Source organism: Rhinolophus sinicus, linkage group LG06, assembly GCF_036562045.2.
Source record: "Rhinolophus sinicus isolate RSC01 linkage group LG06, ASM3656204v1, whole genome shotgun sequence".
In the NCBI taxonomy this organism is placed as follows: Eukaryota; Metazoa; Chordata; class Mammalia; order Chiroptera; family Rhinolophidae; genus Rhinolophus; species Rhinolophus sinicus.
In genome coordinates this window covers 154,365,359-154,653,716 of record NC_133756.1, presented here as the reverse complement: position 1 = coordinate 154,653,716, position 288,358 = coordinate 154,365,359, and the positions used below count along the sequence as shown (strand labels likewise).

The window sequence follows — 288,358 nt, the reverse complement described above, 5'->3', positions numbered from 1 at the left end:
AATAATGGGTATACCAGAAGGAGAAGAAAGAGAGAAGGGATCAGAGAGTATATTCAAACAAATAGTCGACGAGAATTTCCCAAACTTGTGGAAAGAACTGGATCCTAGAATCCAAGAAGTAAATAGAACACTTAATTACCTCAACCCGACAGGCCTTCTCCAAGGCACACTGTATTGAAGCTGTCAAAAATTAACAACAAAGAAAGAAACCTCTAGGCAGCCAAGGAAAAGAAGACGGTAACCCACAAAGGAAAGCCCATTAGATTATCATCAGATTTTTCAGCAGAAACTCTACAAGCCAGGAGGGAGTGGAACCAAATATTCAAACCATTGAAAGAGAGAAATTATGAGCCAAGAATAATATATCCAGCAAAGATATCCTTTTGATATGAAGGAGGAATAAAGACCTTTCCAGACATAAAGAAGCTGAGAGAATTTTCTAACACAACCTGGACTACAAGAAATACTGAAGGAGGCTATTTGACCAGCATACATAGGGATAATTTGTGACATCCAAAACATAAAACGGGGGTGGGGAGGCGTAAAGTTCTGAAACGTAATACGGGAATGGAGAAAGTAAGAATGCAGAAGAAAATGGAATAATCTAAATATCAAACTTTCTTTTACATAAACTTAATGGTAACGATCAAAAAAAAAAAAAAAAAATCCAGAACTGAAATACATAATAAAAGAAGAAACAGAGGGAAAAATCATAGAATCCCACCAAACAAAAATAATAGACAACAACAAAAAGAAAGAAAAAATGGAGCCACAGTCTTACCAGAAACCCAAAGATAGAATGATAGGAAATCCTCACATATCAATAATCACTCTAAATGTAAATGGACTGAACTCACCAATAAAAAGGCACAGAGTAGCAGATTGGATCAAAATACTAAACCCAAACATATGCTGCCTCCAAGAGACACTTCTCAGCTATAAATAGAAACATAGACTCAAAGTGAAAGGGTGGAAATTGACACTCCAAGCAAATGGTATCCAGAGAAAATCAGGTGTAGCCATACTGATATCAGATGAAACAGACTTCAGCATACAAAAAGGTAACAAGAGACAAAGATGGACAATTCATAATGACAAAGAGGACTATACAATAAGAAGACATAACAGTCACCAATATTAATGCCCCCAATCAGGGAGCACAGAAATATACCACTAACAGAATTAAAGGGAGAAACTGACCAAAACACAATTATAGTAGGGGACCTGAATACATCATCGACAGCTATGGATAGATCATCCAAACAGAAAATAAAGAAATAGCAGCCCTAAATGACACATTAGACGAAATACACATAATTGACATTTATAGAGCACTTCATCCTAGAACATCAGACTATACATTTTTTTCTAGTGTACATGGAACATTCTCAAGGATAGACCATATATTGGGACATAAAACTAGCCTCAGCAAATTTAAGAAGATTGAAATCATACCAAGCATATTCTCTGATCACAAGGCTTTGAAATTGGATGTAAACTGCAAAAGGAAAGAAGGAAAAACCACAAATATGTGGAGATTAAACAACATACTTTTAAAGAACAACCGGGTCAAAAAAGAAATAAGAGGAGAAATCAAAAGATACATAGAAACAAATGAGAAGGAAATACATCCTAACAAAATTTGGGGGATGCAGTGAGAGCAATTTTAAGAGGGAAATTTATATCATTACAGGCCTATATCAAGAAACAAGAAAAATCCCAGATGAATAACCTCATGTTACACCTTAAAGAACTAGAAAAAGAAGAACAAATGAAACCCAAGGTCAGCAGAAGAAAGGAAATAATAAAAATCAGAGCAGAACTAAATGAAATAGAGAACAAAAAGACAATAGAAAAAATTAATGTGACAAAGAGCTGGTTCTTTGAAAAGATTAACAAAATTGACAAACCCTTGGCTAGACTCACTAAGATAAAAAGAGAGAAGACACTAATTAACAAAATCAGAAATGAAAAAGGGGAAGTTATCACAGATGCCACAGAAATACAAAGGATCATCCAAGAATACTATGAAGGACTATATGCCACCAAATTCAATAACCTAGAAGAAATGGAAAATTCTTAGAAACATATAGCCTTCCTAGGCTAAACCATGAAGAACTGGAAAATCTAAACAGACTGATCACCAGTAACGAAATTGAATCAGTCAACTCTTCCAGAAAATTGAAGAAGAGACAGTACTCCCTAACTCATTTTATGAGACCAACATTATCCTGATACTAAAACCTGGTAAGGACAACACAAAAAAAGAAAACTACAGACCAATATCTCTGATGAATACAGATGCAAAAATCCTAAACAAAATTCTAGCAAATCAAATGCAACAATGCAGTAAAAAGATTATCCATCACGACCAAGTGGGGTTCATCCCAGGGGAATAAGGATGGTTCAACATACACAAACCTATCAAAGTGATACATCACATAAATAAAATAAGGAAAAAAATCACATGATTATATCAATTGATGCAGAAAAACTGTTTGACAAGATACAATATCCATTTACCATTAAAACACTTAATAAAATAGGTATGGAAGGAAAATACCTTAACATAATAAAGGCCATATGTGACTAACCATCTGCTAATATAATAACTAATGGTGTAAAATTGAAGCTCTTTGCTCTATGTTCAGGAACACGACAGGGCTGTGCCCTATCACCTCTGCCTTTCAACATAGTTTCAGAAGTCCTTGTCAGAGCAATCAGGCAAGAGAAAGAAATAAAAGGCATCCAAATTGGGAATGAAGAAGTTACATTGTAACTCTTTTTGACAAAGGAGCAAAAAAACATACAATGGAGAAAAAAAACAGCCTCTTTAATAAATGGTGCTAGGAGAACTGGAAAGCCACATGCAAAAGAATAAAACTGGACTACTATCTGTCACCATGTACCAAAATTAATTCAAAATGGATCAAAGACCTAAGCATAAGACCTGAAACAATAAACTGCATAGAAGAAAACATAAGTACTAAACTTATGGACCTTGGTTTCAAAGAGCATTTTATGAATTTGACTCCAAAGGCAAGGGAAGTAAAAGCTAAAATAAATGAATGGGACTACATCAAACTGAAAAGCTTCTGCACAGCAAAAAACAAAAATCATCACAAAATAAAGTGGCAATCAACTGAATGGGAGAGGACTTTTGCAAACAACGCCTGTGATAAGGGGCTAAAGTCCAAAATACATAAGGAACTCACACAACTCAACAACAAAAAAACAAACAACCCAATTGAAAAATGGGCAGAGGACCTGAAGAGACATTTCTCCAAAGAGGACATACTAATGGCAAATGGACATATGAAAAAATGCTCAACATCACTAATCATCAGAGAAATGCAAATAAAAACCACAATGAGATATCACCTCCCCCCGTTAGAATGGCTATCATTCTAACATCTATCATTTGGTTCCTCAAAAAATTAAGAATAGAATTACCATACAACCTAGCAATCCCTATTTTGAGTATCTACTCCCAAAATTTGAAAACATTTAGTCATAAAGACATGTGTGCTCCAATGTTCATTGCAGTTTTATTTCCGGTGGCCAAGACATGGAAACAACCAAAATGTCCTTCGATAAATGAATGGATAAAGAAGTTGTGATATATATATACACAATGGGATACTTTTTGTTGGTAAGAAAAGATGAAACAGTACCAATTGACAATGTGGATGGATCTTGAGATTATAATGCTAAGAGAAATAAGTCAGGCAGAAAAAGTAGAGAACCATATGATTGCACTGATATGTGGGATATAAAACCGAAAACAATGAAAGAACAAGACAAACAAATTAAGGAGCAAAAACTCATAGACATAGACAATAGTTTAGGGGTTGCCAGAGGGTAAAGGGGGTGGGGGACTCTAAAGAGTGTAAAAGGGGTCTAATATATGGTGATGGAAAGAGAACTGACTCTGAGTGGTGAAGACACAATGTGAGATATAGCTAATGTATCACGGAATTGTACACCTGAAATCTATGTAATTTTACTAACAATTGTCACCCCAATAAACTTTAATTTAAAAAAAGTAAATAAAAAGTGCATAACAGCTTCAATGTGTGGAGCCCTGGTGAGAGGAAAGTAGAAATAAAACAGGCTTTTCGTTGTGTATAAGTCTGGGATCCAAAGATATGAAAATCAAAGGAGTGAGAACATTTGGAATAGAGGACATGAAATCAAAGTTTCTATGGATATAAGGCAAATGTTGTATCAGACAAATAGAGAGATCAATATGAAAGCCCTCATTTAGCCTCATTCTAAAGTTGTAGTAGAAAAGCTTGGAAACTAAGTTTTCCTCCCAGCCAAAGGCCATGAAAGCCAGGTTATTTAGCTTGAATATATTTTTATTGGTAAAATTTAAAATTTGGAGGCATACAAACCATGAGAGTAGATGGTATTAAGATTTATCCAGCACCTGAGAAAAGATATCACGTATACGCTCAGGCCATCTATTCTCTGAATTTTCCATATCTCATGGTAGCTAAATGACCTTCCATTTCTATCTGTATACAGGGTATACCGTTCAAATGCCATCATCTCAGCAAAGCCTTCCAGGTTTTTCCAGTCAAATCACTTTCTTGTTAATGGCCTTCCAATTAAGATGTGTGTGTGTGTGTGTGTGTGTGTGTGTGTGTGTGTGTGTGTGTGTGTACTGAATCATGAGATACCCAATTATAACCTTCTCTCTTTTTTGCCTTAATATCTTTTGTTATTTGATTTTCCACTATCTCATAAGGCAAGTTCACATTGTCCTATTTTGTGCATTTCAGGCTAAGCCAGCAGGCAGAATTTAGCAGAGTGTAGTCAGAGAGGAATCAGCCCAGAACTCAAACCTTCATGCTCCATGGCAATCTCTCTAACACTCAGTCCCATATTGTCATGCAAAGCATCAGACTCCATGTAAAGCCAAGAAACCATAAACAGGTAAAGAAAACCACTGCCATTCTCAGTGCATGTTCTGACTATCCAATGGATGCACACTCAGGGTGGGTCAAAGAAATCAGTATTTTATATGTATATTTGAAAAACAATAGTGAGGAGGAGGGAATAGAGAGGGTAGAAGATTAGAAGATGATGGCAGGAATCAGAGTCAAAGGGGAAAAAATATGATTGTGGGGAAAAGCTAGAGAAGGAAGAAGAATCAAGGGCTGCGACAGGGAAAACCCCACAGTGCAAGGTGCGCAAAGAACCATGTGAGGGAGAGAGAGAAATTTGCCCTAAGATTTCACTAGATGGTTTTGTTTCTCTCCTCCACTCCTCATATTAGCCTTTACTCCAACCCCTGAAAGAAGATGTGATTTTTTTGGCTATAAGCAGAGATGGCTGGTGGATCTTGGACAAGCAACATTAATATCATTATTAGGCTAACCAGTATCATAATATTACACAATCATAGTATCATCAGTATCAATGCTAACTGGTCATAGATTATCAGTACGCATCCCTATTCTTTTCCTGACCCTAAGCTTTGCAAATAAGAAATCTGTAGCTATAGGATACTATACCTCCGCCCCCTTCAATGTACCCCCTGATTCAATGAGAAGGAGGCCTGAGACAGTGCTACATCAAGCAGACGCCAGTGAAAGCTGGGGAACCCTGACACACCAGAATCTTCTCATAACTGTGGGAAAGTATTCCTGGAACATTAGGTTTTTCAGGAGACAGAACTGGATGATGGCAACTGCCCAAAAACCTAGTCCTGAATGGGAGGCAAGAAAAAGGAAACAGTTTGGTTGGACTTAAAGACTTACCTTTTTCTTATAAAAAAGGAGGGGATATTCACTAGAGACCTCCCAGTTTTCACTTTGTTAATTCTGACTTACTTGGAAAATGAATCATGTGCAATCTGGTTGCAACATATAAACTGTACTTCAAATACACCCATTTAGCTTTCTGTTGCAGGATCTATGGGGAGGGGATATACTCCATGGATAGACAACCCCTCCTAGAAAGCCTGAATTAGATTCTTCAAAAGGGTATGGAAAACCCCAGCAGAAAGTTTCTTACTTCTACTCTCAGAACTTTCTAGAATAAAAAAGGAAATAACCCTACTATTTTGTGATAGAAATATCTCTAAAACCAGCTCGGTTACCTCAAAACATTCTCTGGCAGTGCACATGAATGAAATATTTCTTTTTCCTCCATCAGCTATTTATAGGGATGGCATATAACTTCACAGGTGTCCAGCCTCGGGAGACAGGAGGACACCGCCCTTCCCATGCAAGACTGAACAATTTGCTCAGTGAGCTAATTAGCGCAGTTAACCCAGATCACAGCAGATCGTGGGCCAATTAACCCCATACAAGGTGGTGAACAGGCAGATTCTCCTCTCCTGGTCCATCCTACAGGACACCTCCCACGTCACTTACCAGGTGCTCCACCATGCACCGTACTCTAAGGAGCAGCATGCTTTCAAAGGCACACTGAGGCACAGACCACTAAGAGTAACCAAAGGCTCTGTCCTTTTAGTCAAATCTTTTCTAACGGCAAAGCTCTGAGCCCAGGCAAGGTTCAAGTAGATGTGTTTGAATATAATTGAATTCTAGCTCCATTATTTGTTTCTGTGACTTTAGGAAGTTTCTTCTCCTAGTTTCCTCTTCTACAAAATGTTATTGTTAGATATAATAATTATAATAAACCCTAATGATACTGATAAAATATAATATGAATAGTTAACATGAAATTATTCTAATATGAATTATGCTAATTTAAATTTCTATAATTTCTCAAATAATTTGAAGTCAGTAGGTAATGGAAGGGAGAAGAGAGGGAAAAAAAGAAAACAATTTTAATGCCTTATTTTTAAATCGATTCTTAAGGTACAATTTGCATACAATAAAATGCCCCATTTTTAAATGTACAGGAAATGTGTTTTGACAAATGTATGCAACACATAACTACTATCAAATGGTAGTAGTTTAATAATTTTATTCTTCTGTTCAAAGACCCAAATTTTGGCTTTGTGTGTGTTCTCTTCACATTTATATTCCATTTTTTCTTTTTTGCTTCTGCTCTTTTTATTTGGTGTTATAATATGGTTTCTGCTGAGGACATGAGGCAGTCTGGGCCAAGCTTCTCGCTTAGCTTCTGGTGGTTTGTTGGCAGTCTTTGGCATTCCTTGGCTTGGAGATGCAGCACCCCAATCTCTGCTTTCATCGTCACATGGCATTTTCCCTGTGTGATGTGTCTCTGTGTCCAATTTTCTCCGCTTTTAAAGACACCAGTCATATTGTATTCGGGCTCATCCCAGTGACCTCATCTTCACTCCATCATCTGCAAAGACCCTATTTCCAAATAAATGAACATTCACAGCCACTGAGTGTTAGGACTCCAACATCTTTGGTGGGGGAAGGAATACAACTCAGAACAAACTGTATATAGCCTCTAGAATTGGGGAAATGTTCTGAGAGAAAAAATGCTTATGACTGAGGCTCTTCCAATTTCCTTGAAAAGCTTGCTGCTGTGTCTGGCCTCACCCAGCCCCAGAAGTACTCTCCACCTGTGGGGAGCCCAGATACCCAGCCTCCTGTCTACGCCCAGAATTAATAATGCTCCCAGAGTAAAGTGGCCACAGAATTCACCTCACTTTATTGAAGGTTTGTCTCTCTGGAGACTTCTCCCATTCAGTTTTGGTTGTCTCCACTACCTCCTACAGGTGATTTATCTATTGCAAATGGCTTTCAGCATTTTTGGCCACAAGTTATTGAATCTCACTGAGGAGCAGAAGCCCATTTCTATATTTTATTAACTTTTTAAAATTAATTCAAGAAATATTTACTGGCCACTTACTATGTGCCAGATGCTCTTCTAGGCACTGGGGATTTAACGGTAATTTTTTAAAGACACAAATCCCTACCCTCATATAAACTGTATTCTAGTTTACATACCCAAAAAATGCAAAATAAATAGCTATATGACATGTTAGACTATGATGAGTGCTAAGGAGAAAAATCAAGCAGAGATGGAAGAATAGGTGGTAGAGAATGTTAGTGGGTGATAGTTGCAATTCTATGAAGTAGTCCGAAAAGTCATTCTTGAGAAGACACGTTTTAATAACAAACCAAAGGAAGTGAGGAGGTAAGTCATGCATACATATGGAGGACAGATAATTAAGACACAGATGACAAGCTGTGCTCATCTCCACCTGAGGCACGATGGGAGTCTTTGAAGTCTATTAAAAATAGGTGACATTTGTATGGTAGATAGAGTCTTGGCTGCCCCACTTATCTGTTATGTGATTTAAGCAAGTATCTCAACCTCTTGAATTGCCAATTTTCTCTTTATAAAAGGCACCTAGTAATAATAATTATTTATTTTAAATTATTCATATTAAGTTCTCCCATTTTTAATCCTATCTGTTTTTAAATCACTGAAGAGAGGAAGGCAAGAAAGAAGGAAAAGGGAAAGAAATTCTTGAATACTTGTCTATGTGTTTTCTTTTTATTTTTAAAGATCTATGCCCTTCCACCTACCAGGAAGAGTTACTGTGTTTCCTCAAAAATAAGAACTCACCAGACCATCAGCTCTAATGCGTCTTTTGCAGCAAAAATTAATATAATACCCTATCTTATATTACATTGTATTATATAAGACCCAGTCTTATTTTACTATATTATTTTACTTATTTACTATATTATTTTACTATTAATTATATTGATTTTTGCTCCAAAAGACGCATTAGAGCTGATGGTCGGTGAGGTCTTATTTTCGGGGAAACATGGTAGATCTTTGCTTTTCAATGGTTGCCAGCTGTTGAAAATGAGATAGACTACACCATCACATTACTTTCCAACCCAGAAAACCATGTTACTACTGAGTATTCTGGCCTAAGAATTGCCTGCAAAGTATGACATGGTCTGCTAGGTATCTTCAATGAGGAAGAAGTGAAAGGTGCAGAGTAAAGATAGAAAGAGAGAGACAGGAGACCAAAACTGAGGTGAGAGGATGCCAGGAATAGGTTGCACCATCTGTCGTACTTTGCTGAAGGGTCTAGGGACAACTAGCAAGACCAAGTGTCTCAGAGAAACATCATGAAGAAAGTCACACCCCACCACTTGGCCTTTTTGTTACAAATGAACTATAAGAACCCTGAGGAAAGTTTTTGGTGTGTTACTTAATGTCCTTGTGCCTCAACTTCCCCATCAGTGAAATGGGAATATGAAACCCTATCTTTAAAAACTTTCTGTTAATATTAAAACATACAACATATGAAAAGAAAGAATCCCTGGGTCAGAGAAAGTCCAGAGGAAATATTTATGCTTTTATTAATTCTCCTTAAACATGAGAAATTGAGGATCAAAGAAGGGAACAACACACATAAAGTCCAAGAGCTAATTAGTAACAGAACTGAGCCTAGAAACCAAATTTCTTAAGTAAAAGTCTAAATCTCTTTTATCTTAATAAGATACACAATAATGTCATAAGACTTCTTGGCCTGGAAAACAACAAAAGCCAATGAATGGGTCTCTGCAAATTTGTGGCCATACACAATTTTATTTGGATCACAAATATTTCCAGAATAAAAGTCAGATCACTGACAGCAAAATTTACTTTTGCAAAGAATGGAAGAAGGACTAGATAATGAAGAATGAGAGAGTGGGTAAAGAACAATGGCTTTATTTTCTATTTGAATTTTTATACACTATATTTAAATTTGATATATAGGAAAAATAACTAGAATATAAAATTTATTTTAAACACTCTGCTCTGTGTTACATCAAAGCATGCATTATAGTTGTCATCAGGGTCTAAGGGCTAATACCAGCAATACGTACATCCTTTGCCAAACTTGACACTTTAGTGTGTGAATGTTAAAGAAAGGTCTAAATATGATTATGGAAAGATACCTCATTTATTCAACAGCTATTGACTAAGCCCATACGTTAATCTATTCTAGACACTAATGATACATCCGTGAACCAAAGAGGAAACAAAAATTCTCTGACTCATAGCTTCCAGTTTAGGAAAGGACACAGACAAAAAATAAAAAAGTATGAAAATTATATAACATATCAGAAAATGATAAGTGCTTTCAATAAAAATAGATACGGAGGAGGTCTGAAAGCCAAGGTGTGAGATGCTATTTTTCAAAGCACAGAGTAGTCATGTGATACAAAAATACCTACAGTGAGAATGCTTGGATCTCTTCCCTTTCTGAGTTCTAAGTTTTTTCTTATCAGTCACTGATATCAAATATCCTAAATATAAATTTCTATTCTCTTGAAATAATTTGAGTAAGTTTCTGTTCTTAATCTCTAAGGTATTTTTGTCTTCCCTCCACAAAGCACGAAATGAATGACAAGAGGTCTGCTAAGTAATTTCTCTTTTCCTTCTTTTTTGATCTTTAGATTCTAAGTAAGCATGAAATTCAACTCTTTAATTTACACATGAAGATACTGAATTGTCAAATCACAGTTGATAAGTCATCTAAGGGTGAAAACATTACTTCCTGACACATGTTAATGGTTTTTATATTGCATTCCATTACTTCCTGTCAAATGAGGCCCATCCACAAAAAGTTTTATCTAAAACAATTAAGACATTTTTTACTCTTAAATTTAATTTTTTTCAAAGTTTAATGTTTTATCTTTCATTACAAACCCCCATTATTCTGTCCCACACTTTCCTCATGGCATTTTTCACTTCCTTGTTCCGGAAGGTGTAAATCAAAGGATTGAGCAAGGGAGTTAGGATGGTGTAAAATATTGCCACCATTTTGTCAAAGGGCAAAGCAGATGGAGGTCGGGCGTACACAAATATGCATGGGACAAAGAATAAAACCACAACAGCAATGTGAGAGCCGCAGGTGGAGAGAGCTTTCCGCTGCCCTTTAGCACTGTGGGTTCTCAGAGAGAGCAAGATGACACCATAGGAGACAAGCAACAAAGAGAAGATCACGATGCAGATAAACCCACTGTTGGCGACCACCAAAAGGCCCAAGACGTAAGTGTCAGTGCAGGCAAGCTCCAGTAGTGGATACAAGTCACACATGAAGTGATCAATGACATTGGGGCCACAGAAGGGCAGCTGGAAAGTGAAGAGAATTTGGATCACGGAATGCAGGAAGCCCCCTGTCCAGGCCACCCCCATCAGAATGCCGCACAGTCTCCAGTTCATGGTAGAAGAGTAGTGCAGAGGCTTGCAGATGGCCACATAGCGATCATAGGCCATGGCGGTGAGGACAATCACCTCTACCCCAGCAAAGAAGTGCTCAGCAAAGAGCTGGGTCATGCAGCCTTCAAAGGAGATGGTTTTCCTCTCATACAGAGAGTCCACAATCATCTTTGGGGCGATGACGGTGGAGAAGCACGCATCCAGGAAGGACAGGAAAGCCAAGAAGAAGTACATGGGGGAGCCCAGGAGCGCTGGGCTACTGCCTATGGTCACCACAATTAGCAAGTTGCCCCCGACAGTGGCAATGTAGCTGAATAAAAATACAACACATACTATTTTCTGAACATTGGGATTCTGTGAAAGCCCTAGGAGGACAAACTCGGTTACAAAGCTTTGGTTTTGCATGATTTCCAAGGAAAAGTTAAAAGCTAGTACAGTAAGCATGTACAATCTGCAATTATGAGAAAAGACAAATTCACCTCAGAGCAGTTTAAGGTATTATAGTCAAAGACGAGTTGGTGCATCCACATGAAAAATTAACTTATATGCTTCTATCGTAAGTGAGAACACAAAATTAGAAATTTTTGAAGGTGGTCATGAGAGGTCAGGCAGAATGAAGGCGGAGATAAATTACTAAATACGTCAAAATAGCCAGAGCTTTAATATAGGAGAAGGGAAGCATGCACATTTGATAGGAATGAAAAATAGTTTTTATCTCAACTGCCAACTCTGGTCACGGAGTAGTGGTTTCCTGGAGTGACCTGCTGAGAAGGATTCTGAAGGCACATCCAAGTTCTGAGGTGGGAGGGCTGTAATTAGTCACACCTGCCTTTAGCATGGAATGGGAACATGGATGACCTGGGCGCCATCCCTGATCAGGAAACTGCCTTATCTACAAGTAGAAGAAGAAACAACCCCAGTTTAAGAGGTGCTTGAAAATCACGACAACTTTCCCAATTATTTGTTGTATAGTCTGAATTGACTTGGACCTTTATGATGAATTAATTCATTCCCTATAAAAGAGAAAGATGTATGGGAAAGTGTCTAGCTCTATACCAACACGTAACAAGTATGCATGTATCGAATTGGGGTTTTTTCTTCATTTATCATTTAAAATAAGAACAGAAGTTTCTAAAAAGATAATAATACCTAGTCATCTGTCGTGATGACTAAGTTAAACAATGCAAAGAAAGCAGTTGTTCAGGTCTTAGGGAGTGGGAGACAGTTCACGTCATGTCTCATCCCTATTTTACTGGCCAGCAATTCCTTTGTTCATGTTTGAATGAGGCCCCTTATAAAGGACACAGAGGAAATGATGCCGAGTCAAGAAGTAACGTCCTGTTATTACAGATACAAATTGGCTACAAGCATGTAGGTAAGGAATAGAAATGGTATACTGAATACAGCCAGAGTGTTGAGATGTTTTAATTATTTACTAGTTATTTATACTACGTGGTCCAATCTGATCAAGTACAACTGGCCATTCATATGACTATTGTACACTAGGGATGTTCATACATAACTTACTTGCTCATCTCACAGGATTATGAGGTCAAATTGGCAAATGTAAAAGTTGCTTATGATAAATGTCCTCACCAATTGTAGTCACTATTCACTCCCTTAAAGAGTCAGCAGTCTTACCCACAGAAAACTCTTCCATGAGTCACCCCGATAATTATTCCAACTTTTGAATTTGTTTTCCATAGCAAGACAACAGCTTCCAAGAATGACTGTGTCCGCACCTGTACATATCACAGAAATTTATTCATCAAATGCCATGTGTGTGTACATATGCATACAATCTGTTTGTTAAATAGGTGAATAAAATCAATGAGGCTTAGCATGAAAATTAAAAATAATCTGATTTTGTGAAATCCACTTAGGGCTAAGGAAAACAATTTATAATACTGATAAAACTAAAAATATATACAATTGTGTATACTAGTATCTGTCTTTATGTTTACTTTAAAATAACCATTTCCATAATGTTTCCAGGGTACTAGACGTTCTTAAACAGTGCCTGCAGTATGAACGCCATATCCAGCTACAAGCTTTCACCAAGAAAACAGGAATATAAAGCAAACCCTGTAAGGTCACTGGTTCAGTCACCAACCATTTATTAAAAAGAAAGAATATTAATGTATGATCCAGCAGTGATCAGCTTATCCTATGGCCAAAGGAGGAGAGATAATGAATTGAAATAAGTACATCAGTTCCAATAAACAAACAAACAAAACAGAAACAAACTCATAGCTACAGAGAACAAACTGATGGTTACCAGATGTGAAGGATGTTGGGGGACTGAGTGAAAAAGGTGAAAGGTTTAAGAAGTACAAATTGGCAGTTACAACATAGTCACGGGGACATAAAGTGCAGCATAGGAAATATAGCCAATACTATTGTAATAATTGTGTGGTGTCAGGTGGGTACCAGAATTAATGGAGGAATCACTTCATAAGTTGTATAAATGTCGAACCACTATGCTGTACTCCTGAAACTAGTACAATATTGAATGTCAACTGTAATTGAAAAGTTAAAAAAATATTTTCAATAAAAAAAGTAAAACAGAGGGGAAAAAAAGAGCATCAGCTCCAGATAAGTACATAGGTTCAAATCCAGGCTCTTCTACTTAGTTATATATGTGATGGAAAAGTTACTTAAAATTCTGAAAGTCTCGAATTCTACTTCTGTAACTGGGGTAATAACATTGCCTACCGTGTTTCCCAGAAAATAATACCTAGCCGGACCATCAGCTCTAATGCGTCTTTTGGAGCTGAAATTAATATAAGACCCAGTATTATATTACATTATATTATATTACATTACATTATACCCAGTCTTATATTAAAATAAGACCGGGTCTTATATTAATTTTTGCTCCAAAAGATGCATTAGAGCTGATGATCCAACTAGGTCTTATTTTGGGGGGAAAACGGTATTAATAGGGTTGTTGTGAGACTTAGATAAGGCAATTGACATAAAAACAGTTATGCAGTTAGAAGCACAAGAGAATATCACGGTAAGTAGTGAGAACAATCCCCCCAAGACACTGACACAGAGCAAATCATGACAATGTTTTCACCCCTAACTCCTGCTTTCCCATGACCAAGGCTGGTAAGTACTTTTACTCGCCCTTTTACTTATTCACAGATATGAAATATTTTTGGTCACAATGCGGATGTGGTATTGTTTAAATGTGCAAGATGTGTAAATGTCCTTTAAAATCCCTGAATAAATTACTGCGGCCCTCAGACGTACACGTGTCCAATGATTTTTCAGGTAGTTTCATTGTACAAAGAAAACCAGATCGGGCGAGGAGGTGCAGAGGAAGACCAAGGCTCCCTATGAATCTAATAATTAATTCTTGGGCTCTCCAATTCCGTTATCTGGGGAGTTCCTAAGAGTAATACCATTTTTTCAATTGAAACGTTCATTAGATATAAGCAAATCACCTCCTCTTTTTTTCAGATAAAAGGCAGTTCCAAAGTTAATGTTAAAACTTTGACAATGGAGAGTACAGTGTCCTCAGAGTTTACCACAGCAAGGCTTATGATTTTAAGTCAGTTCAAAGGTAATTGTCCTAAATGCAATGTGTTATCCTAGAGTGAAACCTAGAACAGAAAAAGGACAGTAATAGAAAAATTGGTGGCATCTGATTAAAATCTGCTGTTTCATTAAGAGTAAAATATCAATATTCACTTCATAGTTTTGACAAATACATTCATGGCGATGTAAGAAGATAATACTAGGGAAAACTAAGTGAAGAGTATACAGGAACTCTCTATACTGCCTTGGAAACTTTTCTATTAATCTAAAATTATTCCAAAATAAGAAGTTAATTAAAAATAATATAATAATTGTTCAGTTTCTGCTATCAAAAAGCTGGCAATTACAGCTTGATCACTTAATAGCCATGTGCCATTGAAAAAGTTACTAAGCCTGAGCGTTCTCTCCCATGAAATCTATGTACCAACACTAGTGTGAGCTGCCTGGTCCACGAGAGTCAAATTAAGACAGTTATTATGAACATGCTTTGCAACGAGTAATTCAAAAGGAAGATGTGAAATATTGATATCAGCATTATTTTTCAGCAGTGTCTACACACACAGAGTGAGCTAGAAAATTGAATGAATCCTAAGAATAAAATATGTGTTTTAAAATCATGCTTTTTAAATTACACTAATTCTAAAATCGCAAATAAACTACTTCATTCATGTAATCCTTTTGGAAACATCTTAGCAAGCATTTCCAGAATCATAGACATGTTTGTATTCCTTATACCAGTAACACAAACCTAAAAAAATTTTCTACAAGTGAAATGAGATGGTATACGTTTTATAATGGAAACTTGTGTGACTTTTATTAGAGAAAATTTAGAAATATCTAAAATGTTCAATAATAGGAGAATGTTCAGGTAAATCAGACTGCAAATTAACAGCACATGATGCTATGAATACTAAATAATATCAGGACATGGATGGTGAAGAATTTCTACAGTATGTTAACAAGAAAAAACTAATAACTCCCATTTTTACAGACATTTTAACATAATTAAAAAATATACAAGGGAACATATCAAAATGGCAGACTTTCAATATGTATCTTGATATCATTTTAAGAAGAGTTAACATTCAAAATCAAGTTTAAAACCCATAACATATTTTTCCATAATTTAAACACTTCAGAAAAAGGACATGGGTTTTGAGGATACTTTTATTATCTCCAGTATAATTAATTTGCACAGTGGAACTAACATGCTAACGTAACATAGAATCATATACTAAAAATGTTAAACTATCGTAAACCTTCCAGAAACAGTGGTATCATAGGCCCAGCCCTTCCCACCCTCTATACTCACTTTGATATCAATCCTAAATCCATATAGTCCTACGGCAAGCAGCTTATTCTGCTCAGGTTTCTCCTAGAAGATTCCAAGGCCTGTCCTTTCTTGACAGTTGTACACTGTAATATACTGGAGCTGCCACAGAAATTGCACAGGGCCCCTCCCAGCCAGGAACTGTAGACTCTGGGCCACCTCTTGGGGCTGTGGCCTTGGGAGTTTTGCCTCCCCACCGTCCCCAGTGCCCACTATTTCCATCCCATCCATTTTGGCATCAAACTTAATTCTAGCATGAGTCATTCTGAAAATAACAGAAATTCCCGTTTCAACTCTGAAGTACATATAGTATTTAGAACCACGTGACGAATTAGCGGTAAGGTTGTCATTAGTGTGTTCTATAATTACATTTCAAGCAGTAAAGTTTAGATGCATTTCTAGGTACCTACATGTGCATATCAGTCGCATTTGCATGTATTTTTCTAAGTAAATATAGTGATTACAAACTAAAAGAATAGCTGAAAAAACCATTCTTAACTACCCTCCTTGTTCTTTAAGTCAACTGTATTTTGATCCAGGATTATTATTTACTTCAGTAATAAAGGATTTTATTTCTTGTCTCTCTAGCTAAGCATGTTCTTTTCCCCGACAACCTGGGAAGTATGTTCTCTTCAGATTTCAGGTCCATTTCTCTCCCCTCCATGTTGCTCTACTGATGTCCCTAAATGTCTCAGCTATTTCTCTTACTATTTCTGGAAATTCAAAAAGAAAAAAACTTTCTGTGTTTCCACCTGTGTCCTTCCTGATGCCTGAACCTTCTCTTTTCTATTGTCCTAGCGATTTAGTTCATTTTAAGAGACAAAGCCACATCCACTAGCACTAAAGCATGTCTGCAATTCAGCCATTTAAATATTCCTGAACAATTCAGACGCAGAAACCTAACGCTATTTATGACATCGAATACACTGAGAGGAAACTAAGTGAACATATTTAAAATCAGAAGACTCTGCTGTGTGACTCGAGTAGACACTCTTTCCTATCCTTGGTGCCCTTCTGTGTGCCTTTGTTAGGGTTTCATTATGGGAACGTAGGTACTATATTATACCTGTAACTCTGTAAACGGGAGGCAGCACTTGAACTATCATGCCCCTACATCAGTATTCTTTACACAGCCTCAGAAAATTCCACTTGTCGATCTAAAACACCAGGGTGGGAATATTCAGAATTATATGAGGACATTCATCCTCATGTGAATGATAAATGAGAATATAGCCACAACGAATCAATAAAATGCTATTGGAGAGCTAAGACAAAAATACGCATGCGCTGCATTTCTAAGTTATTTGGATTTAACTTGAAAATAAAAAAGTAAAGATTGGTCCAGTTTCATCAGACTTGAGTTAATAGGTCCTCCTAACCCCTCCCCCCAAAGTCTACATTCTAACTGTTGCTATTTATTGAGCACATATTATGTGTCAAGCACTGTTCTACTGATTCCATGTGCATTGTTTATTTATTTCTAAATCTTTTCATTTGGTAATATTTTAATCCCCATAGAGATTCTGAGCACCAGGAAGGTGAGGTAAGTGGCCCGAGTACACACTTTAATTGCATTAAACTTGGTAGCCTGGAGCGCGACACCCACACTTTAAAAGCACAACATCACAATTTGAAATCCTCTCTAAAAATGTGAACTATAAATCTCACCATGTGTCAGTTCCTTAAAAATTCTAGTGACAGCAGTCTTCTATTCTCTACAGAGAAAAGTACATTCAGCGGCTGGAAAAATGTGAAGGTCATTTCTAAGTCTTGCTTCTACATCTACCAGAGAGAAAGGAAGAGCATCTCTCGCAGACCAATTAGAAAATGCGCCGCACTGCTTCTCGAGCACGGCCTTCAACATGGTCTTGGGGCAAAAAATAAATAAAGAAGCAAAAGTTTCCGCCTTGATTTCCAACTGGAATTTAAAGAGGTTTTCTTGAGAGGTCATAAACCTGTAGAATTGCCTCTTAGCTACAGTTAGGGTTTGGAAATTTCCCATCAGTACGATATTCCAAGACATTGTTGGTTTCCAAACCAGCCCCGTATAAAGAGGGCATGGAGAGATGGAAAAAGGAAGCCGGGCACTCCAGATTGGTAGGTAGCAGTTTTAATAAACAAGTACCTCGTGCATACACGGCTAGTCTTGGGCGACCACAAAATGAAGAGATCTCCACATCTGTCCACCAGAATCAAGTTTACACAGAGGCCTTAATGGGGTTCTGTCACATGTACCATCCAGACAGTCCCAACAACACCCTGTGTCCCTGAAAACAGCTCCAGCTGTGAGAACTGGGCATAGTGTAAATTCCAAGGACAGAGGAGGGGGTGAAGGGCCTCTGTCTGCCTTGGTCCAGCTCGATGGTCAACCAGTGGTCATGTCCAACAGGCGCTTTTATGTGGTTGGATTTGCTCAAGTGCATCCAAAACTTCTACGTCCCGGACCAATTAGAGTTTGTTTTTTCTTAACTGCTCCTGAAGATGCTTTCATTTCCTTTCATGTTCAGGAATAGAACACTGTATATGGGATGATACCGTGTGCTCACCACGTGGAAGCTGAGTTCTGGGGTGAGGCACAGCATCCATCTGTAAGGACATGTGCTGAAGACAATAGTACAAATAAGTGCTTATTAAAAAGTGATATTTTATCTCTCAACATGCAAAGATGTATAGATGATAAAAAAAAAAAAAGATGTATAGATCAATCCAAACGTTCTTTTTTTCCTCTCAGGACCTGATCTTGATATGACATGACCCTCAACTCTACAGCACAATTTTTAGAGATTAAAGGAATTTTTCTCTTTTCCTTTTATTTGTAAAGAAGAAATGAGAGGTCTGTTTACTCTGATGGAATGTATCAATGAGATTGAAACTTGAGGGAAAACGTGAGCTTAGCTCATCAGGTGCCTTCAGAAAGGGTCTGTACCAAGGAATTTGTCGCTCTATACACCCTTGTCTCCTACGTATTTTTATAGCTATTCACACCTCACAGAAAGAAGCAGAATTGAACTAATTCAACAGAAAGGTGAAAGCCCAGAAGCACCTTCACTTTAATTGCCTATGGTATTAGGGGATAAGTGTGATTCTCTTTTCATTGAAATTTTAGACAGATTTCCTGACACCATCTGACATGAACCATGCCTGGAGGGGATGATATTTTTTAAATAGGACAACAGCAGGACTCCAGCAATTAATTCTGGAACCCTGGTTCCTACTTTAAACCACACTTAGCATCTTCAACTTTATTCCACATCCTACTTTGCTTAATCCTTTGTTATTTGTTTCACTTAGAGGAACAACAGAGTGGGATAACAATGAAATGAGAGAGTTCAGATAGAATGAGGCAGATAATGTACCGTGTTTCCCCGAAAACAAGACCTAGCTGGACAATCAGCTCTCATGCATCTTTAGAAACAAAAATTAATATAAGACCCGGTTTTATTTTACTATAAGACCGGGTCTTTATAATATAATTAATATAACACTGGGTCTTATATTAATTTTTGTTCCAAAAGAACCATGAGAGCTGATTGTCCGGCTTGGTCTTATTTTGGGGGAAACCAGGTATATTATCTGCATTATTTGTGCAAAAATGGGGTGAATTCAGGAAACCTGACAAATCAGAAAAGAGAGGGGGACAGAAACAGACAGTCACAAGGAGATGTGTGAACTGGGACGAGGGGCAGGGAAGAGATAAATAGCAATTTGCCTTTCTAGGATTTATCTAATAGGGCATTTTTCCTCACTGAACTGAAATTTCACATTCACTATTTATTTAATTACAAAATGTATACTCAGTCTCCAAAGATAGATGGCCCAATTTCTGGGCCATTTCTTCTGTTTACAAACTAGCAAAACGTTTACAAACCAGAGCTTTATGATATGTTTTCATATCTAGTAGATCTAGTTCCCTACCTGTAGTCTTCTCATATTGTTTTTATCACCAATGCTATTCAAACACAGGTACATATAAAATTTAGAACTGGTTTATAATTTCCATGAAAATATACTTTGTCATGGGAGAGGGTGTCAGTAATTCATCACAGAATTGATGTCTAAATGCAAGGCCTCCCCTAGGATGTGCAGAACCAGCCAAATATTTTTTACAGGACCCCCGACTATATAAACGGCTTGGTGGAAAAAAGTTAATGATAAACAATGTGACTAAAGAGTATATTACAAAATTCACAGGTCAGTATGAAATATAGTGATTTATTGATGGAGATGTAGAATCACAGATAGAGAGGAAGTACTTATGTATTTATTCATTGTTCAGTCAGAGCACAGAAAGATTCTTTCTGGTGTCCAAGCATCTCCCTTCCTGTTTGTTTCCAAAATCAACCTCTTCTTGTTCTTTTCAGAGCCTTTATATGTTGGAATATTGCCTCCGGAGTTCCTTAATACCATCTATTTAATGGTGTTTTATATCATATCTAATTATGCTGCATTATTTATTGGACTGCCCATGAATACTGGTTTCCAGTATTGAGTCCAGGGACTCAACAATATTTCCTTCCTAATGAACACAAATACAAATCTGATGACCAGAGTCTGCAGAAAAATGTGAACAATAATTCATTCCCTGCTCACGTTAAGCTGACTGTTTGAAATTTTGTAGTGTAAGTATAGAACTAAGCATCTTCCAATCATGTCTTCTCTTGAATTCTTTTTTTTAGGATTTTATACTTTAACTTTTACAGGTTAAAAATACAAGCAATCAATGTATACAAAAAAATATGAGCTAGCAATACTTGGTAAACTCATTCGATCACTCTGCTTTTCAAATTATTTGAAATAGAGCATGATAACGATCATAGCGAAGGCTGTGGCCATGAATGTGGGAATGGAGGGAGGGTGCTGCAAGCTACGCTCCATGCTATGGACCTAAGTGACTATGCATAGAAACAAGAACATAGATTCATATGAAGAGCCTTGCATTGAGTCTACATAATCAGTTTTGACATTTTAACTAATTTTAGAGCTTACTCTATTTTTTATTACATTTATTGCGGACATTGGTTAACAAAATCATACAGGTTTCAAGTGTACAATTCTATAATACATCATCAATATATTGCATTGTGTGTTCGCCAACCCAAAGTCAAATCTCCTTCCATCACCATGTATTTGACACCCTTTACCCTCTTCTGCTACCCCTTCCCCTGGTAAGCACTAAACAGTTGTATGTGTCTTAAGTTTTGTTTGTTTGTTTGTTTATCTTGTTTGATTGTTGCTTTTGGTTTTATATCCCACATACGAATGACAGAAAAAGTTGAGAACCATATGATTTCACTCTTGAACTCGTTAGGCCATAACCACTGAATTTCTGGAATATGATGTTTTTCAACACTGACCACAGTGACCTGCTTTCCACACGCCACCACAAGCAGAGAGGACAGATGAACGACCTGACTGCAAACCAAGAAAAGTGGTCATATAAGTCATGACCCTCAACACGTATGGTTTATAGTCAACACAGAAGAGCACAATCCACCACATCTATGGGAGGCAAGAGAGGGCATTGATCCAAGGGCCACATGGCACTGCACAGCAAGTTTTTAAAACCCTTGAAGGAGATAAGCTCAGTCACCGCTCAAGAACTGCCTGACACATGGCATAGAGCCTGTGGAAGGGCTGGGGTGACCTCTTTGGTGAGCAGGGGGGATGCACAGGATCAAAACTGCCTGCCGCCACCGCCACCATCTGCAGGGCTCTATATGGTGACACTGCAGTCAGAGCATAGACAGGTGAGAGTGAGAAGGATCCAGAACCTGGCCCAAGCCAAGAGTCAGCAGGAAACTATTTGTAGCCCAGTTCCTTGAACTTGTCCTGTGTCGCCCCAAATCAGCCTGTAAACATCCATTCTAGTAATCAACTTTGTACAATGTTAGAAAAGAAATAATGAACCAGCCTATGGAAGCCATTTGCTTGCCAGACTGCCTCCTGGAACCAAGGTTCTGACCACAGGGCCCGGCATAACTTCAAAAGTACAGAATCCAGAGCTTCTGGGTGCACCTGGTTGTCCCCATGGATGGCATAGTGTTGGAAAGTACCCAGAAGGAAAAAAAGAAAGAGTATAATACCAATCTAAAAAACAAAAAAGAAAAGAAAGAAAAATCTATAAAATTGCAAATATCAAAACAGGTCTGTTTTAGACATAGTCATTCAGGAATATTCATTAAGCACCTAGCCGGTGACTGGCCAGGCTCTACCTACAGCTTGAATAAATAAACACAATCCCTGCCTTTACAGGGATTTCAGTCTTGTGGGGAAAATGGAGAAAATAAAATAAATAATTTTTTAAAGTATAGTTTGTGAGTGTTGATACTAAGGGTATAACCAGATGAAGAGTTAGAGAAGAACTAAGGCGACTGACTACAGAAAGTCATCAGGAAAGACTGGTTCAAGGAGGCGGGAGTTCATCTGAAAATGGGAAAAAATGAGTAGAAGCCAGCTACGCAAAATCTCTGGGAAAGAGAATTCCAGCAATGAGCAGAGTAAGAATAAAAGCCCTGGACTGGGAAAGATAAATTATTCAAAACATTTAGAAAAAAGAGTGACCAGAGCCTTGTGAGGAAAGCGATGGAGTACAAATGCACTAGAGAGGTGGGCAGTAACTTGATTGTGGTATCTTAACCTGATTTGCATGTTTGAAAGTCGCCCTTGGCTGCTGTGTGCCCCATGGATGGGACTGAATGGGGAGAGTAAGACCTCACTGTCCTTGTAGGAACGATTTGTTCTTAGTGTGTACACTAGTGACCACCCCGTGTCCTTTGTCCCACCCACAGTTTCCTCATGGCACTTTTCACCTCCGGATTCCTCAAGGTATAGATCAATGGATTTAGCATGGGTGTGACAACGGAAGAGGACATGACCATTGCCTTGTCTATGGGGTAAGTGCCCACGGGCCTCATGTATAAGAAAATGCACGGCACGAAGAACAAGACGACCACTGTGAGGTGGGAGCCACAGGTGGAGAGGGCTTTGCGCCGCCCTGCAGAGCTGCATGACTTCAGAGAGCAGAGGATGACCACGTAGGAGGCGATGAGGATAAGGAAGATGGCTGCACACATCACCCCACTGTTGAGGGTGACTAAGAGGCCCAGGGTGTGGGTGTCCATGCAGGCCAGTATCAACAATGGAAACAAATCACACATAAAGTGATCAATGACATTGGGGCCACAGAAGGGTATTTGGTACATGAAGAGAAGCTGTATGGTCGCGTGCATGGATGCCCCGAGCCAGGCTCCTCCCACCAGCAGGCAGCACATGCGAGGGCTCATGATGGTCACGTACCGCAGGGGCTGACAGATGGCCACGTAGCGGTCATAGGCCATCACAACGAGGAGAATGATCCCCACACCACCCAAGAAATGCTCTGCAAAGAGCTGGGCCATACAGCCACCGAAGGAGATGGTGGGGCTCTCAGAGAAGGAGTCCACAATCATCTTAGGGGCGATGACAGAAGAGAAGGAGACATCCATGATGGACAAGGAAGTGAGGAAAAAATACATAGGTGATCTCAGACTCTGACTGGTGATCACGGTCACCACAATGAGCAGGTTCCCCAAAACTGTGGACACATACATGACTAGAAGCACAGCAGACAGTATTTTCCGCAGCTCTGGGTTCTTTGTAATGCCCAAAAGAATGAATTCAGTCACATTGTTTGGATTCTCCATTTACTGTGGGCTGATGTAAGCACTTCACTCAGAGCTGAAAAATCTATCAAAGAATATTATTTTTAATTAGTAATCACTGAGTGTGTTGGGCATTTTTTGTACCCGGTCTCACCCTCTTGACCTACCTTTTTCTCCAGGCACTGATACAGCAACCAGCTGCTGACAGTTATAACCTGACAATAACTTGATCTCACTGATCACTCCCCCAACACCTTCCCTCACCAGTGTCTCACCTGCTTTCTGTCCTGATACTTGGCTGCTTAAGACACTTACAAGACCCTGCTTCATCATTCTGGTACATAAACACACCTGGAAATATGAAAGAATTAACTTACCTTAAGGAAACCCTGATCATTAGTAAATAGGAGCCAGTGGATAAATTGTAACTAGCCTAACACAATCTTGGGTTAACTTTCTTTCCTTTCCTGTTATTTTCCCCATTCACTGCCTCCATTCTGCTTTCCAAAAGAAACTACATACATACAAGCCCTTCTCTCAGTCTCTGTTTCTTGGGAAACTCATGCAAGAATGCTGACCACTTATCACTGGAAACACCTAAGAACCAAGAACTGGGAATATTTCATATAAATCTCCATTCATTTATTCCATATACTTATTGAGCACCTAGAATGGGCTAGTTGAAGAACCTACGAGAGAAACAGGCTATATTCCAAGAACTTTCCACTTATTAAAAACTATACTCTTTCTACTTACATTTCTTTCTTCTCAAATTGGATTATTATTACATGTTACTAATATTCAATGAGTCCCTACTATGTCAGTGGAATATCCTATGACATTTTTTTTTTCATTTTAGAGATTAGATACTGAGGCTTAGAGGGGTGAACAAAATAACATGAAGTTCCCACAACCAGTAAACACAGAAGCCAAATTCAAATCCAGCTATTTATTCCTGGTTCAAAATCAATACCAATAACAAGCTATATTCCTCCTCTAACGACAAGTGCTCAATATAAATGCGACATCGTGCTCCATGATATAATTTCACTTTCACAACAAGCCAGTGAGATAGATTCATGCATCCTGAGCTAATTTCCTTCACTAATTCTGCAATAAAATTCAGTGGCAAAGTCAATGACAATTCTACAGTAAAGAGCACATTCTAATTATATACATTATAAATGGTTTTATATAAGTATATAAAATCCAATTCTGAAGCTAAAAGTTACAATCATTAACTAAGCTTCCAAGATGCCAATCATTTTCCAGATATGCAGATAGAAGAAAATAAAAGCGTAAACCTTCTTCTCCGCTCCAGGAAGACCCATATTCCACTTAGCTGACATCATCCCTGCACATGAACCTGACTCAGTGTAAATCATTACTTCCGTGTTTTCTTGTGAAGGAATGCTTCCAGATGAAACAAAGAATTCTAAAGAACAATAAAAATTATAAAACAACTCATTTCTTTTGCACTCACTATGTACCAGCAAGGTGCTAGGTCTGTTACACGCATTATTGCATTTATTTTTCATATCACATGAGACGGGTACTATCACAAATCCCATCTTGAGGATGAGCAAACTGAGGCTTGGAGGTATTAAGCATCTCATCTAAAATGAGTGGCGACTGTGAACCCATGTAATCTCTTTTTGAAACACAAGTTCTTAACTATCACAAGTTCTTAACCATCTATACCACTGAAGAAATGAATAGTGGCTTCAACTTGCTAAATACGAGTCTAATTGTTACTGCAGTCCAATGATACTGTAAAAGAGCTGCTTTGATAGCAAATTTATTCACTAGGGATACTTAAGCAGAGGCTGTCTGTCACTTGGTGGGACTATATTAGGGGGGAATGTCAACTATATGTTCTCTAAGACTCCTCTAAACACCCGAAAGTACCCAAAGACCCATGCTTAGTCTTAGCCCTCTTACTAAACAAAGTACACAGCTAGAAGGCACTCTCTGCAAATCTACTCTATGGACTAACCCCAACCTCTCCCATCTCCAGTCCAAGAACTTCAGAAATTCTTTAACAGTCCTAATGAAATAGAAGGAACACATCGTGGAAATCAGGGTAATTGGCTTTTATTCCAGGTTATCCCTCTAACTCCTAGTTTACATTCTTACATTGCTCACCACTCTGGGCCTCAGTTTCCTCATGAAGAGTATGAAGCAGTTGTGGCAGATGAGTGGAACGATAGAGGTTCAGAGGAGCCAGCCCAGGGATGCTGCTCCTTTTAGACACAGCAGCTCGGTTCCTATCTGCGGTAAATGTTTACACTTCCAAGTAAGATTTTCTTTGAGCTATCTCATAATTGAAAATATTTTAAAACATAGTGCTCTGGAATAGGTAATAATACCCCTTGTCTCTTAAAATTTATTAATTCATCACAGTTCTCTGACTATTAGTACACAACTCAGCTTCTTGGTCTGCTGTTCCAGTAAGTAGAAGGTAAAGATTGTGCAAATACTTTTTCTTGAGTCACATCAAGGTAACCAAAGATCCGGCCCCATCCAGGATGTACTCACAGGAACTTACCTCTACGGAAGAGCTACGAGTCATGCCATTTTAGTTTCAACTTAGCAAATCCAAGAGTGGAAGCAAGTAAATCAGGACCTTTGCGGGGGAAGAAATCATCCAAAAATTTAATGGGAACTTGTTTTGATAGCACCAAAGTTTCTAGTGATTTTAAAGAGATTTAAAACAGATGGTTTAGGTGTCCAAGGATTTAAATAGGAAACAACCCTTGTGACTGGCAGAGGAATTTAAAATTCTTCTGTAGAGGAAACATTGCCCAAAAAAAAGGCAGCCAACTAAGCTATTTAGAAAACCATTCATGGATCTATGCCTGCAATTTTGCTATATTTTGAGCTTAATTTGTGAAGTTTCCAATCCACATCTCAGAAGAAACATCACTAATAAGATGTTCTCCTCTAGGTAACACACCTGGGCTAAAAGACTGCCATCTTCAAATGTGCAGCCTTGCATCATTCCAATTACATCCCTTTGATGCTGTATCTCTCCTGACTGAGGAGCTAATCACATACCAGTAAATTCCCACCCACCCCTGCAATAATCTGTTTTCCCAGAAGCAGACTTTCACTGGAGCCAGACCAAGCCAAGGCTCCATGAACACAAAAGCAAATCAACCAGCCAATTATTTTTTTCCACAACTCTGCTTTCTTCCTTGACAACGGAATGCATACAGAATGATCCATATGCCTGGTAATATAGTTGAAGAAAAGTCAATATGACTTAATTTTAGCCACCCAGCAAATACCAGAACCAATTTTTTTTTGTCCCTTAGTCTGGTACTCTCTTCATCTAGTAGTAATACTATTATTAAAATTGTGTCATATCTAACTGTGGGACAGTTGCCATTATTCAGGATTTTAAAATGTGCCTCAGCCAGAAAAAAATAAAGCTTACGTTTTCTCACTCTGTAACACTTAGTATTCTCAAATAACATGTTTTAATGTAGAAATCTTTGGGGTTGTAGCCTTCATTCTTTTCCCATCTTCAATAGTACGAAATATCAAGAGCCTACATTTACAACATACTTTACAGATTTTAACTGTTTCATTAACACATTTGACCATACACCCTGGGAAGTCTCCTGAGAAGGTGGAGTCTCTCAGTTTTACCAGATAGATCCTCACAGGTGATAAGCCAATGTCTGCGTTTGGATTACCTTTACTAACATTCTCAAGTTACTCCATGCTCTCACCATTTAGACACGAGTTAGGACAGAGTTCCTCTATGTTTTTATCATCACTGCCATCCTAAGGTGCCTTTTCAGACATTCTGGTCCCTTAATCACATCCCTCTAAAATATTAATGCCACAGATATACTACTTTTTTATGCACTTTATGTATATCTGTGCTTTATATATAAAAATAGTAAAGTATTCTCATCCTCCAAGAAACCATTTTACCTACTTGGGGGAGATAGTGTCCCCATTTAAAATGCATGTTACAGTAACCTAGTTTTTTTTTTAAAGGGAAGGGATATAATGTGGTTATTTAAACTTAGACCTAAAATTTTAGCTGTGCTTCAAACAACTACACAAATCTATATCCAATTCATCTCTCCTACATCACGCTCTTCAATAAAAATTTTTCATCATACTCAATACTAACAAAATTATAGTATTCATTTATTTGTTCACTTGTTTATTATCCATTTATTCCCCATTGTGTGGAATTTAAGCTCCACACAAACACAACCCTTCTTTGTATTATTCAATATTGTATACCCAGCTCCCAGAACTCTCTGGCACACAATAGGCAATAAACAGTATTTTGGATAAATAAAATAGGTCAAAATTCCCTAAACTTAATTGACTACAGAGTCATTTTGTAAGTAATAAATATTAACACAATATTAACATTACAGTGTTAATAAGTATTAACACTAGGGAATAACAATAGGAAAAGCTCTACAAAAACATTTAGGGGTGGTCGGGTGGCTCAGTTGGTTGGAGCACAGGCTCTGAACAACAGGGTCGCCAGTTCGATTCCCACATGGGCCAGTGAGCTGTGCCCTCCTCAACTAGACCAAAACACAACTTGGAACTGATGGGCCCTGGAAAAACACACTGTTCCCTAATATTCCCCAGTATAAAATGAAAACAAAAACAAATAAAATAAAATAAAAAAACATTTGGCTCTTCAAGTTTCTGCCCTCATGCCCAGAGTATCAGTCTCCTCAATGATCAAGTTTCTTATTTTTCCTCCAAACATATCTCTCACTTATGTGTCACCTTCTTTCAAGTTCAACCATTTGAATTCCATTTTTTGAGCCCATTACATCCCACTTTTCATGATGCCCATAAAGGGAAATACATCTGTGGAAATGAGATCATCCAATGGCTTTTCCCCAACATAAGAGGAATCAAGAGACTGCAAGTAACCTGGGAAGCAGAGTTCAAGGGAGAGCTGAAGGGAAGAAAGTGGCCCCTCAAACAAGGGATGAAAGCCTCAAGGACAACCTTCTCAATGTGTCCAGTGGTCACTTCTGTGTTTCGATATTTTCACATCATACAAGCAAGGAGTATTTTGAAGTCGGAAGAATAGATGACTCAGAGTCTAAAAGACTTAATATTATTGTTTAGCTTCATTAAGCCTCATTTTTTATTTGTATAAAACGGAATAAATGCCTATCTAATAAAACTTGTTTCTATGATGAAAGTATGTAAATAACATATCAAAATGGATGCCTCATAGTTGGCCTTCAACAATAGTTAGCTCACTCCCTTCACTTAACGTCTAATATTTTCACTGAAATTAGACCAAAGTATCCTTATATAGTAGATCCAAACATTATTTTTTCTTACTAATTTTCTGGAGTAAACATACTTGTTTCCTTATATATTGTTTTAAGTATCAAAAATAATCAGATGGCAGAGAAATTCTTAATGATGAGTGCAAAGGGACATCTTAACATTCTTTAAATTATCCACACACCAGCAAGACTCTATCCACTGAGAATGTCAGTCTGCCTTACATTTCCTCCTTCAGTTCTTATGCCTTCCAGGTTTGCTGTTGACAATTTATAATTCTCATTAATCTTCTCACCACTCCACAGAGTACTTGGTATAGCCCCTGAGGCATAATCATTGGCCTTAGTTTCCCTCTTCAAACTCTTATTTTGTCTTAGAGTAGAAACATTTACTCAATACTTTTCCTACCCTTACCCCCAGCTTACTCTTATCTCCTAACCACAAACCATTTACATAGTTTAGATTCCGTTGAACTGTTTATCACCAGCAATCACGAACTTGACCATTTTAATAGATTGTGTTGATTATATCCTCTTCCAGGCCTAGACTTCATGGGAAAGATTCTATTTCTTATGAATTTAAAATAGCCATGCATCAACTATAACACACAGTCACCCCACAGAACAGGTGTACCACATTCTGGCATTATTGTATGGTCAAATTATGGAAGAAGTACCTCCAGATGACCAGTAAGTTTGAGAAAGGGTTATTTGTGAAAAGTAACATGAGTTGGAGTGTTACAGTCAGAGAAGCTTTGCTTTATAAAGCTTCGCTTTATAGTAATGTAGAATGACCTGGTATTTTCCATGTACACAGAGGAGCATTATTGCTGAAATATGTTGCTATATGTGAGATAAGGCTACAACAAACGTGGTATCATCTTTCTTGAAGGGTAAAGTAAATCTTTAAGACTGCTGATAAATTTATTATCTAGAAATATAAATATGTCACAGGCAACTGTGTTTTATCTAAAAGAAAGTAGGACCGCAATTTGGAAGACCTGGATTCAAATTTTGTAGCTGAAACTCTTAGATGTGTGAACTCAAACAAGTAAATTAGAAAACAAAATCCCTTGTCTTCAATTTTCTTCTCTGTAAAATAAGGATAGTATTGGAACTACAAACTTAGTACATAGATACATCACCTACAAATAAATCATACGTACAGAGCAACAGCTTTGGAACCTAACCATAGGCCTTTTTGTTGAGATCAAGTAAAAGAATGTTTACCCTTGTCACTTCAAATAGTTCCTCAAGTCTTTGTATGGAAAAATAAAAAGCTTCCTTTATATTCAAGAAAAACTGTGAGCCATAGGACATTTAATAAAATAATACCAAGTTAAAAGTAATTTAAAGTTTCTAGCTTATTATTTTTGTGCCAAAAAAATTGAGATAGATTATGAATTATTTTTTCCTTTTGTGGGGGGGGTCTCTCTTTTTGCTTTGGGCAGATTCATAATGCTCCCAAAAAAAAAACTCATTAGTGATTTTCCCATTCCCCAGCTGCCGCTTACCCATATATCTAAGAATTTTTATTCTCATTTTTGCTCTACCACAAGATAATGAAAAATAAAAGAAGTTCTGAGACCAAAGTCCTATGAAAAAGCCAATTTCAGCCAAGTAACATATGTATGAGGAGTTTAGTAAAGGATCAGGGAGACACTGGAGAAACACATATTCTAGACTCATCAAACTATGGATTTATGGTTGTTCTTTCCTTCGTATATCCTGACTATGTGTATATCTGCATATGCATGTATGTATATCACTACATTCTTGGCATTATGAACAGCCTGTTACTCTCCTCTTCAACAAACTCCTCATGGCATTTTTCACCTCTGTGTTTCTCACTGTGTAAATGATAGGATTAAACATGGGAGTGAGGATTGCAAAGAACACAGTCACCAACTTGTCCACAGGGTAGGTGACCACAGGACGCATGTAGGTGAATATGCAAGGCACAAAAAAGAGTACAACTACGGTAAAGTGGGAGCCACATGTAGAGAGGGCTTTGCGCCGTCCTTCAGTGCCGTGGGACTTCAGGGAGCTCAGGATGACTACGTAGGAGACGAGCAGCATGGAAAAAATGAGCAAACACATGGCCCCACTGTTGGCCGCCACTACCATTCCGAGCCTATAGGTGTCGCTGCAGGCAAGTTTCAGCAGTGGAAAGAGATCACACATGAAGTGGTCAATGACATTGGGACCACAGAAGGGCAAGTGGACTATGAAAAGAATCTGTACAGTGGCATGCAGGAGGCGGCAGAGCCCCTGTCGCATGATGGTCATGTAGTGCAGGGGCTTGCAGATGGCCACATAGCGATCGTAGGCCATGACAATGAGGGGGAGGATCTCTGACCCTCCCAGGAAGTGCTCCACAAAGAGCTGAGTTAGGCAGCTACCCCAGGAGATGGGTCTCCTCTGGTACAGCAGGTCGATGATCATTTTGGGGGTGGTGACAGAAGTGTAAGAGGCATCTATGAAAGACAAGTATGTGAGAAAGAAGTACATGGGAGCCAAAAGTGTGGGGCTGAGGGAGATGGTAATGACAATGAGCAGATTGGCCAGCACAGTAAATAGGAAAATGAACAAAAGACAATGAAGAGAACTTTCTGCAAGTGCGGATTCTGTGTGAGTCCCAAGAGAATAAATTCAGTCACATTGTTGGGAGGCGGAGGCGATCCATTCAGGACGTATTAATAACACCTTCCTGGGCCTAAGTTACCTACAAAGAGATAAAGAATGATACCTGTGAATCATGAAAGGTAGTCTGAACTTCATAGTTCAGACACAGGATAGTCACTGTAACTGGGGAGCATGACCTTGGCACCCCTGACCCCAGTAATTGTTTCAATTCTTTCTCACTTCCTCCATAACGCTTTCCAACTCTTCAGACACCTAGTACCTGTTACCTATAAAACATCTATAGGGCAACGTTTCATGTATAATTTACTGAGATCTGGATTGAGATCTGGATTCTCCTTCTGGTTCTAATTCTCAGTGAAGTTGCTAAGTTATTTCAGCACCCCATGCTGACAAGCCCTCCTCTGTGTCTGTGAGCTTAAAAATTGTAACTCTCAGATGTATTTCATAAGCTGTAAAGTGCTGCATATAGTAAGAGTTATTTCCTCTTCCAGAAGAATTTGCATTTGACTCATAGCTCTAACTGCAGAAGGAAAGATGTGGTTGATAAATATGTATCATAAGCAGACAGTTTGGAGAAATGTGTAAGTGGTTGGAGACACACCTCCCTGGTACCTACCATAACACATATATGATCATGTGTGTTTCTCACTGTGCCTGTCCAGTACCTGGCATCATGTCTGCAGTGTCTGGCACCTATTGGGTGGTGAATAAATGGTTGGTGAATTGCCATACTTCCTTCATCTCCATGTGTAAGACTATGCATGCTTTCCCAGCCCACAAGCCTAGGAATTCCATCATTCTCATGTTGTTTATCATTACTCTCTACTTTATGAAAACATAAATAAACTTTTGAGAGGAAGCTGCATTCCAGTGAATAGTTTCTGACACATTATATAGGGTAAGTATAAAATATTAATTGCCTCTAGGAAAGAGTATGTTACTGAGTTATTTTACTTTCATGATAATTACAGTGTTAATTAATATTTTTTATTCTTCAAAATTCTGTTCCAAATACAATTTTAACACAGTGACATGATATAAATTTACAGCTTCAGTAGGCTGGGATCAAAAAACACAAAACTATTGGATAGGTGTTCAATACATGAGGATTTATCAAGCAAAGGAAGCCCTGTTTTCAAAGTTTTAAAAATAGAAATTTAATACACAGAATGGAAAGAAACAGTCTATAGATAAGATAAAGTACTATACATCTATACATAGGTACACTCACAAACACATATAAAATCTATTATTTCCTATAAATACTTATTACACATTTAGTTATTCAATATTTATTGCACATTTACTATGTAAATTAATGTATATTGGTCCATATGAAGTCATGAAAAGTGTACATGTTAAATGCCTTCAGTAATCCACCCTCAACATTTTATAACCAAACAGCAGCAGCTCATCCACCCTGATATGAATGATCCTCCTCCTCCTTTAAGGTTCTGCGATAGGCATTCTCATGCCTCCTCCTCCCACCCTCCCATCCTCCCACACCATCCATCAGCCATCATTCCTTGTTACAAGATAAGGCATTGTTAATAGAATGAGGACATTGGGGGACATAAATTTCCGAAGAAGAAAAAAGAAAAACAGAAATCTAACAAAATATATTCTGCAAAATCATTTCTTTTCCTTTTAAAGGTAAATGGATAAAGAGCTTTATTTTTAATTACCCAAAATGAAAACCATACACATATGTGAAAACAAAGAGCAGCAGCCCCACCCTTACTCTGGAGAAAAGATACAATGTACACAGTAAGAGTAAGATAGAATCAATAAAAATGATTCAGAAATAACTATAAATAGAAATTACTTTGTCTTTTTCCTGTGACTTCACAATATTTCTGTCTAGGAATACACCATAAAGGAAAATATTTTAAAAAGACAAAACTCATTATGTACAAGTATGCTCAACATAATTATTAAGAGCTGTGGAAAATTAGAAATTGCATGGAATGTCCAAAATTAGAGAAATGGGTAAGTAAAATACAATGCATCTCCTTGAATAATGTATAGTTTTAACAGAGATATTTATAAAAATTTTTGCAATATACAAAAGTTCTTATGTTGTAATATTAAGGGGAAAATTTGGATGCAAATTTTGAATATATAATGTGATTCTAACTAACTTAAATACATATCAATAAAGAAAAAAGACCCCAAAATATGTTTAGTTCTTAGTTGGTAGTATTACACTCAGTTATATCTTTCCTGATGTTTGACATACTGAAGAAGATATTTAATTTCAGATTGGTGGGTTGAGGGGTGATTATATGATTTGTAAGATCCATTTAAACCCGAGATTCTATAATTATATGATTTTCTGGGGGAAAATCTCACCTATGAACTTGTCTGACATAGCTCCATGGCCAGGGCCCCAGGCAGCTGTTAGTACACCAAGAAAGTTGTAAAATGCCAACTAGCTCAGCTACAATAAGTGTCTTTGTTGACTTGTAAGTGGCCTCTTTGGCTAAGTCCTTTGTCTTGAGCCTTATAAGTGCTACCCATATCCTATTTGCAGGCAAAGACGGTAAAGTTTCTTAGCTGTGGCTAATTAGACCTCACGGGATTTCTCCATCATTAGCAGATCTTGCCAAGAACCCAATTATCTTCACATAACTGCACATCAGAAGAGAACTTTTATAATGTTCATCTTTAATGTTCAACTCCCTCTTAAGTCTACATAAAGACAAAATGTCATGACAAGAAGAAAAAGTTGACCACTTATGAATCTGGATATTTAATAAAAATGAGCTAAATATGGAGTTTGTATATTTTGGTATTGGATAAATTAAACATTTAGGTGGGTAAGTATTTGGCTTTTATTTTCTCTTTATAATACTTTGTTTTTAAATTGATCTACCATTCATGGTGATCATAATTTTTAAATATTACGAATGTATTATGAAGGTAGATTCAGTTGAATTTTCTGACAGACTTGATGTGGATGTGAAAAGAGTCAAACTTGCTTCAAAGTTTTGGACTACATCACCTGAAGACAGTGTTGTCATTTACTGAGAAGATTTCAAGTCTAGATGCCACAACTAACACAGCCAACATTTGCTTGAGTGTTACAAGTGCCAGACATACTTAATCTTTATATCAACGTCAAGTCAGATACTATTATTATCCTTATTTAACAGGTGAAATAACTAATGCTTAGAAAGAGTAAAGAAGTTGTTCGATGGAAGTCAGTAGGCTGGGCTGTGACCCCTGACTTACATTGAAATAAAGAGCAAAGGTGATTCTATAAAATGGGTTCAACCTCTGAAACTCTTGACTATTTACTGTGAATCAAAGATAATTGGCTCAAAGAGTGGCAGTTGAGAGTGAAGGGACTACTAGCCTAGTATTTGGCCCAAAGTTGATACAAAGTAGACATCTGGCAATCTCAGCTATTTTAATTCTTATTGAAATTGTTTTAAAAGTGTAGGTTAACATCATTGAAAATGTATGACATTTGACCATGACTATTAAAATTATGTTGTTTCTATTATGCCACTCAAAACAATGAATTATTAAAAACAATGAGAACATGATTGTCTATCATCTATCTGCATGGCTTTTAACCACCCAGCACACATTTTTTCTTCCTTCTTTACCAAGGTGACTATTTGGAAGCTATTTACACACACACATACACACACACACACACACACACACACACACAAGAATTATTAATTTTGGCACTAGGCAGATAGAGACAATGTTTGTTGCATATGATTACAGTTTTAACATGAATGTTAAACATATTCTGAGATAAAGAAATATATTTACGATAAGTGTTATTCACTGATACTCTTCCCTTCGAACCCATTTATTTCCACTTTATTGCTCAGCACCATCCCTCTTCCATAAAAAAAAAAAAAATGATCTCTACTTGTTCACTGCTCTCCATCCCCTTCTTATGTCTCTAGATTGTTCCCTAGAGTTATCCTTTAATATATAACAGTAAATACTCAAGGAGTAAATCATATTTCTCCTCTATGAGTTCCAGAAAATATTCCTTCAGTCCCTTCTGAAGAAAGACTGGTGAGAATAACCTGAGTAGCCTCTGGAGATGCAAAGCTATCCAGAGGTCCAGGAAATGTGAAGATCCTAGTCTGCCCATCAGTGATGAATGTCATAGAATAGAAACCAGGGCAGTTATATTGCAAGAACTTTAACCAGCCTTCTTTGTCATCCTCCAGGCTGAAGAATAAGGGTATGTTAACAGGTAGTACCACCACAGATAAAATAAGGCAAGGAAACAAGTTTTTCTATGTGAGTCTATGAGCCAAAGAGAGAGATCCAGTTTTCTTAATGTTTTCTCTCTTCGCAAACATGGTTGCCTTGGTCTCCTGGCTTGCTCTTGCAATAATATCATCTAAACATCCTGGAGAATTAATAGAGACATTATTAAATAAGATAGAATTGCAGTATTATCACAACCAGATAAAATTCACTTGCTCCTTTTATGAAAACATTGTATTTCTCAGAACCTTTTATTTACTCATTCATTTATTGATCCTTCATTTGCTCTACTGTCCAAACCTTCATTGATTTCCATACTAATTCAATAACCATTTACTAAGCCCCTCATGTAGAGAGTTTCCACATCCAGAGCTTTCTGAATGAAGGATTCAGCAGGTGTCCTTGAATAAGAACTCTGTGATGTCACCACAAACGGGCTGGAATTAGTTCTACAAAGAAGGATGCAGAGACATATGTCTGCTCTCAAAGAGCTCATGGTCTGTGTTATGAAACACCAACTTTCTAATGAAAAGAGAGAAAACTTGAAAAATGTCACAGATGCACAGAATGTATGCAGAGAGCCACAGAAGCAAATGCAGATGCCCAGGATGACATAGCCCTGGGTCAGGTCCTTGTGACTGGCATGTTGACTCAGACACTTCAGCATTTTGCACTGAAGATAAAATCTCTACACTTAGTAGAGATTAGTATTCTAAATGGCTAATCTTGAAAGAACCACCTGAGTTTCCTCACTTCTGGAAGCAAAAGACTGTTATTTCTTGTATAAAGAGATTAAAATTTGGAAGCAATGAGGTTCCAATTCTTTTCTATATTTTACCAAGTAGGATCATCTCAACTCAAATGTGATGCAAGAAGACACAGCTTCCACCAATAACCATATGTTTTAATAAATAGCCTTGCTCACACAATAACACACATGGAACAACTCAGAGCACCTCTCCCAGCCATGTTCTACCTCATTGAGAACCAAACTACACATGAGTCTACTAAACAATCAATTAGTACAAAAGCTATGTCATTTTAGTGCATTTAAACAAGGCAACCCTTGCTGACTTCAGGAGTTAAAGAAACATTTCTCCAAAATCTTTCAACCTGATGGAAGTAAATTCATTTATTATATTGTTAAATTTTATATTTTTGGAAAAATACAGGCACAATAATGTACAATTATACAAGAAAATACACAGAAATAGAACAAAATGGTATTACTTTATAGGTTTATTGTAATGCTGAAACTAACATATTTTTCTTTTTATTTATCTGTATTTTGTATTTTTCTGAAGATTATATAGTATTCTAATTTTAGAAAAGATACTTTAAAAATTTTTTAAATACTTTCTGAATGTTCCAATAGCACTTGCTCATCTCAATTTCCATTTTGTGCTCTCAGAAATATTACAAGTTCTGAGAACACTAAGAGCTAAGGAAATTAGGCTTACTTCTCTGAAAGATGTAAATAATTTGATAAATTATAAAATTCTGTGTGGAGGTTAGCTATTATTATGTAATGATTAAAATTAATATTGACTGTTTCATACATGCTAGGCACTAGGCAAAGCATTTTATATAAATTATCTCATTTAATATTTTTAAAAGAGTCATATGATCGAAAGTTTCCTCCTCCTAATTTACAGATAGGAAAATTGATACATGGATAGGATAAGCCTTGTACCCTGGACATAGTTAGTGAGGAGCTGACCTGTAGATAGAATTCGTCTGTCTGGCCTCCTCTTCATCTTGACCTTGACCCCACATTACCTCCCACATAAAAACTTACCAAGGTAGTTACCAAAATCCTTCTTTAACATCTGTCTTTCAACAAAGGCTTTAAGGCTTTCTCATCCCAAGTCATGGAGGCATAAAAGTGGATTAAAAACACTTGGAGATTTGAAGTATGTCAGCTTCTTTCTCTGAGAATTTCCCATCTGCCCTCTCAAGGGAATTGAGAATTACAAATTTATTTATCATTTCCTTTGTTACATCAGTTAAGAACATTACTGACCCTGTCTATTTCTAATCTGCCCCAAATTCATATGAACCATATCGTATCATACATTGAACGCTTATTATTTGCATTCCACTTTAATATTTAATCTCAAAATAACCCCATGAGATGACTATATTATTCCCAATTAATAGCTAGAAAAGCTGAGGCTTAAAATGGTTTATTTCACTTATCCAGGCATGTGTAACTAGTACGTGATAAAACTAAAAGCCAATTTCTGTTCTCTCAATTCTCCAGTGTTACCTGCCTAATTTAAGAGCTCGCCAAAATCACAAGTCTCTGGAAAGTGTTGGACCTTGTTCCACCTCATGCAGAATAATAATGATGTATTTCATATTATATTATAATAAGAGTTTTCTGGTAATTCAAGTAATGAAGGCCAGAATTTTATCTTAAATAAGAAAACAGAAAATCTTAGGCGTTGAGAATTGAATGGGTCACTGAAGAGTAATTCATTCTTTTTGTTTTGCATATGAAGAAACTGAAGTGGGGAAGGAAAGAAACATTCCCAAAATTACATTTAGATGGTAACAGATTTTAAATTTCCTAAATCCCAATCTGTTTATTTTTCCCTACTGGAATAGCTGATATTCTCACTTGTTACAGAGTAATTCAAACAAAAGAAGTTATTTTGTTTGCCCAGTTGATCTACATAATTACTTCAACGAGCTGCATTGTTTCCCAAGTGAGACCTGCATTGGGACATAAAATGCTGAGAGATCATAATCAAATATATCCTTTGACTTTGATTTTGAATAAAAATATCAGCCTAAGATGTCTTATTTTGGAGCAAAATTAATATAAGACCTGGTCTTATTTTAATATAATATAAGACCAGGTATAATATAGCATAACATAATATACTATAATGTAATATATAATATAATTTTGCTCCAAAAGATGCATTAGAGCTGATGGTCCAGGTAGGTCTTATTTACAGGGAAACACAGTATAGGATTTTCTCATATGAAGGCAAATCACAAAATGTAAAGATGACACAGGATTTTTTTTTTTTAGCTCCCATTTTCCAAACAGATTTAGCTTGTCTCTCCATTTTATGCCCAAGCCAAACAAGTAAATCAAATGGGAATGTGATAAGGTTCACTCCATGCATCTGTCCCAGCTCTTTGGTAGACCAAGGACACGGTGCTGCTTTTTGTTACTATTTGGACAGGAAGATTAATACCAAATACTTCTACTCAGTCCTTCGTACCATGACAACTTCACTCCAGGAATCAGAGACCCACTATAGAAATGTACGGCTCCTGTAGAGTACATTAAGCCTTCTATATAAGCAGAACTGGTCCACTCTGATAGCTTTGGGTCAGTATTCTTCCAGCTTCCATCTGCATTCTGACCCGTGGACCCCAGTGGCATTCAGCCACCAGGAATGAGTGTTAGCTTAGAATCTATTTCCCATAATCTCCAGAAAGATTTTTGTATTTCTCTTTGCCCAAAGCACAGTTCTCCTGGTAAATGGTCTCAGAACCCTCAAAGAAAGGTTAGGATGAAGATTTACACCGTTTGTGGTGACATCACAGAATTCTTATTCAAGGATACCTTACGAATCCTTCATTCCAAAAGCACCAGGGGTGGATAAAACTCTTCATGTCTGGTATTGGATCAGGAGCCATGATTTTCCTGAATTGAATCAGGCCTCTGTTCATCAACTAGATTAATTTTTATCATCATCATCATCATCATCGACTGCTTGGGTTGTCATCACAAAATACCATAGACTTGGGAGCTTAAATAACAGGCATTAATTTTCTCAGCGCTCTGAAGGTTGGAAGTCTATGATGAAGGTGAGGCCTCTTTTGCTGGCTCATAGATGCTGCCTTTTCTCTCTGTCCTCATGAGGCCTTTCCGCTGTGCACACAGAGAGCTCTGGTATCCCTAAAAGGACACCAGTTCTATTGAATTAGGGCCCCACACCTATGATCTCAAGAAGGGCCAGCTATTCCAGTTCCCACGTTTCAAGGCTTTCAAGCCAAGGTACCAGGTATATGAGTGAAGAAACTTTTCAGATGACTTTAGCCTCAGCCAATTTCTGACCACAAGCTCATGTGAGATGGTGAGCCAGAAGTACCCAGCTGAACTGCTCAAATTCCTGACCCACTGAAACCATCTGAAATACTAAAGTGATTGTTGGGGTTTTAAGCCACTAAATTTGGGGGTGAGTTTTTTATGTGGCAATAGGATCTGAAACATGGCAGTGTTCTTATTTCCTCCACTAAAGAATAAATGAAATTTCATGGCTGGTATTCAATATGCATTAAATAAAACTAGTCATTAATATTATTAAATACACTAAGTAAATCCAATTATAAATTGAAAAAGAAATGAAGGCAAAAATAAATATGGATTTTATGCCCTAGAATCTATGTTCTGGATTGACTTTTCAACAAGGAAACATGTAATGCCAGAGTCTGAAAAAAAAGAATCTTCGTAATATAGTATTTGACCACCAAAACCTCTATAGAGCTATTGCAAACAGAAAAGACACCTTTAATTTATCACTTAAGTCAAGAACGTAATTTTTAGAGAATCGGAAAGCATTCACTATGTAAAACAAAACAATCTATTCCCAAAATGTTTAACATTTATTGCATGTTTTAAAAGTGTGCCCGGAGAGGTAATTTAGTGTGGGCAGACTCTGGGGCTGCACTGTGATATTAGAGGCTTAAATATGTATTTCAACCATTGGAGGAGGCCAATTGGTCTAGATGTGCAGAATAGGATTGTACAATTTAATTTTTCAGTCCAAAATTTGATCAAAATATAGAAAATCAACCATGTGTTACCATCACAGTATGATGTTAACAAAGTTCATTTCTCCTAGATTTATCCTTAGCTACGAACACATGCTGTGAATTTGTAAATTAATTAATTTGACCAAGACATTTATTTTACTGTTAGATTAGCAATGTTTTTAACAATCCGAATATTTAATTTTAAAATGTCACTTTCTTGGACTAAAAAGAAACAAGTTCTAAGAGATCACATTTCTATGTAGAAGGGAGGTACCATACTCCACAAACAAGAACCTGAAATAAAACCCAACAAGGAAAAAAAAATGTCCACTGAAAAATCTTAACATGGTATGATTATCTCCGTAAGGGATTAAACCTATGCAATTCTCCTTTCTACGGGCTACAACATATTCTCCTTAGAGATCTTGAGATTATTATGCTAAGTGCAATAAGTCAGAAAAAGTCAAGAACCATATGACTTCACTGATATGTGGGATATAAAACTGAAAGCAACAAAGGAACAAGACAAGCAAACAAAGAAACAACAAATCATAGAGATGGAACAGTTTAGTGGTTGCACGAGAGTAAGGGGGAAAGGGGTCGTAAAGAAGGGTAGTAAAAGTGGGGAACGGGGGTCAAATACATAGTGATGGAAGGAGACCTGACTCTGGGTGGTGAGCACACAATGTGATATATTAGATGATGTATAATAGAATTGTACACTTGAAACCTATGTAACTTACCAACCATTGTCACCCCAATAAATTTAATAAAAAAAAAGAAAAGAAAGAAAAACATACATAGATGCAGTTTTTAAAAAAAGATTAATATATATGGCTGTTTCAGAATAATTAAGCTAAACAAGTCAAAGGAAATTATTTTCTACATGTAATCACTGATAGTGAAAGGATTCCTTGATTCTATGAAAGAATAAAAATCATGTTCTGCATGAGGAATACAGCCCTCTTCCAACAAAGGCCACATATTTACTCCAAAGTTTCCTCATGGCATTTTTCATTTCTGTATTCATCAGGGTATAGATTAAGGGGTTTAAAATGGGAGTTATGAAACTTAAAACCACAGTCATGAATTTATCAATGAGAAAGGTAGAATGGGGCCTTGCATACAAAACGATACACGGAACAAAGAATAAAATGACCACCGTTATATGGGATGCACAGGTGTAGAAAGCTTTTCATTTCCCTTCCAAACCATGAGTCTTAAGGGAATGTAATATGACCCCATAGGAAGCCAGCTGAATGAAGAAGACAGTGCAAATTGCCCCTCTATTAAAGATCAGACAAAGTCCATTGAGGTAGGTATTGGTACAAGCAAGTTTCGATAAGGGGTACATATCACACACGAAGTTGTCAGTGACATTGGGGCCACAGAAAGGAAGCTGATAAATAAAAAGAAATTGAACCAACGAGTGAAGAAAGCCTCCAGTCCAGGCCACGAGCAGCAGGAGAACACATACCCACCAATTCATGATGATCAAATAATGAAGAGGCTTACAGATAGCCACACATCAGTTGTAGGCCATCGCCACCAGAAGAAAGACTTCAGTACCAGCAAAGAAATGTTCTCTGAAGACTTGAGTCATACAAGCATGGAAGGAAATAGTCTTTTTCTCGTACATCAAGTCTGCAATCATTTTGGGAGCAATGGAGGTAGAATAGACAATATCTATAAATGATAAATAAGACAGAGAAAAGTACATGGGGGACCCCAGGGACTGGCTGGCCATGATGGTCACCATGATAAGCAGATTGCCCACTAGTCTAGATCCTTTTAAAACAGGGGTGTCCAAACTTTTTTCAACGTTTTTTACCAAGGGCCATATGTGGTAAAATACACAAACAGCCGGGCCACTCACTCGAGGTGAAGTACGTATTGCCTCACCTGGTTTATTTAAGTGAACTAAATATATTTTTGGAATTTGCTGCGGGCCAATTAACAATGGATTGTGGGCCGCAGTTGGCCCATGGGCCGCAGTTTGGACACCCCTGTTTTAAAACATGATCACAATCCATGCCTAAATGTTTCCATTGAATACTCTGTGTGGTAAAACCTGTTTGCCACGTAAGCAATAGCTTTTTAAAAAAAAATTTAATTGAATAGAGACCATAAAAATGATGCAGCAAAAATGTTGAGGTCCTAATAAATAATCAGATCATCTGATTTTTAAAAAATAAAAAAAGACTAATTTTAAAGAACTATCACATTTTCCGAGTCAATTTCTTCATAGTAAAGGAAAAATGCTACCTCTAAAACCTGAATATGGCTGGCCAGACTTGGGGAACAAATATAGAAAACTAACAATCCGAAAGGGTGGGGTGCCTATCTCATATATACATGTAGTCTTTGTCAGTTTTTATTTGTTTTGTTTTATAATTTTGCAGGGGTGGCCCTGGATGCCTGCAGTGCACTTTATGAAAATTCAGGTTCTAAACACTGGTTTGGAATTTGAGCCTTATTATTTATACTTATCAACTCTGTGACCTTGGGTAAATTATTCAACATCATCTATTTAACGAGACTTATAATAGCATCTAACGTGTAGGAAGGTCTTAAGGATTAAACAGAGTAATGCAAATAAAGCTCTTTGAAAATTGTCTGACAAATAATCACTAAATAAATTCAAGATATCTATTTATATTAAATATACTGTTATTTATTTTCCCATGACACTTTAATGCCACATCTCTGAAATTCGTTTTATGTAAGTTTCCCCAAAGTCCACGCTCTTCTCTAGTTATCCAAAGGAGCATTCCCTGAGGGACGGATGGATTGACTGGGTCATTATTATACACAATTATGAAAGCTATACTTTTTTACCATTTGCATTACTGCATGGAAATGTCCTTGGCTGTCTTTCTCCATACCTCATTATCCTCTTTGAAATTTATCATTAAAACTAATCTGAGGGATCTTCTTTTTCTAAATTAAGAGGTCAACTGGATGCATAATGTGATGAGTCCAGTTTCATTCAATATTTTTAAGACCCTAAAGATGAGAAAATACCCATGCAATTAACTCACAGACAGAAATAGATGTTGGCATTTTCTTTAATATTCTGTATTTCTTGTATCTAACAAAGTTCATGAATTCTATTTCCACAGACACTAAAATTCACTTTCTAATAGGGTATATAGTAAGTACAGGTCTATGAATCTAATAAATAACTAAATTTCTCTGAACTCAGCTTTCTACATTATAAGTTTTGACTTCCCCTTTGTAATGCGAGGCTATTAATTTACATATCAAAATATTATTTGGGGTATATCCACAAAAGAATAGAAACCAGGGACTTGAACAGATATTTGCACAACCATGTTCACTGCAACGTGATTCACAATAGCCAAAAGGTGGAAACAAATGTCTACCAAATAGGGAATGTATAGCCACGTTGTGGTATATACAGACAATGGAATATTACTGAGCCTTAAATAGGAAATTCTGACACACGCTACAACATGGATGAATCTTGAAGACACTATGCTAAGAGCAATAAGCCAGGCACAAAAGGGCAAATATTTCACCATCTCCCTTTTATGAGGTACCTAGAAGAGTCATATACACAGAGATAGAAAATACAATAATGGTTACCAGGGGCAGGGGGAGAAGGAAATGGGGAGTTATTGTTTAGTGGGTGTAGAGTTTCAGTTTGGGACGATGAAAAGTTCCGGAAATAGACAGTGGTGTTGGATGCACAATAATGTGTTAGGTATATTTTACCACAATAGAAAACATTACCAACAGAAATAAAATGTCTACACAGCGCCAGAGCATTTAAAGATACCATACATACAATAAGAATTTATATAGAGCTATCGTATTCCTTACTATTATTCATCAATATATTGACACAAAATAAATAATTGTTGGATTCCCCACATAAAGCACACTAAAAAAGTTACTGTGGAGACCTTATATACATCATGTTTTACTGTTATGCTATGTATTTTCTCTATTTCGGTTTGCGTTTAAACAACTCAAATACAAAAAATTGAAGAAAATTCTTTGTCATTGTATTTATTCTATAATATTTTATGAAATGGAGAAAAGTATGTACTGTGTTTCCCCGAAAATAAGACCTAGCCAGACAATCAACTCTAATGTGTCTTTTGGAGCAAAAATCAATATAAGACCCAGTCTTATTTTAATATAATATAAGACCAGGTATAATATAATATAGCATAACATAATATACTATAATGTAATATATAATATAATTTTGCTCCAAAAGATGCATTAGAGCTGATGGTCCAGGTAGGTCTTATTTACAGGGAAACACAGTATAGGATTTTCTCATATGAAGGCAAATCACAAAATGTAAAGATGACACAGGATTTTATTTTTTTTAGCTTCCATTTTCCAAACAGATTTAGCTTGTCTCTCCATTTTATGCCCAAGCCAAACAAGTAAATCAAATGGGAATGTGATAAGGTTCACTCCATGCATCTGTCCCAGCTCTTTGGTAGACCAAGGACACGGTGCTGCTTTTTGTTACTATTTGGACAGGAAGATTAATACCAAATACTTCTACTCAGTCCTTCGTACCATGACAACTTCACTCCAGCGATCAGAGACCCACTATGGAAATGTACGGCTCCTGTAGAGTACATTCAGTCTTCTCTATAAGAAGAACTGGTCCACTCTGATAGCATTGGGTCAGTATTCTTCCAGCTTCCATCTGCATTCTGACCCGTGGACCCCAGTGGCATTCAGCCACCAGGAATGAGTGTTAGCTTAGAACCTATTTCCCATAATCTCCAGAAAGATTTTTGAATTTCTCTTTGCCCAAAGCACAGTTCTCCTGGTAAATGGTCTCAGAACCCTCAAAGAAAGGTTAGGATGAAGATTTATACCGTTTGTGGTGACATCACAGAATTCTTATTCAAGGATACCTTACGAATCCTTCATTCCAAAAGCTCCAGGGGTGGATAAAAACTCTTCACATCTGGTATTGGATCAGGAGCCATGATTTTCCTGAATTGAATCAGGCCTCTGTTCATCAACCTAGATTAATTTTTATCATCATCATCATCATCATCATCGACTGCTTGGGTTGTCATCACAAAATACCATAGACTTGGGAGCTTAAACAACAGGCATTAATTTTCTCAGCGCTCTGAAGGTTGGAAGTCTATGATGAAGGTGAGGCCTCTTTTGCTGGCTCATAGATGCTGCCTTTTCTCTCTGTCCTCATGAGGCCTTTCCGCTGTGCACACAGAGAGCTCTGGTATCCCTAAAAGGACACCAGTTCTATTAGATTAGGGCCCCACACCTATGATCTCAAGAAGAGCCAGCTATTCCAGTTCCCACGTTTCAAGGCTTTCAAGCCAAGGTACCAGGTATATGAGTGAAGAAACTTTTCAGATGACTTTAGCCTCAGCCCATTTCTGACCACAAGCTCATGTGAGATGGTGAGCCAGAAGTACCCAGCTGAACTGCTCAAATTCCTGACCCACTGAAACCATCTGAAATACTAAAGTGATTGTTGGGGTTTTAAGCCACTAAATTTGGGGGTGAGTTTTTTATGTGGCAATAGGATCTGAAACATGGCAGTGTTCTTATTTCCTCCACTAAAGAATAAATGAAATTTCATGGCTGGTATTCAATATGCATTAAATAAAACTAGTCATTAATATTATTAAATACACTAAGTAAATCCAATTATAAATTGAAAAAGAAATGAAGGCAAAAAAAATATATGGATTTTATGCCCTAGAATCTATGTTCTGGATTGACTTTTCAACAAGAAAACATGTAATGCCAGAGTCTGAAAAAAAAAGAATCTTCGTAATATAGTATTTGACCACCAAAACCTCTATAGAGCTATTGCAAACAGAAAAGACACCTTTAATTTATCACTTAAGTCAAGAACATGTAATTTTTAGAGAATCGGAAAGCATTCACTATGTAAAACAAAACAATCTATTCCCAAAATGTTTAACATTTATTGCATGTTTTAAAAGTGTGCCTGGAGAGGTAATTTAGTGTGGGCAGACTCTGGGGCTGCACTGTGATATTAGAGGCTTAAATATGTATTTCAACCATTGGAGGAGGCCAATTGGTCTAGATGTGCAGAATGGGATTGTACAATTTAATTTTTCAGTCCAAAATTTGATCAAAATATAGAAAATCAACCATGTGTTACCATCACAGTATGATGTTAACAAAGTTCATTTCTCCTAGATTTATCCTTAGCTACGAACACATGCTGTGAATTTGTAAATTAATTAATTTGACCAAGACATTTATTTTTACTGTTAGATTAGCAATGTTTTTAACAATCCGAATATTTAATTTTAAAATGTCACTTTCTTGGACTAAAAAGAAACAAGTTCTAAGAGATCACATTTCTATGTAGCAGGGAGGTACCATACTCCACAAACAAGAACCTGAAATAAAACCCAAAAAGGAAAAAAAAATGTCCACTGAAAAATCTTAACATGGTATGATTATCTCCGTAAGGGATTAAACCTATGCAATTCTCCTTCTTTCTACGGGCTACAACATATTCTCCTTAGAGATCTTGAGATTATTATGCTAAGTGCAATAAGTCAGAAAAAGTCAAGAACCATATGACTTCACTGATATGTGGGATATAAAACTGAAAGCAACAAAGGAACAAGACAAGCAAACAAAGAAACAACAAATCATAGAGATGGAACAGTTTAGTGGTTGCACGAGAGTAAGGGGGAAAGGGGTCGTAAAGAAGGGTAGTAAAAGTGGGGAAAGGGGGTGAAATATATAGTGATGGAAGGAGACCTGACTCTGGGTGGTGAGCACACAATGTGATATATTAGATGATGTATAATAGAATTGTACACTTGAAACCTATGTAACTTACCAACCATTGTCACCCCAATAAATTTAATAAAAAAAAGAAAGAAAAACATACATAGATGCAGTTTTAAAAAAAAGATTAATATATATGGCTGTTTCAGAATAATTAAGCTAAACAAGTCAAAGGAAATTATTTTCTACATGTAATCACTGATAGTGAAAGGATTCCTTGATTCTATGAAAGAATAAAAATCATGTTCTGCATGAGGAATACAGCCCTCTTCCAACAAAGGCCACATATTTACACCAAAGTTTCCTCATGGCATTTTTCATTTCTGCATTCATCAGGGTATAGATTAAGGGGTTTAAAATGGGAGTTATGAAACTTAAAACCACAGTCATGAATTTATCAATGAGAAAGGTAGACTTGGGCCTTGCATACAAAACGATACACGGAACAAAGAATAAAATGACCACCGTTATATGGGATGCACAGGTGTAGAAAGCTTTGCATTTCCCTTCCAAACCATGAGTCTTAAGGGAATGTAATATGACCCCATAGGAAGCCAGCTGAATGAAGAAGACCGTGCAAATTGCCCCTCTATTAGCGATCAGACAAAGTCCATTGAGGTAGGTATTGGTACAAGCAAGTTTCAGTAAGGGGTACATATCACACACGAAGTTGTCAGTGACATTGGGGCCACAGAAAGGAAGCTGATAAATAAAGAGAAATTGAACCAACGAGTGAAGAAAGCCTCCAGTCCAGGCCACGAGCAGCATGAGAACACATACCCACCAATTCATGATGATCAAATAATAAAAAGGCTTACAGATAGCCACACATCAGTTGTAGGCCATCGCCACCAGAAGAAAGACTTCAGTACCAGCAAAGAAATGTTCTCTGAAGACTTGAGTCATACAAGCATGGAAGGAAATAGTCTTTTTCTCGTACATCAAGTCTGCAATCATTTTGGGAGCAATGGAGGTAGAATAGACAATATCTATAAATGATAAATAAGACAGAAAAAAGTACATGGGGGACCCCAGGGACTGGCTGGCCATGATGGTCACCATGATAAGCAGATTGCCCACTAGTCTAGATCTTTTTAAAACAGGGGTGTCCAAACTTTTTTCAACGTTTTTTACAAAGGGCCATATGTGGTAAAACACACAAACAGCCGGGCCACTCACTCGAGGTGAAGTATGTATTGCCTCACCTGGTTTATTTAAGTGAACTAAATATATTTTTGGAATTTCCTGCAGGCCAATTAACAATGGACTGCGGCCGCATTTGGCCCGCGGGCCACAGTTTGGACACCCCTTTTTTAAAACATGATCACAATCCATGCCTAAATGTTTCCATTGAATAATCTGTGTGGTAAAACCTGTTTGCCACATAAGCAATAGCTTTTAAAAAAAATTAATTGAATAGAGACCATAAAAATGATGCAGCAAAAATTTTGATGTCTTAATAAATATCTAATCAGATCATCTGATTTTTAAAAAATAAAAAAAGATTAATTTTAAAGAACTATCACATTTTCCGAGTCAATTTCTTCATAGTAAAGGAAAAATGCTACCTCTAAAACCTGAATATGGCTGGCCAGACTTGGGGAACAAATATAGAAAAATAACAATCCGAAAGGGTGGGGTGCCTATCTCATATATACATGTAGTCTTTGTCAGTTTTTATTTGTTTTGTTTTATAATTTTGCAGAGATGGCCCTGGATGCCTACAGTGCACTTTATGAAAATTCAGGTTCTAAACACTGGTTTGGAATTTGAGCCTTAGTATCTATAGTTATCAACTCTGTGACCTTGGGTAAATTATTCAATCATCTATATAACGAGACTTATAATAGCATCTAAAGTGTAGAAAGGTCTTAAGGATTAAACAGAGTAATGCAAATAAAGCTCTTTGAAAATTGTCTGACAAATAATCACTAAATAAATTCAAGATATCTATTTATATTAAATATACTGTTATTATTTCCCCATGACACTTTAATGCCACATCTCTGAAATTCGTTTTATGTAAGTTTCCCCAAAGTCCACGCTCTTCTCTAGTTATCCAAAGGAGCATTCCCTGAGGGACGGATGGATTGACTGGGTCATTATTATACACAATTATGAAAGCTCTACTTTTTCACCATTTGCATTACTGCATGGAAATGTCCTTGGCTGTCTTTCTCCATACCTCATTATCCTCTTTGAAATGTATCATTAAAACTAATCTGAGGGATCTTCTTTTTCTAAATTAAGAGGTCAACTGGATGCATAATGTGATGAGTCCAGTTTTATTCCATATTTTTAAGACCCTAAAGATGAGAAAATACCCATGCAATTAACTCACAGACAGAAATAGATGTTGGCATTTTCTTTAATATTCTGTAGTTCTTGTATCTAACAAAGTTCATGAATTCTATGTCCACAGACAATAAAATTCACTATCTAATAGGGTATAATAAGTACGGGTCTATGAATCTAATAAATAACTAAATTTCTCTGAACTCATGTTTTCACATTATAAGTTTTGACTTTCCCTTTGTAATGCGAGGCTATTAATTTACATATCAAAATATTATTTGGGGTATATCCACAAAAGAATAGAAACCAGGGACTTGAACAGATATTTGCACAACCATGTTCACTGCAACGTGATTCACAATAGCCAAAAGGGGAAAACAAATGTCTACCAAATAGGGAATGTATAACCACATTGTGCTATATACAAACAATGGAATATTACTGAGCCTTACATAGGAAATTCTGACACACGCTACAACATGGATGAATCTTGAAGACATTATGCTAAGTGCAATAAGCCAGGCACAAAAGGGCAAATATTTTATTATCTCCCTTTTATGAGGTACCTAGAAGAGTCATATACACAGAGATAGAAAGTACAATAATGGTTACCAGGGGCAGGGGGAGAAGGAAATGGGGAGTTATTGTTTAGTGGGTGTAGAGTTTCAGTTTGGGACGATGAAAAGTTCTGGAAATAGACAGTGGTGTTGGATGCACAATAATGTGTTAGGTATATTTTACCACAATAGAAAACATTACCAACAGAAATAAAATGTCTACACAGAGCCAGAGCATTTAAAGATACCATACGCACAATAAGAATTTATATAGAGCTATCGTATTCCTTACTATTATTCATCAATATATTGACACAAAATAAATAATTGTTGGATTCCCCACATAAAGCACACTAAAAAAGTTACGGTGGAGACCTTACATACATCATGTTTTACTGTTATGCTATGTATTTTCTCTATTTTGGTTTGCATTTAAACAACTCAAATACAAAAAATTGAAGAAAATTATTTGTCATTGTATTTATTCAATAATATTTTATGAAATGGAGAAAATGTATGTACTGTGTTTCCCCGAAAATAAGACCTAGCCAGACAATCAACTCTAATGTGTCTTTTGGAGCAAAAATCAATATAAGACCCAGTCTTATTTTACTATAAGACCAGGTATGATATGATGATATGATATGATATGATATGATATGATATGATAATATAGTATAGTATAATATAATATAATACCAGGTCTTATATTAATTTTTGCTCCAAAAGACCCATTAAAGCTGATTGTCTGTCTGGCTAGGTCTTATTTTGGGGGAAACAGGGTACTATCTTGTTTCTAGAGCTTCTAGCATAAAACATTTGAGATCAAATGATAAAACCTCCTTCTTAAGAAAGATACATAATTCATTCCAAGTAAGTCTATTTTGCGCTATTCTTAGAGTACTGAAGAGTTTTTGTGAATGTGTTACCTGGGTTTTCTATTTCCTCTTCTGTCCCTTGTTCCAAACCCAGGCGTCTGTACTTCTATCTTTGGTCCTGAAAGATAGCAGCTTAGTTTGCTGAAGATAAGTCAGGGTTGCCACCACATCAATCCAGATGTGGCTACAGAGAAAAGATCAGGGTACACTTAGTCACTGCAGATGGAAATGCTTGTCACACCCAGATATATCTCTCTTTGCCCGCAAAAAGCATGACCATCTTCTTCAACTTTCATAAACATTTTAGAGTTGGATTATGGAATTATCCAAAGTAGGCTTTAAGAAGATACAGTTGGTATAACTGATGAGTCACCAAATTTGAAAACTGTCATTGAGAATATGCATTCAGAATCAAATATGATATACAGAGGACGTATTACAGAATTGTACACTTGAAACCTATGGAATTTTACTAACCATTGTCACCCCAAGAAATTTTAATTTTGAAAAAAAAATCCAATTTAAAACCTAATTATTATGTTTAACTGCCCAAATTAGTTGAACTCAACTTTAACAGCATATTTAGTCTGTAATGCAGAGAGCTGGATAATCAAAGAATTGGGCTTCATTTTGAATATTTTTAAAAGCATTCATATGACTTTTAATATGGTTGATGTCTAGCAAAGTACTAGCTTTCATTTTACCTCTTAATGGCAGCATTGATACCCAAGGAGAAATCTCCCAGGTGAAGGAAGATATGATTGGGCACTTAATCAATAATGAGTAACAAATCATTTCACTGAGTTGTTAAAACAGTTTGTCCCTGAGGTTGCCTGTTCAAAATTAAATGCACTAAGGAATCAGGCTCTAGAGAATTGAGACTTCCACAAGATTCTTCTGGCGCATACTATATTTTAAAGGCTTCTCCTGGCCAATCACTTTAGGGGAAGTAAGTGAAAAAATAACAATCTAACAGCAAGGAGCAAGTCACTTACTACATAGTAGCAAAAACATAAGATTGTATGAACACCCTTTAAACACTGTGGAATTCGCTTGAAACACAGAGGGAGGAGCTTTTAACAGCTCTACATCCTGTCCTCTTAGATCATCTCAGTGATCTATCTTCAACATCACTGATTCTTTCTTCCACTTGTTCAAATCTACTGTTGAGCCACATTAGTGAATTTTTTGTTTCAATTACTATACTTTCAACTCTAGAACTTATTTTTGTTCTCTTTCATAACGTTCATTTGTTTATTGATATAAATCATTTAGCTGTTGAGACACTGTTTTATAGTTCTTTCCTTTAGACATGGTTTTATTTAGCTATTAATATTTGAATATTTTAAAATAACTAGAGTCTGTCACTGATCTTACAAATTTCCCCATTACAAAGTCGAGCACCATATGACTTCACTGATATGTGGAATATAAAACTGAAAGCAACAAAGGAACAAGACAAACAAGCAAAGAAACAAAAACTCACATACACAGACACTAGTTTAGTAGTTACCAGAAGGTAAGTAGGGAGGGGTTGGTAGATGAGGTAAACGGGATCAAATATATGGTGATGAAAGGAGAACTGACTGTGTGTGGTGAGCACACAATGTGATATATAGATAACGTATTACAAAATTGTACACTTGAAACCTATGTAACTTTACTAACCATTGTCACCCCAATAAACTTTGATTTTAAAAAAAGCAGCAGCATCTGACATGATAAAAAGATGGAATGGGATGCTGAAAGGTTCTATAACAGTGCCACCTGAGACAATACAAAACAACATTGGTTTGTTATCCTACAGGACGTGGTATATACTACACCAATGTTGTGTTGTGTTGTGTTGTGTTGTGTTGTGTTGTGTTGTGTTGTGATGTGATGTGATGTGATGTGATGTGATGTGATGTGATGTGATGTGATGTGATGTGATGTGATGTGATGTGATGTGATGTGATGTGATGTGATGTGATGTGATGTTATACCCGGTCTTATATTACAGTAAAATAAGACTGGGTCTTATATTAATTTTTGCTCCAAAAGATGCATTAGAGCTGATTGTCCGGCTACATCTTATTTTCAGGAAAACACAGTAGCAGCAGAAAGGGTTGACTATCTTGGATGTGATACATTTGCTCCTACAGATCCAGCTCCAATCTTTTCCACCTTATTCTGGGCCCTAAGAAGCTGACCCCTACACAGTACACCAACCAAGCAAACTTGCTCCTTCTCAGTTGGTGAGGTTCAGCCAGTGGGAAGAAATAACAAGAGATCAGAGAGTGAAAAGAAAAGACATCAAGGTATTAATGTCTCTGGAACTTTCCCTCGGCCATGGTTTGGAAATGACTATGCCTCCCTAATCAAACCACAGATCCTGTCAAGTGACCCTCTCTTTACCACTACGGTTATTACCATGTTCTGAAAAAATATCTCCTCCTTTTGCCCCTTCATAACTGGGGTAATAAAGACTTTCCACTGTAGCTAGTACTGGGTACTTCACCATTTTAAAAAAATTATTTAATCTTAAAAATTCTTTGTAAATATTTCTCAGTTGTTCCTCTGAAGAGTGATATCTGTTCCTGATACAGATGGGGATGATAAACTTTAATGCCATACTTTTTTATGGGGAAATAACCACAGACATCCCATTAAAGACAAGAATATGTCAAGGTTTCTTCTATTGACAGTTATTAGCTCATGTTTAAGTAACATAATAAGGAGAAATATGAAAGAAAATATTAGAAAGAAGATATTGGATAGAAAAATAATTGAGATTATATTATTATTATGCAATAATCCAAAAGAATTCATTGAAAATCTACCATATTAATTGAGAGGTCAATAAAGTATTTGAATTGATTAAGCTGATAAATATTTATTAGTAACTTTCATGAATACTAGCCATAATTATTTAGAAAATGTAATGTGGAAATGATATTTTTCATTAATGCAAACCAACCAAATTACAAACTACATGGAAATAAACTCAAAATGTGAAAATCCTATATGATGAAAACATAGAAGAGCTGCTGAAGAATGCTAAAGACCTAAACAAATACACAGATTTTCATGTCCCCAGATAGAATAATTCAATGTGATCAAGATATCAATTATCTTCCAAATTAATTCAACATTTAATATATTGTCAGTCAAAATCTTAGTAAATTTCTCTGAAATAATTCTAGTACTTATGTGGAAAATAATTACTTGAAACAGAAAATGTTGTTTTTAATAACAATATTGAGTAGTAGGCTTCTTATTAGATATCAAAATCTACTTTCATGACCTAAAATAATGAGGTATTTGCTTAGGAATAATTAACCAATAAAAGGAGAATAATCTAAAAATTGGTACACAAGTACTAGGATTTTAGATATATTAAATATGACATATCAGGGAAGTAAGTTGTATTTTAAAAAATGTGTTGAAAAACTTGGTTTTAAAGCAACAGAAAACCATTTAAAAAGTAGATTTAGAGGGTAAGGGGGGCGGGGGGTGGGAGATGAGGGTAAGGGGGATCGAATATATGGTGATGGAAGGAGAACTGACTCTGGGTGATGAACACACAATGGGATTTATAGATGATGTAATACAGAATTGTACACCTGAAATCTATGTAATTTTACTAACAATTGTCACCCCAATAAATTTAATTAAAAAGAAAAAAGAAAAAAAATAGATTTAAATTCTTTACACATACACACACATACAGAAACACAAACACAAACACACAAACACACACATACACACATTTTGTCTCTATCTAAAACTTCCCTCCACATACATGCATACGTGTGTACTCAAAGCTTTAAAAATAAAAAAATAAGTGAACTAGAAGAAAATATTTATGAATTTTTACGAAATCTTGAATTTAAAATGCTGAAACTCTGATGAATATGATTGACAACGTTGAAATAAAAAGTACAACTATTCCACGCTACAAAAACACTACCTAGGAAAAATTGCTAAGTTTTGTGTTAATAACGTGTAAAATCTCTTTTAATTCAATAAAATATTTTGACATGTGAATTAAATCAAATAAAGTATATGAAAAGGCTATTCATAAAAGAAGTAAAGTACCAATAGCTGAATACCTCACTATTAACAAATTGAATGCAAATTGTTGATTTAAAGTGAGATATAATTTTCCTTATATTGTAAAAATTACAAATATTAATCAAAATCTATGTTCAGTAAGTCTGTGGGAAAGAGCAACAAAAATATGTAGGAAGAAACTTATTAAAAGATGTAAGAAGGAACTTTTTACAAAATTGCTTAAAAGTTTAAGAGCATTAAAGACCTAAATGAGTACAGAGTTATGAGTTATGTTATAGTCATGGGTAGGAAGATTCAATTGTCAATAGCATCAATGCAATTCCAATATAAAAATCCAACAGCTTTTTTTATCATGACAAGGTGAATTGATATGTATATGGAGAAACAAAGGCCCAAGGTAGCCAAATCTCTTTTTAAAAAGACATGTTGAGAGACCTGTCCTATCAGATATGAAAACTTATTATAAAGTTATATACATAAACACAAGTTTAGAAAAATTGATTATTTGACTGTAATAAATAAATCAGAACTAAACTCAGACATAAATAAAAAACTCAATATGTGAAACGATGAACTATTTGATAAATGATGCATAGACAATTGGTTCTCTACATTAGAAAAAAATTAAATAGAGCATTTACTTCACAGTGTACACACAAAAATCAATAGTCAGCGGATTAAATTTGAAAATTAAAATATGCAATATTTGGAATCCTTAGAAGACAACATAGAATGATATTTTCCCAGCCATATCATAGAGAATAATTTGTTAAGTAAGACAGAAATGCTAACCATAATCACAAAGACTGAGAAATTTAACTACATTTCTGACTGAGAAATTTGACTACATTTAAGTTCTTATTCATCCAATAAAATTATAGAAGTGTAAAAATGAAAATTTTGCAATACATATAAACAAAAAAGAAATGAGTACACAAGATTCCTAAAGAACTCCAACAAACTAATAACAACAGAAAAACAACAGCAGAAAAAAATGGCAAAAGACACGAATACACATTTCATAGAAGATGGTAAAAAAATAAATGTCCAATAACCATGAAAATATGCTCAACTTCAATAGTAATTAGGATTGCAGAATAAAACCACAATGAAGTCATAGTCATACTTGTTAGATTTGCAAAAATATCAAACATCTGACAATATCAAGTGGTAGGGATGTAGAGTGATGGAGCTGTTACACACTGTTGGTAGATGTGCAACTGATAATACAACTCCAGGAGAAGATCGCTAACCATCTGTAAAAGTGAACGTGTAAACACCCTACTTACACAAGAGAATCCTTTACAGGATGTTTACAACAGCACTCTATGCAATATCAAAATCTAGCAACAACCCAAATGACCACTGAAATGAATACATAATCTGCGGTATATGCAGACGTGAAATAATACACAGCAGGGAAATGATGGGATTAGAGAGACAGGCAACAGCATAAATCTTAGACAAAAGTAAGTTTCAGAAAATTATGTCTTACATCGTATCATTTTAATGAAATTAAGGGATATGAAAAACTAAACTATATACTTTAAGGATACGTACACATGTAGTTAAATTCTTTTTAACTGTGGTTAATGAAATGTTCAGCACTGGAATTACCTACGGGCAGAGGCAGAGCAATGGTATCAGGGAGGTATACACAGGTAGTTCCAATGATGTTGATCAAAATTTAGGCAAGAGGCTACAAAATTTACATAAATTGCATATATTTATTGGTATGCATGAAAAACACATAATAAAACTTTAAAGTAGGAAAAGTTCAAAATATTTTTTAGTTAGAAAACTTATAAAGCATACACGATGCTCCATATTATAATGAAAGCAATTCCATTTTCTTCCTAGTTTGTGATGTTCCGGGATGGGCTACAGGGTGAGAAAAACCTGATTTTTAAACATAAAATTGGAAAACAAAACTCTGTACCAAAACAAATCATGAATTAAGTCTAGAATTAAAAGTATTTAAGTTTAATTCATCTTTTAGAGAACAGATTGCTGTGCAAAATAACACATTTCTTTACCTATATTTTCAGTATCATAAAGACAAAATAAGAAACTTGTTTTCTCCACAACCTCTCCAAAATTTTTTATACTTGTCTTGATGATAGCCATTCTAACAGGTGTGAGGTGGTATCACATGTGGTTTTGCTTTGCATTTCCCTAGTAGCTAGACAAGTTGCATGGAATTACCACATGACACAACAATCCCTCTTCAGGGTATATACACACACAAATCTGAGAACTTTTATCTATATAGATATATGCACCCCTATGTTCATTACAGCATTATATACAGTGGCCAAGACATGGAAACGACCAGTGTCCTCCAATAGATGAATGGGTAAAGAAGATGTACAATGGAATATTACTCAGCCATAAGAAAAGATGAAATACTGCCATTTGTCACAATATGGATGGATCTTGAGATTATCCTACTAACCAAAAGAAGTCAGAGAGAAAAAGTAGAAAACCACATGACTTCACTCATATGTGGCATATAAAACTGAAAGCAACAAACAAGCAAGACAAACAAATAAGCAAAAATTCATAGATACAGACAACAGTTCAGTGGTTACCAGAGGGTAACCACTTTAACTTAAACAGTTTAGTGGTTACCAGAGGTGAGGAGGGTGGTAGAAAAGGGAAAAGGGGATCAAATATATGGTGATGGAAAGAGAATTGACTCTGGGTGGTGAACACACAATGCAATATATAGATGATGTGTTATACAAATGTACACTTGAAACCTATGTAATTTTATTAATCAATGGTACCCCAATACATTTAATTAAAGGAAGGAATGGACTTAGAGAACATTATACTCAGTGAAATAAGTCAGACGAAGAAAGACAAATACCATATGATCTCACTTATATGTGGAATCTAAAGAACAGGATAAATGCACAAACTAAACAGAAATACTCTCCGACATATAGAGAAAAAATTGATGGTTGCTAGATGGGAGGGGGTGGGGATGAGGGAGAAGTTGAGCTGATTAGAAAGTACAAATTGGTAGCCATGATATGGCCACATGGATACGAAAGACAGGTTGGGGACTCTAACCAATAATGTAAAGATTTTGTAGGGTGTCAGAAGGGCACTTGTCTTATTAGGGAGACCACTTCACGGACGGGGCAAATGCCTGACCACAGCACTGTACACCTGAAGCTGAATAATATTGAACATTAAACATAATTTTGTATATATTTATAGTCACGGGATGTGAAGTACAGCATAGGGAACAGAGTCAATGGAATTGTACCAGAAATGTACGATGTCAGAGGGGCAATAGATTGGGGGAGGGGAGTTATCACTTTGTGAGGGGTGAAATGTCTAACTATTACATTGTTTTGTACACCTGAAAATAATTTTTTAAAAACTTAAATAATTTAATTAAATGAAAGGGAAAAAAGAAATGACTCCTCAGAGTCCCAACATCTGATGGTAAGGAGAAAGTTAAACAAGAGAAAAGAAGTGAACAACTATAGCTACAAACACAATCTTTTTGCTCATTCACGGCTAAGGAAAATTACAGGATTCCTAAACCTCAAACGTAGACAAGCTGAGTCCATTCACATAGATGTGGCAGGGGGAGGGAGGGGGACATGTAGAGAAGAAGCTGAGCTTTCTGTAGAAGCCAGCTGTGAGCACTGTACATGCTTCCATCACCTGCTGCCTCCAGGTGATTCAGGAGTCCTATCACGGCTGATGGTGTAGACTGATAAAGGCACACCTCTCGAAGAGCATAAAGGTACAAGGGAGTCTCTAGGGAGTCTATATCCAGTTCTTTCTTTCCCACATTTTACTTTCCGCAGCATCTATCTAGTGCCCCTGCTTTTAATCAGCACTGTTTAATCACCAGGATAAATCTACTAGCCAGTTAAATTCTGTAGATGTAAAAATTAGGTATATACACTATTCTCAGTCATTTAAACCACTTAGGATTCTATACTGTAAAAACTGAAAGATGGTGTTACTGGGCTTTCAACTTAAACCACTAAGGTAACATTTTCCTATTTATATACCATTATTTAACATAGCTTCTTAAGAATATGGCCTTTTAAAGAGACAAATTAAAATGCCACAGTAACAAAAAAAACCCTCTATGTACTTGAAAATTATAGTTTTATGATCCTCTAAGTGGCAGTAAGCAAGGTACTTCCCTGAGCACAGGTTTCTTGGTGAATCTGCACAAATCGGGGTTGCTGGGATCATTTTAAAAGGTTCACACATGTCAAGCTTACAAATCAAAATCCCCAAATCCTATATGAAGCTTCCAGAACAGAACAGGCATTTATTCCTTTATATTTTAACACACGTGGTATGTATACAATTTTAAATTCTCTAATTTAAAAGCCTTAAATTATAAATATTAACATGTCATGTAAAATATAATAGCCTATGAACCACAATTACAAATCCATTTGTAATCTGTAATGCATTATGTGTTTCTCTCTGCTATTTAGCAAAATGGGCAATAAACACCCGTCAGGCTGTAACACTGAATCCAAATACATTTCGTATATTCTGATTAATTTCTGTATTTTACTAGTTTAATTTTCTCAATTCAGATATCCTCCAATGAAATTATATATTTAAGACATTAGGTATATTTAAATATATTGTATGCATTTTCAATGAGCGTCCCTTGTTGGTTGTTTTAAGAACTCACCTTGAGTCTTTCCCTTAGTCTCTGAAATCAGTGTTCCTTTCACCGAGAGTAACTGTAGGTACCTCACTATCTGTGTGTGGCCACAGAACATGTAACAATGTATAGCTGGTCAGTAGATCTAGAACTAGTTTCATGTGGTCAGACTTTCCATATATCCACACAGACTCCCCACCACCTCAGTCTTTCAGATAAGTGCAGCAGTATGCAACGTGGAGGGCCCACTTAAATAAATATTTTCAGATTTTTGGGATAGATACCCAGGAGAGGGATTGCTGGGCTGACTCTGGGTGGTGAACACACAGTGTGATAAATAGATGATGTATTACAGAATTGTACACCTGAAACCTAAGTAACTTTACTAACAATTGTCACCCCAATAAACTAACTAACAAGAAAAAACAAAACAAAAGACACCTAAATAAAATAAATATTTACTGTGCAAAAATAGTTGAACCTTCTCACCTGCTGGGAAATTTCCTTCACAGAAAAACAAAGCTGCTAAGTTCTCATGGCTATGTAAAAACTAATTTGTGGAAATAACCTGGCAAAACACATTATTGGCCAACACAAAATTTTAAAATACTGACAGTAGTTATTTGAATGTACTTCTCAGTAATTATGGTGAGGCACCCAAAAATCACTTTGAGGATTTGGGATAACATTCATGTCTCTGGCCATTACTCTCTCTCTCTGTAGTATCTAACAAGACAAATGCTGGGATTTACCTTCCTGAAATAGCCAATGACTGAGCGTTCTCACAGGTAGTATGACAACTCTTTAGCCTTTCAGCCATTCAAACAGCTTATCACTAAGGACTCTCCCTCCCTAATTAAAAGTATGTCTCTACCCCTCCCCAACTTCATCCCAGATAATGGTGATCTTCCACAAGTTTCTACAAGCAATGAGAGATATCTATGCAAAGGAAAACTAACAAACAGACAGGACCAGATATCAATTGAAGATAGAATCCAGCCTAGGTAGAAATTTCAGTTTCAGAAATCTCCCAGGTATTTCTATCAGAAAAATAATCCTCCCATTTCTAAGTTGCAGAAACAGCCTCTGGCTTTTTACATCATTACTATTTTAAATGAAGGAGCATGTAGGGTCACTATAAATTAGTTTAGTTGACTATTTTGAACAAATTCAAACAAAGTAACCTCTTCTGGACGGTTTTCTTTCCTAGAACAATCCCTACAGGATTTGGGTCTTGCCAAGAGAGTGGAGCAGACAGCCAAATATATGAAAAGCCTTTCATTTGAAAAGAAAAATAAATAAAGTGAATACAAATTTATGAACTTCATATTAGGAAATGTTTAAACAAGACAAATATTTAAGACAAATGAAGGGAGAACCAGTCTCAGGTCCCTTATTCAATCGTATTCCTAGGAAAGGAGGTCCTTACTCCAGCTGTTTAGAGTCTCTGCACAAGAGGCCCTGAGGGTCAGAGGCTTTCGGGCTGAGGAAGTTAGGAAGTTGATGTTTCAATTCTTGGAAAGACAAGGCATCACAGTTACATGGCTCTGAAGGCCGGAATCTATGTCAGCTAGAACCACAATGATTTTCAGTCAATTAATTCAGTTCCCTATTTTCAGTCCAGTATCAAGTGAGTAACTATTTCTACAGGAAAGGAAAAAATGATTCATGTTACATAGTGCTAGAAAAGTTTGGGAATACCATCACCGATACTAAGGTGGAAAATAGAAAATATACCTCAATGAGCAGTGGAGTCGGCTAAGATTTCCAAGCAGAACACTGAAAATGACAGCTGTGTCTTTTAGTGTACGATATGCTAAAGGATGGATAAGGAGAGATGAGTTAAAAGAGTAAACGTTAAGTTTTCAAGCAGAATTACAAACATTTAAAGGAGCCAAGAATTGCTGATTTCAAATATAAAACTGGTTCTCATGCCCAGCCTCTCTCAAGAGCAAAAAACTCTCAAAGTAAGAAATGGCATAAAAATGAATATCATCTCACAGTTCTAGATATAAGGCCCTTTGTTAAGACTTCAGAAAGATTTGATGTGTGTTTCATAAACTCTGTTAACTAGACAAAAAATATTTCTAAGACGCTTAAGGGTATTACACCACTGCACATGGATTTGCAGCCCAAACCTGAGAAGGGCAAGTCTCATGATATTTGTGGATGTGGCCCTTGTATAATGGAGTAAACTGAAAACAAACAAACAAACAAGGCTACAGAATTTTTAAGAGAATTACACTAAAGGAAGCACCAGAAGTGATGTGTAATATGGTGCCTTTCTGTTGTGCTCAAACACTGTGATGAATGATGCTGCTGAGTGCTATCCAATGGAAAGGCAGGCATCTTCAATATGGGAAGCGGCTCATCGGACCTTAGTAACAGTGTGTGACAAGGTTCAACTTATTCGGTGCAGTCACTCAGGTGTCAGCTACGGTTGAGAGAAGGTATGTTTTAAAGTGTGCCATAAATAATGGATCACGAACAGTACATTAACATGAAATAGGAAAATGGTTTCACCCTCCATCATGACAACACTCCATGTCACACATCACCTCTGGTACCGCAATTTCTGTCAAATGAAAACATTACAGCGTGTCCTCATCCACCTTATTCACTGAATCTGGCACTGTGCAAATTGTGGCTCTTCCCCAAAGTCAAAATGACCATAAAAGGTAAACGTTTTGAATTGATTCAGGACATTGAGGCAGCCATAACAGCGCAAATAAGAAACTTACAAAAGAGGACTTCCAGAACTGCTTTCAGAAAGTGGCAAGAACGGTTGGATAAGTGTGTTCAAAGTGAAGGGGAGTATTTTGAGGATTAATGGCAATGTGTCTTTTCCTGTAATGGATTTTTTTTTAATTTAAACATTCACTGTATTTTTAAGAGAATTACAAACATTTAAAGGAGTGTTTTTTTATCACACCTCGTATTTAGTGAATAGTGTTACATTTGGGAAGACTTTAAGGTGATATATTTCCATGTAATAACAACAGGGATTAAACTCAGAATATAAAGTTTCCGTACAGTGTGATTTACCCTTGAACAGAACTCACTGCCCCTAGCCTTAGTCCCTTATGAATTCAGACTAAATAGAGAGGCAGAATCATGACTACATGCTTCCTACCATCTTTGAGGCAAATAATGTATATAGTTAAATTAAACTTTATTGGGGTGACAATTGTTAGTAAAGTTACATAGGTTTCAGGTGTATAGTTCTATAATGCATCATCTATATATTCCATTGTGTTTTCACCACCTAGAGTCAGTTCTCCTTCCATGAGGCAAATAATATTTTGTTTTAAGCTTGATTCATAGAGGGAATTTCATGAATGAGATCTCTGTCAATGCATAAGATTTTAGTTGTTTTTCTGTATGTCTGCCTTGTTCATTCAGATTCTTTCTATATACTTAGCCTACTCATGATTAATTTTAGAAGTCCGAAGCATCATTCTCCTTCAATCTTAACATGCTAAGCATTTTGAATGAAATCATATATTTAAACTATTTTGCAGATACAAAAATGAGATGTACACTTCAAATATTAATATGGGTTATCTTTGTGTGAAGAGAAATGAACCAACTCTTTATATTTTATTTCTTATTTTATCTCCTGAAATCTTTAATTAACAATATTAATCTGAAAAGGATTATATTATTTAAGAGAGAAACATGAGAAAAATCTTCCATTAACTAAAATAAATTTACAGTAATTACTATAGCAAACTCATAATATAGAACATAATCTATAATCTCAACAGAACATTTCACCCACAAAATCTGAATATACATTTTCCCAAGAAGTTATGAAAATATTAAAAATATATTTTAAACAAAATATATATATTGAATTAGGAAATTATGACAATCTTAAAAATATATGTTGATCATCGCAAGTATTCACATAACAAATGTTTGTTTTCATTACATCACTTTTATTGCATTTTTAAAATATCACAAATAAGATGGAGAAATCACTTGACATTTTGGTGTTTCTGTAGCTGGACAGCTTACATATCATTCATCAGCCTCCTGAACTGTTCCTTTTTCAGAAACATAGACGACATCCAAAAAATTTCTGATATCCTTGTTTTATAACTGTAGTGGCTTGTTGAATCAAAGCAGCTGAATTTGATACAAGTTCAGTATCATTTCGTTCAAGAATTAATTCATCTTTCTGGGCTTGAGCTATGAAACAAACAACACCAGCCTTCATGTGAACCCTGTGGATGTATTTTTCACCCAAGAAATTTTGGATTTCAACAAGAGAAACATTCTCCTGAATAAAAAGATTGATGGAGAAGTGAACACACACAAACCTCATCTTACAACTGAAGCCCAATATAACACCCTTAATCACGTTCTGTATATGATGACAGATACTGTAAACAGTAGCCAGTTTCTTTCTATTTCCTCACCATTTGTCAGCCTAGAGCCTCTTCTTTTTCTTTCCAATTATACTGAGTTCTACACTGATGTGACTGAAGTCCCCCCACAGGGTGCCTCTGGGGCCCTCCACAGTAACTGTGGTCCCTTCAGAGTGATGTCCACATTTTCTAGAATGTCTACAGTCTGACTGCTGAGAATGCTCTTCATCCTCAGAGTGCATGCAACAAAAAACACATAGTAAATGTTTTTCATCATGCCCAGGTTATAAAAACTGAGGAGAAAATAGCTATAGTTCAATAATCACACAAAGCTTTCCTGGAAGGAAAACTGTTTCCTTGAAAATAAGTGATACATTTCTCTGCTGTTTCATTTTCTTTTTCTGCTCCAGAGCTTTTTCATGGCACTTTTCATCTCTCCATTTCTCAGAGTATAGATTAAGGGGTTCAACATAGGGGTGATAATGGTGTAAAACACAGTCAAGGATTTATCAATCGGTAAAGTAGAAGGAGGTCTCACATATATGAAAATACAAGGGACAAAGAAGAGGACCACCACAGTAATGTGGGAGCCACAGGTGGATAAGGCTTTGCGCTTCCCCTCCTGACTAAGATTCTTCAGGGAGTGCAGAATGACCCCATAGGAGATGAGTAACAGCACGAAGATGACCACACAGATCCCGCCATTATTGGCAACCACAGTGAGGCCAATAAAGTAGGTGTCAGTGCAGGCAAGTCTTAATAAGGGGTACATGTCACAGATGAAGTGGTCAATGACATTGGGGCCACAGAAGGGAAGGTTGAGAGCAAAGAGAAGCTGAACTACAGCATGCAAAAAACCTCCCACCCAGGCCAGCAGCAGCAGCAGAATGCACACTCGTTGATTCATGATCGTCAAATAATGCAAGGGTTTGCAGATGGCCACGTAGCGGTCATAGGCCATGACCACCAGGAGTAGAATCTCAGCACCACCAAATAAGTGCTCTATAAAAAGCTGGCTCATGCAAGCATCGAAAGAAATGGTTTTCTTCTCATGGACTAAGTCTATAATCATATTTGGAGTGATTGTAGTAGAATAAACAGCATCCATAAATGACAAGCAGGCAAGAAAGAAGTACATAGGGGCACCCAGGGTTGGGCTGAACATGACAGTCACAACAATGACTAGGTTGCCCACCACTGTCACAATGTACATGAACAAGAACACAACAAACAATATCTTCTGACCTTGAAGGCTCTGAGTGAGCCCCAAGAGGACAAACTCAGTCACATTGGTCCTTTGTTTCATAGGTTCTTCTGTATGTCATATTTCAGGGCTCAGGACACAATTACCTGTAAATATTTGTATTACTAGTGACTTCTGGAAATCAGAGGACAATTTGTTTATTCATTAAACAAATAGGCATTATGATTTCTCAGGATGCAGTGCTTTCAGAGATATAAGAATACAGTGCTGATTAAAACATAGTCTCTAACCTCAACCATCTTACAGACTGCTAGAGAGGCAAGTAATTAGAGACATATGTGAGACAGGACACGTTATAAAATGAATGGGTTGCCACACATAGCTTTCCACCTGGAAGCTCAAAATTTGACAATATAGCTAATTCCTTATACAAAAATAAAAATTGAATCAAGTATTAAAGAACAACTAAAGCAAGATTTACTTTATGTTTACTTTCTAGTTAATAAAGGAGATGACTTTCTATATTCTAGGGGTGGAAGAATCACTGAAATCCCAAAAAGACAATATCAAATTTTGTTAAGGATTTAGGAATAGATACCATAAAGTTGATAGACAAAAGTAGTTTGGGTAAAAGATTTACATTTTAGAGGACATACACAGAGTTAATACCTAAAATAGACAAAGAGATTTAGTGAATTAACAAATGACAGATAAACACACCAATAGCAAAGTGGGTAAATTACATAAACAGGCAATTAAAGGAAGAATATTTTGAAATGGCCAATAAAAATATTTAAAATATTATGATAAAATGTGAAAACTCACCTGTATATTGAAATTGAAGTAACAGCTTATTAAATACAATGTGAACTTGTATTTCTGAAAGTCACTCAATCGAGTTCTATATCATCCGCTACTTTTTAAGATTAAACAATGCTTAGGGAACATAGGAATTAAACCTATCATGACATCTAGAAATACCTGCCCATTAAAATGACCCCAAATAGTTACACTTAAAATTAGTTTCCTAGAATAGTGATGTTAGAAAAAATAAATTTATTCCAGATCTTTATAATATGAAAATATCCAAAACAGTATTACAGAATTGAATTAATCCCCACATATTTCAGTACTCACAAAGGATATAGTTGTTTATGAGAATCACATCAGAGGTTTCATGACAGTGGCAATTTTCACACCACCATTGCCCTCTTTCAAAATGTCAAGTCTAGCTCCAAATCTTAAGGATAAATGCATTCCCTGGGTTTCCTGCATAACGAGAGAGCCATTCAGTACACATTCTGGGCCGCGGTGCCCTCTTCCTTGCCCTCCCTGCACTGATGCCATCTCTGTGGACACGGAGAGCAAGACAACACATGTCCCATCACTGGCCCTGAACTGTTTCCATGGGACCAACTCTTTAATGCTTCTGGGAAATCTGATTCATCTGTTTTTCTGAAAAATCCTGCCTTTCAAATTGTTGGGATTTTCAAAAGGAATATGAATGTCCTGTTACCTAAAGAGCTCTGAATCTTAATTGTGAACAGAGACCCATAATATTCATTGCTGGCAGCATTTGTTCTAACAATAAACACTTTAAATCAACATTTTGATGGGAGAGAAAGTTGTAACTTCATGTGAATTATTTAGATAAATATTTTACAGTTTGTGTTTTATAGTAACAAAAGACGAAGTAGTGAAACAGCCTTTACAACATCATGATGCCTAGTCAGTTACACTGCCTGCCTTCATACAGCGTTGTTGCACTTGGGTTGCCTAAAGGATGGAGAACAGTTTCATATACCTACTCTATGTGGTGAGTCCATCATTTCAATTCCTGAAAAAGCCAGTCATGTGAATACCCATATAGACAAACACTCTCTGAGATAAGGACAAAGGCCTCTAAACACTTTATCTACACTGGAACTGCAACATGGAGTATTGAGTCATTCAGTTGGTGCATCTCCAAGGGGGATTCTTCTCTAATTAAATTCATTGGGACCTGGATCATAATTGTGAGTACTGTACACTCTGCATCTCCAGAGATGCCACCACGATGATCACCGTGTAGAACAGCATTTACAGACCAAGTCCTTGGGGGAAAATCATAAAAGAATAAGTGGAGGTCAAATGACCAAAAGGGAAAAGTCCAGTCTGGGCAGAAATGAAATATGTAAAAACCCTCTTGTTTAAATCATGACCTTCAAAATAGGCAGACCTGTTTAAATTTAAGCTATGTCTTTGCAGATGACATCTGAACTGACTTACAGAAGGTGATGAGTGCTAATTTCAGAACAAGTGATTCAAAACTCATTTCAAATGCAGATAAAGTGCGGCAGTTTGTCACATAGTTTCAGTCAGGCAAGTGGGTAGGATCTGTGTTGGAATGGGAGTGGGGAAGAGAAAACAGTGGGACTGCTCGCTCCATTTGTCTCAACACGCTCGTGGAACGTTCACCACAATAGACAGTACACTAGATGACAAAACAAGCTGCAATGCATTTCAAAAGACTTCAATCGTGTAGAATATAAAAAGGTAATTCAACTAGAATTAATAACAAAAATGTAATTTTCCCAGTGATTTCTAAATTAAGCACCACAAGTCCGAATCCCTCTCCTTCTCCAGCTCTAGCCTCTCCAGTGTTCTACCTGCAGAATTCCTGCTGCCTTGGAGTCCTCAACTCTCAGCTTCATCTCTTCACTCAGGGCATCTACCAGGATCTTCCTGGGTATCCCTGTCTGTACCACAGCAGGGGAACGTTTTAAAGGTAACAAGCTAGGACAATCCCAGGGCTCAACTTGTTTGCTTCCCATCTCTCAGTGATCACTGTCAGTTGTTTCCGAGGGCCAGTGTCTTCAAAATCATTATTTTGTATATATTTTTCTGATTTGTTGGCTCTTTTGAGGCAGCAGGGTGAATCTGGTCCTTGTTTCCCCATCTTGGCCTGAATTTACCTTCCAAGCATAATAATTAAACATTTTTAAACTTAACTAAATGATCATATTTATATGTTCTTAAGCACAGTAAATTAATTCTCACTTTCAGAAAAAATCTATTGTTATATTATAATAGATTTTCCTTAATATAAAATAAAGTATATTTGAACCCAAAATCAGTATCATTCTTAATAGTGAAACATAAAAAATATCTTTCTTACTCATGATTGTTTTTAAAGCAGAATATTCCTCCTCTTTATGCAAGTCTTTATGTCACAATAGAAACACATGAGATATAATTAGAACAATAAGGTTTAAAGATGTCTCTGTTCCTCTTTAGCACTGATAAGGAAGAGTACCTACACATTCTAGCCAAAAGCAAGAATTATAAAATACGGATTCTCACAACCCCCACCAAATGTGAATGCTTCAATGGAACTGACAACAGAAGAAGGAAACAAAAAAACAAATGAGATGAAGAATTTAAAAATCAACAAAATTGATAAACTTTTAATCAGACTGATCTAGAATGAAAAGGAGAGAATGCACAAATTACAAATATCTGCAATGAAAGAGAGAACATAATACAAACCTACAGACATTAAATGGATAATAAAGAAATACTATAGATGACTCTGTGCTTATAAATGTGGCAATATAAAGGGACTAATTCCCTGTAGTGCACAATTGCAAAAGCTCACTCAAAAAACAAAAAAGATAATATGAATATCTCTTTTGTTATAAAAAAAAACATAAATTCATAATAAAAATCCTTTCAACAAAGTAGAATCCAAAGGTAAATCACACCACTGATGAATTCTACTAAACACTTAAGGAAGAAATACTATCAATTCAATAGAAATTTTTCCAGAATATAGAAGAGTATGAAACACCCCAAATTCATTTATGAGGCCAGTGTTACCTTGATACCCAAATCAAACAGTTTAAAAGAAACATGCAGATTCATATATGAACCTAAGTGTAAAAATACTCAACAAAATACTAGCAGTTCGTAATCACAACTATGATACAATGTGGGATTTCTCCTGAGAATGCAAGGCTGGTTCAATATCTTAAGATCAATGCATGTAATTCACCATATCAACAGACAAAGTAAAATTATATGATCATCTCAATATGCAAAAAATACTGAGACAAAATTCAACTTTTAGTTTTGATAAAAACCCTTGACAGATTAGGAATAGACGATAACTTCCCATATGATACCAGATATTTCCAAAAGCCTACAGTTAGCATCATACTTAATCACAATAACCCAAATGCCTTCACCCCAACATTATGAATAAGGAAAGACACCCTCTCTCACCACACATATTCACCACCAGATGTAGGTCCTCCCTGGAGCAATAAAGCAAGCAAAAGAAATACAATTCATCATATTTTAAAGGATGGAATTAAAATTATCCTATCCCCAGACAATATAGTTGTATGCCTAAGAAATCTGAAAGAATCTACAAAACCAGCTACCATAAGTGAGTTTAGTAAGGTCACAGGATACACAGTCAAAAATTAATTATATATCTCTATATATTCCTACAAGTAGGAAGAAATGCAGAAATAAAGGACCATGAGGAAGCTGAGAGCAGAAAAATTATTGATACCATACAGTTATTCATAGATTCATTTATTTTTGCTGAACACCTGTTATTCTCGTAATTGTGGTTAGTTTTCAAGTATTACAGAAAAACAAATGAAAAGAACAGTCCTTAACCTTCGGGCACTAGCATAGTATAGCATATGATTCAGTAGCACTTCTCGAGTGCCTCGTCTACTTTAATTTTGAGATGTTTATTACAAGGAAAACTTCCTCAATTAAAAAAAAAATGGGTGTCTTACTTTACTGACTCTCACCTTTCCTAAAAACCATAAAAAGTATATTGTGTACTAGTGTGTATGAGACACTGTGTTATCACTTTCCATACACTGTGCCATTTAATCATCATAACTTTTTCCCATTATTAAATGAACATTTATTAAGCACATATCTGTTCCTGGGATCCCTATTGTTATTACATTTATTGGGGAGACATTGGTTAGTAAAATTATATAGGTTTCAAGCGTACAATTCTATAATACATCATTCTGTACACTGCATTGTGTGTTCACCACCCAGGGTCAGCTCTCCTTCCGTCACCATATATTTGGTCCCCTTTAACCTCTTCTACCTCTCCCTTCCCCCTTACCCACTGATAACCACTGAACTGTTGTCTCTGTTTGTGAGCATTTGTTTGTTTCCTTTCCTGTTTCTCTTTGATTTATTTCTCTTAACATGATAATCTCAAAATCCATCCATGTGTCGCAAATAACTTCTTGAAGTACCGATTTTTCTCTCATTGTAGAGGTTAAAAAAAATGAAGGTGTAGAGACATTTAAAATACATTCCATCTCTGACTGTCTGGACCTCAGCTACAAATGCAGACTCCTGAGCCATCCCCTTATCCACATGTACTTGTGTGCCTCTTCTTCCTGAACACTTGTCATGTTAAAAAAAATATATAATAAACTTTATTGTTAGACCCATTTTAGGTTCACAGCTACTTGAGCAGAAAGTACAGAGAGTTCCGGTATCATCTCTGCCCCCAAACATGCAAATCTCCCCACTATGGACATCCCACACCACATGCTGCCCTTACAACAATTCATGAACCGGTATGGAAACACCACTATCACATATAGCCCACAGTTTATATTAGGGCTCATTCCTGGTGCTGTGCATTCTATGGGTTTGCACAAATGTATAACAATATGCATCTACCATTATACTATCATACACAATCGTTTTGGTGGCCTAAAAACCCTCCCTGCCGTGCCCAACCTGACCTAAAATTCTCCATTTCAGTTTATTACCAAGAATGAAAAGTCATCGATTTGAGAACCTTCCAGTTAACCAGGATCCTTTATAAAAATGCATTTACTCTTAAGAGGACTCAATGGAGATGGTAGCTTTTTATTCAGTAAATATCTATTAGGCATTTACTCTGTGTCAAGTCTGTTATACGTGCTGAAAATCGAACAGTGGAAAAAACACCCAATGCCTCTGCTGTTTTTGTGTAGTTTACATTCTAGTTACAAGAGAGAGAATAAACAAGTAATGAGATGGTGAAGATGCTGTAGAGAAACCGTAACACATTGATGTGACTGAGAATGACTCATGTCGTAAAGAAGACCTCTAAGGAGATCGCAGCTAGCTGCACTGAAGACTGAGTGGGTACAATAATCCAGCTCTCTGAAGTTCTAGAGGAAGCATATTTGGGAAATAAAGAAGAACTAGTTCAAAAATCCTGGGCAAAAATGAAGAGCATGACACAGGATAAGGTCAGAGATGCATGTTTGAGTAGAACCAACTGTATAATCTGATAGGCCATAAAGAAGAAAATTATATAATTTAGCATAAACTGGACTAAACTGGACTAAACTTTTTTCCTTCTACCAATCAGTTTACCACAGCTCCTCTCAGTGAGTGCTTTTACATTGGAAAAAAGGCAGTAATTTAAAAAACCCGAGGAGAGACAAAGTGAAGATCCATCCTGTTTATTATACCAGAGTTAATTAAATAAAACACCTGCCGGGAAGCAGATGGAACTTCTGGGGAAAGGTGGTTACTTCACTCTACATGTTTTATTTTCCTTCATTCTAATATAATCAGAGCTGGGTTAATTACAACTTTAAAGTCACTTGGTGATCTTTGAGTCAGAAGATAACAGTTAATGATATTCACCCAGGTCAGATAAATTCCCCTTCCCACATATAGAAACTCCTGTCTAGTGGTTTTACGCATGACCTTCATTGTCTCTCGTCCCTGGACACTGGTAGATAAACACTGTAAATTCTTGCTCTTGGGTCTTCCTTGAAGAAACAATCTAAAGTTGCTCCCTGTTTTCTGAGTCACTCTATATCACATCACTTTTTAAGCCCTTTTCATGCTGAATGCAGCTTGTTGTTTATATGTTTTCTTACTTATCGCCTATCTCCCTTCATTAGGAAAGTGTTACCTGTTAGGTGTCATTATTATGACATATACCACTGTGTTTAATAGTGCAAGTTACAACACCAAACTTCATGGGTTCAAATCCCACCTCAGGCATTTTCTAGTTCTGTGACCTACAGAAAATTATTTACATTTCCCACGCATCAATGAATTCTTCTGGAAAGCAGAAATAATAATACATATTTCATCAGGTGCTTATGGGGATTCAACAACAACTTACCTTTGTAGCACCAGCCAAATTGTAGTAACTAAGAATAGCTTTAAGTACAATTCCTAGTTATTGTGTACACATCTTACTTCTCATAAAGTTTATTAAATTGTGAGGTCTTCTTTAACCTCATTTTAACTTTAGACAGATTCACTTTGAAGGTGAATTATTTAGAGAATGAGTCTCATCCATCTTGCATTAATCTGGGGCGGGGGGGGGGGGTTTACTCAGAATCCTGAAAGTTCCCTAGGACCTCCTAATATACTATCTATATAGAATTAAATACTAAATATAAATCATAGAGGTTTTTAAAAGTCAGACTGAAAATGTCACTGATGAAGAAGTGAGGGAAGCCACAAAGATAGGTGACATTTATTAAGTACCCGCTGAGTGACAAGTACTGTCCTGGATACTTTACATGACAGTGTCTCGTCTTATGCTAAAAATAACCCTATGAAACATTTACTACTATTTCATTCTACATATGAACTGAGATTACAGTAAAATCCTGAGAGTCTGTGTAATACATACAATGTTACATAAACTAATGAGACAGAATTCAACACAGTAGTATTGACTCCGTAACCAAAATCCTTCCACATCACACAAAACTTTGCTAACAGAGGCTGAATAATAACCCTGAAAGTCAATAAAGTTCTTGCCTGAAGTTCAAGGGAAAAGTTATCTGACATAGTACTGGTCATAGGAGGAGGTACCTTTTACACCTAAGGAAATAGGAACCAAGGGAAGATCCCTACAGGTCCTACTTCAAACAGAATGATTATTCACGATCAATGATTGTTCAATGATTCTTGCTAGTTCAAGAAGAGACATAAGCCAACATCGGTCAGCACTAGTCAATATTTCCTTTCTTTTAAACACACTTTTATAACATATACTATGTGCCAGAAACTTTCACAACCACTTAACACATATAAACTTACTTAATTGTCCCCAAAACTTTATGACATAGGTATTAGTGTTACCATTTTTATAGATACAGAAAATAAGGGTCAGAAATGTTTAATAACCTTCCAGGGTCACAGTCAAACCCAGGAAATATAACTTCAGAATCTGCTCTTACCTCTGCACCATACTACCTCCTCTAACCAAATACCTCACTTATTTTTATTCATATTTCTTTGCCTGCTGTGTTGACCTGAGGTTCCTAGGGAAATGACCATTCAGTTCCTCAATCGGGCTTATGGGAGAAAAATCATACCCATAAATGGATCAGCCCCAAGGCCTAGGAGGCATGAGGCCAATAGAATCAGAAAACCAACTAGACAGGGATACAGTAAGTGGCCGAGGGTGTTGGGAAGGACTCCAGCCCCCAAGATATTCTACAAGACTATTCAGCTCAGAGTATTATTCTTCACAACCATTACAGAGAAATTATGGATTTTCTCTCTAATGCTTAAAAAATATTAGACTCAGGAGTGGTTCTATATAGTTACAGAGACTATTGAGCATGCTATTGAGCATTTATTGGTAATAAAAGATTTAAAAGAATTAGTTAATCCTGATACTATCTCTATCATTCTCTTTTGACTCAAACTTAAAGAGATTGTGTTTGCAATGTTCACACTCAACGTGGCAAAACTAAGTGTTAATCTCAGAACTCTGTGATTCAGAGACTGAATCCAGAGACTGGTCATTCTCTTAACCATCATACTATATTAAACCCTACCACAAATTCCTCCAAAATGTGCATATAAATGATACATAAAATCTCCTTCACACAGCAAAATTGTGAAAACAATATTCTCAATATGAATGACTAGATAAACTACAATGAAAATGAAATTTAGTCCAAATAATTCAGTAAGAATAGATGGTAGACTTTCCTTTTGGAAGCACAGAGATAAAAAGAATCAGACCAGATGCAGCAAAAGATTAAAAAGTATAGAAAGAGAAGACGGACAATACACACCAAAAAAAGATCTATTTTCATAGACTACAAGTTATTGTTTTGTAATTGCAAAGGTACTGAGCTTCAACTGTATAATTTATGAAGAATTGAGAGTTTCATGATTCTCATAGCATCTGCTATGAAAGACATTTCCCAAAAATACCTTGATAAGATGATCTGTTAATAGGCTAAGGATACAACAGAATCTATAGCACTAATACTTAATGTGTATACATAGATCACTGCTTAGAAACCGCTGGATAATTCGATTAAAATGTAGATGTGCAGATTCACCAGCAGTCCTATTGAATTAGACTCTCTAGGGCTGTATCCTCAGATTGTGCATTTTAACAAGAATTTCAAGCACACCAAAGTTCAACAACCAAATGGACAATAAATAAATCTAAATGGGATATTTTCACTAATACATTTACATCAACATACATTTACATATAGTGTTCAGTTCATCCTTAACCACAGAAATTATATTATTTTCATTTGCCACTTAAAACATAAAGTCATTTTATGCTGTTGTGCTTATTTCTCCATTGAAGTCACTTTTTCATCTATAGCTTCCTCATAGCAATTTTCACCTCTGCATTTCTGAGGGTGTAGATTAAAGGATTTAACATAGGAGTTATCGTGGTATAAAACACAGCCACAGCTTTATCAATGGGCAGCATGGTCACTGGGCGCAGATACACAAACATGCAGGGCACGAAGAACAAGACAGTGATGTGAGCCACACAGGTGGAGAGGGCTTTGTGCCTCCCCTCCAGGCTGTAGGTGCTTAGGGAGCGCAAGATGCCACTCCCACAAGGAGGCCACACCCCTGTGGGCTCATGATGGCCATGTAGTGCAGAGGTTTGCAGATGGCCACATAGCGGTCATAGGCCATCACAGAGAGAAGAATGATCTCAGCAGCACCAAAAAGATGCTCAATGAAGACTTGAGTCATACACCCCCTAAATGAGATGATTTTTCTCACAGTCAGACTGTCGGCTAGCATTTTAGGGGTAATAGAGGAAGAAAAGCAGACATCTATTAGGGATAACTGAGACAGAAAGAAGTACATGGGGGATCGCAGGGCCCTGCTGGTGCTGACAGTGATAATAATGAGCAGGTTGCCTGCCAAGGTGACCACGAAGGCCATTAAAACCACAAGAAATGAGAATTTCTGAAGCTCCGTATTTTGAGTCAAGCCCAGGAGAATGAATTCCGTCACATTATTCATCCTCTCTGTCAATTCAGCTCAGGTGACAGGTGACATTCCTAAAAAGAAAGTCACATTCATCCTCAATACTGACACCTTTACTTACCTAATAAATATATCCTGGAGTGCACTCTTTTTTCAAATTAGCAGAAGGCAAAAACAAATACAAAACCATACCAACTACTTCATTTCTTTTATTCTTACAGGTGACAATATAGGTGTTATTTATTTTGTTCTTCTTAATTTCCAGATTTGTTTTTAATTTTATACAACAACAAAAAATGTAAAACTTTTAAAATCAAAACAGAAAACTACTATGCATCAAGTATTAGAAGCCAGTCCAGGATGTGGCCATATTTGTGGCCATACGTTCATAAACACACAAAGATACATTTATTATATTGCCGAAATGGCGGGACGTATTCACCAGTGAAATATCTAATTTGTTCTACTATTTAAGTCATATAAAAACACTCAAAGACATATAAAGATTCTTTCATGAGCCATCCTCTTCCCTCATTTGCCTATCTGGAAGCTTTCTGAAAAATGACGTTGCTACCTCCTTCCAGTCTCAGACTCCGGCATCCATTATAGCACTTGCCATGTTGCCCCACACTCCTCTCTCTTTCTATTCAACACTTTGGGTCTTTGAAGGCAAAAACTGGCCTTACCTCAAATGCCATCTTATTCAGTTTTGTATCTCTGGTGCTGGCCAAAATGTAATCACTCATGAAGCACTTACTGAGGGAGTAGAAGAAAAAATGAGGCAAAGAAAAAGAACATGCGAGAGAAAGAAAAAGAGAAAGGGAAAAATAGAAATACAGTAAAGTGCAAAGAAAAACAGATTTAAAATCCAAAGCCTTAGCATGGGGCTATGAGCTATAGTAAGGGAGTATAGTCAACAATGTTGTAAAGACTATGTAGAGTGTCAAGAGGTTATTGGACTTATTGGGCGGATCACTTCATAAATTATATAAATGCCTAACCACTACACAATACACCTGAAATTAATATAAAATAACATTATATGTCAACTATAATTAAATATAAATATAGTCATGGGATGTGCTTTTTCTCCACAAGCTCTCCAAAATTTGTTACTGCTTATGTGGTTGATAATATCCATCCTAACAGGTATAAGGTGGCTTCTCATAGTGGTTTTGATTTGCATTTCCCTAGTAGCCAGTGAAGTTGAACAGAATTACCATCTCACCCAGCAATCCCTCTTCTGGGTATCTATACAAAAAGTCTGAGAACATTTATCTGTAAACATATATGCACCCTATGATCATTGCAGCATTTTCATGGTGGCCAAGTCATGGAAACAACCGAAGTGTCCCTTGATAGATGATTGCAAAAAGAAGATGTGGTACATATACACAATGGAATATGACTCAGCCATAAGAAAAGAAGAAATAGTGCTATTTGTCACAACATGGATGGATCTTGAAATTATCACACTAAGCGAAAGAAGTTAGAAAAAAGGTGACAACCATATGATTTCACTCATATGTGGATATACAACTGAAAGGCAAACAAACAAGCAAAAACTCACAGACATAGACAACAGTGTAGTGGTTACCAGGGGGCAAAGGGGTGGGGAGGGTGGTAGAAAAGGATAAAGGGGGTCAAATATATGGTGATAAAATGAGAACTGACTTTGGTTGGTGAACACAAAATGCAACATATAAATGATGTAATGTAGAATTGTACACCTGAAACATATATAATTTTATTAATCAATGTCACACCAATAAATTAAATTTAAAAGAGGAAAAAAAGAAATGATTCCTCAGAGTCCCTACATCTGATGGTAAGGAGAAAGTTAAACAAGAAAAAGGAAGTGTACAACTATCGTTACAAACCCAATCTTTTTGCTTATTCACTGCTCAGGAAAATTACAGGATTCCTAAACCTCAAATGTAGACAAGCTGAGTTCACTCACATACATTTTGCAGGGGGAAGGAGGAGGACGTGTACAGAAGAAGCTGAGCTTTCTGTAGAAGTCAGCAGTTAGCACTGTACATGCTTCCGTCACCTGCTGCTTCCAGGTGATTCAAGAGTCCTATCACTGACTGAAGTTGTAGACTGATAAAGGCACACCTCTCGAAGAGCATAAAGGTATGAGGTAGTCTCTGGGAGTCTATAACCAGTTCTTTCCCACTTTTTACTTTCTGCAGCATCTATTGATTGCCCTTTCTCTTTTTAATCAGCAATATTTATCACCAGGATAAATCTTGTACTAGCCAGTTAAACACTGTAGATATAAAAATTAGGTATATAAACTGTTCTCAGTCATTTATACCACCTAGGATTCTATACTATAAAAACTGGAAGACAATGTTACTGGGCTTTCAACTTAAACTACTAAGTTAACACTTTTCTATTTTTAAAAACCATTATTTAACATACCTTCTTAAGAGTATGGCCTTTTAAAAAGACAAATTAAAATTCCATAGTAACAAAAAAATCCTCTATAGTACTTGAAAATTATAGTTTTATGACTCTAAGTGACAATAAGCAAGGTACTTCCCTGAGCACAAGTTTCTTGATGAATCTGCACAAATAGGGGTTGCTGGGATCATTTTAAAAGGTTCACGGGAGTGACGTCATAAAAATGGTGGTGTGAGGTGAGCCTCTTGAAATCTCCCCTGGAACTTACAACAAATTGAGCAACTATAACTCCACAAAGGACTCCCTGCACAGCAGACAGGCAAGACTCAGAAGCGCACTACTGAAATCATCTAAAGGTGGGCAACTTGCACGAGTGGGTGAGGAGGGAAGAGAGAAGTGAGGAGAGGGGGCAGCACTGGCCCAGGATGCAGAAACTCGAGTGCCTGATCAGAAATTAGAGGAGCTTCTCAAAGTAACTGAAACTTCTTGTCCTTGGTTCCCAAAATTAGGGATGTTAGATTTTAAAACATGGGGAAAAGTTGGTACAGAACTCCGCGAATTATATCATAAAGGAGTTTCTCTCCCAGTAACCATCTGGGATATGTGGAAATTAATCCGGTCAGTTTTAGAATCTTTACACACTGATGAGGAAGATGAAGGGGAAGAAGAAAGACAGGAATCAGAGGAAAAGAAAGAGGAGTCTTTAGAAGCCCCCCCTGAAATTCCCAAGTCATCACATCCACCTTTGGAGGAGTGCCATCCCTCCTCATGTCCTTTACTTGATTTGCCACTACCGCCTGCTTTTACAGCACATGAATTAGATGCATCCTTGCAGCCGGAGAAAAGCACTAATCCTTTTCTTTCTGCCGCGTGTGCACCTCCCCGTCCTTCATGGACGTCTCTGTCCATGGTTGAGAAGGGAATCTACCAGGCTCGTAGGGAAGGAGACTTAGAGGCATTTCCCTTTCCTGTTATCATTTATTTGTGAGCGCGTTACTCCTGGAGAGGATCCTAACAACCCCAGCATTGTTCGAGAGTTTTTACATGAGCCCTTTTCATTTAAGCTCTTAAAGGCGCTCAAACAGTCTGTAACTCAATACGGCCCTGCTTCTCCTTACACCATCAGCCTTGTACGGGGCACAGCCGATGGCAATCGATTAATTCCAACAGATCGGAATGCCCTGGCCAAAACTTGTCTTTCCTCTTCCCAGTTTCTGCAGTTTAAGAGTTGGTGGATTGATGGTGCTGAAACCCAAGCTAGGCATAATCCGGCTCACAATATAGCTATTGTCAAAGATCAATTGCTAGGGAGCAGCTATTGGGAAAATACACAGGATCAATTAGGGATGGATGAACAGGCTGCTGACCAATTACGAAGCATTTGCTTAATGGCATGGGAAAAAATAGAAAGGGAGGGTAAAGCCTCGATGTCATTTCAAAAAATCTTTCAAGGTCCTCGAGAACCATCTCTGAATTTGTTGCCAGGTTACAGGATGCTCTCAACAAACAGGTGACCAATTCACAGGCAGCTAAAATAATTTTACAAATCGTGGCATATGACAATGCTAATAATGACTGTGAGAAGGCTATAGGGACCATGAAAGGAAAAACAGATACAATGGGATACATCTATTTGTGTCAAGGAGTAGGAACTGAACAACTTAAAGTTGCCATGCTAGCTCAAGCCATGACCGGATTCAAAATAGGTCAAAATAAATTTCCTGGCACTTGCTATAATTGTGGAAAATTTGCCATACAAAAAAGGAATGCAAAAAGAAAACTAGAAACAGTTCCCGTTTGCCTAATGCTACTATTGTTACAGGACCTAAACCACCTGTATTGTGCCCTAAATGCCAAAAAGGAAATCATTGGGCTTCTGAATGCAGATTAGTTTTTCATAAGAATGGGACCCCTCTTCAGGAAAACGAGAGGCGAGGCCGGCCCCAGGCCCTGACAATAACCGGGCATACAGGACACAGGCTGCTCTTCAGAATTATCAGGCAGTACCTCTCCCCAACTTTCAGCTCAACAATTAAGTCCTGCTATGGAGGGGAGTTCCGTCATAGATATCTGCACAGCACAAAATATTTTACTACTTCCTGGAGAATCTCCTTTACATGTACCCACTGGATTTATTGGACCGATTCCCCCAGGTACTGTTGGGCTTCTCCTTGGTCCTTCTAGTTTAACATCCAAAGGAGTTACCATTCATACTGGTATCATTGACTCTGATTATGAAGGAGAAATTCAAATTATAATGTCCTCATCTGTTCCCTGGACAGCAAAAAAAGGTGAACGGGTTGCTCAGTTATTTCTGTTCAGTTACTCCATATATTCTTCCAGGGAAAAAGAGAACTCAAAGAAGGGGAACGGGAGGTTTTGGAAGCACTGGACAGGCAGGAATTCTTCTAGCAGAAAAGAGATCAGGAATTCGATCAGTTTGTCAAGTTGAAATATAGGTTAAAAGGTTTACAGGTCTTTTAGATACTGCAGCAGGTGTTTCCATAATTAGCTCTCAGGAATGGCCAAAGAATCGGAAAGTACAAGAACCAAACATTAACATTGTGGGTGTGGGCCGAGCTTCAAGCTTCCATCCAAGTGTCTGCATTCTTCCCTGCCTTGGGCCAGAGGGACAAAAGGGATTTTTACAGCCCTATATTGTGGATGTTCCAGTAAATGTGTGGTCAAGATCTGCTTCCACAATGGAAAACAGAAATTTGGATACCACCTATAGTCCTCAAAGTCAACAAATCATGAGTCAAATGGGATATCAACCAGGAAAAGTTCTAGAAAAATTTAAACAGGGAATTACTCAGCCAATTCAGCCCTGTCCCAACAAGGACGAGCAGGATTGGGATATCTGAAAGAAACACAAAAACCTTTTTTATAGGGGCCACTGTTGAACAGCTACAGACCCCTGGAGCCCTTAAATGGATAAACAATAAGCCTCTATGGATAGAACAGTGGCCCCTGTCTAAGGAAAAATTAAACGCATTAACAGAACTAGTACAGATTCAATTAAAACAAGATCATATAGAACCTTCTACTAACCCTTGGAATTCTCCTGTATTTGTTATTAAGAAAAAATCAGGAAAATGGCAAATGCTCACAGATCTGTGAGCTATCAGTGCTATAATTGAACCCATGGGTGCTTTACAGTCTGGGCTCCCACAACCTTCAATGATTCTAAAAAATTGGACTTGAATAGTTATAGACTTACAGGATTGTTTCTATATAATCCCTTTACATCCTCAAGATTGTCCTCGCTTTGCATTTTCTGTTCCTTCAATTAATAATAAGGAACCTATGAAGAGATTTCAATGGAAAGTTCTCCCACAAGGAATGCTTAGTAGCTCTACAATTTGTCAGCTTTTTGTAGCCAGATCATTACAACCTGTGAGAATAAATTTCACAGATTGTTATATTATTCATTATATGGATGATATTCTGTGTGCTGCGTCCTCTATAGAGCTCTTAATGCCATGCTTTGAATTACATAAAAAACAACTTGATTTGGCTGGACTTTGCATCGCTCCAAATAAAATTCAAACTACAACACTGGTCCAATATTTAGGAACTGTTGTGGACCACTAGTCTATCAAACCTCAAAAAGTCCAAATTAGAAAAGATCAAATTTCTACTTTAAATGATTTACAAAAATTGCTAAGAGATATTAATTGGCCACGTCTGACCCTAGGCATTCGCACATATGCTCTCAGTAATTTATTTGGCTTCTTGCGGGGGGGCCCCCTGAACTGGATAGCATCTGCACACTAACTCCTCAGGCCAACAAAGAATTAGAATTGGTCGAAAGTAAAATACAACAGGCTCAAATTCAGCGTGTAATCCTTCCCTACCTTTACAGATCTTAGATTTTCCTACTCCACATTTGCCCACAGCAGTGATTATTCAACAAAATGACCTGGTGGAATAGCTGTTCCTGCCTAACAACTTTGTTAAGTCACTCCGGAGCTATGTGGAAGTAATCTCAGAACTCATATCACGAGCTTGCACCAGGGTGCTTCATCTAAATCAGGGGTGTCCAAACTGCGGCCCGTGGGCCAACTGTGACCCGCGATCCATTTTTTATTGGCCCGCAGCAAATTCCAAAAACATTATTTAGTTTACTTAAATAAACCAGGTGAGGCAATACGTAGTTCACCTCGAGTGAGTGGCCCGGCTGTTTGTGTATTTTACCGCATATGGTCCTTGGTGAAAAGCATTGAAAAAAGTTTGGACACCCCTGATCTAAACGGACAGGAACCCAGTAAAATCATGGTTCCCTTTAAGAAACAACAAATAACACATTTAAACATTCATTCTGAATCTTAGCAGGTTATTAGTGATTTTTTTGGAACAATTGATACTCATTACCCAGAAAACAACCCGTTCCAGTTTCTCCTGAAAATTAATTTGATTTTATACAAAAAACTTAGACAGGCTCCTATTCCCCAAGGCTTTACAGTTTTTACAGATGGCTCTAATAATGGTAAAGCAGCAATTGTTAGCAAGAAAGGTCATCAACTTATTTACAGCAATTGTACTTCAGCACAAAAGACTGAATTAGTAGCAGTTTTAACTGCTTTACAAATTTTCTCAGATACTTTAAACATTGTTTCTGAGTCTGCTTATGTTGTTCATACAGTACAAAGTATTGAAGCAGCATATCTTTCCAATAATTCTAATCAATCTCTTCAGTTTTTGTTTACCCAACTCCAATAGATTATGAGAAACCATCAACACCCTTTCTTTAACACCCACATCCGGGCTCACACTATATTATCTGGTCCTATGACTCATGGTAATGCTATTGCAGACTCATTAGTAGAGTGCGCCCATGTTACTGAGGCAATGCACTTTCATTCTTTAATTCATACCAATGCTGGCAGCCTTTGCTCTCCGTTTCCTATTACTAACAAATAGGTTCAACGGATTGTTCAAACCTGTCTGACTTGCCAGATTCTTAATGCCCCAGAAGAACTCCCTGAAGGAGTAAATCCTAGGGGTCTTGTACCCTATGCTCCTTGGCAGATGGATGTAACTCACATTCTCTCTTTTGGGCATTTGCCCTCTGTACATGTAACAATAGATACTGCCTCTGGCTTTCTTGTTGGTACAACTCAAACTGGTGAAACTGCCACCCATTCTTATTGAGAGTTATTTGTCTGCTTTTCAATTATGGGGCTTCCTCACGGGATCAAAACAGACAATGGCCCTGCAAATACCAGTGCCAAATTTGCAAAACTCTGTGCTGAATGGCACATTAATCACACCACTGGTATTCCTTACAACACACAGGGTCAAGCCATTGTTGAATGTGCTAAAGCCACTTTGAAAAAACAACTACAAAAACAAAAAGGGAGAAAAATAAGGGGTCCCCCACAGAGACAGTTAGCAAGAGCTATGTTCACTTTAAATTTTTTTAATTCATCTGGTTCAGATACCACGGCTCACCTTGGAAACAGTACAGCTGAGAGACATTTCAATAGTCTCCAGAGTCCAAAACCTCTGGAAAATGTCCCCATTTGGTGGAAGGACATTCAAACTAATCAATGGCACCTAGGAACTCTATTGACATGGGGACGAGGCTTTGCTTGTATTTCCCCAGGTCCTGAAGAACGACCTGTGTGGATAACTGGTCGGTGTGTTAAGCCATATCATGAGCGGCAAACCGTGAAACAGACACCACATTTGGCTGAAACCCCTCACAGGGTACGTGGAGACAGTGGAGCTTCCAACAATCAAGGTGTCCAACCTCTCCTTTCAACCTGTTCACACGACAATTTGTCCAGTGCCCTCAATCTCCATTCAAACCGTGATTCCATGGAAAACCCTGCAGACGACCTGTGCCCAACCTCCCACCTGGGGACAACTGAAAAGGCTGGCTCAAACAGCTGAAAACAGGTTGATTGAAAAAAGAATTCCCAAAACTGACGTCTGTCGCATCCCGTGCGACAAGAGTTGTGGGGAGAGTGAAGGACAGCACAGGGTTAAGACAGCATCCAAGAATGGAGTGCAAGCGGTGCCAAGGGACTCAAGCCTCAAGGGCTGAGCCCCAAATCAGGCCAACGTATAGCTTTTATTGGTTAAGTGAGGAAGTAAAGTTTCTTCATCTCAAGATCTGTGAATCTCATGCATCATACTAGGAAACTGATTTAAGCCAATCACCCTTGCCTGCAGAAGCCGGAACCTGAGAGCCCCAGGATATCTTTGTAATGGTGATATGTGCCTCCCAAGGGACAAAACCTTTGTGCGGGAATAGATGCAGAGCACATCATTGAGTCACTTCCCCTGCAGGCTGTGGGAAGGAATGCGGCCACAAAGGCAGACGTTCTCCTTAGACAGGGGCAGGTGGGGGGCTGTGCCCACCTCTATCAACCCCGCGAGTTCTCCAGGTGGTCCCCACATGACTGTGCCTGGCTTAGGTCGTTCCCCCCGTGGGGAATCTTACCCGTCATTGGCTAACCAGCCACCCTTTGGGGCCAAACAGGGAGACATAAGGCGTATGGCACAAAGGTGAAGCAAAGTCCCTGAAAGGATTAGTCTCACAGACTCTCCTTCTCTTTAGGGGTAGGCATGAAGGGACAGACGGGTAGGCCTCTGCACGGCAACATCTCCCCCTTTTTGTTTTTGAAGCGTGAGAAACACAGACCTCATAGATTTTTCATCCTTGCCCATCAGAGGGCTGTTTGTCCACTTCTGAGGACTACAAAATAAACTTAAAACAATAAACAGAATAGCAATAGCACCAGCAAATCTTCCACCTAGGGTTTCCACCCAAGTGAGTGGATTCAAATGAGATAGTTCTTCCACAGCCGTGGAAAGTGTCTCCTCTCCTGGGAGGAGTGAGAGCCTTCCCACACCCTAGGGGCGTGGATGGGTATCTTATAGATGTCTTCTCTTCCGTGGGCTGTCGCTCATGGTATGGTTTGACACACCGACCAGGTATCCACAAAGGTCGTTCTTCAGGACCTGGAGAAATACAAGCAAAGCCTCGTCCCCATGTTAATAAAGTTCCTAGATGCCACTGGTTAGTTTGAATGTCCTTCCACCAAATAGGAAGATTTTCCAAAGGTTTTGGACTCTGGAGACTATTGAAATATCTCTCAGCTACAGTGTGTCCAAGGTGAGCCTTGGTATCTGAGCCAGATGAATGAAAAAGAAAATTAAAGTAAACATACCTGTTGCTAATTGTATCTGTCGGGGGTCCCCTATTTCTCCTTTTTCTTTTTGTAATTGTTTTCTCAACATGGCATTAGCACATTCAACAATGGCTTGACCCTGTGTGTTGTAAGGAATACCAGTGGTATGAGTAATGTGGCATTCAGCACAGAATTTTACAAACTTAGCACTGGTATATGCAGGACCATTGTCTGTTTTGATAGCTAGAGGAAGCCCCACAATTGAAAAACAGACAAACAAGTGGCATACTGTGTGGGCAGTAGTCTCACCACTTTGAGCAGTAACAACAAGAAAGACAGGCTGTATCTATGGTTACGTGCAAAAAGAATAAACGTCCGAAAGAAGGAATATGAGTTACATCCATCTGCCAAAAAGCATTGGGTACAAGACCTCTAGGGTTTACTCCTTCAGGTCATTCATGTGGAGCACTAAGAATCTGACAAGTAGGGCAGGTTCAAACAATCTGTCGAGCTTGTTTGTTAGTGATAGGAAACCAACAGCAAAGACCATCAGCATTGGTATGGGCCAGAGAATGAAAATGTTTGCCTCGGTAACATGGGCACTTCCTACTAATGAGTCTGCAATAGCATTATGCTGAGTCATAGGGCCAGGTAATGTAGTGTGAGCGCAATGTGGGTGATAAAGAAAGGTTGTTGACGATTCACAATCTGTTGGAGTTGGGTAAACAAAAGCTGAAGAGATTGATTACAATTATTGGAGAGAGATGCTGTTTCAATACTTTGTACTGCATGAACATAAGCAGAATCAGAAATAATATTTAAAGGACCTGAGAAAGTTTTAATGCAGTTAAAACTTCAACCAACTCAGCCTTTTGTGCTGAAGTACAATTAGTGTGAATAAGTTGATGACCTTTTTGGCTAACCATTACTGCTTTACCATTATTAGATCCATCCGTAAAAACTGTATAGCCTTGAGGAATGGAGTCTGTCTGAGTTTTTTAGGTAAAATCCAATTAGTTTTCAGGAGAAACTGAAATAACTTATTTTTTGGATAATGACTGTCAATTCCAAAAAAGTCACTAATAGCAATTTGCCAAGATTCAGAATGAACGTTTAAATGTGTTATTTGCTGTTTTTTAAAGGGAACCACTATTTTATTGGGTTCCTATCCATTTAAATGAAGCACCCTGGTGCGAGCTCCTGATATGAGTTCTAAGATTAACTCTACATAGCTCAGAGTGACTTAGTGAATTTGTTATGTAAAAAAAGCCACTCCGCCAGGTCATTGAATTGAACAATTGCCACCTCAGGCAAATGTGGAGTAGGGAAAATTAACATTTGTAAAGGCAAAGAGGGATTAATATGTTGAATTTGAGCATCCTGAATTTTCTTTTCAACTAATTCTAACTCTTTGTTGGCCTGAGGAGTTAGGGTGTGGGGGCTATCCAGTTGAGGGGGGACCCGCAAAAGACCAAATAAATTACTGAGAGCATAAGTGGGGATACCCAGAGTTGGACGTAGCCAATTACTATCTCTCTATAATTTTTTGTAAATCATTTAAAGTAAAAATTTGATCCCTTCTAATTTGGACTTTCTGGGGTTTGATAGAATGGCGGTCCACAACTGTCCCTAAATATTGGACCGGTGCTGTAGTTTGAATTTTATTTGGAGCAATGCAAAGTCCAGCCAAATCAAGCTGTTTTTTATGTAATTCAAAGCATGCCATTAAGAGCTCTATAGAGGACGCAGCACACAGAATATCATCCATATAATGAATAATATAACAATCTGTGAAATTAATTCTCACAGGTTGTAATGATCTGGCTACAAAAAGCTGACAAATTGTAGAGCTACTAAGCATTCCTTGTGGGAGAACTTTCCATTGAAATCTCTTCATAGGTTGCTTATTGTCAATTGAAGGAACAGAAAATGCAAATCGAGGGCAATCTTGAGGATGTAAAAGGATTGCATAGAAACAATCTTGTAAATCAATAACTATTAAAGGCCAATTTTTTTGGTATCATTGAAGGTTGTGGGAGCCCAGGCTGTAAAACACCCATGGGCTCAATTATAGCATTGACAGCTCGTAGATCTGTGAGCATTTGCCATTTTCCTGATTTTTTCTTAATAACAAATACCGGAGAATTCCAAGGGCTAGAAGATTCTATATGATTTTGTTCTAATTGAGTCTGTATTAATTCTGTTAATGCCTCTAATTTTTCCTTAGAGAGGGGGGAGGTACTGCCTGATAATTCTGAAAAGCAGTCTAATTTACATATGCCCCAGTTTTTGTCATTGGGGCCCGGGGCTGGCCCCACCTCTCCTTTCCCTGACTAGGGGTCCCATTCTTATGAAAAACTGATCTGCATTCAGAAGCACAATGATTTCCTTTTTGGGATTTAGGGCACAATCCAGGTGGTTTAGGTCCCGTAACAGTATTAGCAGTAGGCAAACAGGAACTGTTTTCATTTTTCTTTCTCCATTCTTTTCTGATATGGCCTGGCTTCCCACAATTATAGCAGGTACCAAGAAATTTATTTTGACCTATTTTGAATCCAGTCATGGTTTGGGCTAACATAGCAGTTTCAAAATGTTCAGTTCCTACTCCTTGACACAAACAGATGTATCCCATAGTGTCAGTTTTTCCTCTCATGGTCACAGTGCCACCAAAGAAATGGGCCGAGAAGAGATGGGTCATGCAACCATTGACGGAAATGGTCTTGTACTCCATGAAAGTGTCAGCAATCATCTTGGGTGTGATAGCATACGGACAGCACATGTCAGCAAAAGACAAGTGGCTGAGGAAGAAACAAACAGGAGCATGCAGGGCCTTGCTGGCATTGATGGTGATGATGACCAGAAGGTTCCCCAGGACAGTGAGCACTTGAAAGAGGGAGAAGACCACGAAGCACGCGTGCTGCAATTCCCTGCTCTGGAAAAGGCCGAACAACACAAACTCAGTCACGTTGTTCTTGGTGCCCATGGCACTGACAACGTGGTTAGCTCTGCAAGGACACAAATCACATGACATAAAAAAGGTTCCCAATATATATATATAGTCACAGGATGTGGAGTACAGCATAGGGAATAGAGTCAGTGGAATTGTAACAGCTACATACAAAGTGACAGGGGTAGTTAATGGATTATGGGAGAGAGGGTTATCACTTTGCAAGGCGTGTAAATGTCTAAGTATTACACTTGTTGCATGCCTGAAACTAATTAAAAAACAGAAAGTTTCCCAACTCCAGGGAGTCAGAAAACTGTAATTCAGGTCTAATAATGATTCTAACACCCAATTTCAATTGGTGGAGAGACGTTCCCCACACCTCCAAGCAATTCTCAGATACCAGCTGAGAGTCCTACAAATCAACTCAATTCTGAAACTGTCTACCTGGAGAGAGGATCATATCCCTCAGGTTAAGGGTTCAGTCCTACAAGACTGCCCTCGCCGATTTCAAGTGGCAGCTGCAAGCCCAGGTTATCATTTGTGTGCTTCTGACTTAATGGCCATATATCGGAGGTTCCAATGAACCCCCTCCTTGGGCTCCACTGATTTGCTTGAGTGACTCGCAGCAATCAGACAAAGATTTTACTTACAAGATTATCTGTTTATTATAAAAGAATATTATAACTTAGGAACAGCCAGATGGAAGAGAAGCATAAGGCAAGGTGTGTGGTAAGCTCTTTCATGCTCTCTGAGCACATCACCCTCCCCAGTCTCTACCTGTTCACCAATCTGGAAGCTCTGTAAACCCCTTCCTTTTGGGGTTTTATGGAGGCTTCATTACATAGTCATGCTTGATTAATCATTGGCCATTGGAGATCAGTTCAACCTCCAGCCCCTCTTCCCTCCTCCAGTCTGAGGGATGAGACTGAAAGTACCAACCCTGAAATCACAGGGTTCCCCTGGTAACCAGCCCCCACCCTTAGTTGATGTAGGGGCATTCCAAAAGTCACCTCATTGACACAACAAAAGACACCTTCATCTCTCTCACTGGTCAGGAAATTCCAGAAGTTTTAGAAGCTCTGTGCTTCAAATGGGGACAAAGACCAAACATTTATTTCTAAGTCACAAGGTTCCAGCTGTGCTATATATTAACTGTGAACTTTGGCAACTCAATTAACTTTTCAGTACCCCATTTTCAAAGTTTAGAAAGATTCCCAAATAAGAAAAAGCTAATGGAGTTCATCACCACCAAACCAGTATTATAAGAACTGTTAAAGGGACTTCTCTAAGAAGAAGAGGGGAAAAAAAGATCAAAAATATGAATAAAATGGCAATCACTACATATCTATCAACAATTACTTTAAGTGTAAATGAATTAAATGCTCCAATCAAAAGACACAGGCTGGCTGTATGGATATGAAAACAAGACACTTACACATGCTGCCTACAAGAGACTCACTTCAGATCAAGAGACACACAGAGATTGAAAGTAAAGGGATGGGAAAAGATATCTCATGAAAATAGAAACAAACAAACAAACAAAAAAACCTGTGGTAACAATACTTATGCCAGACAAAACAGACTTTAAAACAAAGTCTATTACAAGAGACAAAGAAGGGCCCAGTAATTCCACTTCTGGGTAATTATTCAAAGAAATCCAAAACACTAATTCAAAAAGATACAAGCAACCGTATGTCCACTGTAGCATTGATTACAATAGCCAAGACATGGAAGGAACCTAAGTGTCCATCAATAGATGTGTGGATAAATAAGAACTGGTACATACAGAGGGTGCCAAAAAATTGTATACAAATTTTAAGAAGGAAAAAACTGTTAAAATTGTAATACTTAATATATACCAATAACAAAAGATGAATACAAGTCATGTGCATACATTTTTTTTTTTTGGAACCCCCAGTATACTCGAATACAGTGGGATATTTGGTCAAAAAAAATGATATCTTGCCTGGAATATTATTAGGTAATAAAAAATGAAATCTTGCCATCTGCAAAAAATGGATGGACCTAGAGGATATCATACTCAGTGAAATAAACCAAACAAAGACAAATACCATATGATTTCACTTATATGCGTAATCTAGAAAAACAAACAAAGTGAACAAATAAAACAGAAAAAAAGAGAACATTTTGATTGTTGTCAGATAGAAAGGGAACTGGGAAGATGGGTGAAAAAGGGGAAGGAATTAAGAAGCACAAATTGACAGTTACAAAATAGTCAAGGGGATGTAAAGCACAGCATAGGGAATGCAGTCAAGAATATTGTAATAACTATGTATGGTGCCAGGTGGGTACTCGATTTATTGGGGGAAATCACCTTGTAAGTTGTATAAATGTCTATCTAATCACTATGTTGTATACTTGAAACTAATATAATACTGTATGTCACCTGTAATTGAAAAATAAAAATTATTTTTTAAAAAAAGTTCAAAAAGATAAGGATATCTGTCACTCCTCTGCGTCCACTGTCCCTGGTACACACACCATCGTATTTGTAACATTGTTCTTTATTGTTTATTCACATGTCCACTCTCCCCACTCGGCTGTGAGCTGCTTGGTAACAAAGCTCCTGACCACGTGGCTCTAGATAATGTTCACTGTTTGGCACATAGATGCTAGGAAGTGTTTGTGGAATAAGGAATTAATCAATACCCGCCCCATCCACTTCAGGACGCCCAAAAATAAACTCCGGATCTTTCCCCTCAAACATATTCTTCTGGAAGCCTACTACCGCAGTTGAGGGCAGCTCCGACTTTCTGAAGGCTCAGCCGAAAAATCTTGAAGTCGTCTTGATTCCTCTTTTCTCACATCTCACATCGAATCAGTTAAGAACTCCTGTTGTCTTTAGCTCCAGAATGTAAGGAGAATCTGTTCTCACCACCTCCACAGCTCCCCTACCCCCCACCCCACTCCCGTTCTGAGCCAGAGTCACTTCTCCCTCGCTTCCTAACTCGTGTCCCTAACTCTCCTCTTACCACAGACCCTACCTGCAGTGTAATTTCGTAACAGAGAGCTCCCTCAAAGCCCTGCACTGGGTGCCCGTTCCATTCACAGTAAAAGCCAGAACCTTTGCCATGACACACAGCGCTGCGGGATCTTATCCCCATTGCCTCTCTAACCTCATCTGCTCCCACTGTCCCCATTCCCTCTTCCAAGCACACTGGCCTCCCTGTTATTCATCTGACACATCAGGCACGCTGCCACCCTGGGAACTTCGCACAGGTCGTGCCTTCTACCGAGAACATTCTTACCTAGGTGTCTATTGGCAACTCCCTCACCTCCCTGAAGTCTTTGTGCAAATAACACTTTCTCAAGCAGGCTAGTTGATCACCCTATTTTAAATCACAACCTCTCAGCACTCCCAGTCTCCTTTACTCTGTTCTGCTTTTTCTTCTTTCCATCCACACATTGCTTTCAAACACATTATATAATTATTATATTTTATTGTCTGCCTCCCCCACACACACTAGAATATGAGCTCCATGAGGCAGGGTTCATTGTGTATTTCATTCTCTAATGCATCCCAAATGCTTGGAACATTGCCTGGCACATTGTAGATGCTCAATTAATATTTCTTGAATGAATAAATGATAGGCAGAGGTCAAAAGTAATAATACCAATCTGTACATATATAAGACTTTACAGTTGTACATAATCTTAGTTCACTGAGCTAATATTTACTGATACTAATATGTGCCAGACACAGGCTTAGCTCCTTACATATACAGTATTAGCTCAAATCAACACAACCACCTTTGGAAATGCATTTTATTTATTCCCTCCTTTTACACAGGCAGGATCAAAAAATCATAGTTATTTTCTTAAGGTCATAACTAACAACAATAAGTCCTTCTATGCCACACATAAAATACTGTATGTGGAAAGCATTTTGTTATCTAGAAACTATGAGATTGATGCAAATGTCTGCCCTGGAACATGTATAGTGTCAGAACACAGACCAGAAACAGACTTAAGAAAATAGTGAAAGCATGTTAAATGAATGAATGAGTAAGTGAATGTACAAACAAATGTCTCAGAGTCTAAGTAATTTGTGAAGCAATGATTATAAGATTTAAAACTGCTTAAATTCAACAAAGATAGTTGAGCCCCTTAAGTACCAACACAGATTGTCACTGACCCTACATGTCTAGGACCATATAGAATGCATTTCCCAAAGGGCCATTTTAAGGACAAAATAAGGTTTTTAAAGGCAAGAGGAGAGAGATGTTAACATTAGGAAGTTGGGCTTCAGGCCTTCTCTTCTGGATACATCACTCAACAATCATGGAAAATTGCAATAACTTCCACTGTGAGTACATCAGCCAACAACTGGAGGAAGCTGGGTGGTTATTAATGATTCATTGTCAAGGGCAACTTAGAAAGTGGGGACAAAGAAGTAAACTCCCATAGGATTCTGTTTGAGCATTGCTTTTATCACATTTTGTTACTGTGGCTTCAAAAATATCAAGTCAAATGACACTTTTTCCAAGGGGATATGAAAGACAGTTTGGGGAACATAATCAATAACGTTGTAAAGATTTTGTAGGGTATCTGATGGACACTTGTCTTATTAGGGAGCCCACTTCACGGACAGTGTAGATGCCTGACCACTGCAGTGTACACCTGAAGCTGAATAACAATGAATGTCAACTATAATATGTATATTTATATTTACAGGATGTGGAGCACAGCATAAGGAGTAGAGTCAGTGGAACTGCAGCAGCTATATACGATGTCAGAGGGGTAGTAGATTGGAGGAGGGGTATAAATGTCTAACGATTACATTATTTTGTACACCTAAAACTGATTTTAAAAAATGACGCTTGTTACTAGAAAAGTGAAGAGGATCCTCCACCATGATAAGAAGTTAGATGAGCTCCAGTCTCTGCATCTCCAGAAACAGAAACCTGGCGAAGGATTCAGAGAAGTCTGAGAAGAGAATCAAACTGCCTGGGGCACAGTCTCATTGAAGTTGAAACAAAGGGTGTGACTCAGGCAAAATTAAGGCACAGCTGAAAATGAGAACAATAAGCAATGACACTGCCCAAGGCAGAAACAAGGAAATCACCATCATCCCTCAGGATATTCTGCCCAGGCTTATTAAGCATCTGCCTCTCCCAGAAATTTCCCACCAGGAAAAGTATGTATTTCACAGCAAAATTCTTCTTCTATCCTCTTCTAAAATTCCGAAAATGGTTCGATCACATGGTTATGTTTACCCACAGGTTAGAGAGGAGAGATTGTCCTGGAAATAGCCAGCCAGTTCCTATCATTAAAGGAGAATACTGTAACCAAAAGTAATATACTCATTGTGTGCATCCCAAAAAAGAATCTGGTAGCAGGTAGATACACTAGCTATTAGCTCATGAAAAAGAAATCCCACCATATTTTGTTTTTAGTTAGGCTCAGAATTTATGTAAAACATGCACTGTTTCTATCTGGTCTTTTGGTAACACTCCAAAAAGGATCCATAAGGACATTGGGATATAAGACCAAATGCCTGCGTGGGTTGCACAGTTGGTACTGGGGCCGTCATGAAAACTCCCCTAGGAGACAGCATCACAGTCAGCAAGACCTCAGGCTCTGGGGCCAATTCCATGGGACTGACTCCCAGCTCTGCCACACCCCAGCTGAATGGCATTTGGCAACTAACTTGACCTCTCAGAAACTCAGTTTCCTCATATTCAGATGGCGCTAATAATCCATATCGTCTAGGATGGCTGTGGTGGGATCATGTAAGAGCACAGCCATGCATCACTTAATGATGGGGTACGTTCTGAGGAAGGCATCATTAGGCGATCCCATCATTGCACGGACATACAGAGTGCGATCATACAAACCTAGACACCTGGGCTACGTGGTAGAGCCTACTGCTTAGGCTATAAGCTTGTACAGCATGTTACTGGACAAAATAACATGAGATCAAGTCAAGAGCAAGAGAAAATGATGCCATCCAGGGAGCAGTGAACATGAGACGTATGAGGCTGCTGCCAGCGGCAGACTGTTCTATAGCAAACTTTCTTTTTATAAGTAGAAAGAGTACACTCTAAAATAGCAATAAAAAGGATAATAAATACATAAATCAGTAACACACTCATTTATTATCATTACCAAGTATTATGTATTGTACATAATTCTATGTGCTATACTTTTATAAGACTGGCAGCACAGTAGGTTTGATGACACCAGAATCACCACAAAAATGAGTAATATGTTACACTAATGTTAGAATGGCTACAATGCCACTAGCTGATAAGAATTTTTCAGCTCCATTATAATCTTATGTGACCAGTGTCATATATGCAATTCGTCATCGACTGAAACACTGTTATGCAGTGTGTGACTGTGCGCTCATGCAGCTAGCACACTGCCTGGCACTTAGTCGGTGCTCAGTAACTATCAAGTATTTATTATTCTTATCCCCATTTTACAGATAAGGAAAGTGAGATTCAGAGAGATTAAGTAATTTATCCAAATTCATACATATGCATTAGAGATACTTTGGAAAGTAGAGAAAAATACAGTGAGAAATTAGAAATTATTAATATTATGGTGAATTTCTTTCCATTGTTTCCTTTCAATTATGCCAACATTTCTTACAAATCTGAATGAAAGGTATACATAGTTTTATATTCAGCTTTTTTCTCTTAAATCTTTATTTAAGAATTTCCCCCAAGGTGATAATCTTTAACAGATGTTATTAATGGTGCATTTTTTTAAAGTACCATAATTCACTTGATCATTTCTCTATTTATGAGCTTTTATGTTACTGCCTATTTGGTACTATAGTACATGACCTTCCTCTATAAATCTCTAGACAACTTTCCTTAAGTCAATTCCTTCAAGTGGGAAGGCTGAGGTAAAGGACATGAACAATTTTTAGGGTCCAGATAGAATCTCATTGTCGTGTGGGGGACCCTGCTTGCTGTGCAATTTGTCGTGCGAGGCGGCTGCAGGATCTCTGCTCCCGCTCCCCACATAAGAATGCAGGATATGGCTAGGCCCAAAAGGAACACCCACGGAGCCATAGATAGGGGACTCATACCACTATATTCTCGCTGGTGGCACTATAGTCTCACTGGAGGCTGGATCCACACTGTGCAAAGCGCCATCCTAACTGCAATCCGTGCTTGCCAGCCCAGCCGCCATCTTCTTGATAGCCCCCATTTTCTGCTAGCGTAGCCATGGCAGTTATATTAGTGGCCAATGGCTCACTGGTTACAGCTGACGGCCAACTAGCCACACCTGATGGCCATCCCATCACAGTTGATGGCCATTTACTACCTGAGCCAGCAGCTTTCTATGTGAGGCCGAGAGCCTGGAAACTGCTTTTTGGGGTTCTGTCCCCACAATGCCTCGAAAATTAATTTCACCGTTAATGATAATCAATACTTGATGAATTTAAAAATAACTGGAAAGAAAATCAACTCCCATGAGGCATTTGAAGGCAGGAACCTGAGAAAGACTCAGATACTGTGCGGCAGGACTTTCATCTGGGCATCGAGCACAAGACAGAGAGAGAGCAAAGCAAGTGAGGACATCTGTTTTCTATAAGGGTCCTCGGCCAGTTCTGGTTTATCCCAGCCAGAGATTCCCCAGTACACCAAGACTACATGAGAACTGACCTGAGGGAGCTCTACCCTCCTCAGGTGAGTGGTGAAAGTCAAAAAGTCTGGCCAGGAGACGTTCAAGCACAGAGGGTTTGGGGAGATTCATGTGGAATCACCCCAGCCAACGCCATTGCCAGACGTGAACACCTCTGCTTTGGAAGCTGGAGCACATTCATGGTTACCAAAAGTACCTTGAGGCTTGCTAATGAGACCCCAGGAGCACTACATCCCAATTAAAGGAGTGGGACATAGGGACAGCCATACCCCCTTGGCATATTAACTTAGTGGTTCAGACAAACTTTACAAGACAAGGAAGCCACTGTTTTTATCCTGACTTTGGATTTCTATACTGAATCATCCCAAACTCATTCCTTCAACAATAGTTATTAAGCAGCTACTATATAAACTTTTGTGCCATCTATTTGGGGAAATAAGCTGCTGTCAAATAGCTGTTGATTTTTTTTTTAAGTAGCAAGGATAAGTTTGAACTAAACTAGTGCTTTGATTACTGCCTCATGTTAACATAGCACTTGGAAGTGTTTCCACCTGTGAGGAGGGTAAGACAGACAAGAGGCATAATATGGTGCTTAAAAACATGAACTAAGGCCGACTTAGCCACCTGGTAGATACCTAACCTTTAACAAGTGGCTTAACATCTCGGGATACCATTTTCTTTCTCAGGTTTAAAGAAATCAATACACAATTCCACAATAATAGTTGGAGACACTAATACCACCACCACCCTCCAGCAAGTGGGAGCATGATTCAATTTTAAAAATTAGTAAAGACACAGATTTGAACAACATATGAACCACCCTAACCTAACTGATATTTATAAAGCCCTATACTTTACAACTAAAGAACATATTCTTTCAAGCATACGTGGCACATTCACCAAGATAGACCTTCTATCAGGCCATGAAACAAGTTTCATAAATGTAAAAGGAATGACATAATTCATAATGGACTTAAATTAGAAGTCAATAACGATAAGATACCAAAGAAAAAAACAAATATTTTAAAAATAAAGAACACATTTGTAAACAATGCATTGGTCAAAAAAATCATTTAAAAAATTAGAATACAATTTAACTGAATAATAATGAAAATACATGTGAAATTTATGGAATGCTGCTAAAATACTGCTTAAAGAAACTTTACAGTTTTAAATTCTTATATCAGAAGTGAAGAAAGTTCTAAAATTTGTGAACTAAGTTTATACTTTAAGAAATAGAAAAAAATAAAATTAAATACAATCAAAGTAGAAGGAAGGACATAAGAAAGAACACAGAAATTAACCACATAGAAAACAAAAACTGAGGAAAAAACCTGGACAAAAGCCAGACTTTTATGAGACATAACGAGTGAATATTATGATCAACCTTAACTTTTAATATTAATGTCTCTTGTTGACCTAAAGTTATCAAATTCTACAACTTAGGTAAATAGTGCAAATTTATAGAAAAATACAACTTACATAATTGACCCAAAAAATGAAACAGGAAATCTGACTAGCCCTCTATTTATTAAATAAATTGAATTTATAGCTTACAAACATTACAGACATCAAAAAACTCCAAGCCAAGATGGTTTCATTGGTTTCATCAAATATTTAAAAATAAATAACACCAAATTTACGCAAATGTTTTCAAAAACAGAAAACTTCCCAGCATAATTCTGCCACCAAACTCTGACCAAAAAAAAACTAAAAGAAAATCACAAACATTACTCATGAACACAGATGCAATAAAATCCTTAATAAAACATATTTAAATCAAATGTATACAAAGGATAATATATCATGACCAAGTGGGCTTATCCCAGGAAAGCAAGGTTGTTTTAACATTAAAAAATCAGAGGCGATTCAAGATGGCAACGTAGGACCAGCCTGAACTCCCCTCCTCTCAAGGACACACTGAAGCTACAGCTCCCTATAGAACAATTTCCTCTGAAAACTACCTGAGCAACTCCTTCACACGAGGAAAACGAGAAAAAGTCCACGTGCAAGCCGATAGGAAAGCAACACACTCCACATAAACCTCACCCCGGCGCAGGGACCCATAATGAGCAGGGAACTCACAAACCAAGCGCTTCTCCCTGAAGAGCGAAGGGTTCACACATTAGGCACCCCGACTTTGAAGACCTGCACCTGAGAGACAAGCCCCCAAACATCTGGCTTTGAAAACCAACAGGACTCATGTCCACGAGACCCAAAGGGCTGTAACAAACTGAGAAAAGGCTCTTACAGAGCCCGCATGCAGACTCACCGCCCCAGGGCCCAGCGCAGAAGCAGCTCCCTCAAAGGTTCCCAGCCTTCACCTGAAAGGGCTCACCTGCTGCTCTTATAGCACCTGCGGAGGGGCGGGGCCCTGCTGGGAGACTCTGGGTAAGGAGGCCGGTGGGGGACCAGTTTCCTGCTCTCCCTCTGCCCAGCTCCAGGGCCCAACCAGTATGGGGAGGGGGGAGAGTTTACACACATCCGGTGCCCACATTTTTGATTGATTTTATATTGAATAAAACGTGGAATATTAAGTGACTTTCAGGTGCACTAAAGATTGTTAAAGAGTTTTCTATTCTGAAAGGAAGATGTGAATTCAATTCCCTGATGGTGCAAGTGTTGGGTATGAAGAACATGCCTTCCAGAATTAAACAGTTGTGAGAGCAAGTCTCCACTCTACCTATCTACTCTGTGATGTAAGCCAACATTATCTCAGTATTAGCTGAATCCGTGTAAAATAGGGGTCGTTAACACCTTCCCGAGGGCCCATGAGACATGATGCCCTGTCTGTGACAGCTATGACTATGCCAGCTCTAACACTGTGTGTGATTCTACAGGGTGGGTTTTCACCCACACACAAGAAAGTTGTTTCCAGAAGATTCACCAAGATAACTATTTATGTTATTCATTCCATTGCAACACCTGGCTTCTCAGACTTTTCCAAGAGAAGCCATATCTCTATCTGATGTCTATATATCTTCTTGGGCTGCACACTGAATTTTGATCCCATGCATTAGGTATCCCTTGCAGCTCATGCCCAGGTTTTACCTACATAAAAGAGGAGCCAGAGCTGAAGCAGCATATCTTCCTGCTTTCCTATCCTCCAATTCCAGATCTGGCATCTCAGGTTTTCGTGGACCCAGGAATACCTGTGAATACCCATAAGGCAGTTCATGCTATTTCTATTTTTTAAACTTTTCCTTTACTTTGAAGTCATTCCAGAGGGAAGTACCTGACAAAAAGGAGATTGTCAGGCCTCAGATTTAGAATTCAGAGACTTAGATGTATTTATGTTCTGTTGATCTTTAGAGAGAAGCAGAGGAATGCACAGAGAAATCAGGGGCTTAGCAATCAGACCTAGGTTTGCACTCAGGCTCTGTGAGTTACTATGTGTGGGGGCAGAGCCCCAGAAAGTAGTTTCCAGGCTCTCAGCCTCACATAGACAGGTGCTGGCTCAGGTAGTAAATGGCCAACTGTGATTGCATGGCCATCAGCTGTGGCTAGTTGGCCGTCAGCTGTAACCAGTGAGCCATTGGCCACTAATATAACTGCTGTGGCTACGCTAGCAGAGAGAGGGAGAGAAGAAAGAGAAGAATGGGGCCTAGCAAGAAGATGGCGGCTGGGCTGGCAAGTGTGGATGGCGGTTTGCGGACAGTGTGGATCCAGCCTCCAGTGAGAGTATAGTGCTGCCAGAGAGAATATAGTGGTATGACTCCCCTACCTATGGCTCCGTGGATGTTCCTTTTTGGCCTCACCATATCCTGCGTTCTTGTGTGGGGAGCGGGAGCAGAGACTCCACCGGACGCCCCGCACAACACTATGTGACCTTGATCAAGACACTCACCTCTCGGGCCAGCCGGGTGACTCAGGCAGTTAGAGTTTCGTGCTTCTAACTCCGAAGGCTGCCAGTTCAATTCCCACATGGGCCAGTGGGCTCTCAACCACAAAGCTGCCAGTTCAACTCCTCAAGTCCCCCAAGGGATGGTGGGCTCCGCCCCCTGCAACTAAGATTGAACATGGCACCTTGAGATGAGGTGCCACTGAGCTCCCAGATGGCTCAGTTGGTTGGAGCGCGGTCTCTCAACCACAAAGTTGCCGGTTGGACTCCCACAAGGGATGGTGGGCTGCACCCCCTGCAACTAACAACAGCAACAGCAACTGGACCTGGAGCTGAGCTGCGCCCTCCACAACTAAGACTAAAAGGACAACAAGTTGACTTGGAAAAAAGTTCTGGAAGTACATACTGTTCCCCAATAAAGTCCTGTTCCCCTTCCCCAATAAAATCTTTTTTAAAAAAAGACACTGCCCTCTCAAGATTCAGTCTCTTCATCTATAAAACAGAGACCTCATACCAACCTCACCAGAGTGTTTCAGGGTCAAATGAGGTAAAATACATGAAATCTCTTGGTTAATAGTAAAATATACACACACATACATCCTCCTTATTTCTTTATAAATATCAATCTCGCGAAACAATATCACAAGAGTGCTTATTGTGTTTTCTTAAGTGGTGTAACATTGGTATATTATTTAATAACTGAGATGAAATAGAGATATAACAGCAACAATAACAACAACAAAAAAAGATATAACAATAATGACTTCAGAAACTTAATCAACCCAATATTTATTGAGTATTTATTGAGTCTAAATGACATACTATATGTCATTTAGAGCAAGGTACAAATATGAGTAAGATTTAGACCATATTCTCAAGAGAGTGACAGTCTTGGGGGTCAAGGAGAGAAATCAACACTGAAATATAGGTAGTAAAGACTTTAAAGGATTCTAGCTGAGTGCTCTTGGAATTCAAAAATGGAAAAGGACATATCTGCATAGGAAAATCACAGAAGCAGCATTTGAGATGAGCACTGGAGGGTGGGTGAGACGTTAACAGGTAGCAATGGTGGAAATGTTTTCAGTGGAAGTCACAAGGGGATGTTCAGAAAACAGTGAGCTCTACCAGAGTATGACAGAAAATAAAAATAGAACATTAAGAAAGGGCCATGTCTTGAAGGAATTGCATGTGAAGTAGGAGCTGTGATTCATTCAGAGGGCAATGGGGAGTCACTGAAGATTTTTGAAGAGGGGAATGATGAATTCCGAGAGATGCTTGCTGGTGATTAATCTGGATGCATGTGGGAAAAAAGAATCATCTGCTGTGAGTTATGGTCAGTACTGGAGTTAGGGTCTGGGGGTACATTCTTGTGGCATGGGGTGCTGGCTACATGAAGTAGGACTCAAAAATGATAATAAAAATAACATAGGACAAGCAGTGAGGACCCACGAGCAGGTAAACCCGTACTTTAATCAATAGGCAGCTCCAGAATGGAGAATGGAAAGGAGTGAGGTGCTCATGGGTGAGGAGTGAGAATTCAATATGGTGGTGGTATAAGAAAGCGGGTTATCGGGTACTTCTTGGGAATGGCTGAGAAGCACAAGAAACCCAGAGGCTGAACAAGGATAAAACTAATGGGCCAGACAATCAGCGGCAATAGAGAGAAAACAAAACAAAACCAAAAAAAAGGAGTGAAAAAATGACAGACGGGTGTGGAAGACGAGAAATTTTAGACATCAAAATGTTAGTGTTATGTGGGAAATAAAATTTGTGTCTATAAAGTAGATACCATTGTCTAGCGCTTTCAAATCACTTAAAATTTCATTGAAAACCTGAGTCTAATACTAGCATGAGTTCACGTGAATCTCGGTCAAGAGTCAAAACACCTGTTCTGAGGGCTAAACGCTTCTAGGGCAGCTTGCCCAGAACTCACTAGGCAAATCCTTTTTGTCAGGTCAATAGAATTTCTAAGCATTGAGTGACATATGACCAATGTTCACTGAGGCAGTCCTCCTCTTCCTCTTCCATCTCCCTCTTCATCATTAATCCCCGAGAGACCCTGGTTACTGGAAGATTTTATTCTCTCAAAACCAGCCAATCTGCCTCAAGGTCACTATCAAATGTGGCGCGCAGCTTTAGAAGACGTTTCCTAGACTTCATCCTAGAGATCCCTTCAATCATGTCCAATCCTATAAAGATGAGGAGACTGAAACCTAAAGAAAGAAGGTGCTGGCCCAAAGGCCACTTGCTCAGCTAAAAGTAGAGGCAGAATGAGATCGCGGGGCCCCACTTTCCCATCCCTGGTTTCTCCTATTTGTCCTACCTAAATCATCCATTGCTCTTCCCAGCTCACTTTCCTCCCATCAGTCTCCTCACGGCACCTTTCACTTCTGCATTCCTAAAAGAGTAAATGATGGGGTTTCAGAAAGGTGTGACCACCATGTGAAACACGGTGACTATCTTGTCTGCAGGGAGGGTGACACGGCCCCGTGTAGACAAAGGAACAGGGTATGAAGCACAGGCTCACTGCAGTGTGAGGGGCGCAGGTGGAGAGGGCCCTGCGCCGGCCTTCCGAGGTCTGGCTCCTCGAGGACTGCAGGATGAACACGTCCGGGGCACGCAGGACCCTGAAGCTGATCCCCGAAAGGGAGCCGCCATGGGTGACGACTAGCACGCCGGTGAGGAGGTGTCAGAGCAGGCCAACTTCAGCACAGGGTGCACGCCCCAGAAGTAGTGGCCGAGGACCTTGGGGCCACAGGAGGGCAACTGAAAAATAGGGAAGGTTTGCCCAACACAGTGCAGCAAGCCCCCAGTCCATGCTGCTGCCATAGGAAGCCACACACACACTGGCCAATTCACGATGAAAGTGTAATTCAAGGACTTGCATCCTATGTTAGGCCATAAAACAAGTCTCAATGAAATAATATCAAGTATCGTTTCCGACCACAATGAAACTAGAAATCAATTACAAAAAGAGAACTGGAAAATTCACAAATATGTGGAGATTAAACTACATGCTACTGAACAATCAGTGGGTCAGAGAGGAAATAAAAAGAGAAAACAAAAAATAAATGAAATAGAGATTAAGGAAAAGAAAAACAATAGAAAAAATCAATGAAACTAAGAGGTGGTATTTGAAAAACTCAACAAAATAGACAAACTTTTAGCTAGACTTACCAAGAAAACAAAAAAAAGCAGTCTCAAATAAATAAAATTAGAAATGAAAGAGTAGATATTACAACTGATGATACAAAAACACAAAAGATCGTAAGAGACTACTGTGAACAGTTACACATCCACAAAATGGACAATGTAGGAGAAATGGATAAATCCTTAGAAACATACAGCCTTACCAAGACTGAAACATGAAGAAATAGATAATCTGAAGAGACCAATTGAATCAGTGTTCAAAAATCTTCCAAAAAAGAAACAATCTAACTCCTAAGTATCCACCAACATTGAATTAATAAAAAAGACGTGATATATAGACACATGGATATAGACAGATATAGAGATCAAATATAGATATAAATAGACATGCACACAATGGATTATTATTCAGTCATGAGAAGGAAAAGAATCCTGCCATTTTTGAAAACATGAAAGGACCTTGATAGCATTATGCTAATGATATGCCGAGTTTCCCCGAAAACTAGACCTAGCTGGACAATCAGCTCTAATGCGACTTTTGGAGCAAAAATTAATATAAGACCCAGTCTTATTATATTATATTGTATCATATCATATCATATTATATTAAATAAGACTGGGTCTTATATTAATTTTTGCTCCAAAAGACACATTAGAGCTGATTGTCCGTCTAGGTCTTATTTTCAGGGAAACATGCTAAGTCACGCATGAACACAAATACTTACTTACATATGGAATCAAAAAAAAAAAAGTCAAACTCATAAAAACAGAATAGAGAAGTGGTTGCCAGCAGCTGGGGGGTGGGGAATTAGGGAGAGTGGTAAAAGGTACAAACTTTCATCTATAAGATGAATAAGGTCTGAAGAGCTAATGTAAAACATAGTGATTATAGTTGATAAAACTGTATTGTATAATTGAAATTTGCTAAAAGAGTAGAATTTAAATATTCTCACACAAAAAAGATAAAAATACCAGGTGTGCCAAAAAAATGTACACACATGACTTGTATTAATCATTATTATTGCTAGATATTGAGTATTACAATACAATTTTAATACTGTTTTTTCCTTTCTTAGAATGTGTATACATTTTTTGGCACTCTCTGTATGTGAAGTTGTGAGGTGATGGATGTGTCAGTTATCTAGATGGGGGAATCCTTTCCCAATGTACATGAATATCAAATCACCACAATGTACACTTTCAATATCATTTATCAATTATACCTCGAGAAAGCTGAAATTTTAAGATAACAAAATAAAAAAATAGAAATTTTTTAAAGAATGGTGCTTAACTGTGTCCCCCAAAAATAATTTACATGTAGAAGCCTTAACCCCCAGTGTGATGGTATTTGGAGATGGGGCCTTGGGAGGGCATAGGGTTAGATGAGTTTGTGGGGGTAGGGCCCTCATGATGTGATTATCAGCTTTATAAGAAGAGTTCTCTCTCTCTGTCTCTTTCTCTGTCTCTCTGTCTCTGTCTCTCTGTCTCTGTCTCTGTCTCTCTCTCTCTCTCTCTCTCTCTCTCTCTCTCTCTCTCTCTCTCTCTCTCTCTTTCCCCCTCCCTCCCATGTGAGCACACAGCTAGAAAGCAGCCTCTGCAAGCCAGAGAGAGAACCCTCACCAGGGTACCAAATCCTCCAGCAGCTTGATCTTGGACTTCTAGCTTCCAGAGCTATGAGAAATAAATTCCTGGTGTTTGAGCCACCCAGTCTATGGTATTTTGTTATGGCAGAGCAAGCTGACTAATACAAATAGGGGTACATCTCATATTGAAAGAGCTCCAAACTATATTATTAAGTAAAAAAAAAAAAAAAGTATGCATCACATAATACTATAGACGTCAAATAACAATAATAATAACTTTATCGAATCCCTGTATTCTCAGTTGTTTCCACTTAACCCTCCACAACTCAGACATTGGCCTCTTCGCGTTTAGTAGAAAAAGTTCTCTGCTGCTACAATGATCACCAAGGGAAGAAAGAGAGCCCATTAGCTCTGTGTTCTGTGAGTTCCAGGATCAGTGAGTCCTCCACTTCCTGTGGCCCACATCCAGGCGATGGCACAATGTCAGCCTTTGGAAACTAATTATACCCAAAGGAGCGGAGGCAAAAAGTTAGGAAAAGTTTGCAAAGGAGCAAATTAGTGTCATCCCTTGGGGGTTCTTCAGCACTGATGCAGAATTTCTTTCACCTCCTTGAAATTCCCAGGAGCTCCAGGTAAGTAATTAAAGGCATGATTGGAGGCTCTGAGAATTCATCCCAACTTAATGTACAAGTTGCTGAGGAACCAGAGCTCATAGTCCCAGAGTCCTCCTGTAACTATACTGTGGACCAAAACCAAGACACAGCAGCTCCCAATATGCCTATTAGATTCATAAAACAAGATATTTACAGGCAGCTCAGTCACCATGCCAATGCATGAAAATAGAGGCCATTTCTTTCCTGTCTACTCCTGCCCCAGGCAGGTGGCTCTGGAAGGGAGGAGGATACCACCATTTGTGGAATCCCTACTGTGTGCCAGGTACTATGCTAAGCACTTTATCCAACAACCTGACCAGTGTGGCATAGAACACCAGTGCTCGCCAGTATCCATAACTCTCCTCTTCTCCCTGGGTACACAGTGAAATGCTGTTTCCCTACCAATAGAATGTGGGTAAAAGTAATGTGTCACTTCCAAACCTGGCCCATAAAAACCTCCTACACATTGTCTTCCACTTTCTCCACCTCACCTGCCAGCTGAATGGTGACACTCTGGATGACCGTGAGGAGTTTGGGTTAAACATGGTGGAACCTGTAACAGCTTAGGTCCTTTGAATGGTGCCAGCCACATTGAACTGTGATGTCGGTATTAAGCCATTTGAGGTCTGGGAGTTGTTTGTTATTGCATCAGTTACTTTACCCAACTCATACAATCTATTGCACCAAACTGAAAATACAAATTAAATCATGTCTTTTATTAGCCCAGCTAATGGCTCGAGACCACACCTGCCTTAATAGCGAAGTCCATTATCTCTCACACATGCTGGACCCTATCTCTATCCCAAATTGTCCAAGAACTTCTGAGCAATGCTCAGTCCAAAGGATTCCTGTTTTCAAAGACCGTGTAGGAAGAGAAGAATTAAAATTCTGAGCAGACCTTGTCTTTGGTCATTGCCAGGTGATCGGTGCTGCATAATTTGATGGGCCTGGATCTACTGCCCACTCCTACAATGCTGCGGCTGCAGGTCTAGACCCCTGCCATGCCATGGTTAGTCTCCATACGTGAGCCCCAAGGTCATGGTTCTCTTTGTCCACTCTCACATGCTCAGCTCTTGTTCTCAAACACGCAGTAGTCCAGATGTGCTGGATTCAGAGGGGCTTCCAGCCTCAGGTGCATGCTGCACCAAGTGAAGCCTCCCGCCCAAACCCCAATGCTGAACCAGCTGGTGCCCCTTCTCCTCATGGTAGGCTCCCTCCTGGGGCTTTTCGTATTCTTCTGTGCTGATGGATCATCGTCAATGTCAGCCTGGACCTCCAAAACAGGTTTCCTTAATTGCAAATGTCAGAAACCAAAAGTTAGGGGATCTCAGCCTTTTCCTTCCCAGAAAACCCCTTGATCTGCATAAAAATTGTGCATACCAAGGGGAGAGGCACTTTTCCCTGTGCCTCAGGAAAGACATAATAATAATAATATGTACCAACACTCACCACATCTGCATTATTAAGCAGGGCAATCAACTTCTCAGAACAAAGACATCTACTCCAAGGAAACTTTCTGCCTCTGCCAATATAAAGAATTGGCTAGCAGTTAATCTTGAATTTTGCATACGTTATCACGTTTAAAGGTGTGAGCACATGCTATTATTTCCTCTCATTTTACAGATGAAGAGCTAGAGGTCTGCACTATTGTTGTCACGCAACAGCCTAGCCGACTGTCCCCTCCACCCCTGCCGCGCCTTTCCTTAAAGAAAGAAGAGTCTGTGAGACTGTGCCTTTCTGGGACCTTGTTTCACCTTTGTGCTTATGCTTCATGCTTCTTTGTTTGGCCCCCAAAAGATGGTTTGCCAGCCAATGACAGGTAAGATTTCTGTGTGAGAAACAACCCAAGCCAGGCGGAACTGTGTGGGGACCACCAGGAGAATTCACAGGGTCAACAGAGGTGGCCACAACCCCGACCTTCCCCCAGCTAAGGAGATCTTCTGCCTATGTGGCTAAATTCCTTCGCATGACCTGCTAAGGAAACGAGTCAATGAGATGATAACATCAGCTCTCCTTCTTTACCCTATAATTAAGTTTCTATTTGAGAAACCTATCCCTAAGGAGGCACATACCATCATTATGAAGCCATCATGGGACTTTCTGTTTTGGAGTTTGCAGGCAAGGGTGATTGGTTTAAATCATTTTTCTTGTATGATGTATGAGACTCACACACCATGGAAAAAACAGTGTTACTTCCTTGTATGATCAATAAAAGCCACCGAACGGCCCGATTCGGGGCTCCAGTCCTTCAAAGACTGTGAGACCCTTGGCCCTCTGTGATGTAACTGCATTAAGTCTCTGTTTCTTTCTTTCTTAAAAATTTAACCTAACGCCGCCCCTTCTCGTTCCCCCACTGCCTGTGTTGCACTGGATGCGACACACTATCACAGCTAGTAGGTGGTCAGCTAGGACACAAACCAGGTCCATCTGACTCCAAAGCCTAAAGCAGTTTTTAAGGCTCAGGAATCTGGGTGTAGCTTAGCTGGGTGGTTCTGGCTCAGGGTCTCCCAGGAGGCTGCAGTCCAGCTGTTGCCCTGGCTGCTGCCATCTGAAGGTTTGACTGGGGTTAGAGAATCTGCTTCCAAGGCCATTGGCTGTTGGCAGGAAGTTCAGTTCCACACCACATGGGCCTCCCATAGGGGGCTGCTCATGAGAGAAAGAGAGAGACCAAGAGAGAAGCTGAGATTACAACCTAATCTCAGAAGTAGCATACCAACTCTTCTGCTGTATTCTATTGGTCACTCAGACCAACAATGGTACATGTGGGTTGGGACTACAGGAGGTGTGAATACCAGGAAGTGGTATCATTGGGGGCCATCTTGTTGGTTAGAGACCACATAAGATTTTTTTCCTTCTTTTTCTCATCTAAACTTCCTAAATCACCATGAACATATTATATTAATAAATTGTAAGGGGATAAAAAGCTGATGGCAAGGGCACTTCTGTTGTGCGGGGCGTCCGGTGGGGTCTCTGCTCCCACTCCCCACATAAGAACGCAGGATGTGGCTAGGCCAAAAAGGAACACCCACGGAGCCATAGGTAGGGGAGTCATACTACTATATTCTCGCTGGTGGCATTATAGTCTCAGTAGAGGCTGGATCCACACTGTCCGCAACCCACTGTCCTAACTGCAATCTGCTCTTGCTAGCTCAGCCACCACCTTCTTGCTAGCCCCCATTTTTTGCTAGCATAGCCACAGCAGTTATATTAGTGGCCAATGGCTCACTGGTACAGCTGACGGCCAACTAGCCACAGCTGATGGCCATGCAATCACAGTTGATGGCCATTTACTACCTGAGCCAGCACTTTTCTATGTGAGGCCGAGAGCCTGGAAACTGCTCTCTGGGGCTCTGTCCCCACAACTTCCTTCATCCTATTGTTGATTTTTAGGCATCCCCTGTCAACTTCCTGATTCCTTTTCCAGTCCTATTTTCCTCCACTGCCCTCTCACAGCCTAACCAAGGATTCCTTCCTCAGCCCAGTCCTCTGGCGCCACCTCGTGGCCACATCAAAACTGCTGCCCCCTCACCCATGGGGCTCAACTCTTGGGTCCCAAGGCCTTACCTGGCTGCAGGAAAGTGACTTTGATAGGATGTAACTGAAAAAGCCTAGGGTCCCATGTTTTCCTCGGAGGTCCCAGAGATCTTCCACAACCAGCCCTTAAGGGAGCTGTGAAATCCAGAAGGGAGGGATGGGCTGTCAGAACTTTTGAAACCTGGGCTTAAACCTCCATTCGCCCTGCCTCCCCCTTCTGCTCCCCAGAAGCCAACTAACCCTCCATCCTGGAAGACCCACACTCAGCCAGGAGCAAGAAGGTGGTCCCTTGTTTCCTCCAGCTTTATAGACCAGAATCTAACATCTAAAAGTAAACTTTAATTTTTAACAAACTGCTAGCAACAGGAGGCACTCATAAAACAGCCTCGGGTTCACAAACTTTGTAGAACTTGACAAACATACTTTAAAATATATTGCGGCTTTCTTTTGAGCCAAGGACAAAAAGTGCTAAAATTTTAATGAATTATTATTAATAAGTACTACTCCACATTCATTGGGGGAAGTTAGAAAATTTAGGCAAGCAAAAATAAAAATAAAAGCCACTCTAATCCCACCATGACATAGTTCTGGAGATGTCTTCCTTCTCTTTTATGCACTTATCTAATTTTTTAATGGGATTATTCTCTACTTATAGTTCTATAAATTGCTTTTCTCACTTTACGTGTTACTTTACATCACAGGGGATTACCTGATTTTTATTTCCCATGATATCTCAGTTTCTAGGCCATACCTGGGTAATCTTCATCGAACTAAGTGCCGGGAACAGAAGACACTTGAGCACTGGTCCACTGAGCAGTTTAGCCTGTTTTTTTGTTTGTTTTGTTTTTGGGTTTTGGGTTTTTTTTAAGTACACAGTTATCAACAGGTCAGCGATAGAATGTGAAGGATTTTTGCATCCTCCTGCCTTCTCCAAACCAATAGTGTATGCAGAAGACTTTGGGGACAACTTTAGCCTGAATCCAAGTGTGAAAACTGTGCATGCATTTCCCCAGCCCACGTATTGTCTCCGAGCAGGAAGCCCACAAAACTCACTGTAATACTATCTTTAGTGCAGGCCCCTAGGACAGAGGTGTAGGCAAATCCTGACTGTTTTCTCTCAGGTTCTGTTCAGAATTGCCTGTGCTAAGAAAGTGCCTCTTTTAAACAAAATCATCTACTGTTGAAAGAGGTGACTAAGAACCAAGAGGGAGTCAAGAGGTGCAAACTTCCAGTTATGAAATAAATAAGGTATGGGGTGAAAATAAAAAATAAAAAATTACTAGGGATGCAATGTACAGCATGATGACCATAGTTAACACTCCTGCATGATATGTAGGAAAGTTGTTAAGAGACTAGATCCTAAGAGTTCTCATCACCAGGAGAAAGTTTTTTTTCTTTGTATTCTATCTACATGAGATGATGGATGTTAACTAAACCTATTGTGGTAATCATTTCACAATATACATAAATCAAACCGTCATGCTGTATACCTCAAACTTATACAGTGATGTATGTCAATTATTTCTCAATAAAACTAAATAAAACTGAAAAAAAAATTAAAGAACCAAGCCTTGGGGTTGATTCAAATCCTAATTCCACCAATCACTAGCTGTGGAGCTAAGTGTTTTAGTTATTGCCACAAAAGTGCTGTATAACAAATGACCCCAAAGTCATAGGTTCTCATGGAGTAAATTATTCTCATGGATGTACAGTCAGGTAGGGACCAGCTAACCTGGACGGGGTGGGGCCGAGTGTCTGCTCCAAGGAGGAGGTGGTCTGAGCTTGGCTGGGGCAGCTCTGCTCCACATGTACGCCCTCTGGGGCAGCAGCTGCCCAGGGCAACTTCAATGGTTGAAGTACAAGCAGGTGAACAAAAACAAAGTCTCTTGTGGTCTAGATTTGGAACTAGTACTGTCACTTCTGCCCACATTCATGGACCAAACCAAATGGCATAGTCTTGTCTTGAATCAAAGACAAGGGAGGAGGAGGGCATCAGCCTACTACCATCATTTATCTCAAATCTACCCACCTCTCTCTGTCTCACTGCCATTATCCTCATCAAGTTTCCGTCATCGATTTGCAAACCATTGTGAAGCCAGAGCCTCTAACAGGCCTCTCTGCTCCAGTTTCCCTCCTACAACCCATTCTCCACACAGTGACCAGGACAATCATGACGCCCATTTGAAACCCTGATGGCCTCCCACTGCTCATAGGCTAGTATCACATCTCCATACCAGGACTTACGAAGCCGAAGCCCAACACTGTGGGGCCCGCGCCTACCTCTCCCGCTGCACAGTGTGCTCTTAGCTCCAGAGACCGCAGTCTCCTAACTGCTCTTCAAAAGCGCCACATTCGTTCCTCCCTCAAGGTAATGGCGCACTCTGCCCCTCGTGCCCGCTCCCTGCAGGTCTGCCTCCTCATTCCAGCTGCAGTGTGTCAGCAGACGTGTGTTGATTCCTTTATAATTTCCTGTCTTTCCCATGGGCCTTTAAATTCCACGAGGGCAGTGATCCTGCCTCTTTTCTTCACAAACGTACATCCCCAGGGCTCACTGCCAGACCGTAGTAGATAATCGAGAAAAATTTAGGTTGATAAATGAATAACCACCAAGTACTGAGTGTTCCAGGCAATATGCTCAGCACATCACGGCACCAAAATTATAACTAACTCATATGTGCAAAAAATTTACCTGTCATCTTTTTTCTTACTGAGCTTACCTCAAGTCCCTCTCTGCTGAATGCCAAGGTCTGTGACATGCGGGTGGACCCCTAGAAACGTATCAGTTGAAGGTGTAGTGTGATGGCCAGACAACATCGTGCTCAAAACTCCTGTGGGAAGATGCCCTAGTAGGGCCCTGGGTCTCTACACTTCCTCAGCTTTAACAAGCAGTCCACCTGCGTCCCCCTCTGCTCAGGCAGGAGGGGCTGTGCACAGTTGACCCCTAAACAACGCCGGAGTTGAGGCGCCCACACCCTCGCAGTGGAAAATCCACCTATAACTTTTGACTCCACTGTCAGTGCTTCACATTGTCAGATTCGACCAACTAGGGATTGAAAACAGCACTTGCAACCCACTGTTGGGAAGCTGAAGTTGTGAATCTACAGTTGGGAACATGAAAATACTTTTGTCCATTCTTTGTTGATTTACTCACAGGTGCAAAACCCACATGTACGAAGGGACAACTGTATTTGTTGAAAAAAATCCTCACATAAGTGGCTCCACACAGTTCAAACCTGTATGTTCAAGAATCAACTATATTCGATAAGCCACAAATACTGCTCTCCCGATACTCAGGGCAAACTTAGTTCCCTGCCACCTAATGCTTACCAACTGCAGAAAGGTTCTGTACCTTATACTCAGTCCGTTTGGGTAGGGAAAGAACGAAAGCTCAGGCCTCCAAACTGTTGTGCCTGCACCATTCTTCATACCACCATACATCCAGAAGCATCTTTTTAAAAGCAAGAGACTTTGTCCTCAACCAGGGAAGTCATTACGTCTGGAATCATTAAACTGTGATATGATCCAGATCTGTGCTTTTTGCCTAATCAAAAAACGAATTATAGCAACAGACCTTGGGCAGACCTGGACATACTAAGGGAGACCATACCTGGAAAACTGACCTTCTTCCACCTAGTATTTCACAGTAAACAACTCAGAAATGTGCTGGAATTGTTACTCTTTATTTTGCAGTTGGCAAGCAGGCCAGCATCTAGCTGTCGTCTCTATATGGTTGGGAGAGGTGAGGAGGATAGGAGAAAGAGATAAAAAGAGAGTGGGGGGATGGAGACAGAGAAAAAGATTGGCAAGGCAAACCCCTTGAAAGCCCTGATACAGTCCTGCCTGATCTGGTCGTACTAGCGACTGCTGAGAACCTAGTAGTGGGGACCTAGAGACCCGGGAAACATGTCTCCCACTGAAAGTGCTACAGTGCTCTGTTCTGTGTGAAACAATACATCCTCTATCCTCACTCACATTAATAGGACTTTACCCCATTAACCGGCCAAGTGTCTGGTGGTGAACTTCCTTACATCTTATCATGGTCACCGTGTGACCACCATGCAGTTTCAACCCAAAGAAAATAGTGAAGGTAAAATTGTGCATGTGTATATATGTATCTGTGTATACGTATGTACATATGTGTAAGTCTGTACACACACAGGCCTGGCACATATTCAAGGTGACAGTTTTAGTCACCCACTCACACAGTCCTAGAGCTCTTCTTACCTATTGGGGTCATCAGCCTCACCCCGCCCCTTCCTGCATGATCATATTCGTTACCCAGAAGCCCTCACCATTCTCCAAGCAAAGCAAGCACTTCCATGCCCCAGGCCTTCCCTCCTCTTTGATCCTCCTGCTAAAATTCTGTATTAAGACTCAGCTTAAATACCACCCCTCTTAATTCTTCTGGATCCCTGTTACCTGCTCCTTTAAACCTCCTCTGGTATTTCATAGGGTTCATTTCGCATTTGCACCACACACACCCCTGGCCTCTCCGCCTAGCCTGCCCACTTCTTATGGGCAGGACTCCAGCTGCATACACCTTTCTTCGTGACGGGCCTGAGAGCGTCCTGAGAGAGTGCACTGCTGCCGTCCAAACATCTCTCTCCCTTTTGAGTTTCCCCCAAAGCAGGGGTTGTGTGGAGAGCACACAGAGCTTTCTCTTGACACGGAGTAACTGCACCACCTGTCATGTGAAAACGACAACGTGTTGCATCAGGGGGTGGCATGCTCTTTTTCTCTGTATTTTCGCCATCTGGCACACTGAAGGTTTTATCTGCATGTTGTTTGTCTGACTCCTCCTATCAGAGCACAAGCTCCAAGAAGGCAGAGATTTTGGTCAGTTGTGATCACCATTGAACCCTCAGCCACTAAGCTATAGTGGCTGGTGCATAGTAGGCACTCAATAGCACTGTTGAATGGATTAATTGGTCTCAGGGAAAAGAAACAAGAGAGATCTCAAAACAAAGTCATCTTAGTCTGCTTAGCATTTGCATCAAGCGTAGAGAGAGGGATGAAATAAAAACTACGCAAATTGCTACAATATCCCCCAAATCCATCAATAAAAAACCCTCCACAAACCCTGGGGACTTGCCTGAGGGACGTATGCCACCACCACACGGCTATCTGTCCATGTGTAGACCCATGCACCCGACCCTTCTCTGAGAGCATAAAGTCACCTCTTAGATGCACACTCACTTCTTCCAAATCTTCTTATTCAGTCGCCCTGGATGTGTTCTGGGCTGAATTATGTCCCCCCAAAGTTAAAGTCCTAACCCTTAGTACCTCAGAATGTGACTGTATTTGGAGATAGTGTCTTTAAGAGATAATTAAGGTAAAATTAGTTCATTCAGGTGGGCTCTAATCCAATGAGACTGATGTCCTTGTAAGAAGGGGAGATTAGGATACAGAACACACAGAGAGAAGGCCACGTGAAGACACAGGGAGATAGTGGCCACCTATACGCCAAGGAGAGCGTCTTTGGAAGAAACCAACTCTGCTGTCACCTTGATCTCGGACTTCTCGCCTCCTGAATTGTGAGAAAATAAATTTCTGTCGTTTAACCCCCTAGGCGGTGGTACTTATTACAGCTGCCCACGCAAACTAATACGACGTGGGAAACATAAAAGGGAAACGTGTTTTTGTTCAGGCTACCCCAGTTGAATGCAGGCCAGTAAACCATGTGGTAAATGAAATAGTGTGGACATCAAGTAAGGAGGAGGGGGAAAAGAAACACACAAAGGCATGATGTGTTGACATCTTTTATATTTGGTATTTGTAAGTCTTTTTAAAAAAGTTTTTTTCAGGCCATTTTTTTCTTAAAAACAAAAAAAAGCAACCAACAGCAATACTCTGTACAAGTATAAACAAACATTAGAAATATGCATCATTCCAAAATAGTTACAAGAAAATTACAGTTTTAGAATCTACATCAACACATCCTATCCATATGTGCCCCGTGGGAAAAAAAGCTACAGTATGTTGAACGCTCGACTCCTCTGTATGGTCTGAAAACCCAGAACTTGGACTTTTGAGGCAAATCAGCATCAGTCACCGAGTCTTGTTTAGCTCAATAAGCACAATCAAGCATTTCAAAAGAAAAGCAGGTTTTTTTCATCCCAGATGAAAAGCAAACAGGAATCAGCTGCATAGTTTGCCCCCAACCCTCAGGAGCCTCTGACTCGACAAAGCCCAAATCCAGTGGAGTCAATTATGCCAAAGTCTAGCTGGAGGACACTACATGGCCATAGAGAACAGACTCCAAAAGTTATTCCCTCCTGGTGTCGCTAGATTTAACTTTGGGGGCTAAATGTCCTTGTTCTGGGGAGAAGAGCTCAATGGCCCAAATCCCCCAAACCAATAACCACCAATCTTTAGCCCTTTCACTGACCATGAATCCCACCCTGGCTGCCTTTTTCTATGTAACTGTCAAATGCTAAAACAGGGTGATCACGCCATCTCCACGATTCAACTGGACTCCTCAATTTAGTTCTTTGTTCTTGGGAGGGTTTGGGGCAGGAGCTCAAAAGCACCTTCCTCTTTCCTATGAACCAACCCCGCCTGTATGCCCTGTATATTTACACAGTAATCTTCCCTTTTCAAATGCTATAAATACCCTCACCACCCCCACTGGCCCCGTCCCCTAGCCGTCTTCAGGATGCAGAGAAGCATCGTGACCTTCATATGACCTGCCATTTGGAATCCAGACCTCTCCAGCACAAGCCTTCCTCTGGGACTGGGAATGACGTCCGGGAGTGGCCCATTTCCCAAGCCCATACCAGGCGGAAGGGAGGAGGGTTTCTGTGTTTTGAGTTTTTATACAATATGTTTATAATTATTGTTGCTTTCATTAATTTTAAAGGGATTTTTAGAGCCAAGTCCTTCCCTCTGACTTCTCCATGGCAGCGATGCGAGCAGGGCAGGGCTTAGCCTTTCCATGGGATTTGACACCTAGACATCCATCACGATGGCTTCCTGACAAATTAGAGTGGGGAGGGATGTGACCCACAGAACTGCATCCTGCACAGGGACTTCTGAATGAAATTCTGGACCTCTCCCAAATCTGCCTGCATTGCGGGGCCGACCAGTGTGGTTTGGAAGCAATCCGCCCAAACCCAGCTGCACTCAACACCCCAGAACAGCCTGGCTTCCCTGATTCAAACCTATAGAGCTGAAAGCCCTCTGAAGTTGAGTCAAGAGGACCCAGCCTGGCCTGGCTAACCCATTCCTTCAGGGGCCTGATACTGAATGAAGCGCTTATTTCCAAAGGGAGCAAAGGATTCAGCAAAAAGTGCAATTTCCATTTGGGAAGCAAGGTTCTCCCAAAACGTGACACCACCACCACCTCTCCTTTTAATCCTTTCAGTACCTCAAAGGGGAAGGGGGATGAAAGACGTACAGCACTAAACCTCTGAACCAAATCAAGGGCTGTCATACATTGTGGTTCACCCTTCACAGCCTTAAAATACCCACTCACATGTCCAGTCAGTTACCAAAGTGCAGGCGAGTGGAGGAGCGTGGTGGGGTCAGGAGACGCGCTCCCACAGGTCAACAGGGACCAGGGCCCTCAGAGAAGACCCCGTTCCCATCTTCAACAGGAAACGTTTGACCTAAGTTTACAGCAGGATTTCTGACTGTGGCAAATGGCCACAGAATTCCAGGGACCTGGTAATTCCTTCATAAGACCTTGTATACTTCATTGCCTACTGGAGGATACACTCAAAACTTCTTCACAATATAACCTGAGCCACAATATAAAATAAAAAGAAACAAATCCTTTCATGTTAATGCCTTGAGAGTTTACAGATTATGTACCAATAAAATAAATCCACATAAATTCTGAAATTCTTGGTGGATATACACCTGAAGCAAAAAAAAAAAAAGTTAATCTACACTTAAAAAAAATCAAAGTAATTACAGCAGCAGTATAGTGAAAAGAGGTTTTAGAAATAATAATTACATCTTTGATACAAATTCAAACTTTGTACACCTCAATTCAAAGGAATGACTGTTTTTAAAGGTTTAGTATACATAAATGTATACATATACACATATATGCGTATATATATACATACACAGTAGATAGCAATATGTGTCACTGCAGATAGACTAAAGCCAGTGGACTTTGAAGGAGGAGGGATTAATTTGACACTGTTTTCACACTGAAGTGTTCACAAATTGCCACGCTTTTAAACACACACACACATATACAGACACACAGACACACATAAAATGCCAACCTGAGTAAAACGTTACTAAAAACCTAGAGTATCATGAATCACTAAGTCACATATTGCACCTTTAAATAATCCTTCTTACCAAATACAGAAATGAGAAAAAGGATAAAACAGGAACAAGGAGAGTACATCATTCTAGGATTCCTTGGCTTTCCCCCAACCCCCAAAATTCTCAAGGTGATATTTAGTTTCCACTCTCACTCAACCAGTGGGCTGAAAATGTGACCAACGGATGTGTCTTTGGGGAAAACTGGGAGGGAAAAAGGAAGAAAGAATACAGCACTAAACTGGGGGTGGGGATGGAGGGGGAGTGGGGAGAGAGGCCTCCCCCAACCAAACGAGTACAGGAATGTTACTGAGAAGGCTGGACTTCTGATACTAAACTACTGTTTAAATATTCCACATATTCCAATGATGAGATTCAATACAAAAATATAGAAATCTACTGAGTTTTGCCTGTGGAAGCATAATTCAGAAAAGGCACATGTTCAAATAGAAAACCCAGGCTGGAGAGGTGCCACATACCCCTCCCGGCAAGATAACCATCCACAGTATGTCTTTTCCATCAGCTAGATCCTAAGATACAGTAGGTAAAAATAGACCTCTGATACTTAAAAATATTCAACCCAACACAATCCTGGCGTTAGCATGTAGATCATATAAAATAGTCTTTAAAAAAAAAAATCTGTTTTGAAAAAGAAAAAAAAAATCATAGCTCACTTTTCCTGGTTTTCCATAATTCTCAAGGAAAAAAAAGTGAACTCATCCCAGTGACCAGGAACGTAGCCGACTTGCTCACCACCATCCACAGCCCCTGGTTGCCCCAACTTCTCATTTGTCGTGTGTTAGGTGTGCAGCTTCACACCCTCAATTCGTTCTAACAAAACGGAACAAAGAATTAAGATATTAGACATATAAAAACATGTCAACATCGCGGCATTTTCCTTTCTGTGGGTGTGATGGTCTAGTTAACTCCAACAAGGCTTTCCTTTGGAATTAGGCGATGTAACCATTTGTTTTTCCAAACGTGGTCACTGGCGCAAGGTTTTCATAGATTGTCATTGCAGTTGTGTTCTGGTAGATGAGATCTACTTTTGAGTCCTTTTGGGATCTGATAATATCTAAAACACATTGATTGAGGAAAACATACTGGTCCTGTTAAAAAAGGAAGGAGAGAAAACAAATGAGCACAGATCCCGGAGATTAGCACCCAAGGTTATTTTCAAACAGATTTCCACCCCTCAACGCCATCTGCCCCAGAGTGAACACTTCAAGTTAACATGTGTTAAGAGGTAACCACAGAGAGCAAGAGCCTCATCATCAATGATTCTCAGGCAGAGGGGCAGACTCCCCACACCTACCCTTAGCCAGTCCAAGATACAGTAGGTAAAATACACCTTAAAATATATTCAACCCAACAGGATCCCGGCTTTAGCATGTGAATCCGATAAAACAGTCTTTAAAAAAAAAAAAAATCTGTTTTGACAACGAAAATAAATCATAGCTCTCTTTTCATGGTTTTTCACAATTCTCAAGGGAAAAAAAAGTGGTTCCTGGTTACCATGGTTAACCAGGAACGTAGATGACTAGCTCACCACCCATCCACAGCCCCTGGTAGCCCCAAGTTCTCACTTGTCATGAGTTACATGTGCAGTTTCACACCCAAGGAGCAACACCAGAATCTTGGGAAAGGACAAAGAAACAATGTGGAAGTGACAATGCACATGAACGTTCAAATAATCAAAGTCCTACAAGATTTTCTTGACTAGTGAGAATGTGCAGAACAAGGAGTAACTCGTGCTTCTCAGGGGAGGGGGTGGGTAACAGTGGGAATGATGGAGGTAGAGTTGGGTGAGGACCTCCCTGCAGGCAAGCGTTATCAGAAGCTACAGGGAGCCACTAAAAAGAGGAAGAAGAGGTATATGCTGACACAGAAACATATCCATGATGTTGTAAGAGAAAAAAAATCACAGGGCAGCCTTTTATATAAACTAGGATTCAATTTTTAAAAACTATTCCATATGTGTTTATGCGTGTGTGTCTGTGTGTGTGAGTATGTGTGTACACATGTGTTTTCCTACAGCTGTATATAAAGAAGTCTGTGAAGATACAGCCAAATTGTAAACATCAGCTACCTCTAGAGTGGGATTGGGGGAAAAGAAAAAACATATTCTATATAATCCTGTACTGTCAGATTTTTTAATAGCAACAGGTTTATATTTTCAAAAGAAAAAAGGGACATGAAAAGAAACTAGGCAGCTGTAAGATTCCTGTGTTTCCCAAAAGAGAATGAAAGATGGAGAACTGCTGCTCTATAGAATTATAGTAGGTAAAAGAAAATGTCTCTTGTGACCAACACAGGAGGGAGATTCCACTCTTTCTATCACAACCACACCACTCACCCCAAAGCACAAAATGTACCCAGACCTCTAGAATGTTCCCTGCTGGACTCAAAAACAGAGCACATATTCACAGAGTTCTAAATTGGTACAGGGCGACAGCCTGATACAAAATTAATATTCCGCTCTCATCCTCGTCAAGGCACATTCGCCCTACAGCTTTGAGAAAGGCTATTTCCCAATATATTTGTGGAGACCATGCCTCAAAACCCATGTTTATCGGCAACATTTCAGGGAAAGCCAAATCCAACAGTCTGACACAAATGACACTGTAGGTACTAGTATTCATTTTCTCAACTGGTCAGCATCCTCCTGTGGCTACGATAATTGGCATTCTTCAACATTCGCAAGGCTAGGTGAGGACACATTGCTCTATGGATGCTTAAAGCAGCATTATGCTACTTCACAGCATTAAATTTAATAAGTCCATTTCATTAGCTTATTTTAAGGATGGTAAGAGCTTCTTAGAAACAGAAGAGTGGAAAATATTAGTTTTATAAGTTTGAAATCCGGACGCCAAAGTTCAGAGACTTGCTAAGATTATTTGGTGGACCAGGTAAGAATCCTGATAATATCGAGGTCTGTAGCTCCATTGCTGATATCGGTACTATGTGTCACTGTATTGGGTAGTTCAATCCCATGTTAGTTTAGGATCTAAAAGAAATCCAGTGTTATGTCACGGCCCTGGGCCAGAAAGATCTGGAAGGGTGAATGGTTTAACACAAGTTTGTAACAGGGTGCAATCTTTTAAAAATGGACAAGAAGGGTGGGATGTCAAACACAGATGTTGAGCTCACCTCTGTTTGCACCATTAAAGGTCTGTGCATTCGAAGGTCATACACAATCCCGTACACATCCACAGTGTTCTCATTCTCTATCTGATAGATAAGACGATCGATGGCAATGAAAGTGCCCGTCCTTCCAACTCCCGCACTGAAACAAAGGGGAAATGAGCACATCACCATGTTACCTCTACTGTACAACCCGCACATTGCCCCATCCCTGCATATATGTCTACCAGGCTTGCAGTGCGATGCCCAGGATCATTAAACATTTGTTCAGCTGCAACCCCAGCAAGTCACACTGCACCAGCTTGGGACTGGGGTCCAAGTCCTAAAGTGCCTTTGGAGTCAAATGACACAGATAAAACACCTTGCTAGAGATTCTTGAATCCCACTCCCATTCAAGTTGCCACCATAAACAAGGATGGAAAGTTTCATCAATTTATTCCCCATAGGGCAACAAAGCCCCTCCTTTCTCCTGTCTTAAATTAATTCCTTTACCTTTAAAGCTAATGTCTTACTATTCTAGAGGAGGGAGTGGCAAACTTTTTCTGTGAAGGGCCAGACAGTAAATATCTTTGGGTTTACAGACCAAATGGTCTCTTTCTGCCATTGCAGCTGAAAACCATAATATGTAAACAAATGAGAGTGGCCGTGTGCCAATAAAACTTTATTTACTAAAAAGGGGAACCAAATATATTGTAGTGATGATTTTATGGGTATATACTTATCCCCAAACTCATCAAGTGGCATATATTAATCTATCTACAGTTTTTGTATGTCAAAAAATATTTTAAATAAATAAAAGGAATAGAACTATGTGTTTCAACATTGTTAAATAACAAACAGGCTGAATGAAGAAAGCAGGTATACATGAAGAATGAAGAATGATACACAATAATATCTGGTAAAAGTTTACAACAATATAAAACCATAGAGATATATGTATGTAATAAAATATAAAAGCACGCAAGGGAATGATGCAGATCAACTTTAGAACCCTGTTCACCTGTGTAAGAAGAAGAATGGGATAGGAGACTGGTAAGCAGAGACTTTATGTCCATAATGTATCAGTAACAAAAAAGGAACATATATGGCCTCATGTTATGCTTTATTAAATTGTTATTCTCTATATTTTTGTAAGGTTTAAATATTTTACAAGAAAATAGTATAAATGAGAAATACATTATGGCTTAAAAACGGAAAACACAGGTGCCTACCAGATCTGGCGCCCACACTGTAGTTTGCTAACCCCTGTCTCAGGGCTTAGGGAAAAGTCCATGGACACTTACCCAAACCTTTCTTGAATTTGTAAATGCCTACTGCATTCAATCCCATACCTTGCTTTTCAAAAGTGTCCATATTGATAATTGCCTTGGAAGTGTGTCACACATGGAGTGCCCACCAGCTGCCTACCTGCAATGCACCAGAACTGGCGATTCCGGGGGACATTGCTTCATGTAGTCACAAACAAGATACCGGAAGTTGATGAGCAAGTCCGTGGTGTCGGGAACGCCGTGGTCAGGCCAAGAGGTGAAGTGGAACTGTCGCAGGGGGTGACTTTCACTTGTCTGGTTCTAAAAGCCAAGAAAAGAGGTGAGATCCGGAGAGAAAGACCGCCTAGCAACATCAGATAGACAGTGAAATCAAGCAGTACCTGAGTGCTGAACCACACCGGATAGCTGAAAGGCAGCTAGACAGGAATGGTTACAACTGAAAATTAGACTTTTGCTTTGCGGCAACAGCTAATAAAGTGCTTGCATGGACTTCGACGTGCTCACCAAATCCTCATAACACGCCCAAGCAGGAGGGTTTATTATCCCCCTTTAAAGACAAGGAAGCGAAGGTTCCGGGAAGTAAAGTGACGTCTCCAACACTTACTCCAGAAGGAGAAGTCCCTCATCCTCTGATTTTGAGTTCAGACCTCTTTCCTTTTCCACCAGTTTCCTGCCAATAGCGTGCTCACATTCTTACACCTACACCTCCTTAGCGCTTCATGAAACCCATCCCTGAGCCCACCTGGGAATGTCACTGACTACAAATAAATTTACATAAACACAAGTATGGGGCAAGAACTGCCTCATAATTCACACCTTCCAAAGAATCTAATAAAGTGATAGGCAACTAGCAAGCACCAAGGAAATATTTAGAATTGTAGGCATTTGAGAAAGGAGCCCATCCCCCAAAAAATCTATTTCAACATCCAACAGATGAAAGAGAGTAGCCCTTGCTACAACAGTTTGTTATTCACAAACTGGTTTCCTACCATGGACGTGAAGCACGGACCTTTAATGACCAGAACTCCGCCCAGGCTGAGCCATTCCTGTCCCTGATTCAACTGGACTCAGTATGCCCACAGCTGGGCACTGCCCTCACCCGCGTATGCCTACATCTGGACTGCAGGCATTTCCGTCAACTTTATGACAGCTACCCGTGAAATCTTATTTACTTGTATAAATGCATATACGTTATAAAAGCAGTGCATTCACATTATTCAAAATATGAAAATCAGTAAAGAAAAAAGGCAGAGAGAGGGGAGAAAGTACTGTGAAGCCTCATCACACACAAACACAACATTCACAAAGTTAACCAAAGTATTCATCCAAAGAAAGAAGCCAGCCAGGAGAGGTAAGAGAGGAGAAAGCCAGACTTTTCAGTATTATCTCCACTGAGGGGCAAAGAAGCCCAGGTTAGAGATGGCAGTTCCAGGAAATGTTTAACTCTGTCTGTTATGTTCCCGCTTTTCAAGTGGAAAACATACACATGCATTTTCTGTAATCAAAAGGTACTATTTTACTAAATGCCATGTGAATCTCCTGGAGATGCAGTCAGAGCTCTTAACACACACTGAATGCGGCAACTCAGTGCATGATAAGAGCTCTGACTGCATCTCCAGGAGAGGAGCTGAAATATTAATGGAGGACAGAGCCACTGAGACACAGCAATGAGTAAAGAGTTAATACTTAATCTACTGCACTGCATCCATGACTCAAAGAATCTTCAAGGACAAGTCTCATAAACTAGAACCTAACCCACCAACACCCCCGTATGATTCAACTCCATAGAATCTGCTTCCAGGCTTTTCTTTTATGCGCTCCTCATAATACGCATAAGATTTTATCTCCTAGTATAATTCACTTAATTACATTCTAACATCTCTGCATGGTAATTATATAGTCTACATAGCTCACTATCATTTCTAATAGCTGAATAATGACACAGTGACTAGATAACCTATAGTTTAGTAATCCAATCTCCAAAAGCTGGATATTTGCATGGTTTCCAAATCTTCCCTCCATTACAAATAATGCTGAGATTCATCTTTACGAATAATAAGCCTTCTTCTCTTGTATTTCAGATTATTTCTTTGGGACAGATTGTCAAATTTGGAATCACCATATCAAAGGGGAATAGACATTTTTTTGTATGTCCTTGATATAAACTGCAAAGGGTTATACCAATTTACACCCTCACCAAAAGTTATCAGTGGCCCTTCCTGACACTACTTCTACTGTGTTTCCCTGAAAATAAGACCTAGCTGGACCATCAGCTCTAATGTGTCTTTTGGAGCAAAAATTAATATAAGACCCAGTCTTATTTTAATATAAGACCAGGTTTAATATAGTATAATATAATATAATATAATATAACATAACATAACATAACATAATATAATATAATATAATATAATATAATATAATATAATACCAGGTATAATATAATATAAAAGAATAGAATAGAATACCAGGTATAATATAATATAATATAATATAATATAATATAATATAATATAATATAATATAGGGTTTCATATTAATTTTTGCTCCAAAGGATGCATTAGAGCTGATGGTACGGCTAGATCTTATTTTCAGGGAAACACAGTACTTTTAAACATCCTTAGAAAAAGTAAGGACACATAAACTGACTTCTTAGAGTGCCTACACAATATAATTGAATTTGTTTTCATAACTTCAGGGGACAGCAAGGAAGGCCACGTGTACATGCCATGGAATCCTATTAATGAAACTGTTGTCATAAACTGTTCCAACAGCTAATGGCAACTCTTGATGTCATATTTCCAACCAAATAATCCCAAATGGCTTTGGTTTGTAACAAAAACTCTATGAGTAAACCCCTTGGAAGTGGGAGGACAGGAGCTACTGATACGGAGCCGTGCTTTTCAGGTTCATGATATTCAACAATAACTTAGGAAATTCTCCTTAAGAAAGTAAAGCTAAAGGGCTGCCTTAGAGTATATATAAATATGAATTGTTTTATTCTGTAAAGAGGAAAGCCAAAATATTTTTTCGGGTGCATTAAAAAGTATTGGTTAATAGCAACAACCTAAAAAGTATCGCCCCCCCAAAACAATTAATATATGGTAATTTTCTATGAGACCTAACCATCTTGACCTCTTACTTACATTTTTCACTGTAAAGTCTCTGATGGTCCATTCAGGAAGAACAATTTCTGATGTCATTGCCACAGTTATGGCCCCGTAGTCCTGAGGCTGCTTGGACGGCCAGTACTCCTCACATTTGGTCTAGAATGAAATTGCATTTTTATACAAAGACTCACATCACGCCATCTGTTATCACAAAAGCCTCACAGGGAGACCAGATATTGACAACTGGTGTTAGGGACTAAATCACTCCTTTAGTTGGGTTCTGTTAAAATTGGTTTTCTTAGTTGTTTGTTTTACAATTGTTACCAACTCTTTTTAAATTGGGAGGCTTTCATAAAAATCCAGATTTCTAGCTTCTCTTCAAAAATCAGATCTGGCCAACACTGAGCCCCCGTTTCTGCATGAAAAACACACACACACAACCTTCCCAGGTGTGCTTTACTACAGATGGTTCCCGAACCTGGTTCGTTATCTAATTCACCTGGGAGGCTTGTTTTGCTTTAAGAACAGATGTCTGGGTCCAAGGACCCATTTAAATTCATCTTCGTGTTCTCCATTAACTGTACTACGTCATTTTCATTTGTCTATAAGAATGTTCCTTGCGCGAGACCCTGGGCTGAAGAGCACCATAAAGTTTATTTGCATTCATAATGAATGTTCTTTCGTTTGCAACAACAGCCTGTTCTCCTGATGCAAGAAAGGGGTGCAGAGCCCAACCTTCTGTATCACAAGAAATATGAAGATAGGAACCATCTCTTACTGTTCTTTGTTACCTCTCCCTCCTCCATCCCTAGCCCCTAAACACAGGACCTCACACATACTTGGGGCTGGAAACACAGGTGGTCAATTCAAGTGAAACAAAGAACATTAAAAGAAATGACACCTGACAGGATTCCACTGTCACCTACGATGTGCTACTCCAGGCGTGTCCTGGAGCAACAGAAGCAGCAGCCCCTGGGACCTGTCAGAAAGGCCGTTCTCGGTTCCCACCTCAGACCTTCTGAATGACAAACACCCCCAGGTCTGAGAGCCACCAGCTAAGGGCCTCGAGTCCTGCCTATTCTTCAAAGAATGAATCTACCTACAAACCTATTCACAGAGCAACATGAGGTCCTGCTTCTCGGAAACAGGATTTCTGAATTTAGCATGTGTTTTCCAATTCTCCTCAAATGCATTTATGGAAAGCTGGGATTTTATCACTAGAAGGAACCTTATTTTTAATGGAAGTGGCTGGAGGATTTCAGGCCATCACAGGGGAGAGGAAACTGCTGAGCTTTATCTGGGGATAAGTCAGATTTTGCGTAAAGGGTTCCAGTGCTAAAAACCAAGTTTGAAAATCACAGAGTTGGTCGAATACCCCATCTCACAGATGAAGAAGCTGGTTGCATAGCGACACGATGGGTTTTTGCCCATTCACAGAGCCGAAGGAGGGCGGAGCTGGGAGTTTTTCCACACACAAACCCAACTCCTTCTATTAACCAACTTTGATATTTATCCACCCAGGAAGGTAATGATAAAACAGGGTTTTTTTAAGATTTTTTTTTAACTTTTCACTTAGCAGAGAAGAAGACAGAAAACAAGTTTCTAAGCATACAGGTGCTAATGTTTGGGTTTGTTTTTTTTAAAGACAAATGGTTTTTAAGATACCCTTCCTCCGCAGTAAAAATGAATGAATGAATTTAATAATAATTTTTTAAAATATACTTACCCTTCCCTGTTCAACACATTTGGTCAACATAACAATGGTATATACATTTTTCTCCCAAACCATACGCCAGAAATCTTTCAAAGTGTTGGGCAAAGGTCCTTGTGTGGCAATAAAATCTTTCTTGGAATGGTAGCCCTAGAAATGGAAAGCAACACGTACTCAATGGCAACGAAACAGAAAGAGGAGCTCTGAAGATGTCACGCCAACCAGCCAACGCTATGAGCACATCTGCCTACTTACAGGCATGTAGTTGGCGTTGATGTAGTCATCAGTTGAATGGGTCTGGACTGAAAGTTTGACACGGGAAATATCATCTGTGGAAACAAAGAAGGTCCCCATTAGAAGCAAATGTTCCCAGAGAGTTGCATACAATTAAAAGGAAGTAGAAAAGGTCAACTCAGGGGCTTCTGTCACACATTAAGGTGCATAGGTTGGCATTTTGTGTATAGTACCATATTTAATCCTGACAGTCACCCTATGTGACCATGGCACTGAGAAGTTAGGTGATCACTGGGCAGAGCTAGTAAGTGGCAGAGTCAAGGATTAAATCCAGGCAGTCTGGCACCAGCTCTTACATGTGCCACATGGCCTTGTCAGATGAAACAAACACACTGCTATTAGCATCCTTGGGTGTGAGCCATGAGCCAGGCAAGGCCCTAAGCAATCTTACTTATTCCTCAAAACCACCTGCAAGCTTTTATGCCCACGCCACAGATAAAGAAACTGAGGGTCCAGGAGATTAAGTGACTTCTCCAAGCACTTACATCTGGTGACTGGCAGTCAGAATTCAAACCTAGTGCCCTTTCCACCATGGCAGGGTAGATACCCAGGTTAACCTTTTGTTTTTTTCAGTTTCACGTGCACAAAACAACATAGTGATAAAACATTTATACGCCTCATAAAGTAATAACTCCAATAAGTCTATTATCCATCTGACATTGTACATAGTTATTAGAGTATTATTACTCATAGTTATTAGAGTATTACCCTATGCTGCACTACATATCCTTGTGACTTTTTTTTTAATTATAGTTGACATTCAATAATATTTTATATTAGTTTCAGGTGTACAGCGTAGTGGTTTGACCTTTACATAATTTATGAAGTATCTCACAATTTCTCTATTCTCATAAAAAAGTTATGAAATGACAGTACGAAATTCAAGAATAAACTGAATGTATAAGACTGCTATGCGTGAGAGGGTCTAAAACACAAAATTCTCACGTTTTCTAAAAACTGTCATCTCAAAAACACACATACAAACTTGCCCACTCAAGAAAGGAAATGATAACCTTAGACTCAAATGTCAGGCTGAGCTGTAAGCGGCACGATCTCTGGCTCCCTGACTTTGCACACTCTCTCATCCTCCCCTGGACAAAATATATAAGAGTTCTAAACCCAGTTACCAACGTGAGTTTCAGCCTAAAATCTTCAGTACTCTGGATCTCAAATTTTCCAAAGACAGTCATGAGAAGAGACCAACAATTCCAAGTTAACCCTAGAAGAGCAGGTCCCACCAGCTCAGTATTAAAAGCATTTCTCTCAGAACGTGAGTCAATGTCTACTGTCAATACAAGGGAAGAAAATGAAGAGAAGGAACCACTGGGAGCTAGAAAATACTGAATCTAAACAGAAGGTGACATTTTAGACCAGGAAAGAAAAACCAGCTTCAAATAACAAAAAAGACAACGTTTCTAAATGTCCTAATGCAAAAATTATCAGTAGAGCCTATAAATTTCAGCTGAATCAGAACATAGCTGCAATCTACTGATCTTTCTGTGCCTGAATCCCCACCTAAAAGAAAAACTACAAAGAACTCTCTATGGAGGAGGGTTTACATTTCATCTTAACAGATGCTGTAATATATAATGCTCATTTTAAACTCAATTTTTTCTGTTATGCCTATAGGTTAGGGTTGCAGACATTGTTTTCTCAAAAACAGGAGTGAATCCAAATATAACTCATATTTAGCTGTGCAGTGTTCTCAGCCCACCAGACACATGTCTGGACAAGTAGAAAGTTACTCCCTGCCTGTTCTCCTGTTCCTTCATTCCAGAACTACATTAACTGAAATAACGGGGCTGAAGAGATAGAGGGGTTAAGAGCCTATGCTCTGGCCTTGTCCCTGAATGAAAATGACAGATCTGGTCCAAGCTTGGTCCTGCCATGACAATCTGTGTGACTTTGGACAAGCCACTCTGTGCCTCACTTTCCCTACTTCATAAGGTTGTCATGAGGACTGAACTCAATGGAACGTGCCTAAATGCAGTGCTTAGCACCCAGTAGGTGACTAATGAATGGTTGTGGAAGTGGCTAGATAGATAGTATCATGATTTCCTCCCTTCTACTGTTAGAGCTGCAATGGGCAGTGACAAAAAGAGGAAGATCGTGTGGAAAAACAACTTACAGGGCAGAACATTATTATAGCGATTCTTTGCTCTATTTTCAGCCAGTTCAGCTGCATATTTAGGTAGACTAATTCCAACAAGCTTCAGATCCTGAAAACAAAACAAATGAGTCGTATATTTAGTTAGTGTTCAAATACTATTTACACCAAGCACACAGTCGGACAGAGTAAAGTGGGAATGCAACATGACGACTGTAGCTAGCTAGCATGTACTGTTATAGATCACATATGCCCTATCTGATATATAGGAAAGTTGTTAAGAGAGTAAATTCTAAGAGTTCTCATCACAAGAAAAAAATTTTTTTCTATTTTTTCTTTCTTTTTACAATATCTATATGAGAAGATAGATGTTAGCCAAACCTACTGAGGTAATCATTTCACAACATATGTAAGTCAAACTATCGTGCTGTATGCCTTAAACTTATACAGTGATGTATGTCATTTATTTCTCAGTAAAACTGAGGGGAAATAAATAAATATATTCAACTTATTGTTTGTAATTATACTTTAATAAAACTGTTTTTGTTTTAAAGGGGGAAGGCAGGGATGTTATAGGTTAAATTATGTCCCCCCAAAAGATATGTTGAAGTTCAAAATTGCAGCACCTATGAATGCAACCTTATTTGGAGTTACGGTCTTTGCAGATGTAATCAAGACACAACGAGGTCATACTGGAGTAGGCCAGCCCTTCATCCACTATGACTGATGCCCTTTTAGAAGAGGAAAGACGCAGAGCCAGACACACAAGGGGAGACAGATATATGAAGAAAGAGACAGGTATTGGAGTTATGCTGCCACAAGTCAAAAATGCCTGGGCTTCCAGAAGCTGGATGAAGCAAAGCAGGATCCTCCCCTAGAGGTTTCAGAGGAAGCGTGGCCCTGCCCAACACGCTGATTTGGGCGGCCTGGCCTCCAGAACTGTGACAGAACAGTTGTCTATTGTTTGAAGCTACCCCCTGAACTATGAGAGAACAACTGTCTATTGTTTTAAGCCACCCAGTTTGTGGTACTGTGTTATGCAGCCCTTGGAAACTAATGCAAACGTCAAAAGAAATAGACAATTGTTGTCTTCAAGGAGCTTACAACCTGGGACAGAGATGCAGACAGAAATAACTAATGATACAACAAGGCAGAATTAAATAAACACAGGATATTGGTAACCAGCACCATGGCACAGGAGAAACAGGCATGGAGACACGGAAATCAAGTCCTCCTAAAGGCACCAGAAAAAATTTTATAGAGGAGGTGGCCACTGAGCTGTGCTTTGAGTTGTACAATAGGTTGAATGGTGGCCCCAAAAAGGACACCTCTCCGTCCTAACCCTACAACCTGTGATGTGACCTTATTTGCAAAACAGGGCTTTGCAGACGTAATGGATTAGAATCTTGAGATGAGGTCATCCTGGATCATCCAGATGGGCCCTAAATCCAGTAATGGTGTCCTTATCCCAGGCACACAGAGAGAGGCACAGGAAGGAGGAGGAGGAAACAGGCAGAGACCAGAGTGAGGCAGCCCTAAGCCAGGGAACACATGGGGCCACCAGAATCTGCAAGAGGAAACGAGGGATTCTGCCCCCAGAAGCTTGGGAAGGAGCTCAGCCCAGCTGACACCTTGATTTTGCACTTGGTCTGGCCCCCAGATCTGTGAGAGAATACATTTCTGTTGTTTTAAGCCACCATTTGTGGTCCTTTGCTTCAACAGCCACAGGACACCAATACAAATGGTGCGTAGCACTTCAATGGAGGAGGTCACGCTGCAGCAGGCAGAGTACATGGAAGGCAATGTGTGTGGCCGTTCTGCAGGAGGGGCTCCTGGGTGGTTTGAGGGCATATGGGGCTCTCTCCACAGGACATCACATAATCCTCCAGGACCCACCTCTGCCACATAGCCATCAGCCCCTGCCCGCCAAATCTCCCCTCTGGTGTCTTTCCAGTTCATATAGCCTCCTAATGACTGTACTTAATAGCCCTGCAACTTGAATTCACAGTTTCTATACAGTTCTGCACAATCTTCAGGTATGAACAAGATTAAACATATAATCCACTAGAATCGAAGGTCCATCTAAGTGTTCACAAGCAACAGAGTAACAGTGTGACCCCAGGGGGGACACGGAAGAGCCTGTCTCCCCACTAAGAGGGGCGTCGCTTAACCAGAGTTTCACCATAAAACAAAAACGGGCAGCTTTCCAACTTTCAGGGAAAACATAAAGCAATGAAAAACATTAATATTTACGACCACGTACTTCGTATTCTTCTGCAAACCCACAGTTGGAGTCAGCTTGCTGTTTCTTAAAGTAGGACTCAAAATTCTCCACTTTGATTAACTTGGATCTAAGAAAACAAAACAATGTATTGGGTTTTTCACATTCAGTTACTTCACACTCAGAATAGAAAAATACAAGTTATAAAAAAAAAAAAAAGCAAAGCGCTTACTCACTTTTTAGGTCTTCATCATGGAAAGAGAAAGAAAAAAAAAAACAAGCAATTAGAAAAAATAACTTAACCATGCCTCTGAAGATGATAGTAAACATCTTCCCAAAAGATGAAAAACTACAGTATAATTTTGAGGGGAAAGAGAAGTTGGGGGAGGGGTTGTATAATGTTATTTACAAAACTCTGAAACATGCAAAGGGAAATCCGACTTCTAGAACCTGTGATTGGCGTTGTGGCTTTGAGCAAGTTCTCTGCTCTCAGATCTTGGTAACCTTTTTTTAAATCACAAAATATATATTTATTGGTGAATTATTGGTAGACTATTGCAAGTGTGGTTCTGCTTGCCACAGCAGACCATGGCAGGAAGCTAGCTGCAGGAGACCAACACACACAGATTCCCTGCAGAATCACAAAGCCAGCAAGGCGTCTGGATGGTCATGGCCAAAGGTGTCAATCAGGAAACACGATAGCAAGTCCCATCAAAAATTCTCTAGATAATCACTGAACAGGTGGGAGATTGAATGTCTTATAATAAAGCTCATAAGTCTAAGTAAGTAAGAGACTTACTTAATTTGAGAGAAGGACACTTCATTGTTCTTTGCATCTTTCCTGTTTTCAAAGAAAAAAATAAAGCATTAGACCTAAACGGTTAATTGTGTGCTTTGTCTCTTTCGTGTATCTCAAAATGCCTTTTCCCTGGGCATTAGTTCATATACAAAACTAAATCCGGCTCACTGATACTAAAATTAAGTGTCTAAGTAAGCAGAAAATGCTGATTATAACTCCGTGAAGTTCCTTTCTTTTGTACTCTCTAAAAGTATGTAAGAATCTTACTCCAGCAGCTTTTAGGCCTCTCTTTACAGCATTGCCTTACTGTAAAGTGAGACTCTTTATTTCACACTCTGCTTTTGAGAAAGCCTTTCTAATAAGTTAATGGGATAGATGAGAAAATATATCCAGCATAGCCAGGTAGGGGGGCATCTGGTGGTCTCCTGCATTGTTGGCTAAACCTCACACTGGTGTTTAAAAAGAACTTTCTGGAAGGCAATTTGGCATAAGTATCAAAATGGAAAGCATGCCTACCCACTGACCCAGCAACCAAGCAGCTTGGAACTTAGCCTAAGGAAATAATCATGAATGTGCCCAAAGATTTAGGGACAGGGATAACTGTGGCAAAAGAAAAAAAAAATTAGGAAACTGTTAAATAATATCCATACAGCTCAATACTACATAGCCACTAAAACGAAAACAAAATTAAGCTGTCCATGCTTAAGTGAATAAAGCAGGCAATAAAACAATATGTATACTATGATTCCACTTGTGTATGTATGTGTGTAAATATTTGTGTGTGAGTTTTGTAATCACATCAGAGTGAAGGGTAGTTTTGTGTGGGTGCTGCAGTTATGGACTACCTATTTTGTTTGCTCTTCTTTTCTGGTTTGTTTGGTGTTTTGTTGGTTTTTTTGTTTGTTTGGTTTGGTTTGGTTTTGCCATAGTATGTATTAATTTTATTTTAATAAAAAATAATAAAGCTGGTTTTGACCCCTGTCTTGCAAAAACAAAGATGAGAAACTAATTCAAAAACTGGCACCCAGGCACTTCCTGCCAACTCAATAGGGCAAGGTGGCAACAGAAGAACCAGGCATAACCACATTAGAAAGAAATAAGAAATGAATCCCAGCTGCTACACAGGCTTCACACATCATACGGTCAGGCAAGAGGGCAGCCACGGAAGAGCAAAGGCCAAGTTCAAATCCATTTCCACACTTTCTACACTCGGCTTCTTCCTGACAGCAGAGTGTATGAGGCCTGCCTGACAGACACCCACAAGTGAGAGCATTCACAGACAGCAGAAATGCAGGCACACAGTAAGTGCTCAAAACAGAGTTGCTCTTTTTACTATTTAACTACGCCAAATGGTGGTGATACAGATTAAATGATCATAGCACACGAGGCACAAGGCATTGTGGGAAGCGCTTTATTTAATGCTCTTTGGCGTTACGACTTAGGCAGTGTTATTATCCCCACATCACAGATAAGGACTCTGACAACGCTCAGCTCCCTCACAGCTACTTAGTCAGAGACCAAGCGAGTGTTTAAACTTAGCTAACTCTCACCCAAAATCTCTTACCACCAAGAAACTGCTTTGTGAACTAGAAGGCACCGTTTGCAAGCAGCACCCTCCACGGCAGTGCTTCCTATGACCTGATGTCAGGGCTGGGATCTGCTCTAAAATCCTCCAGCTCGGGGGCTGAGATGAAATAAGACTGGCCAGATAGTCAAGACTGTGGTTGACAGGGACATGGGGGCTCATCACACTCTTCCTTCCAGTTGTGCAAATGTCTGAAATTTTCCATAAGAAAAAGCTCCCTTTAAAAAGTCGGGTATTATTATTAATATAAACAATAGTCACCTTTTCTTCCTCCAGAAGATGAAGCCTCCAACAGCCACAATAACCATGGCACCAAAGATACATCCAAAAACTGCTCCACAGATGACACCTGGGAAAAATCCAAATGGGAGGCACTTGAAGTGGTGTGTTTACCAACAACCGGAAGAGCCCTCGAACCAGAGAGGGTGGGGTGTCTGTGTCATGTGCAGACACACAAACATACACACACACACACACACACACACACACACACACACACACTCTTAAATACGTTTGGACCTAAAACCAGTCCAGGCATTTGGAAGTCGGGTTACTTATCCCCAGTCCACCACTAAGTGGAGGTCCTGAGAAAACCACTGCTCCTCTCCAGCTCTCAGTTTCCCCAACTGCAAATTTAGGGAACCATGTTCCATCTCATTCCCACCACCTCTGACCTTTTGGGACAAACACCCACATACAAGCAGAAGTACCCACAGCACCATGCTCAGGTGACATACGTAAAACCCATCTGTTTACTGGGGAAGGGTGTGGGGACTCCCCAAACTTCACATCTGTGACAGGAATTGTTTCCTGCAGCCGACAACGAGACAAGCTAACTAGCCAGGTGGTCCATGTGTCTCTGGCCTGAAGGTAGGGGATGTGCCCGCCTTGGGTACCTGAAGCTCCTCGATCACTCCGCTCTGTGTGATCAAGGCGGGCACATCCCCTACCCTTGCAGCACTTGATTAGGAGTCTGAGATGAGAATGTCAGGCCTGCCTCTAACCTGGTGCAGCCCTGGGCAAATCACTGGTCCTCTCTGGGCCTTAGCAGCCTCACTTCTAAAAGGAGCTGGACAAGACGGTTTCTGTGGCTCCTTCAAGGCTTCTATGTACTAAAAGTACATTGTATGTCTGGCACGTGGACGCACAGATGACCACACCGAGAAAAGAGAACTAAATGATGTGATGATGTGCACACTGACGCCAACTGGCATTCCGAGGGGGGGGGGGGCGCGTGGGGACCTCAGACGAGGAAGCTGAGCTGGGCCTTCCTGGCCGAGTGATGTCTCAACTTCTGAGAGGAGAAACCAGGCACTCCAATGCTTTTGGGGCCCAGCACGCATGCAGACACCCAGCTTTCTCTGGACACTGCAGCAAAAACCCACTGAATTGCTAACAGTACTATTGTTGTTCTACCTGGATCCTGGGGCAAGAAAACGGCCTCTGAATAGCGACTGAAGGACACGTAGCTCCCAACCCCATCTATGAGTCCGTCCTTGTTAGGGTTAAAGGTGATGTTGGTGAAGCCGGCCACACAAGCCCTGTGGGACAAGAGGAAAAAGAGGCAGCTGAGATGTGTCCAACACCCGGGCCTGTAAAGCTTTGCACTGAGGAGACTCAGCCCCAAACAACAAGAACCAGGAGACGTTACCGATAGCGCCCCAAGGGCTCCAGCTTCCCGTTGTAATAGCTGTGCGTTGTTGATTCATTCCCAACATCAATTTCATATTTTAAGACTTCAGACAAGCCCTGAGAATGTCTCTTTTCTTCTGTTGTTATGAGGTATGTCACATAAGTATCCGAGGCTCCTTTTTTGAAATCTTCATACGTATATCTCAAAGCATCTGCAGATGGTTCAACAGCTAAGGCACACAGAAGAGAAGTCATTAAGAAAAGTAAATGCAAACAAATTAAGTCTCCCACACTCACGTTGACACTGGGTGACAGGGATGATAGCTGTCATCCTTCAAGGATGCTCTCGATGTCAGGCATTATGTGTATTAAATTCTAAGTGCTTTATTTACATTAACCCATTGAATTCCCATGGTAATCTCATCACATAGGTTTATTATCCCCATTTTACAGATGGAAAAATGAAGGCACAGAACGCAAAAGGATCCAAGGCCACACTGCCTACATAGTAGAGTTGTATTTCTAACCCAGACGATCTGACTCGAGCGTGTGGTCTCATCCACCACAGGCTGGTATTGGTCAGTTTGGTCACTATGCGATATTGTTTCCCTCATTCAGCAAAGGTCTGAATGTGGAATTTGCTGAAAACTTTCACAGCAAAATAACTAGGGGCTTGAAACAGACCCAAAATGAAAGATGGAAAGAGAAAGAAGAGGAAGAAGAAGGAGAGAGAGAGAGAGAGAGAGAGATTGCAACATCACTTTTTGAAATTTTGCCACAGGTTTATGACAGAAGCAAATTCCTGTCTCCTGTGGTCCCCACACCCTTGGCAGAATTTTAGCTCCACCTTCCTCCAGGAGATGAAGACAGTATCACAGGCTGAGAGGCTGAGAAGGAGCTGCACTGCATTAGTCACTTTTTTTTTTTTAAATCACCAAAAATAACAAAACTTGGCATTTTAAAAGCAAGCCCTGTGCAAAGCACCCACAGGCAGCTGGCAGAGACACCTTCAAATCATCTTCTTCTTACTTTCAAAGACTCTCCTGGAGCCCTTTAAGGAAAAGCAGCCTTTCACCCACCTCCTCTCTCAGCTATGAGGGTGCCCTCTGCAAGTTCCCACTACATATGCAAATCGTTTTGTTTTCTTTCAAGAGAAAGTCAGCCTTTGACTATGATTTGTGCGTGTGCATTTGTGTGTGTGATAGGTAGAGAGAAAGAGAGAGTTGGTTAAGACACATGCTGCCAATTTAAAAACCCTGTGTTATAAAATAGACGAAAAATCTAGATCAAATATCAGCAAGTTAGGGTCCATGGGCCAAATCCCGCCAGCCATCCTTTGGGTAAATAACGTTTTATTGGAACAGCCACACTCATTCTTTATGTATCGTCTATGACTGCTTTCACATTACAACGGCAGAGTTCAATAGTTGCGACAGATATTGTAAGGCCTGCAAAGCTTAAAATATTTGCTGTCTGGCTCTTTACAAAAAGCTTGTCAACCTCTGACCTAAAATCATCAGGCAAATGGCTTACTCCGTCCCACCTCCATCTGACTGCCAATCATAGGCTACAGTGTAAAAACTGTATTTGTATCTATAATGTACCTTAGTGGGCACAGAAATGGCACCCAGTCACCATATCACTCACTGGCTATTTAACCTGTAATGAACCCCCCCCCCCCCCCCACTTACCATTCCCAGTGGTGAGAATGAGAGCGTAGGCTCTGATGGGTCCATGGCTGGCTTCAAACTCACTGAACTTGACCTTTACTGAATTGTGACTGACAGATGTAATATTAGGAGATTCATCTGGAGAAGGGGGGGCTGAAACAGAACAAAACAAAATACATGATCATCCAACATCTAAAACCAAAGCCGGGACAAAATTACTAAGTAGAGAATTTGCTGCAGTACCCTCTTCCAGTTCAGCCCTTGTTCTGGAAGCCTTATGCTGGGCTCATGCAAAGCAAATCCAGAAGCAAGGGGCAGGGAAGGGAACTGGTGGGGCACCCGCCTAGCTCACTTCAGTGGGTCCAGCCACATCCCTGGGGCAGCCTCCAGCACACAGCCCTGAGGATTGAAGACAGCCTGCCTTTTCTATCTCCCCCGGCCCCTCCAGACCCACAGGGGTCAGGTTTCTTACCCTGAGAACTGGGGCAGGACAAGGAGGCCAAGAGAGGCTGTGTGGGTGGAACGCGAAGGTGGGGACTTGGGCTTCCTCTGAGACTGGCCACATCCCTGCTCTACGTCCTCCACATTAAAACCCTCATTTTGCTGGGGTTGGTTTAAAATGCCACCTAGAGAAACCCAACTGACCCACTTCCAGAAACCAGAAAAGCCCACACAGGACTGTCCCATGGCTGATCTTCATAACAATAGGCCTCACCTCCCTGAGGTAAGCGTGTGAAGCCCCTCCCTGAATTAACACAAAAAGAAGAAAACTCTGAATTGAAGAAGATCCCTCTCCACACACACTCTCTACATAAACTTGCCTCCCACAAACAGTTAGAGAGCTTTCATTATTATGTTTCACATTCAGGGAGACTAAGGAAACTGAAACTCAAACCACAACGCAATTCTCCAGACTTGCCCTGTCCAATATGGCGGCCATTTGCCTCACGTCGCTAGTGAGCACTTGAAACGTGACTAGTCCAAACTCAGATGTAGAGACATGTATAGACTGGGTGTCAAAGACTTAGTGCAAAAACAGCGTAAAACATCTCATTAATAACACTTTACACAGATTACGTGTTGAAATCATAACACGTTTAATAGACTGAGTTAAATAAAATGTGGTCAAAATTCATTACAATTGTTCCTTCTTAGATTTTTATATGGCTCCTAGAAAAATTATAATTATACATGAGGCTCAGTTTATTTTCTATTAAACAGCACAGAAAACCATGCTTCAGCAAACTCTCAAGTGAGTGACAGCATTGGCCAGTTGGAGGCGGTGTCCCCATGTCTAATTGTCAACAGTCTCAACAGAGCCGTCCTAACAAGGCTCCCACATTTCCCAGCAGTGATAGGCGGCCTTTCAGCCCGCCAGCACCCCACCCCAAGACTGTCAGCTGGCACGCTAGCTCACCCGCCTCCAAGCCTCGAAACCCTTCCTCTCACTGCTTATCTCAATCCTATGCTCCAGGGGCCCTGCCTGCCTTGCTCACCACAGAGCCCTTTACCCGGACACGCAGTAAGCACCAACCAACGTTGGCTAAAAGACTATCATTCCAACTCTCCTGCCAACACTTCCTACCTCTCTCAGAGAAAACTCAGGCTCCACTTTTACATTAAATGAAAACCATATGAAATTTGTACGTAACAATTCAAGCGAGGAAAGGGAGCTACAGATCAAAAGTGAGAGAATCACCGGACTAAACAACAGTGGTCATTATCCAACCCTCCCACATATTGTTCAGCTTCAGAAACAACTACCTCTGATAAGCTCCTACTCAGCCCTGGGCCCTATGCTCTGCCTGGAGATATCAAACCAGACATGCTTTCTGTTTCTCAGTAGCTTATACCCACTGAAGAGATGACATCATAAAACAGAGAACTACAAAAACCTACCCACAAGGTTCATGGTTTCTATTATGCTCTGGAGTGCTGCAGAAACCCAAAGGAGGGTGGCCCATCGTCCTGTGCAGTTGTGTACTACACAACTCCGAGGAGCCCCATGCACACCAGAGTCCCTAGGAATGGTGTCCCCTGGAATGGTGCAGTGCACAACCTGAGCAGCCATACGTGGCAGCTCTGAAGTGGTCTTTCACACACGTTATCTCATCTAATTTGTATAACAGTGTTGGAAGGAAAACAAGGCTCAGAAAGGTTAAGTAGTTTTTCTGAGATCACACCACTGGTAAAAGGCAGAATTTAGAATCAAACCGAAGTCTGCCTTTCTAAGTCTGAGGCTCTGTCCACAGAATCCCTTAACTACTTTCCAAGTGTCCCTGAAGAGGCTGTTTTTTTCTTATATTACAACCACTAATTCTTTAGAAATTGTCCACAAACACTCTGACACCCTAGAGGAAACATATCCAGGAGTCTAAAAGCATAAAGCAAAACCAACTCAACCAGGTCGACCTAAGACATATCTTTGGCAAAGACCATGGAGAGCAAAAGACAGATAAAAGTGAGCCAAATATAAGAAGCAATTCTTCCAAGAACAACAACCAAAAAAAAAAACAAAAAAACAGAGATGGTCATCAGCAGATTAATTAGGTGGATCACCTGTGCAGTGAGTGATCCTGTTTCCCAAAACAGCTGGGAAGCTTGTTAATATGGATTCTAGGGAAATGTGACTCTTGACTGAATATCTGATAATAGGGAAAAAAAGTATCGTTAAATTTTTAAGTGTGATGGTAACAGTAATGTGGTCCTGTTTGAAAGGAAGGAAAAAGGAATCGCTATCTTGGAGCAATACATACAGAACTATTTACAAATAAAATTCTAGAATGATCATGGCTGGTCGAACAGTAATCCCGTAAGGAGGAGGGATTTAAATGAAACCCAATTGGTCAAATGCTGACAGATGTTCAACTGGGTGATGATGGCTACATGGGTTTCTTTATACCTTCCTCTACTTTTCTGTATATTTGAATATTTCTATAAAAATGCTTATTTTGATGTAGAAAAGGAACTCACTACTTAGAAAATGTGGCAGTGAATTATTCTATAAAGCAAAGGAAACTTTTGGAATGTGAAAAATGAGCCCCGCTCACTCTGTTTTTTTAAACTAGATTTCTATAGAATTGGATTACTAGTCTATGCCAACAAAAATATTGTAGCACAAATTTAAAAACACACACACACACACACACACACACACACAACAGATTTCTAGGCCACACTTGCAGACCCACTGGGTCAGCCTCTCCAGGGGCAACCGAAATACCACCAGGCCACCCTGATGCCACAGAGCCCACCTGTGATGCCCGTGAAGCAGGTATTTAGAGCGGGGAGTGCCGTCTTGTTACAGGACAAGGTAGTGATATTGATATCATATGAGGTAGAAAAATTCAAATTTGTGACGTCCGTCCTGTACTCAGTGCTGTTATTCGAGGAGCAGCCCCCCAGGTTTATCGTTTTTTTCCAGTCTCCTCTGCTGATCTCCACCTGAAAGCCTGTGTTGGTACCGGAAGGGCAGGCCCACTTGAGAATCAAAGTTGGGTTTTTGGGGACCGCTTCACAGTGGAAAGAGGCCACTGGGGAAGGATCTGCAAAGCAAGTATAACACAGCATGAGATTCTAGGGCTTTTGCCTTTGCAAACATTAAACCTAGGGGAGCAGAAGCCTGGTCCATCTATAATGAGGGGACAGACACGTAGCAGAGGCTGACCTTGAATCGGGCATTACTGAACTACGTGACCTTGGGTCAGTCACCCAACTGCTTTGAGCCTCAGCTGCAGGACTGTTTGAGGATGACACACTGGCTGTCAGTCACCAAACTAGAAGAGAATAGGACTCCATGAGAGGTAGCTACATCTTAACAGTTTGGTGATAGAAACTTCTTCACCCATGCCATCTAATTTTGGGGATTACCGTCCCATTTTGCGGATGAATCAACTGAGGCTTGGAGAGGTTAAGTAATTGGCCTAAGAGGACAGGGCTGGTAAGTGGGGCGGCCAAAACTAGATCCCAGGTTTCCTAAATCCAAGTCCAGGACATTTTCTATACATACAACATGCTCAGTGATCAATGGTAAGTGGGATCAGTTTCTTCATCTTTAAAATGAGGTGCGATTTGTTTCTACCTATCTGAAAGCCAACAGACTTTTCTTGAGAGCCAACATCAAACTGATATAAATGGAAAAGTCAGTATTAATGTACTGAGAGAGAATATCATCATTACTTTCATGCTGCAGCATTTTAAAGCGGGAACAGCCCTCACCAGTGACCCAGTGGAACTCCCACCTTCTCACCTGAAGCCTGGAAAGGTAATGTCCACAATGCATACTAGTCCCACAGCTCCTATTCCATCCACCCCAGTCATCAGTGCTCTTGTGCACTTTTCTCCTGCTTTGGGCTGCAATAATTATAGCTAAGAGAAATGTCCGCAATGGAAGCTACCCAAATATCAAAGGTCGGAGTCTAGACCAGGTGGGATGGAGCCTCAGTTAGCACAGGTGATTCAAAGCTGCAGGGGTTGCTTCAGCCACGCCATGTGAAAGGTCAGAGGTCACTGAGATTCCAGCTCCTACACTACTAAAGAGGCTGATCCAAGGAGACCACCCCCTTCCAAATCAGCCTGAACACACGTGGATGGCTTTGTCTAAGGAAGGGAAAGTATGGGTGCAAAGAGGGGGGAGAATAAGGTGATACACAGGCCACGATCAGAACTATGAACAGAGGTCCTCATAACCTGCAAAACAGCTAAACATTCTCTTGATCACACTTTTTGTGGTGAAAGATACGGATGAAGAAAGGTGAAAAGCTGAGCACCCATTTTAACACTATCCTTTCCATCTTCTTAGTGTAAAAGCCAAACTATAAACTACAAGCCTAGACGTCAACCGTGCCCCAGCCATTATCCCTTGGGCCTCCCCTCCTACCCCCTCACCCTCCTGCTCTCGTGGACGCACTCCTGCCACCCTGGCCTGCGGCTCTTCCTTCAGCACAGCAGGCATATTCCAGCCTCAGGGCCTTTGCACTGGCTGCTTCTCTGCCTGTAATGCTCTACACCCTGATGTCCACGTGGCTGGATTTTTTATTTCCTCCAGGTCTTTGCTCAACAGCCACCTTTTCACTGAGGCCTTCCCTGGGCTCCTTCAATCAACATTTCATCTCTCCTTTCCTTGATTTTTTTCCCCCCTCTCTTTGGCAGTAATCATCGTCTAATAACTTATTTATCTTGCTTATTATATCTTGCCCACAAAAATAAAAGTTCCAGGAAAGCAGGAACTTATCTGAGTCATTTAAAAGTACCTGGCATACAGTAAGTGCTCAATAAATATTTTCTGAATGACTAAATGATGAGGGCAGGAAGACAGTATTAACAAGCTAATCGGATATTTCACAGAGCTCAGTGTCTATTATTACACACCACACAAAACCTGATAAACTAAAGTCTGGGGCGGACCTGCCTGCAGGGTCAGCACCACACAGGAAATCCCAGAGGTTCCTAGTGCTACTCACCTGTACAGAATGACTGCCAGCCAGGTGCCAGGGACTCAACGTCCCCCACTCGGGTGGAGATCTTTACTGTGTACGACGAGCCAGGGATTAATTTGGTGACTGTAGCATAGGTGGCACCTGTGACTTCTTGTGTTACCTTGCTGGAACTTCCATCCTTCTCAATAAGAAGGTGGTAGGTGTACGTGGAAGAGGCATTATCAACATTCTTCCAAGTGAAGGTTGCCGCTGTGGTGTTAGTATATATTTCAATGTTGGACACAATGCTGGGCCCTTGATTTAAAAAAAAAAAAAAAAAAAAAAACATGGATTAGCTTGAATTCTAGGACTATTTTATTTACTGCATCTAAAAATAGTCTGGCTCCTTTTGGGAAACAATAAATCAATCTAACATTGGCTGGCTCAAAACACATTCTCAAAAAGACTTCTCAAAAAGACATTCAGAAAATAAATTTTAAAAGACACTGAAAATAAATAATAAATAAAAACATTTCAGTGGCAACATAGACCACGGAGATGTTAAACACCACGGTAGGGTCTGGTCAGAGGAAAGAAACAAAAAAGGAAATCTGTCAATGACCATCAGAATGCCCAGCTTTATTTCAACATGTCTGTCCAGATTAAATCTCAAAAAAATTGAAGTTTTTCAGGCTTCTTTTAATACTTCAAATTTATTTGAAATATATTTTCAAGATATAATTTCCTACCTGTTTTGGAACTCTGACTAATCAAAGAAAAAAATACTAAAAAGATACTATAAACTACCATCTCTTCCATACATTTATTTAGATCAAATAATAGAAACACCCCTCCCTCCTGCTTGCATGCAAACCTCCTCATTTGAGCAGTTATCTTCCAACGCCAACATGACAAGGTGACCCTCCTCTAGTCTGTATTCCCAAGGAATGAATGGAACAGTTATGTTTCCCATGCTCGTGAGATCACTTTCTGCTTCTAAAGACAACTCCAAGTTCACATGGCTCAACACTGGTGCCGCATGAGAAGAGCAGAACCTTTGTCGAGGCCCATGTTTTCAGCTTAAGCATTAGTTTCACATTCGACCGAGAGCCCAGAAACAATGGCCCCCTAGCCAACGCTTACATCCCACCCTCCAAGTGAGAGTCAGGGAGACTACTCCCTTAGAAAGGCTTCCTAGGACACTTACGTGTGTACTGTGAAATGAAACTGGAATTCCCGCTGGTAGAGGTCACTTCTGGAGTGATTGTGATGTTATATAAGGTGCCCGGGGTCAGGCCCGGAAGAGTGATCTCCTTGTGAGAAGTGTTCGTTTGGTGAGAGCCATGTTTAGATTCTACACGTAGATGATAGATGTACTCAGAAGCAATGTCTGTACTCTGCCACTGCAACGTCATCTCAGTTGTGGTGACATTGACCACGGAGATGTCAAACACTGCGCTGGAGTCTGGTAGAGGAAAGGGAGCAAAAAGGAAGTCTGTTAATGACCACTGGAATGCTCAGCTTTATTTAAACGTGTCTGTCCCGAGAATTTGCTCTTTTGTCATCAAATTCTCAAATGAGTTCACAAAGGACAAACTCCAAAACATCGGTGAGAAATACATACACTCAGTTCTTTCAAAAAGTTTGGCTCCCCCATAACAGATGAACTTACCAGTTCACCCTATCGGTTCTCTGGTCCATTGCTTTTGTCATAAAAATGCCCCTTTCAGGGGTCTTCTAGAGTAAAAATCATGTTAGGTTCTTGACCAGAGAGATGGGTTCAGTGTGTGAAAATTCATCAAACAATGCACTTAAGATACGTGTGCTTTTCAGTGTGTATATTATTCTCAACAAATGGTTTTTAATCACTCCCTCAAAAGAAAACATCTTCCTAAAACACAGTTAGGCATACTGAAGAGAAAAACTGAAATGGAGAGTTGATATTTACTAAGTGGAAACATGTGAGACCAGGGTGGGGAAGGGGAAAAAACACACACGCCCTCCACCCTCACAGCTGGGGGTCAGATGTGAAACCCCCTACCCGAGTACTCTTAGCACTGTCCTCTGATCATCTCACCTCTACACACTGAACCAGCTACAATATGAATGCAAAGATCAGGGCCCAGATATAACTAAATGCAACTCAGTGGCATTAAATATATTCACAATGTTATGTAACCATCACCATAAATTATTTATACCCAAAACACTTCATCATCCCCAACATAAACTCTATCCCCATCAATTGACAACTTCCCATTCCTCCCGCCCCCAGCCCCTGGTTACCTGTATTTAATCTCTGTATGAACTTGCCCATTCCAGGTGCCTCATCTCATATAATTGGAATCACACAATATTTGTCCCTTTGTCTCTGAACTTATTTCACTTAGCATGTTTTCAAGGCCTATCCACATTATAGTATATATCAGAATTCCCTTCCCTTTTATGGATGAATAATATTCTATCTTATGTATAGAATTTTGTCTATCCTTTCATCTGTTGATGGACACTTGGTTGCTTCCACCTTCTGGCTATTGTGAATCACGTTACTATGAACATTAGTGCACAGATAATTGTTCAAGTTCCTGCTTTCAATTCTGTCAGAGACACATATACGTACAAGTGGAATTGCTGGGTCATACAGTATTTGTTCCCTTTTTCAAAATTGCATTTAATGCTGTTACATTGATTTTCTCCAATAGTAATGAAAGTTGTTCAGTAATAGAATAGTAACCCCCTAAGAGTCTACTGCCTTCTTACAATTCTTGTTGATTTTCATTCAATGGGACCCAACTATAGGCTGTAGTATAAGAGATACCTTCTTCTCACAAATAGTCCTAAGTTACTTTGCAGCTGCACCATACCAAAGTGTCAGTCCACATTGTGATTAAGCCTTCAGTCTTCAAAGCCATGCAGAGGTCAGTTCAATACCTTGTCACTCTGGGCTAGTTACTTAAGCACACAGAGCCCCCATTTCCTAGTCTGGAAAATAGAGCTGGTAATAGCACCCACCTCACTGTGTTAAAAAAAAAATTAAATACAGGATGAGAGCCCAGCACTTTGTAGACTCCTAATATATTACAGAATTATTACATTAAGTTCTGCTCATTGGCAAGTCACACAATATCAAGGGTCTCCCGTTACCATTATCAACATTCTCAAAAACAAAGAAGAAATATATGTTGATATTACGACCCTATGTCAACAATCTCATCTAAAATGCAGACTTGAAAATCAATTTCATCTGAGGGATGCAGTTCCCTTATTCTGGGAGCAGATCTTCCAAGTAACTATCAATGTTTATTTAACTCAACCAACAGAGTTGAAGAAACATACACAAGGAGAATCTCAAGAGCCCAACCAATTCCAGGTGGTTCAAGAAATCAGTCTCCTTTCTTTATCTTTCCCCTCTGAATGAAAATTTTCAATTCTCTTGCAATCAAAGATCAAGGAGTACTGTATGTTTTCCAAGCTTTCCAAAATATCTTATTTCAAATTTTAGAAACAATGATGAACACTAAATTATTTTCATAAAATACTTTTATCAATATCAATTAGCCTCTAGAATAATTAGCCTCTAGCACTAACAAAACTATTGCATCACAATGGTGTTTATGACAGGCTGTAAATAATCTACCTGACCAACAATAGGGGAATCATTAAATAATTTACAATACCATATTTTGCCATGTATAATGCACTTCCGTGTATAATGAGCACCCATGTTTTTGGCCCAAACTTTCAGGGGGAAAAATCTTTCATTTTAATTTTCCAAGGGATTTTCCAGTAACTTTTGTAAAAATATCGGCTAGATTGCTAGCTCCCACCTAAAGTGCATGAAGAGAAATGTCGCACTATCCACCCTATGGTAATAAAGTTGGCATCACTTATCTAATCAAGTCACTTACTCTGTGGATAACAATACATCCCTCTTCCTTTCATTTTGTTTAATCGTTGGCTGAAATCACTTTTATTGCAAGTTTGTAGTAAATTCAACAAAACTGAGTATCATATTTCAAGGAACTATTTTGCATATAGCTATCGTTATTGATTTCTAGAGTTACACTTTTAACTCATAAGTATAAATAAAAGAATTTAAAACATTTATATAGATACAGAATTAGTACTACCCATGTATAATGTGCACCCTTATTTTTCCCTCACAAATTTGGGGGGAAAAGTACACAGCAAAATATGGTACATCCAGACCAGCAATTCTTAAAATTTTGGGTCTTTGGACACCTTCACCTTCCTAAAACTTGTTAAGGCTCTCAGAGAATTTTTGTTTATGTAGATTATATTTACTATATTCAAAATAAAAAGAGTCTTGGAGAGAGGTACAAGATGGAGGAGAAGGTAACGCTGATTTGCCTCCTCCCTTGACATTAAAATTACAACTAAATTATAGAACAGTCAAGCTGGAGAACCATCTGAAGTCTACAAGAACAGAAGTCCTATAACTAAGGACATACAGAAGAACTCACATCAAGACTGGCAAGAGGGGTGGAGACTCAAAACGGGCTGCCCCACACCTGCATATGGTGGTCAAGAATCAGGAGGGATATCTCGGATGCAGACGTCCCCCTTGAAGAGCCAGGGGCCCCACCCCTACACTGAGCTCCCCAGCCCAGGGTTCCAGGGACAGGAAGAAGAGACCCCACAAAATCTGATTGTAAAAATCCACAGGGATTCCATCCGTTGGGGTGAGATGGAGCCTGCTGGAAACCCAGGCGTCTTCTAAAAAGGCCCACACACAGACTCACTCACTCGCAGACACTCACCGTGGGCTCCAGCAAAAGAACAGTGTCTCAGGAGGCACCAAGAGAACTACAGGGAAAGACTGAGTCGTGACTCCCTAGGACCCCACCCCCACCCACCACAGGCACCCACCAGAGGCACCCACCAGAGGCACCCACCAGAGGCACCCACCAGAGGCACTTTCGGTGGCTGGACAACCAGCCCAACCCCATGCAAGGCAGGAGGTTCTTTCAGCAGCAGTCAACAGACCTTGGCATGCGCACTGCCAGAGACACTTTCAGTGGCAGACAAGCAGCCCCAGCCTGAGCAGCAGTCTTTCTTGGATGACTCTCAGGGGTCTGTTGGCCCGAGGTGGGCAGTGGATAGCTTTGGTGTGCTCTGAGACTTTTGTGAGTGGCTCCAGGCTCAGCAATGGTGCCAACCCTGAATCTGCATTACTCTGGTAAACACCACTTACCCCATATGGGTGATTCCCTGAGACCCCCACTTCACCCAACTCATGTACTGCCCAGGGCTCTTTCAGTGGCTGAGGCCGGCAGGTGGTTTCAGGCCTTAGAGTGCCCCAGGCCTTTCGCTGAGCTACCCCAGGCCTGGTACTGATGGCAGCCAGCCTCAGTTCACAGCATGTGCTTCCAGGTCCAGCATAGGCAGTGATCAACCACAGATAGCTTTGTAGCTCCTACCCGGTAGCCCCAGACCAGTCACAGGCAGCGGCTAACCTTGGCCGGCATGGGAGCCCCTTCCATGGGGCCGCAGAACCAACACACCCAGAGGCCAGCTTCAGACCACAACAGAGCACTACTTGATTAGCTCCATAAGTAGCACACCCAAAGCATGGTCTCAACAGGCACACAAGCCAGCTGGTATGAATTCCACTCCGTAGGGTCAGCCTCCACACAGCCATTCATATGTTATGACGTAGCCAATACTCACAGCCAGTCAGCCTGAGAGTTAATTCCATCCACTGACATGCCAATAGCAATCAAGGCTCAACTACAACAGGAGGGCACATACAAACCCACACAAGGGACATTCCTGGAACACCAGCCCAGGTGATCAAGGAGACTGGGCCACTGGGCCACACAAAGTACCTACTACATGAGGCCACCTGGCCAAGACTAGGAGACATAGCATCTACCTAATACATAGGAACAAACACAGAGAGGCAGCCAAAATGAGGAAACAAAGAAACATGTCCCAAAGGAAAGAACAGAACAAAGCTCCAGAAAAATAACTAAATGAAATGGAGACAAGTAATCTACCAGATACAGAATTCAAAACACTAGTTCTAAGGATGCTCAATGAACTTAGGGGAAGAATAGCTGAATTCAATGAGAACTTCAACAAAGAGATAGTAAACATAAAAAATGACATAGAAACCACAAAAAAGAGCCAGTGAGAACTAAAGAATACAATAACTGAAATTAAGGATACACCAGAAGGAATCAACAGCAGATTAGATGAAGCAGAGGATAGAATCAGCAATTTGGAATACAAGGTAGCAGAAAACACCCAATTGGAAGAGCAAAGAGAAAAAATAATTTAAAAATTAGGATAATTTAAAGGACCCCTGGGACAACATCAAGTGTAATAACATTTGCATCACAGGGGTAACAGAAGGAGAAGAGAGACAGCATGGGATTGAGAACCTATTTGAATTGAAGAAATAGTGACTAAAGACTTCTATAATCTGGCAAAGGAAATAGACATACAAGTCCAGAAAGGGAGGGGAGTTGGGGGGCTGGGTGAGGGGATTAAGAAGTACAAATTGGTAGTTACAAAATAGTCATAGGGATGTGAAGTACAGCATAGGGAATATAGTCAATAATATTGTAATAACTACCTGTTTCCTCGAAAATAAGACCTAGCCAGACCATCAGCTCTAATGTGTCTTTTGGAGCAAAAATTAATATACGACCCAGTCTTATTTTAATATAAGACCTGGTCTTATATAATATAGTATAATGTAATATAATATAATATAATATAATATAATATAATATAATACCAGGTCTTATATTAATTTTTTCTCCAAAAGACGCATTAGAGCTGATGGTCTGGCGAGGCCTTATTTTCGGGGAAACTTGGTATGTAGAGTGCTAGATGGGTACTAGACTAATGGGGAGGATCACTTCATAAATTATGTAAATGTCTAACAACTATGCTGCACATGTCTTGACAATTTCCTCTTTTTTAATTTATTGTTTTTTAATTTCCAATTAGAGTTGACATTCAATATTATTTTATATTAGTTTCAAAAGAATATACAAGTATACATTCCAGTAGCTGTCAGAGTGATGTTATCCCATGTCATACAGCACCTGGAAAACTCCACTGTACTCTCATCATGAGAGAATGAGAACAAAAAAGTCAAATAACATTTTACTATTATGGTAACAGTATTTCGCAGACCCTTGGAATGAATCTAGGGGACTCCCAGAGATCCCTGGATCACACTTTGAAACCCACTGATCTAGCCCAGGGTCAGCAAACGTTTTCTATAAGGCTTTGCAGGCCATATACGTATTCTCTGTTGTAACTACTCATTTCTAGAACAAAAGAAGCCATAAACAGTACATAAATAAACATGGTTGTGTGCCAATAAAACTATTTACAAAACTTAGCAGCTGGCCAGATTTGGCCCATGGGCCATTATTATCTGTTGATCCCTGATGTATACAATGGATTGCCAGGAAGGTATTAAAAATATCTTGTAGAAATACAGAAATATTTATACTGACAGGGAAGAATGCTTGTAATAAACTTGTATGTGGAAAAAGACAGATCACAAAACCACATGTACAGAGTGAGTTCAATGCTTGTAAAAATATATATATGTACAAGAATGTGCGTATATACATATATATACATATATATACATATATATACATACATATATACACACATATATATATATATATATATACCTATACCTATACATATCTCAAAATTGTAAAACTCATACATCAAAAGTTAACCAGTGATTAGCTCTGATTCATGATTTATTGACGGTGATTTTTTTCTTATCCATATTTCATAGAATGATTAATTTACAACACATTCCTGTCGTAAATTTTTTTTTAAGATTTTTCTTTGATAATTAAAAGAAAAGCAATATTTGGAAAACCCGACATTTATAAATTATACCGATTTTCTTTAAGAAACATCAGACATCAGTTTCACAGAAAACACAGCCCATTTGCTTACTTACCAGTTGTACGGCAAACTGTCTGGGGAATCCCTTCATTCCCATCTGGTCCTCGTGGAAATATTTCAAAACAATACTTGGTTCCAGGGTATAAGTCACCAATGACAATACTACTTTGGTTGGTGGTTTTTTCCTCCAGACGGTTTCCATTCTGTGTGGTAAGTATCCTAAAGGAATCCGAGTCATGGCTGCTCCAAGCTAAGCCAATAGCCGTTGTGCTGACATTCGTCACTCGAAAATCAGAAACTGGACAAGGGCCTGAGGTAAGAAAGTAAACGACTAGATTAAGAATCTTTTTCTCCAGAAGACAAAGGTGAGTAAACCTCACAAAATATGTATGCTGAGATTAAATACAGCCTTGGGACACCTGACCTCTTTCTCTCTCCTTTGCATTATCACCTACAATGCGAGCCCCTCAGAAACTGGCATTTTGGCCACTGAGAGAACACTTGGCTACAAGAGTGTAGGAACCATTTGCTTAGGTTGTACAAAGTCATTCACAGGAAACGCGAGAAGGCGTGAACTCCGTGGGCAAGGGCTCAGGCTCTGGAGTAGGACCTTGTCCTTTGCTGGTGTGCTTTCTGGGAAGGAACAGACACTTGAGTAAAGCATTCTTGTGAGATGAGCCTTGGGTCCAGAGCCAAGTTCCTCCTCTGCCACATGCTAGGTCTGTGGCCTTGGGCAAACTGTCCTACCGTGCTGTAGTTTTCTCATCTGTTAAACAGGGATCCTAATACCTCCCATGAAGGTCATTGTGATACCGATACTATTATAGTATTATATTACTATACTACTGGTACACCATTATTGCTTTATTTTAAATGATCAGACCTTCTTCGAACTAAAAGCTTTTAATATGCTGCCTATCATCGTATCTTTAAGGGACAATCAAGCAAGCAAAGGATGAGACACAGCTGTGCCCTGCTTCATTATAACATAACATCAGCATCTTCAGACAAAGGGACATGAAGGGCCAGGTTCTTTTTTGTCTCGGCGTACTAGTTTGCTCCAGGCCTCTACCACACTAGAATGGTCATTCCAAGCACAGGCTGGAGTAGAGCTAGCCCAGCTGTCTAACCCCATCTCTTTTACTTGCCAGCTGTGACACCTGCCTACAGCACCTCTCTCAGTCTTGGCTCCCTCATCCACAACACAGGCTAATGCCAACCATGTCACAGGGCTGTAAACATCCAAAGAGACAGCAAGGAAAGCAAGTCACAGGATGCTCAGCATGTGGGGCGCGTCCATCAACGACCACCGTTACATCGCCCATCGGAAGGGGTAAGAGTCCTGTGGACCCACACGCTGAGCTGTGTTTTCCTTGAGGGCAGAACAGAGCTTTGTCTTGTATTTGGGCCTGGCACATAGCAGGCAGGCAAGAAAGACTGACAATGTGTGAACTCACGAGTGTACACTTGGAGAAATCCGTGTTTGCCCTCCGAGCCGCCATCAAGGAAAGGACGCACTGTGATGTTGTATAATGTACTGGAGCTGAGTGGACTGATGAAAGCCTGCGTCTCACGGACGCTAAAATTGAGGGAACCGGTCACTCCAGCAACTTCTATCTTGTAGGTGTAGGCAGAGGATGGCTCAGTATCATTAATTCTCCAGGTCAGGGTCATGTTCGTGGCATGGATTACAGCTTTGACATCCAAAACCTGACTGAGGTCTGTGAAGACACAAAAAGAGTTAACAATAACCAGAGTGGCCAAGCCAGAGAGAGAGAGAGAGAGAGAGAGAGAGAGAGAGAGAGAGAGAGAGAAGCTGTCATTAGGGCACGTCATCTAGTCTAAGAAACACTCTTAGTGATTATTCCTATTCCACTCGATTCAACCACAACCATAACACCCACAAATGTGTGGGGTCCCAGCAAGAGGCAGGCATCATCTTCCATGAAGAAACAACCTGGTCAACTGCAAGTGCATAGTTCTTTGTTCTTCTTGTGAACTGAGCCTAAGAGATATGGTGGGCCCCTCCAACACGGACTCCAAACATACCCTGCCCTAGGTGCTAGGGGGACCCAGGAAAGTGCTCAAGCATGTATGTATCCACCCAAGAATGAACCCTACGCTCTACGCGATCAGTGAAACATCACAGACTCCAGCATGAGGCTGGGTTCCAAGGCTAGATCTGCTTTCACATCCACGTGGATCTTAGGAAAATCACTTGAGCTCGGTCTCCTCATCTAAAAAAATCAGGATAACAATCCTAAGCTCAAGAAAAGATAACACAAAAGTCTAGTTATTCACCACTTGCCCAGCCTACATCCCAAACCCAGTCCATCCGCTGTCCGTCTCCTGCCTGCTCTGTGCCCCGGGAGGCCGACCCCTGACCAGAGCATCACTGGGGGGCGGGGGACCCTGCCAGAGAGCCTGGGATCAGGTTCTGCCACGGAACAATATGGGCAGGCCAGCAGGGGGTTGCAGGAGAAAGCAAGGGGCCTTTCTCCCGACTGCTTCCTCTTCTGGCCACCTGTTCTGGCATGACCGCATCCTCCACTGCCCCAGGCCTCACTGGGCTCCAGAAACACCATTTCCTCTCCGTTGATCTTCAACCTCGGGGTGGTTTTCTACTATGACTAGTCTGAGGTGTCTCAACACCCTCTGATGGTTTCTTTAACCCCATCCCACCTAACAAGTCGCTCGAAAAATGCCTGGTACAATACATGTATATGTACGTACGTGTGTACATATGTGTATTTTGTATGTATGTGTATACACACACATACACATACACACACACACTCACTGTATAGGGAGATTTAAGGTTACTACAATTATTATTTATCAAGCCCTAGGACAGTACAACACAAACTAGGTTGCATGTGTGTATCATATGACCAAGAGCCTAAGATGCAATCACTATCACTTTAATTCTGCTCAAACCCTGTTAAAAAGCAGGGCCCAGGGCCACACTAATCCACATAACCCCTTTTAGCAAACCAGGCAAAGGGCCCCTCCTGTGGATAGACCCAGCCCTGGGGTGCATGGCTTGGTGAGGGGCCCACAGACTCAATTTCAGCCACATTTACCTTCTTGCACAGCATCCTGTGTGTAGGACAGCTCCCCCCCACTGTCAGTGGCACCCCTCGAGGAGCACCATCCTCCCTGCACCTTACCCACCCCCTAAACGCCAAGCCCTCTTCCCCTGGGGAGCCTCCTGCCTGCCAACCTGCAGGGTCACTGAGGGCCCCAAGTGGTCTTTCCTACAGCTGCACCCTCCCCTCCTCACCCGCACATTAGCATCACCAGTAAAGAAGAAAGAAGGAAGAAGGGCACAAGTGGAGCCCCTTCCAACATGGATACCAGGAAAAGCAACGGTTCCTTATAGACATGCCTTGTCACTGGCTTCCTGCCCCAATTTTCTGGCGCTGTGCAAGTAATACAGCCTGGCTAGTATTAATAATTTTAATAATTACCTCCACGTACTCTTTTGCATGCCCCCACTCTCCAAAAGAGAGAAACAACTCTCAAACGTACACATAACATCTCTCTAGGAATTAAATCAACCCTCCAGCATGATCAGGGGCCTTGAGACGTCACCGAATCCCAGGGCCTCTCCACCTTCATCCCTCAGTGTCCATTGTCTGCACTTTCACTCATGATGTTCCCTCCACTGGCGTGTCCACCTCCTTCTCTCCATTTATCCAAATCCTATTCCCCCTTCAAAGCCAGTTCAAATCCTGCCTGTAGAAGTGGCCTTTCTTCAGGATTTGATGTAAAAATCATGCTCCAGCCTTCCAATGTCCATAGCACTTAGTCGGCAGCTACAGTGGACAGTTGCCATGTGTTACCCACGTAGCACCCAACTCCTTTTACCAACCCCCAGCCCAACCCCCCTTGGTGGGAGGAAGTGCCTGTCACCCAGTAGAGGCTGGGGGGACAGTGTCTCCCTTCCCCAGCACAGAAACCCAGAAAGCAGATATATGACACTTTCTATCTCGGGACTTTGAATCCTGAGCGAATGTCACCAGGTCCAGGATGGTCCAACACTCCAGAGTTTCCTGGATGCTCGTCTGTTTTCTGTCCTTGGTCCTCCAGCCCCCACCCCTCTGTTCTGTGGTCTATGACAGCCTTTCAAAACAGATACATTTTGAGATAAGATAACCAGAGTCAGGTTATACCGCCTGCCACCAACCCTCTAAAAACGATAACGTTGCAGCGTTTGTTTGCTCCTGAACGCAAGAGTCCAACCGCATGCTTTTCCAGCACATGTGTCTCGATTCCCCATCTGTATAGAAACTCCCTGAGGGTAGGGACTGTGCATGTCTGTACCCCATCATCAGCACCAATCCAAAAGCCTCCAAATACAGGTCAACGTACAGAGTGGGGGTGCTGATAATGGAGAGGTAGAAAGCTGGAATGTGTACCGTCGGCAAGTTTCAGCAGAAAGATGTGCATGCCTTCCAGAGTCGGGGAAAATGAGAAAATTCATTCTCTTATCTCAAGGGGAAAATACTTAACCAACATTGACAAAATGAATATCAGTGTATAGGGGAAAAATATTACACCAGTTTGTCTCACGGGCTCGTGCGCAGAGAAATGAGAGAAAGACGCAAGGCAGCGCCCCGTGTCTGCGCATAGCCCCTGCTCACTCTGCTTTATTGAGCTCACTGAAAGAAGTGCCTCAGCCAAGAGCTAAGAAGAATCTCACTGAGTCTACTCTGTCCAAAATCTCTTCCAGAAATCTCCCTCTGACAACAAAACCAATTGTGAAGCCAGAGATAACTCAGAACCAGAATCACAGAAGACACAACTTTGTGCTAGAAACTCAGGCTGAAGCCATTTTGCAAAATCCAACATACATGTACTGAAGTTTGTGGCCGGAAGCAAGCTGGTGCCATCTGGTGCTCCACAATCAACAGTGGCCTTGTACTGTGTGCCAGGCTTTAACCCAAGAAGCAGGACTTCCGTGTCTCTGATCACAGGATGGACGGAGGCTGGGTCTACAGATTCGACTTCGGGTTTGGGGCTGCTGGGTAGCTGGGCCAAGCTCTTTGTGCAGGTGACATCTGTTTCACACACAAAAGGCAAAGACATTAACTGCAACAGAAGCACATCCCTGTCTTCCTTCAGTGTCGCCCCCAAGCTAAGATGACACATGAGACAGTCCCCACAGTGGGTATTCCACGAGCATCTGTTGCCCTCCTCCCCCAGACAGCGACACATCTGCCTGAAAAAGCCCTGAATGGGGTCAGGTATTTTACTTTGTACTTTTATTCCAGTAGCACCACAGATATTTGACCTTCTCTTTCAAACTCAGCTATTTGCATCTTTCCCTACTTTTGGGAAATCAGCTTTTCCCACCCAACTCCAAACATGGTTTTCCAGGAACAGCCACATAATTCAAACATGGTTTATCAGCACCCATTCAAGGCATGGTTCCCCTGGACCAGAACCTGGCTGGTAGGGGGTGAAATAGGGGAACTGCTGGTGGCCATTTCTCCTTGAGTTGTGTGGAGGGATCCACTCTGAGAACAAAGATGACAAAAAGAAAGAGGCAGGAAGAAGAGACGAGCATCACCCCGTATCTCTTTAAGGTCCTGCTGCCCATGGCCAGGAAATATACACAAGGTGGTAAGTTGCTCTTCTAATGGAAGCTATTGAAACCTGGTTTCCATCACTTGCAATCAAGAATGCTAACATTCACTTTCTAGTTCTGTCTCCTTATGTGTAAAATGGGAATGACGTACTTATTCTTCTCAATTCACAAAGTTACCCCTGAAAATGCTATGAAATCTGCATGTGACTACTCCACTGTCAATGCAGGAGGTGTCTGCAGATCTGCCCTTGAAGCATCCCTTTCTCAGTGGATGTGGTAAGCTCCTCCGTGGCCCTACTTGGGTTAACACAGCAGTTATTCGTTCAAGTGAGAGTGTAAAAACTTAACGGGGCCAGCTGCTTTCCTGGATGCCAGACCCGAACAGTTTCAACCCCATTGTCATTGAGCCCCAATATGCTGATCTTAAAATAAGAACATTCTTCCCTCTTTCCTCATACAAGTATAGGGTCAAAGTAAAATGTGGAGGAGAACCCTCAATAAATTCTAAAATTCTATACAAATATAAGAACAATATTTTTAAAAACTATTCAGTTACTGAAAGTCAAAATCGTCAAGCAGATGAGAAGCACACTCGTATAACTCACCTGAGCCACTTTCTGTAACCAGGGGCTTTCCCTGTGTCTCATTTGGTTCTAAAAGACACAAGACTTTGTATTGACTCTCAGGTTTCAGGTCTGACATATTAACCAACACCTCATGGTGTCCAGTGTCTTCAAGGAGTATCCAGCAGGTGGCAGTGCCGTTGTCATTCTTCCAGGCAAGAGAAGCGTTTCTCATACCCACAGATACAACACGAAGGTCAGAAACTAGAAGAGGCTCTATTTTAAAAACACACAATGGTCATGGATGAAACAAGATATTTGCAATCACCTTTCATTAAGAAAAACTGGGGAACCCTAACCTTGTCCCAACCCTAACCCTAACCCAACCCTAACCCAACCCTAACCCTAACCCTAACCTTGTCCCAACCCTAACACTAACCCTAACCCTAACCCTAACACTAACACTAACCTTGTCCCAACCCTAAAAAAATTTTTTTAAATAAAAAAAAAAAGAAAAAGAAAAACTGGGGGACACTCATGTTTCAACATGACCCACTAAAAATACTTACTTTATAACAGAGTCTAGTGCAATTCCATCATTCCACAGCAGGAAATACATATCATCATACATAAAAGAGGACAAGAGAATAAACCCTAAAGCCAAGTTTTTAGGATCTATACTATTCTCCAAGACAATGAAGTCCAACAGTGATTTGACACTCTTCTAAACTGTCCCTTTGAAACAGCAGCATTTGGTTACATAGATGGTGATGGAAGGAGAACTGACTCTGGGTGGTGAACACACAATGTAATATATAGATGATGTATTAGAGAATTGCACACTTGAAACCTATGTAATTTTACTAACTATTGTCACCCCAATAGATTTTAATTTTTAAAAAGTCAAGAAATTAAAATTAAAATTAAAAAAAGAAACAGCAGCATTTAATTATATTTGTTTTAGACATCAGGAACAAAGCATGAAATAAAGTGATTGTTTGCTATGTGTAAAGGTCTCGAGTCGAGATAATACAAATAATACCATTCCGTAATACAAAGATACTTCCACTGAGGAGCTCATCCCTGTATTCCAACCCTGAGGGGATTTTTTCTCATCTATACTATTCCCCCCACCATTCTTTCCATCCCCTTAATTGACTGTCGGTGACATAAAGCAAACCATTTCCGCCAAAACGACATCCACTCCCTTCATTTCTAAGATGAGAACATGGAGCTACAGAGGTGGGTGACTTGCTCTGGAATGCATACTGGTAGCACTGGGGAGACTAGACCCAGGGCTCCAGCCTTAAGCACGTAAAAGCACAAACAAGTGTTGTAGACAGAGCAGAAACCCTGCCTGAGGTCTGCATGCAGCTAAATGTGAAGACAGTGGCCTGGATGATTGCAAGGCACCATCCAGCTCTGAAGCGAGTTGGTCCACTCTATGATTCTAGGCTTCATAGCAAATGTTTCTGATGCAACGATTTCTAAATCGGGTCACTCATATGTCTTTTTTGTTAATGGAACATCAATAAACTAGCCAGCTCCATGACCCTGGGTACCTATTACAAATATCACTGTATCGCAGTGGTCAGGAATCAGGCCCCCTGGTTTCCCACCACTTGTAACTGTGGGACCTCAGAAGAAACAACTTTCCAGCATTACATTTTCTTCCACTGTTGCGCTCAGGGTTACTGTGAGGACAAAATAATGTATTGAGGACAGCTAAGCACACAGTCCATGCTCAGTAACTAGTAACTGGTGAACACAGCCTGGTCCTCGGGAACTTTAATGTGGAGTAAGGATGCTCAGCTCCCGTCTGGATGCTTCCTGCCACCTCTCCACCTCCTCCTGCCCACGGTCACCAATTCTGTATCACCTGGTCCTCATCACCCTTTCTAAATTCTGTCTTCAATTTCCTCCTTAATTCTCTTCTAGCTCCTCTCTGCCCGCGCCGTCTCGTCCTCATTTCACAATATAATATCCTACACCTTTATAGGGGCGTGGGGGCGGGGGGGGAAGAGTTCCTCTAGAACTGTGCTCCGAGGAGCTCTGGGAGTTTTCTGGTCGTCCCTGAGACACCCCATCCCTTAGCTCTTCTCTCTCCAGTTCTTTTTACTTATTGGGCTCCTGGGAAAGATTTTTTTTTAAAGAAATCATTTCCTGGCTTTAAAAAAGGGATGGAAACGAGTGGTTTAGCATTTGCCCGTTCCACGTGCAGGAGGCGCCGGGCTAGGTGGTCACTTCAAGCCCTGGGCTCGCAGAGGTCAGGCTTCCGTGGCCTTCCCCAGCCACTGCGATCACATCGCCACATCCGAAAACTAACAGAAGACCTCTTTTTTAAATTTTTGCTTCTTCTCAACTTAAAAAGGGCTTCTCATCTCTTTTTTATATTTTTGGTTCTTTTCAGCTTCAAAAAATGCTAATTTTGCAGCTCCAACAGGTGGTTCAACATATTAACATCTAAGCTATAAAAATCTAAGCTTAATAGAACATCACTGGGCTAGTATCTCATTTGAAACACACGTTCCTCTACAAAATATACCAAAATTTCATGCCCAGCAGAAACTCCTGGGAATATAAACACAGCACAACTTTCCCTGGGAGCTTACAAGAAGCCTAGTAATTACTGACACCATCAAGATGTATTTCTATTGGGGGGTCTCTGCTCCCAAGTCTTAGCAGAAAAGTAAGTATTAACCGATAAGAAGAAAAGATTTTTAAAAACCAAACAGTTGGAATTAGTTAAAACATCCCAAATCACAGAGGACCTTAATACTGAATGATCCGACCATCTGAACTCCTGGGCTTGAAACAGCACAGAATCTTTTCTCTCCTCTTCCACAGTTAATGAAAACCAATCTCTTTCCAACAGGCAACTTGAATAGACAAGGCTCTAGGACACAGGACAAGAAGGAATGGTTCATGACATTCCTGGAGGCTAGTCAACTTACTTGTCGTGACAGTTATGGTCACAGCATTTCTTGAAAGCCCGTTTACTTGTGGAGTGATGGACAATGTATATGAAGTAGCTGGACTTAAGTCTGTGATGTTAATGCTTGTGTGATTTGCAACAGGAATCTGCAACGTAAGATCTGTCTCATTCTTCACTCTATGCATGTAAGTAGAAGCAGCTGAATCGTTGTTTTTCCATGTTAGGCTCACACTGGTTGAACTAATGGAACCAGCTTCAATGTCAAATGCAGAACTGTGTTCTATTTTAATTTAAAAAAGAAAAAAAGGAAAGAAAAACTATATTTAGGAAAGAAACGTAAGAGAAAAGACTGCCCTAGATGTCTACTTTCCAGAAGTAAATTTTGCAATCATACAATTTCATTAGTTTATTGCCTCCTAGAATTTTCTCCAACAAAATACATTTAGACACATACATCAGTGCACGCACGTGGGTTTGTGAAACAAAAGACTTTAAAACGGAGATATAAATGAGAGGGTGGCCATGCTGACTGTGACCTGAGCATGGGTTACAACTGCACAGAAGCTGCTACAAACAGAGACCTAAGATGCAAAGTGAGTCTATCTCCCAATTCTCAGAAAACATGGCATGTGCAGAGGCATATATGGTGTAGCAGCATGTGATAACTTTTTTTGACCAACTCTGATATCAGGAGGAAGCTCTGTAGTTTTCTGGCATAAAGATGACAAGGGGGGTGGCCAGTTAGCTCAGTTGGTTAGAGCATGGTGCTAATAACACCAAGGTTGCCGGTTCGATCCCTGCATGGGCCACAGTGAGCTGCGCCCTTTTTTTTTTTAAAAAAAAAAAAAAAAAAAAAAAGATGGCAAGGGACAGAAAAGCATAAAGAGAAAAGAAGTGGTCTCAGAATCCAGACCTGGACATAAGGACCTGCTGACCCTTAGCAGTCTGGCCCGGAATTAGTCCCTTCAAACCTCTGTCTCAGGTTCCTCTGTTGACAGCTCTAATACACTATATTAAACTTAAAGGATTATTACTAAGGCACCATGATATGGTAATCAAGCTCACTGGATATGGACATTTTAAAAATCTGGGTTTAGAGTCCCACCCTGCTAGTCATTCGTCATGTGACTTTCTTCAAAATCTTCTCACGTCTCTGAACCTCACTTTCGTCATCTGTCAAATTGTAGATATACAGGCTCTTAAAACTACAGATGCTACTATGGTTTTGTTCTTTTTCTTAAGAACTTTTTTTTTTAATTGGGAAATATCGGGGAACAGTGTGTTTTTCCAGGACCCATCAGACATTGTCCTTCAATCTAGTTGTGGAGGGTGCAGCTCAGCTCCAAGTCCAGTCGCCATTTTCAATCTTTAGTTGCCGGGGGCACAGTCCACCATCCCATGCGGGAACTGAACTGGCTACCTTGTTGTTGCGAGCTCGTGCTCTAACCAGCTGAGCCATCCAGCCGCCCCTAGAAGTTACTATGACTATCAACAGTAACTAAAACTTCAAAATGAATGCATCCTAACTGCATTCAAGCTTGACTTGTACCCACCAGCAACAGAGGAGGAAGCACAGGCAATAAGGCCTTACTTCTCAAGGACCTAGAGATGGACCCCAGAAGAGAAAAGATGGTGCAGGAAACACTACCTCGGCATGCACAGGACCTTCAAATGACAGCACGGAGCGTGTGCCTTACCTGGCACCTGGAAGATGCAAACATTTACCCAATCCATAAAAAAGGGCAGGAGAGGGAACAAGAGAAAGAAAAAAGAAACAGGCAGGGAAGAGTCTTGCGGCCCACAATTCAATAAACTTCATGCCAGGAAGGCCCTGCAGACTTGAGCTTCCTCTTTATAAAGTGCCAAGTTCACAGTAGCATTTTTGGCAGGTTAGGGCTGTGGTGCCATTTGCAATCAATGCTGACGATGGTGAGGAGGAGGACACGACAGTAACCACGGCCACAGTGGTGGACGCATCAAGAATGGCAGCCTGATGGGCGGCTGACCATGTCCCAGGCCTGGTGTCCTTCTCGCATTTATGCTGCACAACAACTTCACCAGGAAAGCTATGGCACCATTTTTACAAAGGAGAAATGGGCTAAGAACTCATTTTTATTCGTATAGGGATTCTCAGGTTTTAGAAAAGCAGGTTCTTAAGTGTCAGTAGTTCAGAAAATAAAGCACATCTAAAAGTATGTTTTTAAAGTGAGTGTGTGTGTGTGTGTGTGTTTAATAAAGATGAAGAAACTGAGGTCTAAGAGGACCGATGATGTGCCCAGGGTCACAGAGCTAGAAATTGGCAGACCCAGGAAGCAAACCTGGATCTCTGATTCTAAGCCCGTGCTCTTATCTGCTCAGCCCTGATAGTATTACTCAGGGAGCAGGATGAGAGACACGTCAGCGCAGCTCTCGGAGGAACCAGGATACCCTCCAGTCAGGCAATGGGGCCAAGAGTCGGGAGAAGAGAGATACAAGAAATAATTGCTTTCTACTGTTAAAGCTCAGATCAACTGTTCTTAAGTACACTGCAGATGTGAAGATATTTACATTCTCTGAATCCCACAATCCATCCCAAAAGAAGTCTTGCTCACGTGTTTGCAGTTCTTGTGGGCAGCAGATACTAGAGCTATTTGAATAGGTGACATTGAGCTGGTTCACCCCAGGAGCCAGCTCTCCAGATGAAGGTTTCCTGTCACTCGGCTGTTGAGAACTCTGCTGATTCTGGCCGCCGGAGTCAGGAACAATTTTTACTAAAATGTTTTCTGGTACCTCACTAAAATGAATCTTGGTGGTTGTAGATGTGAATGAAACCCCACCACAACCTAGAACACAGGAAAGAAAAACAAAACATAAACTAATAAAATGGCACCTCCCACCATATACTTGCTATACAATAGGTTTTTTATTATAATTTTTTAAATGCATCATAGTTCCCTCATCTCCCCTTGTCCTGCTTTAAAATATCACCTTATTTACCAAACTGATTAACAAGGAAAGAAAGCAACTGCAGAGCTCTTCCCATTGTTTGCACAGACTTTGCATAATTACAGGTATTAACAGAGATTTGCTTTATTAGAAGGTTTCAGGCAAGACCTGCCCACTTTGTGTGTCACTCTGAGAACATTTTAATTATTTTATCTCTGTGTTCATAGACTTTGGGCTTTTACCAACCCCCCCCAAAAAAAAAGTCCCCAAATTTTGAGGACAGACAAAAGCTACCAATTTTTCCAAAAGGATACATTAAAATTTAAAAAACTACCGACCACTATTATCTTTATTTCTTATAGAAACATTTTACGACCAAAAAAAAATATCAAGTACTTAATCCCAGAATGGGCAGTGCTTTCAATTGAATACATTTAGCTTCGTTAAAAACTTACTATCACGTCCTTATTTTTTTCATTTTACTATAGACCAGGGAGGACTTCAATGGACGAGCACTAGTGACCAAGTAGGAGGCAGCCCTCCACACAGAAGCTAAATATACAGGAGGCTGTCTGGTTTTCCAAAGGTTATACAAACCCTGCACACCATTTTAAAAATCATGGGGCAATGTAGCAACCCAAGGAAATACTTATGGGGTCACAGTACATAAAATAAACGTAAATCATACTGCATCATAGTTTCAACTAAGTTGGTTTTTTGTTTTGTTTTTTTTAATCACCCATGGATGTAGCTTGGGGAAAAAAAATCACAGCAAACATAGTTTTTTTTTATTTTTCCAGGTTACACAATTGATTGGATTTTTCTTTCACTTGCCATTTCCACTCTCACCCCACATCTACAGAAAAATTGGAAACTAAGCGAATTTTAACACGAGCATTTTCTGTGATTTTTCACATCGCTGTTAATGTTGCTGTCCATTAGGGGGCAGTAGCGAACAACACAAGAGAGTGGAGAGGGTGTTGGTACTTACAGCTGTCACTTGTGCACAAAATCTGTAACAGAAAAAGAAAACGAAAGTCAGCAGATTCACTCAGCCATGGAAAATGCAAATCAGAAATAAGGCAGCTGTGAATTTAATAATGCGGGCCGGCTGCTAAGAAGTCCATTAAACAAAGGCCTGCTGGCCGGGTCTAAGGTATGGGACACTGGATGTGGGAACTCTGTGTAACAGCGGTCAGTTACAAACAATGGCTTCCCTCGGTTATATGGAGACAACCGGCTGTTGGCTTCCCAGTATGTTTCCCCACAGATACACCCAACACTGCAGCGGCTCCCCGGGTCAGCCCTCCCTCCTGCCACTGCATTATGAATGGAGGTAGAAGGACACCGAAACAGAATCCAGATTCTCCGAGCCAGAAAGAACGCAGGACCGTGCCACCCCTTCCCAGAGCCATTTCCAGGTCTCCAATGCAGAATGTAAAGCCAGATGGGGGACAGAAGAAATCCACTGGGTTTGGGGTTTTCATTGTGCAAAAATTCATCCTATTCCTTCTATCAATAGGTGGCGGTAATCTTTTTTGTTGCTGTTAATCATGTGGCATGCAGCTTTGGGAAGAATGAATATTTAAAACAGAGGGACCTTAAAGATTGTTTAGTTGACAGGGTCTCCATCTGCCATCTTTAGGTCGCTGGGAGTCCTCAAAGATATTCGTTGTGATCTGTAAAATATTTCCCCATACTTTAAAAGCCTAAAATCATTCAAGCTGTGCATTCTATGGTTTAATAAACACACCTTTTTTGGTTAACAGGATTTTTCCAAGCATGGTCCTCGTGAAGAGGAAAATAATCAAAAGGGACCCTAGTAGAAAAAATGTTCTCCGACTTCCCATTACATATAGAATAAAATTCAATCTCTGAGCTACAGCCGATGTGGCCCCTCTGATCTCCTCACCCCCTCATGCCCTTTGCAGTGTTCTTAAAGCTGGTTTCCCCCTTTGGGCCTTTCCATATTTATTCCCTTTTCCAAAAACACTCGGTCCCAGACCTTCCTGCAGCACAGCCGAAAATGCCACCTCTCAGCGAGTCCTTCTGCAACCAACCTAGGGAAACCAGTGTCCCTCACTCCCCATCACATCACTGGTGTGTTTTCTCCTCAGCATTTACCTCAATTACCATCAGTCTCCCCCAACCAAAATGTACGCTCCACGAGAACAGACACCTTGTCCCTGCCCCGTGCCTAGAATGGTACACACAGTAGGCACTCAATAAATGCCACGAAAAGAAAGAATGTGCCTCTCGTTTTGGAGAGGAGGCAATCCTGAAGGCCCAGCAATGGGGGAAAGACTAGCCCCAAGGTTCCAGGGCAAGGCCAAGGCCGCCTGGGTCCAGGAGCCTGATTTTCCAGCCCAGCATCCCTTCCCCTAATCCCACCACTTGCACTTATCAAATGGGGATGACAAGGTCAACACCGGTTCTCCTCCCATGGGTTAGGGAGACAAAAGGAAGGGTCTGTTCCCGTCCCATCTCCCAGTGGCCCCGACACCAGTCCTCAGAGGAATCCAGTGTTCCTCTCTCTGCAGGCCCCACAAAGGAGGCCAAGCCTTGCTGATTCGCCTTTGTTACCCCCTCCAAACTTCCCATCCCCACCACCCACTCTACCCTCAAGCCCTCTTCATCCCCAGCCTAAACTTTTTCAGCTCATCTTCCTGCCTCCAGCCATGCCCCTCAATCGATGCTATGAGTCAACCCACACAGTCCAGGATGGATCACAGGAGACAGGGAGAAAAACAATGAGCTGGTTGCTAGACAAGTAGCTCAGAGCAGCATTTTTTTAGGGGGAGTGCTGTAGTTGGAAAACATGAAACTACATGACCTCATGACTCTAGGATGGCATGTCCCCGCCCCTTATAATGTTATCTCTGTGTACATGCATCTAGGCATTCAAATCCATTCAGTCATCCCTCCATCCAAACGTCATCTGAACACAAGTAAGCCCTGGGCCCACCCTCAAACTATTTGCAGGAAAGTAAGGGAAATAACACATGTCTGTCAATAAGTAGTTCAGGGTAGAAAGCCCCGCCAACTCGTGGAACAAGCGATTCTCGAGCGCCTGCATGCGTGGCGCTGTGCTAAAGGCTTGAGTTAGATAGACAGCCTCCGTGCCACGTGACCCTTGCAAACAACACCCTGCAAGATACCCAGCATGGTGGGCACTTCAAAAATACTTTTTAAAAGAATACAATTAGGGCGGCCAGTTTGCTCAATGGTTAGAGCGCAGTGCTCATAACACCAAGGTCGCCGGTTCAATTCCCATATGGGCCAGTGAGCTGCGCCCTCCACAACTAGATTGAAAACAACGACTTGACTTGGAGCTGATGGGTCCTGGAAAAACACACTGTTCCCCAATATTGCCCAATTTAAAAAAAAAAAAAATGCAATCCACAGAAAGCTCATCTTTCTAAAATGAGCTCAAAGCCTCATTGTGCCTAAGGGTGAAATGGGAAGAAACCAACTTCCACAGATTCATACACTAAACGCCAAAATTAACTGCAGAAAAAGGAAGTTGGGGACAAGTTTCCAGAAGTGACAGCTAAGCATGGTGACGAGAATAGCCTCAGCTCCTTCCCCTTCTAAGAGAACCCAAAAAGGCCCTGGTGGTTGTTAATCAGCAAGGATTCTACTGAACTCAACCTGCATGCAAGTAACCTCCCACCACCGATCCCTCACCCAGCGGTGCCAAGTCTCGGTAAGGGAAAGAAGGGAGACTTGCACAGGCTCCATCTCATTTAATCCTCACAGCACCTCGGGAAAATAGGAATTATCATTCCCCTTTTACAGAGGAGGGCACTGAGGCTCAGAGGACACAACCTGAGGTCACAGAGTTTCCTGGTTTGTATAAACGTGCCCAAGGCCCAGGAGGGAAAGATGAAAAGAGCTGCTTGGGATGGAGATAAAACCAGCACTTTCCTCTCTCTATTTCCCTCTGGGCAGAAGTGAAACCAGATAAGGTTCGCAGGGCCAAGCCCAGTGCCAGGGGCACATAGGGCTCCAAGGCGCTTTCCCTTCTGCATCAGAGGCGCCAAGCCCTCTCCCTCCTGGCTTCAGCAGACCCATCGATAAGAGGGGTATGAATGAGCCCACCCATGGTCCTAACTCAGAGACCCCAGAAGTCACAGCTTTGGGACTCCACCTGAATCAGGGGGCAATGTCATAGCAGCCCTATTTGCAAAAAGAGTGGAAACAACCTAAATGTCCATCAACAGATAAATGTTAAAACAATATGTGGTCTATCTATATACAATGAAATACTATTCGACCGGAAAAGGGAATGAAAAAATGATACACTCTACAATGTACATGAACCTTAAAAACATTCTGCTAAATGAAAGGAGCCAGACACAGAAGCCCACATTTTGTGCTTCCATTTATGTGAAATGCCCGAAATAGGAAAATCCACAGAGACAGAAGGCAGCCTAGTAGTTACCAGGGGATGGGAGAAGGGGAAAGGGAGAGTGATTGCTAATGGGTACTGGGTTTCCCTTTGGGTAGTGAAAATGTTTGGAACGAGATAGAGGTGATGTTAGCACAACACTGTGCATGTACTAAATGCCACTGAATTGTATGCTTTAACATGTTAATTTTATGTCATGTGAATTTCACCTCAATTTTTTAAACAAAGATAGTAGGTGGGTAACTGCAGAAGCAAGCTCAGCCACTGGCCGGGAGAGGGAGGGAAGAGGCAAAGGAAGCTTCCTGAAGGAGGAGGTGGAGGGAGTGAGGGGACAAAAAGCAGGTAATAAATAGGGAAGGTGGATTTGGACAACGAAGGGGAAATGAACCACCCTGAACTGAACTAGGAATTAGAAAACATGGGCTGGGCAAAAGAGCCTGACCAAAAGCACTATGGGAAACTGTGAGGATGCATTCTGGTTAAAAAGGAAGGAACTCGAGTTTACTAAGCACCTACTGTGTGTCAGGCACTGAGCTGGGCTTTCTATAATACATCCCTTGTCTGAGCACAGAGTCATGGAATCATGGTTAGGAGCATGGGATCTGGAACCAGACTACCTGGGGAAATCACTTAGAGCCATTATTTACTGGCTGTGTGACTTTGGCCAGGTAACTTAACCTCTTTGTTCCTCAGTGTCTACATCTGTAAACAAAGACGATAGTCACACCTGCCTTGTTATAGTGAGGATGAAATTACATGATCTATGTATTTGCTATTGCTTTCACCATCACCTTTCAAATCTTCACAACAACTCTACAAAGGTATTTTTATCCCCACTTTATCAATAACAGCACCAAGGCTTAGATCCTACTGACAAAACCAATGAGCAATCATAGTCTCCAAAATATTTAAATAATTTGAACAACAGCTCAGTTACAGAGGTGGGCACTGAGACCCAGAGACAGTAAGTGGCTTACCCAAAGACACAGAGCCAGTGAGGAAGCACAAAAACCAGAACCCAGGCCTTGACCTCAATCACTCTAGCCAAACTTCCCCAACCCCTTTTCTCCTGAGATGCAGACCCAGCCCACATGGAGTACTCATAGCTCACCCCTCTTCTTACCACTCCTCTGCAAAGCCGGACAGATAACCCAAGGCTTATGCAGCCCCCATAGCTGGACAAAAGGAGAAAACACTGAGATGAGAGATAGATTAAGCTCACTGACTTAGCAGGAAGACATACTGACATATGAGAAAAGATATGATACTGTTCTCAGTTCTGTCAAGGACTTCCGGTTACCTAAACACCCCAGGTACGATAGAAATCGATTGGTCAACCAGATGGCCAGACATTAACTGTGCCCAAGTACACCCAACCCTGCACAGTAGAATCTTTTCCCCCTTCTTTTCCGAGGAGCATACCCTGCTTTGAGTCTTCCAGCTTTGTTCATAACTCCCCTCCCCCAGAAATGTGTTCTTGTTTCACAACCGCCTTTGGTTATGCTGAAGAGCCAAAGCTCTCTCTTCCCCAATTTGGGAACCACCATCCATCCCAAAACTGTGCTTCTAGTCACAAGGATTCCCCGCCAGGCCCCTAAGAAAACAAAACTATTCACACTGGCCTTGATGCCATCCCAATTCGGCCCAAGCTACTGCCATCACATCAGTGGTCCACTCTGAACACTGGATTCTTTCTACTTCACACTCTCGTCACAAGGATCTCACTAGCTGCATTTACCTAAAACTTCTCAATTCTGCCCAACTCCTCCACATAGAAACACCAAAACAGACCCACACATATTCTCTTCTCCTCTGAGTCCCTCTGTGATTCCCCCTGCCCCTCTTTAAACCTGTCTCCTGGTCTATAAACATCAGAAGACCTTCTGACTCCTCCCTCCTTCATCAATCAAAGGTACCCTCAGTGGCCATGTCCTAAAGATGCTTCCTTGACCAACACAGCTTGACTTCCCACTTCCGTATTGTGGCCACCATAAACCAACTCCTCATAACCCGCAGCCCTAAATAACAGAAACAGCCTCGTCCTAGGGCTGATAAAGACTCAGACCACTTCCATCTTTATTTTTTGAAGCTCTCAGCACACGCACACACATACACACACACACATGCACGCACACACACATACACACACACACACAGTTAAGTGTCAGAACAGCGTTATAGCTGTTGCACTATATTTCTGTTTCAATCCTAGCAGAGTATCGCTGTGACTCCATCTATAATCCTTTACTGGGAACATAAAAGGCCAAAACCTCAATTTGTGAACACCAAAGGTGAGAGCCAGGCCATAGTCCTTCATCCACATACCTGGCTGCCTCTCTTCTAGTCTCTCCCTTCAATGCACAGTGAAAAATAAATGGAAAATCTAGATCAGACTTTGTAAAACATGACAATAATTGTTGGAATCCTGGCAGGGACAGATGACACACTCAACCAGGGTAAATGAGGAGAGCTTAAAAGGGTCTGTAGGGCCGGCCCGGTGGCTCAGGCGGTTAGAGCTCCGTGCTCCTAACTCCAAAGGCTGCCGGTTGGATTCCCACATGGGCCAGTGGGCTTTCAACCACAAGGTTGCCAGTTCAATTCCTCGACTCCCGCAAGGGATGGTGGGCTGCGCCCCCTACAACTAGCAACAGCAACTGGACCTGGAGTTGAGCTGCGCCCTCCACAACTAAGACTGAAAGGACAACAACTTGACTTGGGGAAAAGTCATGGAAGTACACACTGTTTCCCCAATAAAGTCCTGTTCCCCTTCCCCAATAAAATCTTTAAAAGAAAAAAAGGGTCTGTATACATGGGTGTGAGTAGGTTAAGGGAAACCAATAAGAAACAGGCAAGAATCCCAAGGGACCGGCAGTGGGAAAAGACAAGGATGCAGGCTGAGGGGCCGCCTCCCCCCATCTCCAGCTGGGGCCTCCTGCTGGGCTGGCCCCATGGGAAGCTGAAGGCCAAGAGCACCCACTGGTATAGAAAAGGTCAGGCTCCTCCCTGTGGGCAGAGCAGGGTGCAGAGGGGTGGGCAGGGTTCTGTGGCAAAGATTCATGGCAAAGAGCTCATGTCAAACCACCGCTAAGGACTCAGGTAGGCCGGCCCACCGCAGTGATTTCGGTTCAAGTCCCTGGCACTTGTGAGCTCTGGGACTCGAGGATCTCACCAAGCCACCCATTTCATCAATTATAAAATGGCGGAAGGATACATGTACTACAGAACCCACATCTGAGTTCCCGAGGCTCAAACAAGACAAGGCTCCTATATTCCCAGCCTAAGAGCCCTTCCTGCCTCATCCAGCCTCCGAAGCTGCCACCCCTAGCGCATTTGATGACCTTCTGCGACAGCTCAGGCCCCCAGGAGCTTGTCAGGCTCTGAGCTCCTTTCCGTCCACGCCCCTCTTGCCTTTTCCTGCGGGCCTGCACTGCGCCAGGCTCGGGGCTAGGTGCCGAAGATACCCAGGGCACTTCAAGTACTTCAAGTACTTCGCCAAGAGCTCACAGGCAAGAGAAACACCAAAGAGCATGACGGTGCAATGAGGAGAGGCAGCCAGGAGCCCCAGCTGAAGAGGCAGGGGGTGTCCAAGGACCTGGTGCACTTGGGGGACCGGGAGATAGGGGCTCGGTGGCTTGATGGTAACCTACAGGGGAGGAGGGGTAGAAAACACCACCTGAAGTGACCCCATGAGGATACAGAGTGCTGGTCGGTTCTACTTGTTATAATATTAATTAAGCCCTAACTATTGGCCAATCACTGTGCTACGGCTATTACATGCATTATGTCCTTTAAGCCCTAATAACAATCCCAGGAGGCAGGAGCTGTGCTTAGCACCACTGTACAGATGAAGAAACCAAGCCTTGGAAAGAAAGGCTAAGCTCACGACCCAGCATTTTACAACTAGTAACTCTAACTTTCCCGCCCAGGTCTGCCTGACTCTGAAGCTCTTGACCTTCATCACCCCCCAGGAGACACTAACCTGGTTCATCCCTGGACACATCTCAACTGAGACCACGGAACCCAAAGGTGGTTCCAGGGCTGCCTGTCACAAACCACTACTTGCCGTGGGTCTTGGGGACAAGTTCTATCAACTGATTTAAATCGATTGAATTAAAAAGGCTTTTGTACTGTTTTCAAAAGGAGATTTTGAGGGTAAATTCACAAAGCAGCCTGATTTTTAGCAAGTGACAGAGCGTTGGGTTTTCTGTTATACATGTTCGGGTTTTAGGGATGGTTAATAAGTGACTGAATAACACAAAGGGTAACAATAGACTCTTTATCCTTCTAAAACCAAGCCCACACACCATATGACAATAGTTATTTTTACCCACTGACATAATTAACCAAAATGTGAACCGCTTCAAGCAATTTTTAAAATCAAATAGCATTTTATGGGATTTGGAATAAGCACAGATTTCAGTTCTGAAAGCCCATCATTCTTCCTTGCTCTCATCTATCTCCCTTGTGAAATTATCCAACAGCTCCCTATAAAATGGTCCCCTGCAAGGGAAATCACTGATCATGAAAATGGTAGGCAAGTGGGCTCTCCCACTAAACCCAGAAGCAAGGCCCGGATTTGAATTTGGGCCCCACCTCTTATCATAAACGCCATTAAATGAAATTTCCCAAAAGCAGGCATGGCATTATAGGGTGGCCTGAGCACTTGGCCTCCATCCATTTCCATTCTAGAGTCTAAAAGGCAGGAGATAGGCAGACCAGCAGGCAGCATGGTAGGTGCTACACACAGCACAAGACATCAGGTAAAGCAAGGGGAGAATGGGCTGGCTTACTCTCTGCAGTTAAATGGCTCTCTCAACTTTGATGCCGTCAAAAGGAATGGTGGAGAAGGGCCTGCATAATCCATAATTCTGTCCCCCCAGAAAGCCAGGCAAGGCTTCAATGGAAGGGATGGACACCAACCACCATACAAACCATCAGCTGGTTCATCTCTTTCTTCTTGGGTCATTTGGAAGCATGATGAACTCCTCCAAACGCACACAGAACAAAGTAACCAGAGGGGCTATTTTGGTGAGGCCATGTGAACTTTGAGAGGCGGAGCTCAGGATGACCTTAGAATCCCAGGCCAGAAGTTTCCACGGGTATTTTTAGCAGAACTATTTTTTCAAAAAGAATCTCACAAAGAGTGACACATATAGAGCTCCACGTTTCATACATATCTACATATGTATAAATGTATATGTATGCAGACGAATACTTGGATAAAAGCAATTTTTTTCATGATATATTTATTTTCAAGTTCAAGTTACCAGTTTCTTACTTTGAATATAATCGATGCATAACCGAGTTAAGACACTGGTGTTCTCCACTGTATTAAAATTTCAAGTAACACATATCTGGACAAGTGTTTTCATTACAATTTCAAACACAGCCAAATTAGAGGGAGGGGGCATGTTTTTAATGAAACTCAAAGCAAATACTTATGGAACCCCCTGACACTCCCAAAGGAACACAGCTTGAAAACTAGTGACCTACCCAACCCTTTGACTTTATAAAGGAAGAAAGTAAGTCCCAGAATGGTTCAGCAGCTCGACCCAGACCACCCAGCAGAGAGGAAAGCCCAAATCCCTGGACAGGGCTTGTCTCATCTCAAGAAGGTCAAAACGTTGGCAGCCCCAGGCCCCTGTCTAAGACTTTCTCCACATCATATGATAAATCTGGGGGCCCTAAACTGGAGCTCGTTTGTCCAAATCTAGCCCACTGACATGTTTTATTTTACCCACAGTGGATTCTTTTTTCAATTTACCTCCATCAGAACACTATCCTATTTTTCTCCTATTTTTGTGTGTGTATTTTTTTCAACTTTATTGAGGTATAATTGACAAATAATTGTTTATATTTAAGGTATAAAACGTGATGTTTTGGCACAATAGTTCCTAAAATCTTGAGCAAATATTTAAAAATTAAGAGACATAAGCATTGCAAACATCCTGATATTTAGCTTCTCAAAAAAAGAAAAGATGAAGAAATTCTGGCTTTCTTATTTGGCCACATTCAAGCAATTAACCGTATCTGAGTGTCAGCTCTGCAGTGGGGTAGGTGCTTGGAGTTCACCACCACTCCTAGTACTGTCACCTCAACACTGAGAACAAATGGGAGTTGCCAAGCAACACGGCACCCACACTATTCATTTACTCTCTCAAACGGGAGCGCATAAAGGATTGGGAAGAGATGTGGCTTTTCATTATTTGGCTCATTCCATTTATGTATGTTCCCAACTACTCCTGAAGACATTTGAGTTTCTGATCTTTGATTGAAGTGCACCTAGCAATCAAAGTTCATGGGTTGTGATTATTAACGAATTGTTTACTTGCTAAGTTTCTCTCTTAGGAAGAGATCTCTAGCCAATGTCGAACGTGAACAGTGTGTACGATGTGAATATGAAATGAACCATTTTTGCCTGCCCTGAAATTCTCTGCACATCCATGACCTGCCCCCACGCCACCACCATCCCAAGAAAGGAGCAAAACACAGAGCAGAGAGCTCTGATTTTTCAATGAAGACCTTAACTTCCTATTCTTTTTTTTTAGATTTTTTTACTGGGGAAGGGGAACAGGACTTTATTGGGGAACAGTGTGTACTTCCAGGACATTTTTCCAAGTCAAGTTGTTGTCCTTTCAGTCTTAGTTGTGGAGGGCACAGCTCAGCTCCAGGTCCAGTGGCCATTTCTAGTTGCAGGGGGCACAGCCCACCATCCCTTGCGGGAGTCCAACCGGCAACCTTGTGGTTGAGAGAATGCGCTCCAACCAACTGAGCCATCCAGGAGCTCAGCGGCAGCTCAGCTCAAGGTGCCGTGTTCAGTCTTAGTTGCAGGGGGCGCTGCCCACCATCCCTTGCGGGACTCAAGGAATCAAACTGGCAACCTTGTGGTTGAGAGCCCACTGGCCCTTGTGGGAATCGAACCAGCATCCTTCGGAGTTAGGAGCATGGAGCTCTAACCGCCTGAGCCACCAGGCCGGCCCTTAATTTCCTATTCTTGAATCTGAATAATAAAACCATTCCATAAATGCCACCAATTCTCTCCTACCTTAAAGAATGAGACAAAGAGCTAATAGCCACCATTTACTGAGTGCTTGTTCTGTTCAGGGCCAGCTCCTCATGGAATCCTCCCCTTCCCCACCCCGCCCAGCTGGCAGTAGCCACAATCTATGCCTTCCTGACTCCCCAGTCTCCCACATCTCTCCCACTTCCTCCTGGAGGAGGATCAAACATCAGGACCCCAGGTCCTAGCTTTCTGAGCTCTGCCTTCAACTGACCACAAAAAGCTAAGGGGTCTCTCACTAGCTATCCACTCTGGCCAAAGAGCCAAGGCCAGATCCCCTCTCAGAGGCCAGAAAGGCCAGCAATGATTTCAACAAACCCAGATGCTTTTCACACCCTCATAGAACCATCCTGAAATAACACTGTGTTCTCCCAAGGATTTGCAAATATAGGTTCCCACAAGTCAAAGCACCACCCCACTGATTCCCATAGCACTGTGGACTTAGGGAGGACAGAGAACATGGTGGGGTAAAACAATCCACAGGATTTGAGTCAGGTCTGTATTTGAATCCTGGCCCCAGTACTTATCAGCAAGGAGTCTGAAGGCCAGTGACCTCAGTTCCTTCACCTGTAAGTTACCATCTACTCTGTAGGCTTGATGTGGGCATTAAGCGGCATATAGTAGATGCTTTATATGTAGCAGCAAACATCAGTCATCAAGGTGGGAGAGCACAGGAAGTAGGAGGACACACTCTGGAGTCCAGCCCTACCAGCTGCATGAACCTGACAAGCTCCTCGTTCTCTTTCGGCAACAATAATAACAGCACCCGCCTGAGCAAGGGGGTGCTGAAGTACTGATAAGTATTGATAAGTAAGACAGGTATATGGAGATTCGTGTGTGTACGTTTGACAATTTTTGTAACAGAAAAATAATAAATGCTACAAACAGCCTTTAGCTCATAGGATTGTTGTGACAAGTCCTAATTGAAGCACTTCACATGCAGTGAGGGCACCACAAATGTTAGCTATTATTGCAGTTATTACCACTAGCAGGAGCTGGGACAGGAGTCTTCCAAAGGGGAAGCACAGGGAAGGGTGAGCTGCCTTGCAACAAAACTAAGAAAAAGCAAACCAGAAGGTATTTCTGCTAACACTGAAGCAAGAACAGCAGAGAAGGACAAGTTGGTATCTTAGATTCTGTTGCACGATGAGAGGAACGTGGGCTAAAATTCTCAGACACTGCATTGATGTCTTCCACTGCCCATCAGGGCCATCCTGCATCAGTCCGAGGAGAAGGACATTTTCTGCAAACGCACCACTAACCTCAGTCCCCTTGTTGCCCAGCAGGATCTGTCCATTTGGCCGCGAGCACAGGACTCAGGCCCTGCTTCTCCCCACGTGACACGACAATCTCAGGATGGGCTCAGAAATCACAGGTGGTGGTGACCGGCCAGTTCTTCTACAGATTTTTTTGCCTACACTATTCCCTTCCAATTAAAAAGTGCATCACTGAAATATCCAGACAACATAGGAAACTTCAACTGCTTTCCACTCAGCTTTTAACAATACAACCTAAATACAACCACAACCAAAATAAGGTTCCAAGGCAAAGCCATACCACCGTCCTAAGAGAATGACCTTTGATAAAATAGTAACCTGGTAAATTGCATGGGGCAGGTACTCTTGAGTCAGTGACTCCACAAAGTAGATACTTTAATTTCACATCCAAGCAATTGAAAAGAGAACTCAGAGTCATAGAGTACTGGGGTACTGTAGAGCAGACTCAGCAAAGCCTGTCCACGAATGGTGAAGACAGTGATGAGAAGTGCCGGGTGATTTTCAACATATCATGCAGCCTCAAACATGCCCTAAATCAGGTGGCCAGTTAGCTCAGTTGGTTAGAGCATGGTGCTAATAACACCAGGGTTGCCAGTTTGATCTTCGCATGGGCCACTGTAAGCTGTGCCCTTCTTAATAAGTAAATAAAGACTTGCTAGTTCTGCTCTTACTAGCATTTAACTTAAAAAAAAAAAAAAAAAAAAGCCCTAAATCAGAGGTCGGCAAACTGTTTCCGTAAAAGACCAGGCATTACAGATTTTAGGCTTCGCAGGTCATACAACTCTGCTGTAGTACTATGAAATCAGCCACAGATAATGCGTAAACTAATGACCATGGCTGTGTTCCAATAAAACTTTATTTGTAACCATCAAATGAATGTTTCATATCATTTTCACCTATTATAAAGTATTATTCTTCTCTTGATTTTTTTTTTCCCCCAATCATTTAAAATGTAAAAAACACTCAGCTCACAGGCTGCCCCAAAACAAGCAGCGGCTAGAAATGGCCCTCGGGACCGCTGCCCTAAATCACATTATTTACCCTGGACAGAGCCACAAGCACAGACCAACATCAGTTCAGAGCCTGAGCCTGTGGTCTGGGTCTGGTTCTGTATCCTGGTTCCAACAATGACTAGTTGAAGTTCAATCTTCTCATCTGAAGGTAGGGATGATGACACTGCCCTCCCCAAACACTTGAGAAAATTCAAAGAACTGATGTTTGACACAAGGCAAATGTTCAAGAGAGGATTACTCTATCATTATCAACATTGTTTCTTTGCTTTGGGCTAGATTTCAATCAACTCAGGGTAAGAACACATGATCTCTGATGCTAGTCTGAATTTCCAATTGGAAGTCTTTGGTTGATAAGACATGGGAAGGAACAAAATTTTTCTTGATGAATACAGGGCATGTGAGAGAGAAAATAACTTGCAATATGAGTCCACTGGTGACAGAGGATGGTGCCTGGTCGTCAAAACACATTGGCCACCGAGCTTCTTTCCCAGAGCAGCATCCTCTGGGGCCCTGCACATCTGCAGTCTGACGTCCTCTTTCAGCACTTAGCGTAAGCCAACTTACTGTCCCACATGCTCACCTTCCCTTTCTAGCCAGACCACGAACTCGCCCTGGAGGTAAGAGTCACACATTTCAGGTGCACCTGTGCCCAGCACAAGGGTTCCCTTGTTGCTCGTTCACCACTGGCTGACTAGAGGCTTTTAACTGGATCTCCAGGGCCTACACCAGTGCTGGCCTGGCCATTGAGTGGGAAAGCTGAACACATGAGAGTGAACTTCAGGCCCTCGAAGCAATCAACCAGGATAGAGCTGGTCAGTCACAAAGCAGGATAAAGTCTCAGGGATGATCTGTACCACTCAGCCTCTATTTAGCGTTGAAGAAACAGAGGCCCAGAGAGGTAAAGTGATTTGTCCAAAGTACCTGGGCCTGAAACATTCATTTACCTTCGTTCACGGACTGGACCTATATACCAGGTCCCACGCACGTTAGGGACGCAAAGATGACAGTTCCCTACTCTCAAGTTGCCGAAAGAATGGCAAGAGAGACAAAGAAATAAACAGCTGGTTGTTTGGTGTGTTTTTCAACTCCCTTTAAGAACCACTTGATTCGGTGAGGAGAGCAACATGTTCCGTTTGCCACTTTATATCTTCTTCTGAACTTTTCCACATACACATACGCGTACACAGTCTTTTTTTTTTTTTTAACAACAGATGTAATCAATGCCTGCCGTAAAGGAATGTGTGAGTCTTAAAAGCAGGACTCACATTTCAGGTGCGTTTTTCCACATATCAATGTACCTCAAATTCCCTGAATAATGTGTGCTGTCCTCCTCCGCTCTGGTTCGTGCTGGTCCTACTTAAACACCCAGAAAGAGAAAGCTGTCTCATTCCCTCCTTTGCCCAACAACTTCCCAAACTCCACTCGCCAGCACAGCCCGAGCTTTCCTCAGCCGTGAGCTCAGCCCCTCACCTCACCTCTTACCACTTGTGATTGTACCTGTCTGTTTCACTGGCGGCAAACGCTGAGGACTCTATAACTCACACCTAAGTACAGCGCCTGAACTGGCTACTGGACAGCCGGGTGGTAAGCAGCACGGCAGGCCGAGAGAACGCGGATGGGGACAAGATCTAGACGTGAGAAGTGGATTTGATTTGGACAGCAGGAAAGAAGAAGCAGAGCATTCAAGTCAAAAGAGTGTGAGAGAAAAACACAATGGCAAGAAAGCACACAGAAGCGGTTCTCACTTTGGTAGGTATCAGAACCATCTGGGGAACTTGCTAAAATGACAAAGGCCCAGCCCTATCCTACTTCAATCAGCCTGCGCCTCTGTGTTCTTTGTCACCTCTCTAGGTGATTCCAATACCCTCTAAAGTTTGAGAACCATTGGCTTAAGGTATCTTAAAGGGAGAGTGAGAACAGACCCAGAGTCCTCTCTGGTCTGATGTAGCCACACCTGTAAGCTCCCAGGAAAGCCCTGAACAACTCCAGGGGGTAAACTGGGAGTTGCTTTGGTTTGAGGAAAACTCAACCCAGAATAAACTGAAGACTTCCTTTAATGAACTTTAAACAAGGGAGGGCCTGGTCTTCTGGAATCCAGGCAGAGTTTGCCCAGGGGGTTCCAGTTTGCCCAGGGGCTAAAACCACTCTACACTTGTTGGAGAAGGTGGGTCAAAGGGAGTGTTTCCCTCAGATGCCTTGCACATTTCTGGCAGCTTTTTCCAGTTCTCCCTTCCACAAATCCAGCAATCCAACAAATCTTAGAAAGTAATCCCATCAGCCTACATAGGACTTTGGGCTAAGAGTGATTTTCCACACTGATCAAGAACTTGAACCGTTTTCATATTGAGGTCAGAAGACCAATACTCTGTCACTCCACACTTAATAAACTCTTTTCCTGCCCGTTGACTGGCACCATCTGTTCAAACAACACATTATTGGTTGCATTTGTGGATCCCTTACTTCTCCTTATGTGTTTTCAGGAAACGAAATTCAACATGTACAAGACATGATGGATAGAAACACATTCTGTAAACAGCAATGAGCTGTTTTGGGTTCCAGCCAGACCTAAAGTGAATGAGTCGGCATTTTGCAGAAGAACAGATGTGGAAGTCAGACCTGGGTTCAAATCCCCACCCCACCACCTATGAGGTGGATGACACTGGGTGAGTCACCAATTCTCTTGAAGCTTTATTTTCCACATATTCATTGGGAAAATAATGCTGCCTGACCTCCCATAGTTATGGCAAGCAAGAACTTCCATAAGGTCTTGTACAAAGAAGATGCTTAATAAATGTTAACAGGTTATATCCCTAAGGTACACTCATCTTCAGCAGTAGCAATATGTAGCTTTGAACAAAAGATATACAACACACACACACACACACACACACACGCATTTTACCCAGTCGAAGATAATTATTAACTATTAACAATAATTACCGCATTGTACAAATAAGTTGCATTATATAAAAAGTCACTCTCTTCCAAAGTTTGCATTAACAAAGACAAAGCTAAAATTCTCAAAGTCTCATAAGTCCAGTCCATCTTTCTTTGCCATCTAATAAAACACTTTTTATTTCCTTTCATGGGCTTAAACTTCACTAAAAGGCAAATTGTCTGAGGGCATGCCTCTGAGACAACAGGACTCTGTGTGTGCTCAAATAATCCCCTGTTCCAGTTGACTGTTTTCTATTTTTCTGAATAGACACTGTACAGAATCGGGAATCAGAAACGGTCCTGTGATCTCCCTAATTGCTTCCACAGACAAGTCCAAAATGGGTAAATTTTTTTCAAAGACACAACTGACTCAAACCCCAAATGCTCCTCAAGGAGCTCTCAGCTTCCTCTCCCACAATGGTGTGGACCCCCCTCAACCAGCCCTCACCCCAGGGCTGGGCAAGAACCCAAATGGCAGAACGGGCTGCCCCACCAGACAAGACCCATCTCCGCCCAGCAAAGGCCAGCATTCAGAACGGGAAGGCCAGGAAGTGGAAGACAACGTGTTCTTGGGCGTCTGTCCTCTTGTTACCCTGAAGTTGACCCCACGTCGGATCCACAAGCTACCAACTGGGGAGTCGCTGTGCTACCAAGGACCTCTGCACCCCAGAAACATCCCTGAGGGCCACAAACAGACTTCACACACACACACACACACACACACACACACACACACCACAGCAGACACCGCAAACCAGCCCACCCAATTTCAGATCTGACAGATGTCAACAGAGACTGAGGTCTCCGTCTTCCCAACATTTTACTGGAATTCTCCAAATTCCTTTTATTAGATATGCAAGGAAACAGGCAGGGCCTGTTCATCAAGAGGTGGGGCCCCAGGAGAGGCTCAGGTCTTATCAGTAAACAGTGTGAGGTCCAAACTTCCAGCAAGTTTGACATCAGACGGAGAACGCTTGATTTCAGACATCAACCTCCGTCAAAGCGATTTCCCCATTCAGTAAACTTAATATGCCAGGAATCTCTTATTACGGTACTTAGTAAGCTTGAGAAATAACCTCATCGCCATTTTTTTTTTTTTTAAATAAAGATAATTAAAGCTCCAGAAAGGTCATTTTGGCAAGATCTTTTGGTGACACACTATTTGGGATCTAAGAGGGAATATTCCATTCTTACAAGTTTTAACAAATTAAATATCAAGAAAACAATTTTACTTGGTCCTCCCTGTTCAAAGGAAAATTTCCCTGCTTGCACTGTGGCTTCTGACATCCTGCCAAGTTTCAGACACTGAAATATGAATGGGATTAAAAAGGATTAAGACAGAGTAAATGCTATTAACAGCTCTTCTATTGCATGCATCTATCTTACTCAGGAGCCAATGACCCACCAGGGAAAAATAAGGACTGACAGGGAACTAAGCATGTTCAGCACCTGCTCACTTGGGATGGCAAGGTCAGCAGTTAATGCTGGGCTCTCTCCAGCCACAGTTGTGTGTCTGTCAAAGGTATGCACCATTCATAGTGACAGACAATCAAATAACACTTCATCATGGGTCATCAGAACTGCAAGTGCCATTAGCAATCAGTGTGTTCTCTTTTCATTATTTTCAAACAGCAAAGTCCTCTTGACAAATTAAATCTTACGTGAGACTCAAATAAAACCAGATAAGATGGACAACATTATAAGTAAGCCTTAATTTTAAAAGTTCAAATTAATAACATCCACTTATGATGGAGCATCAATCTATTTTTCAAAACAGTACCCTGGGCGAACATAAAAATCTTCAGTCACGTGTTGTATCTCATGCATTTCTGGGTTTCATTTGGCTACACAAAATCAATAAAATTCTGATTCCCAGAGAGTGTAGCTGCAAATGGTGAAAGTTTAATAATTCATCTCAATTAAACCAAGATCAGAGGTTTTATTCCTAAGAGCATCATAAAAAAAAAAAAAAGAAAGTTAAGTCAACAGTACAGAGAAGCACATGGGTAGCCTCCAATGTTCAAAGTTTGGGTTTTTTTCCCAGCTATATTGAGATATAATTGACATATGACACTGTGTAAGTTTACGGTGAACAATGTGGTGATTTGATACATGTATACATTGTGAAATAATCACATCAAGGTTAATTAACACATCCATGACTTCGCATAGTATGTGTGTGTGTCTATGTGCTAAGGATATTTGAAATCTACTCTCTTAGCAACTTGTAAATATACAACACAGTATTGTGTTAAAAGTTTTAAATAATGAAAAATAAATTTTAAAAAAAAGAAATTTGAACGAAACATTTAACAGAACTCCTGAAACGTTTCACAAACTACCCATCTATACTTTTAATTTTATACAAACTCTACTAAAGAATTTTAAAAGGGAGTGAGGGAAACAGTCCCTGACTCTATGAAGCCAATATAATCTTGATACTAAGACAGACGAGGACATGAGAAAGGAAAATTACAGGCCAACCTCACACATGATCATAGCTGTGAAAATCCCAAACAAAATATTAGTAAAGATGAATGTAACAACATATGAAAACAATAGTATCATGACAAAGTTGATTTATTCCAGGCATGCAAGAATGGCTTAGAAATAGAAAATATAGCATTCATTACAGTATCAGATTAAAGGAAAAAAACACAAGGTCATCTCAGTGGATGCAGCATTTGATAATAGTCAACACCCATACGTGAAAAATTCTTAGCAAATTCAGAGTAGAAAGGAATTCCTTAACTCGATAATCTACCGAACAGTTACAGTAGTCATCATTCTGAAGCCAGGGGAACTGAGGAAGAGTCCCTTTAAAATCAAGACCAAGACATGAATTGTCACTATACCTCAATGAAGGGGGGCGGGGGGAGATCCATGTTCAAGACCAAGAGACAGGATGCTCACTGTCACCCCTTCTGTTTATATAACAGACAAGAAAAGGAAAGGAAATAAATAGATAAGAATTAGAAAGGAGGAAATAAAATTCTCATTGCTTACAGTAAATGAGATAACAGAATTGGCTGTATAGAAAACAATTTAAATCTCTAGACACGTTATTAGAAATAATCAGAGAATTTAATTTAGCACAGTTACTAAATTAAATGTGTTTCCATGTATCAGTTATAAACAAAAGACATAATTCTTTTGTTATCATTTATAATAACAAAAACCTATGCATCTAATAAAAGATATGTAAACTTTGTATGGAGATAATCACCAAACTTTATAAAAAGACTTAAAAGAGGAGAGATACACCATGTTCCAGGACTAGAAGACTCAGTGTTGAAAGATGTCAATTCTCATTGACTCAGTTATCGAGTCAATGCAATCCCAACCAAAATCCAAAGGAGGTGGGGTTTTTTTCAGTAAGTTGATCCTGAAATTTAAACGGAAGTGCAGAAAGCCAGGAAGTGCCAGGACCTCCTCCTGAAGAATGAGGTGAAAGGATTTCTTCAACTGCCTATTAAGACTTATTATAATGTTAATAGTAATTAACACATGGAGTGCTGGCACAGACAAACTGACCAATGAAACAGAATAAAGAACCCAGAGACAAACCCACCCACCTCCGGAAGCTTGTATATAGCTCACGTGGCATTAAAGAGCATTGACAAGAAGAAGAACTCATCAAATGGGGCTTGAAAATTTGGTGTCCACATGGAGAAATGTGAAACTGGACCTCTGCCGTCACACCATACCAAAATCACTTCTCAACAGATTAAAGACATGAAAGGCAACATCCTGAAACTTTTAGAATAAAACAGAGTAGAAGATCTTTATAACTTCAAGGCAAGGAAATATTTCTTAAAACCTAAAAGCATAACCATAAAAAAAAAAGTGAGTGATAACGTGACTTCATCAAAACTAAGAAAGGACATGTAAGCTCTGTATGGAGCTTATAGTTTCTTAAAATATCTTAAAGAAAGTGAAGATGAGCCCCAAACTGAGAGAAGATGCAATGCAGATAGCTAACAGAGAATTAAGCCTCAGAATATACAAAGAGCTTCAGTAAATCAATAAGATAAAGCAAATAACCCAACAGGAAACAAAAAATGATTGAAAGCCCTAAACATTTCACTGAAGAAATCCAAGTAACCAATAAAGATATAAACAGCTGCTCAAATGAACACCATAAAAATACATCATCTTATATCCACTGGATTTGCCAAAATGAAGAACTCCAGTGATGGATCAACAGAAACTCTCAGTGCTGATGGGAAGAAAAATTCGACACAATCACTCTGGACACAACTTGGCGGTTTTGTGAAGTTCAACTTCATCATAGTGATTCCACTTATATAAGAAAAGCAGCAATTTTTTAAGACGCACCATTCCATTCACAGGAATAAGCCCCACAGACAACCTCAGTGCACACGACCAGGACACATGAACAGAACGTGAACAGCAAACCATGTGCAATAACCAAAAAAAGTGAGTAAAGCCAAATAACCATCATTCAGGAGAATGGATAAATAAACTGCAGAATAACACACTGGTTAACCGTTTATACCCATAAAACTGAATTAACCGCAGCCAACACACAAGAGGGATGAATATTCTAAAGACAATGCTGAGTAAAAAAAGCAAGTCATAGAAAATTGTGAGATCCCTCCTTACTAAGCAAAGCTAAAAAACATATTGCTTAGGTATATGCACAAATATATTTTTAGAAACTTTTAATGTTGAAACGTGATACACATAATTCAGGACAGTGGTCATCTGTTTGGGGGTAGGCAAGAGATAGGCTAAAAAGGACCCCAGGTCAATGAAATGAGTGAGTGGTAGATTGGCAGGTGTGCACTTGATTAATGTACTTGTAACTCAACCACATTCTTTCAGATGATGGAAAATTACACGAGGAGAATGTTTAAACCACTGACATGATCCACTATCTCAGGTATCGTCACCCATGATGATGACAGCAGCCAACTTTATCAGGCGATCGCTAAAGGCTGGGCGCTGCTCCGATTCTATAGACGAAGAACTGGAGAAGTTAGGTGACGTGCCCAACGTCGCCCTGCCAGGTGGGAGGAAGAACCAGAGGACACAGCCAGACCTCCTCACTCCTGGCCAGTGCTCTTTCCACTGTGCTCGCAGCCTCACTCCACACGGCCTGTGAGTATCTGGTGTTGGCCTCATCTCCCCAATTAAGTGTAAGTTCCCCTCTGCGTGCCTAGCACATAGTAGGTGCCCACTAAATGCAGGCTGGATGCGCACGTGAAGTCCACCAGGGCCTCAACAGTAACGTGCTCTGTCGTTTAATGTAGATCGTCATAAGTTAGTCCATGCACATCCATGGACACTGTAGAACCAATGGCTTTATCTGATTATCAGCTAATCCTCTGCTTCTAGAAAAGTGGTTCTTAGCTGACAAAGTGGCCACAGAAAGGTAGGTTGCTGGTGTGAGAAATACTACCCCTAATCTGTTACTAATAAGCTTACAAATGTTTGGTATCTTGAGGAAGCAGAACAAATCCAGAGCTCGCTCCAGACAGCCATCACTGGCACAGTTCAACAGGCCTTTACTAGGAGGGACAAGGGCAGGTCTATAGCCTGTGTGCAGGGTAGCGGTGGGGAGGTACTGAGGACCGCCGCTGGCCTTGAAGGAAAAAGAGAGGGGCTCGGGGAGAGAGAGCTAGAAAGGGAAGTGAGAGAGAAGGGAAGTGAGGAGAGAGAAAGGAAAAGGGCTAGGAAGTCAGCAGCAGGCTGGTCAGTTGATGGGCCGGCTGGGTGAGCAGGCGATTGGCTATCTGCTGAGGGGGCAGGGGGCAGTGCCGGAGGCCGCGGGTAACAGAGCAGAGCAGAGGCCCCCTCCGACTCCAGAACTAATGTAAGTCAAAAGGGAAACGATGTCCGTGGGTCTGGAGACCTGCCTCCCGGTCCTGGATCAAACTACCTGTCCCAACCCTGCACTCAAGACGCCTCACCTTGATAGGGCCTCCGTACTTTTGTCCATAAAATGAGATCTGTCACCCCTGCTTTCTAGCTCACAGGATTGGTCGAAGATCCAATGAGCCCTCTGCAAGCTGTACTCTTCAAACATGACGTTTACAAAATTTTCCTTTCTGCAAAAGTCCCTACTTAACACAGTCTTTCAGAAGTAAGCGGTCATCTTTTCCGTTTGGCAACTACCTCTCCACCCCAGAGCAGTGGTTAGAAGTTCCTGCATTTCTGCATAACATCCAGGGGAATCAGAAATAACAATGTACACTGCAAAGACTACAACCTACACGCTGCATAGGGGAGACTACACGCTCCCCCACAGAGCAGCAACGCTTCAGGTCTGCTCCGACACTCAGCAACCTCTCCCCATCCTGGGCCCGAGAAGACAAGCGTCCAGCTTTCCTGTGGTTTGGGGACGGGACAGCATCCTATGATGGCAAGAACAACCTGAGCAAAGAGCAAGGTGCTTAGAGATCACTTCATCCGGTTGGCTCACTTGGCCTTGACTTGACATCAATCCTAAGGGAGCAGGTGTCTCGAGAAATGTTTCAGTCACACAATGGGACAAAAGGTCAAATCTGGAGCAGAGAGGGAAAAGAAAGTCACACAAACAACTACATGTTTTTCACTTAGAAGAGGCCTTTAGATGGGAGTCATGGTGATAACAGCTGGGTGGGTGACTCCCAACACTGCTAACTAAACAAGGCCCATCCTGCCCTCAGGTTTTAAAGCGTTTTATTTGGTAACCTAACTGTTTAAACACACACACACACTTAACTCCTCATGAGGAAGTAATAGAAGATGCAAATTTATGATAATAACAATAATGATATGGCAACAGCAGCCCTTGACCGAGCTCTTCTCTATGCCAGGAAACTTTCCAACATTGTAAGTAATCCTAATAATTTACAATCCTAATCCCTGTAAGAAAAGGGATACTCTTATCTCTGTTTTACAAATTGGGAAATTGAGGTCAAAACGCAGGAATGGCCCAAGACCACACAACTAGCCTGTAGTCAGTGGGGCTGTTTTCTCCAGCCCCCGTCCTCCTCCAGGCAGCACCTGTTGCTACACGGACCATGTCTCCCCACCTTTTATGGAGGAGTCAGCTTCCTTGCAGATTGCAGACATGCTCCGAGGCAAACAGGTGAATGCCTTCATCTTTGGAACATGGTCTGATCAAGGGCCTTTGGTGTGGGCAGCACCTCACTGCCACGCACAGATACTCAGTGGGGGGGACAGGGAGTGTTTCCTAAAATGCTAGCTGTCCTGAGGGGGACGCACCAGCAGGTTAAGAACTGGGCCCGCAGAGTCGAGGAAGCGGGACTGACAGCTCCAGGGTGTGGGCACCCAAGGAACCCCAATAGGGAAAGCTGGGCCCCCCAACCACACCCTCACGGAGCCCACGCTCTTTTCAGGAAAGAAAGGACACTGGTGTGGTGGGTCAGAAATAAGGGCAGCACCGCATTGCTCAGGGAGACAGCGGCAAGGCCAAGGGGTGTGGGGCTGGGTGTGGGGGTCAGCGTGCACCCACTCGTGGCTGTGGGGACCATGCAGGTGCACAAGGCCACCCTGGTGGCACAGACCGTCTCTGAGGAAGGCTGCTGTGCTCAGCTCTGGTCAGGGACACAACACCCAAGCCTTCTCCTTGTGGGTGACTGAGAGGATGAGGCAGAAATGAAAGCCAGCCAGCCAGCCCCTGATTAAGTGTTGGAAGCTTCAAGAAGGGCAAGGAGGGGGGGGGGGGTGTCAGAGATCTGGGAAGGAGAGCCCACCTTAATCCCTCCCTGAAGTGGACGGAGGAGAGAAAAGAATGTGTCAGGAAGAAGGGGAAGGTGCAGACCACCTGGGGCTGAGCCTTCATTCATTAGCTAAAGATGGGCCAGGTGGCAGCACTAGCGGGCTGGGGATACAAGGACAGTGACATGCTGCGTCTGCTCTCAAGGGCTGCTCCGGCTGACACTGGGGCATTCAACAGGCTGTAAATTAAAGAGAGTTCCTTTGACCCACTAAGACTTGGGGGGAGAGGGGGGAGACTGGGGAGAGGGGGGAGACTGCACACCTCCTTTGCTTTAAGACATGTTTTCCCACATTTCTCTTGAATAGTAACACCCAATATTGATTGTGAGCTGGCTATAAGGCGGCACTGCTCCAAAAAATCTTATCTGTGATGTCTGGGGTATACTATAATTAGCCCTATTTTATAGATGGGGAAACGAAGGCACTGCATGTCAGTGGCTGTGTAACGCCCTAGAGCTAGGATGTGACAAAACCAGGCCTGGAGCCCCACCACCACCACCACCACCACTGCTCTATACACTCCATAAAAAGTCGTTTCATTTACTGAACTTCCCTAAGTTCCAGAACTGTGCTAAGCATTTCACCTTTGTTATCTCAGTAAACCCTCCCCACAGCCCTTTGAGTTAAATGCATCATCTCCATTTAAGAATTTCTATATGTACCGTATGACATCAACTAAATTATCTTAACACATTTAAACAAATACTGAAAACACACACACCAAATCGTGAACAGTGGTCTCCTTGGGTACTAGGTTATACGCAACGTTTTTTAAAAATGAGTTTCTGTACTTGCCATCATTTCCATATGGGGCATGGCTTCCTTCTACAATTGAAAAATGGGGTTTTGTTTGATTCCATGTAACACACATTTGGGAATGAATAATAACCCAAATAAAAATGTTCAAAGTGGTTCTCAGACACAGCAGACAGCCCTTCTGGATGCACAACCCACTGACAAGGGATGACAAGTGGAGCATCCCCAAAATTAAGAAAGGCCGTGTGTTACCTGAATAAATAACAGACGATAAACTCTTCGCAGACTTACTAAAGCAAAGCATGTTGGCTGACTTGGCCGAAGCCCATGCAACATAAATTTCCTTAATATGACATGCCAGGATGGAAACTGCTTTTGCTAAGGTCGCCCCAAGCCAAGCACAACAGGCCTTAGTACAGAAGCCACATGCGACTCCTGCCTTTGTGCACAGATGGGCTGATCACGGACACTGAATTCATCCGCCCTGCAGGACACAGACTTCAGAAGGATGCTCAAATGAGAGAAGACCTCAGGGCGGTCTCGAATCGGGAACCCCAGCAGTGATGGCCACCACCTGGGGAGGGCCCAAGAGCGAAGGTGGGCATTTTGCAAAGAGCACTTTACCCGGGTCTCTAGGACGAGCCCGTGGCAGCAGGCCAGAAGTGTTTGGGGCCATTCGCCAAGTTACCATGCTTCCTTCATCTGTGAACATATGGAGTCACTAAAGTGTCACTGGGAGAGCATGGTAGAGCTCAGCTGAGGCCAGGGCCATTCCATTCCCACAGATAATTTATGTCCGTTATTACAAGGCTTCAAGGGGGAGCATGGGATGTTCTTTGGTGTCTAAATCTGACTGTACATCATGAGAATTTCTGCATGCTTGCTACTAGGCAGTATCTCTGTTCAAAAGCTGCCTCTCAGTGCCCCAGATGCGAAAGATGTTTGTCAATCATCCTGGGTCTCTAGGAGGGAGGCAGGTCCCCTCAAGAAATGGAAAAGCACCCAAGTTGTGTGCATAGTATTGGACTCTTGGCAACCCTCCTAGGTCCTGTGCCTGGGACTGGGGACAGGGAGGCTCAGGTCAGATCTTTGAAATAATTCAACCGTCAAAGAGAATGATCACCAAGAGAGGGCTGAGAAATCAACACAAACAACAGGTGATATTACTTCGAATGACAAGTAGAGAATACGGGGACCGTGCTAAACTAAAACCCTTTAACTGATGTCACTCACTGACGCACGTAAGAAACTATTTCTGAATGGGGAAGGGGACACAAAGAGAAGAGCGTTCCCTTTGCTCTGCAGCCAAAATCTCTCCTAAACCAAATCATCTCACTAAATCCTCGTGTTAACTCTTGGGGAGGTACCCCAATTTCCCAGAAAAAAGAGCAGCTCGTAAGTGGCAAAGGCGGCATTTGAACGCAGGAGTAGTTACCTCGAAACCAGTGCTCATAGCCATCCTGTCTGGGTCTTAGGCCTGACTCGCCTCAGATTTGCTGGATGACCTTGGGCAAGTCTCATGCACTCTCTGAGTCTCGGGGTCCTTACCTGTAAAGTGAGGGGAACATGCCTGGACTGATTCCTAAGGTCCCTTGTAACCCTGACATTTTATGATTTTACCTAGTGGTGGGGGGGCTTGGATTTCACAGATCAGTGCAAACATTACATACTCAAAATATTACGGGTCAACCCGTAATGTCAAATAAAGGGTACTTACCACCTACTGCCATTCTTGTTTCACAAAAGGAAATACTTTCCCCCTAAAAATATAGGAAGGACATATTCTGATGAAAGGACGATCCTTGGAATTGACTTAGTGTCATGAGACTCTTAGGATGTTTGCCCTTATTTTTTTCTTTTTAACACTGACCACGGGACACTTTTCACAGGCTGTGTGTCAGTCTGCAGACCACTGTCATATGCATTTCTAACCATGTTAACCCTAGGACACTATCCAATGCTTTGCTTGGCACACTGGAAGAAAATCCATTTAATCGCAGAATAAATTGGTATACTATGAGTTGTACAAATCAATTATCAAGGCTGCTAGAAAGAAACAGCACTGATCATCATAATAATTATTATTATTTAATTTTATTATATTTTTTCATTATTATTATTGAGGCAGGCAGGATGCTCAGTGTTTCACATGCATCGGTTCATTTAATTCTCCATATTCAACTTCTGCCCATTTTCTATCCAGGTGTACAGTTCTCCAAGGGCATGATGATATGGAAATATTTTCTGATTGGAAAGAACAGATTTCAACCATTTTCATGGCTCAACATGGAGTCTCTCTCTCTCTCTCTCTCTCTCTCTCTCTCTCTCTCAAAGCACATTGCACTGAGAAGAGCAGCAGGAAGTTATAGAGGAACAATTAAAATAAATACACACACACTGTGTCTTCCTGCAGACTAGCTGGTCAGTCGGGAAGGACAGGTGGCCCCAGGCTACTGACCTCAGTTGCTCAATAAATCCCAGGAAAGGCCCCATGTGAGGTCCCTGCTGTCATCATGGACTACAGGGTAAGGAAGGAAAGCTCCAGGCTACAGCTTGGACACAGTCTAGGACCCAGAATCAATGTACTTGAAACTCTACCAGCGTCCTTGCCTCAGGTCTCAAACAGAGAACCTCGGATCTTTGGCCCTCTGCAAGACGCCATAATCCCTACTTCTGAAGTCCTCCATGCCTCACAGGCGAACCTTGTTCAGCTTTAAGCCTCATGTTTTCCCTGAAACCTCGTCTCACTGTTTCAATTCTCACTGATCTCTTTCAGAGGGGCAAACCGAGCTAACACACAGAGAAGGTTCCAAGAAAATACTAGAGCCGGAGGAGACCCAACACATTATCTTACCACCCACCCCCAGCCCCCAGGCCCAACTTTTAACAAATGAGAAAAGCAAGGCCCAAGAGACAGCAACTTGCCCAAAGCCATGCGGCAAACATATTATTCGGACAGGCACCTCCCAACATAGTAGATGCTCAATAAACACTAATAATCCTCCAATTGAGAATCCCATATGCTCTACAGGATCAATGCAGCCCCTTCCACAGCCCGTGAGGCTCCATCTAGACAAGTGCCTCTTAAACTGTTTGGTCTCAGGACCCCACTATGCTCTTCAAAATTATTGAGGACCCCAAAGAGCTTTTGTTTACAATACATCTATTACCTGCTAACAAAAATCATCTTTAAAGTAAATGATACTTTCAATACAAAAAAAAAAAATCATGAAAGGAACGGCATTATTGTAGATTTTTGCAAGTCTCTTTAGTGTCTGGCTGAAGAAGACAGCACTGGATTCTCCTATGTGCTTCTGCATTCGTTCACAAGGTGGTTTGATATGTATTTTTTCTTTGATACTACATGAAAACGTGACAAATGGCAGGTATTTTTCTTTGTTTTGTTTTTAATGAATTTTATTGGGGAATATTGGGGAACAGTGTGTTTCTCCAGGGCCCATCAGCTCCAAGTAGTTGTCTTTCAATCTAGTTGTGGAGGGCGCTGCTCACTGGCCCATGTGGGAATCGAACCGGCAACCCTGTTGTCAGAGCTCGGGCTCTAACTAACTGAGACATCCAGCCACCCCACCCCAGCAGGTAGTTTTTGGAAAGTTGGTTGCAATGTGAAATTTGAAACTATGTCAATGATTTCTTATATTGTTACATGTAAATCCATTGGTCTTTGCATCTATTGCAATTTGAATGCCTTTTTTTTTTACCCTACGTGGCTTTGTGCCATCACGCATTGGTTACTTGGAAAAGACTGGTTCACTGAAGTTTGCACTGATGAGAGAGAGTGAAAAGGTAAATAACAGCTCCATGTTATTATGAAAATTGTTTTGACCACACAGAACCCGAGAGAGATTTGGGCTCCCTCAGAGGTCCCAGGACTACTCTTGGAGAAGGACGGGTCTAGATCAAAGCCAAAGAAGTTGACACCCACTGCATATGTGTATCATTCATTCATTCATTCATTCATTCCACAAATATTTCCTGGGGACCCACTATGTGCCAGCAGCTGTTCCGGGTGCTAAGAATTCTTCAGTGAACAGAGCAAAGCCCTGCCCTCGTGCTGCTCACATTCTTGAGGAAGGCAGGCCACACACAAATAAGTGAATGTACACTCCAAGGCCAGGTAGTGATAAGTGCTAGCGAAAATGGAGCCCTGCACCAGACATCTGCATGCACGTGGGCATGTGGTTTGCCTGGGAAGACTAATTCAGCCAGCCTGGGATTTGCTAATTTAAGGGTTTTACCATAAAATATGGAGTATTTTCTTTAAAAACTAAAATACTTGCGGACACAGGCAGGGGGTGGGGGGAAGGGGTGACCTGCCCTAGAAGAGTTGAGCTCACCACTGAGGCTGGATTCCTTTCCAATTGCTGCAGGAGGGGTAAACCTCAGAAGTCACCTCACTTACAGCTCCCGCCCCTTGAATGGGCTGACTACACGCTCCCTGCTTCCTCACATGATCACTTCTGCAAACCCGTGCATGCACAGCACATTCGGGTGAGTGCGCCTCGCCCGACTCCTTGAGACGTGGCCGGGGTGGATAGTATTCACCTCTTTTACAGATGAGGAACTGAGCCTGGGAGCAGTTAATAAATGACACACCCGTAAAGTCATAAACTCAGAACTTGAACCCAAGTACCCAGACTCTTTTGCACAGTTCATTGCACCATACAGATTTTTACTATTTCCTTAACCTGACATTTCTTCATGTAAGGACGAGGAAATGGATGAAACATTCAAAACCGAGGCATAAGCTTAGTTTCTTCATTCAAAAATGTCATGGCTAGAGATAATCCCCTTCCCCAAATAGCAAGTCAAACCTGTGAAGAAGACAAAGAGAGATGTGGCCCAATGCTTCCTAGGATGAATATTTGACGCTATTGGCACCACAAATATTTATGGAGACCTACTGTGTGTGTGCTAGGCCCAACTCTGAGCAATGGGGACACAGAGATGAAGAAAGACCAAATCCCTGCCCTCCTAGAGCTGAAGTTCTAGTGGACTGCCATCAGCACAGCACTAAGACACATGGCACCACTCACCACACACACCCTAAGAGTTAACTCCAAAATGTGAGCTGCCTGAGCCTGCATCAATAGCGCCAGACCAACAACGGAGCTCTGTGTTCAATCTTGGCCACGAAACATCCCTTTCAGGAGAAGAAATAAGCTTTATTCCTCTGCCCCTTCACCCCACCCATTTTACAGATGGAAAAGCAAGCCCAGCGCCCTGAAGCCCCTCCCTTTGTTATGTTAAAATGAGCCAGAGGTGTGACAGGGGCATAAGCTAGCTCTCTTGTCTTCCCAAGAAGCCCTGGCCACAGCCTGGCCCAATTCTCTCTTTTTGTCATCTCAGGAGGCCCCTTGAACGCATTTGTGGCGGCCAACCAACATGCAAGCCTGCCGGGGAAGTAACTATTTCAAGAGGAAAGGGGCATATATAGCAATAGCCCTCGGCAGTACCACCAGCCCCATGACATAGGCCAACCTCAAACCCCACATCATGCTTCCTCGCCTCCCAGGTCACCTTGCCAAAACAGTTCCCACCAAGGTTTAAAAAAGAAGCTAAAGTTCCCTTCAGCCTGACTGGCTGGCACATTCCACTGACTCAGACTGTTCTGGGCACCGTGGAGAAGACACTGTTCATTTTCCCTGGGATGAGAACTGGCCCACATCCGGACCTGTCACTGGCAGGAGGGGGCACTTGGCGTCTCAGCACAAGCAAATGAATGGAGTGCTATTTTTACTGTTTGGTTCCTGTCTGCATTCCAGAAGGCTTGGCACCTGTGCCAGAGCGGCTCCAAGCGTGGCTTGCAGACGACCACATCATGAACACCTGGGTGCTTCCAGAAAGTGCAGATTCTAGGGTCCGTCTCAAACCGAGAGTAATCCCCAGGGGTAGAACTCAGGAGCCTGACTCTTTAACAAGCTCCTCAAGTGATTCTTTTGCAAAATAGAGTTTGAGAACCATGGACAATCTGGGTCTGCATTCATTCATTCACTCAACGTGTGCCAAGTCCCCCAGTATGCCAAGCTCTGCGCTCATGAAGTGGGAATACAAAGATAGATGACACATGCTCTTAGCCTGAGCGTCTGCAAGACACAATATAGTGTGAAGTGCTAAAGACAAAGCATGAGGTGCCACAGGAGTTCAAAGGTGGGAGACATCAACTCTGCCTGGGGTGTCGGGGCAGCTTCACAGAAGAGGGGTTGTTGGAGCTCAGGCAAGAGGGTGGGGCAGGGGGTGCTATGGAACAATCACTCCCTACCTTTGTCTGGCGTACCTTCCTGCTTGGCCAAAACCAAGATGGCCTCCATCCTGTCCTCAGCTAACCCAGTATCCTCCTGACTTCCTGAGGGCACTCAGTACATGTCCGTGAAGGAAGAGAAATTGAGGATGAACAGTACGGGAATGGGAGCTAGGAAGCCGCTCCTACAGGCTGGTGTGCACTTAGGCGTTAAGAACACTGGAGTGAGACTGACTAGCGTCTGATTACCATTTCCAGTTATTGGAGCGTGAGCAAGTTAGCCTTTCTATGCCCCACTTTCCTCATCTGTAAAATGGGGGCAAGGTTGTAGTGAAGATTAAGCCAGCATATAAAGCATCTGGCACATGGTACACAAAGAATTCAGAATTGTTTAGCAATAATAATTAAAGGCCTGAGATTAAATCCAAGCTCCATCACTAACCAGCTTTGGTAAATGCTCAGGCCTCCGGCTTCTCAGCTGCAAAATGAGAGGTTTAGACCAGACTCTCTGTATAATCTCTCCTAGCAATAAGACTGCATTTTTCTAAAAGTAGTGAGAGACTTTACCTCCCGGGATGTGTCCTGGACTGAGGGACATGTTCTCCCTGATTCTTGGTGTCTGAGATGCCCATTCAGGGCTCCTAACGCTGGGAAGAGTCAGGCCTTTCCCTCCCACCCACCTCCATCCACCCCACCCTTCCATCCACCCACCCCCCACCTCTGCAACTGGGAAGATGCCTCAGGATATTTTCTTTCCTCTTGGATCTCCCTTTTCACCCCAGGCTGCTGCTTTGTATCTTTTCATACTCAAAGAGCTCTGTGGGTGATGCCCCGCCCCCAGTAGGCACGGGATGTAGGGACTGACCTTCCAGCTTTCTCCTCACTTGGGTCTAAAAGGAGTCATCAGCTTCCTCTCCATCCCCAAAGGCAGGGAAAAGAGGCGTCAACACCAGCCAGAAACAAAGAGCCCCCACTGCCTAGGTCACACACAAACACACCCTTGAGAAGCTGCAGTGGGGTAGAAGGCAGCCTCTGATGGCCCCTCCACCTCTCCTCCTGGCCTCTACAGAAAACAGTTACCCACCCCCAAGCCCTCCGTCAGTCAGGTGGGGTCCTCTCAACTTCCCTCTCAGTCTTGTCCCACCTCCTCAGAAACTGGCACTGTCTTTGGTCTAGGCCTGAGGAACCCACGTTGGACTTGGAGCCACCCACCTGGTCTGGCTTTACTCTCAGACTAGCCCAGGCCCCCATTCTGAAAGCACAATCCTTTACCCTTCCACGCTCCCTGGCCGAAGATGCCCACATCTGGAGCACCGCCAGCAAGACATGGGGTCACACAGAAGGGAAGAGTGACAAAAATTCACAAAAACTCTCCTAGGTTGCATCTTCCTCAAAAATGTCCCTTGATCCCGCCTGCCCCTTCCTTGCAACTCATACTCACTCACCCTGGTTGGTCTACGCCAGGGGTCAGCACACTTGTTCTGTAAAGGGCCAAATGGTACATATTTTAGCCTCTGCAGGCCACATGGTCTCCGTTGCAACTACTCGAGGCTGACATCCTGGTGTGAAGGCAGCCACAGACAACACGGAAATGAAGAAGCATGGCTGCGTGCCAACACAACTTTACTTATGGACATTTGAATTTACTTACTCAAATTTGAACTTCATATAGTTTTGACATGTCCCAACATATTTTCTTAGTTCTCTGGCTGTGCAGAAACACATGGCAGTTTGGTGACCTCTGGTCTACACTCTTGTCACCTCCTCCCCAGACCTCAGCAATACTCTGCTTCCTGACCTTCCTGGCTCTTCTTACTACCCCTTAAATCCATCCTGCTCACTCCTACCCACGCAGATCTTCCCCAAAATTCCGCTTTAATCATCTCATTCCCTTTCTAAAAATGGCCAAATATCTTGACCGGCATTTGAGGCCTGTTGCATTCAGGCTCCAAGACACCTTTCCACCCATGTCTCCTAATGGCCTGAACTGCCTAAGCCCATCCTCTTCAATTTTGTAAAAAGATTATATCCATCTTTATAGATTGGACTCAGATCTCTTTCCTAATCACCTAACCTCAACTTAGTCTCAATTCCTATAGCACTTATTTATGTCACTCAGCCCTCAGAGGGCTTATAATTTTCAGGGATACAAGTGTAAATAGATAATTACATAGAATAAAATAAACATTCTTATTGATGTCCACAAGGTCATACTGGAGAACAAAGTAACCAGCTGAAGGAAAATTGGAAGCAGGTTCCATAAAGGATTTAACCCTTGAACCAGGTGAAAAAGAAGTCACCAAGCCAATAAGGGGTAAGGGTTTTGGAGCAGGAGAAAGAAGCATCGCAGGCTAGAACTACTTCTTCAGAGGGATGGGGTGCAGCAGGGAGTGAAGACTGGGCAGGTAGCAAAAGTCAGACCATGAAGAGCATCTCGGCTCAGGAGCATGCTCAGTAAGGCTGCCAGGGGAGGTCTGGCATGGTGCTGAAACACACAGTAGGCCTTCAGTAAATATATGTTGGGACTACCACCGAAACTAGGAGGGTTCCATTTCTCAATCCTGGAAGAGTCAGTCACGCCAAGCCTCAAAAAGCCAACATACAAGAGCATCAAAGGGTCCATGGTGGGAGGTGGCTGGTCTTTAGTCTCCCCTCTTTTCATTTAGCGCACACCCACAGCTCAGAGGAGAGCTGGGGGCGAGGTCTCACCAGGCCCAGGCCCTGTGTTCTGCTCTGCAACCTGCAACCCCGCTTGGCCATCTTGGAAAATGCTGCACAGAAATTAAGACTATGCTTCTGTCCTAAGCCTTTGTAACTAGGACAAAACAGCAAATGTAATTTCTTAAGGAAAAATGTCATTCTTTTCCACCAACTGTAAATTACTTTCATTTTTTTAAAGATATCTTCACTTTTTTTGGAAGTGCATTGGCTGGTGTTTGATTTTTTTAAAGAAGCAGATGTTACTGTAACCCGCCCCCTCCCCCTTTAAAAGGATTATAAAAATAGAAGTCCTGAAAACTCTTAAATGCAATCTACACAAGGTCTTCCATTGACACCAATTCCTATGGCTTCAGTGGCGAGCAATTCTCAGTCAAGGGGGCTTTGAAGTCCACTCTTTGAAGTGAGCTTGGCGGCTTCTCAGTACAAAGGAAGCAAAAAATGGAAGCTAAAAGATGAAGAAAAGACAGAAATACAAGGATGAAAAAGGAGAAGAAGGCCCTTTTGAACCCAAGAGCTCCCAAATTTCTTCCCTTAACCGCGTAACTCCAGACCAAACTGATTCTATGGAAATCAGCGAAACACCTATTCCCGGTCAACGCCCTGTGCTAGGGACCCACTGGGGAGACAAAGGCAGCATCTCCCTCCCTAAGATTATATCTTACTTAAACAAGATATGACAAAAAACACACACTCCAATACAACAGCTAATTAGGGACGCAGAATGCTTGGAGGGAACCCGAGCTCGGGCCCTATGTTGGGTGCTCCAGCTATACTGTCTCATGGAAGTTAGCTGTCCTAAGATTCTGAGAACATGGATTGACCCATTCAAGATCATGCTTCAGGTAAACACAGAAGAGGGAATTTGAACCCAGGTCAAGTCACCACGTTCTTCCCACAGATTAGTCCCAAGAAGAGAAAAATGCCTGGTTGGGGTCGGGGAAAGACTGTGAGAAGCTTCTTGCGCAAGAGGCCTTCAAGATGGAAACCCAATGACCAGGACTTCAGTAGACATAGCAGGGAAGGGAGAACATTCTCTACAGAAGGCCCAAACACCTGGCACTCGGAGGGAAAACAATAAGCAGACTGGCTGAACTAGAACTTGGCCTATGTCTAGAGGAGTGAGGCTGGGACAGGAACCACGGTAGAGGGTGCAATGTGCCAGATGAGGTGCAATGTGGCAGAAAGTAGTAGCCACCAAGGGCTTTGGAGCAGGTAAAGGACATGACCATACATCACTATATTCTTCTTGAATTCTCTGGAAAAGGCCTAAGAGGCTAGCACATAGCACATAGCTGTTCGTTGTAAACAAAGACCAGAGACTCTTGGAGATTCAATGAGTCTCAAGTATTCTTTCTGTTCTCCTCCTTAAGCTAATGCCTTATCTCATGTACTCTCACTAGCTCCTTTGTTTGCAGAACAAAAAAACCTGGGTCTGATAGCAATGGCTGTTCCCCTAATTGTACCTCCACTGTGTTTAACAGGCGAACATGGTGGAGGTACAATTAGGGTTCGCTTAAACCTACTACATAAATATATACAAGGTGAGTCTTCCATGTTGAAAGCACTGATTCCTGGCTTTAATTGGGTGGAATTCCATATTCTCATCAATTATTCTAGCAAGTGCTTTATTATTCTCAACAATACCTAAAAACGTTGCCACAATGCACTTCAGAGAACATCAAACAAGAGAGTAAAACACTGTGAAGCGCTGACCTAGGGACTGACGTTCAAAGTGTCCAGCCATCACATTAACACTGAACTTCACGGTTTCACCCAAATTGCATTGGTACAATTGATTCCTTTCATACCACCTTTACAAGCACCCTTGTGAGTTACAAGGAGAAAGGGACTAATTATCCCATTGGATAAATAAGGCGACTAAGACTTAGACTTTGGGTTGTGACAGACCTTGTCCAAGTTCACAGAATAGGTGGACACCTAAATGATGTTCATTTATATAATGTATTGTTATCTGGAGTCTAAATACTGTATATCAATTTGGGTCCCATGCTGGGTAACTACAAATTCAGTCATGATATGCATGATTCATAATTAGATAGAATAAAATAAACATTCTTATTGATGTCCACGAGGTCATATTGGAGAGCAAAGTAACCAGCTGAGGGAAAATTGGAAGCCTTTTATCATGTAAGAGCCTCTACATGTACTAATGCACGAATCAGTCCAACATTCCAACATGTTAATACTAAAGACGGCTGAAATAATTACTGCTGCAAGAACTAAACTGAGGGGGCTGGCCCGGTGGCTCAGGCGGTTGGAGCTCCATGCTCCTAACTGCCGGTTCGATTCCCACATGGGCCGGTGGGCTCTCAACCACAAGGTTGCCAGTTCAACTCCTCGAGTCCCGCAAGGGATGGTGGGCAGTGCCCCCTGCAACTAAGACTGAACACAGCACCTTGAGCTGAGCTGCCGCTGAGCTGCCGCTGAGCTGCCGCTGAGCTGCCGCTGAGCTGCCGCTGAGCTGCCGCTGAGCTGCCGCTGAGCTGCCGCTGAGCTGCCGCTGAGCTGCCGCTGAGCTGCCGCTGAGCTGCCGCTGAGCTGCCGCTGAGCTGCCGCTGAGCCCCCGGATGGCTCAGTTGGTTGGAGCGCGTCCTCTCAACCACAAGGTTGCCGGTTGGACTCCCGTAAGGGATGGTGGGCTCCGCCCCCTACAACTAGCAACAGCAACTGGACCTGGAGTTGAGCTGCGCCCTCCACAACTAAGACTGAAAGGACAACAACTTGACTTGGAAAAAAGTTCCCCAATAAAAATCTTTAAAAAAAAAAAAAAAAAAAAAAAACTAAACTGGGAACACAGAACACCTAAAGTTCTCAAATTTAAAGTGCTTTAGACACTTTTTTTTAGCTTTTAAAATTTGGAAAGTTTTTTCCTGTCTGTTTTAAAAAGAATTTCATATGTTGTAATTATAAATTTTTCCCTCTAAAATATACATAAAAATCTGTCTTAACTATAATATCCTAACGACTTGCAAAGTGAATAGGTCAACTAAAAATGCAAAAAAAAAAAAAACTTTTAGACACTATTGGCTATATCAGTTTACCTTATATCCCATGTACATATTTTTTAAAAAAAACAATAACTTTAATCATGACCCAGAAAAAAGGAGAAGAGAGAAACGGAACTTGAAAGTGAAAAGATGTTAAACATCATTTTTTAAAACAAAAATTTGAAAGGAAAAACTGATAAAGGGAATCAGGAAGGGTTCCTTTCACTATGAGGCCAGAAGTCCTAAATGTGTACATTTTCACGTTGCAGCTGACTCGTTCATATTGAAGGGGAATAATCAGAGAACATGACGCCTGAGCAGCAAAGAAGCGACTTGACGGTAGCAACAACAGTCTGTGTATAGTAAACACTGCGCTAAGCAGTTTACATATATGTTATCGCTCCCTTTACAGATGAGAAAACTCAAGTAAATGGTTCCTGAGAAAAACATCAAGAGGTGGGGCACTGGTGGGAGGCTGGACTGTCCCCGAGCACCTGATAAAGAAGATCACCATCATAGAAGCAGCATTTCCAGAGATTCCAGGAGAGAATCTGACCTCGTGTGAATGAGATCGGTTTAGAAGAAATACTGCCGGTAAAAAATGACTGGGGCAAGAATGAGCAAGGCACATGAGGAATGGCTAAGATGGCTAGGGACATTAAACCCAGAGAAGAAAATACCAAAGGAAATGAGGACGGTGTATGCAGGTCTCCTGTGTATGGCTCTAAGGGGACCAAGCAGAACTAGTGGGCAACTTGTGCAGACAGGGGGAGCACCCCAGTGTAAGAACGGAATCTACAGACAAACGCATCCCTGAAAGTACTTCATTCATTCAAATACCACCATCATCATTTTCGCCACAGCCGCAAACCACCCACATTTTTATCTATTTAATGTTTTCTTTAAATTGACCTACCTGTTTTACAGAAATGAATTTAGCTTCACTCTATGCGATACTATTCAAGAAACCATGAGGCTCACTGTTTCCTGGGTTTTTCCCTAACACATAGGAAAATAGATGGCTATTAAAATAAATATGTATCTGAGCAGCATCTAAAATCAATCTCGCGCACCAGCAGTCTTATGACCACCACACATTTAGAAGCACAGGTCAGAAAAAGTCAAGCGAAACCTAAGAGCACTGGCTTCTGAACTGGACAATTCTAAATCACAACTCCTGACTCTCTCTCTGTGCGTTTCTTCACCTGCAAATGGATATGATACAGTGCTACTGCTATTAGGGTTGCTGTTTGCATTGTTGAAAAAATACACCCAGTACTAAGCACAGTAGTAGCTAAGGACTTGGTAGTTTGATACTTCTTACCACCTCTGCTGGTATTGTTCACATGGTTATCAATGATCATTGGTAATGGCTAGTATGTTGGTTAACATATTATAACCATATGTTATTATATCTGCTCAGAACCTTGTAGAAGATTCACTGGAGTGAAAGGAGGGTGAACTAGATGGTCGACCGCTAATCCTTCTTTTAACTTGTCTACAAGTCTAGTGAGTCAATAATGATGCAATCCCAGGAAAACCAAGTCCCTCTCCCCCTCAGAAAGCAGGTAATAACATACCTCTATGGCAGTGAGCACGACCACACGACATTCTGGTCTCAGAATCACATAACACTAAATTATCAAATTTCCCTCTACGGCTGAAATGTCAAAAGCACTTTTAATTGTACAGTCTGTCCCTCCAAACAATAATAATGAATGATACTTGCTGCTGTTGGTAAATTGCCAGGGAATAAAAAATGCAGGCGACATTAAGACATTTCCACACAGAATAATATGTCAAACTCTTAGCAATGGCATATTTGCATTTAAAATCAGATCCCCAGTCATAGCAAAAACAGAAAGCCCAAGTTGGGTCCCATCATATAAGCATATTATTTGGATAAATTAAGCTATAAGGAGGAGGGAAGTGAAAGAACAATAATTTCAATAATGTCGACTATCTCGCCCGCACTCCAGTGAGCCTGAGCTGGGAGACCCAAATTGACTGCAGCCCCCGTGCGCCATTTCTCACCATCCTCATAGTGGTCTAGTGATGAAGGATGCATTTTCCATTCCATGTCGCCCCTAAATATAACACTTTATCTGATGCCCAACCACAGATGGTACCTTTTTCAACTGTAGAGGAGTAACTAGCTGAGGGGGGCTTCCTAAGGGATGGCTCATGTTCCCTCAGAATGAGGGAGACAAATACCACTTTAGGAACAGCATTTGGGGATGACTCAAGGAATGATTTTCATCCGTGATTTAACCAAACAGCATTTCTGCCACAGCATTGACTTTGATGAAAAACTGACGCTCCGACTGAGATGTGTCTCCACTTGGCATCATTCGTGGCGATCTGGGTCCAAAATTCAAAGTATTATGAAGTTTAGTTGCATTTGGCCACCACGATCGCGCAATATGGCATTCCACATAAACAGATTCACTGAAGTGCACTGTCTATCAACAGTCCTGTGGAATTATTCTCAACTGGTGTCACCTCCTTTGCACCTACTACGGTGACTTCAAAGTAGGGTTCAAAGCTATCCTGGAATTCCCCCTGAGGCAGATGTGGGACTTGAAGGAGAATAAAAAAAAAAAAGAGTGACACCTCTCAGGATATGCCAGGCTGTATCCAAAGGCAGTTTCCACCTTTTCTTCACCTCACAGGTGAGCCAAATGAGGATTAGGAAGGAGAGGGACCCAGCCAGCACTCCTGGAGAAGGCAAGTGGCAGGGCAAGAGTAATGCCACTTGCTCTTCCTGGCTCTGTGCTCCCCGGCCTGGGCTCTCACCCCACCTCCAGGCTGACCACCCAGTTCTCACCTCCAAGAAAATGCAAACTCCATGCAGACAAGATCCACGTCTTCTCATCTACCTGTTCCCAGCCACTGGCACACTTCCCAACCTGGACCTGGACCAATACACGTATAACTGTTTATCCAGTGTCTCATTGCTAGAGCAGACCATTTATTCAATCAATAAGCAGTCTAGCAATCACTCATATGTCTATCTCAACCGTGCTGCCTCTCCAAATGATGAATAAAGAAATAATGGAAATCTGTGTGTATCACATTGTCTCATCTTCTTAAACTGAGTACTCTGAGTTTAATATTATTACCCTGGTCATTACTTAATCTTCTGAGTATGCCCAGTCATTTTATCAGCAGCCAGTATATACTGTGCTGGATTAATATCTTCCAGGCCTGCTGAGATATGGCCCTTCTGCACTCTTGTTAGAAACTAAGCACCTAAGGGTTCCCAGGTGGTCCAGGGGGGTTTAAGCACATGCTTCCCATTCCCAGTTTCTCCCATCTCCACCCTGACTGTCCATTCTTAATCCTTCTAATTGCCCACTTGTGTGTTGTGGGATAGGAAACCAGGACTACACTTATTGGACCAGTCTTTAAAACATGAAATAAAAGGTTCTCCTCTGAGAAAAACATGAATGCATGCTTTGGGGAACCTCTATTTTCTCTGCTTGTTCAGATTTCTGTTTCCTGTGGTTTGCCTCTTGGTGCAGAGCTGTAGTTTGGATAATTTCTGTTGCCAGACCAATGCAATCCAGAAAGAGAGCAGAGCTTCCTAGGATAAGGTTCCCTTCATTGTCAAATTGCCACATGAACTCACAATCAGAGGGGCCTGTCCCTAGGGCCTTAAATGTTCTTTCCTGCACAATAAGATGAGGAGAGTGAAAGCAGATCCCATAGGCACGTCGTACCAGGGGACCTCCAAGTAGGGACTTTCTAAGTACAAGCCCTGAGATCTGCATTGAGGAAGTCATCGGCACCATTGGCAGACACATTGCTTTCCTTTCCTTCCCCCCATTGTTTGTAGAATGGTGTCTCCTCCAGGCTGGTGAGGAGGGTTCCAGGCGGAGGCTCCATAATTGCCCTGGGGGAGGGAAAGGGGCTGGTTTATCACAGGAAAGGGACTCTTCCAGGCGGCCTCCTAATCCCTTCTCCCTCTCAAAGAGAAAAAGAAGGGAGAGAGGAAAAGGAGAATCACTCTACTTCCTTCTTTATATCCCCACCACAAATTTCAGACTTTCTAAACTGAAACTGAAGATTTGCATGATTCTGTTTTTGCCTGAATATTCCATTTTTACTTATGACCCTGGAAGGTACCCACGACTATTTCGAAGACCATCTGTCAACAATACAGGCAGAGGATTCATGTAAGACCAGCCCCTGACTAGTTCCCCAGGAGGCAGGTTACAGTGGAGACAAAAGATGTGGCTTCAAGTCCAGCCAGCCAGGCTCTCGATCAGCGTCACCATGTGCCTGGAGTAGACCTGACACCTGAGCTTCCATCCCACCACCTACAGGATGACGGTGGGGGCCCATCCGTGTAATTATATACTCGTATGTTATAATACTTAGTGTCTAAATACGTCAGGATTCCAAATGGACAGTCTGGAAGGACTATCTCAGAGCACTGGTCTATCTCAGAGCACTGCGGGGAAGGGGGATATCTCACTTGCTCCTTTTACACATCTGTATTATTTCAGTTCTTCCTGCAGTATTTATTACTTTTGAGATATTTTAAGGGAAGAAGTTTAAAAAAAAAAAAAGAATATTTCAATTTTGAGAAATAAACTAAGGGAGAAAATTCCTAATCCTGCTAATAGGACGCCCAGTGTGGGATAACGGTTGAACACCAAGATTCTGGAGGCCAGCTGCCTGCGGTCAAATCCCAGCCTCTGTTTGGCAAATGTGCAGCCCAGGAGTGTCATTTAACCTCTGTGGCTCCACAGGGCAGAGGTGATGGGCAGTGCCGTGGAGTGCAGCCAGGGTTTCAGCAAATTGGAATTCAGAGCGCTCTTAGACCGCAGTAAGCCTGCCGTTGCTATTGTTTCTAAGGCATACCAGTGCTTTGTAATCTGCGATGTGCTCTATACAAGCAGATCACAGAAAAACACTTATTTTTTTCTGTGATCTTTAAAACACTAAACGTTTTAAAATCTAACAGAAAATATACAGTTTACAAACAGGACAAAGACTAACAGATGTTTCCAGAACTTGCAAATGCAAATCTGTGTAATGGGGAAAAGCTGATGGTCCCACAGAGAGAGAGCATGAAGACAGAAAGGGCCAGAGTAGGGTCTGGGGTCCTGGGAGGGACACATGCTGAGGAGGCCTGTAGGACCGGGAGGGGCTAAATAACTAAACCCAGTGAGAAGCAGGTCTGAGCCCAGCGCAGGGAGAACCCCTCCTCCCAGACGCTCCTGTAAACTGGCGGCCACCCCTTGCTCAGTAAGGAATCATTCTGCAGATCCTGGAAGAGCAGGAACGGCTCAGGCAGCCTCGCCTGACCAGGCAGTGCCCAGCTAGCCAACTGGGCCATGGCAGGGATGCTGTCCCGTCTCCACCTCCCCGTCCGGCCCCTTCAGTATCCTCCCCCCAACTCTTTCTGAACTAATCCAGCCCTGAGGAAAAGACACCTCCAGTTCCCAGGGTAGGGGCTGCGACAAACGCCAAGGCTCAAGGGCCTTCCCCACCTCCCGCCCAACAAATTACACATGAAGGAGAAAGAGGACTCACTTGTCTCACAGTCATTAAAAACCAAAGGGGTGAAGGGGCGAAGAGAAGAGTCCATGTACTTTGAGAAGCACTGTCACACCTAGCAACTAGCAACAGAAGGAAACACAAGCTGGAAGCAGCACTGAGACGGCCTAGGAAGGTGGTTTTTGAGTCACCTCTAAAACTGAAAGTGAACTCCAGGCACCCACTTAAGAGCTGGCCTTTCAAGGAGCAGAAAAGCAACTCTTAGGCAGAAAAAAAAAAAAAATCACTGAAAATCAAAACTAAAGCCAAAACATGAGCTCTTTAAAAAAAAAAAATACGCTGAGAACTTTGTACAACAAATGCCAGATTTCAGCTTGAGAGAAAAACAGAAGCCTTTGGGTAAAATAAACAGAAGGGGGAAAATGTTCCCCTAGCATAAACCAAGGGGAACCTCCTTCCTGCAGATCAAGTTCTGACCTTTACGTGAACTTGAAATAACTAGCTCATGATTTCGCAAAGCAAGAGGAATGGCAAGCATTTTGAATGATGCTAAAAATCTTAGTTCTTCTCCGGCTTTTTGTTAGGCAGCCAAGTGTATCGGTCAGAGCAAAAGTAGCTAAAAAATGTGTACTTCCCTCCATCAGGAAAGACTGGGGAGGTGACCGCAAGCAGCCACCCTCTGGCAGCCTGTCTGGGACCCGGCCCTTGATGCAAAAACCAGCCTTTTCAATGAGGACTGGGCAAGGAAGGCCAGTTTCCTTTCGTTACTCATTCTACAAATACGTATTGGTCACCTACTATGTGCCAGTCACGATTTTAGAGCAATGGACAAAATAGACAAAAACCTCTCTTTTTGTGGGGCTAATGTCTCCAAAGTTGGATTTTTAAAATAAAGGCATCGGTTCTCTATTTTTTACAACTGAAATGACACCTAAGACATCCCCCCACATTCTCGTCCACGCCTGTAAATCCACTCTTACCTGGCTCCTATTTCTGCCTAGCTAGTAGCCTGGGATTTATGGCCACCCCTTGTCCCTACGTCCTTCCAAGTGGACATATGGACAACCTGCCCAGCAACAAATCTCAGGCCCGGGCTGGTAAGGATGTGCCTGTTGGCCAAGTTGGCAGGGAGGGGGTGATTAAAGGGGAAGCTACATGAGACCGTGCTTCAGGGACAAAGCTGTCCAAGGACAAACTGGTCTTGTCAGACTTATCCCTCATCCTCAGTGCTGCTCCAGCACCTGCCCATTCCTCTCAGGTTACTTTTGTCTCCCTATCACTGGGCGTGGTATACAGTAGACAATCAACAGTTGTTGACTTCACTGCCAATAGTTGTTGACATAACAGTGGGACACAAGCATACGCGAGGCACTTTTTAAAACCACCTATGAGTTGGTGCCATTACGGTCCCCGTTGTACAGATGAAAAGACCAAGATGAAGAAAGAGTGAGGAACCTGTCCAAAGTCACGCAGCACGTAGTGTTTCCGTCAATTCTGTAAAGGCTTCAGCCCTTGCAAGGGATTCCTTTTTCTCAAACAAGTACCCAAAGGCAGGCAGCCCAGGACACTAGCAGCTGCTCGAGGCTCCTTCCTGCTCACAGCCTTCAGGACAGGACGGGCTCCTTTGTGAGAGGCGGCATAACGAGAGGTGACAGATACAAATTCTCGTGCCAGGGTCCCAGCTCTGCCACTTACTCTGGGTGAGGACCTGGGAGGGTCCCCTGTCCTTCCTCAGCCTCTGTTTCCTCATCTATCTCACGCAGAGTATTATATTACCCATCGTAAACATGTGAATAAAAGGGGCTCAGAAAGGTACTTGACACGCAATCACACTGTCCTAGTATTTATTATTGTTATTGTTACTGTTCATTAGCAGCATTACGGCTACACCTCCAGGCACAACATCCATACTCCGGTCAGAAGGACCTAGCAAAAGAGCAAACCAGTCAATCCACAGGGACAAGGCTTTCCTGGGAGCCCCACCCAGTGACAACAACGTGCAACCATTTACCAGGACAGGGACACGTGGCTGCCCCTGTGTGCTAGTGAGAGGAGGAGAAGCAAGCTTCTGGTAGGAAGGAGAGAGGGAGAGTCGGAGACTGGGAACTGAGAGGGAAACCAGCCTGTCCACCGGAGGGGGTGGAGCCAGGATGGACCCCAAGGAGCCCCAGCCCACACCTCACAGAGGAGGCTCCTTGAGGCAGTGACAGCCTCCCCCTTCTGAGGCTCCCTAAGAAGCCACTAGTCACATAGCACTCAAAGCCTGTTTGCCTCACACTATTCTGGAAACATAGGGATAAAGAAGCAAGGCAGGGCAGAAGCTTTCCTCCCCGTTAAGGAGCTGGGGACTCCCAGTCACTCAAGGAATTCAGAGCCCAGTAATACCTTTTCTGACAAATTTGTTGAGGTGGTGTTCTAATAAAAACAATCAAAAGCTTAAGCGCTTCTTCCAAACTTACTAAAATTAACAGGAGCCCCTAAAAGCTCCCTAACTTCCGACTTCTCCTTCAGTCTTGAATCTTTCCAAGTTTGTGGGTGGCTACAGCAAACGTTTGTTCTTGGAACATACTGGTTTATTTTGTTGTTTGTGTGGCAACATGAGTTTGGATCCCTTTTTTAAAAATAGCTTCTGTAAGTTATGAAAAACGGAGCTCACGGTAGCTCAATCTTTGTTTACAGTACACCACACACACTTTAGTGGAAGAGAGTTTTCATGAAGCTGCCTTCCTGGTTAGAAACAGGACTTCTCCAAACATCTTTCAAAAGATAAAAGTGCATTCAAATGCTATTTCGTTAATCCATCTCTTGAATTCTCAGTAACTCTAGGGCCCGGTCATTTTACATTTTACTAATAGAAAAAAATCTACTCCCCAGACCTAGAGAGAAAAATGAAATCAGCATATCTCCACTTTTGACCCCAAAAACAAGCTAATTTGGGGGCAAACAATCCATTTACCAGGGGCATCTTTACTTTACAACACATCCCTTCCACAGAGAAGGCTTCCCAGAACCCCTTGTCCATAACACACCCTCAAAACCACGTACAAAGCTCCTTTACAGCCTCAATCAAAACTGGGTTTGATAGTTCTGGCTGTGATTCAGGTTTGTGTTAGTGGAGGCCGAAGGTGTGAAGATTAAGGGCACAGACCCTGGGAGCCGATTTGGACTAAAGCTCAGCTTCACCACATGCCAGGTGTGTCGCCTTGTGTGACTTCTCTTTTGCTGTCTCGGGTTCCTCACCTGTAAAACGGAGGTGATGACTGTTGCTGCCTCGTCGGGTGGTTGCAAGGAAGCACCTGGGCACTGCCAAGTACATAGTGAGAGCGCTGGAAGCGCAGGCTATCCTTACTGCCCAGAGCCCCCACCCCATGACAGTGGGCAGTGTGTTTCCTGCTCTGCCCATGTGCACACGGCTGGATCTCTTGTATTTGTTGCAGGGCCATATTCTGCCCTAGAGGCTGGGGACGCATCCATCAACAAAACAGATGATGCTACATTCTAATTCGGGGAAGGGCCATGCAGTATATTGGAGGTGGTGGGAGCTATGGGTAAAGAGCGGGGCAGGGGGGAGGGTTGCTATGGTGCTGCTCTCTCAGGGGGCTGTCAAGGCAGGCCTCCCTGGAAGCTGGAGGAAGTGAGGGACAAGACCGGGCAGTACCTGGGCAGAGGGTGTTCTGAGCAGAAAGAACCGCCAATGCAAAGTCCTGGGGCAGGCGTGCGTGGCTCTGCAGAGGGGCAGAGCTGACAGTGGAAGGAGAGAGGCTGAGGGGCCAGGGTCAGACGTACAGGCCTTTGGGAGGACCCTATTCTTTCCTGCAGGGTTTGGAGCAGAAGGCCGTGATCTGACTTGTTTTTCAAAAGGCTCCTTCTGACTGCGTTGCTGAAAACAGACTAAAAAGAGACGAAAGCAGAAGTGGGGAGACCAGTGATGAGGCCCCACAATCATCCAGGAGAGAGCGCGACAGAGAGAGCAATGGCTTGGCTTGGATCCGCACAGTAACCAGGGAGGTGTGAGAAGTGGTGCGATTCTGGATCTGCTTTGAGGCTGGAGTCCACAGATTGGCAGGGGGATGGATACAGGGTCTGACAGAGGAAGCAGAGTCCAGCGGGTATGAGCAGGTGGGAGATAAAGCAACCATGTGCTGTGCTGGGATTTTGTTTGAGGGGAATATTTCTTTAAATAGTAATTGTGGCCATCATGCTTCTTTCCAACTTCTCGTTTCCAAAAAGAAAGATTTTTCCTTCAAAACTCCTGGCTTCCGCCAACCTCTCCACCCAGCTCTCCCAGGTGCAAAAGTCATTTATCTCACTTTGATGGTCCGTTCTTCCATCAGAAGCTTCACAGGGACTGCGGCTGCCACCACCACCTCACCATCCCATGTGAGGAAGCCTCTGGGTGCTCAGGGCCACCCATGACTAGGTGGGTATATCTAATATCGGATTCCTAGGAGGGAATCCACGCTTTCCCACACCTAAGCCACATCCTCCAACCAAGCCTCTAACAGTGATAAAGGGTCTTTACCTATTGTGATCTTTACCTTCTTGACTCTGTGCCTCTTTTAAATGGTCCAGACATCTGAAAAACAGGCATGCTGTTTCAACCCCAGCAATAAGCACCCCAGCCATTTAAAATGACAACTAACTTTTGTCCAGCATTCTCCAGCTCATTGGAACCTCATAATAACCCCCCCTCACATAGTCAGATAATCAGCAAACTATTCCTAAGCACCTCTTACAAAGCACTCACAATTAAGCACCACATGAGGCAATGAAGAGTTGGGGTGGGAGGGAGGGCTTATCATGGAAACCATTTTACAGTTAAGAAAGCAACTCAGAGAGAGAGAGGGTGGGAGGGAGGAAGGGGAGGGGGGGAGAGAGAGAGAGAGAGGAGGCAACTCAGAGAGTTAAGTACTTTGCAATAGGCCACACAGTCAGGAGATGATATACCACTCAGGTCTTCTGATTCTAAAGTCCATACTCTTTTCATATTTTTGGGCTGTGTGACTTTGGGCAAATTACTTAACATCTCTGTGCCTGAGTTTTATCATCTATAAAACAGATTATGACAGCATCTACCTTGTTGGTTTATCGTGAAGACTAAATGAGTTAACTGGTGTCCTTGGAAGAACTGACACATAGTAAGCACTCAATAACTGTCATTCTCACCACTATCATTATAACTATTATTACCACACCAAGCTGCCTCTCTAGTAATTAGGATAATAACTGCCATTACTCCGTGCCAAGAATTGTACACTAAGTGCTTTACGCAATAACTCACTGAAACCTTACAACAATCTGCGAGTTTTGTCCCCGTTTCACACTCCGGAATCTGAAGCGCAGAGCTCACCCAACTGCTAAGTGTCAAGGTCAGAAACCGCACCCAGGTCTCACAAGTTACTTGCCAGAAATATATGGACTACATAAAATAAAGCGACAAGTGTGCTTCTTACTTCCAAACAAATGTTTAAAATACACGCAGATACACAAGACTCCTTTTGAAGCACCTTAGCCCAAAACTACAAAAGGAAAAAAAGCTCCACAATTCTTGTTAACTTCATCCACAGTGTGTGTGATACTAATCACCCCAGCCCACATCCTATACCCGCCACAACCTAAAAACCCACTTCCTCCCCAGAACACATCCCGGGGAGCAAAAGTCAACATCCAGCTCCAGCTTCTCCGAGAACACCTTGTATAATAACCCATGCGTGCCAGCAAGTAACCGAGCTGGAAAAACATTCTCCCAATGCCTGGAAAGGGATCAGAGTACCTTGGACTGAAATGCTTCGCGTCTTCAACGCTACTTATTATTCCCAGCACTAGCTGAGCTGAGCCAAGCAAGCTAGCGGCGTCCTGTTGGATCCTGAGATCAGTGTCACGGACCTGAGACAAGCTGGCCCCAGTGGCCTTTTCTGCACCTGACTTCAGGGACCCACATTCATCACCCGACCCTGAGGCCTGCAGTGGAATGGGACCCTCATGCCCACAGGCAGAAGGGGCACCTGTCAGCAAGCCTTGGAAGCTAACCTGCCCGGAAGTATGGAGCCTAGGGGCCCCACATAGGATCTGGGCTCGTGGTGGCACTGTTCTTCACATGTCAGTCACGAGAGCAGCCCTCCAGCCTCCCAAGGCCAGAAATCATCAGAAACATTCTAGAGAGGATGTGACTGTCACACTGGGGGGAGGAGGAGGGGGAGGGAACAGAGGCCAAGAAAGAAAAGCAAGAGGTTGACTATGTGTTAACCCCAGAGACTCAGCAGGAGGTTTGGGGCCCCTCCGGCTCCAAGAATCACTCTTGTATCAAAAGCTCCATGCTCGCAGGCGATTGGCCAGGCAAAAAAACGCAGTCCACAGTCCACTGCCACCAAAAGAATCCACGATCCATAAAAGGCAAGTCCTGACCACTCTGGGGGTGTATCTGTAGAGTGCCCACTAGTTCCAGGCACCATGCTAGGGGCTTTCTAAAAGAGCCTGTTTCCCATAAAAATATAATTTCCTGCTTCTCTTGGAGAACAAAATCAGAAGATGGAGGAACACTGGGCCACATTCTCGCATGACAACAAGGGCTGGGGCTGAGAAGTGGCCTCCCTCTGGGGGGCCTGACCCCTCCAACTCAACACCAGTGCCCTCAGCCCATTTCCCTGCTTTATGTGGCTGCCAGGTCCTGTACAAAGGTAAAGGGCTGTGAGATGGGACAGCTGCTCAGCCGCCACTCGTTTCTACAACTCTGCCAAGTCTTGACTACACTGTAAGATTTTGGTGCCACTTCCCTGTTGGGCGGGTGGAAGGGTGCCATACACATGAAGGCCATTTCACAGATGACAGGAATGTGACACCAGCCCTTCTGGGCGAGCATGCACGATACTCCACCAGGCTCTCCTCAGGGCCGAGTCCATTTGTCCCACCCTTTAAAACTTTTATTTATTTAAGTGTGTTTTTCCAGGTCCCATCAGCACCAAGTCAAGTAGTTGTTTCAATCTTCTGGTGGAGGGCGCAGCTCACAGAAGCCCGTGTGGGGATCGAACCGCCAACCTTGCTGTTAAGAGCACCGCGCTCTAACCAACTGAGCTAACCGGCCGCCCCATCCCACCCTTTAAGATCTGTGCTCCCCAATGATTCAGTCATATCCCCACCCCCAGAAGTCTCAATAAAGAAACGCAGACACAGCAGATCTCCAGCCTGGTCTGGCCTCCGAGGCACCTCCCCCACTGGGAGGGCACAAGCCTGTGCCATGCAGGACGGAGGTACCTGGGGGGGCCTCATGAGCACAGCTCTGGCACTGTCCCAAGGGCTGGAATAGTGAGCACATCCATTTGAGGCTGGAGCCAGGGGGGAGTGAGGCCACCCATAGGCTCCAAAGATGTCAGCAGCTCCTGAAGTCCTGACAGGGAAAAGATTATGATTTATGAGAGAGAGGCAAGTGCCTGCCCCAAGGGAACCATACTGCCACATTTCAAGAACCTGAAAATCGTCTGCCTCTGCTCCCAGGACATACTCACAGTAGAATCATGACTCCACTGCGTCATAAACAAAGAATAATCATTCAGCCAAGTGTCACTCCAGCCTTGTTATCTCATGTCTTTCTAAACTCAGGCCTGCCCTGATAGGATCCAGGGGCAAACCTAAGGCAATCCTAGACCCTAAGGAGAGAGCACAGGCCAGAACCCTGCCTTCAAGAAGCAGGCACTTCGCTAAGTACCAGCCTCATCACTGTTGCTATCAGCTCACCAAGCGCTCACTGCATCTCAGCTTGGATGGCAGACATGTCACTCTCATTACCACATTCTGATGTGACTATCAGCTGCCTCTTTAACAGTGGGAAAACTGAGGCTTGCCAAAGTTAAGGTAACTTGCTCAAAGTCAGGGAGGAAACTAGGATTCAACCCCAGGAAGGCTGACTCCTGAACCCATGCTGGAAATGCCAGAGAAGAATCATTTCTCCATTTTCAGATGAGGAGGCTGAGCCTCAAAAAGATCATGTAATTTGTCCAAGATGATAAAACTAGGAAAAGGTCTCTCTCCCAAGCCCACTTTCTTCCACTTCCTCCCAGCTACCTCCCCAAAGCCTGTGTTTCCTCACCATCTCCACCTGCAGCAGGGCTCCTCAATGTCTGCACTGCTGGTACCTGGGGCAGGAGAATCCACTGTTGTCGGGGGCTGTCCTTTGCGCTGTGGGGTTCTTATCAGCATCCCTGGCCTCTATGTATTAAATGCCAATAGCACCCTTTCATCTGCCCCTCAGTCATGGCATCAAAAATGTCTCCTGATATTGCCAACTGTCCCATGGGGAGTAGGGGGGACGCCAAATCGCCCCCAGTTGTGAACCACATAGCATACCAAGGGTGGGGCCCAGGACCGTGAGGCAGGAGAGGTGCAAACTGGCAGAGGGGCCTGCCCTTAAGTCCCAGCCGGGCACACGCCTGGTGGCCCCCTTCAGAAGACAGGAATGATCCTGCATCTCCCTCACAGGGCTGACATGAAGAGTACGTGAGACTAGTTATGCAAAGCAGCTAGGTCAGTGGTGGCTCAGCCAGGGCTCACTGCTCTTAGTTGTTGCTGGCCTCATGATTCTGGCCATCCAAATGACAGCCACCTCACAGTGACCTGGAACACCTCTCTAAAAACCAGGAACAGGCTCTTCCACATTTACAGATAAACACAGTCACCAGAAACACCATTTACCTCAAGCCACGGGAGAGGGGAAAATATGATCAAGTGACTTCCTCTAAAGGGAGGGAGGGGAAGGCGGAGGGGAGGGAGAGAACAGAGGGAGGAGGGGGGAAGGGAAGGGAAGGGGAAGGAGAGAGAGAGAGAGAGAGAAAGAGGGAGGGAGGGAGGGAGGGAGGGAGGGAGGGAGGAAGGAAGGAAGGAAGGAAGGAAGGAAGGAAGGAAGGAAGGAAGGAAGAGAGAAAAGAGAAAGACCACAAGCAGCTTGGTTGGCCTGGAAGTCAAATGTAAGAATCTTCCAGCTCGAGCCTGAATCCCAATGGCCCATCACATAACCTTGATGCTGAGTCAGTGTGCACACACTCGCATACAGTCACATGCACACACACACATGCTCCCACACAAACGTCCCAAGCATAAAAACAGTACTGCAGTGACAGCCCTTTATGATACTGAAAATCAGAAACAACTAAATGATCAACAGTAGAACAATCAAATATGTTACAGTGGACACTGGAATATTATGCAGGTAACAAGTGGTGCTTTAAAAGAACAATTACCAACATGAGACTGTCCTCACAATAAGACACTAAGTAAGACAGACAAGACACAAAAATTCTATGTGCAATATGATTAGTTTTATAACACGTATTCTGGGGGAGAAAGTCATAAGGAAATATAGTAAAACGTTAACAATGTTGATCTCTAGATAGACTAAGGAATTTTCATTTCTTCTTTATACTTCCCTTCGTTTCCCTGTTTTCTATCTACAATGACCATCAGAGGTGGGACAGCCTGGTGGTGAGCGCAGGTTGGAATCCCAGCTCTACACTCACCTGCTTTGTGACCCTGGGCTGGGTGTTTAACTTCTCCCAGCTAAAAACACTACTAATAATAACAGAGATGACTCTGAATGGTAGCTATTATTATTACTTTTATTATTGGGGGAGGGAGTTAAGTCCTAGGAATAGAAATAGATACTATGGAATAAAAAGACGTTATCAATTCACTAGTGTCACCCCTGAAGGAGCTCTGTTACTACGTCAAGGAGACAGAAACGTTCCCCAGGCACTTTTGCAAAACTGCTGTTGAGTTACCAAGACTGACAAGTACACCACTTCCTGAAAACCAGGCATGCTCATGAGATGTACTGAACATAACACCACTAGTACATCCCCCCAGCGATGCCTATGGAAAGCGGCACACCACACCTCAGCTTACACATGTTGCTGAAAACATTCGTGTAAAGGGACTTTGCAAACTGAACCCTGTTTACGACATAACAGGAGGGAGCTCTGTTTCACCGTATCCAAGAAATGAAGTTATAATCTGATTGTATCATCTAGGAAAGAAAAAAAAGTTCCCCAATTTTACTGCTCTATTTGAGGTTTTTAAAAAATTGGATTTTCTCACTACAAGGCATCTTGGCACGTGACGTGCTCTAATGTTTAACTCTCCAAATAAATGCTCAGAGGTTCCAATACAGCCTCGCACATAGTAAGCACTTCCGCACTCTGAGATATGAACGTATGAACAAACAGGAACCGTACATTGAGGAAAAGAAGTCACATCTGTCACAACATGACACGTTTACCAGCAATGTATTTGGGTTTGTGTACACACACCACAAAACATGCATTTCTGAAAGCATTTCTGAAACCACGTGACGGGAAAGGCTATGAAACCTGTAAAGCGGGTTCACCAGGGGAGGGGCATTACAGAAAACGCAGGAATGTTCTACTCCTTATTCTCCACATGTCAGGAGGCTCAAAGGAGGCCCTTCTCATTTTCACCTGGTTCTTTTCAACATAAAGTGCTTTTAACCACAACACTTCAATAAATCTAAGACTAAATTTTTCCCCACAAGTTTCCAGTGCATGAAGACAAAATATTTTAAGGGGGCTCCGTAATGGGGCCTCCAAGAAGCACAGTGTGATTTAAATTTCATCGTGAAAGGTTATGCCCACATAAAGCCCATTGTCTGTCTGTCTTCCCACACAGGGGCTGTAATGTAGTTAAAGCAGCAGTTTCAGGTTTTCTAAAACAGTCCCAATTTTAAATGGTCGACCTCTCTCCGCCTCCATACACTGTACGTCCTGGTTTGGAGTTTGACATGGTTGCCATAACTTAGCGGTTCTCAGTTAGCTGTAATTTTGTCCCCTCAGGGGACACTTGGCAACGTCCAGAGACATTTCTGGCGGTCACAACTGGGCAAGAGGGGGTAGGTGTGCTGCTGCAATCTAGCGGGTAGAAGTCAGAGGGGCTGCCACAACCTAAATGCACAAGACAGCTCCCATAGCCACCGTAACTGGAAAGCTGAAGAGGAGAACGCTGAGGGAGCCTTCAAACAAAACTCCCACCTCAGGACTGTAAGTGAAGGCTGATTCCAAAGCAGAACTGTGCTCCTCTGGAGAGGCCCAGTCCTCCATTGTCAGCTGCGTGAGTCTAGATTTACTAGTCTAGTGATTCTAGTCTAGTGATTCTAGTGAGTCTAGTCTAGTGATTTACTCTATCCAAGCCTCTATTTCTTCAGCTCTAAAGTGGGAACAATAAAAATGCCTGCCTCCCAAGGTGTGGGTGAAAACCATGTGCGGTTATGTACATAAAGGGTTCAGAGCGCTCCAGTGTCTTGCACTAATGCAAACACAAAACACACAAGAGACTAACCAGCACAGTGAGACAGCTGGACCCTCCCAGCCGTCACTGCCATAACCTGTGGAGCAGCTGGCCTGAGGAAGCGTGGGGCAGGGCCACGTGGGAAGCTGAGATCTGGAGCAGGTCAGGATTCTCTGAGAAGAGACACCAACACCCAAGCAGAGTTTCTTGGGGCCACCTGTACCCTCAAGATGTCCTGGGGGGGAGGGGGCAATGACATACCGAGCAAAGGCAGGGAGGAGGGGGGCCCAGGGGCCAGACCACTTCCGGGCCAGCATTTGGCATAGGGCAGACACTATCAGAGAAAAGCACTAGTCAGAGTTCTTATACAGACCCCAAAGGAAAGACAGCAGACCAAGCCACAATTTGTCCTAGAATTAATGTGACAACCACAACTGAGAAGACAGTGTTCAGGGGCCTCTCAGACAGGCCCACTCACTGCAAGGCATCTCTCAAGAAAAACATTAATGACCACAACCAAATAAAGTTAGTCAGAATCAACGAGGGAGGTTCAGAGCCCCACAAAAGCCCCCAAAGGGGTGCAGACTGCATGTGCAGCGAAACTTCTGTTTTTAAAGAGAACTACCAAGGCATCTGTCCCAAGGCCACGTCACCCTCCCCAATCCCATGTCACAATCACGCTCACGTGTGGTGGGAGTTCATCAGTGGCTTCACTTGGAATTTCCACACTTCTGTTTTCTAAAAGTCTGAGCAGCATTTAAAAATGAATATGGGTTAATGTTGGCAACAAATGTGAGGGCTTTATTTTAAGAGCCTTCTACCCCAATCCTAACGGGAACACAATGGGGAGACATCGTGCCAAGCCCCTGTTTTCAGACACCCATGTTCCTGAGTCCAGGTTACAAGATGAGACACATGGCTTCACCTTATTAGCAACTTTAAATTTTTTAAATTGTTAGAGAGTTCACCAAATTTTAACAGACTGACAGATCATTCTTCTACCAAATGCTTCCCTTTTTTTATTTTTATGAAAACACGTTATTCACAGGCAGCCAGCATAGGGTGATAGAAGTTAACCTAGAGTCTGTTCAAATTCCAGCTCATCTACTGTGCAACCTTGGACAAGTTACCCTGCCTCTCTGAGCCTAGGTTTGCACATATGTAAACTGTGCTAATAATCCACATTGGGGGAGGGGGAGCACACAGAGGGAGAAGGTTGGTAACAAGGTATATATAGTATGAGGCATTTGAGTAAAATGGACTAAACCCTAACGCTCTCCCCCAGCCCTCAATTCCTGGCTCACCACTTCCCACCACAGACACCTTAACAAGGGGTCCCCAGCCCCAGACTCTCAGCTCTATGAAAACAGGGGGTCTGCTTATTCAAGGCCACTTATTCAAGGCAGAGTTCAGGATGGGACCCAGCACACAGCAGGTGCTCAAAAACTACTTGTTGAGGGGTGGCCAGATGGCTCAGTTGGTTACAGCACAAGCTCTGAACAACAGGGTTGCCGGTTCGATTCCCACATGGGCCAGTGAGCTGTACCCTCCATAACTACCGTGTTTCCCCAAAAATAAGACCTAGCCGCACAATCATTATATAATATAATACCGGGTCTTATATTAATTTTTGCTCCAAAAGAGGCATTAGAGCTGAATGTCCGGCTAGGTCTTATTTTCAGGGAAACAGGGTAGATTGAAGACAACGAGCTGCCGCTGAGCTGCCGCTGAGCTGCCGCTGAGCTGCCGCTGAGCTGCCGCTGAGCTGCCGCTGAGCTGCCAGCGGGGCGGCCAGATGGCTCAGTTGGTTAGAGTGGGAGCTCTCAACCACAAGGTTGCCAGTTCAATTCCCGCATGGGATGGTGGGCTGCACCCTCTGCAACTAAAGATTGAAAACGGCAACTGGACTTGGAGCTGAGCTGTGCCCTCCACAACTAGATTGAAGGACAATGACTTGGAACTGATGGGCCCTGGAGAAACACACTGTTCCCCAATATTCCCCAATAAAAGTAAAAAAAAAAAAAAAAAAGCTACTTGTAGAATGAAGAGCTAAATGAAAGTAACCGTGAGCAAAGGCTTTAGGTCTCCATTTCCACCGTCTGTATAAGATAGAGACATTATCCCCCTGCATGATCGTGAAGATGAAATGAGCTTATGAGAAGGTGCCCTGTGCAGGGCCTCCACATAAGGTGCCTATTAAGTCACAATCCACCCCTCGTTCAGCTCAAATGAGATCGCAGACGGAACTAGGCTTTAAAACGGTCACCTACTATATGCACATATCAGGTGGCATTTTCATTTTCTCCTCCATTCACAGGCACACATGTAGAACCGGGCTTGTAAGTACCAGGTGGCCAGCCCCCCGCCCCTGGGGGTTGGCAGGGCAGGGTGTGGCCTACAGAACTCAGACCACATGGCCATGCAACCTGGACCACAACTACCACTCAGACCCACAGAAGGTCTGAGAAGCTGGCTCCACATTCAAACACTTCACCGGGTTTCCCTCCACATGTTTCCCCCCCCGGCAGACAGGAGGAGTTCAAAACACAAAGTAGGCAGAGACAAAGGAGGCAGAGGGAAGAGAAGAAAACCAAACTCTCCAAAGAAAAGTCCTGGAGATCCTACCTGAGAGCTGTTAAGAAGCTTGGAGAGCAAACAGTCCCAAGTGTTAACGTGGATGGAGACACTCACTCCCACTATCATTTGCACCAAAGGTTCTCCCACTCAGCTCCACGTGGCACAAATCTGAGACTTCAATCTCAAGAGGTCCAAGGCCACCCATGGGGCAAAAGCGAATAGTGCAGAGAAAACCCTGCAATGAAGGTACAGGTCCAGCTTCATGCCCCACGCGACTGCTGCTCACCGGGAGGCCCCAGGCAGCTCCCGAAACCTCTCAGGGACTCACTCCCCCAAAATGTCAAAATAAAGAGGTTATAAGAACACTCTTCCAGATGAAAGGGGGTCTATCTGCATCAGAAGTAACCTACAATATCCAGATCTTAAGTTCATGTACTGAACCTGTAAATTATCTCTTTCTCCTAACAGACAATCCCAAATCCTGTAATTGGTGGGGAAAAAGAAAAGTTGGATGGGTATCTCAAGGGTGCTGCTCAGACACCTCCCCACTCTCGGGGTAAGAAGTGTTATGCAGGGAGGAAAGAAGAGGGGATCACAAAAGGAAAGGGAAAATTCTGGATAGTGTTGACCAAGATCATCACCCACACCTAAGAAATGCCTCCATGTTCTCAGCCACTGAGAACCCATTATGTTAGGCCATGTTAGGGACTAGGGACACTGCAGAGAAACGACCCACCCCCAAAGTATCTATTCTGTTTTTGGTCACTGCTACGTCCGGCTGGCTCTTCCCTTCCCTGTAGCTGTGGTCACCAAAGGACTGATTTGGCCGGTGTCCTTACCCTGGTTTTAACAGGGTCCTGGAAGTACTACCAGAGTGGGGAGAGTAGCTGAGTCCCAACTACCTTCTGATCTTACACAGGTCTCCGTGTTCTCTCGTTTGAAATGAGGAAGAGACTACCTGACCTGACTGACTGACCTGACACCTTCTGAGAACTGAAATCCACTTGGTGCTTATAAAAGCGTTATGCAAATGAGTCATTCCTTTGTCCAAAGTCACTAGCCAAGCCCACCAACTCTGGAGATCGCTTAGAGTCATGCTGAAAATCACATGCAACCATCCCAGCCCCAGGCTGGTCCTTGCTGAGCCAATGCCTCTTAGGCCCCCACCAGCAGTCAGGCCTGACCTCAGAGCAGCTGTGAATCTGCCCAACTACACAGCAGCCCTCACCAGAGATCGCATCTCCCACCCCCCAGGTGGGACCTACTGAGGAAGTCAACCCTCTGTCCAGCTGGGCAAGGAACCAGTTCAACCTCACCCAAGCAAGAAGCATATATGCCTCAAAATAAACACAAGTGAAAAGCACAAGCGTGGACCTCTCCATCCCAGAGGAGGCTGGGTGGGCCGAGGCCCATGCCTCCCACGGCCCCAGATTCTGCCTTTCCCACCTGACCAGTGCCCCCCGTAGAACAGAAACCCAGCCCTGGGGAGCCCTCTGAGCAAACTGATCTCCTAGTTCTGGAACTTTCCAGAGCATTAAGGCAATGGGGAAGGGGTAAGCTTCAGGGAGGGGAGAGGGGCTGCACTATGGCCCTTCTGAATATGTCAAAGGTTTCTCCCACCTGCCCACCAGCATGGATCAAAGCCACTCATTAGCTGTGAGATACTGAGTATACACCCTCTCTAAGCCTCCACTTCCTCAACCCATACCGTGTTTCCCCAAAAATAAGACCTACCCTGAAAATAAGCCCCAGTTAAGATCGTCAGCCAGACGGATGCATTTAATACGTTATGACGATGTTCCAGAAGAAGATGACATGACTGTAATTGAATAAATGTAGATTGTTGTACATGAAAAAAACAAGACATTCCCTGAAAATAAGCCCTAATGGAGCAAAAATTAATATAAGACCTGGTCTTATTTTCGGGGAAACACGGTAGGATGGTTAATTAAGCAATTAAGCGAGGTGCTGGCGAGGAACACTCCGTGAGGACAGCTTAAGTCACCTTGAGATGAGCTCCCACCCCCACGGATCCCCAGGTCCACTTCACGGCCCTTGCCAATTATGAAATCTCTCTCTTAGTGGGGGGTGGGGGAGATTGTGAGGGAAAAAACTCAAGAGAGGAAAAATAAACAAGAATTATTCAACCATTTCCTTCCCTATTCTGCTTTGACCCTTCACAAGGTCATACAGGTGGCACTTGTTTTAGTCAACTGAGCACTGAACTTTTTCTAGAGACAAGAAACTGCTTCTTTTCTTGCACTCACTCGTCGATCTTCGGCTCCCACAGTCCTCTAGCCAAGAGGTGATCTCTCCGGGGCTCTACCTAAGTCTTCCTGGTCTGAGGGGAGTGGTTCTGTTCTTCTGGAAAAGAAAAATACCTCAGACCAAACTTGACCCTATTTATGAATTCATTGGGCTAGAAGAGAAGGTTCCACACAAAAGGGAGCTGATCAAAGGCTGTGAAGACCACAGTCTGCACTCACACCAAGTTCCAGAAGACCTCCCAGATCAATGCCCACTCTGAAGGGGTTCATTCTCTTTCATAAGGCAGTCTACCAGCTGCATTTTTATAAGACTTTTCATATGGACAGATTTACAAATAATAAGAAATCCTTTTATCAGACCTTGAACCTGATTCAAAGGAAATACTGGAAAAAATCAGTTCTGTATGATGTCTCTTTGGGTCCCATGTTTCAGGAAGCCCTGTTCCACTCTATGCAGCAGGCTTCTCCTACTCAATCGATCAATCTTCTTCTCTGTCTTTCTCCCCCACACCCCACACACACCCAACAGACACAAGACAGTCAGAGCCCAGGGCCATAGATTTGTTCTTATAAACGTCTGTAGTGTTCTGAACTGCTGTCCTCTGATTCTGAACCCCCCCCCCCTGCTTCCAGCCCACAGCACTGTTTAGACTTGGGAGAAAGGGGGACAGGAAGAAATTTCCGATCATTAGCAGAACATTAATTTCTAGTACATGTGCTAAGATGAATCATGTAATTCAACACATACTTTCTCAACCTCAGGGACAGAAGGAAAAGAGAAAGGGAAAAGACATGCTTTTTTGGCCACACAGGAGCACCAGAAAATCTTTACCTGGATTGCCCCACAATGAAAAAGCCTATTGGTTCAAACATTAAGAAAATATACCACGTGCTGGCCCCAGTGGAGCAACAATTCAGGACACAGAGTGTTCTATTCATGGGGAAAACATAAGAGAGATGTTTTCTTTGACTATTCAGAGCCTCGGTCATGTCCTACTGGGCAAATAAAATTCATATGACCAAGAAGACACTGAAGAGACCCCTTATACATAACTCCGCCTCTCTGCAATGCCCCTAGGCAGCCCTGTGCTTCTCACAAAAGGTGAACGCAGTCTAACAGCGATAGTAGATTCTGAATTATTCAAAGAGATAGATGGTATCTTTATTGATTCAGTAAACAAGTCCAACTTGGCCTTCACATAAATATAAACTACTTGAGAAGGAAAATGCTTTCTTCTCCTCTCTTCTCTTCTCTTCTCCTCCCCTCCCCTCCCCTCTTCCCTCTCTCTCCCCTCCCCTCGCCTCGACTCAGGAATTTGGCAACTGGCAACCAATCAGGGCCCAACCACCTAAAATTCTATTTGAAATATTGTCATAATATTTCCCTGAGTCTCAGTGGTGCTGCCTTTCAGCTTTAAATCCAGAAAGTAACTTGAAATGCTCAGAAGCCCCGGTTTATTCTGGAGCAAAGACTTCTCACCTGAGAAACAGAGCCCGAGACCTGAGAAACAGCACCCCTGACCTGAGAAACAGCGCCCCAGGCTCTTCCTTTTTGTGAGGGCGTTAGTAATAACACTGTGTACATGGGAATCCTATGAGGACAACAATAAACTATGTAAAGCACACAGAATGCACATAGTAGGTATTTGATAAGTGGTAGTATGCATTGTCACTGTTATGCAAACCTGGGAATGCTCAAGGAACAAGAAATGCTCAGGTTTTCTACCTCCCTGCATGTTCACAGGAAATAAACCCACGTGACTAACCCTTCATTCAATAGTCCCTGAGCTCCTCCTGTGTGCCAGCACTGAGTTGGGAGACACAGAGAGGAGACACAGAGACAAAGACAGCAAGATGTGAATGGTCTAGTCGAGGGAGAAACAGAGAAACAGAACAGAGCACATTGAGCTGAGTGACACTCAGCAGAAGGGACCTGTGATGGATTTGACTGGGCACAGATTTCCAGAAAGCAGCCAACAGGGATCAGCCAGGTGTCAGAGAAGAGTGACCTGCACAGAGGGTGCAGCCAGCCAGGAAGGCCTGAGAAGTGAGAGAAAAGCACCCAACTGCAGGAACATGGAGTTTGCCGTGGCTGGAGCCGACGTAGGTGAAGGACAGAAGATACGAACCTGGTGAGAACTGCCAACGGGCCCATCACCCCGAGGTTGCCAGGGGGCCAAAGAAGGGTTTTTAGCAGTACAATGACATGATCAGATCTGCATTTTGGAAACTTCTCTCCTGTTGGTGGGAGCAGTAGGGAAACTAAATTTGTGGAGGGCGCAAAAAAGTAAAGATGAACAAAACATATGGAACCACTGTCAAAGTTGTGTACATAAGGAGACTATCCAAATTTTGACTCTGGGGAAAGAATGTCTTTTATTCCCTGTAAATGTTTCATCTCCTTGATGAAACTAGGCGTGCACACTCGTGCACACACCAGCACACAGCATCTTGGGGGGAGGGGTCGTAATAGAGTTCTTGATGCTTTGTTGCATCGCAAATCCTGGGCTACCTGGAAACTTCTGTAAGAAGCAACACCGACCTGCAGTTTGTCTCCAAAGAAAACAGCCCGTACTGCAACCATGATAGGACGACCCATCTTGTCTTCAAGGAGATGAATCAACCAGAAAGACACGTACACAAACGATTTTAATACCAGATAGGAAACCGTGCCATACGGCAAGTTCAGAGAGCAGCTGTAAGGGTACAGGAGGCCAAGGGGCCGATTGTACAGAGTTATGTATAAAGATAAAGCAAAGAAAAAGGATCCGACTGAGCCTTGCAAAAGGGGTTGGGCTTAGCCATGTGGAGATAAGGGGACGAGCACTCCAGGTAGAGACAATGGTAACCGCAGACTCACAGGGGCCAGAAACAGCAGGAAATGGAAAGGGGACAGCAGGTATGGAGGCCCTCCCGCAGGGCTTGAAAGGTAGGAATCTAGACTTAGGGCAGTGTCGGCCACATGCTGCTTCTTCCACAGGCTACCAACAGGTGTCCTGTGGAACAAACTGGCTTCCACAGAATTATACAGGCTTCCTGACCCCAGCGTGTGTCTGAGCTTTCAGGAGCTTTAAGGGCTTTGGGAATGTCCTTAGAAGGAAGATTTTTCCCCAGCTTGTTTGACCAAAGAGCCCTCCCCCGCCGCCACCCACCCATTCTCTCCCGGTTCTGAGAGAACGCACAGTTTGGAAGACTACTGTGCTGATCAGGCCTCTGCTTCAGAAAGTCTATGTTGTATATTATAAATGTAGAAAATACACTCCTATATACTGACCCCAGCTGATAACATGTTTCCGAATACAAATTTGAGGCACCTGCAAAGAGGTCTGAAGTAGGCAGATTAAATTAGCACATTCAGTATGATCTCCAAACTGTATCTTATTCTTTCAAATGCAATTTTGTTGACAATGTGCTGTTCTTTTCCATGTGATACTTGCATGGGCTGTGTATGACCACCTGTGCTCATTCCCAGTCAAGGAGAGGGCTCACCAGGGCGGCTCCAAGGATGGTTCACCATCGTCAAATTTAAAACAGAAGACAAAGAAAAAACAATTCCAGAGACCCCCCAGGTAAGCAGCCCTTCCCTCATGGAGAGCAGTATGTGGCTGGTTTTTCTAGAACTCTAGAGCTCTGACAGGTGAAGGACAGGAGAACCAGTGACAGTAGACGGGACAGTAGATCTCAAGGCAGAGAGATCTGGGTTTAAATCCTTCCTCTACTTTTAAGTTCACACTTTCAGTAAAGTCATTTCTAAGAACCTGTCTTAGCCTAATTGCCAATATAATGTGACATATAATAACAACAAAAAAATTCAACCCAAACGTCCAAAAATGGTGAAATGGTTAAATAAGTAATGACACATCTATATGATAACCTATGAGGCCACCACTAAAAATCACTTTTCAAAGATGTTTTTTATCATAATTATACCCACAGCCCAAAGAAGGGGGGAATGTGGCTTTAGACCCGATACGGGTGACATAAAATTTACAGCCAAAAGAATGAGCGAAAGGAATGCAGGAAGTATACAATCAGAAATGGCTCAAAAAGAGCTAAGCTCTTCCATTAAAACAAGGCAGCGCAGTCAGTGGCATGAAACCCAAGAGGGCCTGCCTCAGCCCTCAGACAGATTCCCTTGGACGCTGTGTCAGGAATGCCAAGAAGGAGCAGAACAGAGAGAGATTCTTCTATCTGTTTCAGCTGAGATGTAGGTCAGTGTGTCATTTCTTCAAAAGGTGAGTCAGGATCAGAGCAGCCGATAATTCAAAGGCAGGAGAGACAAGGGCTAAATTAAAGAAGCTTCTCTAGAGTCCGGCATCCCGCTTCCCGGCCCCTCCCTGCACCAAGACTTCAATCTTCATGCTATTTTCCCCCCCAGCTACTGACGAAGAAGAATGCACTATTAAGTAGACCCTCTCTCCCCCTCTCCGACTATCCTATAAATTGGTCCTGTGTTTCCCAACCCCAAAAGGGGTAGTAACTCATGCAAAGCAAAATGCCAGCACGTACAAATTTAGAACATGGGTTAAACAATACTCTGATCAAACCCTCATCCACAACCCTGAAGAGACAGAGGGGGAGCAAGCCAGAGCCCAGCTCTCCCTACAACTTAATTCTATGCTCTAATTCAGAGCAGTATAATTAACCCCGAGTTTCACTGCTAACACTGAACTTTTTCAGCCTGATGAGAATATCATTTAGTATCCTGCCACCGCCAATAATAGCAATATGACACAATGGCGCCTATTGAGGCTCTAATCAGGGCACATAGTCATTTACATAGAACATTTTCTGTGACTCTCTGTAACACAACGCCACAAAGACTCAATTGAGACACAAGTCTCCCTTTCCCATAAACTAAAAAAGAAAAGAGGAAAAAAAGGAAAGAAAGAAACCACAATTTCCTTTACAGGACAGCACAGATGGTCCCCACCCTTCCCGAGGGTTCTCCAGGCCCAGGCACTTCACTGGAGACTGCTCGGCCCGATGCTGACCGGAAACGAGCCGCTCACACATGGCCGTGTGTGTGCACTGGCCTAATCTCTTCACACAGGAAAAGGGGACCTGTGACGCTTTAGGAAAACCCTAGGCTTAACAAAATGGAGTGCGGGTTGTGGAAGCTAGCAGCTTTCAAAGCCAAGATCCAACTTCGCTGGCCTCCGTGGAGTGGCTGACGTGGCCTCAGTCAGGCCTGGGAAAACATGGGTCATTGTCCCATCCTGTGGCCCAACTGGTGCCATGGGTCACAAAGTGAGTCTGAAAGGAGGTAACCAGGTGCCAGGAATCACCAGGGAAGAAGAGTGTTCCGGCCTTGCAGGAGGCCCCTATGCTGAGAAAACAGCAGGATGGGGAAGCCAGACAGACCAGGGTTTCAATCGTGGCTCCACTCCTTAGCCTCGGACTTCCAGCAGTTACTTAACTGCTTCACTTCCTCCTTTGAAAAATGGGCTTTGAATACCACACAGGGTTGGATTCTCACTCATGCATCTGAAATGCACGACAAAGTACTTGGCATATAAGGAGCAACAATTGTTGGTATGGCTGTCGTCATTATTCTCAAGTAAAGATCTGTGGAAAAACCAACAGGCCTTGAAGTGTAATATTGAAGAGCCTAGACCCTGGAGCCATGCTCCTCCGGTTCAAGTCCTAGCTGTACCACTTGTTAGTTGGGTGACCTCTGTGCATAGTTCCTCATCATTAAAATGGGCAAAATAACACCACCTACCTCCTAGGGCTGCTATGAGGACTAAATGAGGTAATATGTGTAATGCATATTCTACAATGTATATACATGTGCCTGGCACTATTCTAACCATTTGTTATACAAATTAAAATAAGATGAATCAATAGGTATCTGGGGAACAGAGGTGTCCTTTAATGCAACAATAGCAACAGCTACTAATATCTGTATTATGCTTTCATATCCACTCTGTTATTTAAGCTTTTAATTGAAACCCAAGAAAAATAATCTTATGATGTAAAATTTGGGCCTAAATTCTAAGCAATGCCTGGGAATCTTCCTTTCTTAAGTTTCATTTAAGAAAGAAGAAAAAAAGAAGGCTCTGGTTCATGGGAATCACCAAATGAAGGACCATTTATGCTTTTTCTAGCTCAAGTCTTTGCCTGCACAGCAAGTTCTTCCCAACAGAGCACATCCTTCTCACATGCCGTCTCGAGGAGATGACCAGAGGGAAGGTTCACTCCAAAGTTTAGCACCAGGACAGTACAGGCTGAAGGAAAGGAAAAGAGAGATTTGGGCCAAGTTTATAGGTTACTTTTCAAACAAGTGAGAAGGGCTCCACTAGGTGACTGTAGCAGTGTTAGCACCTTGGGGTTCAGACTAAGTCCTCCCCAGTCCCTGCCGCCAATTTGCCTTGGGGAGAAGCCTTCTAGTAAGTGAAGTATTTATTCAATACTCAGCTGCCTAGCACAGGTCCAATGCTCTGGATCTGAGGACCAGCCCCAGCAGGGCCACCATCAGTGGCACTGCCTACCACACAGCTACCAAGGCCAGATCTCGCCCACCAGTGCCTATCTTCTTCTCCACCACTACTTGTCTTATCATTCTGAGGGATTTCCACACCAGTAACTGGTCCTTGGTCACTTTGCGCAGAGGCAAATCCAAAGCCAACAAAGCAGACAAGCACTTGTATTCCTTGAACATCTGCCAAGACAGGAAACGTGCACCACCTGGCTGGTACCACCGATCTAACACGATGGCGATCTCATTCAGTCCCATGGCTCCACATAACTGATGACTCTCAAATGTAGCATGCCAGCCTCAATGTCTTCTCTGAAATCCAGGCTCCAGTTTCCAACCGTCTGCTCAACATTGCCTCGTCGATGTCTAACAGGCATCTCAAGCTCAAAAGTCCAAAATCTCCCCTCCCGCCCAGTTCATGCCAGTCCTCAGCCCGCTTTCTCCTTGCTATTCCACAAACAAGTCAACTAGCCCTACCTCAGGGCATTTGCACCTGCCCTTTCCTACGCCCCCATATAGAAGCTTTCCCTGACCACCATCACAATGTATCCCCTCACCCTATTTCACTTCTTTTCACAGCCCTGAAGTCTACCTGTCTTCTCACCAAATATAAGCTCCACAACAGAAGAGACTTGGTCTGTTTGGGTTCCATCAATACCCCCAGTACATAAGAATGTTTGGCATAGAGCAGCTGTTGAACAAATTGTGTGTGCTGAATGAATCCATTAATTGGTTAATTAATTAGAGGCCAAGGTAAACAAAGAGAGGGTCAAAAACAAAAATCACATCTGGGGCTGCACTGAAAAGAAAGTTTTCAAGAAGTACTTGCAGCCCAGCTGAGGAGTCTCCTGGAGCTGCTCAGCGGCCAGTTAAATTGCACTTCTCAGTTTCTCTTTTCTCCCTTCCCCTCTATATTTCACTTCATAATGTTTTTTAAACTGATCACACATGAAAGTCCAGAGCTGAGGGATGTGAACTTCACAAAAAAAAAGGAACCAGGCCAGGAGGAACCAGGCCAGGTAGAGGGCAGGAAGAGATGCTGGGGAACTGAGTCACTCTCTGCCGCCTGGCTTGATCTGGCCAGCTGGACGCAGCAACGACAGCGGTCACTTACTGAGCCTTGACCGAGAGCCGTGCACTTAGCTGAGCGCTCATCCTCGTGACAACCTTTATATAAAGTCACAGGGACGCCATGTCTAACATGGGGCTGGGTTCTAATTGGGCATAAGCATACTAACCCTTGAAACGTACCAGCATAGGCATCTGTCAGAGAAAGACCCACGCCCGTCCCCTTGAGTTCCAGCACCAGAGTAGATGAAGTAATGGCCTAGCAGCTTACATTCAGGAGCCACACTGTAGCAAAACTACACATCTTTAATTCCTGGAACCACACTCCCATGACAGGAGAACCACACCATGACAGGTACCAGGACACCAACAAGAAAGGTCAGGTGCGTTTCCAATCCCACACTCCCTCCAGGCCAAACGTGGATGTACAGTGGGTAAGGAGCACAGCCAGCGTCGGACCAGCCCCTCCAGCATGTTGAGCCAGACTTGGGCTGGACCTCTTCTGTCTTCCTTGACCCCACGGCACCTTCTATGTGATGGGCACTTCCACACGATGTCTGCTGGAAGTCCTCCTGCCAAGCAGAGTATTAATTACCTGCATCATGCTTTAGAGCCTACTAGGGGCTTCCGCAGGCTCATGTGGAGGGCCCAGTAAGGTGGTGTCTCTCCCCATCTCACTGATGTGGAAAGCTCAGAGAGAGGAGAGCCTGAGTCCCACAGGAGGACCAGAGGGGACCCAGGTCTTCTGACACCACGGCCCCGGGCTACAGTATCTACCTTCTGCCCCATTTGGGTTGACCTTCAGCACCCCCACTTCTTCAGGCTCCCTGAATCTTCATTCTACCGTTCATAAGAAGAAACCTCAGGCTAGGACTCTGCACACCAAGACTCTTAACAGTCGACCGCTGTACAGAACCATCAGGAGATTCTTTGTTAGAGGCGAGCAGAAGAGTAGGAAGGAGGTCAGGTTACAAATGTCTACCGTCTACTAAAGTCCCTTAAGACTCTGTTGGCTGCCCACTTCCGTAACATCCAGTCTCTTCTTCCTCCTTAGTACAGGACCCTCAGTTTTTAATGTTATATATTGCACCCCGCACTAAGGCTGCATTTCCCAAACTCCTTTGCAGCTAGGTATGTGCATGTGACTAAGTTAGGACCAGTGAAATGTAAGCAGACGAGTCCTCTAGAAATTTCAGGAAAGAGCTTATGGAGAGCTGCTTCTGCAGAGAAGTGCCTATTTTTTGGCCAGTGCCTTTCTTATTTCTGCCAGCATGCAGACCAGACATGACAGCTGGAGTTCCAGGAACACCCTAGACTTCACAGTGAGGTGACCTAGAGGATGGAAGCCACGTGCAGGAAGACGGAGCCTGTGTCCCAGATGACAGCCTGGGGCTCTTAGAGCTCTGAACTGCTAATTCTAACTTATTTTTATGTGAGAAATAAAACTTTATATCACTTCAGACTCTGCTTAATTACTGTTAATCAGAGGCTTTTTGGTTTTTTGTTATATGCAGCTAAGGCTAATCCCAACTACATAAACCCAACGCAAAAATAAAATCCTAACAAATCCCTGCCCCCATCTCTTATGCCCAACCAGTTCCATGAAAAGCAAAACATGTGTCCAGATAAAAATCCAACATTCCTACAAATTAATCTGTTTTACATTTGAAGGTCCAGAACTTCTTATACTATCATCTCTATCACTGGCTCCAAAGAACATACAATTAAGATTCGATGTCCTTTTCTAATTAAGAGAAAAATTTCCTCCCATTTGACTGACAGGCACTCCTCAGAGGTCTTCAGGAGTACGGGGGATGGAGGGTATGGAAAGCAATTTTAAGCTCCCATGTGGGAGGAAGCAGGGCAGGACAAAACTTCAAGATGAAAATAGTACAGCTCATCTTTAATATTTTTATTTTCTCTTATGCAATTAAACTTGCATGTTTATCAAATATAAACTATGAAATAATTACAAAGGGGATTGCCAAAGAAATGGTAAACATACCAAAAAAAGAAAGTTCCATGAGCACCCCTTATAAGTGCACAAGACTTGGGGGATTTCGGGTCACCTCACTTAATCCTCACTAACAAAAAAGCAATGATCACATGAGCTGGGGTTCTACTTTTATCCCATAACATATAAGGAAACGTGGGTTTGGAGAAGTTAGAAGATTTCTCTGAGGTCGCATAGCTAGTCAGACATTCTTCTTGCTAAAATAATTAGGACGGGAAAAGAGGAAATGGCCAAGAGTAATATTCCCTCTTTATATCTTTCTGTATAATCTGAATTTTATACAACTATGTACATGCATTATTTGATCTTTTTTTTCCTTTTAAAAAATAATAAATTTATTTTTTGTGGCTCTGAAAAGAGAAAAGTAATTGGACCAAATGTATGAGGTCACAAGGGCTAAGCAATGCACGCAGGTGTGAGGCTCGCCTGACTCCCAGAGCGCACATCCTGGAGGCCCGGGTAGGGATGCTGAACAAGGCAGGACCGCGTCCACACACAGCCCGCTGCAGAGGGCCTGGCCCACACCCCGCAAACCCAGCACCCATGCTGTGCTCAAAGGGACGAACCTGTGTCAGACAGCAGGAGGATGTGGTAGGAAATCCTACAGGCATAATTGAAAATGTTTCTTTCTTCCTTGAGGTCCTCTTCCAAACTACCTTCCATTTGCAGGGGGCCTAACCTGTAGCTTTAACTTCCCTCTCCGCTAGGGATCTAAACAAAGGTCGAGCACTGGTGAGACACGGGCTGAATTCGGCTCATGTGAGTTTGGTTCACCCACACAATGTTTGGAAACAAATCTAAGCCAACTTTAACAATTAAGAGATTTCACATTAAAAGCCCGATTTCTGGTTTTTCATGAAGAACTGGGTGGTGCCGTGGGAACACTGGGTCCACATCCTTGGGCTGGCCGTGAGGAAGGACAGTGGCGTAGAGAAAGGGGTCATGGAGCACTCACTCCCCAAGCCGCTCCCAGCCCCACCCCTGTTGAAACTCATCCTCAAACCTATATCTCCACCAGAAGAGAAACATTTCTCGGTGTCTATCCCTCTATCAGAAGCACAAAATGGAAAGACAAACCAAGAAGACCTTGTGTTTCAGGACAGGTGAGAGAGCATGACTCAGCAGTCGCAAAGACCTTTGCTTTCTGTCCAATTTGCAAGCCAAGTACAACTGTGAAGAAATATTTACTAACTTAGGGTGCTTTTTCTGCCACCTGGGGAGCTTCTCACATTCCCACTCACTGCCTGAACCCTGGATGCATTTGAGCTTGGCAACTAAGAACTCTCTGAGGAAGAGCTTTACCGAGAAAAAGTAACAAACCTGACAATACTGCAGATTTCCCTTGGGGGCAGGCAGCCCCTCCACTGAAGTCTGCAAAGACCATTAGACCACAGTCAAAGGCCACTGCCAAGTGTGCGGCCACAACTGCCCAGAGTGAGGTATTTTAGAATGATGTCTGAGCTCAAGCCTCTGTTATTATTCTGGGGGACACAGGAGGCCCCCTGGACCCGGTTTTGGGGGCCAGACAGTGATCCAAGCAGCCCCCAGCCAAAGGAAGGCAGCCAGGCCACCCCACAGACCTCATAGCCTTATTTAAAGAGTGAATGGACCATATATCTGGTTGCCCCTGCCCTCTGGATACACCTGAATGAATGGCCACCAAATGCTCAGGACACAGATGTGAATGACACAGTGTCCGAGGGTTGGAAAGGATGTTAGGAGGGCAGAAACCCTCATTTGTTAAGCATCTGCCTTATTCAGACGATACGAATGCCAGACGCTTTACACGTGTAATCATATTTCATCTTCACAACCTCATGATGTAGGTCTCACCCACCCCATTTTTACAGATGAAGAAACTGAGGTTGAGAAGCCAACAACTTGCCCAAGGTCACTGTCAGTAAGTCAGAGATAGGCAACAGGCTGCTGGCTTTGGGGGTCGGGGGTGGAGGACGGTCAACGGTGCAGGCAGAAATCAAAGGCAAGCGCAGAAACTGACCCCTGGCAGCCATGCAGACTCAAACGGCACGTGTCCCTTCGCTGTCGGGGAGAAGCCAGCTCCACAACAGGTGGATTCTGAGCCATCCTGACGTGAGGTTCAGCAGATCACTGCCCTATAAAAGAGAGCACATGGCCTCCTGTGGAAGGCGTGGTCAATCTGGGGACATACTAGATTTTTCCTCCTTCTCAGGTAAGACCATAAGGCACCACACCCTTCCAGGGCCACAGCCCTTCTCTGTGGGTCACTCTTGGTACTCCGCCTCGAGCCCCCAACCCCAGCCACGCACTGACCATTCCTGAGTCCTGCTGGCCAAGAAACAACACCTTGGACTTGGCCTTTCCACCACCCTTAGGGACCTGGTCTGTACCAGACCACCTGAAGCCTGTACAGTATCCTCAGTGGTAGGTAGGAACTGGGCCACAACGAGCAGATTTCAAACCCTAATCACAGAATCTCAAACAGGTCTGAGAAAAATAAAAATGGTACCCAACATTTGCTCTCATTGAGGTCAATGAATTGAAGACCTCTAGTGCAAAACACATTAAAATAATCACCAAGGGAACATCTTTCATTCCTTACAACAGAAACTCAAAGTCAAAGGTAACTCTGTCCCAAATTTCTCAGCAACTTGCTGTGTTTTGGGGGAGAAGGGTTTCAGTTCCCCATTATCAGCAACAACCTGGGAATTCTAACCCAACCCATATCAGGACCAAGTTGTACATCTCGCCTGGTGGTCCTTCCTTTTATGGAAAGACTCTGTCCTGGGATCTTGCCTGTCCTCAGCCCTTTCTGGCTATGACATCTCCATGGCATTCCAAGGCTCACCCACACTGGGCACTGTCATGAAACACTATTTCAAATCTTAAAAAGGGCCCTTTAAAAAGTATTTCCTCTATATCATCTCAGTGTGACCCCTGTGTTGGGTCAGGGTGTACTTTGTGTGTGGCAGGGAACAGGGAACAATGAAGGGGTTCAGAACCTACGACAACGACCATCTGAACCAACAAAATCCTGAGGCATGGGATGTCAGGGCCGCAAAGGACCCCAGCAACTGCTTAAACCAGGTGAGGCAATAAACTCAGAGGTTGAGAATGTTGCTCAGTCATAAGCTAGAAGAGGCCAATCTAGCACTAGGTCTCCACACTCCAGAACCACGGTTTTCCCTATAACACACTGCCTCTTCCCGCTGTCCTGGAAGCTGGGGCTCCACCTGCTCACAACCCCTAGGTTCTATCCACCCCCTCACCACCTCCGTTAGCTCTGACGTGGGTCGTGGTGAGCAAACAAGCACACCTTGGGGTGGGGGCAGGCATCCAGGAGGGGAAAGTATGGACTTGGGCCTGTTTTGTTTTGTCACTGCCTTCAGCTTCTTGAGGGTGTCAAGGACAGGCCTACAATCCCAGTATTCAAGTCAGACCCCCACGGGGCTCACCACCACGCCGAAGAAGACCCGCAGGACAGGGTCCTCCAAGTCCTACGTGCAACATTGGGTGTTGCCCTCCCCGGAAAAGGAGTTAGATCCCGCGGGACTTGCGCCCCTCAACTTCGCTGTTCCAGTCGTCGGCCCCCTTTCCCATGCTCTTCACTGACCTTAAGCAGCTTCCTCTTGGGGGTCAGTTCTCCACACCCCAACATGAAGTGTCTAATTTGATAAAACCCCTGTTGACCATTCCCCTGTGCCAAACACCGAGGGGACATAGTGCTGAGTAAAACTGGAACCCTTCCACAATGAACTTATAACCTACCATGGAAGACGGACCTCAGAACAACGGGGACCGAAAGACTGGTGGAGATAGAGGGAAAGCGCTGCAGAAATTAAGAGAAATATGCAGTTTATTCCAAATTTGCAGATGGGGAGGGCAGCCAACTTCAGGGAGAAAGCGCCTTTTGAGCAGAGCCTTTGAAGGATGAGGGGAGCGTAGGATTCCCATAAACTGGGGGGACAGCATTCCAGGAAGAGGGAACAGCATGAGTGAAACCAAGGAGGGAGGAAACCGTGGGTGTGTCGCGGGAGCCCTCCCCACCCACCCACCCTGCAGTCTGAGGCAGCTGCAGCCAGGGGAGTCTGGAGGGACGCAGAGGAGACAACACTGGAGTGGTAAGTTGAGGCCACCCATTGAAGCGGAGACACAGTTTATAGCATTTCCGGTATAAACCACACAAGGCCTTGAATGCCAGACTGGAGAATTCAAACTTACACTACGGGGAGCAGTGAGAAGCCCTGAAGGCCTGGGGGAGGGAAGGAGACAAGGAACAGAAGGCTCTCCGGTGGGCAAAGACCTTGCCCTTTGTCATCACGCCTCCTTGACGCCAACGTTTGGCATCTGCTCCGCCCACTCCGCATGTCATGTCCATTTCCGTGGCAATCCCGGTATCTGACCATCTGGATGGTGACTAACACCCACCTACTCTGACCCTATGGCATGTGCGTGTCCCCTGGCGGCCTCGTTCACCAGCCTCGCCTCCCACTCAGAGGCCAGCAGGCATGATTTTGTAGTTGAATTGGCTGTCAACATTTAAAAATTAAGAGACATCACACACAAAAATCTGGATTTTTTCCTAGAAACTACACTTCTACATGACAACAAAGAAGCTGACCGGCAGCTGCCCCCTTTAGGCAGAGCATGCAACCTCCACTTTCCTGAACTGTCATCTCTTTTTAATCTCCAAGGCTGAGAATAAACATCCATTCTTCATGTATCTGTTACCAGGCCACCTACCATACCGCCAAAGACCTCTGAGTTTCCACCGCCCCACCACATTTAGCCTAGATATGTGGGCCTACGACCTTCTTGACCCTTCCGGTCCCAGTACTAACCCCTCACCCAGATCCCACAGCCCACCCACAAGACCCAGCACTTCACTCCTGCACATACACTCTGAGGCCCTGGCAGATGGCACTGCCGGAAGAAATCAGAAGCCCCTCGAGAGAATTAGGCAACAAGCTCAGAAGAAATTTAATACACCTTTCCTCTCCTTTCTGTGACCAACTCAGCTCTTCCTGATTACCCACTGTGTGTCAGGTCTTCTAAGCAGGGCTGCTGGATAAGGTGGGACCCCTGCCTTTGCCAGGTCTGGTGGACATGGAGAACCTCCAGGTATCCCTGGCTTAGATGCCACTTAGAATGAATGAAATAACAACACAGCTCATGCGTGAACCCTGGCAATCCACATGCATTCTGCAACCAAATGTTCAACACTCACTCGCCAGTGAAGAAGGCAGCAGTCACCGTGTTTCCGAAAAGGATGGTCCTCAACACTTACTCCCACCGTCATGAGCTGTTTGTGACACATGCAAGGAAATTTACTCCACTGCTCTGCTCTTAGAGACAAAGTGAAAGAAAGAAAAGGTTGGACATGGTTTTAAGAAAAAAAGGAAAGAAATTTAAGTCTAGATCCTATCTTCAATGAAAATACAGACTAGTTGGGGATCAAAACATGGAACCCTAGAGACTCATAAAGTCACTGACACAGGTGTGGGAGGAATGTGACTGTGGGCGGGGTCCGGGGGATGCCCAATGGAAGAGGGGGTGCTACAGCTGGGTTTCTATGATTTTTGTGAACCAAGGAGACAGCCTAGGAGTGCATAAATAATCAAAATTCTGTTTTGACCAATCATTAGGCCCTCCCTTTAATAAAAAGTTGTGGATCTAATAAATCTACAGTTGAAGAAATGGTAGGACACACTAAATCCCACTTTACTAACAACAAAGTTCAAAGTGCCAGGGAAAACTGTAATTCAGAAAGCCACAGATTCAGCCTGTGAATGGGTTTTCTACTTGGCAAGACAGCTCCTCGTCGCTAAGTAATACACAGAAATGAATGGGCATTTGTATCAGGGAAATCTCCCGTGATTATTAGAAGGGAAAGGAAAGAGGGAGGTAGAAGCAAGAGCGTAAGCTACCTGCAGGCCCCCTCGGGTTTAAATTCTGGCAAAGGCAACAACGGTTTTGTTCAAAGTGGGATGACATCCAGCAAGAACTACCATGCTAAAAGAAAACGGAATTTCTATGCTTTTAATAGTCATTTTTCTCCATTTTCTTTCTCTGAATTTCTCCTCCAAACTCTGGTCACCTTACAACACGCAGCCATTTGAACCGCCCCAGGAAGTAAATCAGCCTGTCCCCTTCGACAAAACTGACAACAGTACTTTCCCACTGCCCTATTGCACATTGTGTTTAGTCCCATCTTATACCATGAGGCCTCAGGCCTTCACATCCCTCTTCCACCCCCATTACACCTACCAGGCCCGTCCCACCAGCTTCCCCTCAGCTCACCCACTCCTGCCTGTAATTTCCCCAGGATGGGTCCTTGGGTTCAGTCACTTCCACACTTCTGTGTTTATATCACACATACACACACACACACACACACACACACGCAGAAGGACTCTTTCTTCCCCCTAAACCAAAAATCCATAAATGAAATGAACCCCAGCTGCTCTGACTGAAGCAAATATCGAGGTCTAGAAACCTCGGTCACTTTGTCTTGCTTGAGGCTGCCTAACCCCTTACTACAGTCCAAAAAAAGCACTATTCGAATTAAATGTCTTCATTGTGGAGGTGTGAAATCAGAACCCCAGAGAGGGAAAGTGTCTGGCCCAAGGACACACAGTCTGTGTCCAGACTCACCAGACTGCACAGTAATTATCTTATATAACCAATATGCATATACAGAACTTACCACGCCCAGCCTTTCTCTAAACCCTTTACACAGATTAACCTAGTTAATGCCCACAACAATCTTATGACAGAGGCTCTCTTATTCTCCCCCATTTAACAGAGGAGGAAACTGAGACACAGAGACATTAAGGAACTTGGCCAAGGTCACAGAGCTGGTATGTGGCAGAGCAGGTTTCTGAACCCAGGCAGCCTGGCTTCATATCCATGGTTCTTAAGTAGTTTGCCAGAAGGAATCACTTCTGCCTTTACACAGAAAAAGGAATTCTATGTTGTTAACCATTTGACAAATTAAATATGCCCAGAGTTTGCCTTAAAAAGCAAAACAAAGACCCATAAAAAAATTTTTTTAATTATTTTTAAACACCAACAACACTGGAGATTGCAGCGAAAAGCTAAACGTGCTAGACTCAGATTAAAAAGTGTTTGTCAGCTTTCTTTCTCAGGGTATTGCATGCTTGGATGTGTGTGTGGGGGGGGAGTGCAATACACGTTAATCTACATGGTAGCCCCAATCTTTTAACCTGTTCTCAGTGCATTTGTCCTCCGCACATATATACCCATGATGACTTTGTTTCCACCCCTGGTGCCCCAAACCCTGGGGCTTCCACAACAACGACTGTACTAGAAACCACCCACATACAAAACCTAACCTATTAGTGGTTCGGGGCTATGGCCAGCCTACTCTCCTACCACAGAGGAGTAAAATGTCCTGCCTTTTCTTTGAAAAACAAATCCTCAGTGGCCAGCCGTCCCTTTTGGGGATCTTTCTCTGTCTCTACGAGGGGATTTTTTTTCTCCCCAACTTTGGCGTGTGCCCCTCAAAATAAAGTCAGGATCCAGAGATGAACTGTCCAAATTCCTGGCTTCTTTACTGTGTCATTCACTTGTCGACAACCTGTCGTGTTGGTAGCTCATTCGGACATCCACATCAGAGAAGGGCAGGAAGAAGGGTAGGGGCGTCCAGCACTGAGACCCAACTCAGTTAACGGTAGGTACTTGCAGAAGTTCTGAGCTGTTTTGAAATCTCTGCCTCCTCAGCTGCCTGCCCACCTCGGGCACCTGGGCTGTAATGGTTGCATTCACTGAGCATTCACTATGCAGCCAGAATGCTCTGTTATGAGATCTGCAAAATATGAGCTTAATGGGGGCACACGTGCACAAGGTTCTGACAACCGGGGAACTCTAACTGTCCTACGAAAGGAACGGGGCCACCCCAAACAAGGGGTTGGGGGAGACAGATATTTCCATAGCAGCAAGGAACAAAGAACAGCCCAACTTTCTGTGCCAAAGCCCTCCACCATCACCACCAAAAACTGGGGTATTTCATGCCACAGACCAGCGGTCACACTTAGGTTGGTGCAAAAGTAATTGCGGTTTTTGCAATTATTTTTAACCTTTTAAACCGCAATTACTTTTGCAACAACCTAATAACTCAAATCCACCCACTTCCACATTTGCATAATGGGTTCTGACATTTGGCTACCATTTAACGGTCACCAAATAAGAGCCAGGGTGGAGACACTCCCCACAAAGCAATATTTATTATCTTTGGATGACCACTGGCTAAAACCTCCTGAAGTTTCACCCAACTCAGCTCTGTAAAACAAATGAAAAAGAACACCATTATAATTCACAATCTAACCAGGATCTCGGGACCTACCCATACTTTGTATTTTCTAATTTTCATATAAATATTAGAACAGTGCAGAAACAGGGTGATCTCAGATGCGTGCCAATTTGATGCCTGCATGACAAAACCCAACCATTTATTTCACCTTATTCTACTTCTTATCTCAAATACACAGTTCCTTTCCCTTCACAAAAATATCCCTCTTTTAAACAATATGCGATGCAAAGCAAATAGAATAGTGTACCAAAACAAATTCTTTCCTGCAAAATTTATGGTTCCTCTTCTGTCCCCAGTTGCACACATTACTACCACCAGGTCTGTTACTGTGTACACTACACAGGCTACAAATTCTCAAGAACTGCATCAATCTCTCAACTGTGTGCTGTGTGATAGGGCATGCTCAGTTGCTGATTTTTTTCTTTTTTTGGTTTTGCCTTTTTTCTTTTTTATTTATTTTTTTGTTTGTTTCTGTCTTTTCTTTCCTCTTTGGCTTTTTTTTTTTTTTCAGATGCTGATTTTTAAAAGCAAATCAACATTTCTCAGATAATTTAATAAGATAAATAATTAGGAAGGAAACACTGACAGCATTCAATACCATAAGGAGGAAAAAAACCTAAATGTTCCTAAATCTTAGCATATACCTTGGACGAGGTGACAAACTGCTGGCACCCTGGCGAAATGTCCCTCACAATATTTTTTCATCACTTACCCTAAGTCAGCATATTTTACTTTCTAGACTGAGGCAAATCAGCTTGCTGAACACAAGCTTGCTGAATAGTCAATACAGGGAGTGTACTGACATCCCCTGAACACAATTAAGTCCTCTCAGGCTCAGAGAAAGGTGGGTTTGGTTTGGTTTGGTTGGGGGGCAGTGGGGAGCATAACTCAGGACACGCTTGTCCCATGCATCTGCCCAGTGGGGTTCAGTGTACTTCTCTGCCGCTCATAAAACCCAAGTGCCCACCAGACCCCTGCTACCTCCACGCTCCTAAATAGAGTTTGTCCCCAAAGCAGAAAAAAAACCCAGGAGACTGGCAGGCGGCAATTTAAATGCCCAGCAGCCCAGAAGGGCAGAACCGACAGCCTTACCCCATGTACCCAGCCTTTCCACAGGGCCCAGGGAGAGGGGGCCGCCCCAACCTACACACACACACCCCAAGGAAGCTTGGAGAGAGGAGTAACTGCACTCTGGAGAAGCACAGGGAAAACGAAGGCCTCAGATTTATCCTGCCCGGTATCTAACCCTTCCTCTGGCAGCTGCCATGAGTGACTCTGGTCAATTTGTACCTGGGAGAGAACAAAGCAGGAAATGAAAGGGCTGTCACTTATTCAAATCTAAAGCTCATCAAGTCTAACTACAGGGAGTGTGCTGTCCCATCCCGTCCCCCTCCCTCCAGAATGAGGGATTTGCTCGCCAGGGTCTTTTCCCCTCCCCCCCTCCCCCTGCCACTCCCTCTCACTGGCACACGACTAAGGATGTTGTTCTCACTTAACCTGTTTCTCCAGTTTCCAGTCTCCAAGGGGATTGGATTTATATTCTTCATTAGCTGATTTTTACATAAATTTAAACTATTATTATTACTTGTGCATGGTAAGAAAACAGATCTAAACAATGAGAAGTTTCTATCCCACCTCAGAGCCCTGGGGACCCCTCTCCCTCATCCCAGAGAGTTCACTTTTAAGATTTCTCCAACTATCTGGACGGCAGGCCCAGGGTTTCCTGCCACTCCCAGCCCCAGGCCCAGCGACATCCCTGGGTGTGTAACTTGCCCCTGACATCATGCTAGGACTTTGCAAAATGGATTCTCAACAAAGGGGCTAGACAAAGAAAAGAAGTAAGTGTTGAAGTTTCCAGAATGTAAAGAGTTACAATCCCTTTGCATATACAGAGGGAAAGAAAACAACCCTGGAAGAATACATATAATGTACACTCTAATATTAAATGATATAGCTTACTTAGGGTTAGAGATGACTTTTATTTTCAATTTTGTGCTTTTCTCTACTTTCCAAGTTTCACATAAATAAGCATGTTTCTTTTTAATCATAAACAAATCAAATTCACACACATCTCTTCAGCCCAGCCAGGTAGATCCATCATTGTTTTCTTCCGTGTCACTGCAGGAACTAACTTACATTTCTAAAGTGCATTACAGTTTATAGAGTACTTTTAAAACCGTAAAACTTCCCAGGAGTCAACGAGGGACCTATGGCTTTCTGCTTCCTGACAGCCCCACATGTAGGCTGAGCCTGATGTCTCTGCCCAGAACTCTGAAAAACCACAACACACTGGACTTTCCTCACTCACTCTCATCCCTGTCCCTCCCCCAGCAGGACTCTGCAGCTGGCAGGCCTCTCGGCAAGGTGCTTTCCGTGTCCCACAGAGCACAGACAAGGTGCACGCAGGTAAGGGCACAGGTAGCATTCCCCTCACATTTGAAAACGTGGGGAGTCAGCAAGGGTCCATGGCTTGCTCAGAGTGGCTAGAATGCAATGGCTAGATGCCACTCCCCAGCCGGGAGATGACCCACTGCCAGACAATGGGAGTGAGTGATCCAGCCATCTCAGCAAAGGGATAATACATAAAAACAGAGGTGGCCGTTTCAACTAATTTACATCTACTCTGCAAGTTTGCAGAATGTCATTTACAAATCACAGACATTTTTACAGCAATGCACAAGCACCTATGCACCTCCTCTTTCATTTAATCCCAGGAGACATGTTATTATAGCCCCATCGTACAGGTGAGAAAGTTGAGCATGGAGATGAGCTCAGCCACCCAAGTCTCCCAGGTTCTACTGCTCCTCGGGGGACCATGCCCCCCCCCCAACTCCCTGCCCCAGACGGTCCTAACTGCCCCTATCACACTGGGTGATGCACAGATGCCGTCACCCAAAAAGGTCCCAGACTTCTGCCCTTCCCTATACGACAGTGCTGACAAGTTCAGCTGTAGGGTCAGCTGCCTGGGTTCAAATATGGCTGTACCTACGAACACTTCTGTGACCTTGTGCACATTACTTAATCTGTTTTAAGCAAATGACTTCATCTTTTCCACTTGCAAAAAGGGGCTATCATAGTCCCTACTCATCTGCTTGTTTTGGGCATTCATTAAGATCATGTATGTAAAGTTGACCACGCTGACTGGCACAGAAGTCAGTGTCCCTAAAATTATTAGTAGTAGTAGTAGTAGCAGCATTACCAGCAGCAGTAGCGCAATGCAGACAGAGCACAGCACACCGGCACGGTGCTTCCCACCAAAGACTGCCACGCTCATCTTCTCCTTCGCTTTCTCACAACAATCCTCGGAGGCTGGCAGGGCAGGAATTAGGGTGCCCATTTTAAAGATGAGACTACAGAGGCTCAGAAAGGTGACTTACCCACATGCACACAGCTGTGGGCAGGTCTCAGGCCCCTTGGTCCAAATCCACAATCCTAAATTCTTTCCCATTCCCATGCAGCCACCTACCCCACAGAGGGTTCGGTGTGCTCTCCTTGGGGCCATCTGCTTTTCTGTTGGGGTACAGGCTCAGGCATCCCCCAGTGGGGGAAGTCATTTAACCTCTCCAGGCCTCGTTTCCTCCTCAGTGCCACCTGCTCTCCTGTCCTTCTCTGACCCTGCTTGAAACCTGACGCACCGCAAGCAGCAGAGCAGCCCCCACCAAGAAGGAATCCACAGCCAGAGCCTTCCTCGAGCCTCGTGTGTGACAGTCAGGTCAATTCAAGCCACTCCAGACCGCCACTCCGGCCAGCCTGGCTTCCTGTGGAACCCACAAAACAGTGGCTGCACAAGCGAACAGACCTGGCTCCCGGTGAATCCTAATGTGGAAAGGCACCTAATGCAGTGGACAGAAGGTGGAGACTACCTCCCCACAGGCTCGCTGGGGATCTCACACAAGGCGTATTACCATTATTTTTTACATTTAATTACACTCAGCTCCATCCACCAAGGATTTACGGTGGCTTAGAGTAATACAAACAACGTAAAAGAATAAAATAAACAGTCAAGGGAATCAGGCCAACAGAAAATAAGAGCAGGGAAAATAACAAAGGCGGGGTAAGATCACACATAGAAGTATGTACCATATGGCCTCTTTCTGCAGAAGTGGCAAGATGGCCACAAATCTAGCTCTCAGGTGCTTAGAAGCTACAGCCAAAGAGAAACACGATCAGACACAAGAGTCTCGGTGCCCAGAACAGAAAAACACATCAGTTGTTCAAAGAAGCACGTCTTTCCCTACCTGAATCATAGCCTCAGAGAGGTTCCTCCACCAGATCTTTGTAAAGGGACAAGTGGTATAGCAGTGAGGCCTGGAACCTCCCCACCACAGGCCCTGAAGTCTCTTCCACATATTCCTTACTTCACCAGCTCCTCTTGCAATTCAAAGGCATAATCCCAAAAAGGACAATTCAGCCAAAGCATACAAGGCACTTTACTCCTTAGAGCCTCAGTTACCGGATCTGTAAAATGGCCCCCCTTTCTGACCAGGCTATGGTGAGGGTTAAACAGGATAATGTGTGATAATTCACATGTATGACACACAGTAGGTGCTCCATAAAGATCAGTTCATTGCTTCTGCAAGAATATAAGTTCCTCCAGGGTAGGGTTGTTGGTCTGAATTGGTCACTGAATATATCCCAAGCATCTAGAATGATCATTGGCACATAGTAGGTATTCAATAAATATCTGTAGCATGAATGAATAAATTTCCTGCGTCGTGTTCCTGAAAACACTAGTCTCATGAGATACTTCTAAAAAGAGAAACAGATACAAGGTAAAACAAAAACCTGGGGAAACGAAGAATTTTATATCCTCCTCCCCCTTAAAGAGTCATAAGCATACTGAAGGTTCTTACAAGTCCAAGGAAAGACATCTGTTTGATTTTGGTTAGCTCAGAATTCTCCAAACTTTCTTGACTACAACACCCCCTTTTATCCCCCCACAAAATAGGAGATAGACCCACAAGGAACCTCAGGACCCTAGGGGATTCTAGCTGATCCTAAAAAGAGAAGGGATAAGAGATGGTCCCAAAAGAGCCAAGGAGCAAAGAGCATCTCCACTTTCCAAGCCAAACCTGTCTACCACAACCACCTGTTAACTCTGCAACACATTGCATTTTTTTAAATCAAATGGATCCTTCAGACCTAAACAGCCCTCTTTGTCTGGACACATGGACACTCTTGGCTGCCCATGAACATTCCAGAACCCACTTGCTCAGCTCAGCTTCAGCAAGACCAAATCCCAGGCTCCTGGCTAAGGGTCACCTACACTCAGAGAAACACCCAAGTCAAAGCAAAAATCCCAGAGATGGGTGAGGAAGGGTCCTCACCACCTACTGGGTGCGGCACTTCCTCTGAAGAGAGTGGGGGAGGAGGGTCTGGGTGTGTGTCGGAGTCAGGCCCCCAGCTGCCAGAGTCCCTGGGTTGCTGCTGCCCGCAGGGTACGTCACATGCTTCTGTTTAGCTCACTAAGCCCAGAGGCTGCCTGGCAACAGGCTCCCCTGGCTGTGTTCACTGCTTATTTACCCACGCTGATGCTGTCACTGCCGCCTCTGCAGGTTGGTGCCACCACCCCAGTTCCCAGAGAGCCAGAGGACCGGAGGTCAGGCCACACAAATGACTAGCACCCCCTCCCCCACACGAACCAGAGCTCTCCTAGGCACACCACAGGGCTTGCCAGGCAGGAAATGATTAAGGAGTATTTACTGAGCACTTCCGGACAGCAGAGGGCTGCTCCCAGCCTCAGCTACTCGCTCCTCCAGCAGGTCTTGGTGCCTAGTCACTCATCTGTGAACTGTTGTCAAGTACCTACCAAGTACCGAGTACTGAGTACCAAGTACCAAGTACCAGCAGGGAACCGACTTCTGACTAGAATGCTGGCCTTGACCTCAGACCTCCGTATGCTGCTGGGCTCCAAGACTGCTGTCCACACTTAATGTGGAGTTACATGGTCACCAGATTCACCGTCCTCCTAGTAGAGGTCTGCCTATCCCACGTGTTTGAAAGAAACTGAAGTGGCGTGTGAGAAGCCTGGGCCCAAATGGAGTCTAGTACCACTTGTCATTTACCTTCTGTCCCATAGGGCTTGACGTTTTGAATGTAACCTTGAAGTACATTCCCAACCACCCCCACGTGCAAGCCCTGAGCTAGGTGCCAGGGATAGAAATACGGATGAGACCCCTGAGCGCGCCATCAAAGGGCTCACACTGGAGGCCTTCTCCCAAGGCCCCCTCCAGATGCACCTCTCCCATCCCCCCACCCTGTCTGCCATGTCCTGCTTGCAACCTACACTGTCCTCCCTAAAGGTTGCATTGCTGGTATAACAGGCAGAGCAGCTGCCCCTCTCTGGCCCCACTAGATCATGAGTCCTTGACAAAAGGGACATTCCATTCCATTTTGATTCCCCTGGTACCCAGCACAGGGCTTGGCACAGAGCAGGCGCTCAGGGGAACTGTACTGAATGAACAGGAGTGGCAGTCAACATTTAGGTTGGCTAGACCTTCCGACAAAGACTCTTAGATGCCAACCTTGAAAACACCACTTTGGGCTGTGGTTAATTCAATTAGCACCACGTAGCGACCAAGCAAGGTGGTCTGCAGGGATGCTACTAGCCCAGCATTCACAGGAAAAGGAATGAGAGGAAAACCAGGGCAACAGCTACCGCGGCGTTCACTCCAGGAAGACCCACTTCAGTGCTCCCCAGCCCATGCCCCCCAAGTTGCTTTAGATCTAGTCTCATGCGACCCCCAAGAGCCACCAAAACACACTCAAAGGAAACTGCGATAGCTCGGTCATTTCCACAGACCTGCCTAGAGCCTCCCAACTGCACTTTTCTGCGCTCTCTCCTTAAGCAGGTATTTTTTAAAAACTGAAAATCAGTTCATGACCACCTTCCCACGTGGAGAAGAGACGACTGTGAGCTCTGCAGTCCCTCAAGTCCAAGGTGAAATGCCAGCTTTGCCACTCCTTCCCTGTGTGATCTCGCCAGGGCCCTAGACCTCTGAGTCTCAGTATCCACATCCATAAGAAAGGCCCCCAGGGCCTCGGCTAAATGACAGTCAGAGGAAGTGCCTGGCACAAGGTCTGGCATTGTCAGGGCTTAACAGATGTTTGTCACTTCCCCATTCCTGGGAATTCTTCAGAGTGGGGCCCAAACAGGCAATAAGGACAGTGTCTCGAGCCCCACTCTGGAGTCCAAATGCCCGAGGTCTCATCTTGACTCCACCATTCCTCGCTGTGCAACCTCAGACAAGGTATCTGACCTCTCTGTGTCTCAGTCTCCTCACCTGCAAAGGGAGGGTCACAATATCCTGACCTCAGAGGGCTCTCGTGAGAATGGAAGTGCTCAGAGCACACTTGGCTCACAGGAAGTTCCCAGTATACATAGTAGCTATTGTTACTATTATTACTAACCCATGGCTGACATTCATACTGCTCTCCACAGCTTACAATAGATTTTCAGGTACAGTATCTCCCTGGATCCTGGAGATGGGAGGGTGGGGGTATTCAGCACTAAGCTACTGTGACACTATGCCTGGCCTGCAGTGGAGATGGGTGTCATTGGACCCCAACTGTGTTTTGTTTGGTTAACAGTATTTTGTTTGGTTCATTTGATCAATATATTTTGAAAGAAGGAAAATTAACATTAAAAACTCTCTTATGTCCAACTTTCCTTAAGAATCAGAACAATTGACAACACTGGGTTCCCTCAGGTTTAAATCTCAGCTCCAACACAAACTAGTTTTTGGCCTTTGGGCAAGTGCCTTAACCCGTCTGTAACTCATATTCCTCAACTCTCAAAAGTGGATTGAAAATCGGAGCTACTTCATTGGGTTGTAGAGAGGATGAAATGAGTTGAAATTGGTAAAGCACAAAAAAAAAAAAAATAGTGTTTGAGTGGATAGTGGTCACAGGTGAACAACATCGTGAATGTACTTGATGCTACTATTACACACTTAAAAATGGTTAAAACAATAAATTTGATGTTATATATATTTTAGCTGAACTGATTATGGGAATCATTTCACAATATATAAAGATATATACATATATATGTATATATGTCAAACCATCATGCTGTAAACGTATACAGTGAAATATGTCAATTATTTCTCAATAAGACTAGGGGAAAAAATGTTAAAAACTTGGTGGGGGGAGGCACTCCCCTTCAAACGGCATGTTCTCCTGGTCTGCCCGAGCCCCCGCTACTCCCTTCCGCTCATTAACACCAATCACGCACGGGTGGCCCATCACATTTTGAGCCGCACCCCTGCTATGAGAACTAATGAAAATACTGTGTGGAAAAGTAGTAATTTGGAACACTCTGGTAAGTATTACTTTCCTTCCTTCAGTCACTGCACTCAAGATCGCCAGTCTAGTAAGTGGAAAGGCCAAAAACCAGAAACCAGGCTGCCTTCTGCCTCCGGGTTGCAGCTCTCGTCTTACCTCAGCACAATGCCGGCGCCGTACTGCGGACGTTATCACCGCACGGGCTTGGTCTTAATGGATCTCTCTTGTAAAGAAGCACACACGGCCCCAAGCTACAAAAAGTACCCAAACTGATCAAGCCTTATAGATCAAATGTCTTACAATGTGTGGTGACTCCCATGCAACAATGAACGACCAAGGGCAGGTTGTGTCTGTCTATGCCAATCTCTGCTGTGCCCAGTGGGTCTGGTCCCTGAACAGGCAGCAGTGACCACCACTGCCCTCCATGCTGCCGGCCTCCTGATGCACCTAAAGGCCCAACTCAAGTCCCACCTCTTCAATTCATTGGACAAACACTTACCCAGGCCCTGGGACCAGGTGCCTTTGGGGAACCCAGTCTATTGAGGGAGACAGAACACCAAGAGTTAGTTACCTCAGCGTGGGCAAGGGCCTGGTGGCAGGAAAGGGCATGGCACACTGGAGGAACGCCAAGAAATGTGGTGTGGTGAGCCCACACAGTGTGCGTGTCCAGATTCCGGAGGCATGGGGGCTGTGAGGGGCTTGGAGCAGCAGATAACATGGTCTGGTCTGACCATTCAGGCACCATGCCACAACTCCACTGGGAAGGTCAAGGCTGGAAGCATGGAGGCCCAGACATCGCCCTTGACTCCCACAACAACCCGGAGCTGAGGTACTATTGCCACAGCACAGACGAGAAGCCTGTGCTTGCCAAGGTCCATGACTTGCCCACAAGGCACATGGCCATTCTGTGGCAGCACCGCCAGCCTCGGCCCTGGTCCGCCTGGCGTGCTTTTACACACCACGCTCCGAGTGGGCTCACATATCCATAGGAAACACATTTGTGAGTTTGAAGTCTGGGCGACTGTTTCACCCAACTGGATTTACACCTTCTGTCCTTCTGTAGCCCACATCTTTAAATGTCTTCTGTTATGAACATTTTCCCACATCGTTCAGCGTTCTTTCAAAGCATTTGTAAGGACTGCATAGTTGTCCATGACTGCAGCAATCCTCCACTGCTTAACAGTTAGGTTGTTTCGAACCCACAGCTTCTTGTTTTTCTTTGAACCGACCAGCCCACACAAAGTTCATCTCACTGTGTTCTCATGGGGGGAAGCTCTGTACCCCTGATTACCACCCGTTGTGTGACTTATCTCGGATGAGGATGAGTAAGACAATGACTTTCAACGTTGTGTCAGCAAATTTTATTACAGCAGGAACCCTACCCTTTTGTTCCCCAATCCACCTCCCAAACTCAGCCTCCCAGCTTTGCCGACCATCAGTGCATTTCGTTACTGGGTTGGTTTCTCTGTCAGCTACAAACACAATGAATGGCGCTGGCAGTTGGGAGCCACCTGGCAGCAACACCTCCAGGATCCAGGCATGGTCACCTTCCCCTCCAATGGCCAAAAATAGGAGAGATGCCAGAATCCAGCAGACACCTCAACTCTTTCCCAAAAGGAACGGACTTCCCCCCAGCAAATCACTAAGAACACATCAGAATTCAACCCCCAGAAAGTCAATTCTGCATCATTAGAAACAGATCAACGCTAGGTATGTTCCCTGAGTACCCTGTGTGCTCACTATTGGAACATCAGTGTCTGGAAGAACTGGAAGCTGGTTTCCCACTGTGACTAGCTGTGTGGCCTTGGGCAAGTCGCCTTCCTTCTCTGGGCCTCAGTTTCAACACCTGCAAAGTGAATGGTCTGGATTAGATGATCCTTAAGGTCTCTTCCTTCTCTGAATGAGGCTCTTGGGCCTGACCAATTTTATAAATGAACAGTGACTGTACTTCATGATGAAAATCGATAAGGACAGCCACCGACCAACAGCTGCTGCCTGGAGGCAAGAGAGCAGAAACACACAGAGGAAGGCTGTCACACCTACACTCCGGATGTCCTCACAGTCAGGACAAAGGAAAACACAGCAGATCACTCTCTGACGGGGGTAGGAGCAGGATTCTGACTTAGTCTAAGAAAAACTCATCTAACTTGCATCCCATAAGCCTACCTCCTCATTTTAAGACAAATGTGCTTGTCACGCTTAAAAAAAAAAATTGACTGATTCATAACAACCCAGCAAAATACTGGAGTCAGAACAAGAGCAAGTCATTGCAATGCCAAATCTAAAGGAGAGCTTTCTGTCTTTTTTTCCTAACTGTCAATGACAGGCTTTTCACAAAACCCAGGCAAGCTGCACATTGGTGATAAAGGGGATAGTCAGCCCTGACTCGAACAGAGACAAGCCCAGACAGGACAGGCCACCCGAGTGACCTCTAGGACCCAGGAAGACCTCGATGGCTTGAAGGTGATGCCTGGCCAGAATGAGGGGAGCATGTCCTGGGGGACGCTGTTGGTGCTGTGGGCAGGTCAACACCATCTTCCCAGAAACAAAGGCTCAAACTCAAATACTAGAAAAAAAATCAATAGTCTCTGGATTATAACCAGCTCATTAGCCTCGAGGTAGCAGCTTTCACAGGGTTGAGGACTCCCCCAAATGGGCAGGGATGTCTTCTCAGACAAGCTGGCCACGTCCTCCCCCAGAACCTGCCTGCACCTGCTGCATGTCCCACCCACCCCCACCCCCAGACACACTCTGCCTCCTAGATAATTAGCTCTGCACATTCTAGCAGGTTCTGCACCCCCTTCCTCCTTTTCTCCCCCCCCTTCGCCCCCCTCTCCCCCATACCATTCACGTTAGTCTTGAGGGAGGCAGAGGCAAGGAGAAGGGCCCCAGGTTCCAGATGAGGAAGATGAGGCTCAAAGGAGACAAGATTAGCCCAAGGTCACAAAGGTCGTGCTAAGAATCCAACCCACTCTTGTAACTCCAACTCGGTGTTCTTTCTGTGTCACATCCACACACCAGGTCCTGCTCATGCAGCCTCTCCAGCACCTTCCCTCCCCCCATACCCTCCTCACACTGGTACACACGCACCGCCCCACTCCGTGCAGCTTACTGCCACTCTACAGCGCCACTCAGCCTCTATTCTAGGCCCCTCCCAGCAAAGCCACCAAACCACCTGGCCTACGTGAGGCTTGGGGCGTGCTGGCCGGCTCAAAGCTGGACAGAATTGGGATCTACCATTTTCTAGCTGTGCAGCTGACTTAATCGCATTGAAGCTGAGCATCCTCACCTATAAAAGGGGGATAATACTAGACCCTGCCTCACAGGGTCATTTAAAGCTTGCCCTGGACTGGCATGGAAAGAGCAGAGACATGCACAGGCTTCCACACAGCACCCGCTCAAAGGCTCCAAACACCACTTTCCAGTTCAAAATCCTCCCACACTGATAACAGGTGTCCTCATAAAACCTGTACACAGCTGTTCACAGAAGCATTATTTGTGATAGCCAAAAAGTGGAATTAACCCTAATGTCTATCAATTCCTGAAAGGAAAAATAAAACATGGCTATACCTACAATGGAATATTAGATGGTCATAAAAAGGAATAGATTATTGATAAATGCTCCAGTAAGGATGGACCTTGAAAACGTTATGCTAATAAGCCAGATACAAAAGGACAAATTTTGTATGATTCCACTTCTATAAAATACATGGACTAGGCAAATTCTTAGAAACAGAAAGCAATTTGGTGGTTGCCAGGAGCTGGGGAAAGGGGGGCTAGGGAATGACTGCTAAGGAGTGTGGGGGTTTCTTTCTGGGGTAATGGAAAAATTCTCGAACTAGATAATGGTGAAGGTTGCACAATTCTGAATATAAAAACAACTGAACTGCACACTTGAAAAGGGTGAATTTTATGGTATGTGAATTCTATCGCAGTAAAGTTTTTTTTGTGTGTGTGTTTTTACGATTTTATTGGGGAAGGGGAACAGGACTTTATTGGGGAACAGTGTGTACTTCCAGGACTTTTTTTTCCAAGTCAAGTTGTTGTCCTTTCAATCTTAGTTGTGGAGGGTGCCTGTGGGGGCAGAGCCCCAGAAAATAGTTTCCAGGCTCTCGGCCTCACATAGAAAGGTGCTGGCTCAGGTAGCAAATGGCCATCAACTGTGATTGCATGGCCATCAGCTGTGGCTAGTTGGCCGTCAGCTGTAACCAGTGAGCCATTGGCCACTAATATAACTGCTGTGGCTACACTAGCAGCAAAATGGGGGGCTAGCAAGAAGATGGTGGCTGGGCTGGGAAGCGCGGATTGCAGTTAGGATGGTGGGTTGCAGACAGTGTGGATCCAGCCTCCAATGAGACTATAGTGCCGCCAGCGAGAATACAGTAGTATGACTCCCCTACCTATGGCTCCGTGGGTGTTCCTTTTTGGCCTCACCATGTTCTGCATGCTCTTGTTGGAGACGGGAGCAGAAACCCCGCCTGACACCCTGCACAACTGTGCTGTTCAGCTTCAAGTTGTTGTCCTTTCAGTCTTAGTTGTGGAGGGCGCATCTCAGCTCCAGGCCCAGTAGCTGTTGCTAGTTGCAGGGGGCGCAGCCCACCATCCCTCACGGGACTCGAACCCGCAACCTTGTGGTTAGAGGACATGCTCCAACCAACTGAGCCATCCGGGAGCTCAGCGGCAGCTCAGCTCAAGGTGCCGTGTTCAATCTTAGTTTCAGGGGGCAGAGCCCACCATCCCTTGCAGGACTCGAGGAATTGAACTGGCAACCTTGTGGTTGAGAGCCCATGTGGGAATCGAACCAGCAGCCTTCGGAGTGAGGAGCATGGAGCTCTAACCGCCTGAGCCACCGGACCGGCACCAAAGTTGTTATTTTTTAAATTGCCATCAAAAAACATAGTAAAACCATTAAATGATTGATATTTACAATCTGAAAAGAACTCCTCCCATGATGCCTCATTCTCTACAAGAGTCTAAATCCTACTGACGTCCGAAACCTTCAAGTCCCCAGGTGACCTGCCACAGACATAGTGAATTTGCCAGACATGACCCCTCACCGTGGAGGAATGAGTCTTCCCCACTGCGGGCCTGGCCTCCCAACATTCACCCCTAACACAGCACTTGGCCTTACTCCTGCCTCAACTCCTGGCTGTTGCCCTGACACCTGCACTGTCTGTGACTTGAAACTGTCTCCAGCCAGCCCGTCTTATCTGTCCGGCTAAACTGGAACTTCCTAAAGGAAAGATACCTGGACTGGCCTATTTTCCTCCTCGTCAGCAGGATCCCCAGGACTGCCTGTGTGCCAAATCCTTATTAACACAACGTTCTTAATCCTGACCTCCAAAGGCACGATCAGACTGATTTACAGCTGGGGAAACAAAGGAAGCTGGGGGAGGAGGGGCAGGGAGCCTCACCAAGAATCATGAGGCAAGGGGCAAAGCTGGAGTTTGAATTCACCTTTCTCTTTCCACTGTGCTACCACCTGCGGCCATTTTTAAGCTGGCATCACAAAGGTCTAGATATCTAGTAGGTGCTCAGTACTGTTTTATACTGCACGTGTCCATCCAACCATCACATAATTTGAGTTTAAGCTAGATATTGGAGAGCAGGCACCCCTAAAATTAGCCCTAAAAATGAAATGACTACAACTGATTATCTCTGCAGTCGGGTAATATACAACTAGGCCTAGCTGGTTTTGGCTGCACTAATAATTTTTCTGGGTACCACCAGACAAATGCAGAATGCAGTAGACAGTGACTTGACATTTTTCCAGAGCATAAAAAGAAAACCCATACATTTTTTTAAAAGATTACACAAAATAGGTTCTATGTGAGTCACATACAGTCAAAACGCGGTGTGAGGCAGCCACCACACCACCCAGCTGGCATGTCTGCAAATGTAAATATTAAATTTGTTTTTAAAAAATGGTAACACCCAGCGCTGGTGGGGGCATAATGAAACAGGCAGTCTCATCCATTCTAATAGCAATGTAAACAGTGCACCTCCTCTGGAAAGTCATTTGGTGGGTGGTGTCAAAGATTATAAAGATGCCTGGAAATTAATCCAGAAGAAATCGTTTCTATTTCACAGAAAAGGCTATCTGCATGAAGATATTCATCCCTGCACTACTGACAACAGTGAAAAATTGTCTACTGCTTAAATCTCTAAATACGAAAAAGGTTAAGTGAATTACAGTACATCCATTCCATGCAGTATCCTGCAGCTCTTCAAAATTATGGTTATATCATCCATGTATCGCCGTGGGAAAAAAATGTTTTCTTCACTTAGCTTTTTGGCATTAAAGAGCCTAGAACTGTCCCTGCTCTGTGATCACAATTATTTTAAATAAGAAGCCACCTGGAAAAAAAAAATCATAGCTGTAACTACTTTAAAATTATAATAGCTCTGTAATGAGGGGGTGGAGGGACTTTAGGCTTCTTTTGTTCTCCTTTCTCTGGTTTCTAAATTTCTTTTAATGTTATTACACCGCTCTTACATAATTAGAGAAAAAAATAAATTAAAAAAGAAAAGCAAACTCATTTTGAAGCCTCTCTGTCTCACATCAAGACTGAGTCCTGCCCACCCCAAAATAAAGCAGCCACTTGAAATGAGGCTTTGGTTATTCACACTTCCGTTTATCAAAACAGGGCAAATCCTCCCAGAAAATGCCTCAGCAAGGTGACACCCACCCCAGGCCCATCACAGTCTCAAAGCCACATCTCCAAATAAAATGATCACAACCACGAAAAGTGTGTGGGTTACCAGGCTGTAAAAGGAGAGGTTGATGGGTTGGGGTGATAGGAGAAAGGTTTATTATTTTAATTTTTTTTTATTGGTCATAGTCACAATGTCTGGCACAAAGTAGACACTCAATAAATATTTGAGGCAGAAGATTTCTATGTGGGAAAACGCACTCATTTGCCCACACTCCCTGAGTGCCAGGGCCCAACATACAACGCACATCCGTGGGGCCTGCAAGCTGCTCTCCCTGAGGTCCTGTCAACAGAAGCTGTGCTTGGAAGTGAGCACCTACAGCAGACAGGAAATTGATACGTTATCACCAACCTGAGAACAAAACAGTAAAAAAACTTAAATGTCACTGTGAGTAAAGGTCAAAGGTGGGGAGAAACTAACTTGTACTGTGTACCTCACACCACCACCTGCTCTGGGGCCACTGCGCGGGATTTCAGAAATTCCTAACACCCTGACTCTAGAACCCAGCTGCCAAAGCTTGGACCCTGTTTCCTCGATTGATTAGCTGTGTGACTTCGGGCTGGTTGCTTCACGTGTCTGTATCTCGTTTTCCTCTTCTATAAAACGAAGACAAGCAGAGAACCACCTCATTACCTGGTCATGAGGATTCACCCAGTCGAAACATACAAAGCACTTAGCACAGTGCCTGGCACACAGAAAGCATTCAATCAGTAATAATCACTAATGTATTGTGATTCCATTTTGCATACAAGACAACCTGGCCTCAGAGAGGTTCAGTAATTTCCCAATATCACAAAGCTAGCAAGAGCAGTGCTGAGATTCAAACTCAAGACCAGAGGACTTCAAAATCTGTGCTCTTTTTACTACAGCAAGTTAAACCCCATCCCCAAGGATTACTGTGATCCCTCCCAATTTCTCTCTCTCTCTCTCTGTCTCTCTCTCTCTCAGGGCTCTCATGGCAAAAGGTAAAAATATTATGAGATAACTGGAAATAACATGAGACTGAGAGGCAGCAAACCAAAATTCTAGTCAATTGTAACTTGGGGATAACACCATCTCCATGGCATGGCGGTTCTTTCAACTTGTCCATTTAACAAACACTTTTTGAGTCAAGCTCTGTCCTAGACATGAGGGACGGAGCAGAGAAGCAGACAGATGGGGTCCCCACCTCCTGCAGTTCATACTCCAGGGTGTGGGGAACCGGAAACAGTAAACTAGTTAGATAGTTTCAGGTGGCGATGAGGACAGAGGAAATGAACAGGATAATGGAATCAAGGGTGTGGCCAAGGACAAATTAAGGCCTGAGAAGGAGCCAGGAGGACCTGGGGGAGACCACTGCAGAAAGAGCCCCCCCCCCAGGGAGAGTGGGGTGGTGCCAGCATCCACCATAATAGAGCCCATGTGACCGGAGTCCGTAAAAGGGGAAGGTGGACTAGATGGAGTCAGAAGGGAGGGAAAGGTCTGGGGACCGGATTTGAGGGTTGGGGTCGTGCCAGCCATCCTCTGAGTTTATCTAACTGTAATATGAAGGCACAGAGGGTTTTAAGCAGTGGACTAACACAACTTTGTGGGACAAGAAGGGTCTCAGCATGAAAGTAAAAGAGACTGGTGTAGAGTTGGCACTTCATAAAGGGTTTTCCCCCTGGTTTTCCTTCTCCTTGTGCCACTAACTACACATAACAGTGGACAATCAGCCCTTTCTGGGCCTTTTTCCAAGAAAAAACTTGGTCTTAGTGGTTCTCAAGTCCACCCCCTACATGAGGTTACACATTAACCTTACATGAGGAGTTTGGAAAAATTACAATAAAACAACAAAGCTTGGGCTGATATGCCACTGGGCAGGAGTGGGGGCCTCCAATCAGTAGTTTCTGGAAGTTTCCCGGGGCAGCCATGCTTGAGAAGAGGGGCCCAAAGACAGAACATGGCTGCCTTTTGAGATAGCAAGTTGCTCCTCACTGAAGACAGTCAAACAAAAGTCACTTCCTCAGGGGTGAAACAAAAGAATCGGACACTCTTAAATGATCCCTTGAAAAAAAGATGTCTGTGGTTTTGACTTGCTGGGTAAATCTCTAGTGAGTAAGGCTCAGTGTCATCAGCTATATCCAATGAGAGCAAATAAACAGCATGTGCTCCACCCCGCCTTTCTTGTGGCCATAGCAGACATCACTAATTGATCCCAGCACCCTGTCCTGCTGAGCTAGGCCATCCCAACTGATCTGAGAACCTTTCTATGCAGGGCCCGAGCAGCCACTACCAATCACTTAAAGATGGACACAAATCAGAACCCATTTGCCTTCCCTAGTAGTGTCCCTAGGTCCTTTCTCTCTGACCTTCTTGGAGGCACTGATCCGTTTTATCTTCTTACTAGCAATGATTAACCACCAAGGTGTGTGGCAATGAGCTCGGCTGGTTTGAAGTCCCCCCTCAGACAGTGAGATCACCCGTTCCACCCGAGGGTGGTCCTGAATCTCAGACTCTTTGTCCTCGCCAAGTGACATCTCCCCCCACCCTAAGTAGCTGCACCCCCAAACATTTACTGAACAGGGACTGAATTAGACTGTATGACTAGATAAGGGCAAACAAGTCTTATTCCTGGAAAAGCTCATCAAAGCAAGAGCCATGTGCTATCCCTGATCGTTGAAACAATAATACTGACAGCAGCTGGCATTTAGGGAGCCCTTTCCGTATGCTAGGCAGGGTGCTAGAGCTTCCCAAACATTTCCTCGTGGAATCTTGATCACCACCTTCTGATGTGTTTATTTATCCCCATTTGACACGCGAGAAAATTCAAGCTTTGAAAGCTACGAAGCGAGATTATGGAAACACCACATCACCTCTCTGGGCCTCATCTCTGAAACGGACATGATACTTGTAAGGATGAAAGCAGAGCCCAGCACACTGTGTGTGACAGCACAGTGGACACCTCAGAAGAGCTGGCTGGAATCTGGGCAAAAGAACAGACAACAGTATGTCCGGACCAGGTCTGACCCACAGTGAGCTGGGAGCCCTTTTCTGGCTTCACAAAGGGATATATTCCTGAAAAGCTGTGTGAACAGAGAGAGTCCAGGAAGCCAGGGCTGGCAGCCCCCACTTCAGGGGTTTTCCTGGGTTGCCTCTCCTGCCTCAGTCCTGCTGCTCTCCCTTCCCTGGCTCTGAAGGCATTAGCTCTAGCTTTCTGCCCCCAGGCCTCTAAACTCTCGAAGAGCTGAAATCTGCTCCAGGGAGCTAGTGGGAGGGGGAACTTGGCAGTGAATCTCTTTGTAATGGGATCTCCCTTTGACTGGGTCTATCCCTTGTGTGGAACTTGGCACATTTGGCCCCAACTTCACATCCCCTACGGCAGAGCTTAGCACCACACATATCACATCAACACTGGCTTCCTTTCCCACCAGGGTTAGGGTGGGGAAACTGTGTCAGCTATTCCCACTTTGTGGAGGAGGAAACCCAGGCTGAGAACATATGGAGAAATGTGACCCAGGAACCATACCGGGCGCTGAGACTCCCGGCACAGTGCTCGCTGGGCCACAGCATCCCTAAAAAGTGCTCACTAAACAGTCAGGGAGTTGGATGTGAATTGTCTCCTGAGACCCGGCCATCTGGATATTTGTCACAATGGTAAATGCTCTTGTTTAGACCTCCTGTGGCACTGGGTGAAGTCAGTTACCAACAATCACATGAAAAGGGAGGGACAGCCAGGCCCACCACCAAGACAGCCAGGGCACAGCCAGCCTCCTACACCATGACTTCAACCCAGGCATTGCCTAAAGCAATGGTTCTCAACCAGGGCACTTCCCTCTGGGGACAGTGGCACTATCAGGAGACATTTTCAGTTGTCACAAGTGGGTGTGTGGGGGGAGCTTCTGACATCTAGTGAGAAGAGGCCAGAGAGGCTGGTAAACATCCTACAGTGCCCTGGGGAGCCACCAAAGCAAGGAATTCTCAGGTCCCACATGTCAAGTGCTGAGGCTGAGAAACCCTGGTCTAGAGGAAGAGAGGTAAGTGCCCACTCATAACCACCACACTGTCAGACCGCGGCAAAGCCCAAATGCCAGGTTCCAGCGCAAATACTAGCTACTGCGCGCGCATCTCCCAAAAGAAACGAAACTATGTGGTCAGAGACGGGCTGACTGTCTGAGTCTTACCCCACGCCCAACACGTCGTTTCTTTTCATTTTTAGTGTTTATTGATGTTTAATACGCGCTGCATAATTCTTTGTGATACATACCTGATTTTATGTACTTCCTGTAACAACCCAAGAGCTGAATCACCTCATCATATTGTATAGGTGAGAAAACAAAGGCACAGAGAGGCTGAGCCGCAGGGTCAAGGTGACAGATACAAGGAATTCTCAAACAGGCAGCTGGCTCTAAAGCCCAAGCTTTTCACCAACTGCACAGGCTGTCTCTAGCTCCCGTGAACAGGCCCCGAGTAAGACAGTCGACAGAGGTGACCCCGTGCTGTCTGACGGCCATGAGCACAGGGACGGATTCCCAGTCGCCGGAACCCAGGAAGCCAAATTGGAGGTTATTGTTGATTTCAGGGAAGCCCAGGTCTGAGCTGTGAAAATAATTTCACATTAGGTGTAAACTACAATGAGAACGCAGGTCAGAGAATAAGGGGAAAGGTGGTGTCAGGTAGAGGGGTTTTCAGGATGAGACGAGCTCGAGGAATGGGCTGAGGCATGAAGGCAGAAGATGGGCGTTTGGTGATGAGACCAAGCTCGACACAGCAGGCTCGGGGCAGCATCTTAAGAGACACGAGCAAGGCTAGAGGGTGCTAGACCGAGAAGACGTGCTTAGTGCTCTTGAACAAATCCTTGCCCAAAGGACTTGATGGATTGGGATGGCCTGACCAGCAGGGAGAAAAGGCAAGCAGACTATTACTCTCCTCCAGGGAAGGCTGGTTCTGGCTATGGGATCTCTGTTGAGATGTCCTGCCCTCACTTAATCAGCATTATTCTCTTTTAGAGATAGTTATGAATCTAAGTGAGAACAGGACAACATCTTCAGATATGCCCACACGTCACCTTAAGTGAGAGCTCCCCCCCTTACCCCCCAACAGCCCTATGATTTCTCTTCCCACCGTAGGATTAGGTGGCCACTTTAGACAACCACACACCCAGGCATCAAGGCTGGAAGTTGTCGGAACACCTCAGAGCAGGTCTCCTCAAATCTTGGGCACATGGTAACTGCAGGCAGAAAGTCAGGGTGTGTGTGAATAAAGAGGGCTGAGGTGGGAGCAAACACTTAAAGGCCCACCTACTAAGTGCCACAATATGGAGCGGGTGCCTTGCACACCTTCCCTCACTTAACCCTAATACTGGCAATTATCACCCATTTTCAAGGTGCCATAACAGATTCCAAGGGGCTTAAGTACCTGGGCAGGTAGAGGGTCACCTGGCTGTCGGAGAAGAGCATGGATTTGGATCCAAGACTCTGCTGACACCAAACCCATGCCCTTCTCCTGTTGCTTTTCTTACAGGACACTCTGAACTCATGTCATCCGTGCCCAATTTCAAACTCTGTGAAATCCAAATTCATTCACAACAGGAAGGCCAGGACCCCGAGAAGATGCCCTTATGTCATTCCTTTGATCGGGGCCAACGCGCCAAAGTTTCAGGCAGCCTTTACCACGATGGCTCCAGGTTCTAAAATCCATGGCTAAGATAACTCATCTTCTCTGGCTTTGGGGAGCATTTAATCCCACCACATCCTGTCTCTGAGCAGCAGGTGTCACTGTGCTACCCATCCCACAGGAAGATGACTCTCCCACCGGTGAGAACGGGCCTCAAGCCCAGCTGTCTTTCCCGTAGACTCACACACTCCCTGGCCCATGTGGACAATCCTGTCCAGCTCCCCATCATGTCCCCAAGGAAGCCCGCACTAGCTGGGTGAGGTTCTGGCCCAGTGTGTGGCCATGGACCAGATTACAACTCTCTGGGCCTCAGTTTCCTTCTCTGCATCTACCTCGTAGGACGACATGAGTTAATAGGTACCCAGTGCTGATAACAGTTCAGGATAAATCTGCCACCTGTGGTAGCTGCTGTTGTTATTTTTACCATCTCCATTTATCCTAAGACAATCAGCAGAGATAGTGCAAAGACTTCATCACAAAGCCATCTGAACAGGGTTCACTGCAGCACAAACTTTCAGAAACAAACTAGAAGACGAATCACAGGATGAACGAGATAAGCTGCCTCTAAGATGCAATGGGTCGCAGCAGCTAAAAGTTATACAAGTCATACAACAATACATTTCTAAAAGTTATACAGGAATACATTTACTGGCAAGGGGAATGTTTGCAACCTATTGTCCCTACTTCACAAACTGCCCCTGAGAAAAGCACCGGAAAGAGACCTCACCTCCCCGAGGGTCTGAGGGGTAGATTTCCTGATTGTCTCTTGTATTTGCTGAAAAAAATTCTGGATACAAATTTGGTATCTAATCTACAATACGCCCATGTTTGTTTGTTTTCAAAAAACATTTCAAAAGACTTTCCACTGAGTAACAGCAACGCTACAGGAAGAAGCCTCAGGTTTATGCTGTGGCCTCCTGGCGTGTCCCTAGGGAGGCATCCACCACAGTTATTTAAAAAAGAAATTAGGTTAAAAAGTGTAAGTTACAAAGTATGTGTAAAGGTAATGCTATTTTAGAATAAATAGATAGAACATGCATTAAAAAAGAGTAAAAGATCAACCATCAAAATGGTACCAGGAGTTAACTTTGGAGGAGTGGAGGTTAGGTAATTTTGCTTGCTTCTTGTATTTAGTTATTTTTTAAATTTTTTGTATTAAAAAAAAAAAAGCCTGACCTGACTCAAAAAGGAATCGAACCAACCTCCAGACAAGTGGGTTAAGAGCCACCAGACAGGGGCCAGCGTGAGTCCCATGCAGACCAGTGAGACTGGAGTGAAGGCAGCAAACCTGGAGGTAAGAGTCTGGGCTATGAGTGTGAGTGCCCACTGTGCGCCAGATGGGTGATGGGCCCTCACAGCCTCCACTCCCCTCAGATGGGCCTGAAATCTCATTCAAAGTACACAACACAGGAGGCAGTGTTAGCTCTCTACCAAACCCATCTACCAAACAACACAGAGCATGGCCAACAGCTGCCCTACTGGGACAGCCCCGAGCCACAAGTTTCCAGAAGGGCAGCTACTTAAGCCTTAGCTTCTAGTCCACTCACTCCCTTCTTAAGGGACCTCTCCAGAAGTTGATCCTTCCTACACCAGCAGCTGCAGGATGGTTTTCAGCTATATGTTTGGGCACTGACAAGGCATAATTGGGACTTTATACTGGTTTCCCACTGTCTCTGGAAACAAAGCCCATCTCCACCCCACACCCCGCACATTCACCTCTCCATTCCCTATACATAGTAGCTTAGGGAAGGGGGGGCGGGGGGTGCAATGACTGAACCTGTGGTAAGAAGTTCATTTTATATGGAATCCGACACGCATGCGTGCGTGCACACACATGTATGTATAACTGAAACAAGTTTCATGACACAATACTTACCCTTCCTACTCGCAGGAGGAAAAACTCTGCTATTTTCTAGTCTACCACTTTTTAATGCTAGCCATAACTCACTGAAGTGATTTTATGACCCACAGTTTTAAATACACTGCTTTACCACATGCAAGTCTATGATTTGGTTTTCCGAACTTCACTTTAAAAGCACAGTTTCTGGAACACATTAGGTGGAACTATATACGATAGTCAAAGTACCAAAAACAGTAATTTCAACCTAATGATTATGTATGAACCAAACTAGGGGACTCGACTGCCAATTTGCCTCTTGTAAGCTAATTCTAAATTTGAGTAATGTTCAAAACTGGGCTATACTATGAAACTACATTACTATTGTGCAAAAGACAAATGACACCTAAATTGGACAAGTCACTTAAAGCCAGTCTGAACCACACCTACAGTGCAAATAGCAATGACAAACTCACAGGGATGCTGTAAGGATTGAATGAGCTCATACAAAGGCTTTGTAAAGTATAAGGCAAAAATATTTTTTTTTTAATTTCTTGAAGTAGCAAATTATGCCAGTGTCCCAGCAAAGAAAGATAATAGAACAACAGCCAACATCTTTGGAAGTTTTATTTCATGGTAAGATCTTGTTATGCAGATCGATTTAATCCCCAACAACTCTATGAGGTAGGAATTCTTATTGTCCCCATTTTCCAGATGAGAACAAATGAGGCCCCAAGCATCAGTAGAGCTGGCCCAAGATCACACAGAGAGGAAATAGAAGAATTAGGTCTGTCTGCCTCCAACACCTGTGCACTAAGCACTGAGCATCCATTTCCCTCCATACCCACAGCCTCCCTGTAGGTGTCCATCTCCAGGCCTCAGAGCAGGTCCACTCTCAGTGGGGAAGGAAGAACCCCCAGGACACAGGACATGACAATGAGGTGGCCCCTCAGCCAGCAGCAGGAAATGCAGGATCACTTGGCTGCCATGGAAACAGGTGGCACAGTCAGCGCAGACTCCCTGGCCTCCCATCTCCTGCAATTACAGTCGAGGATTATGCCTTTCAACTTTCAGTTGTTGGCATAAAGTACTCCTCGTGGCCCCACAGAAAATGTACCCAGAGCTACAGCCACGCCGGCCAGGACACAAGATAAAGAAAAATGCTCAAGCCAATGCAGGAAGGGGCATTTTTTTAAAGGGACATGGTCGATATCCCTGTGCTCCTTTGGGGCTAGAACCACACTGGCCACTTTTCAGTCACATACCTCGTGGTCACTTAACCTATAATAATTTCATTGTATCCACTTGTAAAAAGAGAAACATAACTTAAATTGTGCTATCGGGAGGCCTATATTGCTCCACATCACACATTTTAATACATACATATACATGTATGCATGTCTGTATACAATCTATTGTGGATTTATTCTCTTAAATCCAATTTAAAAGACTTTGTAGCACAATGTTGACAATTCATAATTATGCCCTCTTGCCCTCACTTTAAAATCTAACGCTTGAGTAAATGGAATATTTTGTAAGTTGTTCTTATATTTCTATACCCATTTACAGGTAACTTTAACATAATGTGATCTCACTTAACTTATCTAACTACCCTGTGTGAGCATTTGAGAGATGTGAACAGTAAGGATCAGAGAGGTTAAGGCATTTGCCCAAAATCACACAGCTAGTTAGGCGGTGGGGCCAGCATCCCAAACAGAAGCCTGGCTCCAAGTTCTATACTCTCTTCACCATCCAGGGGTCTTATTTATCTCTGAGTTCCTAAGCAACAATGGCTGCATCTAAAATAGCTGGAAAATATATATTTGCAACAGAAATGGGAGCCAAAACACTAACTTCCTCAATTCCAAGAGCTTGTGCAAATCAATAACAAAAGTCAATTTTTTTTGAGAAATGCAAACAGCCCAAAACAAAGGGAAAAATGCTCAACTAACTCAAAATTAAAGATATAAATAAAAACAACAGGATATAATTTTTTACCTCTCAGACTGGCACATATTGAAAACTTTAACAATCTTCAATTCAACTGATGGCATGAGGAAACAGACACTGTCCAAACTTACAGGGGCAGGTACATACTGGGGCAATGTTTCTGGAGGACAACTTCACAACAGTATCAGATTTTTTAATGCATGGACCCTCTAATCCAGCAATCCTAAAATCAGAAATTTATACTATGGCTATCCTTATGAAGGTTACACAAACTACGCACCACAGACATTCTCTGAAGCACAATTTGTAGGGGGAGGAGAGACACTAAAGTGTCCACTGATAGAGGAACAGTCAAATAAATGATGGTACACTTACACATCACAATATTACAGTCATTTAAAAGAATGACTTAAAGCTATTGCTACAGATATGAAATAATCTCCAAGGTAACTAAGTAAATTAAAAGGCTGAGTAGAGTACAATGTACATATAATGTTTCCTTTCATGTAACTTTTTAGAAAGATAAACATAGATACTTGTCTACATTACATAAAAATAGGTTTTCCTTAGAAGGAAAGCAACACAGTTTTAGATTGGAGGGTTTTTAACCTGGGCTTCTCCAGTTTTTATAAAGCCTCTATTAAACCCCTGAAACTGGATACAAAATTGTAAATATGCGCATCTCTTTGGGAGAGAGGCTTCTTTCCTTTTACATACTCTGTAAGGGTGTCATACTTCCCCCTCCCCAGAAAGAGTAAGAAACACTGTGTTACACAGACTCCGTGTTGGTGCGAAGCTATTAAGTAATAATGGGCTGGGACCCATCACAGACACCCAGAAAACCACCACCCCATTCCTTCCCTGGAGAATGAGATGATAGTTTGTATCATAGAAACGACATTGTCTGCTCAAGCCTCAAAAAACGGCAACAGGGTACAGTTTCCCTCTAAGAGGAAGAAGGAAAAGTGGAACTGAAAATTATTTGCATGTTTAAAATTAGATCTTCTGTGGGAGCTGACACTACTTTACTTTCAAAATGCGCCCCCCCCCCCATCTGCTGTCTCATTACCACCACCCCTCACCCAGGCATTTACATTCCATGGAAATTCTGAGACAATAGGAGGACTGCAGCTTCACTAATAAGGAAGTAATAACAAATTTCCTACAGCTCCTGTCCTGTGAGAAGTCACCAGAAAAGCCAATGGAAAGGCAGCCATAGGAGGTGGTAACAAAAACTGCTGTGGCCTTCTCTGGTCTGAGGTAGCCACCCTTCCCAGGAATCTCCACTTCAAGACCCTTGGACCCGTCACTCTCATCACCACTCCTCTGGCAAATCCAGTGCCAGCCCTTTCTCTGCAGGGGCAACAAGAACACCCTGTATTCCAGCTGTGATGGGTTAGCTGGGGTCACCTGAGTGACGTCTGTAAGAGTCACGAAGGCAGGGCTGCCTGTCGCGCTCACCACCACAGCCTCCACTCGGCACCTGTGTTTCCCAAACTTCAGCAGTTTACCACCTGCACAAGTTGGCCATGACCATGCCATCCTTACATAATGATGGACTCAGTATTCTTCTTCAGAGATGAACTTTCTGTTAAATTTAAACAAACTTATTTACTATGACACTACAGATAGCCTCACTCTACCTATAAAATCACAGGCTTGATATGCAACTTAACGAATTTTTTTTTAACTAATACCCCCTAAAATAAATCATTCTCAACATTAAAAAAAAAATGTTTTGTGACTGAACTAAGTTCATCTTGCACCCACACACCCCGCCAGGTACCACCTTGCAGAAAATGCTTGATAAGTATTTCTTACATGAACTAAGGGTTTGAAGCCCCTCTTCTCCCCATATAACAGCAGCAGCCACAACCAGCAGTGGAATCGTGCCTTAGATTTCACCTACCAGTTCCTCTTCTATCTTAGTTGATCCTCTCAACCTCCCCGTGAAGCAGGAAGTGTTAGTCCCACTTTCCAGATAAGGAAATGAGGCGTCAAAAAGGTTAGGTGACTTGCCCAAGATTATGCAGCTACTAAGTGGCAGAGCTAGGACCTGAACCCAGGTCTTCCCATTCCAGACCCCATTCTGTCTCCACTAAGGCAGGCTTGCCCGGTAAACTCAGGCTCCCAAGGAAACATGAGTAGGAAAGAGGGTCCCTGAGTTGTCCGTGTTACAAATGGAGCAGATGCTACAGGGTTTAGGATGAGAGAACCCAAAATAACTGCCAGCCCCATCAGGGTTTAGGCCCCACAAAAGTCTGTCACCTCGTCTCTCACTTGCACCCTAAAGCCCTTCTCTAAAATACATGCCTTCCCACAGGACAGGACAGTAAACTGAGGTGGTGGAGACCTCAGACCTGGCTCTGCCACATACTAGCTATGAATCTTTGGTAAGTTCTGAACCTCAGTTTTCTCTCAGATAAAATGGGAATATTAACTGCACCTACCTCTTACTGTTCCTGAAATGATCAAATGAGATAATGCATTAAAACCCTTAGCACAGTGCCTGCCACATATAATGTTACCTATTAATTACAATATTACCAGCAGCATTATGTTTGAAGGGAAATGCACAGAAAATTGCCTCTTACGCTGCACTCAAAATAATTCCCTTGGCCGAGCAGTGAATGAACTCAGAAGTAATTGCTGATTATGTGCTGGCTAAACCCAGGCCTACAGTCACTCAGCAACTCTGCCTAGGCCTCAACCCCAAGCAAAAATTACTTTTAGGAGCTAAATAACCTCTCTACTGACCAAAATTACTCACTCGGGAGCCAGGATTCATTCGCTCTGCTTAGGAAAGCTTGGGTATTCCGCAGTTATCTTTATCATGGGGCTAAACCTGAAGTCAGCTCAAAGTCACAGTCTAACCATAAACCAATTTGCTCTGTTTTCTTAAACTGTCTGCAAACAAAACATAACCCTTTGGTTTTTCCGTTGTTGTTCTGAAGCAAAACAAAAATATTTAAAGTCACCCATATGAGAATTTAACAAGCAATATAAAGAGTCAAAATATTTTTTGTACTCTGAATGAAGCAGGTAGGTAAATAGGCTTAGGGATTAGCTATATTAGATAATAAACACAAATGATTATTATTCCCCAGGAAATAAGAAAGCAAAGAAAAAGCAAACCCAAAACACTATAAGACCAACAAAACAGCTGTCAGTCACCAGCTTTTTTTTTTCATTTTTGAGCAGCCCACTGTCAAGTTGATTTCATAAAGAATCTGTCAGGACTACATTTCTCAAGAGAAGGAGGCAAAGGGGAAAAATCGCTTTGTCACAATGCCTAAAACATACACTCCACATACACCAAAATTAGTGTGCAAAAAGCTATGAGAATGGGTGGAGTGAGACACTGCAACCAGCAAAGTCTTCAGGCTGGAATCATCTCCGACCATCCTTCCTGTCTTGTGAAATGACAAAAAAAACGTGGAATGAGATGCCAGGTTCAAAAACTGCTGTTCCGGCCCTACTAAGCAATGACTCCTCCTGCGTCTCAGCTTTCCAACACCAGTCCTCATTTAATGCCCACACAGAGCTGCGACTTCTCTGTGACTTGTCTGTGTTTTTAACCTGCTACAATTGATACCATTTTAAAACACACACATACACACTCCAAGCCTCACAAAACCAGTCATGTGTCAGGGAAGTAGTCAGATACCTTCAACCACATTTCCTAACACACAAGCTTTGAAAATCTCAAATATGACTTCCAATCTCAAATATGATTTGATGTTGAAAAACTCAAGTTACACCCACAGTTTCAGGAGTACACACAGTGAGGCAGGACTGTGCCTATAGTTAAAAGAAAGAGCAAAGTGAAAATATGGCAGACACACAAAAGCATCAGGAAAATACGAGGCACAGGCCGGAAGGAGACACGGATTCCAGTTCTGGCGTGCCTACTGTCTTGCCAGGGGACCTCAGCCTGATCACTGTCTTCTCTGGGCTTCAATATTCTCATCTAAAAGAAACGAGGGATTTCGGCTATCTTGAAAATCTATTCCAGATGAAAATGCACTGATTCCTTGAAATAGCCAATGTAAAGATGAACTGATAGATATGAATTTTGAAGATGCTTTTTCAGAGAGCCCTTTAGATTTCTTACTTTATAACATAGCCAAAAAACAAGAAATAAAGAGAGTCTTCTTGCATTTCTACAGAACAAATTAGAGAGGAAGGAAACATCTGAATAGGGGACAAGTGTGGAGTGGCAATATGCTATTGAAATACAAGGAAGGATTGGGCAAGAAATAAATTTACCCAAGAAATTTTTCGCTGATTCAAAGCATAGCTAGCAACCACCACGAGACCGAAGCAAGAAAATTAATAATGCAATATAATAAAATATACACGTACTAAATTAAAAATAAGTGAAGATCAAGTATTTCTTTAGTGTAGACTTTGGTGCAAGAGCTCTTCAATTATGAGGCCTTTTTTTTTTTTAATTTCAGAGACTGCTCTCCATGAATTTCCTCACAAGAACAGGGAGAAGGCAGTCATACACACTGTACCTTCATAATAATCCCTTCTGGCCACCCTGTAATGTTTACAAAACTCGTTCAGACATTAGCCAGGGGAAGCCCCAAACAATCCACGGGGCAGGTGGTTGTACACTCATCCTCCAAGTGCCATTACCTGAGGACGGAGGGAGCTGGAGAAAGTCTGGCCCTGGAGCTTCTTCTGACACCTGACCTGAGCCACTATTCTCGGTTGGAGGTCACACTGCCTCCCAGGCCCTCAGGAGAGCCTGTTCAAAGCCTGCTGAGGACAACTGTGAAGGGACACTAGCCCCCACCGCTCCTTCTCATCCTTCCTGCTGGGCTGTATCCCTGCCCCAAGGCCGATGTTTCTGCTCCCAGACAATCGTATGTTTTCCTGAAAAGTTTTCCCTGAAACCAAGTTCCATCCTCAGACAATAACTCACTTCCCAGGTTTCAAACATCATCCCCTGAGGGATGCTCTCTGTATAAAACAAGCAACATTTTTATACACAGCAGGGTATCACCAAGGACCTTTCCACTGCGGGTTCAAGACCCCAGCGGGCTCCTAGAAGGCTGTGAGGACGAACCCGCGGCCAGGGCTGGGTGCTTCTGCTCTTTCACTTCTCTCCCTCAAGTTCCCTATCTGTGCAGTGGGACCGTCTCCCAGCTGCCGAGCCCCTCCCCCCAGTGGGAATACCACCAAGGGGGAACGTCGCTTTCAGAAAGCTCGGTCACCAAAACGCCAGGCGCAGCATTATCTGAAAAAGCGAAGCGAGAACACAGGGCGGTGGGGGGAGAGCCGGCGCCCACCAAGCACGAAATAAACCCCCAGGGAAGCGAGCGACTTCCCCGGGAAGAAGACGGTCCGCTGGAAGGACGCGGGCCAGTGGCCCCCTCTCCCCGGTTGGGTACTTTCCCCAAAAGCGGTGCCCTCGGCCCGGAGGCCCCGCGCCTCGACCCCCGCGCGGCGGCCCTGCCCGCTCCCCGGCCGCCGCCGCTGCCCTTCGGCCCGGCCCCTCGGGCCCTGCAGGCCGGGTTGGCCCCGCTCCGTGCCGGGCGCCCTCAGCACACACGCCCCCTCCGGCCGCTTCGGGCGGGAGAGCCGGGCCGGCCAGACGGGACCAGCTCCGGGAAGGGCGGGCCACAGATGGCCTGGAGCCCGCAGGGGCTTCCACGGGAAAGCTCGGGCACCACGTAGCCCGCCGCCCGCCCAATGGTGCGGGGCAGCCGAGTAAGGGGCTCGGTCGCGAGGCAGGCCGGGTTCCCGCGAGCCCTCCCGGAGGGGGCTCCGAGGAATCCGGCCCTCGCCACCCTCCGAACCCCGCAGGCGGGCACCGCGGGCAGGTGCCGGGGATGCCAGTCCCGCCCCGCCCTCCCTCCGCCCGGCTGGGCCCCCTGCTGCTCACCTGGCCCAAGCGACACAGCAGCAGCAACGGCGGCAGCGCCCAGCGAAGCCGGGGCAAGCGCCGAGGTGGCCGCGCCTCCCGCGCCGCCGGCTTCATGCCCCGCGCGCCCTGGAACGTGCCCGGGCCGCGCGAGTCGGGCCCCGCCGTGCGCCCGATCCCGGGCGCCCAGCTCACCGCCTCCAGCCGCCGCCTCCGCCTGCGCCTCCTCCAGCCAGTCCGCCTAGTCCCCGCTCCGCCCGCCCCGGGCTTCCCCGGGGACATGGCAGCGGCGGCGGCCACACGGCGGGGCCCGGCGCGGCGGCCGCGGGGGGGATGCGTCCCTGGGCGAGCAGGGGCTTCGCGGGGCGGAGCAAGCGGCGCCCACCCCCTGTGCGCGGCGCCCGGATCCCGTCTCCCGCGGCCCCGGCGGCTCCCGCTGCCTCCTCCGCGCGTCATGCGGCTCCGGCTGCAGGGAGCCGCGGCGAGCGCTCCCGCCCTCCCTTCCCCTCCCCCTCTGAATATTCATCGCTTCCTCCCGCCCCGCCGGCCCGGCGGCGGCCGAGCCCCGCGGCCCCTCGCCGCCCTCCGCTGCAGCCCCCGCCCCCGCCCCGCGCGCGCCCTGGCAGCTCCCCTCCCGCGGGCAGAGGAAGCGCCCCCGCCTAGCCGCCCTCTCCGCCAGGCCCTCCCACATTCCTGGGACTTGGGACCCGGGACGCAGCTCCGTTACTCTCGCACCTCGAGCCCGCACCCCTCGGTACGGGCGCCCCAGCCTCGGGCCCGCTCCATGGCCTCGGGTTTGGGTCACCAGATATTAACCGAAATCCCTGCCGAGGACGCAGCCAGGCGGGCGTGAATACAGCAACCTGGCGAAGGCCTGGTTGACCTACCTTGTGGGTGGGCTTTGGGTGCTTGAACCCCTAAATTATAGGAGACATGTGTTGTGTTCTCCCCGCCCCCAGCGCCAAGCTAGGGAAGCAGAGAACTGGCATTAGAGCGGGTCCTGGGATTAAATCGGACGCCCGCTCTAGTACATGTACACTTGGCTCTGCTGGTACTACTCGCTGTGTGACATCTTTTCCTCATCTGTGAAATAAAGGTCATACGAGTACCTAGCTAGAGAGACTTGACTATTACATGAGATCATGAGAAGAAAAGTCCTAAACATCAGGCCGGACACAGAGTGGGCCTCAATAAACATTAGCTCTCCTGGCAGCTTTCATCACATACTCAAAGAAGTCCAGGACCCTAAGGGGTTAAAGATTCCTGCAGATGTTACTATTATGCCCATTCACAGAGGAAGGAACTAGGGACCTGGGAGGCTGAGCCAGTTGCCCAAGGAAAAGTAATGAGAGATAAGGCCAAACCAAAGGGTGCTGGGGAGGGAGAGATGAATTCCAACCAGGGGGAGAGATGACACCTGAGCTGGGCTTTGAAGGATGGGTTGAATTTCACCGGGCAGATTGAGGGGGGCAACATGTCAGGAAGTGGAAGCAACAGGCAAAAAAATGGCAGATGGATGTTTCAGGCTTGGCCTTCTGAAAAACAGGGAGTGGGAGTTTGAGGGGGGCTCATATTTAGGGGAGACTTTGAAAGCCAGAATAACGAGTCTGAGTTGGATTGTATGTGCAGCCAGATGACCAACACTGCCTCCAGACACCAGGGTAGCTCAGGTTCCCCATCTGGGCGATGGGGATGTGCCTTCACTTAGAGGGGCTAAGTGGCTCCTACCAGACCACACACCCAAGTCAGCGGAGAAGGTAGGGAGACCTCAAGCTGTTGACTTCCACACCTTGCCATCATTTGTTTAAACATGATGGAATTATAATTCACAAGCAATTCTGATCCTTCTTGCCTCCTCTCCTTCTTGGGCAGAGACAGGTGGTTTGAAAGGCGTTCATATCCACGATGCCCAGAGGGAAGGAAAAGCAGTACGGCGGGTACTGCCATGTCCGCCCCGATACTCAGACCCTACAGACCCTATAGATCCATCCAGGCTTCCATGGCTTCTTGGCTGGGGTCTGTGAACCACTCTGTAAACTCCAGCGTGCACTTCTGTTTTCTCCTAGATGAAATGTATACCAGTGCCGAAGTCTTGGTTGGAACCGGATTTCTCTACCACATGGTGATGAAAAGAGAATAAACAGCCTTTTCAGTAAAAGGAATTAAGACCTGAATAGTAAACTACCTGTTCAATCATAAACAGATCACATTGGATTAATGACCTAGATGAGAAAAGAAGTTAATCCTGGGAAGGTGTGGTGACAACTCCCTGCGGGCAGGGATTGGGCCTGTCTCCCCATGGGTGCCCTGCCTCACCTCACTCTGTGCCTTGCCCCTAGATATTTATGCCACTGCGTGCTTGTATAAATACATCCAGGGGTAACATGATGTGAAAGTTCATTTTTCTGCAAGGATAAATTAAGGAAGAATCATTCACTTTGCCAAAAAAAAAATTGAGGCTAGATTTCAGTTTATAGGTCTCTTTCATAGCTGCTACTTCCCCTGGAACTTCACAGATGCACCAACCGTGTGTTGGGTGCACTTCCCACTCCATGTTCTCCTAGCTCCCTGTGCAAAACTTATCTACCCGCAGTGTTGTAATTGCCTGTTTACTTGACCATCTTCCTCACTGGACTCTAAGTAAGCCCCTTGAAGATGGGGCCTGCATCTTATCATTGCATGCCCAGCACATAACAGTCACTCAAATAATATTTATTTAGTTGAATACATTCCTCTGAATTGCAAACTAAGGTATTATATACATGCCTGTACACACACACACACACCCCAAATTCCATTTGCAAACAGCTTTTCAGGGATAAATCTACTGTGCAAAGTTCAGGGCACATTGTCTTTGAGAATATATAATAATATTTGACCTTTTAATCATGTCCACCTTCAGCAAAAGCTACATCTTTTACGGAATGTAGGGCCAAGTGCATGAAAAACAAAAGAGCCAAACCAAGAGGTTGGAGTGGAAGGTTCCTGGATGTGTTCCAAAAGGGCCTGACGGGAATCACCTGGTGCCTTGTTGTAATACAGATTCCCAGGCCTTTCCATAGACTGTGGAGGATAAGGCCTGGGAATCTGTATTTTTAACCAGCTCCTTGGGTAATTCTTGCTGTCAAGCAAGATTGGAAAACACTGTGCATGCCATGACTGGCCTGCATTGTGTCCCTAGCAGCAGCAAAGACCACTGATAAGGTACCCAGGTGCCCGGCACTACACTAGATGCTTTACATCCATTATTTCTACTCCTTACAACAACCCTGTAGAATAGGTATCATTATCAACATTTTACAAACAAGAAAACTGAGTCTCAGAGAGTTTTAGCTACTGACACAAGGTCACACAGTTTCAGAGTGGCCAAACCGGGATGAAACCATGTCTTTCCTGCCATTTTGCCATGGGGACCCCCACCTGACATTTGTAGATAAGTTTGTATAAAGTCCTCTATGTATTGGCTGTTATTACTACCTTTATTATTACTCTCCTGAGCCTCAGTTTTCCCAATTTTAAAATGGGAAGGGACAGAGGATACAAGACTTTCTACTTCATTGTCCAAGAACTGGGAACAGGCAAGCAGCCATGTTTAATGGCATGTCCACCATCCCACCAGGAGGTAAACCTGTGAGGCACCAGCCTGGAACCAGGTCACCAGCCCCACAGGGAGTCCATTCAGCTTGGCAACCCTCAGTTTATTTTAAAAGCCACCATTAGCAAACCATTCTCCAAAGTCCTCCTAAGCAGAATGGAATGTTTCTTGGGAGTCTGATTAGCTAATGTTGCAGGCATGGCTGCCCTGAGACCTTCCTGCCTCACAGATTTGAACTGAATCAGAAGGAAAAGGAAGACTTTTAGAAAGTTCTTTAAAAAAAAAAAAAATAGCACTTCATCTTTATAATAGTAACAGGATGTTTCCTGTGGACTAATAACTGGGCTGTGGTTAGAGCTCCATGTTTGTCCACCAGACCTCAGTTCCTCCCTAAACAGAGCCTTAATCACCTGCCCTGCAGAGTCAGGGAGTATCTTAGCTGTGCCTTTTCAGTTTCGTTCTTTAAACACTTGCAACATTAAGCATTTTCCTAATTTGTATGGGTGTGTGTGTGTGTGTGTGTGTGTGTGTGTGTGTGTGTGTGTGTGTGTGTGTGTGTGTGTGAGATAGGAAAGAGTTTGACTTACAAAAAAAAACAGTGGCATGTGACAGATTTTCAGTGCAGAAAAGAAAGCCCATTATTGTAGCCAACTCAGGGTCTGGAGAACAGAAACAGAACCATTGCCTTCAGAAGTCCCCACCCTTTCCCCAAGTTTAGGCATCCACAGGGATGAGCTCACTGGTCTCTGTGCTCACAGTTGTTAGGTAGGTCTGCAGTCAAGGTCCCAGTGAACATGCAGGTACCTTCGTGTTCTGGCAGGACAGACCCAGGACCTCTGTCATAGGGCACCTGGAAACACAGGGAGTACGTGACAAAGAGACTTGGGTCCTAGGGGACAAGGGGCTTTTGTCCAGGGCTTGAGAATGACTTCTGCACAAAGACCAGAAGTGGCAGGAGGGGGAACAGGAGGCAGTCAAGCCTGCAACAGAAACATCACCTCAAACAAAGAAACGGCTGAGAGGTGTCAGGACAAGAGGGAGAGTTAGCAGGAGGCCCAGAGTTCCAGGGCTTCTCGGCAGCTGAGTCCTTCCAGGCTTGTTAAAAATAAATTAATTTTGTTCAGGTTGAAAAGAAATGTTCTTTTTTTTTTTTTCAGGTTAAAAAAAAAAATCTTAATCACATTGTGCTGGATATATAGACCACCTGGGTAAGAAATTAGGGTAAGACATCAACTTGCAACAATTGTGTAGTGGAATCTCACTAGTAGGGAAGAAAATACCCTGCAATATAAATAAGCAAATAAAAATCATATGTGGCAATATAGTTACATTATGTGTATAAATTTGTGTATATGTGTATACATTATGTATATAAATGGTAGATGAACACATATGTACATATATATCATAGTTGATAGATATCTGCATGAGCTTTGCTCATACAAATAAACTGTAGTGGGTATGAGTATGGATGCTGGAGTCAGGTGCCTGGGTTCAAATCCTGGTCCTGCCATTTATCAGCTGTGTGACCCTGGACAAGTTACTTTAGTTCTCTGTGCCTCAATATCCTTATCTATAAATGAGGATGTTCTTGATAACTTCTCCTTCACAGAATTGTTGTAAGTATTAAAATAGTGAAAGCACTGGTAATATTGCCTGAAATAAAGCAAATACCATGTATTTGCCATTATTAAAATATGTTTTTGGCAGATCTGAGGCAGGTGATGTAATTGGAAGAACATATGCTTTGGATCAGATGGTCATAGGTTCAAATCCTATACACCTGCTACACAGTTTGGGCTTCCATTTCCTCACATAATGAACGGGATGATAATTCATTGTTGTGATGAGGACAGGAAATGACACACACAGAAGTGTCGGGCCTGTATTCCAGGAACGCTGAGTAGTAGAGGCATAGTGATTAACAGAAGGAGAAGGAGATTAGGAGTCAAAGCCCTAAGACTTCATTACCTAGCTGTCAGATCACACTAGTCACCACTCTTGGTCTTAGTTTCTTCCCTTGTAAGTGGAGGTTAGATGAGTGTGTCAGTCAGGGTGGGCTCTGTTATGCTGTGGTAACAAACAGGTCACCTAATCTCAGTGACTGAAAACAGCAAACATGTATGTGTTGTCCTCAACCCATGTCCTCACAGGTCAGCTATAGGCTGGGCTCCATGTCATCCCCACCCCACAGGCCATCTGCTGGAGCAGACGCTATCTGAAATATTGCCAATTGCTGTGGCAAAGGGAAATGAACTTTGGAGATCCTTGAACTGGCAATTAAATACTCTGTCCTGGAAGTGACAGTAATCTCTTTCGAGTACAGATTTTTAGCCAGAACTAGCCATGTGGCCTGACCCAACTACAAAGGGCCAGGAAGGAGAACCCTACCATGTGCCTGGAAAGCAAAGCTAGGAATGTCTGGTGAGTAGCCCTCAGGACCAGCACAATTACAGAGCCTCTAAAATCTTGCTATTAAAAGTGTGGTCCATTGACCAACAGCATGGATGTCCCCTGGGAGCTTGTTAGAAATGCAAAATTTCTGGCCCCACCCCAGACCTATGGTGATGGCTCATTTTATGTGTCAACTTGAGTAGGCCACGGGATGCCCAGATAGCTGGTTAAACATTATTTCTAGATGTGTCTGTGAGGGTACTTCTGAAAAAGATTTATATTTGAATTGGTGAACTGAGGAAAGCAGACAGCCCTCCCCAGTGTGGGTGGGCCTCCCCCAATCTATTAAGGGCCTGAATAGAGAGCAAAAAGGTGAAAGATGGTGGAATTCTCTCTCTGCCTGACTGTTTCAGCTGGGACATCAATCTCCTCTTGTCCTCAAAGTCCCTGGTTCTGAGGCCTTCACACTCAGACTGGAATCTACATCATTAACTCTCTGGCTCTCAGGCTTTGGACCACACCACCAGCTCTCCTGGGTTTCCAATTGGCAGATGGCAGATTGCGGGGGCATCTCAGCCTCCATAATCACAGGAGCCAATGCCTGATTTTACACACATGCTGCTGCTGCTGCTGCTGCTGCTGCTGCTGCTGCTGCTACTGGTTCTGTTTCTCTGGAGAACCCTGCCTAATACACTTACTAAGTCAGGCTTTGCATTTTAACAAGATCCCCAGGAGAGTCCTACAGACATAAAGTTTAAGAAGCGCTGGCCTGGTCTATTGGGTACCAGGGCAGCACGCTGCTTACGAGCCGAGCCTGGATCTCAGCCTCTCTCAGCGGATTTGGTTACCACATTTACTCCTGAGCCGCCCTCAGAGACTCAGAATCAGAGTTCTATTTCTAACTGGAATTAGAGCTCAGGACTCTGCACTAAGCAGCACACAGGTGATCCAGATACAGCTCGTGTCCTCCACCCACACTTTGAGAAAATCCTCTCACATTTGTTTGGGGTCTGTGGGATTTTTTCCTATGAAATGAAATGAATTTTAAAAGGCCTAGATGATCACCTTTAAGCAGATTACCTTGAGAGTTTCCTTTCCTTTACTTGGAAACTATAATCCAACAGAGGGGGTGTCGTGCGGGATGGCCTGCGGGGTCTCTGCTCCCGCTCCCTACATAAGAACGCAGGACGTGGTGAGGCCAAAAAGGAACACCCATGGAGCCATAGGTAGGGGAGTCATACCACTATGGTCTCGCTGGAGGCTGGGTTCACACGACATGCAACCTGCTGCCTGCTTTGCTGCCAACACCGACCGACTCTCCTTGACTCTCCTTGACTTCCCAACGTAGCTGCGACAGTTATATTAGTGGCCAATGGCTCAATAGTTACAGCTGACGGCCAACTAGCCACAGCTGATGGCTATCTACTACCCAAGCCAGCACCTTTCCACATGAGGCCGAGAGCCTGGAAACTGCTCTCTGGGGCTCTGTCCCCACAGGGGGTAAAAATCTAAGTAATGATGGCTACTGCCATTATTGGCAGCTAAGCATGTCCCAGGCTCCGTGCAAGCCACTTTATACACTTGATCTCATGTCATCCTGACCACAACCCTGTACCAGGGGCACTGTTATGGCCCCCACTTTATGCTAAGGGATCTACAACATGTAAAGCTGAAGGAATTGCTCAGAGACACACAGGAAGCAGATCTGCCTGAAGCCAACAGTCGGTCGGTCAGTTGGCGGAAAGGCGGACGGCAGGTCGCGTGTCCGGTGGGCCCAGCCTCCAATGAGACCATAGTGGTACGACTCCCCTACCTATGGCTCCGTCGGTGTTTCTTTTCAGCCTCACCATGTCCTGCGTTCTTGTGTGGGGAGCGGGAGCAGAGACCCCGCAGGCCGCCCCGCCTGAAAACTGGCGCGGCGAGCAGGCCTCCGCGCACAACACCAACCCTTGTGTCAACTACCATGATGGCTTCCCAGGTCAAGCATCCTGGCCTAAGAGGTCCCTCTGCAGAATTCGTTTCCCACCCCGAGGTCTCCCACATGGTCCTTTAACCTTCAGCCTCTTCCCAAGGACACCATGACACAGAGACCCCTGAATTTCCTACATGTACACAATAAATGAACAATTTCAAGACAGGGACATATACACAAATTCCTCATCTCGCTCGATTCTTATTCATCTATTGCTGTCATTTCCTCTGTGGTTGACATGGTCATCAGGCATTTTTCCTGAGCTTTGTGTCCACTCTGTTGAAAGATGCTGCTGCTGTTCTCAGGGTTTTCATCCTGTGATTCAGGGAATTATAAAATGTAACACATGGGGCCAGCCCGGTGGCTCAGGCGGTTAGAGCTCCATGCTCCTAACTCCGAAAGCTGCCAGTTCGATTCCCACATGGGCCACTGGGCTCTCAACCACAAGGTTGCCAGTTCAATTCCTCAACTCCCGCAAGGGATGGTGGGCTGCGCCCCCTGCAACTAGCAACGGCAACTGGACCTGGAGCTGAGCTGCACCCTCCACAACTAAGACTGAAAAGACAACAACTTGAAACTAAATGGCACCTTCCACAACTAAGATTGAAAGGACAACAACTTGACTTGGGAAAAAAGTCCTGGAAGTACACACTGTTCCCCAATAAAGTCCTGTTCCCCTTCCCCCAATAAAATCTTAAAAAAAAAAAAAAATGTAACACATGACAAAGAACCATGGAGACCATCCACTCCAACCTGCTCATTCTACAGATGAAGCAACTGAGGCTCAGAGAGGTTAAGTGACTTCTAAATGGTAGCACAGCTGACCTAGGTATCAGCGGTGCTTTAGCAATAATGCATCTGTTCTACGACCTGCTTCACACTGCTCCCTCTCCTGGGTGCATGGCAGGGAAGGAAATAAGATGGCCCTCATTCTGGGCCTCCACCCTTTTCAACTGACCCCCATGGATGCCTGGGCTATTAAGAAGTGTCAGTCTGCTTGATTTAGCCATGCCTAGAAGTTTGTAATCACCAAAGACATAAAGAACATGAAGCATTTTTGCCTTGAGCCACTGGGCCCTGGGAGAGCAAACTGGCCTGGGCTGGGCTGATCTTGGGCCTGGTACTGATTTCGCCATGGTCCCAAGCGAAATCCAGCAGAAAAGGAGTTTGTAGACCAGCTGTGATCCCAGTGTAGGTAACACTACAGCAGGTATCCTCAAGGTCTTGGCTTTTCTGGCAGAGCTAGATTTTCTTTACTCTGATCCTCGCTGACACAATGACAACCTGGAGACTCGTTATGCCTGGAGCAAGACATCCACATAGCAGAACCATAAACCTAAACAGGGCAGAGCAGTGCAGGGATCCTGCCCAATTCCCTAATTCAACCTGGCATCTGTTACCTGGGAGGATTCCCAGCTCCCGGCACCTGGCCTTCAGCACCAACCTGAGGCAGGTGTGTACTCCGCATGCTTGGACCACACCAGGTATTAGGCAGCCAACTCAAACTTCTGCTGCCAGACCTGGAAGGGAGTTTAGAGGTCAGGCATTCAATCCTGGTTTTACCTATAAATAAACGAAGCCCAGTGGATAGTGATTTGTCTAAAGCCATGGAGGAGTTATAGGAAAAGTCAGAATGGGGACAGGGATGGGAGGTGGAATCCATACATATACATAGGCATATGCACACGTGCACACAGTGTACTACCATTTTAAAGTTTAAAGTTCTTTCACATATAGTCAGGGATGATAGTCAAGGTATTTTACCCTGTCAGGCACAGGTTCTGGTGAACCAGGACAGACACCGCCTGCAGCCCTACAAACATTCATACACTTGGCCCTCTTGGCAGTCCAGAGATGTGGGCGCTGTACTATTCCCATCTCACAGATGAGGAGATGGAGGCTCAGAAAGATTGATGTTTGGCCCTCCTCCCCATCTTAGGTGACATTTGTGTTCACTTGTTTGCAGGTTATAGAGACAGCTGAAGTAAAAGGGGGGGCTTTATTATGAGAATACTGGGGTGTCTGGCAGACTCCCCAAGGCAGGAATACACAGGGCCTCCCCCAGGCGTGGCACCAAGAACTGGAAAGCCACCAAGAGCCAGGCCAGCTGTCTCTGCACAGCTGCCTCTTGCTTCTCCCCTGCAGGCGCACGTCGCTGTGTTTTTGTGCCCTTCTTCCTGGTTTCCTCACCTCTATTTCAGGTTCTGACAGCAGCTCCCAGTCCATTTCAAATCCCAGTTCCCAGAAGGAATCTGATTGGCACAGCTTGGATCCCATGCCCACCCTGGTCCAATCAATGTGGCTGAGGGGACAGGGTCATATTGTATAAGCATGGGAGCTGGCTCTTCAGGACAATGGTGGGATGGGGCCCAGGACACACACAGTGCAGGTGGGAATGGAAACGAATCCAGTCTCTCTGGAGCTTCGCAATGTATTAAAAGTCTATAATAATAATAACAATAACAACAACCACAATAATAAAGTCATTTTTACCCCCAGAAAATCCACTGTTTTTTTCTCCACTGCCTAGAAAAGAAGGGACTCAATGAAAAATTGCTGAATGAACGACTGGACAAATGACATGTGCACAAAGAGAGATATATGTAAGGATGGTCAGTACACTAGCAAATTAGAAACAACCTAAATGCCCACCAAGAGGGGACTAGTTAAATAAATGACAGTATAACCTTCTAAGAGAATACTTTACAGATATTTAAAATGGCATCGATTTATACCTATCGCTTTGGAAGAATATTTTCAATATTTTGTTGGGGAGAAAAAGCAAGATGAAAATAATCCCATTTTATGGGATCCCGTAATAATCCCATTTTATTTTCTCTTTATGAGAAAAACATTTTATTATAACATATGCACAAAAGTTAATAATGCAACCACCATAATAACTATGGGAGATGAGATTTCAGACCCTTTCATCATTTCTCTTTTAGTTTACTTCCATTTTCTAATTTTTCTGCAATGACCACGTGTTACTTGTATAATTAAAAATAATGGAGGGGGGGAATAAACACATGAAAAACATTTCTCATCCATGAAGAAGGAAGTGGGTCCAGAAGGAGGATGAGTACATGTGAGCAATCCACGAATGGTTTTTGGAGCACCGGTTGTGTGCCACAGGCGAGTGCTTCAGCAACCACCCAGGAGTGGAAGGCAAGGTCCCTACCCTCCAGGAGTCAGCAGCGTGGTGGCAGCCAGTCACAGGGGAGGGTGGGAGACAATGCAAGCTCCTGCTGAGACGCTAATGGGCACAGCAGCCACCAGCGGCCTGCAGCTTCCGGTGAGCAGGGAGGCAGGGGAGGGCTGTGGAGGGGAAACTGGGGAGCCAGAGATGCAGCCAGAACCAGGGGGAACCAAAACAGAGGCCCGCAATGATGGACGAGCGCCAACAATATCCGTGAGAATTCAGCTTATCCGCAAAAAAAAATAATTAAAAACCCAACCTTGTACTAGGTACTGTGCTAAATGGGATACAGGTGCTAGAACTCGTTGAAAATAGGTTGGTCCCTGTTTTCATGGAGTTATAGTCGGGGAGGGGAGTGGAAGGAGTAGAGAAAATTGACTGATCCATCAATGAAGGAACAGAGCAAGAAAAATACCAGACAGTGACAAGCACTACAAAATTTTAAGGCTCATCCATGTATTCCCACTGTCTTACATCAAACAGTATATGTCACAGAGGAAAAAAAATAATATAATGAACATCCTCATATTTGTTACCAACATTTCACAGTTCTTAATATTTTGCTTAGTTTGTTTCATCTAGTTTTCTGTTGCTGTTTTTGTTGCTGATGTGTTTTAAAGTACACGCATCATGACATTTCACCTTTAAATACTGCAGTATACATCTCTAAAAAACAGACATTTTTTACTCAGACACAACACCATTATAACTACCAACAAAATTAATAATAATCCCTTAATATAATCAAGTACTGTGTTAGTACTCAAATATATACAATTGTTCTCCAAATTTTTTTTTTTTTTTTTTTTTTTTTAAGAATTTATTGGGGAAGGGGAACAGGACTTTATTGGGAAACAGTGTGTACTTCCAGGACTTTTTTCCCAAGTCAAGTTGTTGTCCTTTCAATCTTAGTTGTGGAGGGTGCCGTTCAGCTTCAAGTTTGTTGTCCTTTCAGTCTTAGTTGTGGAGGGCGCAGCTCAGCTCCAGGTCCAGTTGCCGTTTCTAGTTGCAGGGGGCGCAGCCCACCATCCCTTGCGGGAGTCGAACCGGCAACCTTGTGGTTGAAGAGCCTGCGCTCCAACCAACTGAGCCATCTGGGAGCTCAGTGGCAGCTCAGCTCAAGGTGCCGTGTTCAATCTTTAGTTGCAGGGGGCGCTGCCCACCATCCCTTGAAGGACTCCAGGAATTGAACTGGCAACCTTGTGGTTGAGAGCCCAATGGCCCATGTGGGAATCGAACTGGCAGCCTTTGGAGTTAGGAGCATGGAGCTCTAACCACCTGCGCCACCAGGCCAGACCCTCCAAATATTTTTTAATGCCAGTTTTTTAAACTAGCATCCAATCTGCACCTACACATTATATTGTCTGGTTGTTTTTACTTTTAAGTCTCTTTTTAATATCTATATCTACAGCTCATGTACATCAACATCTGATCTATAGCTATATCTCCATTGTCTATATGACTGCTTCCAAATGGCATGTACCCAGAAGAGGACAGCTCATAGCCAGACCCAGCCAAAAGAAAGCCACGCGATTAGTGGGTAACAAATGCTGTAGCCTGGTCCCCTCCCACCCACTGGTAAGAAGTGACTGACTATGTGTGAAATCTCTGGCCTTGGAACGAAAACGAAGGATACCGTTTATGTGATTCAGTCTTGTAAAAAAAAGACTACGGTCTGTCTCTCTCCCCTATCCCATCTTGTTTAATTCAAAGAAGCAAGTGGGTATGACGGGAAGAACACAGGCAGACAAGGCCTCAACTCTGCCTCCATGGCTGTGGAGCAACATGGCCCTGGGCATGTCATTTTACCTCTTGGAGCCTCTCAGTTTCTTTCTTTGTAGCATGAAGATAATACCCGTTTGTGGGGTTGCTGTGGGGATGACGTGAATTAACGTACCCAGCATGCCCATCACAGTGCTTTGATTCCCTGTAAAGCTTGGAGCAGAAATTGGTACCGATTACCAAACTCCGTTTCTTCTTCCAGTAGACACGGCTAGAGGACATTTCCCAGCCTCCCTTGCAGCTAGATGTGGCCATGTGATCAAGCTCTGACCGCAGAATGTGAGAAACAGTGGGCTGTACAAGCCACCTCCAGCCTCAGCCCATAAAACCTTCTGTGTCTGTGGACCCTGGGCAACCCTTTGAAATGACCAGTCCTATGTGGCAAAATCTCTATGTACCTGGTCCCTGAATGACCACAGGGGGTAAAGCCCTTGCTGCCCATAAGAAACGCCTGAGTTGGACTTCACATGAACAAGAAATAAACCTTTCTAGAAATACCTGGTGTGGTTTTAGGGTTTATCTTTTATAGCAGCTAGCATTGCCTTAACCAACACAAAGCTGAATGTTAAAGAAGAGGTCATTACATAGAAGGAAAACCTAAATAGGTTTGATTTAAACTACGGTGGCTTTTGGAAAACCGTAAGGAACCATAACCCTGTTGGGGGTAACCTTGAAATTTTAATAGTGTATTTCATGAAATGTATAACCCTTTTTTTTCATATTTTTACACCTCTGAAATAACGTCGGGTGTTGGTGGCATCTCAAATTGCTGACAGCCGGGAGAAAGTCGTGATGTAGTTGCCATCGATTGCACACGCACAAACTTGGTCACAGCTCCCCCTCTTGAGTTTCCTTGCATTTTGCGCATGAGTAACACTACAAGTGTTGCATTCAATCACCATTTACAATGTCTTCAAAAAGTTCCATGCTAATTAGGCACTGAAATGAAAAGTTATTGTGTGCTAAAACAGCAAGGAAACAGAACAGCTTAATATATGATAAAAATCTATGTCTAAGTAAGACTTTAAAGAGCCTTTTTAATATGCATAGATTGAAAATTCTAAGTGACAGGAAGGCTTTGTGTCATGGTCTCTTATTTTTTAGAAATACACCAGTAATGGTGTGGGTTACAACTGATGGGTGCCTTAGATTTGGTGATATTATCGATATGTAGATATGTCAGCGATTTTCACTGAGGAAGGAATCCCGTGTAAATAATAAGGATAATAATATAACAACTTGCACTTGCCAAGAACCAAACATGTGCCAAGCTCTGTGCTTTACTCACATCTCACTGAACTACCGTAACAACCCTGTGAGGTGGTTTCTCTTATACCGTGTTTCCCCGAAAATAAGACTTAACCGGAAAATAAGCCCTAGTATGATTTTTCAGGATGACATCCCCTGAACATAAGCCTTAATGCATCTTTTGGAGCAAAAATTAATATAAGACCCGGTCTTATTTTTGAGGAAACACTGTATACGATTGCAAATTGTCCTAAGGGTTGTATAGGAGGGGAATAGGGTGCTAAGAGGGTAAATAACAGTGGGAAACATAAATCAGATTGGGAAGGGAGACCTCCCTGATGAGACCTAAAATAGTGGGCAGTATTTATTAAGCACTTACCAGGTGGCAGGTACAATTCCAAGTTTATTGTGTTAACTCACTCAATCCTCATAAAAATTCTAGGACTGTTAGTATCAGCTCCATTTTACAAATGAGGAAACCAAGACAGGGATCATCATAACAGGTCACACAGCTGACAGGTGATAAACCTAGGATTTGAACAGTGTGGCTCCAGGGCACATGCTTCTTGCCCCTTCTCTATCCTCTCTAGTGATTAAAATAAGGGAGTCATGTCCATTTTACCAATAAGGGCAGCAGGAAGTGAACTGGTTACAAGTACAGGCTCCGTGGCCAGATGCCCCAAGTTCAAAGCCAGGCTCTGCAACTGACTGGCAAGTACTTGAACTTTCTATGCCTCAGTTTCCTTATTTGTTGTGAGGATTCAATGAGTGAATAGATGTATAGAGCTTAGATGAAAACCAGAATATGGTAAGCCCTCAAAAAGCATTACATAGTATTACTATCTTCATACAATGCTCACAAGAGCTCTAAGGAAACCGAGACTCGGGTTTAGCAGTTTGTCTAATCCCACACATTCCAAGAAAGGAATCAGGATGCAAACATAAGTCTGTTCACTCAGAAGCCCTGTCTTTATGCATTACGCCATGGAGACGCCGGGGAAAGATGAGTCAGTGGTTTAGGTCTTCATTCCTGAAGGTTTCCTGGAAAGGAGACTCTAAATCCCCGTGTGACATGTCCTTTTAACATCCCAAATCCCACCCAATAGTAAGGCTCTCTCACTGATGATCTGAATTTCATCTGTTTTACTTTAAGGTCATTTCCTCTTTGAAAAGCCTGAGGGAAGATGGAGACTCACCAGTCTGTTTCTTTCTTTTATATCTTTCTTATACTGTACTTCACATTTCCTCACCTATAGAGAGAAAGCAGGGACCATTTTAGAGTCTGGCACAAAGCAGGTGTTCAACAAAAATGTGCTGCATGGAGAACAGACTGGTGGTTGCCAGAGGCGGGAGGTGGGAGAGGGGGACAAAAATGTATGAGGGGGAATCAAAAGGTACAAACTTCCAGTTATAAAATACGTAAGTCATGGGATATAATGTACACATGGTGACTGCAGTTAATAACACTGTGTTGTATATTTGAAAGTTGTTAAGAGAGCAGATCTTAAAAGTTCTCCCTACAAGAAAAAAATTGTAACTATGTATGGTGACAGATGTTATCTAAACTTACTATATTGATCATTTAGCAACATATACAAATATCAAGTCATTAAATTGTACACTGAAACTAATATAATGTTATATGTCAATTATGTGTCAGTTAATAATTTTTTAAAAGGTTAAAAACATGTATTGTATGAATGAACAAACCAGTGAGGGAGGGTACATGATCTCTAAGGTCCCCCTCGGATCAGACAGACCCCACGCCACCCCACCCATGTCCACACCATTGGCTTTTCTTTGACTCCCATTTCTTAACCCCACTGTTTCTCAAACAAGGATATTGTGAGGGCGTTCTGAGGACACTGTGGAGTTGAAGTGGCTTTGGTATATGGTGACACCTGGGTTTCCTCATTCCTCATTCCCCTAAGCCAGTCTTTGACCAAGAGGGTAGAGATGGAGGGGTGTGTGTGTGTGTGTGTGTGTTGGGGAGGGAAGTGCTGAGGTTGGGGGTGGGCAGGTAGATGTTGTGTGTGACTGGAGCCCTCATACACATCCTAATGGTCAGTCAAGGTTATATGTGTTGCAGTCAGAGGAACGTGGGAGCCCTGCTAGACATTCACTGTCAAGATAGGGGACCTGGGCCTTTGGTTACAAATTATGCAAACCCATCTCAAGCACAAGGAAAAAAGAAAGTATGTATTGCTCACATAACTTAAAATTCCAGAGGTATGCTGGTTTCAGGTATGAATACTAACATTTAAATAAGGCCTCAACTTTTTCTCTCTTTCCCTGCCCTGTTGCTGTTCTGTCTGTGTTTGATCATACTCCCTCCTCAGAAGGCAGGCTTTCTCCAAATGACTGCTGCTGACAACCTTCAGTTGACACCCTCCCAGCTGCAGAGAGTTCAGGCCATCAGAACTCTGTTTCAGTTGGGGGCAGGGGGAAGGGCTTGTCAGGGAGAGGAAGCTGGGACTGTTCCCTTTTGACAAAAAATCAACAGGTTTCACAGAAGCCCCAAAGCAGACTTCCCCTTAGGTCTTCTTAGCTAAAGCAGGGTCCCATAGATACCTCTAGCTGCAAGGGATGCTGGGAAAGTGGGAAATAGTGTTGTCATGGCTTAAACATATCATGATGCATTGCCTGGGGCTGGCCATGTGGTTATCCTGAACAAAATTGGGGTTTCTTACACCAGGAAGGAAAGAAACTAGATGGGGTAGGTAACTAATGGCGTTACCACTAGAAGGTGTTGTGAGGCCTCACCAGATCACGCAAGAGGAACGAGGAGGAGAAGTTTGGTAAAGAAGTAGAAAGGCTAGCTAGACAGACATAACTAATGTGCACATTAGAACTGGAGAGCAAGAAGGTGAAAGCCAGGAAAAGAGATGAATCAGGGGAGGCAGGTGTGGCCAAAGCCAGCTGCGGGCAGCACCTGTCCATGTCAGGACACTTCCTGGAACATGCAGTTCTTATCTAAGGGTACTCTGCAGCAGATGTTCAGCAAATACAGAAGTTCTTGGTGAGCAAGGAGCAAGTGAGAGGTCTCCTGACCACACAAACAATCTGGGTTCCTCCCACTGTTTTTGTTCAATCCCCACCATCCGTGCTCCAAGGTGACCATAAACCAAAGCAACACAGCCCAGCTCTGGGGTACCAAGGAGAAATGTGCTGAAAAATCTTCAGTGGTTCCCTACCTGTGAACTCAAGTCCAGCTTTACAGTCTGGTGCCACTGTCGTCTCCACATACAGCTCTCACTCTAACTCCCCTATCCTCTTGTTCCAGCCCCTCACAGCTCCCTACATCCAGCCTGCACTTTCATGACTCCAGGATTTTGCTCCCACAGTCCTTTCTGCCCTTTCCTAGCTGTGACCTCTTTGAGCCTATAAAACATGGTAAGTGCTTAGAATACTGCCCAGCACATAGTAAGTGCTCCATACACGGTTATTATTCATTAATCCCTGTTTTGAAATCTGAACAAACCTGGTACACATATGCTAGAACTTCCCCACTCCTTCCTTACTGCATTTGTGAATGAGTATGTTGAGGGGTGGGCACTGTGCAGCCCAGGGGCATGTGTGTGGCTGCCCTCTGCTCCTTGTTCTCCTCTGCACTGGCAGGCCACGCACACAGCTGTTCTTGAATAGGTCACATGAGAAGACAGACAGCCTGACAAGGGACAGAACGTGTCCATCCAGGACATGCTGGAGACTGCAGGGCAAGGTTGGGCAGAGAGTCAACCTCCAGGGCTGTTCCCTCTCGCTGGTGGTGGGACCACACCAGGAAATGGAGCCCACCCACAACTTCACAGCAGAGCTCTTGGGGAAGCCAGGCGGAATCACCCAACTACAGTGTGTGTGGTTAAGGCCTGGCACCAGGCATCTCCCCCGAAAGGCAGGAAGCTGCCGGTGTGAGGAGGTAAGGCCTGAGTACCGCTCTCCTCCCTTCAGGATGCATCAGCAGTGACTCTGCAGGAAGCCAGCCAAGGCCTGAGTCACTCGATCCCCTACCACCACGCCCAGGGTTTTCCTCCAGGACTGGGAAGGCTGCTTAGAGCTGGAAGTGTAAATCTTCAGTACCAGGGTCTACCCAGGCCAATGAAATCATTCTTTAACACAGCTTAGTAGTTAAGAGCAGGAGTTCTGGTGTCAGGCTCTGGTTAGAAGCCTGGCTCTGCCTCTTATTTAACCTGGAGCAAGTTTCTTAGCGTCTCTGCCACCGTTTGCCATCTGTAAGTCGGAAGAATAGCAGTAACTCCCTCACAGGAGGGAAAGACTTAGAACAGTGCTGGTGTGTTGACAGGGTTTCTCTAACGCACCAGACCTGATCCTACCCCAGGGCCTTTGCACTTGCTGTTTTCTCTGCTTAGAATTTTTGCCCCAGATGGCCATCTCCCTCTCTTAATTCAGGTCTTTACTAAATATTCACTTTCTCAGGGAAGCTTGCAATGGCCACCCTCTCCAACCCCTCCTTCTCCAACTCTTCCTACTCCCTTCCCAACTTTTTCTCCTTAGTACTTTTCGTCATTTAATATGTATGTCAATCATGTATCTTCTCTATTGTCTGTCTCCCTCCACCCGCACTGAAATTCAAGTTCCATTTTTATAATATCTGCTTTCTTCACTGATGTATTCCCTAGACCTAGAAAAGGGATGAGACATAGTAACCCTCAATAAACATTTATGGGATGAATGGAAATGAATGTCAGCTTATTCATCATTATTTATCACCCATTATTGTTGTCATCAATAAAGATCACCATGATTATTCCATTACAGTGAAAAACAGAGAAAGGTTCAAAGTTTAAAACCACACCACATTCTGCATATCTACCTTTGATTCATTAATACTTGAATAAAATAATAGACTCTCAAAGCTTGGAGACATCTACCACCGTGTTTCCCCAAAACTAAGACCTAGCCAGACAATCAGCTCCAATGCGTCTTTTGGAGCAAAAATTAATATAAGACCTGGTATTATATTATATATTATATTATATATTACATTATATTATACCTGGTCTTACAGTAAAATATTTTATATTATATTATATTATATTATATTATATTATATTATATTATATTATTATATTATATAAGACCCAGTCTTATACTATAGTAAAATAAGACCGGGTCTTATATTAATTTTTGCTCCAAAGACACAAGAGAGCTGATTGTCCAGCTAGGTCTTATTTTCAGGGAAACACAGTATTAGGGTGGAAAACTGTTAGCCACAGGGGCTGGACAGATGGTCGATTTGTAACTGTGTGAATCCCATGGGGCCAATAGGGAGTGGTAAGAACCAAGGAAGTTGGGAATGTAATCCCCACCTAAAGGCATTTAAATTCAAATTAGAAGACACTCTTTACTAGCCAAACATGTCTCTAAGCTGCATTTCCCTGACTGTAGCCTCTAACCA

At 42.7% G+C, this 288,358-nt stretch overlaps 8 protein-coding genes, 1 long non-coding RNA gene and 2 pseudogenes across 9 annotated transcripts; 1 reads left to right on the top strand and 10 right to left on the bottom strand.

The window, feature by feature from the left end:
• Window positions 1-10,599: 10,599 nt before the first annotated feature.
• LOC109439404 (olfactory receptor 4C15) lies at window positions 10,600-11,535 on the bottom strand. The gene has a single exon (XM_019719709.2). It carries the CDS (start codon window positions 11,533-11,535, stop codon window positions 10,600-10,602), a length of 936 nt encoding a protein of 311 aa, XP_019575268.1.
• An 11,223-nt stretch (window positions 11,536-22,758) lies between these two features.
• On the bottom strand, window positions 22,759-23,688 carry LOC109439198 (olfactory receptor 4C6). Its single transcript, XM_019719449.2, has one exon. The coding sequence runs from the start codon at window positions 23,686-23,688 to the stop codon at window positions 22,759-22,761; it is 930 nt and encodes a 309-aa protein (XP_019575008.2).
• A 7,031-nt stretch (window positions 23,689-30,719) lies between these two features.
• LOC141572343 (olfactory receptor 4C3D-like) lies at window positions 30,720-31,633 on the bottom strand (annotated as a pseudogene).
• Window positions 31,634-41,544: 9,911 nt separating this feature from the next.
• On the bottom strand, window positions 41,545-44,201 carry LOC141572459 (olfactory receptor 4A15-like; the record flags this gene model as incomplete). Its single annotated transcript, XM_074337156.1, is given in 2 exon segments — window positions 41,545-42,383; window positions 44,171-44,201. Coding segments are annotated over 2 exon segments (870 nt in total), but the record flags the coding sequence as incomplete, so codon positions are not given.
• A 3,453-nt stretch (window positions 44,202-47,654) lies between these two features.
• Window positions 47,655-53,955, bottom strand: LOC141572342 (olfactory receptor 4A15-like). Its single transcript, XM_074337087.1, is given in 2 exon segments — window positions 47,655-48,498; window positions 53,855-53,955. Coding segments are annotated over 2 exon segments (945 nt in total).
• A 9,959-nt stretch (window positions 53,956-63,914) lies between these two features.
• LOC141572341 (large ribosomal subunit protein uL6 pseudogene) lies at window positions 63,915-64,462 on the bottom strand (annotated as a pseudogene).
• Window positions 64,463-64,621: 159 nt separating this feature from the next.
• On the bottom strand, window positions 64,622-65,545 carry LOC109439561 (olfactory receptor 4A15). The gene has a single exon (XM_074337155.1). It carries the CDS (start codon window positions 65,537-65,539, stop codon window positions 64,622-64,624), a length of 918 nt encoding a protein of 305 aa, XP_074193256.1. The 5' UTR covers window positions 65,540-65,545.
• A 9,523-nt stretch (window positions 65,546-75,068) lies between these two features.
• LOC109439199 (olfactory receptor 4S1) lies at window positions 75,069-88,234 on the bottom strand. Its single transcript, XM_074337154.1, is given in 4 exon segments — window positions 75,069-75,312; window positions 75,315-75,418; window positions 85,855-85,857; window positions 87,911-88,234. Coding segments are annotated over 4 exon segments (675 nt in total).
• Window positions 88,235-102,011: 13,777 nt separating this feature from the next.
• On the bottom strand, window positions 102,012-105,817 carry LOC109453662 (olfactory receptor 4X1). Its single transcript, XM_019743540.2, is given in 4 exon segments — window positions 102,012-102,144; window positions 102,146-102,347; window positions 102,350-102,550; window positions 105,796-105,817. Coding segments are annotated over 4 exon segments (558 nt in total).
• An 8,511-nt stretch (window positions 105,818-114,328) lies between these two features.
• Window positions 114,329-269,242, bottom strand: PTPRJ (protein tyrosine phosphatase receptor type J). Its single transcript, XM_019743598.2, has 25 exons — window positions 268,774-269,242; window positions 162,742-162,763; window positions 161,417-161,647; window positions 158,845-159,105; window positions 155,933-156,166; window positions 154,591-154,797; window positions 151,192-151,455; window positions 149,790-150,044; window positions 143,028-143,285; window positions 141,866-142,135; window positions 139,658-139,948; window positions 136,425-136,556; window positions 134,753-134,963; window positions 134,518-134,642; window positions 133,363-133,450; window positions 131,517-131,558; window positions 130,954-130,962; window positions 130,760-130,847; window positions 128,518-128,608; window positions 126,351-126,424; window positions 126,111-126,245; window positions 124,421-124,540; window positions 121,414-121,574; window positions 120,013-120,148; window positions 114,329-117,971 (listed from the first exon to the last, which is right to left on the bottom strand). The coding sequence occupies exons 1-25, from the start codon at window positions 269,206-269,208 to the stop codon at window positions 117,813-117,815; spliced, it is 4,299 nt and encodes a 1,432-aa protein (XP_019599157.2). The 5' UTR covers window positions 269,209-269,242; the 3' UTR covers window positions 114,329-117,812.
• LOC109453675 (uncharacterized) lies at window positions 222,407-225,586 on the top strand. The gene is made up of 3 exons (XR_002138360.2): window positions 222,407-222,714; window positions 224,055-224,151; window positions 225,495-225,586. It is a non-coding gene; the product is annotated as an uncharacterized LOC109453675 (long non-coding RNA).
• Window positions 269,243-288,358: the final 19,116 nt, after the last annotated feature.

Excerpts from the sequence above, each read along its gene's own strand:
- LOC109439404 (XM_019719709.2), bottom strand. The coding sequence starts at position 11,535 with ATGCAAAACCAAAGCTTTGTAACCGAGTTTGTCCTCCTAGGGCTTTCA.
- LOC109439198 (XM_019719449.2), bottom strand. The coding sequence starts at position 23,688 with ATGGAGAATCCAAACAATGTGACTGAATTCATTCTTTTGGGCATTACA.
- LOC109439561 (XM_074337155.1), bottom strand. The coding sequence starts at position 65,539 with ATGAAACAAAGGACCAATGTGACTGAGTTTGTCCTCTTGGGGCTCACT.
- PTPRJ (XM_019743598.2), bottom strand. The coding sequence starts at position 269,208 with ATGACGCGCGGAGGAGGCAGCGGGAGCCGCCGGGGCCGCGGGAGACGG. Across the intron at positions 124,541-126,110 it reads AATGTGTTGAACAGGGAAGG|ACCAAATGTGAGGAGTACTG; the intron begins GTAAGTATATTT and ends ATTTCATTCTAG. Across the intron at positions 121,575-124,420 it reads GAGACTTTACAGTGAAAAAT|AACCAGACAAGTGAAAGTCA; the intron begins GTAAGTAAGAGG and ends CTTGGCTTTTAG.